The 288,358-nt window shown below is 40.3% G+C and overlaps 1 long non-coding RNA gene across 1 annotated transcript; it reads left to right on the top strand.

Annotated features, from left to right (window-relative positions):
- Positions 1-61,040: 61,040 nt before the first annotated feature.
- On the top strand, positions 61,041-266,923 carry LOC142078018 (uncharacterized). Its single transcript, XR_012672107.1, has 2 exons — positions 61,041-61,164; positions 266,660-266,923. It is a non-coding gene; the product is annotated as an uncharacterized LOC142078018 (long non-coding RNA).
- Positions 266,924-288,358: the final 21,435 nt, after the last annotated feature.

The raw sequence follows: 288,358 nt of genomic DNA, 5'->3' as shown, positions 1-288,358 counted from the left end.
TAAATCAGGCTATCTAGTAGGATCTTTTATGTATTATACATACAACATATTATACATCCTCTCTCTGGTGATCAGCGTTAGGACACGAGGAAATGGAATGAAGCTGCATCAGGAGAAGTTCAGATTGGACGTTAGGAAAAGGTTCTTCACTGAGAGGGTGGTCAGTCACTGGAACAGGGTCCCCAGGGAAGTGGTCATGGCAGCAAGCCTGCCAGAGTTCAAGGAGTGTCTGGACAACACTTTTAGTCATATGGTTTAGTTCTAGGTAGTCCTGCGAGAAGCAGGGAGTTGGACTTGATGATTCTTATGGGTCCCTTCCAACTTGAGATATTCTATGATACACTATGACTTGTAAAGACCCCAGCAACTTGTGTCTAAAGCACATCTTTCAGAAAGTTACCTAGCCTTATTCAAAGATAGTAAAAAATGAAGAATTCAGTACTTTCCCTTGTGGCTTGATGTCATCAAATTAAAATTAGTCATCTCTTTCAGTGCTCCCTCAGAAGCAGGAACAATGTTGTTGAGGGCTGCCTAAGGAACTGAACAAAGTAGAATAAAACAGTGAAAAATGGGTATGGCTCCTGTATTTCTGCACTTTTGACTTAGCCTTCCTAAAATCTACTGCTTAGTGTTAATAATAATGTTCTTTCTTCGGAGCTAAACCCGTTTTACTAAGAATATGAGCCCAGATAGTTTGGTGCAGACCTGTAGCTTCAGGGCTGGAGCAGATTTTACATGTAATAGGTATTACGATAAAAGCATGAAGAGCTAGTTGGGCTACACAGGTTGAGATCTACTGATCTTTCCCTCTCTATAAAATCACTGTGGCCTGGCATTGTGATTCAAGATTTCCAAAACTATGTATGCAACTGAGCTACTTTTTACATATCCTGTTCCAGCCAAGGGTCTCAAAGGAAGAATCACTCCTGAAATTACTACTGTAATCAATGCACATCGTGGTATTGTGTATATGTCTAATGCTTTCCCACCAATGTGGAATGCATTTAGAGTTACACACAGAGTTTTCATTCAGAATTAGTTTCCATCATAGGAATCAGCTAAAGTACAGTAGGAAATTTCCTTGTGTGAAATGACAAGTTGTACTTATTTTTTTGATGAATGTTAATTCCATTTCTAGATAAAACACACAACAGAGAACTAGTCTTACTACATTTTACCTGAATGGACAAATTATTTGATGAATTACAGCAAAATTTGTGGATTAGTTTTCTCTGGTATTCAACCAGCTCTTTCATGTGAGATCTGAATATAAATATAAGGACAGAGTGTGCAGCCCTTATTTGTACCATGTAGCCTGTGCAGAACTAGTATTGGCATTGTGTCTTTCTATGATGTCCCAATGGCCTTATCTGTACACTTATTCCAATATAATTTGGGCATCATTTCAATGAAATCAAGGGAAGGAACCTATTGTTGTTATAGTTCTCCACTTTAGTAAATAGAGAACATCATGAATAAAGGTTTGCAGATTCTAATACTTTTTATAGCTTTCAGAATTCCGACCAAAATTATGAATCAAACTGAGCCATCACATGAAATTAACCCTTCTCCAGGCCTTTTTGTCTCAGCAGGTTGGTTCTGAGCCTTTATTGTCTCCACACACTCTGCAGGTTACTTCACCTTGGGTCATTTTGTTTTGAAGGGCTCTAGTTACTGTATCACCATGGGTTTAGCTAAACACTATCTTTAGTCTTGTAGATCACTTACAGCAGCAGGAGCCCTCTATGCTCCCCAGCCTGGCTGAATACAATACTTATAACATTTTAGCAAGCACTTCAAGGAGATTTACAAAGGCAAACAAACTAGTGTGGGAGATGAGAGCACTAAATGTAAGTGTCTGTGGTAATAAACTATGCTTCCATGGGACTGATCCTGCCTGGCACTGAGCACCTGAGTATAAATTTTAGGGTGTTCAGGCAGGTCATACTGTGTCTCTGTACAGAAGCTAAGAAGCAAATTACTGATGCATGTGACTCCCATTATAATTATCCCTTAGTTAAGTATTGTCTAAGAAACTCGCCATGTCTGTCAGCTCCTGTGAACTTCACTAAACGAAGGACTGCAGAAGAAGGTTAGATTCAGGACCTCCATATGTAAATTTAGTGTTGGATAAATTATATGACCAAATGTTACTGGTCTTTATGTAACCATCAAGAAAAAATAACTTGTCTCTATAGCTGCAAGTGTGTAGATAGCAGAGCTGCATGTCTTGTTGACCTGACCTTGGCTGGCACAATGGCAGGCACTAAATTCCATGAAAGGGCTGTGAATGGAGGACTGAGGGAACAACCTCCATCCCACATGTCTGCATTGCACAGCACATTTGCCTGGGTTGCAGGGAGAAAAGGTCTGCATACCAGGGACTGCTCACAGACAGTACTTCCCGAAAACAGAATCAGTGGAGTCAAATCTCTGGAAGCACAATAATGTTGAAGAGAAGAGAAGAGAAGAGAAGAGAAGAGAAGAGAAGAGAAGAGAAGAGAAGAGAAGAGAAGAGAAGAGAAGAGAAGAGAAGAGAAGAGAAGAGAAGAGAAGAGAAGAGAAGAGAAGAGAAGAGAAGAGAAGAGAAGAGAAGAGAAGAGAAGAGAAGAGAAGAGAAGAGAAGAGAGAAGAGAAGAGAGAAGAGGAGAGAAGAGAAGAGGAGAGAAGAGAAGAGAAGAGAAGAGAAGAGAAGAGAAGAGAAGAGAAGAGAAGAGAAGAGAAGAGAAGAGAAGAGAAGAGAAGAGAAGAGAAGAGAGAAGAGAGAAGAGAAGAGGAGAGAAGAGAAGAGAAGAGAAGAGAAGAGAAGAGAAGAGAAGAGAAGAGGAGAGGAGAGGAGAGGAGAGGAGAGGAGAGGAGAGGAGAGGAGAGGAGAGGAGAGAAGAGAAGAGAAGAGAAGAGAAGAGAAGAGAAGAGAAGAGAAGAGAAGAGAAGAGAAGAGAAGAGAAGAGAAGAGAAGAGAAGAGAAGAGAAGAGAAGAGAGAAGAGAAGAGAGAAGAGAAGAGAAGAGAGAAGAGAAGAGGAGAGAAGAGAAGAGAAGAGAAGAGAAGAGAAGAGAAGAGAAGAGAAGAGAAGAGAAGAGAAGAGAAGAGAAAAGAGAAGAGAAGAGAAGAGAAGAGAAGAGAAGAGAAGAGAAGAGAAGAGAAGAGAAGAGAAGAGAAGAGAGAAGAGAAGAGGAGAGAAGAGAAGAGAAGAGAAGAGAAGAGAAGAGAAGAGAAGAGAAGAGAAGAGAAGAGAAGAGAAGAGAAGAGAAGAGAAGAGGAGAGGAGAGGAGAGGAGAGAAGAGAAGAGAAGAGAAGAGAAGAGAAGAGAAGAGAAGAGAAGAGAAGAGAAGAGAAGAGAATATATCTGACATATAGAATCATAGTTTGGGTTGGAAGGGACCTTTGAAGGTCACCTAGTCCAACTCCCCTGCAGTGGGCAGGGACACCTTCAACTAGATCAGGTTGCTCAGAGCCCCGTCCAACCTGACCTTGAATGTTCCCAGGGATGGAGCATCTACCACCTCTCTGGGCAACCTGTGCCAGTGTTTCACTACCCTCATCGTAAAAAAAAAATTCTTCCATATATCTAGTCTAAATCTACCCTCTTTTAAGGTAGATTCCCTCTTGTCCTGTTGCAACAGACCCTGCTAAAAGTCTGTCCCCATCTTTCTTGTAAGCCTTTAAGTACTGAAAGGCTGCAATAAGGTCTCCCTGAAGCCTTCTCTTCTCCAGGCTGAACAACCCGAACTCTCTCAGCCTTTCTTCATAGGAGAGGTGTTCCATTTCCCTAATCATTTTCGTGGCCCTCCTCTGGACCCGCTCCAACAGGTCTATGTCTTTCTTGTGCTGAGGACCCCAGAGTTGGACACAGTACTGCAGGTGGGGTCTCACCAGAACAGAGTAGAGGGGCAGAATCACCTCCCTCGACCTGCTGGCCACGCTTCTTGTGATGCAGCCCAGGATACAGTTGGCTACCTGGACTGCGAGCGCACATTGCTGGGTCATGTCCAGCTTTTCATCCTCCAGTACCCCCAAGTCCTTCTCGGCAGGGCTGCTCTCAATTCCTTCATCCCCCAGCCTGTATTGATACCAGGGGTTGCTCCTACCCGGGTGCAGGACCCTGCACTTGGCCTTGTTGAACCTCATGAGGTTCACACGGGCCCACTTCTCAAGCTTGTCCAAGACCCTCTGGATGGCATCTCATCCCTCAAGCGTGTCAAGGGTCCTATACTGGCTTATATATGTCTTCACTAAAAAAGCTGTCCCACAACTTTCTGGAATAATATATAATCTTCATAGTCTTTTCTTCTTCCTAGAGAAAACCACCAGAAAAACATCTTTCTTTTCAGATATAAAAATGAAACCTGTCAATCCGCTAAAACCTGCCTGCCCTACCACAGCTCTCGTCTTAAATGTTTACAGCTCTGATCACCTCCCTCTGAACAGCAGCCCTTCTGTGTGAAGCTCAGGATGCTTGGCTTGAGAAAGTGGGGTTATAAAAAAGAGGGCAGTGTTCTTTGTATTTGTTACTGTTGCCTTTTTTATTATTTTTTTTTTTTATTGTGCAGTGACAGGAATGACATCCGGCCGAATATCAAATGAAACATCCAGGTATACAAAAAGTTTGCAAGTGAAATATTTGGGGGAGGGAGAAAAAGGGGTCCACAGAGACTTGTTTGTTTATATAAGCAGTTACTCCTATAAGTCAGTGTCATCTCAGCTATGGAATTTAAAAGGGAAGTGTTGCTTCATGGTTATATATACAGCTCAAATGTCACCTTTTATTCATCATGCTTATTTTACATCTAAACTAGTACTAGGCCTTCTGCATAAAAAGAAAAAAAAAATTTAAAAAGGAAAGTTTGGGGCTACATGTTGACAGGTTTTATGGAGAATGAGTAAATATTCTTTACCAGAGTATGTGCTTGATCTTACTAGAATCTTATAGTAACAAAGCACTTTTATTCTGGGAACTCCTTAAATATCCTTTATCCAGAAATAAGGTTAAATTACAGTACATTGAAGCTGCATCTGAGAAGGTAAGATGAATGTACAGTTGCTTCAGGATTAATGCATCTTTTAAAACAATTTACAGTCCAAGAAACTATTAACACACACTAAAGATTCTATTAAAAACTAAACAAGACAGTAATATCATACAGAGTACAAAGGAAAACAAGACTTTTGGAGAGAAAAGCAGTTTTGGGGTTTTAATAAAAATTTCTTTGATATTTTGAAGCAGTGATTTCTAGATTGTTGAAATTTTGCAAGATCTTGATAGTCTATACAATCATGCTTAGGATCTTCTTGGTTTCCTGGGTCATCAGTATAGCAACAACGTTGTAATGCAGTGGCCTTCTTCACACCAGTGAGGATCTCTGGTGGACTATAGGAGACCTCAAAGAGTATATGTTGGTCCATGCTAAACTTAGGAATAGTGGTCTATTGGCCTCAAAATAAATGTCCTAGATGATGACATAAAATGAAGGTCTTCACTTAATAGGTATATTCTGTTCAGCATTTGAAGAAGAGAGAACTTGCAAGGGGGTCCATATCATCTAAATACGAGATTCGTACAGTGTAGACAACGAGTCGGTGTTACCTCCCTTTGCATTCAGGGAAAAGAAACATGCACAAATGTAATGGCCGACTTGGATGTCAATTTTAAAATGAGTGTGTTAGAAAAGTGTGTTAGAGATCCTCTGTGGACTTGGGAATCTAGACAACTAACTGAGTTGTACAGCTATGACTTCCAATCTAAGTTTATCTACAATGAATCTAAAGAAATTTTTCTAAGCCCTCTACTATAAATCTAGCCAACTAGCCTGCCATCCTGTTATTTATATCTGGCTATAAGACATAAAGATTTTTTCAGTACAGCAAGGAAGATAGCTCAGCCAGTATTCACCTCTATCCCCTGTGATATTAGAAATACCTCAAACACCTTATTCATAATATTTAAATTAGTAATTTCAGATAACAGTAAAGTACAGGGGGAAATTCCATGGAACTGGTGGAATTCTATTAAAAATATTGCATAATAGGAAATATTTTGTGTTCTCCTAGATAGAAATTTTATCTGTACTTACAAAAAAAAAAAGCTAATTCTTTAATATTTAATTAAATAAGTCACTGATCATTTTTCATATAAGCTGGAATTCACTGGTCATATTTCTCAATTATAAACTAATTTATACAAGTCAGTCTGCATTCAGAAGTCAAGAAAAGTAAAACCTATGGCTGAACAAACAGCCAAAATCTGTAATGATTCAAGGCCTAGGTCATTACTGCTGCTATAGCTTTAGGTCTTATTACACAGATGGTTAATTGGATAACTAGCAGGGAACAGAGTGGGAGTGAGCAAATGCTTTTCTACCTAGCTCACAATCCCATCTGAGCAAGGCTGTCTGATTGATCTAGGACATCTGGTCGCAAGCGTCCACACATCTGAAGGGCTCTTCTCCTTCTGCCCACAGATTTCATTTCCCCTTACATTAGGTTGGGTCAAGGCCAATACAACTAGGAAGTGTTCCACAGCTGGTATCTCTGCCTGGTACTGGTGACATGACAGTAGTACAGGGACAGATGGGTTACACCATCACTGCAGGGCTGGTCATGCCATGCCTGACCTGTCCTTATTGCTGGTAGGTGCATACTGCGATCCTCATTCAGAGGTTTATGGGTCCAGACTTTCTCTGCTGGTGTGCTACTCAGCTAATCTCAAGGTTGCACCTCAATATGACCTTGTGTTCATTGTTTGTACTCAGGAAAGGAGTACTTGGGATGCAGCAAAGGCCCAGGAAACCTCTTTAGAATGCACACATATCTATTGAAAATGTCAAAGAACTACAGTAACATTAACCAGGGGGAAAAATTAACATTAATAACCATCTCATGATTTTGGTGATGGTGAGTGAAAGGGATTTCATTTGTAGTACAGTAAATCCATTATGAAATAGCTTCCAATTTCCTCAAAACCATATGGTGTTGACCATTGCGTTAGAGAAGATGCTGGGGCAGATACTGTCTGATATGATACCTCCAACAGACTTGGTGTGTAGAACATGACTGTGTATTATTTCTCAAATGAAGACTGCACCAAATTTTTTGTACACTCTGATAAGGCTGTTTTTTGCATTGTTGATACTTTTTTACATGGCAGATCAGAATCCCTCAATCAAGATCTCATAACTGTACCTCATTTCACACAGTTAGATTAGACCATTTTCATATTGCTTCTGCTGTTATACGTACAAAACATCACGCACATTTTTCTCTTTAGTGTGTGTTTTTGTGAGATTCATTGTAACCATGGTCCAGTATATGAGAATTGGCTCAGACGTTTATTTGATAGTCTTTTCTCTCTGAGGTATTTAATCCAATAATTTCATTGGCACCTTCATGTTACACATTTATTAGGATTTTATTCCCCCCAAGCACACAGCCTCTTCTCTAAGCAGTAATTTGTTGCTGTAGTAGTTTATCAGAGAGATATGCCTAAAGATTTCTGTTAACAGTGCATATTTTGTATGGCAGTTCCATGCAGAGACTCACTAATGAGAATCGAGGAGAAAGCGAGGAGATTTTACTCAGCTATATATGAGCAAAATAAGTGGATTAATAGAAAAGAATTACAACTGCTAGATTTCAACCCACTGTTTGTAGCTTAATGGGAAGGTTTAATGAGGAACCAAAGAATGTGGGAAGTTGCACCCTATCTAATATTTCATTTGGGCTGATTCATGGTTCTAAGTGGAGGCTTGGAGTTAATGGTTAATAGTTAATGGTTATCAGAGGGTGCCAAACTTTAGCAGCTTATGTAGCCACATGACAAATATGGTGTTCTTCAAAACCAAAATTCCCCCAAGTCTGAGGATAATCACAGGATCTATCTGCTTCTTAGGGTCCTCACCACGGGTATTTTCTCTGTATGTGTCCCTCTCTTTGTCTATATCTCTGTGGATTTGTATTTCAAAATTTTATGCAATAGATTTTCAACCTTGCAAGCTTCACCAACATGCTGTTGCAAGGATTTCCACAGCTTGATTCCGAGCTATGCCAAAAGCTACCTGCTTTTATTAATTTTAAATTTGCCCCTTGCTACTTTATTTGATATCCCAAGTACTTATAGTGGAAGAGACAATGAGCAGTCATTTCCCTGTAACCTCTCCTTGATTTTGTAGACCTCTGTCATACTCCCTCTCAAAGATCTCTTTCCCAGGCTGAAGAACCCAAGTGTACTTGGCCATCCCTCATACAGAAGTTGTTTCACTCCTTTGGTAATCTGAGAAGGAAACCCTTTCTTAAAACCTTTTTCAGCTTTACCAAATCCTTGGCAAATAGTTTTTTGTTTATCCTTTTTGAAAATGAGGAGTGGGGGGGGAAAGGGGGAATAACTTTACATGGTGTTTTCATGCATAAATTCATCACGGATTTCCACATTTGTCTTGTTGCCTGTTCCTTTCCTAGGGTTCAATTTGACAGTTAACAGCTGATATTTGCATAGAAATACTTGTCTATTATACCTCCAAAATCTCACTCCTGAATGATAATCACCAGCTTGTAGCCCATTACCATGGGTATAAAGTTAGGATTGTTTTCCTTGGTTGATTTATCTACCTACGTTGAAATTTATCTACCACATCACTACTCTTGCAACACTTAACAATTGGCCCTGAACAATTTAGGATTGCCAGCAGCCTTTACCACCTCACTCTTCACCCTTTTCCAAATCACTCTCTAATTTGTTGAACAGCAGGGTCCCTGCATAGCTTCTTTTGGTCATGCAATCATCTGCTCCCATCTTCCTTGTCCTTTTAACCATTTCTTTACTCATGTAAGGGCCTTCTCTGTCTCCCTGGTTTCTGTGAACACCTCTGGCAAGGGACCTTGTTGACAAATTGTCTGGAAATCGATCTAAGCTGCAAACATCTATTACTGCATGTGAAGCCTATTAGTAGGATTTAATAGATGTGTAGGACTTCAAATGATTCCTATTCTAGTGGATGCTGAACTCACAGCTACTACACGTATAGTATAAACGTTCGTATCACACTTAATGTTCATTAGCGCCTTGTAATTTTATTTATGTTGAGGAAGACAAAAAACCTATTTCACTGAAATAATTCCTAATACAGGTGCTGATCCTGCACAGATACTGACAAGGAAGTCTTCATTTACTTTCTAGAGCATTCTTAAGCTGGAGTGTTCATAAAATACAGCAATTATAGTTATAAAAGCCCATATGCATAAGAGTTTGACTAAAGCTCACCTTATATGAAATCAAACCCTGCTCTGGGTATGCCCTGATAGGATATGCAGAGCAGTGGGCTTTCAAGGGCAAAATAGGAGGCTCCTGGCCCCAGGAATTGAAAGCAGAGATAAAAAGAGGAAAAATCGGGGTTTTCAACATACTGCTGAAGAGATCTTCATCTCTTCACGCTCCAGTAATGACTCATGCAGTAAAGGGCTAGCTCACATCTACCAGGATAGGTCCTCATCACGCCACTCTGGTTTGTGCATATGATCTTTGGGTCAACTGGCTACACACCACTGCCAGCTGGGAAGGAAGAACGCGCTGGCCTCATGATATCCACCAGGACATCCACCTGGCTGTCAAGTTCCTTCCCTTCATTACAAGGCTGAGATTACATTACAAGGACAAGATAAAACACAGTGTGTAGTTCTGAGCACCTACCCCGCTCCCTTGTAGACTGCTAAAAAATGAAATAGGTGTGTTTCCGTACTGTGTAAAAGCCAAGGTTCTGCAGTCTGTATTCCTCTGACAGCCTAGAATGAATGTTTTAATCAACAAATTTTATTTCAATTCCTGTTTCAATTCTCATACTTAAAAATTCCCTTGGTTTCACAAATGCAGAATGTACATGAGACAGCAATCAGTAAACTTAAATGCAATAAACATAAAATAAAAGACCTCACAGTACAAGCATCCCTGCAAGTGTTTTGACTTTACAATAACAGAAAAAAGGTGCAGCATTTGCTGGGTCTAGATTCAGAATACTGGAGCCAGACAACCCTCGTCTCCCTCCTTTCCCAATTTTATCCAGTTCTGTGCTGACCATTACTGTGAACTCTTCACTACGGTCACTCTATCTTTTTCAGATGATGGACAAGTATTGTGCTCTTTCACAGTACAAAGATCTTCATGAGAAAAGAGAACACTCAGTGTTATGTACAAAATAAGGGCAACTCTTCTCACCTCTTTCAACATCCTCTCACCATCAAAAGAAACAGTAAAGATAAATAACATAAATCTCTCTTTATTTTTCCTCTTTCTGTAATGCAAGAGTAAAATGTATTCTTTGGGTTTCTTTTTCTGTTTCATTGTAAAGAGAAATTGCCCATAGTTCAAAGGGTGCAGATAAGTTTGGTTAAGAATTCAAACCTCTGAGAAAGGAATTAGAAATTAAAATGAATTAGAGGTAAGCTAACATATGTTATTCTCCCAGTATGGTTTAAAATGGCAAAAAATTTTCTTGTGATCACTTTCGAGGTGTAACCTGTCATTCACGTCTGGTTTTGGCACCCTGTGACTGGATTATGAAATCACTCCTGGCTGATACAGATTTACAAAGGGTATATATTCCAGACTGGTGGGGCTTGATTGGCTTTTTGAAGGCTCATGAATATAGATTAGCCCTAAACCCTCTAGAATCTTTGGAGGTAGGTGGATTCTTTGTCCACCATATTAAGCAAAGAGTGATTAGTTCATACGAGAAGGTAGACAATAAACAGAGATATGATGGTAACCTCACAGGAAACGGACAGAATCTAAAGAGGAAGGAACAGAGCAGAAGAACATTTAGAGGGTAAATGTTAACTGGGAGGATTTTTAGTAGGAGAAGACAGTATGAGATGAACAGGTGGTCTACATTCCTCTTGGTGCATTTTACCAGAAAAACTTGGAGTTACGCCCAGGAATCCTGAATCTTACCCACTTTTTCATGAAAAAGGAAAAGAGATCCTGGAGCAGAAGACAATATGTGATCAGGAAATTAAAACTGTGTCAGAATATATATACATATAAATTTGCAATATATATTTATGGATTTTGTTTGTATTTCAGCTTTCTTGAGAGGAAATGAGGAAAGATAACAAAAACATAAGAAATAAATGATTTACAGAAGTTTCTGTTCTCTATGCTCAATACAAGAATAAAGGGATGTCTGATTATAATATTGTGAGAAAATATCTATTCACCATGGTCCTAGACTGCAGAAATTTTTTGTGCAGGACATTGTGGAGGCCATGGCTTTAGCACATCCCAAAGAAGGCTGTATTTTTCAATAGATTTTAGAAGAATACTCGAGCACTACAAGAATGCACAAGAAATAAATAAGTATTCCTCAAGTAATCCCTCCAGATCTTAGGTCCTGCTATATAATTAATGTCGTATTTACTTCCCGTGGAACTCCATCTTTCTTTCCTTCTTCCCCTTGATGCTGGCCACTACCAATGGGAAATAGTTTATTTTCTCATAAATAATTAGACAAATTAGTTTTCTATTTGGCCAGCTGGTACAACTAGAAAATTGTACCAAAATTAGTGCAATGAGTCAAAACTCAAAATTTCCCTTTCAGAGCAATTGCTCACCTTTCCTTTTTTGAATTAATATTTTGAGTTATAAGAATTAAAAAAAAAATTCTTATGGAAAAATATCAAGAAACAAAATAATTTGGTTTGATTCTTATTGCAAAATTTACTTTATTTTTTAATCTATGAAAGATATAAAAATGTTAATGTTTTTTCTATTATGTCACTGCATGGTTTGCATAATTGGATATGACATCATACCCACTGTGCTAATAATTGTTATTCTAAATGGTAATTAGTTTTGAAATTGGTATTCCAGTGGATAAATTGGTGTTCTAACTGGTCATTTGTCATTGCTTTTAATATCCAATGGTTCCTATCATGAGCAGTATAAAAAACATACCACAAGAAAATAATGCTTTTAAAACGAAAGAATGAAATCTTTTAACTTTTTTTGTCATAACTAATATGTTAAAATAAAATTCTAGCAAAATTAATCTGTCAGTGTTGATAAACCAACAATTTCTATTTAGAAAGTTGTTCCATTGTCTAGTTCAGCTGCAGTTGCCAAGTTACAAATACAATATATTGAAGCAATTTCTGCTGTTGCAAAAACAGTATTGAAGATAAGTTTTGATTGAAAGTTTTTAATTAATGATAGGAGTAATAAAAGTCCACATTCTCAGTAAAATTGTATAACGTAACCATGTAAGTCTAGGATAAATTTGCTGATTTTTTTTCCAAACCTTTTTCTTCTGTAGGCGAAGTTATTTTCTTTATGTGGACTGATAGCTACCAGAATACAAACCGTAGTATCACAGTTAACAAAACTAGTAGGACTAAACACAGGTATTAGTGAAGGCTTTATTGTAACTGCCACTGAAATCCTGAGCTTAGAACATTTTTTTCTGCAAATAAGCAACAGTTACCCGTTGTGTCAAAGGACAGATAACCAAATAACACTTTGTCATAAGTCTTCTAATTATAACTTTGAATAATGGGTATTCATAGAGAAGTTGGAGGAAAAAAAAATGGAACCTGAAAAACATTGGAGATACAGAGTTATCACAGCAAAAGGGATAACCACGGTAGCTACAGTGCTCATGAATTTGAATGGATGTTCTAATTTAGATGACAGAGCACATAAGATAGAGGTAGATATATGATGAAGTATAACAAAGGAAATGCTTCAGTATTGCTATGTACAGCGTGCCACAGACACATTTTATGAGAACAAATGTGATTGGTTAGCGATATGGGAATGTGGGAAAGGAAATCCCTGAAATTAACACCAATTCTTGCTGTCTCAACTACTCTCATCGTCCCAAAAGAGATCATGTAAATAGTTCAAGCTTTGTGTAGTTTCTCTGCCTTTTGTCAAATCAAGATTTTTATTGTTTTGCACGGCTTTGAAATTTAAAAAAAAAAAAAGTTAAACTATCAAGGTTTTTATTAATGTAATACTATCTGCTACAAACCATAATAAGAAAGCTGAACCTACTAGACCAGGGCTTATTAATTCTAGTATGCTGCGTGATTAATGCATGTCAGATTAGACTGCACAAAGAGATTTTTTTTTGTTTAAATGTTGTCATCATGGCTTATAAAAAATACATATTCTTCTTCCCAGTTTAGTAAAGTACAATCCACTTATAAAGATATTAAGAAGATATTTGATATGATATACTAACAATTAATTATCCCACTCTCCACCACCCAAAATAGATAGAACAGAAATTCTCTCACACCAGCATTCAACAATATGAATCCCCAGACGTGTATGTCATTCCATCAGAGATTGGTTCAGTTATTACCTGCCAAGAATACATTCATTCTGTATTATCTACCAGCATTAACATAAATAGAGTTCCTTCCAATGTATATGAAAGCCAGACTATCCACCTCTCCATTCCCTTCTTGCTCCGTTTCCAGTGATCTACTACATAACGCATCATGTTCTTCATCCATATTGCCAAGCTTAGCTTTTTTCCAAGGTCTTATTTTACAAGGCAGAAATTGCTCTCTACTCCACTTCATATATTTGTTTGAGAAATTTCATAATATTCATCTTTCCTACAATTGGGATAATATTCTACATCAATAGCTTGTATTAACATTTGGGAAGGAAATGGGGCTGATTTTGCATCTCCTGTGGAAATCATACAAACTTGAGGTAATTCTTACACCACTGCGTAGGTCCACTGACCTCAATGCAGATATATAAGATTTACATCATTGCCAAATCTCTGGGTCCCACAAAGAAGCAAGGCCAGGGGATTAATTATAGGGAAGAAGTAGACTGTTAATAAACATGGACTTAAGCAAGCTTATGTTGTTAAGACTCAGGTGAGTCAATCTCCTTGAGCAAAAAGGTTAAAAGGAATTAACACGATTCCTCTCCTTTCAAGTTAGAAACTCTATCTCTGAACAAGTGATAGCAAATAAGATGTTGCAACCTCATCATTTTTTTTTATTCACACATACTTGTTTCTCACATTCTCCATTTCATTTTCTTTAAAACACAACAAAGAAAAAGAAAAATAAAGTAGAAGCTCTCAGATTTCCTTTGTCACGTACACACAATTTTTACAGTAGTTGCCATTAGTAGCTATTGTTAGTGTTGAACCAGTACAAGGAAATAGCTTGTTTGTAATGTTTCTATTTTTAAACATTACAGGTATTGCAGATAGTCATTGACAAGAAGAACAGGAATTAAATTGTTGTGTTAATAGGCTTAAATAAAGCATGATGGGACAAAATGGGCACAGGGCTCTTCATAAAAAGACATTTTTTATTGTGCTTCAGTCTTTACCAAAAGCAGTTCTCACCAGAAAACAATGTCCATGCAAAGGTGAGGACAAGTAAAAGGAGATGTATTATAGAATTAAAAAATAGTGCAGCATAAGAGTTCTTAAGGTGACAGCTTACTTTGGTTGCTAAGTTTATGATATTATTTATTTATGTTATGTTATTTGTGATGTTAAAGAGAGATCCACACAGATCCTGTCACTGAGCTACGTATTAGCTCTTACATTTACAACTTCTGATGATACGGACTTTGGTTCACAACCCTAATTGGGATGCATAAAGATCTCAAATACATTGATTCCTGGAGCATGACGGTTAAAACCAACAGATGGAGTGAGAGTGAGTCAATGAACTTGTGAAGAAGTCATTGCATGGTGTCTCTTCTATCCTCAGTCCTTTAATCCTTATTAATTCAGCTGTTGTACCAAAATCTTACTGGTGTTTCAAGGTCCTGTCTCAATGTTGCCAATAATCTGCATTGAAGGGAGGACCGGTAAAAATACCCGAAAATGTCCCTAGCTTGCCCAGTAAATGCCACACTCCATTTCCCACTGTTGTACTTGAATGACCTTTCCTTTCCCTCACCATGGGACCAGAGACTTGGGTTACAACACTGTCCTGGCTCCTCCTTCCTGCTTTTCCTTATTCCAAGCAAATAAAATATTGCCATTCAATGTGTGCCATTACCCACTGCACCGTAACCCACAAGCACAATGGGGACAGAACAGGGTTCTGTTTAACAGGAACAACTGAGTTACAGGTGAGGTCCCAGGCATGTCTTATTTTTGCAACTGAATTCTGCATTTATAGTTTAGAATAAATATTTCCAGATTTATATCCAGTTTTCTTCCAGCTAATAAAAAATGTGGAGTCTGTTTTTGTGGCTGAGTAACACATAATCATCAGGGTTTTACACAGAGCAGCTGTGAGGTCTAATGCTGTGTAATACTTTGTGAAAACTTGGGAGAACACACAACCACACTTGCACAAAAAGTTAAATAGAGGACCAGGAGTGTTGTACCTGGTGTGTTTGACAGATACAACTAACATTGTCTCAGCATATTCTCAGACCCAAACGGTGAGAGCTTGCAACCCCAACCAGAACAGAATGGAACCTGGTAGTGCTGTTTATGTTCCACGTAACTCAGGGTAACTTTAAGCTTCATCACAAAGCACAATCTTGCTCTGTTCTTCTGCCCCCAGCTGCAGGTTGTGTGGGATTTAATAGCTGTTCAGCTGCAAGGTGAGTCAGTTGAGAGCTTGATGCTCAAACACAAAACCTGGTTTTGGTTGATTATTTTTTCATCGTATCAGTGAGTTGAAGTAACTTATTGCATGATTGTTAAATATAGCGCCAGAGAAGTGGCTAAAACACGCACATGGGGGAGAGGGATTGGAAGGGGGTTAGAAGAAGCCTGCCTCTGAAGTGCAGCAGATTTAGTATAACATGAACCTACCCGCTGAGTAGCATTCATCAGTTGCTAACCTGCGCAGTGCAGAGCCCAATCCCTGTAGCACTTTGTGTCTGCTTGTCCTCTTACACTTTCCTATATCGCCCATGATTTCTCTGGACAGCCATCTTTTCTTTCCATTTTACTTATTCCCAGTTTCTCGAGCAGAATTCAGCCACCAGCTCAGATCAGCCACTGGCATTCAAAATCTGCATTCATAGGCAGCTTATGGTATATCACGTTACGTTAGTCACCCAGAAACTCAATCATGAGTCACTGTTGTAGAGCCTGGCGTGTTAGCTGTTAAGCAATTTCCCTTTTGTGCTAGGAAAGAGACCCCAGTGATAAGAAGTAAAATTAATCCTTTGCATAATTCTGCCTGTCAATGACCTGAAAAAAAGTTTGTACTTTTTTTTTGCATTCTTTACATTTTCTTTCTCTTTGTAGCTGTTTTGCTGTCTTGTACAGTTTTTTTATTGACATTTAACTCCCAAGTGGGATGGATCTTAGTTCTATGCCAAAACTTTTTGGTCTTAAAGAAAAGGATGAAGCCTGAACAGTTAAGGCAGAAAGAGATTTCTTATGACAGGCTGTATAAACCACTTTCTGTTTTTTATTGTATGCCTTTGGTATTTAATTTTATCAACTAATTAACCTTAATGAAATGGTGATACTTTGCTAAAGATGCACATGTCTTACTATTGCAAATAATAAGAACAATTAGCTGCAGTGCTTTGATATCTATGAAATGTACTACACAAGCAGTAAGGTCCGCATTTTTAGAGGCATTTAGGCATCTAGACATGCAAAATTGTCACTCAGGAGGATAGCTTGTAAGTGCTGAGGCAGTTAACTTTCTTTGATTTAAGTGGCAGTTAAGCACTGGGCTGTCTGAATCCTTTATTTCCATTTAACAGTCAAATGAAAAATTTCATGAGAAACCAGGTTCAAATCAAACTGAATTTAAAAAAAAATATCCATTTCAATAAATATTTTTAAAACATCTTTTTATTTATGGCACTTGGAGGGAAGGGGGAGAAGAGGGACCGGGAAGCCTCTCTTTCTATGTAAAATCCCAATGGTCTGAGCATTATTCAGAGTGTGAAAAGCTTAACCGCAGTTGCCACATCTGGCTGAGGCGTTTGTGCACACACGTCCACAGCTGTCCAAATTCCTCATCACTCTAAACCTTTGAATAATCATTTTCCTTAATCCCTCCTTTTGGATCATTTACAGTTTACATGGAATATGTGAAATTACTAGAGCCAAAGATCAAGGTAATTCACCAGCTCAGAGATCAAGGCTCTCAGCTAGTGAGGGAAAGGCCTGGATCCCCTTTTTGATGATAATTTGTGCAAATAACTGCATCAACTAGAGGCTGAATTTTTTCACCCTCCTCTTTTTTCGATCACTAGCCTTCTCCAGACCCATCTCCTGGGATGGGTCCCCCCTTGTTCTCGCGGGGGACTTCAGCTTTCTGGATGTCTGCTGGAAATATCACACGGCAGAGAGGAAACAGTCGAGGAGGTTCCTGGAGTGTGTGGAGGATAACTTCCTGACGCAGCTGGTAAGCGAGCCCACCAGGGGAGGTGCCTCGCTTGATCTTCTGTTCACAAACAGAGAAGGGCTGGTGGGAGATGTGGTGGTCGGAGGCCGGCTTGGGCTTAGCGACCATGAAATGATAGAATTCTTGATACTTAGTGAAGTAGGGAGGGGGACCAGCAAAACCGCTACCATGGACTTCCGGAGGGCGGACTTTGGCCTGCTCAGGACACTGGTCGAGAGGGTCCCTTGGGAGACAGTCCTGAAGGGCAAAGGCATCCAGGAAGGCTGGACGTTCTTCAGGAAGGAAGTCTTAAAGGTGCAGGAGCGGGCTGTCCCCATGTGCCGTAAGAAGAACGGGCGGGGAAGGCGACCAGCCTGGCTGAACGGGGAGCTCTGGCTGGGACTCAGGAAAAAAAGGAGAGTTTATCACTTGTGGAAGAAGGGGCAGGCAACTCAAGAAGAGTACAGGGATCTCATTAGGTCGTGCAGAGAGGAAATTAGAACGGCAAAAGCCCAGCTAGAACTCAACCTGGCCACTGTCATGAGAGACAACAAAAAATGTTTGTACAAGTATATTAATGACAAAAGGAGAGCCAAGGAGAATCTCCATCCTTTATTGGATGCGGGAGGGGGAACGTTGCCACCAAGGACGAGGATAAGGCTGAGGTACTCAATGCCTTCTTTGCTTCAGTCTTTAATAGTCAGAGCAGTTATCCTCAGGGTACTCAGCCCCCTGAGCTGGAAGACAAGGACGGCAAGCAGGATAAACCCCCCATAATCCAAGAGGAAGAAGTTAACGACCTGCTATGCCACCTGGATGCTCACAAGTCTATGGGGCCGGATGGGATCCACCCGAGGGTACTGAGGGAGCTGGTGAAGGAGCTTGCCAAGCCACTCTCCATCATTTACCAGCAGTCCTGGTTAATGGGGGAGGTCCCGGACGACTGGAGGCTTGCCAATGTGACGCCCATCTACAAGAAGGGCCGGAAGGAGGATCCGGGGAACTCCAGGCTAGTCAGCCTGACCTCGGTGCCGGGGAAGATTATGGAGCGGTTCATTTTGAGGGCGCTCACAAGCCATGTGCGGGACAACCAGGGGATCAGGCCCAGCCAGCACGGGTTCATGGAAGGCAGGTCCTGCTTGACCAACCTGATCTCCTTCTATGACCAGGTGACCCGCCTAGTGGATGAGGGAAAGGCAGTGGATGTGGTCTACTTGGACTTCAGTAAGGCCTTTGACACTGTCTCCCACAGCATTCTCCTAGAGAAGCTGGCGGCTCACGGCCTAGACAGGTGCACTCTTCACTGGGTAAAAAACTGGCTGGACGGCCGAGCCCAGAGAGTTGTGGTGAACGGAGTTAAATCCAGTTGGCGGCCGGTCACGAGCGATGTTCCCCAGGGCTCAGTACTGGGGCCGGTCCTGTTCAATATCTTTATCAACGATCTGGATGAGGGGATCGAGTGCACCCTCAGTAAGTTTGCAGACGACACCAAGCTGGGCGGAAGTGTTGATCTGCTGGAGGGTAGGAAGGCTCTGCAGAGGGACCTGGACAGGCTGGATCAATGGGTCAAGGCCAGTTGTATGAGATTCAACAAGGCCAAGTGCCAGGTCCTGCGCTTGGGTCACAACAACCCCATGCAACACTACAAGCTTGGGGAAGAGTGGCTGGAAAACTGCCCAGAGGAAAAGGACCTGGGGGTGCTGGTTGACAGCCAGCTGAACATGAGCCGGCAGTGTGCCCAGGTGGCCAAGAAGGCCAACGGCATCCTGGCCTGTATCAGAAATAGTGTGGCCAGCAGGGGTAGGGAGGCGATCGTGCCCCTGTACTCGGCATTGGTGAGGCCACACCTCAAATACTGTGTTCAGTTTTGGGCCCCTCACTACAAGAAGGACATTGAGGTGCTGGAGTGTGTCCAGAGGAGGGCAACGAAGCTGGTGAAGGGTCTAGAGCACAAGTCTTATGAGGAGCGGCTGAGGGAACTGGGACTGTTTAGCCTGGAGAAGAGGAAGCTGAGGGGAGACCTCATCGCGCTCTACAACTACCTGAAAGGAGGTTGTAGTGAGGTGGGTGTTGGTCTCTTCTCCCAAGTAACAAGCGATAGGACGAGAGGAAATGGCCTCAAGTTGCACCAAGGGAGGTTTAGATTGGACGTTAGGAGAAATTTCTTTACTGAAAGAGTGGTCAGGCCTTGGAACAGGCTGCCCAGGGAAGTGGTTGAGTCACCATCCCTGGAAATGTTTAAAAGACGTGTAGATGAGGTGCTTAGGGACATGGTTTAGTGGGCATGGTGGTGTTAGGTTGACGGTTGGACTCGATGATCTTAGAGGTCTTTTCCAACCTTAATGATTCTATGATTCTATGATTCTATGCTGGGGATAGAGATTTCTCAGATCTCTACATACAGAGGTAGAAACAGATTTGAGGTTTTCCACAGCCCAGACCAGTCTTTTAATCATGAAATGTCAGTCAGAATGGACTGTTAGTACCTCGTCTACTGCATTTTGTAAATCTAGCCCTCTTTTTTAAAAAAAAAAAAAATTCAATCAAGCTAATTCTGTTTAATAAGAGTCCGAAAACAGCCTTAAATAGTGGGTTTGGCTGATAAAAACCCTTTCTCTCTGGAGGTAATGTGAAGGTCTTATTTCTCTGTCTCTAAACATAAAGGACCACAATGCTGGCACATCTGAAATGTCACTGCAAAGCAAAAATCAAGTCAGTACAAAATTTGAAAGCACTGCATTTCGTTTCAGCTACTTTGCCTGCAGATCATTTCATGTCTCCCACAGCGGGACTCAGGAGTAAAGTAAACCCAGAGGAGACCTGTCACCTTGCAAAATCTGTCCTTTGCCTCTTTGGCTTCAAGGTCTAGTTTTTGGTTTCAGTAATCGTTAGAAAAATTTACCTCTGATTCCCTGAACTAATTGCTAATAGATAACAGTTGATTTTTCCCCAAATCACATAAAGAACTAAGACAAGAGAAAGACTCAAATTTTCAGGGAACAGGAAAAAAAAAAAAACAGACAAGGCAGGACATGGCAAGGTGAGGCAGGGGAACTTTCCCTGATCCATTTGTATCAAATCCCCTAATTCGCTCATACCACCTGGAGCTTTCTTCTTGCAGCAATCCCTGCAAGAACTGGTGAGCCCCACTTCACTATTTTTTCTTATTGGTAAATTTTTACTGTCAGATTAGTTAGGTACTTAGTATTTCATATTTAAGTACTTTGGCAAGGCCTCCTAGGCTTTCACCTGCATCTTCAAGCACCCAATCACCTGTAATAATCAGACTCTTTGGAACTCAGGTGGCCAGTAAGTCACTTGAAACCCTGAGCAAAGCTTGGAAGATTATAGATGACATTCTTAATATTTCTGGTGTAGCAACATAAGAAGGAAATTGTTCTGACTTTTCATATATATCATAAGTAAGCAAAAGTAAAAGTATGGTATGTATAAATTGTACGCAGTGTGAAGTTGTTGCCAACAGCAGTGAGGGCAAATGACCTAGAAAGGTTAGACATATAACCAGAAAACCTCAAAATGAAATGTCATGGGGAAATGCAAGCTAATAAATGCAGAAGGGGAGAAAAATAATAACAGAACATACACTCAATAGAAAGAGAAAATCCAGAGTAGTAGTGTTAAAAGTGACTTATTGGAGACAGAAATTAACCAGTAAGACCTGAAATTGCAATGTGATATGACAGCAAAAAAACCAATATAATTTTGGCTGTCTGATGTACAACTACTCTTTAATGGGCACAGATGTGATAATCCAGCTCTGTACAATGCTGTAAAAACTGCATGGACAGCCTTTCCCTCAAAGAAATGGAAGGGAAAAGAAAGAGGTTTTTTTTTAAAAAAGAAGATTTTAAAGCAGGTTTGATATATGCTATAAGGACAGATATGCAGAATGACTAGGAACAATCCTGTCCTGTCCTGTCCCTGAAGAATGGCACAGAAAAATGAAAAAAAAATTTGGGGACAGCAAAAAGCAAGAGACTTTTCAGATAGCCACAAGAATTTTGTTTCAGTTCATATTGCCACTGGACCACGTACATTTAGAGTAACCTGGATGATGAACCTTAGCTTCAAGAAATTCTTTGGGGTTCCTAGTGCTCCAGAAAGCAGCATAAGTGATCATATGTTGCTCTGAAACAACATCTCAGAATCACTTTTAGGAATTCCCTTTCTTTAATTTTGTGAATTTTGCGAATAATCTGTATCCCACTGGTTTCATTTCATGGATCCCAGTTATTTCGTTGGAGGATAGAGCAAACAGATGATCCTTGTACATGATCTCCGTGCCATTCACGGCATTGCAGAGCTCAGTGGAGCTCCCTGAATTATGTCGTTTGATGATGAAGAGTGCCAGATCACTCAGGCATTCCTTGTATGACCATGAAACCTTTGATCGTCTTTGCTTCCCTTCTCTGAACCTTTTCCAGTTCTAATATATCATTTTGTGACATGAAGGAACCATAACAGCCACGCAGCGTTCAATGTGGGACAAACCACACTTTTATGTAACTAGCTTCTGCTTTGTTCTCTATTCCTTTCTCTGTGAGTCTTTTCTGTTTATTTTTACTGATGTTGAACAGATGTATTCAAGGAATTATTTTTGTCATCCCCAAGGTCTTATTCCCCAGTGGCTGGAGTGAGTTCAGAGTCTATAATTTTGTATGCGAAACTACAATTGTTTATTCACAACACACATACATTGTTTTACATTTATCTACATTTATTTTCATCTGCCATTTTCTTACTTAACCACTGAATCTTGTAAGGACCTTCTGCAATTTGTCACAGTGGACTTTATCCTTTTTACCTTGAAGAACTCTGTATCATTAGCAAACTTTGTCACAACGCATCCCCTTTTCCAGCTCATTTATGACTATGTTAAACAGCAGATCCAAGAACAGCACCCTGTGCGACTTCACTGCCAACCTTCCTCTGTGGAGAGGGCTGATCACCTACTTACCCTTGTTTAGTCTTTAAGAGTTTATGATCCTTTCTATTTTCCTCATCTGGATGCAACTTTCAGGTTTTTTGTTAATACCTGCTTAATTCTAAAAAGATCTCTTTTAACTTTGCTGCTTAGCCATTCTTACTTTTTCTCAAGTCCATTGTGATAGGTGGTGTGCATGGGCACCGCGCTTTCCATGCAGTGTCCCTCAAAAGTCTCTATGTCACCTGCTAAGTTTCAATTGTCTTACCTACCTTTTTTAGCCTTTTTTTAGCAAAATTCCTCATTTTTATAGATCATCTTTTTGAAGCTAAGAACAACTGCAGTGATTGTTTGTTTGTTTGTTTGTTGTGGCCTTTGTTGTTTATTTGGGGAGTCCTGACTGTCCCGAAATGCATTTTCAGTATTTTTTTTCCAGAAAATATTTTGATTGTTATGGAAAAAAAAAAGGGTTTCATGATCTGCCTACAAGAGCTCAGGGAGAGGTGACAATGACAGACCTCAGCAAGCTAACTAGGGAAGGGGAAGAATGAAAAAGGTTTAAAAAGTACACAAATGCACGCAGCAGGCAAAGGCGAGACCAGATGGATGGAGATACCTGCAACACCCTGTGGACCAGAGGATGAGTGAAACAGGAGTTCCTACCCTTCAAATGTCAGGCATGGAAACAAAATGATTATGTGAATACTGTGTATAAAAAAGAGAGAAAAGAGTCCTGTTGAGTCCCCAAGAGCAATGTTGCCCCACAGAAACCACCCCTTTTTTCATTCAATCCTATCTTTGCCACAGAGAAGCAACTTATTTTTCAGCATGCGAAGTCCACACCCTTTTGATGTTGATCAATATCCATCTGCTGTCTGTCTGATCCTTAGATTATCAAGTCTTTTAACAGGGATTGTTGCTTTTTAAATTTTTTTTTTAATTATTTGTAATTTTATGTTTCCACTGTAAGGAACCAGGTCATGACTGAGGTTAGCAGGCATTACTGTAATAATATAAATATTCCTAAAATTGGCCAGAGATGTGGGTCTCCTGAGGTGTGGCTCTCTGGAACGTTCTTTGGAATATTCATTTTTGCTTTTATCCTTTCTTCAAAGAAGAGGATCTATATATAATGTAAGTCAATTTTTCACTATAGGGAAAATCTTGACTCCATACCACCTGTATTTCCTTACAAAATCCTGAGTAATAGCTCGCACTTCAACTAAAGGGGAACAAATGTTATTAAAAGCTGTTTTACTATAATACACAATCATGGCACTAAGTATTATTCCTTCCACTTTTGGTAAGGCAAAATCATTTATGCTCCAGATGTGTTCCCTTTAAAAAAAATGTAACGGACTCCAATTCCATCTGTTCCTGCTATTGTGGATGTAAAACCCATTTTAGTGATGAAAACATAGCCCAGAATAAAAAGCAAAATACAGAGTACAAAAAAAAATTTGTTTGGCCTTAAAGGAACTGTCTCTTTTTTGAAAACCTCATACTGAGCAAACAAAAGAAAAAATATCTGTTGATGTAATATTTATCACTCAAATCAGTAATGTTGGAATGATCAAAGAAAATATATTTACCAGTAGGGTGCTGGGTATAAATATTGTTAGAGTTTGAATGCAGGAACAGTAAAATATTGAATCCTGAATACAATTTTAATACATTAAACTCTTTTGACAACAGCTCTGCCCTGTTATAATTCTAGCAGAAATGAAAATATTAACGTAAGGACCAAAAGAATAACTTCTGAAAGAATATTCTTTTCTAAAAAAGAGGAGATAAGGCTTTGCAATATTATGCTTTCATGAAAATTCAGCAATTCCTGTGCTATGACAAAACAACAAAGAAGAAAAATATTTTCTTTGAACTTTTGCTTTCATTTATGCAATCAAAATGTATCAACATTTAGTAAAGAACAAGGAACTCTTTCTGAAGGAGACATTCAGTTTCTGACTCGCCATGGTAGATAAGCCTCAACCAACCCTTGATTTAGTTTTTTCTCTGCTTCAAATGCCTTTTCCAGAGAGGGCAAGTGAACATCCATTTACAGCAGCATTTACATTGAGGCCTTGATGGTAAAGAAAACTTGAGGAGTCAAGGGGAAATAGCAGGTTTGTCTCTATTTATCTTGAAGTATTTATCCCAAAATTTTCTCCAAACCTACAGTTCTGCTTTTTTTTTCAGCTAAATTGTTTATAACCTTAAAGCTGGTATTCAGTGACACTAAGAGAGGCAGAAACTGTGGAGAATGTAAACTTGCTCTGAATAATATTTATTTTTCTTTTTTCCTACTAATAAATAGATTTTGTAGGGAATCCTACTATTTTGACTACCCTCACCTCTAGTTGAACCCAAATAATAAACTGAGAATGTCTCCTCTGAATCGTTATTTTCAAGCTGACACTGCCCATCTTTCCAACTTCATGTCATGCCGTCATTGTGCCCTTAGCTTTTCAGAGGTTTTAACTTAATAAATGTAGTGGGATTCTCTTGTTTCAGCCTTCAAGTTGACATTGTTCTGTTTCTCTGAGTTTAGTCATTGGTATTGCAATCATTTTATAGAGATCAATTCATTTTTTTTCACAGCACATTGATGTCCTAGAATCATAACCTTACAGAGCAAATCTGGGGGGAGATTTGATCCTCAAGGTCTAGGCCACAAATTGAAAATATTGAGGCAGCTGCAGTGGAAGTACCCGGAGGTCCTAACTGTGAACAGATTGTACTTTCTGCAGTTCCAGCAGGAATGACAGATGCTTACCAGTTGCAAGGCTGAGTGACCAAATATCTCCTCTTCACACTTCCATTTACACAGCTTGTAGTGAAGCTAGGCGCTAGTTCAGTGCTGCAAAGACCTCAACCTAGATCTCAGGATTTTTTGAATCAGAGAACAAACTATAATCATGACACATCTCGTGGTTTTTTCCTAGTTCTAGTAATTTATTGCTGAATTTCATTAGCAGCAAACTACAATCTAGTTTTATTATTACTGTCACTTATGCCACTGAGTCAAGACAACCGGAGCCAGGGATTTGGCCACACTTCGCTTCTTATTCTCATTTCAAGTAAGCGGTAAGGATACTGATACACTTGTCAAACAAGGACCTAAGATTCATGCAGGATTTTCACAAAGAGTTCTTGTTCCCTCTGGTTTCCTCGACAGAGTTTATTTCTCCAGCCACAAACAAGCCTGGAGTATCCAAGCTTCAGTGCAACTTTCCCATAGTCCACTGATTCCATCATTACTGAGAAAGTTATATGACTTCCATCCAACATGCTGTCACAATCCAGAGGATTTGAAATAATTTCATCTCCTAGAACAGAAATTCAATTAATTTATCCTGGGTTTACATGTTCAATATAACTTTCTCCCTTTACCCTGATAATTGTATCTAGATGGTGCCACCTCTCTTTGAATGAATCAGAGCCTTTTTTTTCAAGTTTTTGAAAGCATTACTGTGTCTTGTAATTGTTCGTAAGTCTTAATCCTTCTACTCTTTTCCTCTCTCTTCCAGATAACTCCAGCAATTAATGTTTGACCATGCATTGGTTGTACAAAGAAGATTCATTTCCTTACACAGTGAGAGTAAAACATTCTTATTCTGATTTCAGCTGATTTCACACCCATTGTTCTTTGAGCAGAAGATCTGTCATTGACTTCATCCACTGTAATTACATGAAAATAATAGCCATAGTACCATAGCCATGGTATATCTTTTTATTTTTCTTTACAATACCCTTGAGGAGCAGCATTGCCTTCAGTTTATGGAGACACCACTACTGAAAAGCTAAACGCTCTCCCAATGTTACACAGGAAGCTTGTGGTACAGCACGTACTTTATCCCTTAAATCCTAAGCCTGAATTAGAAACCTAACCATCCTTTCTATCATAGCATACACGGCATGGCTCAGGAAAATGATCTGTCATGAAATTTCCAAGCTTACAGCAAATAATGTTATTGTTAATGTGTGTGTGCGCGTGTGTATAGTTTCAATTTGTTCCTTAAGATCAAGACTGTGAGACTCTTAACCTTACTGTAATTAAAGAATGGATAACTAGATGAGCCACAAGATGTGAAAGAGGCAGAAAAGCACTATTGGGTTACTCCAGGAGCACAGTCTTACCCCTTTGTAGTGACAGAGAGATAGAGCCAAACTTATTTGTCCCTCTTTAGCATTTGATGACATCACATCCACTATGATTGCGTGGATGGCAGTTACTTGTAGCTGGCATCAAGTCCTCTACAGTTTGTTGCCTTCTTATGGGAAGGCTTCCTTTCATCCAAGCAAACAGAACCCTTGCACACAGTTTTAAGGGATCTTGGATGCCATTGTGTTTCTAGGAAAGGCACTTAAAACAAAGATACTTCTTTATCTGAATACTTCCTCATGTCCCAGCACTCACACTGGGGATATGATTACATGCCTTCTGTTCACCTCCCCAGGGATGGCAGGAAGGCTCACACTGTCCTCTCATCACAGCAATCATGGCATTTTTTTCCACAATGCACAGTAGAAGCTGCCTTCCCCAACACCTACATGGTGTGATTGCTGTTTAATACGGCAGCCTACTGTGGACCACTCCCACCGTTGCCTTGGCTAAAGTCTATGAAGGATGCATTTTGCCAAAGTTAAAGAAAGTGGTAATCTCGGTCTCACAGGTAGGCTCTGTTATCTCCAATCTCTATCACAGCAGTTAACCTAACTATCAGATTTCTTTTTTTTTCTCTTTAAGGAAAAAAAAAAAAAGAGTATCGTGCTGTTAGACTGAACACAAAACTTCAATGAAATGTTCAAAGACAGAGTACACAATTTGCTTTTCCAGCTCTTGCTGTTTTAAAAATAAAATGTGTTTTCAGGTATAACTTATGTTTAATGTTATGTTAAACCTAACACTACTTATAAGTGTTAGCTTGGCAAAAACATACAAACTTCTAAAATAAAATAAGAGTGGAACTGAGCAGGATCGTAATCAAAAAGCTTAACATATTTATTTGTAAATACATATTTTTGTATGATTTTCCATGGCTAGACAGTAGCCATTTCAATCATCAAGGTGGAACAGCACTTGTTATTCTGTTATGCTGTTAACTCGTTATTCTGTAATGTGGTTATCTCCTGTTATTCTGTAACTCTCCAGGTCTAATGAAGAGTCCTGAGCATCCTTGAGCAGTTTGGTTTCCATGTTTCCCCATTGTACTCACAGAAGGTCTTCAAAAGCCTATGGCCATCACTGGCTTGTCTACAGCTCCTGCTGTTGTTATCACTTACATAGCTAAACCCACAGTTTTTGGGAGAAGCTGCAGCAAAACAACCCAAATGTAGACTTTGCATGGAGATACCCTGGAGTGCAATGCCTGATGTGTTACTGGTTCACATTGTCTGCTGAGGCACCAGAGAAGAGCTATCTGCTTCTTGTCCAGGATGCAGAAACCCAGTGATGGGTAGGTATCATACTAAGTGCAGATACACTGTTAAGCGGCTGCCTTTTTAAAAAGCACAGCCATAGTCATGGGTTTTGCTTTTTAACTACTTGGTTTTTCTTTTTGTTTCTTCTTTATGTTACCATGAGTTTATTAAAAGTTGGTTACTCATCTGCAAAACTCATTTTTATTTATGATATGAATTTTCAGTGCTTTGAGATAACTACCACAAGAGCATCCAGGCAAGTTCTGAAGCAATGTTTACTTGCAGAGCTTCTTGCTTTTTCATGTGGTTATCGATTGTTTCATTTTATTTATTTCTTCTCTCATACCACGTTCAACAAGTAAAATCCCATTCTTAAAATGTTGTTAAATGAAAGAACTGGCAGTCTAAGGAGGCTGAGAATCTAAAAAATACAAGTACCATCAGTAAGATTTAGCGAATGTCTTCAAAAGAGAAGCTCAAGGCAATGAAGAAAGAATCTACTTACTGGACCATTCTTTGAAAGGGACGTCAGTATCCCCTTTCCCAGCCAGCAAGCTCTGCCAATGTATGGGAGAGCTTTAAGAATGTGTTATAATGCACATATACAAAGGGATAAGTACTCTTTTAATGACCTATGGTAGTGACAAATTACTTCATGCTCCTGCCTAAGCTCCGACTCAGGTTTAACAGTCACCACATTGGAGAATGTCATCAAAGCTTCAGGCATTTCATGATGTACACTTCACTGCTGAGGAAGCAGTGGCCTTTTCAAAACCATATTCCCCCTTGATCTCTGATATCCAAAAAGGGAATATTTTATAAATCCCTAAACAGGGATTAGAATAAGGCACGGAGTAAAAAAGAAAAAAAGTCTTCTATCTTTTTATCCTCCAAAAATGCAAATTAAGAATGAATAGAACTTGTCACGCATCACAGATTTTAATGATGTGATGTGAAATTTTAAAAATGACACACTTGAATTTCTTTTTTAAGAGAAAATTTTATTTGAAAACTGAATTAATTTACTGTAAATTATGCAAAGAGCATAAAAAAAAGAACAAGGGATTATTTGTGTTTTGATGAGTTAAACGGAAAAAAAAATCATTTGGGGTCAAATAGAAATAAATAAGAATATTTTGGTGTGTTTCCCATCTCTCTCGCTCACAAACACAAAAGACAAATTACCTCAGTAATTTTTGTCTTGTATAGGTTATACCTTCAGCTTCTTGTCTCTTCCTTTTTTTATTTCCTTCCATTTTCCAACAGTTCTTCCAGATTTGTCCCTTTTGCTGCTTTTTCTGCCTCCCCACACACACTCTTTCTGCTTTTTCTATGCGAATAGAAACTAAGCAAGTCTCAGTCCAACTTTTTGAACTCTCAGTTCAATCTAGGCTAGATATCAGGAAAAAGAAGCCCTCCACCCCATTCTTCTTCAAGCACTGCATTGCTGCTGCAGTACAATTACATTACGTAACTGAGGTTGGTAAAAAGCAGCTAACACTGGAAAAGAAGTTTCTGAATAATACTACAGACATAATAACATTGTGCTGACAGATCCTGATTGACAGAAAGAGACAGGTCTTCCCATTAAGAGAAAACATGAAAGCTAGTGAGGATGACAGTGGTAATAATACCGTAAAGCTCAACTTCTGGCCCTTTGCATTTTAAAGATGATAAAATTCTGTGACTTTTATATATATATATATATATTTCAGAGTTGAAACACTTAATCTAATTAACTGCTTACCCTTAAAGGAACTCACTTAGCATTTGTATTAAGGCTTTTTCATTCCGTTTTCACCTGCTTTTCTGGAGTATCAGAAGATTCTGGGAAGAGGTAAGGGACAAGAAAGCCAGTTAATCCCTTGATAGTCTTCCAGCATCAAAGCAGGACCTCCTATGTGGCCTGAAAAGAAACCTAACAGGACAAATATCAACAAGTCCAAACCTAGACTAGTGCAAAATGCTTAAGTAGACATATATATATGTATATACACACATAGATAAATGAACATCATGTCTCTGATCAGTTGTATGCTTACATTTGCATGTAAATTGTTGTCTTCGTGTACTCATATCTACTGATGAAAGGCGGAAATGGTTAGCTGCTGGAAAAATGCCATTTTTCCACTTCCTAAATGAAACATTTTGATTTTTTGTGTTGAAGCAACACTTCATTCCTAAACTGAGCTAATTTTAGACAATCAATTGACAAACTGGATGCCCTCTGCACTCTATTGACAAATTGCGTTCACACCTGCCCAACATTTTATGCACAGTATTATTTTTGTCAAGACATGGAAGCGTTGCATTATATGAAATGATGTCTTTAGGCTGGTTGTAGGTACACTGGGATTCACTCCTTGCTCTATCCACACCAGAACCAGCATGTTATTCCTTTCTGCCTCAGTTTCCCCTTTCCTTATTCAGAGTATGCTCCTGAGAGCACAGATTAACTCTCAATATGTATTTGAATAACACCTGTCACCAAAATGATTCACTTTCAGCTGACCCACATCTTCCTGATATCCTCAGAATATTCTGAATATCCTTGAATATTCTGAATCTCCAAAATACAGCTATTGACAACTGGGCTTCAAATACTTATTCCATAAATCAAAATCATAACATAAGCAAAACGCTTGCCATAAATATACTCATCTCTGCTTCCCTCCTTTCTCCACAAAAGATGAGGAGAGAAAAGATTGTCTTTGCAGTATACTCAGAGTGCCAATAAATCTGGGTTATGCAGTTCCAGCTGGGGTCTGAATTACAAACCTGAAAATGCCCCTCCAACAGCTGCATCTTGTTAGTACTGATGGAGCACCAACATTTCCTTGATCTCAGCTGGCCCCTCATGCAACTGCAGCTAAGTATCTCTCTTGCTCTGATGCTTTTAATTGCTCTTACAGAACTCACTTAAGCAAGGTACAGTCCTCCATTTTTCTGCAGAGGATCTAAAGAATTAGGAAGATTAGTTTGAAACCTGGTTTGCAGAGTAGGATCTGGTGCTCTGTGTTAGTGCTTGGTAATTCACACCATCCAAGTTTTGCCCTCAAATTGTTTCTGAGCACATTTTAAGCTTAGCCCTTCTCCTGGCAAATTTAATCATCCCTGAAGGTATCCAGGAAAGAGTCTAAAGGCCAAAATCAGGAGCTCCTCTCTCCAGTGACACCGTAGGTCACCTAAGTGCATCAACTAGACGTTTGTGTGGCAGTGCAGACACTCCATCCCTGATATAGGAGGTGCGCTCTGGGCCTGATCCATCCAACATCCCATGAAAGGGCCTAAGGAGGGAGTACACGGGGCAATACAGACTTTCAAAGCTCTTGGCACACTTTTCATTAGCAAATCTTTACACATTTTTATTATTCATAAGATTAAATCAGAAGAAAACAAAGCCAGGAGTAGAACAACAGTTTGGTTTCTGCATAAAGAAGTATCCAGACCACAAGATTAGAGTCTTCTATCTCCTGTACTTCTGCATCCCAGAGTCTCTCGTCGCTAGCTGCAATTCCTCAACATGAAAGATCATAAAGGGTGTCTCAGATAAAACCCCATGATTAGGAAACTCCCTTGGGATATGGAGCTCTAGATTCAAATCCCCCTCACTGTGAAGGGCGTACACCTTCTTCTTCACGGTAATACCCAGGGACATTGCCAAATATGAGGGGCAAATGGCCCAATAGGTATTTGCATAGTTCCAGTATGCCCTGACAAGAGATAATCAGAGATTGGGCACAGGACACTTTAAAGGCTTTTTCAATGTGTTAGATGAAGTTTAAGTGCACTTCAGGCCAGAGGATTTATGATACTTTGTTTAGGGCTGAGGAGACTGAACTCCAAGCAGAGAATATATTCATCATTAAAGAATAAATGATATTGGAAAAGTTTTCTAAGACATAAATACTTCACAGACTTTTCTCCTAAACCAAACAGGGCTCATGTTTGCTTTTAAAGTGTGGCTAGAGTCATCAGAGCTATAAGACCGTCATAGCTGGTACTGACCTGGAGATAAAAAAATGGCTCTTCAGACACCGAGAGAAGCTTCGACCTCTCATTGCATGACTGATGAAGACCTCCCAGGTAGGGAGACAAAGGGTAGAGACAAGGCGTGACCCTGCAAAGAGCAGAGATCTTGCAAAATACACGTGGCGCAGCCAATATGCATTTTTTTTCCCTAAATGTTATCAAAGCTTTTCTCTCAGATCACCACCTTGGAGTGGAAAGAAGTGCTTGCCACTCACAAGGGCCCTCCGAGCCTGATCTACTAGACAATTTTCCCTCTCTTTTTTAATTTGTCCAGTATCAACTTAAAGGAGGAAAAAAATCCCCAAACCTTTAATTAATCACTTCCTTCTTGTTGCAACAGGAGTCACCAAACCTAAAGAACACATTTTGGCTCCCTCCCTTGGCTCCCTCCTTTGTGGATATTTCAGGGCTGAATTGGCAGCAAATAATTGATAGCTACTAGGATGAGTAGAGCTACTGCTTCTAATCAGGAACTTGAAGTTCCTCCAGGAACTTGTGCTGGATTCCTGGCAATGAATTTGTTATTCAGTGACAAATTTGGGATAAAGGAGAAAAGAGCATACAAAATGTTTTTGGAATTTACCTCATTCTGCTCTCCATTGTCATCAAAATGTTACTTCATCTGTTCAGGTTCATAAACTTCTCACTTTGGGGAGTTGAAGGACTGTAGTGGTAGCTCCCAAATTCAAAGGATTAAATGTATCAGAATCTTTCAGGGAGGTTGAACATCTTGACTATGAAACATAGTTCAGTATGTTTCACAAGATTAATATGAATTTAATTGAACCAGCAGAAGATATGGCAGAAGAATAATGCACAGAATGGCACAGCTGGTAATTCTTACTCTTCTGTGCCTGATCCAATTCTCACTCAAAAGGAGTCTTTCCAATTAGTTTAACAGAAGATGGATTGGACCGACAGGGTTGATCCAAATTGCAATGAAGTGCCTAGGAAACCTTTGCTAATTTCTGTAAGCAGTAAATAAGCTCCTTATTTAGTATAAATAAAATTGATACTGAAATGGATTGAAGTGGTAGACAGGCTTTCTGTTGGTCTTTGGAGAAAAATGAATTTTATTCTAGATTTCTCTTTCCAGATTGATCAGAGTTACATGAAAACAAGCATCATTATTCAGGGGTCAATGCATTTTGTCGCAAAACCTAGCAAAGATTACATTTTTGTCAGAAAGAAAATCCATTTTCCAAGTTCAAAAGAGCAAAATGTTCCAATAATTACACAGATTGATGAAAAATTCTCAATGAAACTTCTCTTACTTACCCATCAGTCTAAAATTAATTAGAGAAACTATGTTTTGCCTCTCTACTTTTTACCTGGGATAACCTCAAATAACAATCCTTAACAGAAACATAAAAGAGGATGATGCCAGTTGGAAGGATCAGTGGAGGGACTCTGATCTCATCTGTGTCTTTGATTCATAAAGTCTTTAGCAAGAATCAGTTTGTAACAGACTTAAATGTCTACAGATGTCTATGTGTGTCTTCATGGGTCTATTTGCCTAGATTATTTTTATAGGCAGTGGGAAGACAGGGGAATTTGTGGAACATTGGTCAAATGACCTATTTTTTACATTTACCTTAGAAAGAGCTGAGTCATATCTCCAAAGTGCCTAATTCTCTCTGATGACTATAAAGACTTTCTAGACAAGCGGCTTAGATTTAGACACCCATATCTGCATGTGTAAACCCTACTCAGGGTAGACTTCTCCACCTTTTTTTTTGTTCAGCTGTTCAAGACAAGAATATACTTAGTTGAAGAGAAACTTTGTCTCGCTGACCATTACAAAGGCAATATTCATATACTCCATGCTTTGAAATGACTGCAGAGAGATTCAGTGGAAGCGTTATTTCTTTCTGCAAAGGACATTCCACAGTTGTTCCAGTTGTGTCAGTTGGATACAGCTATTGCTAGTTTTTAGGCTGTACTCTAACTTTACTATGCTCAGAGAATTATGCTGCTTTTCCTCAGGACTCAGTCATATTGGGGTTGTCCATTTTTGCTCTATTGCCCTCCTGGAATTGCACAGCTGAGCTCTGCCCCTAAATTATCTACAAGCTATTGAGAAGTAGGTAACCTCTCTTGGTCAGTGCATTTGCCCTTTTGCTCCCCTTTCCAGAGTGCTCACATCAGCTGAGCCCTTCTGCTGGTGGAAAGATACTGTGCCATTCAACTTCTCAGCTACCTCTACCTCCATCAGCCTATATTGCACTTGCTTTTGCTTTCCCAAGCCTTTATCAAAGGAGTTCCAGCAATCCCCCCAAAGCACAAGAGTGTTAATATATGTGAAGAATGCCTCATTAAAGATGAGCTGTGTATAGTATACAAAGCCACATATGGAAGCATGTACCTCCTGAAGCATTCCTATTTTTTAGCTCTGGATGGTTGCAGCATGCTAACTACCCTACACTATGTCATAAAAAGGTATAGAACACCCCTGCACCATTAAGGTTTGCTTGCTTCCTTCCAGCAAAAGCAGCTAAATCCCTGGTCCCTCTGGCTTTTTACCCATACTCATCTTTACCTTAAGTTTTACAGTAAAAGTCTTCTTCATTGATCATTAAGGCTGAATCAGTGATATTGCCTACAAGTTAGAGATGGCAACGATGTAGATTGTGCAAGAGTCCGCTTGTGTTGTATATTTGATTAACTGTTATGGTGAGGAAGGAGTTATTCTTATATCGCCTTCCCTATCAAACCATTTTATAGGAACAGAATCTATTTCTTCAGCCTCTTTCACACCACATCAACTTAAACCTTCCCTGACCACGTAATAGATCTTTTCCACCTCTAATTTCCAAGATTTATTTGCTGATGCCTATGGCAAAGGAGGAGCAAAGCAGTAAGAACAATATATGACTGTTAAATAGCTGGATTTCAATGCTAGTCATGTTTGAACATTTTATTGCTGGATAGTAATAACTTTTTTATGAACGTTTGGAGATGACATATGTCTCATCACCCTGCTCCTCACAGGGTGGAACTGTAAACAAAATATTTTATATGAGTACTTGCTATAAAATTTAAAATAAATCAAGTTCCTCTCTTACCCTGGTTAAACATACCCTTGCCACAGGTTGGTTTCAGTTCTCCAGGATGAAGATCCCAGATCAACTGCCAGCTGCATAGACTTCACACACAGTCTTAGCCCTTATATTGTAAAAAGTGTGAGACTTTAAAGCTGCTGAGGGTTGTGTGGGGAAGTGGGGTTTATTAATGCAGGCACAGAAATGTACTAACATATAGCTCTTGTGCTGTAGATGGCTTAGAGCATGGTCAAAGGAGCTTTTATCTGTTTGCACCCACCTGACTAGCCATCTGTTATCAGAATTCATTTTCTGGCCTGGCTGTCAGGTGGTGGAGCAAAGCAAATTCCATATCAAAGCAATTACAAGATGCCAGTGTAGCCAAATGATCCTGATCCAAAGCTCTTTGAAGTCCAAATTCAGCCTCCCTTGGCTTTGATGGCATCTTAATCAAAGCTCTGTTTCACTGCTTTTACTTATCCCGACTTCCCTTGGATCCTGAATTTAACTCTGTGAAAATGCAGATATAGACAAAAGCACGACTCATCTCTACTATTGCAAACTCTGTTTGGCTGCTACTTAGAAACACATCTAAATGATCTTGACTGATGTCTTTCAGCTGGAAAGGTAAGAGTTGACTTTGAGGGCTGCCACATTGGCCCCAAGTCCAAGAGGGACAGATGTATCTTGATTTAGTTTGTGCAAAGTCAGTACTTGAAAGTTCTTAAATTAAAGTTTTTGCTGGCTCAGATTCAACCTGAATCAACTTTAGGCATGTATCAACTGTATCAACTTTTCAACCTGAATCAACTTTAGGCATGTATCTGAGGAGCCTAATTGCTATAGGTTCCACACAAGCAATCGATAAATACAAGTCTCTCTAGAGGGCAATGAAGACCTGTTAAGATAATAATTGCCTATTGAAGGTTCCTATCTGCCGACATTAACTATGAAGTTAGTAGAGTGATGACACTTCTTAACGTAAGCACTTCAAGCTGATGCCCAAATTTTTGTGAGACAATCCTGGCTACAATTTTAGACTTGTCATCAGCAGACGTTAGTCAGGATCCAAGCTGCTTTTGTTCTGAGAGAGCATCAACGAGGGGCTGGATTGAAAAAAACTACAAAATCAAGTAACATTTGAGACATTCCTTCAGAACACTAGAAAATATTTTCTGGCTAAATATCTTCTATCCTAAAACAACATCCCAGGGAGCTCCACAACCAGGGACTCCCACACAGAATCCTGAACTGTCAATAGTGGACGAGAAGGTAGAGCGTCATAGCATACATATCGTCTGAGAATAAGGCCTGCAGAGAAGAGTAGGGCAAGACACCCTGGCTGCAACTCATAGGAAGGTCAATAGGACAATTTAACATTGATTTTTTTTTCAATTTTTATATCTTATATTTTGCTATTTCTCTCAAAAGTGAAATATTCTACCACTTTTTCATTTTATTTTCCTTCTTGCCGTGAGCTGTATGTCTATGCTGAGAGAATCCTTGCTGTCGATTTTGTCAAAAGGATTTCTGTAGCAAAAGAAACATTTCTGTTGTTCCTTACTCCCACTCAGAGCATTAATAAGAGCAGGATAATGGATTTCTATGTACGTGCAATGCCATTCTTCCAATAAAAATGCATATACAATACAGTGCTTCTAGCTTGCTAACAGCTACAAACCGTTTTTATATTGATATCCTAATATATCCTCAGCATTTTTCATCAATTCTCAACAACAAGCTGTGTCCTACACTGATGTTGTTATGTTTTAATCTCTACTGGGAGCAGAATAATGTGATGTGCAAAGAAGATGTAAGGCCTCTGCTATGTCCATTTTTACATTAAAATCCCATTTTAATGCTGTGAAAAATCTAAGAAAATTGTGGGAAACTATATATTGAAAGACTTTCGAGGACAAGGGAGGGGGAGGGAGAGAAACTGTGTTTCCTGAATTTCATTCTTAGCTCTTTTCTTTAATCATACTTAGAATTCTGGTATTTGTGATGTTTTGATGTTGCATGTAGGTTAATTATAGGAAATTCAAGACCAAACCTATCAGGGTAAGAACATGTGGATATGTTGTTTATTAAACTTCAGCTGTGCAATTTGGAATCAGTACCTATTAAAATACATATAAAAATTAATATCAGTAAGCATTCACTAATGTGAAGCAAAGATGGCAAAATCTGCATCTCGTTTTCTTTTTTTATTAGATACAGAATCATAAAACCAAGGAACTCAGAGTGAGGAAACACCAAATTGGTTTTCCTAGTTGTTTCCTATGGCATCACACACTCTTCATTATAGGTTTCTAAAGCCTCCATGTTCTATACATCTAAAAAAATAAACTTATAACCCCCTCAGATAGACTAATCTGCTAGAAAACAAAACCTCTCCCTGTGGCTGGTAACCTTGTTCTAGGTAACATCTGAGGTACTCTGAGGAGCTTTGCATTTTCCCAATTCTGGATTCTTCCATTTGCCCAAAACTTCCCTGTTTTTCCCCCCATCTAATTATTATAATGAGACTACTTGAAGTGGAAGGAAGAAACAACCCCCTAATGTGTTTGCTTAAGATGTTTGATCTATTTTTCCCCAAAGTTTTGAAAGTTTTTTTCATAGTGGACAAGATAGAAAGTCTTCATCATGCTGCTAAAAATATACATTAAAATACATTAAATACATGAAAATACAATAAAAAATACACATTTAGGAAACTTGAGTGATAATGTGGTGATAAAAAAAGATTTGCAAGGAAGGTAAGGCAGTTCACTGACATCAGTGCAACTGTACTGATTTATATCAGCTAAGGGACTGGACCAATATGTTAAGTCCAAACATGACACAGATTTAATACGTATGTGGTCAAAACATTACCCTGTACCACCACAGTGCTTGTACTCCACCGTATACATATGTAGTTCTTATTTGATTGCACAACAGTCATACCAACTCACAATATTTCAGCAGACACTACTATTTGATGCCTAGCATGAATTTGAAACTATATGCAGTATGTTTGAGTTACAAGCTGCTGATGATTCAGCTCAGGTTTTCTACTTCTATCGCCGTTGCAAGGGGAATGAGAGAAAAATCAACAGAGCTTATTTCAGAAAGAAAGAGAAATATCTTTACTGCTCACTAAACTGGCCTTATATGAATTGTCTGATATGGCTGTGAAGCTTATAACTGCTCATAATAAGGAACCTTTGTTGCTAGAATTCCACATCAAAGCCAAAGAATAGGATTCATGAAGCTAATAATTTTCAGATCACTCCATCCGCTCTTGGATGAATGGTATAAATGACCTTTCAGGGAGACTCCTGTGACTCCGTGACAATCACACCAGCCAGAGAACATGTCTCCTGTATTTGAGATGAGCAATATCAGGTTACCACCTAATCCTGACCTATCATTAATCACCACAGAGCCAGCCGCAGAAAAAAATATTAGCAATCGGATAGAAAAGTCTGGAAGGAAAGAGGCTCCATTGCCTGACAGAAGGAGAAGTAAGTGCTCTGGCAGGCTGTTCAGATTTGGAAAGCGTTCTTTGTCTAGCCATGCTCTCACAGCAAAGAGGATCAATAGAAAAAAATCAAATGCATTATCTTTGTTTACATCCTAGGCACAACAGTGTGAAAATCCTCACCAGGCTAAAGAGCCTGACGGCATGTGAAGGATGCCCTGTTTAAATGATGCCTTTGAAAGCTTTCACAATGCTCTGACAGAGGGCTCACTGGAGAATAAATGACTTTCCTTTAAATTACAAGAGCTTGGTTTGAGAAGACAGACAGTGTGAGTGTCTCACTATAAATTCAATATATTCCACTGCTTCTGGTGCTAAAGAGCAATTTTTAGTGGTGAAAACACGTCCAAGATTGTCTTTGACCCAAGGAAGTTTTGGTTATCAGTAATGAGAAAGCTAAGACATTTTATTTTGAATTATTTTTTCTGCTTACAGAATATGCTTGCAATAAACAACAGAAATGTGCTTCAGGCTTGAATTTGCTATGCTGGCAATCCATATAAAAATAATACATAAAAATCCAGAGGAAGCACTCAAGTGTGCATTGTGTATTATTCTTAAGTGCATACTGAGAGTATACCAATATAGCTATTTGGTATATTAAGTGTGTTATGAAGCTTTGGAATAATAGATGAAATATCTGGAGATGGCAATATTACATAAACGTAGCTTTTCCTTAGATAAAGTACCTATATTTCATGCAAAGTATGTGAGGTTATTGGTAAAGAAAAGTTTAATCTTTTTGTAAAATGTGCAAACGCATGCTCTTCCCCGTATATTAAGTTAAGAGTAAAGAAAACCTCTTTGGAATAAAGTAGATGGATTGGCAGAAACACTCACTCTTGTGAGTCTCCGGTGGATAAGTAAACCCATGCTAAGCAAGCAAAGCTCATTCACCTCTAGGCTGGACCTAGATACACCTGCATTCAGATTACCAGATACCACACCTGGAAAATGATTTTCAAGAGATTTCAGCCACCATGTACACGTCAAAATAAAAAGCCTATTTAGGAGCTGAACCCTAAACATAAAACTTTTGGCAACATATTTATGGTCCCTGCTGAGGTGGCTACATACTTCTCAAAGATATATTATACTGAACTATACTGAACAACCACAGTGGAAACAATGCCTCATACTATAGAGGTTTTCCAAAGACTAGACTCAGTAAAAGACCGTGAAGGACCTCATTATAGAGAAGACAGCAATTCAGATGGAAATTACTTACCTTCAGGAGCTCTCTAGGAGCTCTTAATTTTATTACCATTAAAACAATCCATATTTTCAAATTCCTACACCTTTTTGCTAAAGGTAGCTTGCTAGTAGCTTGCCTAACTGAAAAATTTAGAAGTTCTTCTAGAGCATCATAATCTGTGCAATAAATATCCACACGCCCTATCTACCATATCACTCTTCTTGCCATTTTGTAATAAGGGAAACTGAGAAAGAAAGGAATTGAAAACTTGCAGGCATTACATAAAATCAGATGTCGTGGTTTAACCCCAGCCGGCAGCTAAACCCCACCCAGCCGCTCGCTCACTCCCCCCCGGTGGGATGGGAGAGAGAATCAGAACAGTAAAAGTGAGAAAACTCGTGGGTTGAGATAAAGACAGTTTAACAGGTAAAGCAAAAGCCACACACACAAGTAAAACAAAATGAAGAATTCATTCACTCCTTCCCATCGGCAGGCAGGTGTTCAGCCATCTCCAGGAAAGCAGGGCTCCATCACGCAGAACCGTGACTTGGGAAGACAAACGCCATCACTCTGAACGTCCCCCCTTCCTTCTTCTTCCCCCAGCTTTATATGCTGAGCATGATGTCATATGGTATGGAATATCCCTTTGGTCAGTTGGGGTCAGCTGTCCTGGCTGTGTCCTCTCCCAACTTCTTGTGCACCCCCAGCCTCCTCACCTCCAGGTGGGGTGGGGTGAGGAGCAGAAAAGGCCTTGACTCTGTGTCAGCACTGCTCAGCAGTAACGAAAACATCCCTGTGTTATCAACACTGTTTCCAGCACACATCCAAAACACAGCCCCATACTAGCTACTGTGAAGAAAATTAACTCTACCCCAGCCAAAACCAGCACATCAGAAAATACAAGTTCAAAATGTGAAACAAAACTGGATTGCACCTGTAGGTAGGTCATTCAGCACTAAGGTGACCTTATGCCTTTGTAATCTGCTGGAAAAAGGAACAAACTACAATGACCTGAAGTTGCTTTAGTGCCAAATTACAATGTGCAAACCCAAGTTTCTCTGTTCACTTCTTGTTGGATTTCACTGATTGCCCAAGTGAGTTGCTCAGAGTCACCACAGGAAGATGTCATAATAGGAAACACAAAAAGGGTGGGAATTTCTTTTATTCTTTTTGTTGGTTCTTTTTTTTTTCCCATTCAGTGTCATGGAGTTTGATAAAAAAATACTTTGTTCAAAATTTGGCTAAAGAATGCCAAGGTGCTCTATGGAAAATGAATATTAGGTACCCAAGAAAGATGGAGATCCAGCCTTTCCCTTGACCTGTCCTTTACTTCCCTCCTCTTACTCGTTGGGAGACTTCCAGGTATCTGCTCTCTGTGCAATCTCCTCCTCTGCATGGAGAAGAAGTGCTCTGAGTAGACTCGGTGAGATTCAGAGAGCTCTTACTGCTGTACTATTTTTTGTAATCTGTAATTTTGAATAATGGCTGGTATAAACTAACTGAATTTAATTCAGTTTGCACATTCTTTGGCCACTAATCAATTTTGCCTTAAGAAAAAGACTTAGTAAATGAGACTTTCTTTTTCTAATCACTTTGTACCTTGCCTGAAACCACACAAGCAAAAATAAAAATGTTTACTGGATTTTGGAGTTACTATGAATATACCCAAAAATCTCTGACTCTTTTTGAAAATATCAGTCTAAGTGGGTAAAACTTCAGTTCACCATAAAGCTCACAAGCAATGGTCAGTCATTAACTTTGTATATGTTAATAATCTTATTTTTGTTCAGTTATGCATGTCAGGGTACACTTTGATTAAGTTCAGAAATTCACCTCAGCCAAACATGTGCCCTGAAGACCAGAAATGTTTTCCTGAACTTCGATTTTCACTTAGGGCACAGGATGGACCAGAACCCTGATCCTGAATTTTAAATTCTTTATTGGACCTCACAGCCCACTTTAGAGTTGACATCAGCATCCTCAGCCTACATAGGAGTAAGCCTAACTTCATGATGTGCTGACTCTGGCAACCCTTTATACCTTGCTATTCTGATAGAGTTATTGAAAATGGAATTGGGCTGTCTCCACTTTAATCAAAGGTGAAAGCAAGACAAGTTGGAAAGGAGTGGGAATGAGCTGTGCAATTTGTTGACTACTGCAAATCCTGCTCCATAATTATATTTCTTTCTACGGTAGTTATTTGAATTTACTTAGTAGTCAGAGCACATCGTTTTTTTAAGAAAAAAAAAAAGAAATTTACAATTGAAGGTAATGGGGTGTTAATAAAATATAAATCTGCTGGCTGTTAAGGCTCATGGATAGTAAAACAGAGAATTACTGCTCTGAATGTTTCACTGAAAAATAAAAGACTGTTGTCTTTGGAAGTATTTGCCTAAACCATATTATTTGGTTTGCTCAAAATTTGCAGAGCTGTGTTATTGTAAAAGGTTTTTTTGAAGCAGGGAATTGAAAAGGTTTGAGTCCTGAATTATGGGAGAGGAAAAAAAAGACCCCCATCAAGCAATGCAGTTTAATGATCTTAGATGATGGTCTGCCTAGATAGTATGTTTCATCTAGCTCTCTGTGATGTTGTGATCATAGTTGTGTTAGCCAGTAAGTGCCTTTGCAAACAGGCTTGTGAAAAATTAAGTGTGGGATTAATGAAAAAGTGAGGAAATTTAGGTTACTAATAAGGTGTTTGGTCTCAGTTTGTTTTTCTCATCAATTGACCAGAGTCAGCAAGCCATGTGGTACTTAGGGTCGAGAAACTGAGTGATGTTTGCCTCTGAGGATGCTGCCCATGATTTTCTCTCCTAACTACCAGGGAGCCCTTGTATGATCTTAAGTAATTCTTCAGTCCCTCACCCTATTAGTACCACTTTGGCAACTTGAATTTTCACTCAGATTTACTTCGAAGTGTGTCAAAGCCACCACAAACTGAAAGAGCAGATGTATTTTTTCATATGCAATTGGTAGCCCTAGTTTGCTTAAAATAATCTCTAAAAATAATCTTTTCAAACTCAGTATTTGAGCACGAGGAGCCATGCCAAGGGTATTTCCACCCTGAGAATTCTTGTAACTGCTGTTTCTGTCTGTATTAACAAGTATAACAGGAAGGATTTATCATAAGAGTGTGTAAAAGTGCGACACTGCCAAATGTTTTATGGAGTATGAAATTGTAAGTGTCAACACAATAATAGTAAGATGGGGATTGTAGTACAGTTAAGAGTGATCAAAATCAATCAATACACACAATTGTCTGGATGCATCATAAAAGCAGGGAGTTCATAATGGTTGCCTCTACACTCCAAAACGAAAACAAATCAGAGGACAGAAGATGAACAGCTATGATATTTTAGGGTCTAGCATCAACGTCCAAGCGATGTGCTTCAGTATTGGAGCGTTGCCTACAGCAAAGCCCAGACTGAAAGCTCTTTGAAGACAATGGAATTCATTCTTTTGGCCTACATGATTAAAAAAAGAAACAATATGTGAGACAGACTACACCAATTTCACTCTCAAGTCAGTCTTAAAACTCAATCTAATGATGCATTTACCAGCCTACAGAAACGGTGGAGCCAAAACAAGTCTTTGTTTCCTCCCTAATTAAATACTGGTTGTGTCTGTGGCACCGCAGTTCAGTGTCATGGCACAGAGCATTAACATTGCAAAGTGCAGCGGAACTATCCAAAACCTTTTTGTGACCAGCCTTTATTAGTTGCATGATGTGGGTCTTTAAGATAAGTAATTTAGAATCCCATAAAGCTGAATTTGCAAAATTTTGAGTCTAGATTTCTGCAATTGAGAAGTCACTGTTAAAAAGCCCCCACAAGCACATGACAGTGTATGAAATATTTTTGTAATATATGTAATTTTTACATATACAATATATGTTTTATATACATTTATAATATATGTAAAAATATTTTTGAAACAAAAAGTGACATCCCATGCTTCCATTTTCACATGCCCAGTTTCAGATGGCCAAAACACAGGTCTTCAAGTGTAATGACTTCTTGTGAAAATGCTGCTTGTTAAGACCCCTACCAGCAACATGTTTTAGCACAAAATTAATTCAAATGCAGGAGTAATGCCAGTATTTGCTAACTCAAAGTAGGATATACGCACAAATATTTTGCTAAATGTGTGCCACATTCTTCAGTTCTCCACCAGGGATCTAACACACATTCAAAGGACAGAATATCCTAAGGCGTGCAATGGTCCAAACTAACTTTCATTTTACCAGGGTATATTCCTGCACTTAACTTCAACTAAATCTCACCTCATGAATGAGGTCTTGTAGAAAAATTACTTCAAAGGGTTAAATTTGGAATAATATGAGCTAAAGATATCCTCAATGTGCAGGGGCCCATTTCTTAATGTGGGACGGTTATAATTAAACTTCCATAGGCAATTGTTTCATCCCATTTCCTCCATCTTACTACTGCCCTTAGATAAATTGAAGGTCTCTTTGCGTATGAGTTTAGAATTCAAACATGGTGTAAGCTGAGAAATCTTCTTTCCCCTCTGGTGCATAAAAATGGAGGAACAATATTCATCCATTGCCTTAACAGAATTAATTTTAGGATGAATTTAGAACACAGAAACTCAAATATACTTTTCCAAATATGCCACATTGTTAACTCTGGCTTCCTAAAATCTGTGCAGAAAAATTTTTCTTATGCAGAACTGCTGCGAAAATTCACATTCACATCTATTCCACTTATAGTGCCAAAATAAATAACAAATATTTTCCTCACCAAAGAATTCAACGCAGAATTGCAAATATCCTGTACAGAACTGCTCAGTTCAGAGTCTACCACTGGTGATTTCTGTCTTTGCATCTGGGCAGGAGCTGTTAAGGTTTGTTTAATTATTACTTACATTATAATATAGTCCACAGAGAAAAATTAATTGCAAAATGTATCCATCTTACAGGGAAAGTAATATCAGCTAGGATAAAAGCTGAAGCTTTTCCAATTAAAGCTGCTGTCAGTAAAGTGCAGAATGTGATTGCAAATGCAAAAAAGCAGTTTAACTTTAGCTCTCTTGCAAATACACCATGGATTGGGTATGTGAACACCATCTGTCCAAGTACTGGCCAAACTGATCTTTTTAATAATTATATAGATTCAAACACAGCCACCATGACATGCAGTGTAATCTTGCTTCAAGGTTCTTTGAAGACAAGCAAAATCTCTGTTTATCCATGGAAGACTAAGTCATGAGTCACTTTCTGAGTATTTGTTCAGCACACTTTCATTGCACTCGTTGGTTGCATGTCTGAATATGGACTCAATGGAGCTGAGGTCAGAAGAGGAGCAGAGTTATATCCGCAATCCTGTGAAATGGTAATCCCATTTTAGTCCCATGAAAAAACAGGCTCTGTGTTTAACTGGTATTAATTGCCCTAGTTACCATATTGCCATTTTGACATTATAAATATGGCATGATTAATTAGTTAGCAGATTTATTAGTTTTTAATCAATTGTCTCCTAAAGAAAGCAAGATACTGGACCAAATGGAAAGTTATTGGCTGTTTTAACCCAAAAATTATTCAGAAATAGTCATGAAAAATAGTGCCTGGCTTTTTTAGAAAAGTAACAAGCTGATTGCTTCTATTACTTTTAAAAATCTTCTGGTGTTGGTTAAGAAAAGAGTTTTAAAGCTATTCTGGAGAGAACATAGGCATGTGTTTAATTGCTTTTCTGAATACGGACTTCATTGGGGCTAAACAACCTGACTTTTGGTTGTGTAGGAGTCTGCTGTAATTAATGGATGCTACTAGTAGGTGAGCATTTCTAGATGGGAAATCTTGGTCCTGTGTAAGTTTTGCTGACCCAGTATTTCATCCAAGATTTTGAAATATGGAGCTAGGGATGAATCAGATAGCACATCCAACACAGTATTTTAAGTCATAGTCAGAAGTTTTATAGAAAAGATGTAGGATTTCCAGCTCGGATCCACTACTCCAAGCCTCATTCCTCTAGCAAGCAAAATACTGTCAAGCTCAGATCACGAAGAGCAGATATTCTTCATTCACAGTTACTGTGTCAATTCACCTATTAAGCAGAGTTCTACCTTTTACAAAAAATATGAGTTTGAGTTTAGTGTTATACACTTTGTGCTATTCCATTTCATTTCAAACCACAGCAGTATCTAAATAATCCAAAGTTATTTTGTACCAGCTGAGGATCTACACCGCCAGGTTTGTAAAAACTTTAGTTTTTGAAAAAAAAAAGCATAGTTTTATTGGCATTTTACCAAAGGAAACAGCAAAAGTTGGGACTCAAAAGATACATTACAACGCTATCAGGACTCATTTCTGTCTCATACTAGATTCACACACACTTCACTGGAGTCAAGTTCATGTAATCACAAAAAGGGTGAGAGTAATGCCAGAGATAATCCTGATACAAAACCCATATCAACTTCTCCCACAGAGGTATGGTGTCTAAGACTATAAAGCCTGCCATAACAGGTAGGAAACAAAGGCCCCTCTAGCCCAAAGTCATCCTTCCAACAATGGCCAAAACCAGCAACTATTGTTATGGAGAGGGTGTAATAAAAAAAGGCATAAGAAAACACTTCCCCAGAACACTCTTTCAACTCCAACAAACTGTGGCTCAGGGAAGTCCTGAGCCAGAGGTATTATCTTTCTACTCAATACCTTGTGATGGATTTTTCTTCCATGAGTTTTCCCAGTGACTTTTTGAACTTATATAAACTTAATAACTTCAGACATGAAATTCACAGCCTATCTACATGCTGTATAAATATGATTTTATGAACTTGCCAGGTTCAATTGATAACAAATGCTGGAAGCTCAATACTGTAGCTTCCCTGATCTATTAGGTTGCTTTGAGAAGTCAGTACTTAAGAGACGTGGAAGGAGCAGAGATCTCTTCCTGGAGCTCCTTTAGTATTTACCAACTGCACATAGGTTCCCCATTCCAATTAAAAGACACCTGCACAATACCTCAATCTTCTCTACAAACTCAAAAACAAATGAATTTTAATGAAAGAGAGACATTTCAGGCACACCTCTGATTTGCGTACAATTGTAATTAGGCAACTAGGAGAAAAATGATTGGTATCACTCTCTGAGATGGGAGCAGCAACTTTGGATTAAGATAGTCCTTATTCAAAGGATCATTTTTAAATAGAAAAATGGGGAAAAAGGAGAATGAAAACCTGAAGTTGTTACTAACCTGCCTGGTGTCTTCATATATCCTTTAATGAGAAAACTATAAAGCAGTTGCAGTAAGAAACTTTCTTTTGCGAATGCTGTAAATCCAGGAAATGTACCTGTTAAAAGAGTATTCTTTTGTATAAAATCAAGGAAATGTAAGTAATCTGACATCATCATTTGCCTGATGAGGCCATTATCCAGTTGCAAAAAGCAGCTGTGTTATCCCTTGATTATACTGTAGAATAAGGAAAGAAAAGTTTCCTGAAAGACTTCACATCGTTTACTACTTGCTGTTCATCTGTTATCTTGATTACATTATTAAAATGATCATGATGTAATGCTGAGATTACTTCTTGTTCACCAACAGTTTAAGGCTTATAGTGTGTACATTGCTCCTCTGTGTTATCATGGCATTTAAGTAGTATTGCACATCTTCCTTCCCAATACCACTATGCTATTTTGTGGAAATAAATTAACAAAAATGGCCTGGGCATAACCTCTGTTCTTATGCATAATTTATATGGCTCCATAATTAATAGCTGTGTCTGAGACACAAATTAGTCATTCTAAGTAATGAGATTTTTCTTAAGAAAAATGTGTTTCATCTCACACTAATGCATGGGTTATTTGGAGGTATTTATTCTTTTTAAATGACCAGTATGTAAAAATATTTCATAAGCACCATCATTTTTTTATCCTTTTAAGATTATTTTTATATACTCATTTTCATGTGTGATGGTTCCATTTTTCTTTTGTTGGTTATTCTCTCTTTTATTGCAAATAAAAATATGTTTGGATAAATTGCACATAAAGTTGTTTATTGCTGCTTAAATCTGCTGGAGGTTTAAAAAGAACATACCCTGCAGCAATTCTCATTCAAATTGGGTGAAGATCCCACCTCTTGTTAAATTCTGTGATTTATTTCTTTCACACCAGCATCCTGCAGCACAGACAATAAACAGAATGACCCTACAACTCAGGAGAGGTTTTGCTGTATTGTAGTTGGTGTTCATTGACATAGATCCAGCAAGCATGAAACTGTGTTTGTTTACAGGTCATGAAGGCTTAAGACACTGCTGAATTCTTTATTTTCAGCTCCTTTTTTCATTTACAATTCCTGATATGAAAATGCCCCCTGGAATTGTACATGCCTGAGGCATAGGGGCAATATATAGACTAGTAAATAAAGCAAGCTTCAGACAGTCCTTTGACCTGAGGCCACTTGGTGTGGTATAGTTTATAAAACAGGGAGGCCCCTTTCCTTGCTTATGGGAAAAGTTGTTGCCCCTGGACTATGATAGAAGTAGTGGTGAGAGACTATTAGCTATCATCATCAGCTAAAACCATGCCAGAGAGCACGATAATAATTAAACAGCATGGACAATTGCAGGCCAGTGTTCACACCCCACTCATGTTTTATTAATTAGTACAGAAGTTAGTCAAAGATTTTGAGTTAGGAACCTAACTGACATACTAGGGCAGCAACAACAGCGATTCCTGTCCCAAAGAGCATAAGACTGAATGTGAATGCAGTTGGCTTCCCAGTGCAGGAGCTGCAGATCCTTCTTGGCTTGCAGGAGTGAGAAAAGGCAGGAATGCATATGCTTTCTGCTGAGGAAGTTTAAACCCCATGTCTCCAGAGGGAGGTAATTACATATATTCTTGAACAGAACAATTTAGTTAGTGCAAATTTTGTTTTATGAGAAGTGTATTATACATGCGTTCTACATTTGGTCATCTCCAAAGACAAATCTGAGAAAACTTTTCTGCTTGGAAAGAAGCATAACTACGGTTATGTTGGATTAATCTCTGGTCTCTGTCACTGCTTACAAAATACTGTTTTAGCGCATATGAAATGGCAAAATTTTATGACTAGTGATTGGGGTTACTTTCTGGGTGCACACCACAAATACATTAACATATAAGCACTTTCTGAAAAGTAAATCGTGCCCATGAGAAGTGGCTGAGCTGGGTCACTGAAATCACCAATCACTTTGAAAAAAGTCAGACAATAAACAGAGCTAACTAACACTAAATATTTGTACATAACCATTTGGTGACCCACTACCTTCTAAATACCTTGTTCTGCAACTGCTGACTGGTAAAAAATCAGCAATGCCAAACAAACAAAATAACTTATTTCAAGAGGTTTTTCCATCGTGCCTGATTTTTTGCCCATTGAAGTCAACGGCAAAATTATCTTGGATTTAAAGGGCACATGATTAGGTCATTAGTGTCTCCTAATCCATTTGTCCTAAACCTCCTAGAGAGAGACAAGCTCTGTAACTGTAGAAGAGAGACATTTGTTTTAATTTTGCTTATTTGAGGTAACAAAATCTGGCACCAAATGCATTTGTGTGTCTGGGTGTAATTATTCTCCTTTCAAAGAACTGCTATTTCTCTCTCGCCTCAGGACGATTAAGGTGTTAAGTACAAAGACACCGCTTGATGGAAGTAGGCTCCAGACAGTCTGAGATGTGAAGAATCAGCGAGGTGAGAGTTACCACATCAGACTGTTGATTAAACAAAGGTAACTCAGTACCCTGTCACCAACAGGGAGTGCGAGGAGGGGTGGGAGCCAGAGGGGAAAAAAAAGTTGATAAGAGTGGAAAGAGACAGAAAATCCTACCCCTCCTAGTCTTCACAAAATTGTTTCCCATTCATTTTCTTCTCCCTTAACCTCTCTCAAGTCTGAAGTTTAATATTCCTATTGAATGTAATCACAGCTTTGTTGACGGCAACAATTTATAAGATAGAGATAGGCAAAGACAGAAGCTGGCGGTAAAGGTTTCCATATCAATAGCTGCTCTGTAAGTATGATCGTGGGTTTGCAGCACTGCCGCCCACTCCCTCCACCTACTCTTCCGTTAGTCGACAAGGACAATCAGTCATCTCATCACAGAAACAGACTCAAGAAAGATGCCTCTATCTTCACAATAAATTAACCTGGATATTAAAACGCAAATCCGTCATCATAAACCTCTGGAAATCCACTTGGATAATAACAACAAATGTGAAGCTAGCTTAAGGCTCTGAATAATGACTTTGAAAATATTTTTTAAAAAAAGGTGTTTCCCCCTTGTTTACCCGCTTTCCATTAATTTCATGAACCGAACTTTTTTTGTGTATTCTCCAACAACATCTGCAGACTAACCTGTGGCAAGTGGGAGGAAAGAATTGAAACAGTCAGATGTTCTGGGGCTGTAAATCAGCATATGACCAGATGGATGCAATTGGAGCAGTCTAACTTGACCTTGCCCACTCATACTCAACATTTGTACTGTCACCTCCAGTGGTATCTTACCTGGGGTATTTTTGTGGCTTGAACACTGCAGTGTGCACAGCTGGATATGTATGATGCCTGATGCAGGTCAGCTATCAGCTGTGGAAGGTCTCAGGCAGTCTGATCAGAAGGTCTAAAAGGAAGTGTTTAAGATATATTGAACTGAAAGGAAAATTTTAAATTTCGCCTTGGGCTTTTGCTTTAGAAAGAAAATTCCATGATTTAAAAAGACAGGCTCTTTACTTATATATAGCAGGGATACTGATTTTGAGACATTATGTTAAGACTAATAAAGCTTTGTCTCAGACCCACTCTGGGAGGGCATTCAGTCAGCTTTCATGCTAGAGCTTGTTTGCCGTTTTGTGTGTGTGGTTACAAAAAATGACTTTTGGCTTAAATATGTCTGTGATTGGGAAGGGTTGGTGGTAAGTGGCTGTGTCTCGTCTTTTACAGGGAACCGATAAAAGAGAAAGCACATATCAGCGGAGGTCACAAGGCTATTGCCAAGATCGTGTTAGATCTTCTGTTAAAAAGTTTATAACCCAGATAAAATTTAATTTTACCATGATAAAACCCAGCTAGACAGATCTCATACCTACAGCTCCTTTCTGATAACTGTCAAAAAAAGCTGTCCATCTGGAATAATTTTAGCAGCCATGGAATACTGCAAGAATCCATATCCATGGACTGGCTTTCAGGATCTGTCTCTAAATCAATCAAGTTCTCTTTCACTAGAAACTGTATTACAACCAACAATGCAGTAAGTTCTGAAGTTAAGAGATAAGTAACCCCTTTCTGGTTGTTTTTCACATCACTGTTGCAGGTCCACAATTTCTCATTAATCATGGTACGTAGAAGCCCCATCAGTAATGATACAAGATACCAGGCAAACAAAAACTCTGCATTCTAACAATATAAAAGAATGTATCATTTGTTGTAGCAACTCACACCTTTACTTTATCAGATTATAATTTTCAGATTATAATTTCTCTTAATTCTTAAAAGTAAGCAAATAAGAGAATGACCCAGGCATAAAAAAGAGTATGTGTGAAATATCCACTGTGAGAATGGTAGCAGGAAGCATCGTCCAAAGTCACCACCTTTCCAATTGACCCCACTGAGCCTCCAAAAATATCTAAGGTCTTCCTTGCAGTTATATAGTTTGCTTGCCAAAGGAAATGAAGTGGGGATTTATGGGAAAAATATGGACCTGAGGAAACATGAGATCAGGATGGGAGGCAGAGAGGAAGCGAAGGATAAGGCAGGGAGGGAGCTCTGGCATGTAAATGTTGTTTCAGAAATTTGGGCCTCGACTGTAATTAGCAGTAATGAATATTATCATTCTCAACCAGCAGCTCCCTGTCCTTTTTAACAGCAATAAAGATTTTACTTACGAAATCTTATTCTCCTTGATTCATCAGGAAAGCAACTCTACAGTTTTCATGGTTTCCCAGATGAAAATAGGTCTCTGTAGGTTTTTATGAAGTAAAAGTCATCTTTTCTCCTTAGCACCCCACATCATTAAATCATCAGCCCATCATAACAAGGACAATGCGAAGTGCTGAAATGATGGAATGCAGGCTGGGTTCCCACAAACAAGAAGTCTATTCTCAACGTGCTGTTCAGTGAGCCAGTGGAGCAAAGACTGGCAGCATACCTGTCCTGCTGAAAGCTGATTGATAACAGGGGTAGATTATTTATAGCACGCTTTATGACATGACTTTTTATAGAACTTAATGCAGGAGGGTACGAACTCAGCTCATTATTTTTTCTCATCCTGAACCAAGGCTCCACATCTAAAATCTATTATTAGTGCAGATAAAGACCCTATTCTGAAGAAGTAGCATCCTCTAGCTAACCTGTTTCTCCCTCTGCAGGTGAGATCTTATTTCATTTGCCTTGTGAAGAGTCATCAGTGCCCAATCTGATATTTTAAATTTGATAAGGACACACAGCTCTGTCAATCTCGCAAATGTATATAGCTTGACCCAATATAAATACAATAGCTGCATTCTTAGATGACATCCTGGAGACTTAAGGACTGGAGAAAAGGTGAATTTCTATAGCCTACGCTAAGCAAAAAAGATAACTAGGTAAAGTTTGACAGAGATCGGAAAGAGTAGTCAGAAGGCTATTTTATGATTCCCTGATTGCTAATAGTATCTCCTGAGTTGTGTGTGAAAATGTTTGAAGAGATTAAAACACTTGTTGCTGGACCAGGTTGTTAAGGACCTAAGAAAATTTTTTTCAGTAGCTTGGAAACTGGGCAGGAGTGAGTTGAAGAAGGCCTTAAGTACCAAGGACCTGGCCAAAGTTATCTGCCCAGTAGAGAGGAGTAGAAGTAATACCTTTTATGAGTAAATTTAGAATAATATCATAGAATCATAGAATAGTTTGGATTGGAAGGGACCTTTAAAGGTCATCTAGTCCAACCCCCCTGCCATGGGCAAGGACATCTTCAACTAGATCAGGTTGCTCAGAACCCCGTACAACCTGACCTTGAATGTTCCCAGGGATGGGGCATCTACCACCTCTCTGGGCAATCTGTTCCGGTGTTTCACCACCCTCATTGCAAAAAATTTTTTCCTTATATCTAGTCTAAATCTACCCTTTTTTAGTTTAAAACCATTCCCCCTTGTGCTGTCGCAACAGGCCCTGCTAAAAAGTCTGTCCCCATCTTTCTTGTAAGCCCCTTTAAGTACTGAAAGGCTGGATTAAGATTTCCCTGAAGGCTTCTCTTCTCCAGGCTGAACAAGCCCAACTCTCTCAGCCTTTCTTCATAGGAGAGGCTTTCCATCCCCCTGATCATTTTTGTGGCCCTCCTCTGGACCCGCTCCAACAGGTCCATGTCTTTCCTGTGCTGAGGGCTCAAGAGCTGGACGCAGTACTGCAGGTGGGGTCTCAGCAGAGCAGAGCAGAGGGGCAGAATCACCTCCCTCGACCTGCTGGCCACGCTTCTTTTGATGCAGCCCAGGATACGGTTGGCCTTCTGGGCTGCGAGCGCACATTGTCGGCTCATGTCCAGCTTTTCATCCTTCAGTACCCCCAAGTCCTTCTCGGCAGGGCTGCTCTCAATCCCTTCATCCCCCAGCCTGTATTGATACCGGGGGTTGCCCCGATCCAGGTGCAGGACCCTCATGAGGTTCACACGGGCCCACTTCTCAAGCTTGTCCAGGTCCCTCTGAATGGCATCCCATCCCTCAGGCATGTCAACTGCACCACTCAGCTTGGTGTCATCTGCAAACTTGCTGAGGGTGCACTCGATCCCACTGTCTATGTCCTTGATGAAGATATTAAACAGTACTGATCCCAGTACAGACCCCTGCGAGACACCACTCTCACCAACCTCCATCTGACATTGAGCCATTGACCACTACCCTCTGGATGCGACCATCCAATCAATTCCTCATCCACCAGACAGTCCACCCATCAAATTCATCCCTCTCCAGTTTAGGGAGAAGGATACTGTCAGGGACTGTGTCAAAGGCCTTACAGAAGCCCAGATAAACGACATCTGTAGCCCTTCCCATGTCCATTGATGTAGTCACTCCATCATAGAAAGCCACTTGTTTGGTCAGGCAAGAATAGAATAGAATAGAATAGAATAGAATAGAATAGAATAGAATAATTTCAGTCGAAAGGGACGCACAAGGATCATCTAGTCCAACTGCCTGACCACTTCAGGGCTGACCAAAAATTAAAGCATGTTATTAAGGGCATTGTCCAAATGCCTCTTAAACACTGACAGGCTGGGGCATCGACCACCTCTCTAGGAAGCCTGTTCCAGTGTTTGACCACCCTCTCAGAAAAGAAATGCTTCCTAACCCAGTCTGAACATCCCCTGGTGCAGCTTTGAACCATTCCCACGTATCCTGTCACTGGATCCCAGGGAGAAGAGATCAGCACCTCCCTCTCCACTTGCCCTCCTCAGGAAGCTGTAGAGAACAGGTTAGATAACTAGATAGGTAACTACCAGGTTAGATAACTAAATAAAGCCCCAAGCTTCTAAATGTAACTTGCTTAACTCATGCATTTGCTTTCAGTGCTTCCTACAGGTATAACCTGATGTGTATGGCTCACCTCCAGAGCAACGCAAAACCATGCTCATAAAGACAACTTTCTGAATAATTACAACAAGGAAAGCTACCGAATATCTTAATTCTTCTGGACATATACAACTAGGTTATCCTTTTATCTTGGTCCTTGTATAAGCACAGGAATACACACAGGTTTAAGAAATCTAGTCCTCTTTTCCTTTTTCTCTACTAGTCTGCCTGTCTCCAGGAAAAAAAAAAAAAAAATCATATTTCAGTGTAAAAAGTATGTGATTAATAAAAATGATGAGAAAAAGAAGGAAGAATTTGAAATCAAATCTTACGTTTTGCATTTCCTTTCAAGCAGCGTAAGCTTTATGAACTTTGCAGTACATGGAGATGGGGTCATTTGTAGCAAGCTGTTCTGCCATTCAGCCTCCCTGGGTGCATTGCCACAGAGAATTCCAAATAGTCTCACTCTCCGCATAAACAAAGCAGAGAAATCTTTCTACAGAGGAAGCTACACTTGCTTATATCTAAGCTGCCCTTTGTTGTTTCTGGTTTTCTTTTTCCTCCTAATACTTTATATTTAAGAGATACTTAAGCAATTCTATAGATCATGAAAAGAGTGAAATCTTGTTTATCCTTCTCTTCCCAAACTGTGCGTGTCTATGCATGTAGAATTTATACAGAATAAGTATTACCAGTATTCTTTATGTATGAAAGTGGGGTCATTCTGCTCCCAAAAAGTGATTGTTCCAGACAGTGTACAATGTCATGACGGATTCACCTGAAGATAGGTAGATAATAGAAAGCTTTGAAGAAAGAAAGATTTGTTGGCAGCATATTTAGGAGTCAGGGGCAAAGCCATGAGAAGGATAAGTGATTTGGCCAAGTTTACCCAGGGAATCCAGGGTAGAGCTGGGAGCTGAATCCCAGAGCTGAGACCTGTATCTAGATCCTGAGCTTGGGAAACGCTTTCATGCTAAAGTCCATCTCTATTTCTCTCATGCCTGGCTAAACTTCTGTACTACTGCTTAGTCTATGTGAAAATAGCGAATTAAGTTTTGAAAGGTGTCTTGGCCTACAGAGCTGGCACCACTCCGGTAATTAGGCTGATGCTAGAGGCCTGCAGTTTGACTTTCAGGATGTTGTTATGTTAGGGATGTAACTATTGTTAGATAAAGCACAATTAGACAGCCATTATTAACAAAATAAAACCAAAAAACCAAACCTAAGAAAAAACTTTACAAAAAAATTAAGAAAAAACAATTTTAAATGCCCAAACCAAAACTGGCAGAAATAGGAGAACTACAATGGTACAAGAATACTTGCCCAGCAACTCATTACACTAATCAATGAGAACACCTCAGGGCCATCCACCAATCAATAAAAACCAAATAATCTGGAAGATGCTCTCCAACTTATACACCATATCTGCCTTTGCCCAAGGCAAAGGTGGCATGACCTATATTTGGGGACACCTGACCATGGAGAGCATTCAGGGACTCCTGGGACCAAGCTTGCATAGTGTGGTGGTGCATTTCTCCCCCTCCCCTGGGCCACTCTACTGTCTCAGGAATTCCCATTAGGCCTTGGCCTTTGTGTAATGCATTGGGCGGTGAAGCGTCCCTTGCCTGTACCAGGCGCTCTTGCGTGGCTAAGGTGGGGAGTGGCACTGACTGTACCAGGAACTCCTGTTGCCTGGCCAAGGTGGGGAACGAGATCAGGGATAATTCATCATCCCTGACAGCCTTGGAACATTCCCTACCTGGATCGTAGCTCAAGTGGAACAATATCATTGTTAGTATCCGGATCGTTCCGGATTGTGGTCAGGATGGAAATTTACTGATGACTAAAGCCAATCATCTTGCGACCCTATAAACAGCGGTCCTAAGTGAGGCCTTCTGAGATCTCCTGGACTGCAGTGGGCTGTGCCCACTATCTCCCTCTGAGTGGGATGACTCTCAGAGCTTGCAAACTCTTGAATTTGCAATATTCGGAGGACTGTCGCCGAAAGCCAATGACCTGGGATGAAACACTCCTCAAGGCTCAACCCATCACCCATTGAGAAATGCTGAGACGTTTGACGTGAATATTTCACGAGACTCGAGGGTAATTTTTAACAGGTATACCTTTTGTACATTTTTATATATTTGTGTCTCTGTGTGTGTGTGCATTGATTTAGGTAACCAATAACAAGTACCACTGTTGTGATTATAGTGAACTCTATTAACTCACTTTATAAATCTTAAATTAATCAATGATTAAGTGCTGCTAAAATCTTGTGATCCCGCTTAAAACTATGAATGTATCTTAGACTGCTGATAGACACATCTAATCCCTTAGACATAAACTGTTGACCAAGTCCAGGACTAGGAGTGCATCCAGCCACACCTAAGCTCCATCAGGAGTCTAGAAAGCAAGGAGGTCTACTCTGAATCTTGTGACTCAACGGGAGGATCTTCTTACCCTTTCTATTAGACATAAACCAACATCGAAGTCTGAGACTAAGACGGGATCCAGCTGCATCTAAACTCCATCAGGAGTTTAGAAAGCAAAGGGGTCTTCTCTAAACCTCGTAACTCAACGGGAGGGTCTCCCTTACCCTTATTCATCCTTGGTCTCTGTATAAATCACTCCACCTCAATTCTAACTTGATTTTTCCTTTGTATGTTTCATCCAAGAGTGAACCTTGCCACCGAATTCTGTCAAGTTGCACTTTTATAAATTTCTATTAAAATCACTTTCTGCTAATACCTTTGATGGTGATTTTTTAAGCGGCCTCTAAACCACTCATTCACGACACATGGCCAGAGCTGACAAGCTCACCACCCTGCTCCTCCTGACCTCCAACAACCACCATTCCAGCAAACCATGAAAGGAGAATTAGAGGTAACCATGTTTCTGCAACTGCGCATTGTTCTACACATTAATAATCACTCTATCATGGCAATAAATACTCAAAAACTTCTTCACGTGGATCCCCTTATTGCATAGTAATTAATGCATGTGCTTAGTCTGTCCTGACCTAACCCATGACAAAAGGATGTGAGTGATCAAAATTTGAACTGGCTTACTCAGCATTTCTCGCCAAAGATATGCACAAATGTTTAATTAAATATTGAAATTAAATTAATGAATTAGAACATATCACCTGAGGAACACAACATCAGTCATAAATGGAGATTTCATTCTGAAACAACCGTAGGTCTGATTATTGAAAACCATAATAAAGGGAGGAAAAAATGACATTTTGGAAAACAAAACTATTGCCCCATAAAAACTGTGAGGCATTAATACAGTTTTTGGACAAACAAAATTAGCTGGTGTGCTTTGTCAGATGTTTTAGATTACATGTATTTTTCTTGAACTGATGTAATTAGACTTAGCCAGATATCCATGCATAGCAATTAAATCTATAATGGCTCTATGTTTTATAGAACCTCCTCTCTAACACTCACAAATCTAAAGTATTTTTACCAATATTTGGTCCAATATTGCTAAATATTTGCTAATATTTGCTAAATGTAACAGCATTTGGCAATCTAGAGAAAGCTTGGTGTTTTTTTATTAGTAGATCTAGCCTTACTGTCATGGATGAAACACTGCATAAGAAAGAACAGGAAGAGGCTCTCTCTGCAGTGAGGTCTCAATTTGAATAAACCTCGATAATGAATCAACTTCTTCCCTTCAGGAGATTCTTCTCTGCAAGCTGCCTGTCCAAAAACAGTACCTTCTGATTCATCAAGATGTTCTTTATGTTCACATGAAGGGCTCAGAGCATATAAATCATCCGAGACTGAAATTTCACCTAACTTTAAGTTACTTAAGAGTTCAACGTTAAGTCTATGTTGGAGAAAGTTAGCCAGACTAGGCCGCGGTGGGAAAATTCTGAGTCATGCTGACAAGGGAGAAAAGAAAGTTATGCTGACCTTGCTCTGTGCAGATAAGCAACTTTGAGAAAGTATAGTATAGGGAAAACAGGATGGAACCCGGACCACGTAGCAGTAACCGAAAGTAGGAGGAATATGATAATGTAATTTTTAGAGCTAAGCCAATGATTGTGAGACAAGTATGCATAAGGTAGAACTTAGTGTATAAATATGTGTAGGGTTTTACAATAAAGTTGAAGCTGGCCTTATCACTCACATTGAGTCGACTGCCTGCCTTCCCTCGCTCGTCGCAAGTGGCGCCCGAACAGGGACCCCCCATCCCTGTTTTCCACCGGACAGCGAGATCGGAGAAGCACTGGTAGCAGCGACCAGGGAGCAGAAGATCAGTAGACGCTGTCGCGGCGTGCCTGATCCGTGCTTGAACCCAGGATAATTAAGAAGGGGTTCGCCGTCCGATAGAAGGCTACCCGTGGGAAAAGGCTGCAAACGACCGGATAATTAAGAGGGTCAGGAGAAGCGCGCAATGGAAGTAGAGGTAGCCTTCGATATTTTAAAATGCTTTTTAGAAAAGCGGGGAGTAAGCCAATTAAAAGACCTGGCTGGTTTAATTGCGTTAGGGAAAGCGAAAGGGTTTTTTAAAGACCCTGAAAGTATGTTTGAAGTAGACGAGTGGCGTTCTTATGGAGATTGTTTGTGGGATCTAGTAATTGATGATGATAAATCAGCAAGAAAATTAATGAAATCTTGGAGAGATGTTATTAATTGTATAAAAAGATATAAAACTGAAAGGCGAATAGCTACAGCCGCCTCAGATCGGCTTGAGCAGTCTGATCCTGCCGCTGGACGTCTCACAGCAGGGGGTGACTACTTTTCACCTCCGCCTTCGGGAATTCCTGTTCCCGTTGTTCCCCGACCCTCTCGTCCCCCTCCTGATCCGCCGACAGAAAGGGCTTGTCCCTCCGCACCGCCGGGGGAAAGGGAGGGGGAGGGTCCAAGTGAAAATGAGAGGGTAGACGGTAGCGGACAGGAGACTGCTCAAGCTGAAAGTCTTCTAAAGGCCTCACCCCCCCCACCCCCCCACCCCTCACCTCCCCCACCCCCCCCCCACCCCCATCCCCCCCACCGCCCCCCCATCCCAAGCTCATCAACAGCCACGTTTAGTGCGGGTTAGTTGGGACAAAATAGCACGAGAAGCTGTTGAACAAAAAGATTTTGATTTATTAGATCAAATTAGCCCTCAAGCCTTCCCGGTAATCTACCAGGTAGATAACGCGGGGGCTATGACTGGGGTGCATCAGGCCCTAGATTGGAAAATATTAAATCAATTGCGAAACACAGTTAATGTGCAAGGCAAATGCTAAACTATATCTGGGGTAGCGGAATGCTATGTCCAGAAGATATTAAGAACATAATGAGGCTTATTTTGAAGCAATCACAACAATTACTTTGGCAAGCTCACTGGCAAAGACTTTGTGAAATATCTGCGCACTCGCCCCGAGCCCCAAATGATCGTTTAGCTGGAGTAACTGTAGAACAACTAATGGGTATAGGTCCTTTTGCCTCTGTAGAAATGCAGATGCAAACTGGCCCAGACGTGTTGTTAGAATCTATGAAATTAGCACGAGAAGCCTTGCAGAAAGTTAAAACTACACCAGCTCCTCCCTCATATATGTCAATTAAACAAGGAAGAGAGGAGCCTTTTGCATCTTTTGTAGATAGAGTCACAGACGCTATTGACCGCGCAGATATGGCAGATTTTATGAAAGGACCTTTGCTGAGACAGTGTGTATTAGAGAATTGTAATACTTATACGAAGGGCATCCTTGTCACCTTACCCTTAGACGCCACCATAGAAGTCATGTTAGAGCGAATGAGTAGAGTTCCTGTAGGAGCTCAAGCCATGTTAGTTGAAACAATCAGAGAACTAGGGGAAAAATTAGTCAAGGCGCAGGGACAGGCGTTTGCAGCTCTTGCCCCACTGAAGCCTCCGGATGCCCACCAAAGTAAGACGACTGGCCGACGAGAGTATAAGTGCTTCCGATGTGGCTACCCAGGACATCTGCGTCGACAATGTCGGGAGCTGCCAGAACTGTCAAATGAATAATCATAATACTACGGTCTGCCGGCATTTGGGAAACGGGAAACCGAGCGCCAAGAGCCGCAGCGCGCCGACACCAATCGCGGCTCCGGTCACCTTCAGGCCAACGGCAGCCCCCAACCAAACGACAGTGCAGAGATACCAGACGCCATTGCCCAGCTTCGACCAGCAACCCAACTTCGACCAGCAACCAGGGGGAGCCTCGGACTGGATCTGGCAACAGCAGTAGATGTCACGCTAATTGACAACCGGCCGCGAAAAATTGCTACAGGAATTAAAGGGCCCATAGTTATCAATGGACAATCTCATGGAGCGTTGTTGTTGGGGCGATCATCCAGTGGTCTCCAAGGACTTTTTATATTACCAGGACTTATCGATTGTGATTCAAAAACTCAGTACCCACATCGTTGACCGAGCAGTGGATCGTATTGACCCTGACTTACCTGTGGACTTAACCGTTTTGCACGGCCCCACACATTTTATTGGTGCACTCACGCAGTGCAAAAAGAAAAAGGGGGAGACTGTGAGAGTATTAGAATGGATATTTACCGGAATGCAACCAAAGACTACAATTCAAGATAACGACACGTTTGATTGGAATGTGCTAGATTGAATTTATAGCTGTTACTGCTGTTTAGCTATTAATTCGCAGGCTCTTGTGCTTGCCATGGGGCTTGCTTGCCTTAATGTGTATTAGAGTCTTGTGCTCATTAGTGGCTGCTTTTTTGCTCTCGCTGCTTGCTGTACTGCTGCACTGCTGATCGTCTTACTGTGCTGTGCCTGGGAACGTTCTGATAACAGCAATGGGGATGCGCCTGGGCCGGCAGATGGCCAGGGCATCGCTGCTGCTTCTGTGCTGCTGTGCTGGACAGGCTGGAACTGCAGCGTGAACTCGAATTGAAGGGACTGTGACCTGTGGCTGAGTCCATGCGGGACAGGACGCCCCGAGGCGTCTGTGACTGTGGATAAGCCCATGCCCAAGCAGCAGGAACCACCTGAACAAACTTTACAAGAAGCAGCGCAAGTGCAGCAGTGACCCGACCTGAGCCGGCTTTGGTGCCCAGTAACTCCACGCAACGCACCACCTCTGCTGACCTGAGTGACCACCATAACAGATGGAGCCCAAAGTCATGGACTAAATGAACGCAGTGGACATTTTGTGTACATTTATGGATATTTTATGGACATTTTACAGGGGATTGTGCGGGCCTGTCCTACGTGTAGCCACCATGGGCCTGGTCTCGGAATCGGCGTGAATCCCAGGGGACTCGAGGCCAGAGAATTGTGGCAAGTGGATGTGACTCACGTTGCTGACTTTGGCAGACTGAGATATATACATGTTACGATTGACACCTATAGCAAATTTATATGGGCCACGGCACAAACAGGAGAACGAGCACTCCACCTAATGCGACATTTGACTAGTTGTTTTGCAGTTATGGGAGTGCCACAAACGATAAAAACTGACAATGGCCCTGCATACATAAGCGCCAAAGTGAAACGTTTTTTCCAAACATGGGGAGTGCGACATACTGCTGGTATTCCGCACTCACCCACGGGACAAGCTATCATTGAAAGGGCGCATCAAACGCTGAAACAATATTTGCAAAAATTTAGGGAAATCTCAGATGTACAAGAAAGACTTGTTAAGACTCTTTTTGTGCTAAATCATTTATGTATTTTTGCAGATCAGAAAGAGCCACCAGCATGGGTGCATGGTTATCCTAAAGAAAATAAGGATGACAAGCCAGTTTTCGTTATGTATAGAGATCCAGCAACCGGACTGTGGAAAGGTCCAGCAGAAGTGAAGTATATGGGTAGAGGTTATATGTGTGTACTTACTCCCACAGGGCCGAAGTGGATTCCAAGCCGCTGGACCAAAGCTGCTGTTGCTGATGATGATCAATGCAGCTCTGTCTGTACTGATCCCAGCGATGCCGTTGCCCAGCCGTGCGAACTTATGGGTGGCGTGGGCAAATAAAACTGGGATGACAGATTTTTGCCTGAGTTCAGCTACGGCAACTGAGCCCTTTAAAACATGTCTGATAGGCTTTCCTGAAATTATTGCCAGAGATTTTGATAATTGGACGTCTGTAACAGTTAATTGTATAAATGTTACTGTAGCAAATTGCTCGGTACAACTAATAAGAGCCCTAAATCATACTCTCCCTTGGGACCCCCAAGAAATTGACCTTTTGGGGTCAGAAAAAATTGGAAATGCAACTGATAACGTTACTACTCAGACATGTTTTGTGTTTGGCAGCTTTAGCCGCTTTGCCGCACAGGCCCAGACCTTTCAGTCATTGATCGGCATAAGCAGCCGCACTGATGATAACAACCCTTTTGTTAATACCACCGGTTGGACTGTTGTTTCACCTTTTACGAAAGGATTCGAAATAGGCCAATATTGTGGGAATTATAACGCTTCCAAAACACTCAGTGCCTATGGACGGAGTATGAAGGGAACCAATAACTCTTTGTGGAACAATGATACGGCCAAAGCTCTTCCCCCCGGATATTTTTTGATCTGTGGGGATCAAGCATGGCCTGGCATTCCAAAGAACGCCTTTGGAGGGCCTTGTTATGTAGGTAAATTAACTCTGCTCACAGTTAGCCGACAAAGTTGGCTCAATATAACTACAGTAGCGACAAATCGACACAAAAGGTCTATACATCAATTGCAAGCAGATTGTAACGACAATATAGAATTATGGTCAACCACAGCCAATGTATTTGCTTCCCTAGTGCCTAACATAGGCACTGCGCACGCGCTGGCTTGGTATTTTATTAACAATTATAGTTATAGTAAAAATAGCATATCACCGTATTTTAAATAATGTTGTAAAAATGAACCACAATGTATTGGTGGTCCAAAAAGAAAAAGGGGGAAATGTTGGAGAAAGTTAGCCAGACTAGGCCGCGGTGGGAAAATTCTGAGTCATGCTGACAAGGGAGAAAAGAAAGTTATGCTGACCTTGCTCTGTGCAGATAAGCAACTTTGAGAAAGTATAGTATAGGGAAAACAGGATGGAACCCGGACCACGTAGCAGTAACCGAAAGTAGGAGGAATATGATAATGTAATTTTTAGAGCTAAGCCAATGATTGTGAGACAAGTATGCATAAGGTAGAACTTAGTGTATAAATATGTGTAGGGTTTTACAATAAAGTTGAAGCTGGCCTTATCACTCACATTGAGTCGACTGCCTGCCTTCCCTCGCTCGTCGCAAGTCTAAGACAATGAGCTAACCTCTTCCAAAAGTCAGTAGCAAGGCCAAGGCACTTCTGAAGGATGCTTCACCCCTTGCTAAAATAGGTATGAAGCTCTGGAAGTATTTTCATTGACCAAGGACCAGTCTATGGACCTATCTAGGTAATAAAACTATAGCTGAAGTCAAGTGTAACAATCCTACACTTAAAACGGTTTAAAAATCCTACCTGCAGACCTCTACTGCTGGGGATGATTAGTGGCATAAAAACATAATTCTCAGGATCTCTGGTGGTGTCTGCAGAGCTGCCATTTGGAAAACTAACAAGCATCTTTTACTTGAAAACTGAATGTGTTTGATATGTAAATTATTGGCAATGGACTTTCTCATTGCCATTTTTACAGAGTAACATTTTCAAAGCAGACCACACTTTAGCATTATTTTTTTTCAAGTAAATAGATTACAGGCTGAAATTAAAGATGTTGCAGATATATTTATACATGAAAAAGCCTGATAAGCCCAAAGATATAGGGTTTGGGGCCTGCAGGTATTTTGATAAGCATGTCTTTACCTTCACAAAATAGTATCAACTTGCTTTTCTAGTTAATTCCGTCAAATATTGCCTCTCTGTTTAGAAATAATATTATGTCAGTACTACGGTAGCCTTATTAAAAAGAGGTGCAAATAAAAGAATTCTTATTATGAGGAAATCAGCCCAAATGATGCTGACTTCTGAATCATCAGTCAACTGCTTCAGCAGTCTGCAAAAACTGAAGGCACTTCCTAGTGGTTAAATTCTTTTTACAAGCAAAAACTTCACCGCTGTCGTGAATACAACTGCTTCAATGTGAACATCTGCTACTTGCACAACTGTTTCTGAAGGCCACCATTAGCTTAAGGCTTCTTAGAAGGTTGGTAAAGGCACTTTTACTGCCCTAAGAATGAGGGGCTGAGGTAATGCTGCCTTTGTCAGCAGAAGTGGGTAAGAAAGGGCCAGGTTGGGCTAGAAAGTCAGGGGAAAAGCCAGTCCAGGAAAATCTTGTTTGGAGCACCTCTCCATTGCCAGGGTGATCAAGAAGGTAGTGAGGGACATAACAGCTGTGAGGAAATTGAGTCAGATTTCCTTGTTTATAGGGTTTGGACATGTTCTAACTAACCTCTAATACTGAATTTTCTCCAAAGTAGGAGAAAGTGGATATCTTCTGGAAGGTTTCTATCTGGGCATGGATAATGTGCTCTCAGACTCTCTGGAATCCTGTCTCTCCTGGAGACTCCACAACTTTTAACATTAAATTAGCATGGATTGAGACCACATTAAAAACTGTGTAGATAGCAAACAGAATACTGTCCAAAAGCTAATTCCATGAAAATACCTATATTTAAGTGGATCAGTAAATGTATCAGTCTGCTGGGCTTGTGTGTTAAGTAAATTAATATCCTTTTTAAATATATGGCCCTTTAAATACATAGCTATAAGAGATAGCTGATGTTCAGTAATATTTTTATTAAAATAATGTCTTGGGTTTTATAACAAAATTTAGCTCAGTTGTTGATATTTGTAGGCATGATTAAAAGTTTGAGATTACAAACATCTTTATAAATTTAATGGAGTTCACTCCCAGGCTTAACACAATTACAAGTCTTAACCCTAAAACACTTACTGAAATCCCTGCCATAAGTTAGTACAAAGTCAGTGTAACTAAAAGTAACTAAGTAGAATTTTAGCATAAAGTCTGCACAAGCACTAAAATTGATGCTAGAGCTTCAATATTAATTATGTTGGTAGAAATAAAAATCTCACAAGTGATGAAAATAACTGAAGGAGCTTATATCATTTTGCTGGCTGCATACATATTTTAGAAGTGCTCTGTATATAAAGCTGGATGATACATGGCACTAAATCTAACAGCAACATCTAATTTTTCATAACCAATTTGGAGTTAATGTGATAAGTAATATGTACATATGCAAATCAGAGCTCTTATAAATGAAAAAATATACAATAATCTTTACTTAAACAAGTTGGAAAAAACCCACCTCACGCTGTTTTCCTACACATAGCATTTTGCTGCAAGTAAAATTAGACAAATAATGTTTCCACTAGCATTGCATTTTACAGATAATTTATTTTCCAAGCGTTAGTGCCAAGCCCCAGCAAGATCTCTTATCTGATATGTGTTATCCATTGCCATTTCTATGCAGTTTTTTTTTCTCTCACTGCAAGTATCTTAATCATGAAAAATGCCCCTCCTCAAATTACCATCAAATTTGTATGTAAATGTTTCAAAGTATTTAGTCAACCACATATGAGCTGCCATTTTAATAGGTTTGCAACATTTACATGTCCTTATTGATCTCTCATAATACTAACAATGCATTTAAATCCTTTATTTTCCTCAGTATTCACAGTAGATACTTATTATCTAACATCATTCTGGAATATCAGAATCAAGACGCATGTCAAATGATGACAAAACATACCAAGAAATAAAAATATTAGAAAGTGTCAGTGAGATGAAAGGGTAAATCTTTCCAGTCATTTTTCAACAATCTAAAAAAAAAAAAAAAAAAAGTCCATTTGCTGAACCTGAAACATTACATTTCATTTGACATGTCTAAGTTTTGACAGACTTTCACTGAGTTCAAAACAGAGTGTGAAGGGAGTTCTCTTTCTGCCTTCCTGGTGTCTCTGTTCCAGCACTTGAAGACCTTGAAACTCTTTAACATAGATGTTCTTGTCAATTGCTCAAGCTGTGAAATTTGTGATGAAAAAATCAATTTTCCTGAAGAGATGCAGGATCCAGGAAGTTTCTAATTCACCAGAAATTTGAAAGATATTTCAATCCAGACTGAAACCGAACCAAACCCAAATATATATTTTTTTCTAAACTGGAAATCTAGATCCTCATCCCATTCTTATTGGAGAAGAAAAAGAATTGTACAACAGTGTTCAGCTGAAGAAACTTTGCAAATCTTACTGTAGCTTTTGGAACCGTAGCATTTGATAGAGGCTGCAGAGAAATAAATAGGAAGAAAGGATTAGATGAAAGGCAGGGAGATGGTTTAATTGATTTTTACTAAAAGATCTTCCCCATACTCCTTCAAACAGAAAGAAAAGCAAAGGTACTACCAGGACATGCAGTCTACTAGATTATATATAAGGAAAGGCTGTAGATACAAAATTTGGGTCCGATATAAAAAAGTAATAAGTGGGGCTGATGTAAATGATTAAAGTCTTTAAAGGCAAACACAAAAGACGTAGTAGAGTATGGTGGTGATGACAAGAACATACCCTGTATTGATGACTTGAGGGAGGAAATGTTGAAAGGGACAAATTGAGGGAGATGATCCATTCGTACAAAAGTAGATCATTCTGCAATAGCAGTCAGATAAGAAAGTTTTATATGAAAAAGGTGAAAAACAGACATAACGAAAGAAATTTTATTCCATTTTCAAAACCTGGTGACTCTATGAAGAATGCTAACACAAAGTTTCAGAAACATGCCTCTGAAATGTACTTCAAGGAGTGAAAGAACAGTCTCAAAACCAGAATACTTTTACGTATGATCAAAGTGAACCTTTGTGTGAGCTAATAACATCCTTGCAACTAAGAAATAGAGTAACAGAACGCAGCCAGTCAAAATCCTGGCCAAGATTATACGTTCACATAGACTGGTCTAGCCAAGGAGCATGTAATTGCTCACCCTCTCCAGGTCAGTTATCCATTCTGGTAAACTGTTATAGAAGTGAATATACATGAAATGCCTTAAAAGATTCAAGATACTTCTTCACATCTTTCATACATGTTCCAGTTACATTATCTGCTTTAAATATTAATATTGGCAGTGACTATGAGATATAAAATGCAGGAAAATTGTCTTAATTATAAGACTTCAGAAATATTTTATGAGATAGTCCCATGAACCAATGCTGTAACATTGGCTTCTCTGCATTTAATGAGGTTAGGTTATTTTTCTGGTGTGAGATAGGAAGTGTTGTCTAAGGAAAGAAGGAAAAATCTCTTGCATATTTTAAATTAAAGACATAAAGATATGGAGAAAATTATTCAGAAATGGTGGCTTATTAAGTTTACGCTTGACATCTGAGCTTCTGTTACTCACTGCATGTGCTCTTGTGGACTATACCACCGCTGAGGTAAAGGGGTTTAAGCTCATGTGTTTTACCTTGCAACTGAGTTTCATTAAGTATAAAGATAATTACAATGATTCATCCAATGGTGGATAATCCAGCACGTCACCATGTCTGTATCAGTTTAAACTTCTATATTATTTAATGAGCATTCCTGAAATAAAAGCAAAAATAAACAAGTAAAAGGTCTGTTACTTCCTTTGTCATAGATCCGTGTTGTCCTAGTTCTAGGGAAGGAATTACAGTTTGATATCTTGTGTAATAACCCCTAGCATCTCAGCTAATGAACCTCTGAAGTGGCAGAACCATTTACTTTAATGTGCAGTTGACCATTCTTGAACATTTGTTGGCTCCATACATAATTTGTGTTTCCCTTCTGCAAAGTTAGTTTCTCTAATTTTAAATTCTTCTAGTTAACTCCTCCTTCCCTCTTAATGCTTCCTTCGTATGTTAACATTAGTAAAGAAACGTGAGCATAAAACTGGGGTAGCAGAGTAGACAATTAAAACCCACTGAAGATCAACCGAAGACCAATTACACACGTTTTACTAGGCTGAAAATTGTGTGAGCCAAAAATGCAAAATCAGTCCATTTCCCTGGAAGACACTTTATTATACAGAGTAGATAAGCAGGTTCTGATTATTATGTTTGGATAGGATTTTCACATACACTTTCCATATATTGCTACTCAAAGCTTTATCTAACCGAGGCACATAATTGTATTCAATAGACATCTGGAAAATGCGTATAGGAGTTAAAGTTTGTCTAAGTGAAAAATTGATTACTCTTCCAGAAGAAGGTTTCACTTTTTTTTTCTCTGAGTCTTCATAGTAAAATCTCTCAGGACAGCTGATAAAAAGATCTTCGAGTGTCTAATCTATAGACTTATAAAGAACTGCAAATAACCTGCACAAGAAGTCATAACTCACAGAGGACAAAGAAAATGGTCTACATTTCAAGTAATGAATCAGGCTCTTCTCTTTTTTTATTTTAACTTTTATTTAAGTTTGGCATGTTTACAGAGTTTTGAAACATTGCACAATTTATTTCGTTTTTTTTTTTTTTAATATTTTTTAGAAATTGTGATTTAATCTAATATATTGTCATGATACCCAGCAGAATGATATATGTCTATTACTGCTTCTCCATAATGTTCAATAGTGGGGGGGTCATTTATTTTCAAAAGATGACAAGCCATGTTGCAGAAAGGAATAGTCTCTTCCATGCCGTGATTTTATTCAACATTTCTTTAGGTTTCTTCTCTTCTGTTCAAGGCATTGACTTCAAAAATGATTGTGCTTTCAGCCACCAGCAACATTTATTTTCATGAATCCGTAGGATTCATTTTCGTAGCTCACAGTGTCAGCTTAGGCCCAGATTTTCCAAGAGACTTGCTCATGTACCATGACACAGCATTGCCACACTAGATTTTAGACATTCAGCTCTGGAAATGGAATTCATAATCTCAAGTGGAGACCTCAGTTCCTTATATACAAGACTCAGGTAGAGTTCAGTGCTTAGCTTCACAACCTCCTATACACTGAACCAACTGACAACACCCAACAGTAAACACTGAAAAGAAAGCTTTGCTTGGCAGTCAACACTACTCCCTACTTGGTGGCTCAGGCAAGGACCATCATTCCATCACCCCATAGAAACACATGACATTTCTTTTTGCACAGATGACTGACTCATGTAATCATCATCACCTCGGTCCCCCTGAGTACTCACCCTGGAGCTGGCAACATAGATTCAGTTCCCCTTGCAACCTCAGGTGGTTTGAACCATACATCCACTCTTTCTACAAGTTTGGTTTTTTTTATCACACCCAGTTAAAGCATACTGGGATAGTGAAATTTCTATCCTTCTTGACATTCTAAAACCATAATAACCATCTGGAGCAAGAAAGAAATTTTACAAGATGGACTCATATTAGAAATAGGTAACAAAAAATTGACCATCTTAACTTCCAGTAAAACGTCAGATACTGAGATATAGCTCCACCATTCCTTGTTTTCATTTGACCTATGCTGCAAAAAGAAGCAGTGTAGCCTCATAAGAATCTTTATATTCATATATCTTGTATACATACATTTGGAGTTTGAACACATATATTCTGAATTTGATCCAATGCCTGTAAATGTGATTTTATACTGCCTGTATTTCAAGATTGCAACTATTAACTTTTATGACTTCCAGTGCTATAAAAAACATATTCAGAACAATTCTGGCATTTGTTGTTCCAACCCAAAGCATTCTCTTTTTATTGTACATTTTGGGGAGATTTGCTAGTTAGGATTTCTTTTTGCTTATGTTTGCAATATGAATTTGCCGGCATCCTGCAGGCTTATCTCAAATAGTTAACTCCTAGTCAACTAATATCCTGCTCTGAAAGCCTTTGATATGCTAATACAGCAATGTAAATTTCAGACTTGAATTCAGATTAATGTACAGTAATTACTCACAAACACGGTCGAGGCTCTTTCAGTTTTACTGCCCCTATTTACAGATCAAAGACACAGCTCAGCCCTGACATCAAAGATGTGATTTAACCTTTTGAATTTTATCACAAAGAACAAACCTGAGTTACAATTAAAATAATTTTTAATTGTCAATTAAGTAAAACCAAAAATGTCATGTTCAAGTAGTCAAAGGCAGCAGCTCTGCTGGTTAGAAGTAGCAACAAGAGTAAATCATGGCCTACAAGTAGCAAAAGACAAGCTAGATTCTTAGTAGGGCTGGCCATAAGCTCCGCTATGCGTGGTGGACTAAATTCTCAGACCTGTATCATAAAGAGTTCCCCAGTAAACAAATCCACCGATATAAAGAGTACGCACTTCAGAGGAAAGAACTTTCTACTGTAATGCTGGCAGAACCCCATCTAGAATTTATTATTTTAGGGTATGACCTTAAACAGTTTTATGGATACACATTATTATGCTAAAGAGCTTTTTCATAGGAATTAATGGAGTTGACTCTTATGAGTAATACTGTACAATGTGTAAATGCAAGATCAGAGACTTAGTTCCTATTTCAAGTTAATAAGAAATTCAAGAACAAGTCCTATGTTCTATATATATGTTAACTAGTCCTCAGTAATGGGTAAATAATTTCAAGAAATAATCCTCTTTGCTTCTCCATCAATCCTTTACTTAAAATGTTCAGCACTTATATTCATATTGCATATAGCCACACAGCAACACCATATTGTTTCTATTCTTCAGTCAGGTCTCAAAGGCTTTAAAGAAAAAAACAATTAATTGTCAGTAAAAATTATTAATTTGCAGCAGGCTTCAAATACATTTGAATAAGTATTGGAATAAATATTATTCGAGATAAAAACCTATTACCTCAATCATGAACAACAAATAATGCTACAGCAGACTTACTGCTCTCTTACAGGTCATTCTGGCTTACAAATGGGGCATTTTACTCTACTTTTTATGTCTTGTTCCTTATATCAACATAATATGTAAGTTTTGCAGATTCTTTCTGCATGGCATGGGGCCGGGCAGTGCAAAAGAGTCCGCAGAGCACCTTTTGTCTCCCACCCCATCAGCCAGCAATATCCAGTACAGCACATATACATCAAGCCACATGGCTGGGTTGCGGTCAGATGTCTACAAACCCTCTATCCAACTGCAATTGTGTCCTCCTGTAACATCTTTAGGCCTGACCTTTCCCATCCTAATCACACACAAAACATTCAGCAAGTTATCATCAGCTCACATTTTGATCATTGCAATCTCCTTTTCTCTTGCCCTTGAAGGCCCTCAGTCTTTAAGAAGGCTGAAAAAAAGATTCTTTTTCTTAGCTTGTTTCTTTGATGAAACAACCCCTTTACACAACTCTATCAATTTCAATTTTCTGTCATAGCAAACAGAAGTTACTTTCATCCTATTCAAAGGTTCTCATCTTTTAGCCCACTCACTCTTGCTTTCATTTCTCAGGTGGTATTGCAGGGTCCACTCCCATCACTGACTAGCCATGATGTCAGTCTCTGTCTTTTGCTTTCCATGTCTATGCTCCTTTCCCCTCTTAATGTTCATCCATATCTTTCCAACAACTTAACCCTGATGCCTTCAAACTCCTTCCAGATAATCATCTTTAATTCTGTGTGGTCGTCGTGGTTTAACCCTAGCCAGCAACTAAACACCACACAGCCGCTCACTCACTCCCCCCACCTCCGGTGGGATGGGGGAGAGAATCAGGAGAGTAAAAGTAAGGAAACTCATGGGTTGAAATAAGAACAGTTTAATAATTGAAATAAAGTATAATAATAATAATAATAATAATAATAATAGAACATACAAAGCAAGTGATGCATGATGCAATTGCTCACCATTCGCCGACCGATGCCCAGCCAGTCCCCGAGCAGTGATTGCAGTCCCCCAGCCAACTCCCCCAGTTTATACACTGAGCATTACATCATATGGTATGGAATACCCCGTTGGTCAGTTGGGTTAGCTGTCCTGGCTATGATCCCTCCCAGCTTTTTTTTTACCAGGCAAAGCATGGGAAGCTGAAAAGTCCTTGACTAGCGTAAGCACTACTTAGCCACAACTAAAACATCAGTGTGTTACCAACATTATTTTCATCCTAAATCCAAAACACAGCGCTATACCAGCTACTAGGAAGAAAATTAACTCTTTCCCAGCTGAAACCAGGACAATGGTATAATGAACAGTTGCACTGCTTTGCATAGGCAGCCCCTCTACACCCATGTGTTTTCTCCTGCCCTACACTGTGAGCCAGTTGTGATGAAGAGGAGTTGCTTTCTTTTAACTGAACCTAATGCAATGAGGTCCTGATCAATGACTAAGATCCTGGCACACTGGATTCTAGTCATAACATTCGGAGCTATTAGAGAGCTATGCTTTATTTTCAAAGCCAAATTCTGCTTCCACCACGGCTAGTAGCTTTGGGTATCATATGACAGAGCTGTTTGCTTTATCTGAGTCAGTTTCTTTTCCTGCTTTGGGAATATTTCATACATAATATGAGCATTTCTTCAGTCTCATTGCCTTGCAAAAGCTCTCATCTGTTGGCAAGGAAATAGTTTGGAAATCTTTCTTTTCCAGGACAAATGTTTTTTTATTTCGCCCTAGAAACATATAGTAAATAACATGCCCAAGTCATCTAGGCAAGGCATCATTTTTACCGTTGTCATTCATTGAGGAACTAGAAAGCCAGTACATATTTCCATTCAGCTTGTGTCAAAGATATTGCTACAGAAGATGCCAGCCACCATTTGTTGTTTTGGCATTCAGAGTAATAACATTGGTTGTGATGAACTCAGTTTGTATGGCCATATTATCCTCTGTATGCACTTTACTCAGAAGATTTGTACAGTAATATTATTTGTCATGTTCCCCATTTCTGGCTGCAGTTAATATCGATGAACGAGAACTGCAACTTAAACTCAGCAAGTCAGGAAAGACACCAAGATTAAAGTTTATATTTCCAAGTAAAAGAATACCTCCCACTACTGCAAAACCTGCTAGATCAAATTCCATCTTTATTCAAAAGAAATCTCTCGATCCTTCAATGGGATTCAATGGGATCTTTAGTTGTTGAGACACAGATTTTGTGTACAGGACCTCAGGCTTCAAAGTGTCACTCTCCTATCACCTATGGGAATCTTTGTGCATGGTCTTTGCATAAGGCAACTAGTAAGGTCTAGATTGAAATTTATATCTGCATTCTAGGGCAAGCTTTTAAATAACAACATGAACCCTCTTCTAACAGGAGGGTGTTGATCCTGTACTGCCAAAGTGTGTACCAAACCAGTGAAGACTGATGTAGAACTGAAAACAAAGAGTTAAGCTCAGATAACACAATGCAGAAAATCTCTATTAGGGCAAAAATCTTTACCAGGATATCAATGGGAATTCACCACTGCCAAAATTAGGAGTTGGATCAACTCTTTTTTATAAAGGCCAACTGAACTCCTGGTCACCCAAATCTGTACTGTAAGGAGCCCTCTGAAGCAGCTCTATATTGCTTAGTATGTTTTCCAGGAGAGGGGGATGATTAATACTGGTAATTCCAGTGTTCCCCTATGTCAGAATATGCTAGCATGACTTAAAAAGCATCAGTCCCTTATTTATTTTTGAATTCTTAGAGGCTGCAAGAATGTTTGGTGAAAGTATGGAGTCTGGTTAGCACTCTGCAGCAATCCATAGCAGAGCAACAATTTGATAAAGGTTGAGCTGAAACCCTGAGAGACATTCTCACTAGCTCTATGGGTTATTCAGCTCCCATGTGCAAACACTGGCAGGTGCCATTAAAAAAAAAAAAATATTAGTCAAAGTTGGATTTAATTCAGCTCTATTCTAATCCCCCTCCTTCCAAAGAGGGACGCAGTCACACAGGTTGGAAATAACTCTTCAGTTGTACTGGCTTTATAGGCAAGGAAAAAAATAATTACATGTCAATGGGCATAAAATAGAGGCGAAACCTTTTTCCATAAAGTTGAGAATTTCTGCAAAATAAATGCCAAATGCTCCTTGGGGAATGTTGTAGGATGATTTCTTACAGGAAGGGGATGAGAAACATGACACATGGATTAGTCTGAATAAGAAATTATCCACTGTGCTAAAGGAAACAATGAAAGTAAGTATGAGCATGACTGTTTTTGCCATACTCCTTTTGTGGTCCAGTTTTCTTTAATGTAATACATGTATGTTATTAATGCTTATTTTCTTGTCTAGTTGAACTAAAATGGTGACATTATCAGGAACATGCTAATAAAAATGTCTTCTGACTAGTGCACACTTATGAAAGGTAATCTAATTTGACAGATTTAACAATTTAGCAGAAGATCATAAAAAACAGATTTTCTTCATATGTTACTTAAGCACCGAGATTTCATACCTTAATAAGATTTCAGAAGAAGAAGAATATTTATGGCCATTTGAGAACAGCATTTATAATAAAGTTGAGGTCCAAAACTTTTACTATTTATTTATTTATTTATTTATTGACATCTTCTACAAGACAAGATAATAATATCCAGTCAAAAAAAAAAAAAAAAAAGAGAAAGAAAAAGTTACAGCCCCTAGTGGACTGGCAAGAAAAATCTCCTCAGAGATACAAGAATATGAGGATGTATCAAGTCTGGTTTCTAGTTTTAGGTTACAGTGCCTGTGGTTTGTATTTGTCACATGGAATTTGCATAAAATGTAAAACTCATCAATGTAAAGAACCATTCACAGTGGAAAAAATATTTTTTTTTCCAAATATCATGGAAATATGATCATCCCACCAAGTATGAAAACTGTCTCCATCATAACATGTGATAGCCCCAACAAGCCATCAAGGAGACTGCAATTTTATTCTACAGCACCAGTTGCTCACAAGTGAGTTTGATAGCATAAACCGGATCTTGAGAGTACATTATTTTTAGACCACGTGTCAAATCAACCAGCTCAGATACAGTGGAGACATAGGACTGGGAAGGATCCAAACCTAAATCAATTGCTCAGTGATTAATATCACTTAACCTATGTACCTCTTTTCTCCCAGCTGAATGTGAACCAGCTTACCTTCCTGTTTCTGTTTTTAGGCCAGCTCTACCCTGAGCTATAGTACATAGGGCAACAACAGCCCTGTTCACTCTAATCCGTCTCCATCAACTTTGCACAGGCTTGCAGCCCTGAGAAAATTAGCCCAACCTTTTCTGTGAGCCATGCTATGCCATATATGTCCTATATAAACATTTTGACCACAGCAAATGCAAGGTCATTTGACTTAACCCAGGAGACTTACTTAAACTAAATTAGTATGATACAAGATGCATAATGTTAATCAGACATCTATATCGCTGTCACATATGGACTTCTGTGAGATTTAGCACTTATTCCATGGAACGCAAAAGACTGGATTATGTCCAACATCTCTTGGTAGAGCAGTGAGAAGGGAGAAGATCATTCTGCTTCTTTCCACGTATGAGTTCAGGTACAATCTAGCACATTTTTAACAAAAATAAAAAAGAAATTCCAGTAATAGGAAGAACTAGGAAAAAAAGATTCTTCACTACATTTCTTAGTACGCTTCCAGTTTCTTGTGTGACCTTCAGCAATTTCAGCCTCCCTCAGTTTCCCCTCAATTTCACCTCAGTTTTCATCCATAAAAAATAGCATTAAATAATTTTCTTCAGAGGAGCATGGTAAGACTTCTAAAGCAGATAGAAAGCATTAGAGAAACAGTGGCAGAAACATGCAAATTACTGTTAGCAGACCTATTTTCATTTCTAGCTCCCTTCCCCTTCACTGCTTCTGCCATTGTTTTCTGTTTTCCTCATCAAATGAAACTACAGAGCACAGAAGAAATCTTCCCTCACCAGTTACATCTCATGACTTTGCAGTGTTTCACTGGTTTGTTTACTCACTTGTGCAGAGTCTTTCTGATAGAAATCAAGTCCAGGCTTTTCCTCCTAGGCAAGGTAGCTCTGCAGTGCATTTTTTAGTGTCTTTGTTATGCAAGAAATGTGGGCTTGAAAAGAGCTGTCATTGGGCTGATTGAATTGTCTGGGAGAGAGTTAAAATGTGCCCTGAGCTGATTAGGCCAGCCAGTGTCAATGACAGAGTAAGAGCAAAAGATTTAGCATCAGAAAAATTGCAAGGTTTATCTGGGAGGAGAAGTGGAGCGCTCAGCACTATTTGCTTTTAAGCAACAAATATTTTGCTCTAACACTGCTGAGCACATCATACATTTACGGTTGTACTATGCTGGGGCATGCACATGTATTTTTCATGCTGCACGCTCTGACTGACTTGCAACGTTTGTAATAACCTGAATCTTCTGGTTAGATTGAAACAAAGCTACAAGATTGAAAACTAGACAGCCCAGCAAAAGAATAACTCATGGAGCAGTCCTGGAATAGGTTCTGTCCACAGAGGTCACCAGTCTCAAAGGATACAAACTCAGATCATCCCTTGGGCAGGACATGCTAAGAAACCCTATGACAGTAAGGAAACCATATTTATGCCATAATCCAATAATAGCTCAGACAAATGCCCCTGAGTCTGCAGAGTTCACTCAAAACTTTAATGCTAAGCAGAAGCAGACACAACAGGAAGTATTCTCACTGTCTAACTTTAGGTTCCTCGAGTCATGGGGGAAGGTTACACTCCGTATCTACGTGCTCTGAATCATCTCTGGAGGACAGTACCATTGCCTCTAGAGGGATCATGGGGTATCTTCTTGGGCATTTTGCTAGGATGGCAATTTTTAATGGAATCAGTATCCACGAAATGGATGTCACCAACTTACCTCAGAAATGTTTGCTTTTTTGTCCATCCAGTAGTTAAGACAGCCACAGGCATTTCACCTCTGCACCATTGCAGAGGCACAGGAGCCGGCTGCCTTCAAGGACCCAGCACCCAGCAACAGTAACCAAGACGCCTGTGGGACAATACACTCGAACACATAACATTCAACAGTGGGACAATGACACAGTCACCCTTAGGGCTCCCGCGCTTCTGGTCTCTCTTCTCCCAGTCACTTCCTTTCCCAGAGCCAATTTGAGCCTTTTTACACATGGAGGCAAAAGCAAATTTCAGGTCCTCAAGAAGGTGACTGGACTTACCAGCCAAGGGGAAGACTGCTGAGAGTGTGGCAGCCCACTGCCACAATCTGATGCCAAATACCAGTAAACAACAGAGGGACAATTACTTACTTAGTCACTATGAGCATTCACTAGAAGTCTGACTGTGGTCAGTGACCAGAATGATACTGTGGGCAAGCATAAGGGCAGAAAGTCTTAAGGACAAGGTGATTATGACAGAGAAAGCACATTTCCAGATGCAGGAACGCTGTTAACTCAGATTTCTTCAGCCCATCTCCTCTTTTAGCTTTACTACTGCACATGTGGTGAAATTATTCTACTAGCATTGAAGTTGGAAGATGGTTTGGTCAATAGTCTTGTACTGCTTTTCATTATGTAGTGATCTCTGTGATGGATTGTAGTCTTTGTTGTTATTACAAAAATAATTTGAAAGATACCACACTTCTCTTCCTTTAATCATACACCATTTCTGGTTCCTTGTTTTTCTCAGGACTCAAATTTCATAACAGCAGAGGCAGAAAAGTGATATTTTCAGAGCAAAGTTCATAGAGACATGAGTCCCTTCTTAGCAACATCTGCTATTGCAGGGATTGAGAACAGGGGCATTGTTCTCAATCCCTGTTCTTATCTTGTGACACATTGTAGGTTGTGTTTTTTGGTGCTGTTTCATCAGCTTGAAGTTTGTCATAGGGTAATGAAAAATATTTTACATTCTCTGGTGCAGAACAGATATCCTGTGGCTTCACCTAGACTACTATTTACTACTTGTTTGCCTATGGTTTTGTGGATTGCTACGTCCTACTCCCATGAGGCAGTGTCTCCTACTTAGATGTGACATGGTGAGCTAGGCTTGAATATTATCAAAATCCACTTCACAAGTGTGCATAGATTTGACAGGTATTTAGAAAATAACATAGCTGTGTTCAAAAACATTTCCATGAAGATAACTTACCTTATCACAGCATTCCTGACTTTTAGTATAGACAGACCTTAGAATTTCTAATTACAACTTTCACAATTAGTGTTATGTGCACCTGTGATTGTTGGTTTTAATGTTATTGCATTAATACATGACAAGGGGACAGCATACTTCACTTCTGCAAGATTTAAATGAAAAGACTGCAGCTGAGAGTCATATGGAAGCCTGAATTTCATTAGTTATGGTATAAATTCATAATATCCTGGATAGTTAACAATCTAAATGGACAGGACAGACCAAGGATAGGAGAATAGCTATCACAGAGAGGTGAAATGTGTTGTTCAAAGTGATGCATAAGGTTAGTGCTTGAGCCAGAAATAGAACTCAGGTGCAGATCTACTTGGAGAAGGCCATGGGATGACAGAGCCTATAACCCCCTCTTCTCCCTGCTGCCTTTAGGACTGTTCAGCATAACATACCATAACAGTTTCCCAGCTTCCCCTCATCCCAAATTCAGCTTGAAACAAAGGTCTTAAACGCCCCAGTTTAGTATCCCATTATGCATTATCCCCAATGTCACAGCCCACATCAGTATCATCATGTGATAAAATTATGCAGAAAGGCAGTAAATCAGAGTTGCAAAAAATGTGAAACCAGCTAGATTTACAGACTAAATATTGATTATTCCATTTCCATAACACTCAGCCTGCATGGGAGCATCATGAATATATTAGGGATGATACTTTGGTCAGGACATTTGGACTGCTCCCTGGTACCTAAGATAGCTTGAGAAAACTGCACAGCACTGACACTGTGCTGCACGCATATCCTAAATAACAACACTGAGATGTACTTGAAATTAAGAGTGACAGAATAATTTAGTAGCAATGTGGGATGCAATTAACTGTAATGAGATGACACTGACCAAAATGAAATTCTGAATTGAATGATTTCCTAATAACAGCAAGGCTATTGGAATGCAGGACAAACCCTCCATATGAAATGTTTTACTTTCTGAGTCATCTCATTGCAATCACCTGCATGAAAGTTGGGGCAGGACCAGAGATTGCAAAAGGAGAATTTGCTGGTGTGCAGATGGCTGGTATGCACAGTGGAGAGACTGAAAGTCTTAAATAATAATTTTAATAAATAACCAGCATGTCTTTAAAAACATGATGCCTTCTTATTACCCAGCCATACAATTCATAAAATGCAGTGGCAGCAGCCAGTCTAGGGAGACTCACAGGAGGTGAGAACAAACAAAAGCAGGGGCAAACAGAAACTGCTCGCATAGACAGAACCCAAGAATTGCAACCGAGTTTTATTTTCAAAAATGGATCTTCGATAATAATGGACACAAGGCAAAGGGAGTCAATGGGGTGGTACTGCCTGCAAAAATGGCAAAATTCCTAGAACAGTGATGAGGGGTGTCCGATGGCTCTTATGGATGACAGTATGAAATTTCAAAGAGATATGCTGTGGGACCTTTTTATTCCAGAACAAAAAGCAAATGAAGGAAATCGAAACTCCAACATCTACATGTAAATTTGGAAATGTTAGAGATTCTCCATTAATTGACAGGATGGGCTGTGGGATGTCTGACCCTACATGACTGGAGAGACTGCTGAGAGAAAGATTTTACCATGGAGAAATGTGTCTTAGTAGTAAGGACAGTAAAACTGTCTGGGGAAAAGCTCCAAACAATGCCAATCATCGGTTCAGAACAAATACGGTCAAACAAAAGGTCGGAGAAAAAGTAATAAGCAGAAGCAGACTGACCAAGAGGATGGATGTCCAGTTCATGTATAATGGAAAGCAATACAAAGACAGAAAGAAAGTGTCCAGACAGAGGGCAGCCATGGGAGGGAATGGACCACGGCAGCCTGGACAAACAAAGAAGAATATGTTGCAGTTCAGAATGAAAAGCTTCCTGGGGAAGAGGAGGATGGTGTCAGTGCATCATGGAGTGCTTGCTACAGTGTGATGAGATGGATGGCGAGTTTGACTCACAGAAAATATTAGAAATGAAAGCAGCATCACAGATGCAGCAATACTTGTTAGGAGAAATCTGACCAGTTGTTAATGACCTAATGAAAAGCTTTCTGAGAAAAGAGGTAAATCAGAAAACAAAAAAGCTAGTAAAATTAACCTTTTTTTTCTTTTGCTTTTTCTTTTAAAGAGTAATGAAGTAATGAAAACAGATTCATAGTGTCTGCAGGGCAACAATTGAAATATGCCTACTCAGCTTCTTTTGACACAAAGCGGCTGATCTGGTCTACTTTGAAATCTTAATGGCCATTAAGGGTTGCTGAATTTGGACTAATAATGCTAGACCAAAAACTTTTTTTCTAGAAACCTAGGAAAGAAATGAAAGAATGAGTTTGAAAAGGTAGGAGAATCTAGGAGGAGGTACTTCTGTTTTAGCTCAGAAGATTGAAAAATTAATTAAAAGTAAATAAAATATCTGATCCCAGCATTTGATGTGCTATCCTTAGATAGAAAAATATTTAGGGGGGCATCTGAAGCATCACCTGCTATATTTTGTATTTGTTAAACTGAAAAAGCAAACCATTTCTACTGTCAAGCAAAAAGTGCAAAAAAGGAGAAAGAACAAAGAATGATGAAAGTATTTACTGATGAAACAGGTTCAGCTTAAACCTAAAAATGTCAGTACCCTGTTAATTAAATCCTTAAAAGTAATTTGTTTTTAAAGACAAGATTAATTAGAGAACCCTTGTGAGAGAAGACAGTCAGAGTTGTACCTCAAATGATAGAGGTTTTCGTTGTACAGCTGATTCTCAGATCTCACTGACACAATGAACCCAAGGCAAAACATTCTCAAAAACAGCTTTACTCCACAGTCCTTATTAAAAATTGGGACACAGTTTCTCAAATTACAGGTATAGGACTGGAGGAGTCGGAAGATGAGAAAGGTGGAGAAAGAAAGTACCACATAATTTCACTGTGGCCATCAACCTGGCTTTCCAGGACTCTACTATCACAGACATACATCCAGGATCATTCAGCTGCTGCAGGCAACCTGCTGCTGTAGACTCCTGTCTACGTGACCTGTATTTACAGCTCCTTGTCCCATTTTCCTTTTTCCCTTTTCCTGTTTTATCTAACTTTGTGTAAGCAGTTGTAACCTGTAGCTTTTTCAATCATTCCCGCTAAAGGACAATACTATCCGCTGCCTCATATTTTTTCCCACATAGGCATTTTTGGCTCCCAGTGGTGCTATCTTAGGCTTCTTGTATTACTAGACACAATGATGCAAGTGTGAGCTTTACGTATTTGCTTATACATGGCCTTTATATCTGACATCTCAAGCTGTGTAGGTGATGCAGGTGAGAGTTTGTGCTATGCCTGTCCTTCATGAGTAGTTTGCAAACCTCCTGGGTATTTTGGTTTGTCTAGTACTGAAAGGATACCTTTACTACAAAACATTTTTGAAATTGCTTTTGGATCAAGTAATCTTATTTGTCCAGAAAATTCCATGTAAACAAAACACAACAATTACAATTTACTTATACTGTTCTCTTCCGTAGCATTTCCTTTTTTTTATTAACTTTTTTTTTTTTTACTGCAGGGTTAAAACTGGTTTTGGAGAGGATATGGTATTCCTTCTCCTTTTTCTTTTAAATTGCCCAGGACATAGGAAACAGTGCCCTATAGTACTACTGAAGCTTACCATTAGCGGAGTCCTTCTTGTCACCGTCAAAATATTTCTTGTTCTTGTGGTGATACATTTATTTTCACCCTTGGTAACTCCTGTGCAACTGACATTTAGTCCATCACAGAAAGCACCATCCACCCTTAGCTCGGAGCCTCCAATGAAAATTAGTTAAAATTAGGTTACCCAGATTCAATTCAGACAAAGTCTTCTGGTGCTCAAACAAACTTCCTTTTATTTAGATTTGGAAGGTCATTTTTTTCATATCAATGATTCAACACATGTTAGCAGTTCAACATATCACTCTTGATCCTCCTTTACATCTCTGGAAAGGCATTCATTTAAATAATTTTTGAATTAGCAATGGAAGACGCCTTAATGTGAAGAAAATTGTACACTCATGCTCCTCCTGAAAACACATAGCTAGACCTTTAGATCTAGATCTTCGAAGATATTTAGAATCATAGAATCATAGAATCCTTTTGGTTGGAAAAGTCCTTCAAGATCATCGAGTTTAACTGTAAACCTAACACTGCCAAGTCCACCACTAAACCATTTGCTAATCAAGTGATGCCTGTTGTCTACCACCTCATTTGTACACAATGCTTGCACTTTTCCTTTATATGTACATCAAAAGGCCTTTGCTTGGAACACAAACCAAGTACTAGCAATTTCCAAAGGGCCTTTTTTTCCCTCTGAGATTTTTTGAGGTTTTTGGAGAATTTACCTTAACAGAAAGCCAGACAATGAAAACTCACTGGCGGGGGAAGAAAAAAAAAAAAAAACAAGACCTGAGCTGGAGGCGGATCAGACCTCAAATTTTATGTTTAAAAATTCTTTTTTTGCAAATCCCAGAAATTATGCAATGATTATTTCAATGTGAAATCAGTTTTAATCAAGACATTATAGAAACTTCAAAAATAAGGTCTATAATGATTTGACTGGCACACCTTTAACATGGCAAAGCAGATGGGTGTCACTGAAATACTTTTTCTCTTAGGTGGAAGGTAAACTGGTCACAATTGTTTTCCAACAGCCCCTTTAATTTAGATATTTGTTTACTGCATTTTAATTTTCCTGGTGTTTCATAGGTCTACTTTCACACTTGCCTTCATCAGCTTTGTGCTCTGCTTGTAATTTGAAAATCCAGTAATCTGTTTTTCTACTTCCTTCCTTGGGTACCAATAAAACCTCCATCTGTGTTAAAAAATTAATATTGATGTGCAGATTGAGTATAAAAATGTACCTAGACCAGCTTCAAACAAGTCCTGGTGATTTCATTAAATCTTTTTAATAGCCACTGTCAGTGGGAACTCTGTGTTCTCAGAGAAAATGACTTGCTGTATTTCTTCCAAATCATTATTTGATTTTTAAAGTAAAACAGCCCCGAGCTAAAATAATAGACAACTAGTTTGCCCACAGTCAAATTAAGATTTGTCAGCTAAGATCCTTTATGGGACATGCAGTAGATGTAACATGTTTTACTTTAAAACAAGAAATTCCACTTTGTAGGTTAGTTTTACTGATTGTCCTATTACAAGAGACTTGTATATTAACTGGTTCAGTTATTACTTTAACAGTTTTATCTCAGAGTGAGAAAAGGATTATACTGGTCCAAGGACTTTTATGGCTCCTTTTTTTAGATTATTAGGAATACTAGCTGAACTGTGATTACAGCAATCAAACATTACAAACATAGTAGCTAGGCCACCATAAAATGTAATCTGGAAAACTCTCATGATTTATTCAGGGTGCTTTCCACGATCTGTGCATTTGATCTGGAGAAAAATTCAGATTGCTTCCTCTCCATTTCAAATTGGGAAATATATATAATAGATTCCAGTAGAGAAACGAATAAGTAATATGTCAGACTGCAGGTCAGGTAGAAAATTCATAAAGTTTCCTCAGTTTTCAGGATAAAAACAAACACACAAATGGATTATTTTCCTTGCCACTAATGGGGAAGCGCTCTCTCAGCTAGGATTGTATACATAGGTTATGATGAGATGAAGTAAGGTGTGGATTTATCCATCAGCTGCTGATTTAACATCAGCTGCTCTGTGAGCAGCAGTTCCCTGAAAGCACACTTTTACCCTGCAATAAGCCCGCACGGCTTGCCCCTCAGAGAAAGTGAGAGGTTGCTCAGGGTCATTGTCATGGAGTAAATCCCCTGGCTTTCTTCAAGGCAGTTTGTTTGGGTTACTATATGCCAATTTACCAATTAGAAACAGTAAGCATAATTTTTTAAATTCTTTCTACTAATTTTATTTCAGGCAACTCCTTTCACTTCAATAAAGCCTCTTCGGTGAATATCTCTCTTTTTTTTAACTGACTCATCATAGGCTTAATGTCAAGCCTATGTTTAGGTCTTGTTAGGTCTTGTTAATTCTTGTGCTGAACAGGTTGCTAAAAGTAAGAATCATCTCACCTAATTTTGTTTACAAGTTAGGCATCCTGTTTAAACCAGTCACCAAGGATCCTTGCATCATCAGTAGACAAGTGACATTCCATAACAGGTCATAACAAACGTCCATATACCTTAGTATCTTAGCTTTATCAGTGCTTACAGCAGAGAACTATAAACAGAGGGAACTTGTAGCAACACTTCCCCAGAATATTCTCCCACTTTCCAACCCTTTGTGGCTCAGTGGCTGATGTCTTTGTATTTATATCCTGCATGGGGTTTTCTTCCAGGAATATGTCCAGTATGTCTTTGACCCCATGTCAACTTTTAGCATCCCAAATGTCACATGGGGAAGAGTTCCTATGTGTAAACACCTCTCGTGTGAAGAATCAAAATCTCCATGTCATAGAGGTCAAAGGCTCATTAAGGCATCTCTTTTCCTCTTAGCGTTTTAGCTCTTCCATCAGTGGAAGCCACTCCATACATCCATCCAACATCCACATTGTCCTTCTCTGAACTTTCCCCAGTTCTCTCACATCTGTTTTGAGACAGGAAACAAAACTATAAACAAGATAGAGGTGAACAGTCGATTCATACAGCGAATGACTGAACCATCTGTCTGTCAAGACATTACCTCAGTTATTGTGTTTCTAAAGCATATGATACAATCAGGCTCTGATCTACCTTCTGACAACACACGCTATTGTAATATAAGTAATAATAGAATACAACACAGTTCTGATGATACACACCTCAGAAAGGGTGCTCTGGTACTGAAATTAGATTTGTAAACATCTATGAAAATATTAGATAGATATATTGTGAAAGGCACATGCGTTTTAATTAACATATATTGCAAGCGGTTGGGCCATGTTTATGAACACTACTTTTATCAGTTTCAAAGGATTATTTTAAAGGGATTTCTGCTACTGAAAGGATTATTTTTGTTTTCTATTCCTAGGTATGCAAGCGGCAGATAAATCTGTCTCAGGACTGCAAAGGAGTTTTGCAGTCTCCTCTCCAGTACAGGCCCTGGTTATTCCTGGGGGTCCTCTATAGCAGTATAATACAAACCACAACTGTCAATACATCATTGATAATGCATAGAATCCAAGGATAAGCCTGAAGGTTTCGTAGCTTGAAGAGCACAATAAATTGGCACTGTGTATGTGCTTGAGTGCACCTGGCTTCTCTTAGACACGTCTCTGCAAGATTTGCTTGTGAATTGGGGTAATAATAGGAAGGATAGAGCTGACACACAAAACCCACCAGTTCATACATGAGTGTCCAACAGTGCTCTGAAGTTAAAGCAAAATGCTTAATCTGTTCAGAAATACTAGCATCATTGAGCTATGAAAATCTGAAGCATAAGTATACTGAGAAAAATGGCAGCTATAATAAAACTGTTAAGTGGAATATCAGAAAGGAGAAAGATGGAAGCATTCAAATCTTTATACGTTGCTGGCCAAGAACGCTTGCATCATTTTTGAGGGCTGGTCAAGAAGAAATGTATTTGCTGTATTTTAGCCAGGAAAAATATGTCACTTTTGAAACAGTGAAAAATACATCACTGAAACAGCAAAAATCTCATTTAGACATGATTTAAATGTATAGAAAATTTGAAAAGTGTCCCTCTTTTAGTTCTAACAAAAGTCACAACTACAGGTGTTCTCCAAGAATATATTACAGATGTATTTATACACATGTATCGCTCTCCATAGCAGACAGCCTGTTTTTTACTTAGGTTAGTTACTGAAGTAAATTACTAGGCACAGTTTGTATTTTGTGTGCTGTTCTTCAACAGTGACAGTGTTGTTGAAAAGCTGCAAGGGTTAATTCCAGTAGAACACATGCTTGGAGAGAATATTTATTGTGCACTTGCCAGTGTTTTATTGTCTAGTGATGTTGGAAAAAACTTATCACTTAGGCAGCCAAGGGAGCTCCTTCATTGCCTCGGAAAAAAAAAAAAGACTCATATTTTATAACAAATATCATAATGAGTGTTCCATATTTTATCACTGCATTATACACCAGGGAGCATTCTGCTCCAAGCTATCACATCTGTCTCCCACGCTGGCTGTCCTTACCCAGCAGGCTGAATTCATCTGCAAGAGCTTTTTCTTTCCACACTGAGCTTTTCAAGTCTTTCTTCAGGAACTTGATGCAACCCATCGTGATATTTTCCTACGTGATAATGTGAGATGGTTAAGAAAGGAGGGAGAACTAAAATGTTCCTCTGGATGGGAGTACACATTGAAGGGCTCCTGTCCAAATAACAACATCCATTCACAATAAAATCTCTTCATGGATTTCAAAGAACTAATGTGAAACACCAATTTTTAGAGATGTTTTTAGTCAACTGAATTATGCTAATTCTATAGTCACAGAAGAACATGCCCAATTTTTATGAAGTTCATGAGTTCTTGTGAAGTTAAGCATTTCTTAGTAAGCAGAAGAGAATGACATTTTTTTCTCCCAATGTGGCTCCTCTCTCTTTCCAAGACAATAATTTGAAATCTTCTAAGATTCTTCTAAGAATCTGAATTCAAATGTGCAGACTTATTTTATCTGTATAATAGATTTAAGTTAGTTTCAGAAGTTGGTAATAATTATTTTCCAACTAAAGTGCGAAGCGAGTGTTGATACTTAAGTATTAATAATGGATGACTGAAAAAAGCATCTAAAAACATTAGGAATAACCGATTTATAAGAAAGTGTGGAACAACTGGCTAGAGTTGTCTTTTTTAAGAGTGAGCCAAATAAAGGGGAACTGGACAAAGACTCCTTTCCCAATATACATAAACTGGGAAATGCAGTGTGTGTTTCATTCTTTGTATTTATTTCAGAATTGCCTAATAACTTCAAGAACTCATTAAGCAACTTGCTTTCCCTAGCTTCCTGCTAATCCAAAGTATCATTTTTCATATGAAATTTCTAAATTTGGGAAAAAAACCCACTATAAACACTCAAAGCTATGCTTAAAATACCAGAAACTATTGAAATAAAATATGGGGCCAGATGGGATCCACCCGAGGGTACTGAGGGAGCTGACGGAGGAGCTTGCCAAGCCACTCTCCATCATTTACCAGCAGTCCTGGTTAAAGGGGAGGTCCCAGATGACTGGCGGCAGGCCAAAGTGATGCCCATCTACAAGAAGGGCCGGAAGGAGGATCCAGGGAACTACAGGCCGGTCAGCCTGACCTCGGTGCCGGGGAAGATTATGGAGCAGTTCATCTTGAGGGCATTCACAAGCCATGTGCGGGACAACCAGGGGATCAGGCCCAGCCAGCATGGGTTCATGGAAGGCAGGTCCTGCTTGACCAACCTGATCTCCTTCTATGACCAGGTGACCCGCATAGTGGATGAGGGAAAGGCTGGGAGTGTGATCTACCTGGACTTCAGTAAAGCCTTTGACACTGTCTCCCACAGCATTCTCCTAGAGAAGCTGGCGGCTCATGGCTTAGACAGGTGCACTCTTCGCTGGGTAAAAAACTGGCTGGATGGCCGAGCCCAGAGAGTTGTGGTCAACGGAGTTAAATCCAGTTGGCGGCCGGTCACGAGCGGTGTTCCCCAGTTCTCAGGACTGGGGCCGGTCCTGTTCAATATCTTTATCAACGATCTGGATGAGGGGATCGAGTGCTCCCTCAGTAAGTCTGCAGATGACACCAAGCTGGGCAGGAATGTTGATCTGCTGGAGGGTAGGAAGGCTCTGCAGAGGGACCTGGACAGGCTGGATCGATGGGCTGAGGCCAATTGTATGAGATTCAACAAGGCCAAGTGCCAGGTCCTGCACTTTGGCCACAACAACCCCAGGCAATGCTACAGGCTTGGGGAAGAGTGGCTGGAAAGCTGCCCAGGGGAAAAGGACCTGGGGGTGCTGGTTGACAGCCGGCTGAACATGAGCCGGCAGTGTGCCCAGGTGGCCAAGAAGGCCAATGGCATCCTGGCCTGTATCAGAAATAGTGTGGCCAGCAGGAGCAGGGAGGTGATCGTGCCCTGTACTTGGCCCTGGTGAGGCCACACCTCGAATACTGTGTTCAGTTTTGGGCCCCTCACTACAAGAAGGACATGGAGGTGCTGGAGCGTGTCCAGAGGAGGGCAACGAAGCTGGTGAAGGGTCTGGAGCACAAGTCTTATGATAAGTGGCTGAGGGAACTGGGGTTGTTTAGTCTGGAGAAGAGGAGGCTGAGGGGAGACCTCATCGCGCTCTACAACTACCTGAAGGGAGGTTGTAGTGAGGTGAGTGTTGGTCTCTTCTCCCAAGTAACAAGCGACAGGACAAGAGGAAATGGCCTCAAGTTGTGCCAGGGGAGGTTTAGATTGGACATCAGGAAAAATTTCTTCACTGAAAGAGTGGTCAGGCCTTGGAACAGGCTGCCCAGGGAAGTGGTTGAGTCACCATCCCTGGAGGTATTTAAAAGAGGTGTAGATGAGGTGCTTAGGGACATGGTGTAGTGGGCATGGTGGTGTTGAGTTGATGGTTGGACTCGATGATCTTAGAGGTCTTTTCCAACCTTAATGATTCTATGATTCTATGATTCTATGATTCTATGAAAATTCTAAGCTGCAGAAAAAAATCTATCTAGGAGTGTAAAATAACTAAACTTAATGAAAACCAAGATACAAACTTGTACTCTTTCAGTCACTACTCATGTATCTTCAACCCACCAGAAAAATAGTTTACAGTCCTTGTAGAGTCACTGAAGCCTCCTTCCCAGACAGGTACTATAGTAGACACCTAATTTAGTGTACAATGAATCTCAGCAACTCACAGAGTTCAGGTGGGGCCTGAATATTGCTGAACTGGAATCTGGGACAATTCACAGCAATAATGAATGTAATATTAAAGGAAATATGTCCATGCATTCATGAATTGACATTTCATACTTTTGATTAATTTATTGCATTATAACCTCATTCCTTTATTAGCACCAGGAAAGTAAGAAATTCAAAATTTATTGAAAGGCGCTCTATTCTGACTGCTCCATAGAGATTGGCCGTTGTTAGATGTCTTATATGTTTCTACCAAAAGCAAATTGAAATTAAGAGCAAATTTTATTCCTTTATTAGAAGCAATTATCTTCTCATAATAACCACATCAACCACAAATTCAGTGCTGCACCCTCTTTCAGGTATGTGACTTAGTATGATTTAGTGAACTCAGTCAATCAGGAAATAAACATTGTTTCACATAGAAGAAGTGAAAATTTATTACAGCTTTTTAGTTCAGCCACACAGATTGTTAAATCTACTTGTCACAGCCAGAATGCAAATCACATGCTGCAAGTCACCAAGATTAGTCCAAGTAGACATCTGGTAGATAGTTTCTTCTTAGTATATAGACATTTTCTTATTTATCTATTAAACTCTCTGCACCACCCCACCACCACCCCAATCTTCTTTAAACACCTTTGAGGAAAAAGTATTGTGACATTTTCTGTCATTTTTTCCCAAGCATATTGGACATCCATTTTTGTTCACAACCAGTTCTGGGGGACATTTGTAGATGCTCTTATGAAGTGAGCTATAAAGTCAAGGACATAACTTCCATACTTAGGCTTCCAGCATGGCATACCAGGAGGAAAGCAATCAACAAGAGGCTTTAAGTTTTATGCGTGTGATTGGGAAGAAATCCATAAAAGTTGATGGAGATTACTCACCTGCCCTAATCCTAAGGAAGAGATGAACAGGAAGGCTGCCCAGTCAAGGTAAAATTGTAATTTTAAGAAGCCATATTAAACAGCAAAAATGTAACTATAACTGGCAGCCTTTGTACTTTACCAGGTCTAATAAAATGCATTTACCAGCTCCATCCATATATATATAATGTACGAATTATATACATATTAAAATATTTTATTTTAGGATATGTATCTGTAAGTAAATATAAAGGTTCAAATTCACAGATAACTTTCTCAGAGGAGTCCCATTCTGCAGGACATTGTACAAACTTCTAACAAGAGATTGACCATGCCACAGGGAGCTTAGATATCAAAAGAACAAGGTAGTTTGTGTTAGGGTAAACAGTGACAGAGTTTAAAGTTTAAAAGTTTTAAGACACAGCGATTTCCCTCTTATCTTTCAGTATAGCAGTGGGTCTAAGAATAACACCCAGGACATCTGAAAGGCCATATTTCAACAGTTGCTATTCAATAGCTTTAAATACATCTAGCCCAGTACTCAAGATCTTCCTTCCCCGTTTTGCTTCTGCTATGGTATTCATTGTTTAATACAGAGGAGAAGATTAAGAGCTTTCCTAGTGTTACCAGGGTGGCTTTTTGTCTGGATTGGTTTAGTTTATTTAAATGATGCTTACAGTACAAGAAAAAAACCATTTAGCCTGAAAACAAGAATCTTAGATAATATTTGTACAAGAGATTTAAGCTGACAGACTGAAACAACAAGCTTTGCTATCTAATATCCTTCTATTTATCTAGTCTTTAATAGAACATACAAAGGCATTATTGCAACCCAAATGAAAAACTCGTGGAGTCACCATGAGTCCTCAGTAATGGGTAGAGTATTATTGCTTTGTTGAAACTCCGAGACAGGGTCAAAATTCAATATGAAAACTAAAGTGAAAATCTGTCTTTTTTTCTCTCTCTAAGCAACAGAGTAGAGGAAAACCATGCTAACTAGAAATCTCAGCACTTTTTGCTCTCCTTTCAGCTAAGTCTTCAGTCACCTTAGGACCTATGACCAAACTTGAAATCCAAAGCAGCAATTAAAGCAAGAATTTTCCATATTTAAAGAAGGCAATAGATAACTTTGTCAGCAGGCAGTAGTAAAGTACATTTAGAAGCTGTTCCATAAATACAAAATTATCTAACTGGCATAACGGCCTCATTTATGTATTTGCTTAAAACTTCTTCCTTAGACCTTTGCTTTTACTAGAAAGCACAAAAGATATTACAGGCAATCTTCAACTGAGCATCAAGATCTCTTCAATTTCTTATTTTCATATTTATCTTTCATGGAATTTAGTCTGAAATTATAATTTTTTTCTTGTTTTTAATTTGAAAAAGCAAGTAATTCTGCCTGCTTTTCATAATTGGATTATTTTAGCTATGCCATCTGAGAGATTTTATTTTCCAGAGAGTAAGTGTTTAATTTACCCGTAGCATAATTTAATTTCTTATAAATCCTTGAGGATCTACTGCTTTTATGAATCGTATCTAAAGAAGATACATCAATCAGTATGGCATCACCAACTAGACTATGATATTTTCAAAAGATTATTAGCGGTCAGGGAAATCAAATGCTCTCTAACTATCTTTCTGAGGGCACCCCATCTTCTATTAAGAGTATCATTAGGTTTATTAAATGGCTTCTCCAAACTTTTGACGTGAAGAATGTCCTTCATTAAAAAAAGGTTAGAGTGTCCTTTATCAGAGGAAGCACAGTCTTGCAGATTATATGATAAAAATTGCATGTGATTTGACCATGTTGAATGATCAAAATTTTCCTTGGTTTAAAGATGTGTCTTTTTTTATAACTAAGAAATATTCTGTTCATAGGTAAACATTAGGGGTTTGATTCAGTGGTGTTGCAATGGAGTTACATTAGCATAAAACCAACATACAGAAATGGTGTCTCTACTCCCAGGAAGTATAGCATATGGTAAACAAAATGTTCCTTTAACGAAATATGCATGAAATTTCAGTAAAGCTGAGATTTGACCAGCAATGTTTCATATTGAAGAGACAACTACAACTTCTAAGAAGGTTTATACCTTTATACCTTCTTTTTATATTTTTCAAACTCTGGAAGAAAATCTGTTTCTGAATTATTACCTAGTAAATTCCATGTTTGTCCAATGTTTTCTTAACATAAAATGTATAATCATTTTGGAGAGTTCCTGGTCAGCACGTCAAAATACTTTATAGTTTCTCACTCAAAATTATTTGCTCTGCGTCATACAGAAAGGTCCCACTCAGGCAGCAGGGATTAAACTGTTTCCAAACTCAAGACAAGCACTTGTGTTATCAAACTAGGACCCTGACCCTCAAAATCAGGTTTCTCCAGGGACATTTATCTCAGTAACTTTAGCAACTGGAAATGCAGATATCTACATTTGAGCTAGTCACTCTGGGTTCCTCCAGGAGAGGAGGAGAATCAAAATGCTTTAAAAACATGATTCATTTGAACCATTTTACACATTTCTGTTTGGGTAAGTGAAAACACATTCTGCAAGTGCTCATTTTTTCTCCATTGACTGTAAAGTAGTTCTACCAATTTCAGTTCTTGCAAGCTGAATAAACATCTAACAACAGATGCCTACATTTTCCCATAGGATTTACAGAGAGCATTAACCTTTTTTCATTCTCATACGGTGTTTGTTTGGTAGTCGGGCAGGTTTTGAAATACCATTTGCATAAATTCATATCTCACATTCTCACTTGCAGACTTGTAATTTACAGAAATGTGTTAGGAAATTCTCAACAGACAAATCCAGGCAAAGACTTGATGGACATCCCTGTTCAAATTCAAAAACCAGTATTGCTACATCAGACACAGTTTTTACATTTCCAATAATGTCACAGGAAGGAGGAAAGGAACAGCAAGAAGCCAAATCCAAATTCCTTGCATATCTTAATGTAGTTAACTAATTAACCTGGATATTTAAGTCATTTTCCATGTAAATATGGATATTAATTAAGTAGGTAGAACAGAAGTAATGCAGGAAGCAGGGGTAGATCTAAGTCTTAATTGTTTGGCCCTGTCAAAAATACAGAATCTTTTTCAAGATGGCATAAAATCAGGAGGTCAGTGTTAGATGGGCCCTGGGTTTTCTCACAGGGACCAGGTAGTCATAAAGATAGATGCTTTTTCCCTGAATTAAGCATTCTTTTCATTTCACCCAGAATATCCCCCATCTTTTAAATGAATTAATTGTCACTAACTTCGATTTCTGCATGCTGAAGTTTTTGTTTTAATTTTGCTTCTCTCTGGAACACAAAATTTCCTATTCTTCCACCAGTTAACAAGAATAGCCTTTGAAACAATTGCTCAAAGAAGCCAGGCTATTGAAAAGAAGCATCTTAAATGCGGAAGTTCTGCAAAGAAGGATCTCTGATAATGGAAACAAGCACTGCAAGCAGCGATTAAAAGCTGAAAGCATCTGGGAAAAAACAAATTAACTGAGCTTCTGGAGTGAACAGACGTGATCTTTAGAGTTTAGAAATATGATTTCCCCCTTCTCATTCCCTAATGAAACACAGAAGCAGGACACTATAGCCTACTTTATTTTTCACATCTTTTGTTCTGAGGTACAGTTGCTTATTTCTGGGGTTTATATTGAAGATATCCAGGGCCTTATCCAGAAAAAAATAGACTGTTCTGAATACCCTTGACATGGTAAGGATTAAAACCCAAGAGAAAATAATTCATTTTGTTCAATCATTATGATTGATTAAAAATAAAATTTAACGATTAGAGAGAGAATGTACAAAAGTGGAGAATTACATTAGCTCAATGGAAATATTTTCACTGGCTGCTCAGCTATAATATAGTCTTCAAACAATTTCATCAACAGAAGGGCTTTAGCCTGCTCATCTTCTGTGAGCCTTATAGCAAACTCTGATCTGAAACCAAGGAGAAAAATGGATGGAACTTCTTAGCCTGGAGGTAGAGATTGTTTATATTATTGCCTTCATTATTGCCTTCAGTTAAGCTTGAGCAATTCACTATGTAGTACAAGCTCAGACCAAAAGGTCATGTTAACCCCCAGATCTTACTAGCCTATATTTGCAAAGAGAGAAAAGTGAACATTCAGGAAGTTAAAAGTTCTAAAAACTAAGCTAGGTCAAGGTTATATGTCCAATAAAGTATACTTTAAAATAAATTTATATTTTATTATTCTCAGCCTACTAATATATATTATAGCAGCTGTGCTGAAAAGGACCTGGAAGTCCTGGAGCACAGAAGGTTAATCATGAACCACCCCTGAGCCCTGGCAGTGATGATGGCCAACAGTATCCTGTGCTGTAGGAGCAGGAACAGAGCCAGGAGATTGAGTAAAGTCACCATCCCCCTTTACTCAGCACTTGTTAGACCACAACGAGATATTGCATCCAGCTTTGGGACTGCAGTACAAAAAGGATGGTGATAAAAAACAAGACGACTGTGGGGGACTGGAGCACTTGCAACTGTGAGGAGAAGGACATGGGCTCATCGAGCTGGGAGGCACCTAATGGCAGCCCCCCAATACCTATGGGTAGGTTATCAACGAAACAGGTCCAGAATCTTCACCATGGTGTATAGTGGGAGGATAGGAGACAATGTGCATAATTTGAAACAATGAATGTTCAGGCTGCACGGAAGGACAATTTTTCACTCTGAGAACAGCCAGGTATCAGAACAGGTTGCCCAGAGAAGTTGTGTGATCATTGGAGATTTTCAAGACCAAACTGCATAAACCCCTGAGCTACCTGGTCTGATCTTACCTCTGACCCTGCTTGGAAAAAGAGATTGGACTACAGACCTCCTGAGCCCCCTTCCCATATGAGTTTTTCTGTGATCCTATGACCCTAGAAGAAAAAGCAAGATTTGGGATTAAGTTCTGAATGTGAGGTTTAAGCAAAGATAATTTCTCCCTCAATTTGTTCTTTATTATGTTTTTGGAAATAGGTATTTTACATTCACTCTGAGTACAACATTGCATCAAAGAAATGCTTTTGTGACATTCACTCCTTAGCAGAAACAGCCTTCAAGATGTTGAAGTGTAGTTAGTCATCAATAGCAAGAATAAGAATGAAAATATTTAAATATTTAGTTCTAGAATAATCTTTATACCTGGGATCATCTTTATACTAGTGCCGTAGCACTTGCTTGTAAACATGGTAATTTGTGACCTGTGATTTTCTCTGTGAACTGTCCTAACCACAATACATAATGTTTGTCTTCTAGGGTAGGATCAGCTTACCAAATGTAAATGTCTACCAGTGAGATAATCATCCCGGGCTGCTTGCTCATTGAAGAGAAAGTGGCACCTCTAGCTTTACATTCCATGTCTGAAATAAATCAACACTTTCACACTCTACAACTGCTAATTATTTTTTCTATTTGACTATAAAGGGAATTTCTCTGAACTTAGGTGACATAAGTCGTCTTTGTGGTCCCCTCTCCAGTTGCTGGCACTTAGATGTCCATCTACACATGTGCACTACCTAGGTAATCCCTTACCCAGAAGAAGCGTTAGAAATGGATTTTAATGAGAAGACAGGACAGACTATACTCACAGGCACAAGGCATGGCCAAATGCACACACCGACCACTCCTGTTTAAGCGCAACCCTCCCCTTTTATTCCCTTACCTGTTTTCCCACGCTTGTTCCTCCCCCAACCACCTTGATCCTTCCCTTTTTCCACCTTTGCTTCATTCCCCAAACATCTCATAGTAAGTGTGTAATCCTGAAATGCTTGTCCCAGCACCACACAGTGTCTCCATCCCCATAAGCAGTGACTCCCCAAGCTGTAAGGTGCTCTCCCATTGACCTACAGTGCTGGGTGTCACCCCTGGCCCATGGGGCTGAAGCTCCTCTGGGACAGTCCGGGGAGGGGATGTGTATCTGAAGGGGTAATTGGGACTCCCCCACCTGCCCTTATGCCTCTGTGCTCCTTCATGTGTGTGGAGATGGGCCTTTTATCTTGTAACCTAACAATACATATTTGCAAGGGTGAGAGCTACAAGTGCACAGTTTATCATCCAAATTTTGCAGGATTTTCCAAAACATCACTAAAATCTAAGGGCTGAATCCCAAGATAATACAAATCAGAGCAGCTCTCATCTGGCCTTTAATGATTTCAGTGTATCATCACTTTAAGTGTACCTTTTCTTCAGCTTCACCACACTATGAAACTTTCATTTTATATTCCATTTTTCAGGCATTAGACATGGCTACATGGCAATATTGTCAATATATATAAAACTATATGAAAGTTATTTCTTTTCAACTCACTTGTTAAAAACTTTCTGGAATACTGCATGGCAGAACAGTTACATGAATATCAAGTTAGATACGTTATGTTGGCATGTGGCATCCATAAAATCTTCACAAGTTTTTAAGTATTTTTTCCCAATATTTCACAATAAAGAATACTCTTTTGTTTCAGATTCCCATAAGGTCATGATAAACAAAAAGAGAAAAAGACATGCTCTTTATGAAAAGACAATAAAATGTCTCTGGGAGGCTTTAAACTTTACTATTTTTTGGCAGTTTTTCTTTTCTTTTCTTTTTTTTCCTTCCATTTACAGCCATTTAATACATCATTTCTGAAGATGATATTTCTTTTTTCCCCACCAAACAAAATCAGAAAACTCCAAGCACCTAGATCATAAATTTATTTTTCTCTTCATCTTGAACTCCACTTGAAACTTTCTTGTCTGACAGTTGCGTCTCCCTCATTACCAACGATTTTGTGGTATTGCTTTACAGCTGACTTTGTTCTGACACGTAAGATCAGAAAAGCCTGAGCCTAAATGCCTAAGTCATAAATTTTAACTGTCCTTCAGTTTAAATGCTTCCTGAAGACTGTTCTCCATTCGGTGATTTGTAGATGCCGTTTTTTTTTCCCCACTGTTATTACATTGCCCTCTAGAAATGCTGACAAAGAATGGCTGCATGAGTTCACCCTGTGTCAGCCTTTCACACTCTTCCAAGTTGAAATGTTTCTATTGTCATTACCAAGAAAGATTCAACATATGTAGATGCATATTCTACGCACTATTATGCTTCCAGCAGCCAAATCACTTCTTTTGTCATGCTGTCAGCTTTCTCAAGGCCACTAGGAAGCGCCAGTCTTTACATGTAAGACCCACTTCACTGTGTGTGACATAGAGGTTGTAGGAAATGCAGTTACTGGGGTGTCGGTAGGCAGCTGTTGACCTCTAGACACTGCACGGAGCAGGGAGAAGGGATCCCCAAACCCTGGAGTGTTCATGGTTTCTGAGGATCTATTGGTCATATTTTATAAAATACGGGTATTGACGAGTGTGCGGTGTAAATTCCCCATTTTTTCAGTTGGTAAGATGCTTTCATGCTACACGTGAGGCATGACTGCAAAAAAACACCCCAATGAAACAGGCTTTCAAAGTTTCTGATCACATCAATGACATCTTCTTCTCAGATTTGTCTAGGATCATGCTCTAAAACACATGCTAAGCTATGTATCGAGAGGAAGAAGAGAGGCAAAAAAGACAGTCTGAGCCTCTCCTTCTGCCCAAACCAAGCAAACTGTATGAACAGGGCGTGGGGCTACCATGGTGAACCTATGCAGAAGATGGATCTAGGGCAAAAGGCAGCTGCTTCTGACTGAGTAGACTCACGGCAGGAACCTACTGTGCTATGGATCAATGCTTACCATCGTTATCCTTCTGGGAGGAAATCGGGGTTAGTCCAGGGTTAGACCTCTGTGGAGCTTCCTTAACTCACTGACATATGTCACCTCTGGTGGGAAGTGCAGTCTACAGCATTCTTGATTCTGCTGTGGGATTAACAGGACAATAATAACTTAAATACAGGAGAAAATAAATGCAACAATCACAGATTACTCTTTAAGGTGGTAAGGTGGGAACAGGAGGAGACAGGAATGATGGGGGTTATGGGGATATTTGAGAGAGGGGTCTTTAGACAATGAAAATGTTCATGAAAAAAATTAGGAGCAAGAATAGTAAAGATCAACAGTATGGACAGCAAGGATTAAGCGACATGTGAGAGACTCAGAGATGGGGTGCAAGGAGATCAACAGGAGTCCTTAACTTGGTAAAAAAATTAATAGAAAGGGGAGACAAGGAGGGGCAAGTAAAGAGAAATGATGACTGAAGCCATAGCTCAGGTATAGTAACACTTATCCGCCTTTGTGAACTATGTTTGGCAGACTAGGGAAATGGAGGCTATGGAATGCAGAAACGGTCTCCCAGCTGACGAGTAGGAGTAGTGTTAATATGAGTATTATAACTATTTGTGATGTGGTAACAGGCAGGAGCACCACTGAGAAACAGTGACTATCTGATGCTATGAGTAATGCAGATAAAGTAACAAAACAGTCACTACTGCCATAGATAGCTCCTGGCTGGCCCAGATACAGTAGGCATCAAGATAACATAACAAATAAAACATAACAAATAAAAACAATAAAACTAGGAAAATTGAACAGGAAAGCAGCAGTCACAGCTACTCACGGCTCCAGTGACTCAGAAGCAAATTCTGCTCACTCTAGAAAACTTTCACAAGGAGGTGTATAAATGGACATTGTGTTTCCTTATCCTTATTACTTCGCAAAGAGTATCATCCTGCTGGGCTAGGTCCCCATCTCCCACTCTTCTCAGACCTACAGACCATCTGCAAATTAATGGCAACGTTTCTGTTTAACCTATTAATAATTTCTTACCCATAACCAAAAAGAGCAAGAACTTTTGACAACTCTGTAACAACCCACCTGACTTCCCAAGCAGGTTCTGCCCTGGCATGGATTGCGTTACCCGTTCAAGTTCTCATGGTGTTACAAGCTACATGAAATCAATTTCCTGCAACAGGAAATATGCAAAAAAAGGTGTTACTTATACTCCTGCAGGAATAAAAATGAATGATATACTAGGCATTTTCAGCCCTATACAAAAACTTCTGGGTTTGCATATATCCGAAGTTGAAAAATATTTATTTGCATAAGCCCAGTTCATGTAGAAATAGTTTAAAATATTGATGAGTTTTATAGCATTCTACTTTTAATTTAAGAAAAAGGCTCCCCCGCCCCCATTGTAATAATTGATATCATAGAGGAAAAACATTATCCCCTTTAGACACCACAAAGTCCCTCTACTCACCTACGTGTTATTAGCCATTAAAAGTAATAAACCAAAATCAGAGCAGTACTTTACAAGAGGGAGATACTGCTTCCGTTGTCACCTAATGTACCATTTAAACCAACTAATTCTTACCACTGCTTATCATATTGCCTCTGAACAAACGATCCCCGTGCCTGAATTTATAACAGGCACATTAGCCTTAGACCTCATCTTACCTCAGAGAACCTTCTTAATTTCCTCTAAAAAGCATAGAAACCTTTCAAGGACACTTGGGCTTATAATGTCACTTTCCATTGTAAAGTTAACTGCATGAAAACTGTTTTCACTAGGGAGAATTAGATGCCTTTTTGACTTTTTGCAATTATTTGGTATCATGCAAAGCTCATGGAGATCAATGGCTTTTCTTTAGAAAAGCGCATTAAGGCAGATTTTCAGCTGAATCTGAAACAACTAATTGCCTGGTTTACATATTCAGAAACACAAGTCTTCAGTTTTCTGAGACCTGAAGCAATGCTTTCAGGTGAGCTTCTTTGGTATCATGCAGTGTCCTCTCCTTATACAAAACTTACACAGGTCTAATTTCCTTATTGTCAATTAAAGCAATCTGGTAGGTTTTCAGGATATGTTGTTATAGAAATAGACATCCCAGTTAGGGATGAAGCCGTGTGACAGAAACGATCCTGTGATGAATCAAAAGGTATATATTTCATGTGGATTAATGTGACATACTGGCAAAGTGACAGATTAGGATCTTGGATGCAGAAGGTTAACTTTTCCTGGTGAAAAGTTACATAAGAAAAGCTGGTGTAAGACAAGATGTGGGTAGTTCTTTGAAAGAAGGGGTTGGATATAAGTAGGTTTGAACTAAAAAAAAATGAAAATATGAGCTTTCATCCATCCCATAATATTTGGATCTGAGATTAGGTGCCTAAGTTAATATCATGCATGTCCCAAGCTCCTTCTAGAGACAAGAGGAAGAGACAGGCACCTCCAAGACTGACTCAATCCACTGCTCTTCGCAGCTCTGGATAAGTGAGGTCTCGGGTCTCAGCTAGGATTACAGGAACAATGTTTTTGCTTTTGGAGAATTTTCCTGTGCTGTTGCTGAAAGAAGACAAAAACCAGATGTTGACAAAGGATCACATTCCCTGAGCTAAGCAGAGAACATGCAGTGCACTCCTGGCAGCTTGGATTATTACTCCAGAAATCTGACATTTCACCCTATCTGATCTCTCTTTTAAATAGATGTCTAAGAGCAGAAAATCCTCTTGTTTCCCTATTCCTATATCACCTTCTCCTGACTGAGGTGTCTCAATTAAATGTCTAGTACAGTAAGTGTTATCAAAGAGGCAGAAAGCATGAGGTGTGTTCTTAGTACAAACCTAACTTTGTTTCCAAAGGCAGAAATTCAGTGCTATCAAAACACCATTGTGTTTAGGTTTTCAAATACAGTGGTACTTAATACTCGCCTTTGTGAAGTTGTATCTACATAATATAGGGTTTCCTAATTGCCTCCCTAACTCAAGAGTAGGTGCAAGGAGGGTATAACCTGAGGCACTTTGTCAAAACCACAGGGGCCAAACAGAGCATCACAGTAAAATGTAGGCAGTGGTATTTGTTCCTATACATACACTTCCACTAATTTAACCTCAGTTGTAGGGTATATTGACACTTTTCAAAAATTCAGCTAACTAGGACTTGCCCTACATTCCAGTGTGTGCTTTGGAAATATACACTGAAATATGAAGTTGCCATCCTCCATACAAAAGAAATAATAATCTGATTCATCCAGTGAAACACTTCCTTATTTAGAAGAAAGCTCTAAGGCCAAGTACTGATGTCTTTCATCAAAGCAAATTCCCATGGAAGTCAAGGGAAATTCTGCCAGATGAAGGACTAAATAAAAAACTTAGGTTCCGACCCCTACTGCGCATAACTTGTGATTTATGCACTGTTTTTACCAAACGTTGCACTTCATGGATTCTTTGATTCAATGCTGCATACCATCTTATTCCAGTTATTTTAAGAAGTGATCTGTGTAATGTTAGCATGATGAACCTAAATTGCAAAAAACACTGGCTGTCTGCCAAGAATTTGAAGAGGGAGACACTCATTTTCAGAAGTGCTTGACAGCAACTAGATTTTTTTTAAGTATCCCTGAAGGGCCATGTGTGCCTTGGCTTAAAGACTGGGAAAGAGTGAAGTGAGGCTAAAAGGCAAAAGGTTCACGCTCATCAGAATATGCTTTACATGAGAAAAATGTCCAAAGGTCTCAAGGTGACTTAGGACATGTCTGAGAATTGTCTCCTTACGTCTTAGACATCTGCTGTTTTAATCGGATCTCTGGGCTTCTCAGAAGGGTTCAGTTCAGCAGAAATAAAATGAATCTACAAAGAAATATATCCAGTTACTTGAAAGGAATTTTTAACTAGTCCTCAGTTTCCATCAGCCCACATTTAGAAAGTCACCAAAAGTCACATCTTGTGTGTTTTCGTTTTTGTATGATACACCTCAGCCTGGTTGGCAGGGGCCTGAGTATCCAGAGGTCTCCTTGGAAATCCTATGCCTCACTGGGGAGCAGGGTATCTCACTGTTTTTCATTTCATCACTTTGGAAGAATTTTTCTTGCTAGGAACATTATTCTGTATCTTCCTACTTCTAAATATCTTGTTCTTTCCTCTGAAGGATCTAGTACTGCATGTAGTATTGGCTAGTTTGGAGAAAGGTTGCTAAAGTTGGCCAGATCCAGTCCATTAGTTTCTGTGATCCTACCAAAGAAATGAGGATATATTTGAAAATCTGGCACCTGGGTTCATCTCATTTCAGACTGTGTAATTTTTAGCTGAAGATGAATATTACAAGAGCACTTCTCTCACTAGTGGTCATCAAGGAGATTTCAGACTGTGACATGCAACTTCACTTTTTTGTTGGTTTATTGTTTGGGGTTTTTTTTAAAAAGTTAACATTTAGGAAAATTTGGCATTCATAGGGTCTGATTATTACAAAAAAAGTGAAAAACCCAAAATGTTGTATTAGGACCTCAAGTTCCTCTTTTGAATATTTAAGAAGGCTGAAAAAAGTGCTCTTTTGAAAATCTTGTGATGTACTCTCTGTATAAAAAAAAAAATTATATAATATATGCAAGCGTATATTTCCTTTGATTCTTTTTAAACCTAAAAAGGGAACATCTTATATAACATATATATCTGCAGAAGTAGATTATCCTCATTTTTTGTTCTCATAGGCTCTTTGGAGGAGAACTCCCTTTCCATCATAATTAACTACTCAGAAGTGGAACACTAGATGATTAAAAATATTACTTTCTATTTTATAAAATTATTCTACCCAGACGCTAAACAGAATACAATCTGTATACACAGATTTTTCTGCAGATCATGTTTAGCTATGTATGTATAAATTCCATGTGATTGATCTAGCCAGGAAGAACATTCTTATCAGAGGTATGCGGTAAAGGACAATCTCAGACTTAAATATGTGTCAAGCCTGAATCTTCTTATTCATTTTCTAAATTGGCCTGCTATTCTATAGGTTAGAATATTTTAAAATTTAAATCTCCTCACTACCTCCTCTAGATTATTAAAAGTTGATGCCAATCTAGACAGTGTACTTTCTTAATAAAAATTCAAGTGCATGCAGCAATAGCTTGTCTTCCTTTTTAAAATAGGACAAAAACAGTTGATGTAAACTACATAAACTATTTAATTCTTCAAAATTAGACTTTCTTGTAAGGATTCCTAGACAGCTAATGACACTGATCTTTAGTCTTATTTTGATAAAGGAAATCTCTTGCCTCATAGCAAATTAAATAACTTAGGTTTTTTTATTATTTTCTGCTGCATTATTAATGGTTTGTACTGAGTTAGCACTTAGAAGATTCAGTCAGAGACTTAGACTTGTTTTGCTAGATATGTTACAAAAAAGAGAATGAAACATAGCTTCTATCCGCAACAGCTTGTGGTACAAGAACAAGCATTGTTCTCATATGTTTTCATGTTCTTACTGTTCCATGTGCAATTTATTTCTCATGTAAGTGGGTATTTTTGTTCATCAATTTATTGAAGGAAAATTGATTACTAATTGGAAAAACTGGGAAAACAAAAATATTGAATTTGTTTCAGTTAGAGTAATTTTAGACAGACATAGATTTCACATTTTGCTTAACTCCAAATACAGATAAAATATTATGTTACCAAAAATAATGAACATGTAACTGTTGTGGTTTAACCCCAGCTGGCAGCTCAGCACCATACAGCCGTTCCCTTACTCCCCCCTCAGTGGGATGCGGGAGAGAATCGGAAAAAAAAAAAGGTAAAACTCAGGGATTGAGATAAAGACAATTTAATAGGACAGAAAAGAAAGGGAAAATAATAATAATGGTAAAAGGATATACAAAAGAAGTGACGCACAACGCAATTGCTCACCACCTGCTGACCAATACTCAGCCAGTTCCTGAACAGCGGACCCCCAGCTAGATTTTCCCCTAGTTTATATACTGAGCATGACGTCATATGGTATGGAATATCCCTTTGGTCGGTCGGGGTCAGCTGTCCTGGCTGTGTCCCCTCCCAGCTTCTTGTGCACCCCCAGCCTCCTCGCTGGTGGGGTGGGGTGCGGAGCAGAAAAGGCCTTGACTCTGTGTAAGCACTGCTCAGCAGTAACGAAAACATCCCGGTGTTACCAACGCTATACTCATCCTAAATCCAAATTACAGCACTATACCAACTACTAGAAAGAAAATTAACTCTATCCCAGATGAAACCAGGACAGTAACAAACAACATATTATTAATATTTACTGATTTTGAAGGCTAAAATCAACTCCATCTTATTAAAAAATGTTGATATTTATTTAGGTAATATTTTGATAGCATTTTTATTTCTTTTAAAATACCATAAAATTTCAAAAACTAAAAGATTTTGTAAAACAAAAAACCCACATATAACATTCTTTCTAGAACATTATAATAAGATTTTTGTCACCAATAACGTGAAAAGGTATGAACCAGTTCTAACAAACAGGCAAGATTATTATGTGTTAAAATAATGAATTGGAAGAGACAGTGACCTGAAATATAAGACAGCCAACAGGATCTGGATTCACATCTGGCTCTTTTATTTAACTGGACAACCTTGAGTAAGACAGTTCTCCCACCTTTCTCCACCTGCAAAGAAGGGATAGTGACGCTGACCTTCATTTTAAAGCCTTTCAATTTACAGACAAAACATGCTGTAAAAAGTCTAAAGTTTGGGGATGTCCCTTTTCGGGTCAAATTCCAACAACAATGGAAACACAGGACCTCCCTGAGGTCATTAATGTTAATTTGTAGAGCTATTTGTAGAATATGTATGAGAGATATCAGAATCTGCCCCATACGAAGCAGTAAATTACATATAAACATAATACCGCTTTCCTACAATTGGTGTAAATGTTATTTTAACAGCAATAGATACAATGCTCCTTTAGAGTTTTGAAAAAGAGTCCATTGAAAATTCTTCTCCATTTACCACTGAGAGTTTTATCCAGTCTTATCTGTTACATCTTCATGAGAAGATTTAAATAAAATGGCTGACTAGAGTAACGAATTTCTCTGAATACATTGACATTTCATAAATGTGACCTATGCTAAAATCAAGACAGTAGCTGGAGAACTGAGATGACATTAGAAATTATAGTCTTTGTTCTATAAACGCAGAGACAGAAAACATGTTAAAAAACTGCTTTTAACTAGCACCAGTTAAATATCAACTTTTTTAAAGCTTGCTGACATTAAACAAAAAATTATGTTTGGTCATCTTCTAGGGCAAATGAAAAATAAAATCATTTACCACTGTGATCCAGTAAGGGAGATGAAGTGTAGGGAAAACCTACCAGATCTGCAGGAGGTCTTTGAACAAGCAATTATAAAAAATGCAGTAAACTCCCAGTAGTTCTGGAAGGAGAACACATATTTAAAGCAGCAGATGAGTAACCAGCTACACTTCTCTTGGAAAACCATTCCAATGTCTTTTAAAACCATGGCCAACAAACAAGAAAACAGAAGGATGATACTGAGCAAACCCTAGGAGCTTAATTAATGTAAGTCATGAAGAATGGGAAAAAACTGCTCTTTTCAGAAAAAAACTGTGCCAGGTTTTGAGAGTGGACGATTTGAGAGTCTGAGATGTTAATACTACTATTACAAGCAGCTAATCAGTTACTGCCATCTACAGAGCTAATCTCACAGATCCACATTGCTGAGGAATTTTAATGTATATAGTGTCACAGCGGTATTCTGCAGGTCAAATCTTGTTCCCTCTAATACCAGAGGGAATCTTACCACCGACTTTAACAAATGCAGGAACATTCTGCCAAATTTATGACCCATGAGTTTGGCCCTTCACAGGAGAGTTAACCTGCCATATTGTTATTATTCCTGTGCAGAGATCATGGAAGAAAGCTAAAAAGTACTTTTCACATTTGTATAAATATTTGTTTTAATTTGATAAAGGACTAGCTGAAGTTGAAAGAACTTTTTTTCCCCCACAGTTTTTTCAGTCTTAATTTTCTTATTTAAATAGAAAATACTCTAGGAATCATACTTGCAAATAACGTCTTCCAAAAATATCCACACATCAACAGTGAAGTCTGCTTGAATTTTCAGAGAGCCTGAAACAACAGCTCTGTTGATTAGGTGTTAGTGTCAGTAGTAGCGGCAATAACATCAACATCATTGTTACAGCTCATTACAGCATGCAAGAAAGGACTAAGAAGATTTAAACTGGCATTTTTAGTATTTTAGGCAAAATTGTTTGGGGAGGGGAAACAAAGAATATCTTTCTCACAGATGGTGTAGAAATGAAATTGGGTAATAACACCCCTGAAGACTGAAGGATTGAAGACAGAGAGATGGCATCATCATTTTCATTTTCCTCAAAGAAGAATATTCAAATTTTTGTTAAAGGGATTCTAATCAGTATTAAACGTTTACAATATATTTCCCCAGATGCTTATAGTATATTGAAATACATGGCACAGAAATATAACCATGTTTGGAGAGGAGCTGTCTGGGTACAGCTACACCCTACAATGGAATTTTCTTCTGGGAAGTGGACGTGAAGAATTTCTTTTCGGCCAACTATGACCTCTGACTATGGCATGGTTGGGAAATGTGCCATATAACTTCCAAAGCAGATATTTGATTAGGACACTAGATCTGATGTTGCTGGAAAGTACTTTTTTGTTTTAAGTTGCAGAGCAAAGCACTCTTGTATTGTTCCCTCTAGCCAAGAAAAGGCACTTCAGCACAAAACAAAGGCAGAAGCAGTTGCCAGTTCAATCAGGGGGTACTGAGCTTCACAGTGGCACCTGAAAACACAGCAAAGCCACACACCCCACTGAACTGAGCTGTAGATAAGGCAGGGAGATGAAGGGCTGCGGTCCCCTAAACATCCAGTTGTAAATCTGTTTGCACAACCAAATCCAACAATAATAGCATTACTTCCCCAAAGTGAGCAGTTATTTGCACACTAAGGAAAAACAGCATGAAAGATATGTATACCAGCACCATCTAGTGATGTCTGCCAAATCATTGGTTCCTTAATATTCAGGACCCAGAAGAAAGCTCCCTAGCTGTATGCAGACCTGCACCAGCATGCCCATGAACACCACTGTATGATCTTTAAGAAGTCTTTGAATTTTGTGTCATAATGTCATTTTTATACACTACAGGATTGTATGTTTTCAGTGAAGATCTTTCATCAAAATACAGGCAACTATGTCTGAACTTACTGAAACATATGTGATTGACGAGAGTACAGCGTGATGTGGTGTAGCATTGTACTATCTCAATAATTTAAAAGTGTTGGCTGTATATCTCAGAGGATTTTGCGTGGACGCTAGTTGTTGAAACATTTATTCATGAGTTATTAATTAGTAAAAGCCTGATGATAACATTGAAAGATATTTCAGTTTTATGAAGACCTTGAGCATTCACACTGATCAATAATGAAATTTTGGACTTTTATTTTGATTCACCTGAATTTTCTGTTACAAAAGCAGCTGTGTTATTATCTGGAGCAACCTTCATTTATTTTTATCCAACAGTGACACTACAGGAAAAGAATATCCAGGCCTCATTTGCTGGGGACAGAAATATATGAAGTATTTAAAAGCATTGCCTCATAATACACAAAGACACTGTATTCCACATTTCAGAAGGCTCAACAGGCATGATGCCAACAGAAGAGGTAACATATGTAGATCAGAGCTGATACACCAAAGCAAACATTGCAAGCAAAATTCTTCTGAGGACTTAGGAATGCCAACCTGCTAGAGACAAACATTCAAAGATAAGAAGTTTTCTTCAGGTGTGAAAGTGTGTTGCAAGTGGAAGAACACTGCCATAGCAGATGAAAAACAAAGCATTTCATAATAGCAAGATGAAGAAGCAGCTAGCCCAAACACAAGACTTAACAAGACGACAGCAGCACAGAAGAGAAAATAATAATTTTTCAACCAACATGGTGCCAAATCCTAATTTACTTTAGGCTGCATTCATTGCAAGAGTAAAGAGATCAAACAGCTGTTGGTTGACTTGGAACAAGCATAAAGCAAGCTCACACACAACCAGAGGGTAGGTCACGCTAGTGGGCAGATGACCACAACTTCTCTTATTACATGGCTACAGAAAGAGGATGCAGAGACTGAAGTAATTCCCTTCTTTTTGGGAAAAGAATTACTTGTAGCTCTAATATATTAAACTACACTCTTCGTATTCATTGAGGATTCCTGATTTCGCTGAAGATCCTTCTATCCTCCAATGTGCTCCTTGAATGGGAATTTTGGCTTTGATTTTCTGTTATTTTTGAACACGGGTATGTACAAGGATGTGATCTATTTTTGCAGATGATTACAGCTGCTGCTACACATACATTAAAACTAACATTTTTCAACTTTAGTCCTTAAAATTCTCACAACTGAGTCATAGCCAAGCTCATAATATCCACTGAAATCATGAAGAGAAGGAAGGCTTTGTAATGTATTGTCCTTGGCAATCCATCTTCTTTTTGTGTCCACATCTCCACTGTCTCAGACTGCCTAGAATTCCTGTGATATATGAATGCTTTACTGAACTCCACCAGCTGGTTGTTTGGTGTATTGATTAGGTCCCTATCATGTAAGATCTCAGCAGTCTCAGTCTTACATCACAAGTACCTTTCCAAATGCTGCAAGATATCCAGCACAGGATTTATACTGAAGAAAAAACTGACAGTAACAGCAGCTACCTCTTCCTGTACAGAAATATCTATTAATCATTTCTTCTTTTTCTCTCATGCACAGAGTTCTACTTAATAAAGTTCAATTTCGCTTCAGTTGCATAAGTCATGGGTACTGATACCACAGGTATAGATACATCAAATAAAGTATGTAGCATACATGGAATGTCAAGTTTGAGTTATTGTTATTTATTGCTCCAAGGGTACCTAAAAAGTAAGATGAGAGTAGTGACCCCAGACAGCAGTATGCTGGTTGGTTCTTTTCTTAAAGATGAATATGAGGAGGTAAAATAACTGAAGGAGCCATAACTATTAGGATATTTTTGCACATTCCAGTCTGAAACCACCATTACAGCCTCAGTAACTCAGTAACTCTGCTACCCACTGGCATTCTCTTTGCTAAAGGTGATTTACCATCACAGCTTTTTCTTTGCAGTGTATTGGTCTAGAGCAATCCACACGGTCAGTTAAGGAGATAAAAATCTGTGTTTGCCACCTAAGTATTCAAACCACAATTTAAATGCCAAAGTTATCCTGCTGAGCTCTGTAGCTCCCTGTACAATCAACGGTGAGAGACAAGTTCCTCTGGAAGATGATGCAGAGATTTAAATTAACTAGCTATGATATGAACCTAAATGTAGCTGGAGAAGATGAATGTCTGTCTGTATTAAACAGCTGCTACTGGAAAATACTGAACCCATCTGAAGGGTAAGTCTTACACTCTAAATGGCTATAAGGCAAAAACTTGAGACCAGTCTCTGTAGGATAAGGGCAGTGCTATAGAAAGTTGAAGGTTTCACCTTTTCTTTACATGTACGTTCATATAAATTGTTATGTTCCCATGGCTCCCTCACCTGACCTGCGGAATCAGGAAGAACAAGGCTGTATCCCACTGCCCACCCATCCAGGTTTGTGTCTGCCGTGGAGCACAGCTCTGTTCTTCCAACGAAGTGAGCAGGAAAGGGAGGCAAATATTGGGGTTACCCTAACTTTTTCTCTTTTACGCAATGAGCATTATTATTACTGTTGTTGTTGTCGTCGTTGTTGTTATTCAGATGGGAAGAAGTGAATTACACCTTTGCACCTGTGTCAACTTCTCCCCAGATACCTGCATAACTTGGGAGGCAGAAGGTTTTGTAAGTAAGAAGTATCACTACACGCCTCATATTATTTGTTATGCCTCTAGCCATATTTGCAGACACGATTATGGGCTCGGTGGACATGTGGTCTGATCCTGCAGATCTGTTCTCATTATCACACAATCCCTAGCCTTTCTCTCTGAGTCTTTTGCCATTTTGTCCCGCATGAGGGAGAAGAGGATCACCAAAGAATGGCACTTCTACCTATATACCCATGTACAGGTTTTTTCAACAGCCAAGGGGAGAGGAGAGGAGAGACTTTGGGATTTTTAACTTTTTTTCCCATTCTTTCTGTGAAAGTAACTTGAAACCAGATGGGACCATAAAGATAAAAGAAGTTCCATTAAGTACCAGCAGAAATGCTATTAGTATGTTAATGGACAGATGTTTTCTTAAAGAAGAGATAAAAGATATAAAAGGTGTCAAGAGAATAAATAGATCTTTTTTTTCAATGTTAGAATCCAACACAGAAATGACCAATAGGATAAAGCAATTCAGCAAAGGAAGAAGTTTATAAGTCATTTTAGAAGTCTTGGCAGCATTGACTTGGGGATTTTAAAAAGTTGTTATTAAAACTTTCTTTAATAGCCCTATATATACTGGTGTCCCTGAGTGAAGAAGAGATGTTAGCTAGATAATGGCTTTTCACAATATAACTACATTCCAAAATTACACCCAGTAAAGCAGTTTCCAAAAAAATAAAGTGCCACAATACTTCATGTATGTTCAATCAGCAGAAAACAAATCTGGTCTCTAATATCTTAAACCAGCTACTTAAGTTATGAATAACAGCCAAATAGGCCTTTTTAAAAAAGAAGTTCCTGAAGCCACATATGCTTTTATTTATTTTAATCTAGATATATGTCAGAAAACCATTATCACATCCACATCTCAAGTCCTGAAATACTACTTGATCTTTTTGTTTGTTTGTTTTTAATTAAATCTATTCAGGTCTGAACTTGAGAAAAGAAAAGTCTTATTACCACACAAAGGAGCCTCCCATCTATGAGGTGATAACTGTACCAAGATGAAAACACTCAGAGGATTTATAGGTTATAAGCGATAGCATTATTACACTGTATGAAAAACAAAAGTGGTTTTTTTGTCCTTGACAAAGCAAGAAACACCTTGTAACCCAGTGTGTTGTGCCATGTAGCTGCCTGGCTTTGATTCTGACTCTGCAGATGCAGAATGCACAAGTTTGATTTATTCGGGGAAATAGCTCTGCTGATACTACCCATAGGAGGAAAGGGACCCACATGCTATGTCGTTTGCAAAATCATAGCAAGTAAGTAGTGATACTCCGTTGACATGTACCCAAATCCTGTAAGTAGCTCAGTAAATGTAAAAACTGCACAGGAATTTATGGTTGTGCATTTTATAAACTGATGGACATGGTTTTCAAGGCAAGGCAGTACATTGGGCTGGCCCCTGGACAGTCGTAGAGATGTATTACAATTTCGTTTGAAAAGCACATTGCATATCTTACGTGCTGATTTTCAAGCATTGTCTTTACAACACCTGTAAACCATTAACAATGAAATAAATTTCAATTTTTCAACACAACATGTATATTCACATTGCTTCATGGAATATAACTCCTGGGGATATTTTATTTGAATGTGCTCAAAAATATAAGACTGGAGCTCAGCACATTTCATTAGATAAGCTTTGGATACAACCAACATTGCCAAAACCACTTTATCAATGGACTAAACTTGCCTTATTTAAGGAAACTTCTTTGACTGCAGTCTGCAACTGCCAGTGGAAACAAGAGGAAAATTCAGGGAAAAAAAATCTTCTGAAAACTGTGGAAAGTTCTGGTTTCTGTTGAATTCTGTTGAATTTGCCACCTGTGCTTATGATCCTGCCTTAATCCATGAGTCTCAGGCAGTTACTTTGTGCCACTCACTGTAAACATGATGGGCAGTATTACAGGAGAAATACTCTCCTGGTACAGAGCTCTAATGGAGTCCAGACTTGATCTTTCTACCAGCCTCATCATAAGAGAAAAGAAGGGTCAAGTGAGGGACACTGTGGAAGGAAACAAAAAAGGTATATGGAGACTTTTTAAGCTACATTTCAACCGTTGTTAGAATTGTGGCACTGATACCAGAGCTAAAATATTATTGCTATTTGAAATTCTACTAGCTAGTGTAAGAAAAAATCTATATTCCCATCATAGCAGCTTTGGCTGTCTGCTATGCAAAAAAAAAAACAAAAAACAAAACACTAAACAAAAAACTGCCTCTCTGATTTGATGGAGAACCATTGCCAGTGGAATTAGAGCATTTCTTTAATAAAGGAGAACTTTGTCTAGTCCACTTCTTATACTAGTTCCCATGAGGGTGGTATATGAACACAAAAGGGACCAGCAAAAAGAAAGTTGGAAGAAACTGGTGTTCCTCTTTGGAATAGATGATGAAACAGCTGCTAAAGTGAATGAAAAAGGAGAGAAGAACAACACAGTGAGGTGAAATAGCTCAGCTTGAAAAAAAAGAACAAAAACAGTGGCATAACATCAGTTTCTCTTTAGGTACTGACACTATTCACAGGCAGAAATCAAGGGAAGGTAGGGCTTCCACGCAGAGATAAAAGGAGATGCTGATGCCAGGGGGTGATCAATAAAAGGATACCCTTACCAATCCTGAGAAAAAAGGAACTGACCTGGTACACATCAACATGTACCAATGAATACCAGTTCACTGCAAAAGAGCTACTAACAGGAATATGACTGAAAGATGCCTGTTATCTCTGTGACACTACTTAAAGATACCTAATACCACTTCTCAAGTGAGTTCGGTATGAGGAAGAAAATTCTGAAAGCTGAAATTTCAACCCTGATGTCAACAGTACAGGGAGTTACGTCTGATTTATCACTGGTGAATGTTGTGAGCATAATACCAAATGGGACATAATTAAGACAGGGGTTTCATCTAATAGTATATGTTGTCTCATTCATCAGGCAGCTGGGAGACACATCAGCCCTCCTCTGTTCTAGGAGCACAGGCAGTGCAATCAAAAGTCTGTAAAAATATGTCCTTTGAGAACGCAGTGGAAGAATTTGAGTTATTTAACTCAGAGAAGACTGTGGAGCACCCAATTCAGACGTCTTCAAATACATAAAGGGCTTCCTCAGATTGTTCTGTATGCCTAGGACAGATGGACAAGGAATGATGGTAATGTGTTTCAATTAGAAACTTAGACCAGAATAATAGCAAAAAATAATTGAAACAACAGAATAGTTAGGAGGATTGTGCAATCTTCCACATAGGAGGTTTTCAAAGACAGGTATGCAACTGAATGTCCCTAAACAGGTATGGCGGTTCTGACGAGCTATACTTTGTTTAACAAAGTTATGCTTTGTTAAAGCCTTAATTTTTCTCATTGCTTATCAGAATGCAGCCAAATTTCAAAACAAGAAAAACTTCTGTGAAATGGAACTAGCTTTCTTTTATAAGATATTCTTTCTGTTTTATCCTTAGGTACTCTTTCCAAAAAGATATATATATTATTATTATGCTCTACAATCCAGCATTCATTGTTAGCATCCTGAAAAAACATCTTTTTGCTTTATTCCAAAAGGAATTTATTCCAAAGGAATCTGGATCAAAATATACCAGGTACTGTACAAACACAAAAAGATTAAGCACAGTTCTTTCTTAAAGAACCTGTGAGAGTCAGTCTGCAAAACCTAGATGCTGGATTCTCACAGCCGGCTTGAGTTAACAGTATTATCAAGATTATGGGTTTGTGGGCAGACAGGATAGTGGTGGTATCAACAGATCGCTAATATCCACAGCTCAAAATAATCTATCTTCTAATAAAAGGTTAGTAACTATTTATAATGCACAGTTAGCAAGTCTGCTTGCAATAGTTATCAATAATTTATGAATCTTTTGTAATTCTCATATAAAGGAAATCTTAAATAGAAAGTTACCTGTTTCTATGTTAAAGACCACCAAGAGGCCCTGAACTGAAATCGGTTTCTCTGTGTGTTGTTAAACAAGCACATGAGGACAGCTTCTGTATCAGAAGTTTGCCACATACTTACTAAAAACCACGTATTTTTTTTTATCTCTGTTTCCTAGATAGAGAACTGAGGTGCAGAGAGATGCAGATTGCCTCTTCCGTGTACCTGTTTGGATATTCCAGTGCCTAAAAACTAGACCTTGCTGAGTTAACCATCAGGTCTTCCCAAAGAGCCATTTAAATCTCCTGGACATTTGTCAGGAGCAAGCCTTTCTTAAAGAGGAAGGAGGAATGGGTTTGATTTCTATTCTTCTTATCAGGCAACATACCCAATCTCAATTAAACGCAAAGTGCACAGATAAATCAGTGTAGAGCAAAATCCAGGATTTCCCTCATTTTCTATTCCACCTTGTTGGATGTTTGGATTATGACCTTTGCATTCCTTACTCAACAGCCTCCCAGCTTCCACTGAAAGCATCAAGACCTCCCTTTCACCTTGCTCTTCCATCGCAGCTGCCAGTCTAGTAACCAGGGCATTGCCCTGAAGAAATGCGGCTTTAATCCCACTCTGTTTCATGAGGCACCTGAGCCCTTCCTTGTCTCTTGCTTCTTTGACAGGAACTGCAACCCACAGCTACCAGCAGTAATGATCTGGGCAGCAGACTACCAGATTTACTAACAAACGGCTGCTGAACTCAGAACAGGGGGAACTTGCTGCTTCTGGACCCGACCATATTGACAGGTCCACTCTAACAAGAAGATATTATGCAAATCAGGGTCGCTGGTAACACCACTTTCCCTCACTGTGCATTTTTGAATGAAAATGACTGACTGGTGTGCTTTGTGTTGAACTTAATGCTTCTCCAGTGGATTAGACATGGTCTGAGCATACACTTGATGAATCGGGACTCTTTGGGGACCTTCTCTGTCTGACACATGACAAAATTTGGCATTTGTGGTGCTGGCACTAGAACACCTCTGAGCATGCCTGGATTCCTACCCCTAGGCACTGAATTACCACCAAATGACATGGTCCTGTGTGGAACCATTGCTTGGTGTTAGGTGCTAGTCCTGTTACACTGAATTGGAGGTGTTCTTTCGGTATTCTTCTCAAGTGTTCTTTTTCCTTTTCTAATATAGCAGCCAAAAATACATTTAAATTAGATGAAATCCAGGCAGTTTTAATGACAGATGCAATGGTCAGACCATATCTCTACATCCACAGCTTTGAGCCTTAACTGTGAAGCCATTCTTCAGTGTACTTTGATGCACTATCCCATCATATTACCTCACCGATAAAATGTCACACACTACCAAATGGATAAAAGGCAATGGGAACATCTGAAAGCATTCATGTATGGCTTAACTTTTGATAAACCAAATCAGTCATTAGGTTCATTCTGGTTCTGCATAATCTACCTGTTATTTTCTAATAAAACTGTTTTGTAAGTTCAATACCATAAAGATTATAATTTATATTCAGGAGAAAGTGATATGTATATATAGTGAAAAAAGTGAGGAAAATCTTCTGTTTGGAATAGATGAGAAGTAGATAAGTAGATAAACTTTAAATTGTCTGAGCTTCAACTGAGAAGACTGTGTTTACCTTTGTTTACCTTCAGTTATATCTCTAGGGCAGAACTGCAGCTATTATAAATTAGCTCAGCCAATCTGAAATCAGTGAAGCTAGGCAGATTTATTCTAGGTGAGGTTTCTATCTTTTATATCCTTCATTCCAAGCACTAACTCCACAGGATTGTGTAGAAGTCCCATATGCTACTGACAGTTAATTTGTCTTGGTATTTTGGAGCAAAAGGGTAGAGGTAGACAAAAGTAACCTTTAGATCACTGAATGCAATGTTGTATTTACTCTCTTCTTCCCTGCTCCTAAATTTTAGAAAAAATTTTCATTTGCCAGACTGACCAACACAAGCTTCTTCAAATGGCCATATCTAAAAAACAGAAAAGAAAAAATTCAGAGGTTTGTGAACAATAGTTAGGGGACAGTTGGTGCTGGACCACCCACTGAAATATATGCAAATGCCTTTGCATTAGGTAAATGTTCTGTTTCATTCCAAATGAAATATGGAGAGGTATTTTAGGTGGTTTCATTGTGATTTAGATAACTGAAATTCAATATGTAATTTGAAATTCAAAATAAATATATTTCTTACAATGTTCATATGAAATGGTACATCCTTTCTATTTAAAAAATGGTTTTCAGGTGGAGCTTACAGCTGCTCTTGAAAGCTTTTGGCAAATAAAATATTTTATAAAAAGAAAAGATCAGTTAGCTCTCAATCTGAGATATAATTTTATAAGAAGAATATTATTTGATGACTTATTGTTTATTCCTCAAAAACTGCCCTGAGAATCATGAGATGATAGTAGTGAGAGGCGCAGAGTGCAGAGAGTGTTAAAATAGAGCCATACTTTACTCATACTCACATTTTACTAATGTCCTGGTCTCTGAATCATTAGGTAAAGCAAACAACATTCAGTTTTCCAAATGTGTTTCCTTGTCTTTTACTCCAAATTCCTCAAAATAAATCATTCCATTATGGGTCAAATGGTGAATTAGTTTAAATCAGTTGTACATAAAACCTAACTTGCGTTCTACACGTTTTGTATGACCAGGATATGGTGAAGCTAGTTAAGCCCTATTTCAGAGTAAGAACAAAATAAACACACTTCTCTTCTTCCTTGACACATATCAGAAAGGCTCATGTCAGAAAGGCCAATGTAATTTTTTATACAGTGAGCTGCTATTTGTTCTTCAGCAATTTTCCTATTGCTCAGATGTTTCATAATGTACTTGGAATACCTGCAATTTATGAGGTATTCATGATGCTCTTTTTCCTCCCTTTTGCCTATTTGCAAGGCAGTGAACAGTATATTAGCTATGTTTTTGAGCCCTCAGCATAATCTCAGGCTTTTGGAATATATTTGATTACTCTTTTAGAGATTAGTGTGTTTAGATGCTCAAACCTATTATTTCATTTGAAACATAACTGTCAAAACGTTATTGCTTTTTTTATTTTGGTTTGTTGTTGTGTTCTTTAAGTGTAGAACTGAGAAGTTTTAGATCAGTCTTTGAAAGTAAAATCATAGAGATGAATTTTTTCAAAGTATGAGTAATAACTCACTTTAACCAAGACTTTATTTTTTCAAGCTCCAGACATACTGGATCCTCCATCATACTGAACCTAAAACAATATTGAGTTTACTGTTAAAGGTAGGCCAAAACTTGAATAGAATGATGCTTATGTTGAAGCTGTGGGATGACACCTTTTCCTCTGCATTGCACAAGAGGTCAGACTTATTTTATGCTATCAAAATCTTTGGAACTGTGTAAACTTTGTGTCACTCTGCTTCAACATTCATCCATTGGGGAGTCTTGGTGGTCATGCTGCTCATCACAGAAAAAGTACTTGCAGCTTTTACTGCAACAGAAGGCACTGACAGCAACAAAATGCAAGGAAAGTGTAAATGTGCAGTGTCATTTCTGTGTTCAGTAGCCGCAAAAGGAGGAGGTATGACACTTTTTCCTAATACACTGTGGATGGTGAAATTGAAAATTTATTAGCTCTTTTAAAAAAAAAACCAAATAGGTAAATGTCATAAAATTTGGTTTTGTTTAAAAAAAATCCCACTGATATATTGGAGCTATTGCATCAAATATGATTTATGTACGTACATGACTCAGTTGAAAACATTCATATTTCAGTACTAAAGATAACAAGTATGGACATCACAATCAATGGTCCAGTTTACCAAGAAGTACAGGGTAATCTGTCTGCAAGAAGAATTTTAAAAACATGGCAATACTGAACAGAAAGCAGTGGGATATCACAAAGAGCCTGGACTAGGCAAGAGTCTGACAATCAGTGGGGATCAGGACATCCTTTCTCCTAGAGACCTTCCAATCTATTAAAAATAGACCCAGGAAAACAGAGCACATTAAGAGATCCTTGCAAATTTATATTTGTTTTATATCACAGCTTAGCTGCTCATAGCATCAGGGAACTAATTCCCCACACAGAAGTTGTTTTCATGTTAATTTATAAGTTTCTCCCTTCATTAAAGTTCCAGTTTGACAGGACATTTCAACATCCCTGTATTGAAACCACTTAAGGTTCTGCTTAATCTTAAGCGTATGCCTAAGTCACGTTAAAAGCTAGGAAGATTTAGATGTGAGCATAACTCATTGTTACACTGATACAGACTTAATGGACCACAGGACTTATCTGAAGTGGATTAAGTCGATAGAAAGACCTCTGTTGATTGAAATGGTTTGTAGGTCAGGGTCTAGACACATCATGATTTTTCTTCCCTCACTTTTTATAGACACTGCCAGTACTTCTTAATTTTGCCAAATGTGTTTTACGTGCTTCCTCGTTGAATGGGTATTTTAATTCAGAATAATTAACCAGGTGCTCTTTTTGCCAGGAAAGTACCACAAGTCTCCAAGTACTGCAACACAGGACTGAAAATGTTAAATTCTTGTCAAAAAAATTGAAATATATTAGCAGTTTGCACTGAAGTTCCTTTCTAACAGTCTCAAGAAATTATTGCTTCAGGTACTGACTGAAGTGTTGTCAACCTGAATATTTTGTTCCATCTCTCTATTTAAACCAATCGACTAACATTATTAAAGAGGTATAAAAGTACTTAATATTATAAGATTGGTACTTACCGGACACTTACCTATATACTTACCTACGTACTAACATATGATGTGTCTTTGTGGTAAAAGGTGTTTTTATAAAGGCTGCAAACATTAAAAAGTAGCTTATATTTTAATAATAAATTAAAATGCAAGACAAACTTCTATTTACTGATTAAATTGTATTTTCATTTAGTAATATTTTACCTCCAATTCCATATGAAAAATTGAATCCAACAGTAATTCCACAGAAAAAGGAAAGGTCTGAACAAAAAGCCTTAAAATTGCTGGACAATTTTCCCTACTGAATGGGTTTTGGGTGAAGTTCTCAGTGCAACTGAATGTGCAATTGAATTCTGCACTGCAGAGGAAAGATTTGCATCCACAGACAGATTGAAAAAGAGTGTTTTGGCATGAGTTTCTAATTAGTTCTCCTTGGGCCAAATTTGTTCTCACTTGCACTGGTCATCAATTTTGTTATTCTCAATTTATACTGAGGAAAGTGAAAGAGGAAATCTGTTCTCCTAATTCTGTCCTCATTTTCATACTTTATTGACAAATAACCTGCAACAATCTAGATGTTATTGAGCTTCCCCTGCCTGTGATTTCATGAGTTTTATTAGTAGCATTTTTTTAAGGAGTAGATTTGATTTCTTTCAGCATAAGCCTACCACTCTCAAATTCTAAGAGGGAAGGAAATCCACACTGAGGCACTCGTTAGTTGGTCCTCTACGATGCTGAGTTCCCACGGCGATTTGAGAACATATTTTCATTTTAGCCTTGCAGCTCTTCATCTCCTTGGGATTCAGAAAATATAGCAGGCTTCCACTAGACCTCTGCAACATTGAAACTTGCAGTGTGATTTAAGAACAGTTTTCATTTTAGGCCTGCAGACTTAAGACTCCCAGGAATTGGAAAATATGGCAGGCTTAGCTGTATGGCTGCAGCTCCAATTCCCAGGGTTATTTCTGGTTGGTTGGTTGGTTTGTTGTTTGTTTGTTTGTTTTAGAGAAGCTTTTCATTTCTATTCCTTTTGCAGTTAAGATTTCCAAAAAAATTAAACACACAAACCTCCAGTAAATGCTTGCATACTTGTAATTCCCCCGGCGATGGAATCAGAGCTTTCCTTCTAATTCTGGGGTCTAGAGAATTGCAGGGCATCAGAACAGAGAAGAAAGTACATTATTTTTCCAAAAATGCATTTAAGTAGATTGTGACACCCGCAGGCAAACGAAGGAAAGCCGAGAAAATGTCACAAGTGACAAACTGTCACAAAGTGGCTGCAGGTGGAAAGGAAAATGGAAGTCCAAGTTAAACAGTTGGAAGAGTTAAAGAATCAGAAGAGATAAGGGTAGTGGTTCTTAGGATTTTATACAGTTAGGATCTGATGTGATCTTACTCAGTAGAGTGAACAGCATTATACTTCTGATGGCAGGGAACAAAATATTTGGAGCTTGAGTTCAGTTCAAGTATGGTTGGGCCTATCTACAAATAACACACAGAATGCCCAGACTGGAAAGGAAAATGTCCTTTCAGCCTTCTCCTCTCTGGACTAAATGAATCTAACTCCCTTAGCCTCCCCTCACATGCCATGTGCTCTTGTCCCCTAACCATCTTTGTTGACACTCCTCTGGATTCCCTCCAGCATGTCAGTGTCCCTCTCGTACTGCTGAGTCCAAAACCAGGCATAATGTTCCCCATGTGTTCGTACAAGGGCCAAATAGAGGAAATAATAATTTCCCTCAACCTGCTGGCTATGATGCTACTAATGCAGCCTGGTATGTGGTTAGCCCTCATTGCCGCAGAGGCACACTGCTGACTCATGTTCAACTTGTTCAGCATGAGGACCTTCAGGTCATTTTTCGCAAAGCTGTTTTCTAGCCAGCCAGCCCCCAGACTGTGCTTTTGCAAAGGTTTATTCTGCATCAGATGTGGAACTTGGTTTTTTTTTGGCCAAAATTCATGCAGTTTGTGGCAACCCATTTCTCCAGCATGTTGAGATCCCTCTAAAAAACAGCCCTGCCCTCCAGCAAATGGATCATTTCCCCCCAGTTTGAATTTGTCTTTGGTTCACTCATCTCTTATAGGAAGAAACATCAAAGCAGTACTGACCTCAGGGAAATGTCACTCATAACTGGCCAGCAGTGGGATTTCAAACCACTGACCACTACTCTTTGAGCCTGGCAGTCCAGTCGTTTTACTACACACTTTGTAGTCAACACATCTAGTATATTGACTAGATTTGACCATCTGACTACAAATAGATATGGAAAATCAGGTTGAAAACCTTGCTAAAATCAAGGTAAATGACATCCACTGGTCTCTCATTACCCGCACAGTCAGTTGTCTCATTGTAGAAGGCACAGCTTGCCTTTGGTCAGTCCACGCTCACTGCTGTTCAGTCACTTTACCGTTCTTCACACGCTTGGATGCAGCTTTCACGAGTATTTGCTCCACAACCTTGCCAGGGACTAAAGTGAAACTTATAGTTTCCCAGTTCCTCCTTTCAGTCCTTTTTGACAAATGGCATTATATTTGCCTGTTTCCAGCTGTCACAAATCCTGACTGTTTTGACCGTTCAAAGATGATAGAGAGTGACCTTGCAATGACATTGGACAGCTCCTTCAACACTCTTGGATGCACCTCATCTGGTCCAATTATCTGGTTAATTTGAAGTCCTGAACTGAGATGCAGAGACTAATATTAGATTGACATTTTCCTCAGTAGACCCACATTTATAAATTTACCATATGGCCTCAGTCTTTACCACATTGCTCTTCCTAAGCCGTGTCTATTCCATCCTGTTAAAAAGTTTCAGTTCCTGTTCTTCTAGCTGTTTACATTTCTTCAAAACTGCCATTACCTGACATCTTGTGCAGAGGTAGGATTAATTTCCAGGCTTCAGAAATGTGCAACTCATCTGAAAATTTGAGTGGAAAATTCTGTGTTCCCTATTCAGCATCAAAGGGAAGCTGCACACTTGCAAATAAGATAAAGCACAGCTAAACCTCTTTCTCCTCCCCAGTCATATGGCCATGTCCTTTCTTGTCCTCTGAGGCCCACGAACATCATCTCATCTGTAGTCCACTAAGCCATTAAACTCCACAATTAGAGGGGCTATGATTCTTTCCTTCCTTTCATTTTTTCAAACTATTAATGCCACACCACAAGTACACTTGCATTAGAGCTAAGTTTATTCACTGAACTGAAAAATCAATGTGTTCACATCTAATTGACAAGCTTAATTTGAGCAATTGCATACATCTAGTAAGACCACTTTTCAAACGGTGCTTTCCACACCTGAAACTCAGATTACTCCTGGAAGAAATCAGTATCGTTATCTTTAGCTCTCAGATAGCTAACATGAGCCACAGATGCTTACTGAAGTATACCAGCAGGCCAGAAGCAGAGCAAGGATGGTAGCACAGCTTGACTAAATACTCAACCCAATGCTGTTCCCCTAGGCTGCCTTAAAGCAACCCTCCTTAAAAGCGCGCCAAGGCACATCAAAAATTTTAGCTTTGAATTTTCAACCTGGACACCATGAAACACATGGACTTCTGTCCATCTATATCAATTGCCAAAACTGCCATTTGAAAGTTATTTTAGGCAGACAAACTCTCTTCCTGCTGTTTCTGAAGCATCTAGATTATAACTGGGCATTATACAATAATTATACATTATACAATAATAGATGTGATAGAAATAATACATCAACTTCCTTGATAGGATTTCTTCCATTACTAGCGCCAACCAGAATCAGAAAGAAATAAACCTGGAACAAAACATTAACCAATAAATATGTGTTGTTATTTTAACTACATTAACAAAAAAATCTGAATGACTGAAGGAAGGTTTCCTTTTCTGCCAGTATAGGGAACACGCAAAACAAATAAACTTTAATTTACACTACATTGCACACTAGACTGCAGATAAATGTTCTGTGATTTCCACTGAGCTTACTCTGCACTCGACTGTCAGCGATGGAGGTGGGTAACCAACACACCAAGAAAACTCCATGACTAAATATGAGCAGCAGCTCCATAAAATCCACCTTTCCTGTGATCAGCTGATCACATACCAGCAGCTGTGAACGACAGGTGATCAATACAAAAATTATACAGAACATTGTCTACAATTAATTTTAGGACCAGATTAGAACAATAGAGAGGTCAGAGGTAAGCCAATGAAACATTACTAAGACCTGCTTGAGGCAACACTCTACATGGAAGAGCTTGAGACCACGCAATGTGGCAGCTGTTGTGTGCTGTTGGCAAAGCCCAGGAGCAAAAATCGCCTATTGGAAAAAGTAGAAAAAGAAGTAAAATGCACTGAAAACGGAAGTTTTATGTTACATTATTAGTAGTATTACAGCAAAATCCATAATTATAAAACTTCAAGAGTAAAAGATAAAATTCCTCCCATGCTGTCTTCTCATGAGCTTGCATGACAATATAAATTGTCATTTTGCATCTTTCGTTTTATGGCTCAGCTACGTCCTGTGGTACAAACCTGCTCAAGACCACTGATTCTTTTTGTACATCTTAGACATGTATCATACCTTTTCTTATCTGAAACATTTCTAAGAAAAATAATTCAAAGATTTTCAAACTAAATAGGATGGAAAGGATAAGTAAAAAAAAATTTCATACTTATGTACAAAAACTCAGGACCTTTCTCAGTGCAACCAGATCTGTTCAAACTTACTTACTACAAAATATAACACTCCTGCAGATATGGAGAACTTTATGAGAGAGGGGATTTTTTTCCCTTTTTTCCATTTTATTTAGTGGCTCATAAGCAGGAATTGGATATCTATGAAAACATACTCTACAAATTAGAGATGTTAAAGGCCACTTACTGTCTGGACAGCCCATCTCTTTATTTAAATATTCATTCCCACTCCTTGTACAATCACAGAGCACGTGAATTACTTTTGGAAGAGTTTATTATAGAATCATAGAATCGTTTAGGTTGGAAAAGACTTTTAAGATCAACAAGTCCAACCGTTAACCTAGCGCTGCCAAGTCCACCACTAAACCATGTCCCTAAGCGCCTCATCTACACGTCTTTTAAATACTTCCAGGGATGGGGACTCAACCACTTCCCTGGGCAGCCTGATCCAAGGCCTGACCACTCTTTCAGGAAAGAAATTTTTCCTAATGTCCAATCTAAACCTCCCTTGGTGCAACTTGAGGCCATTTCCTCTCATCCTATCACTAGTTACTTGGGAGAAGGGACCAACACCCACCTCACTACAACTTCTTTTTAGGTAGTTGTAGAGCGCGATGAGGTCTCCCCTCAGCCTCCTCTTCTCCAGACTAAACAACCCCAGTTCCCTCAGCTGCTCCTCATAAGACTTGTTCTCCAGACCCTTCACCAGCTTCGTTGCCCTTCTCTGGACACGCTCCAGCACCTCAATGTCCTTCATTATAGCTGGCAATTACAGCACCAACGCTAAAAACTCAGCAGACTCATAGAAGGTAATGTCCTCTCAGTCCAAACCATGTTTTCTCCAGGTCAACACAGGAACGCAGCTACAGTCCTGCTATTTGCCTTTTAACTGTGAATGACTTCAGTCTCCAATGCAGAGATGTCAGCCCTGCACCTTCCCTCATCCCTGCCTTCATTTAGTGGTGTTTAAAAAGTGTATGCTTGAAAAGCAAAGTTGAGCTATCTAAGTGCAAAGGAAAGCCCCTTAATTAGCACTCAAATCAAAAGAAGGGGGGGAAAATGAAGCCTTCCTGGACTCCTGTGCCCTTCAGGACTGCCTCCCAAGGGGCTCTGTCAACCAGTCTCCTAAAAAGACCAAAGTCTGCCCTCCGGAAGTCCAAGGTGGCAGTTCTGCTGAACCCCCTCCTTACTTCTCCAAGAATCGAAAACTCTATCATTTCGTGACCGCTATGCCCAAGACAGCCTCCAACCATCACATCACCCACAGGTCCTTCTCTGTTCACAAACAACAGGTCCAGCTGGGCACTTTTCCTAGTTGGCTCACTCACCAGCGGTGTCAGGAAGTTATCCTCCACACACTCCAGGAACCTCCTGGACTGTTTCCTCTCTGCTGTATTGTATTTCCAGCAGACATCTGGTAAGTTGAAGTCCCCCACGAGAACAAGGACTAGCAATTCTCCCAACTACTTATAGAATATTTCATCTACCTTTTCATCCTGGTTAGGTGGTCTACAACAGATTCCCACCATGATATCTGACTTGTTAGCCTTTCTCCTGATTCTTACCCATAAAAACTCAATGCTATCATCACCATCTAGACAATTAAAACACACCCTAACATACAGAGCTATCCCACTGCCTCTCCTTCCTTGCCTATCCCTTCTGAAGAGTTTATAGCCATCCACTGCAGCACTCCAGTTGTGTGAGTCATCCCACCAAGTTTCTGTAATGGCAACTATATCATAGTTTTCCTGCTGCACAATGGCTTCCAGCTTCTCCTGTTTGTTGCCCATGCTGCGTGCATTGGTGTAGGTGCACTTCAGTTTTGGGGGGGGGGGGAGAAACCCCAATTCCTTCATGACCATTCTCAGGTGCTTCTATGGTTTCTAACACATCTATAACCCTTGTGTCTCTGCTGCCGCATCAATCTCCACCCCCTACCTCCACTGAGACAGCAGACTGAAGGACCTCGCTAACACACCGTTCCTCAAACATTGGTGTGCTGCCCCCAGGCTTATCTCTAGTGAGCCTGGTTTTATGCCTTTCCCCCTTCAAATCTATTGTGGAAGGTAATGAGACTATAACTCCGCAAGCTCTTTGCTAGGATTCGTGGACAAAAAGGACTCAACTGTCACTCAGACTGTGCCACAGAAAAAGGCCAAACCTTTGTCTTTTGGATTACATATCTGATTATGCCATAGCTATTTATGAGCCAGATCCTAATGGTTATAAATTTGCAAAGTTTATTTAAATTTTTAATGAGAAATCTTAATGAGAAATCATGTCTCATTTTTACTTAATTTATATGCAACTTACAAATTCTTTCTTCCCACTGAATACCATTAATACTTCTTTCAAATAAAAATGCCCTTGACTGGACCATTAGATTTTTACTTTTACTAGGTTAAAATTGGTGTATTCCCTAAGCCAAAATCATCATTTACAAAGAAACGGAAACAGCCCACTTTTCATCCTTCTAACTTCTATTATATTTCTAAGAGTTTTATTTGCTCCGTTGAAGGTGCAGCTGATTCAGGAAGAGAGATGGTTTTGTTGGTGTTCAGAGATTAGAGCCCTCTGTTTGGATGTGTCAGGCTTTTCTTTCAGGGCACTTGGGCTCTGTAACCATTTATTGGAGATCTTGTACACAATGAAGGCATAATTTTTAACAGAAAGAAAAACACAGAAAGGAGATAAGTTTATTATCAAATTAGGTAATAGAACACAGATATATACTGTAGCAAAATGGTGCTGCAAGGACACATAACATAACTTCTGGGCTGGAAAATCATCTCATCTGTTTCTTGCCAAATTAATGTTTAGTTCTATTGTCAAGATTTATATAAGCATTAAAGGTTCAGTAGCTATACAACCTTTCTCTATTCATTTCTGCAGTTGATATCTCAGGATCCTTAGTGGTTGTGTTCCAGTGATGGCAGTCCAGACAAAGAGAACAGTCTCAGAACAGTCCTGTAGTCTTTCAGTTCAGGCTATTTCTAGTTGGGGTGATTTTTTCACACTTCACAGAAATATCCCAGAAGTCATCAGCCCTCGGGGACCCAATTCATTTAAGAAACTGAGTAAGGTTTCAATCTAAGGTGCTGTCACACACATGAAGGATCTTCTTAATTTCACCTTCAAAAACACTTCAGCTCAAGTTCAAGCTGGGTCAGAGGGGAGGAAAGAATCTTATTTTTTTGTTCTGACCTCATTTGCCCTCCCTGTTTCTGGTCTGACAATACAACCAAGCTTCCAGCAAGGTCTCTGTTCCATTTCACTGGAGAAATCAAGGATTGAAAACAAAGACCAGACTAAATTCTTACCTTTGGTCATCCCTTCCAGACCTGTGCTGTGACACAATGACTAGAAAGATGAAGAACTTCTACTGCCTTTGTTTGCATCTCTCTAAGGATAAAGAAATAATCCTGTTTGCCTGTAATAGAGCACCAAATTAACTTCAGAGTAGTGTAAAACAAACTTTTGGATGCCACCTTTCTAACAACACTTCTATTCTCACAATCTATGCACATACAGTATTCTGAAAATAAAATATTTGATACTGAAGTACAACATAAATATATAACACAGAACAGATAGGGCATGATCTGATATGAGGGGGTTAATCAGCTACGTATCTTTCATGGAACATAGCATAACAGTCAGTGATAAAAGTGAGTTGGGAAGAAAGGAAGGAAAGAATCTTCCAGCTTCAGTAATCTTCAAACAAAGGAAAAAACACCTATGAATCTTTCAAATCTGTAAAAAAGTGATCTACTATTCTAGTCATCAATCAGATAGAACATTATCACTGGAACTTATCTCCAACTTTTTTTCCTCTACACATTTAACATTATGTCTTCATAACCTAGTAAGTCAGTAGATTCTAAATCCATTAAATTGAGTTACTTAAAACTAAATAAAATAAATCTGAGCTTATTTGACAGGCTTTATCAGCACTGCAAGTGACATTCACATAGCTGTTCAGGTCCTGTGTTCAGCCACACTATAGCATGATCCCATATAAGCACTTTTTCATTTTTAAAAGGAGATATGAAATATTTGAGTCAATATACTTTAAAAATGCCCACAGGTATCCAGTAAACACATTGACAAGACAAAGCCTGATGCTTTACATCCTTACAGTCTCAGCAATTCATGATACAGTTAGCTCACTTGGAGGAAAAAAGAAGTAGAAGGCATCACTTGACTGCAGACGATTTAGTGGCTATGGCAATGCATGCAAATGGAAATAGCAATATCTGAGTGGTCAGTGGATAGACCTTCCTGTGTACTGGCCACCAGTGACACACAGATGTACAAGGAGAAATAAACTGTTCATGAAAGGATGGCAGAGCTTACCTGATCCTTTTTCTGCATCCCTTCCACACTGCAAGACTGCTTAGGATGTAGTGTAAGGTGCAGCTTGGAACTACACACACGAATCGTGAAGAGCTGCAAGAGAGCAGCAACTGCCAGGTGCTGTACAGTCTCAGATTCAGATATGTGAGTAATTCCCAGCAAAAGCCTCTAGAAATATTTTGAATATTAACCTTAAATGAAAAATCCCTTAAAATTGATCAAAAATCAGAGGGGATGCAATCAGCAGAGAATGAGCGTTTCAGGAAGGCTTACGATTGTAGAGGAAGGTGACCTTCTTCTCAGATGCATATTTCTGCAGAGTGAGGCATGCCTGCAACTCATGACTACTTCTTTATGCTTTTAATCCCCTGTTTTCATCTTCCTTACAGATTTCATGTGTAGCCATAACACAAAAATTTATTCTTAATGCTCAACCACATGCCCAGGAACACTTCAGCTACTCTGTAATTGTCACAGTCACATATCCAGCTAACACAAAAAATGTGTTTGACAAACACTGCTTTGACCCCTTTCTGCTAATTAGGCCCTACTGGATTTCCAGCTGGATTCCCCAGCTGGTAAGAATTGAGGAAGCCAACAGAAAGAAAGGGGAAAAAAAAGCTAAAAAAGCAAACTTGGTAATAAATGTCAAAATCATCATTAGTTACATTTTTCTCATATTAACATAGAATAACAGTGAAAAGATCTTATATTTTAATTTCTACCCAAATACAATGAAGATGTAATAACACATATTAAATGGAAGCTCATTCTTTGCTGTTACAGCAACTTTTGTGTAAACCTGATAAAGGGATTGAAGAAGCAACAGTAATCGTGGTACACTTGGAAGTTGCTGTGGTGTTTATTTCTTTCTTGATGAACGGCTGCTGTAGCACTTTGCACCATTAAAATTGTTTAGTTAGTTTCTTAAATGCTAAAAGCAATTTCTGCAGGGAATTAATTGCCTCTCTAAAAGCTTTAATGATTTTTTTCTTATTTTCCATTTCAGAAATACTTTCACCAGCTATAGATTGAAAACCAATTCTTATAGTGTCAAAATTATGCATTGACAATGACAGGTCACTAAAATTCTGCTTATCCAGCAGGATGAATTTCATTAGAATAGTTCAAATTCCTGTTAAAGGCATGTCTCTCTCTGCAGGCAGGAGAGTAATCAAGGCAGGAATGGGGGGAGAAATCCAACCCTGCCATCTGGTTGAAGAAATTTACCTTTCTGAAGAGAAAGGATAGGATGATCAGTACAGCTTTTGCTATAAGATGAACCCACGAACAATTTATTAGCTGTATGCTCTATGTTGAAGGATATCTCAAAATCTCTGCCAGGATATATCCTTAGACTAAAAATGCTAGGGTGTGCTTTTCTGGATCAAATGGAATCACAGCTTTGACCAGCTTTATTTTAGCAGAAACTTCTGTCTCGTGCTTGAAAGAGTGTAATGACAAACACTCCTTCCGTTTTGCACAGTTCTTGGCAAGTTCACAGCAGTCCTCATGGTCTTTTTTTTAATTATCTGAGCTGCAGCTAATGTTTCCTTAGGAATCAAGCTGGAAGAAACATCTGACAAAATGACAAAACCACAGATAAACCAAACCAAAGTTAATAGTTGGTTCCATAGTTATTTGTATTACAGTTGTGTAGGACTTCAGAACTAACATTAGGTATTATGATCCTCATGTGAAGGGTGTTGTTCAAATATATTTCCTGTTCATGAATGCTTTAGAAATACATACTAAAAAAACCAAGATGGATGCAGACAGGAGGACATGTCAGAAGAAAAACCTCAGTTGCTGGTACAGTAGGTAGTGTCCTCCAAGTGTCACTGGTACGACTACAAAGAAGTCAATGATTTTGTAGATATATTATCAAAGACATTCCTTCACAGAAGCTTCAACATAAGCAAATACTTAGCTTTGCAATGCCACCTCCTCCAAGCATGAGAGAAACCATAAACACCTTTTTTGGAAGAGATAATAAACTAAAGGTGAGAAATAGCATTATGAATAAAAAAGAGACATCAATTCAAACTTAATCAGCAAATCAGATCAACAGGAATAAGTATTGCCTAGGAAGAGATTTGTGCAAGGACAGATCTGCAGCACAGTATTAGAATAAAGACGATAGTTTAAAGCACTCAAGCTTTTTGTAATAAAAGCTATAGGGTGTTGGTTTGTGGCACAAAAAATATTGTCTGTTAAAAAACTAAAACAGGGTAGGTTCCAAAGGTATACTTGCAGCATTAGGGGGGAAGAATTAAATTCTAGGGGCAAATTCCTCTAAATTTAACCTAGTGGAACACTTCTGGTTTTACATTATAATTTTTCCTACAATTTTCATATATTATTTTGCAATTGGCTGCTTACTGTTAAATATATTTTCACAATTTCAACATACTTACTACTCTAACTAAATAAACAAATCCCTTTGAAGAAAGGAAGAACTTCTATTCATCAATACAGTCAGATTGGACAGAGAGAGACATGAAGAGCAAAGTTCAACTTACTTTTAAGAGATCCAAACATAGCTGCCGGGATGTTTAAGACACCCCTAAATTCCCACTAACATCAACAGACATCTCAATACAGTCTTGGAATCTAGAACAGCTAACAGGGACAGGACTCATTTTCTTATCTGTAGGCACCTTAGATAATCTAGATCACCTTAGTCAGCCTAGATACCTTAGAGTGTCTAAGATGCTTCAACAGGCTGGCAAACACGGCATAGGACTTCTGGGATACCCATATTCTTTCTGATGCAGCAGCTGCATACCAAATAAGAAGTCCTAGAGTACCTATAATGTAACTAGACATCTATGTTTAGGCAATGAATCTTACTCTAGGTTTCCTCTTCGGGAGCTGGATTGCTCTTAACGTTCTGCTGACTGTATCAACAGGTAGGAGTCTGATTGCTGAGCTGAATGTCACATCTGAGGTGTTTGCTTGAGTGAAACCAGAAGCACTCAAAGTCAAACAGCAGGCTGATGGTAGTGACCCTACTGAAAAAAAACCTCCCTTGATTTTCTTCTGTTTTTTCTTTCCACCTTCAGCTGGACAAGGGTGACCATTTAACAAATTCAAATTCCCACTGTTAAAAGCAAAGCTATAGAATCAGTTCAGGAGAATTATTTCGCACAATTACATGCTGTGCAGCCATTTGTGAAAGTGTGAAGTCAGCTTAAAACAGAGAAATTGATATGTCACCGTCTATTGATAGTGGTCCTAATAGAAGGCAAAGGACAAAAATCAGATTTATATAAATGCTATTGTTATCCTCCCAGCTAAAAAGTGAAACTGGCACAGCTCTATTTTTTATACTGGGCAAAATTCTTGCATCTCATATGCTATAGATAGAAGTCCAGTTCAGGAATGACAAAAATAAGATGACAACTTCAGAAAGAATATCTCTGGATTATTCAGTTCATGCAATATTATAAATTGGCAGAGCAATACATAAAACTGATACTTTCTTGCTGTCTTAGTGAATCAAAGCAATTAGATTCCAGATTACCCTTTTTTTTAATTTCTTCAGTGATGAAATTATTTACTTATGCATCCCAATTGACTTGCAGTTTGTCTCTCCGGGATCCTTTGACCTCTTTTTTCACCTTGAAGACTAAATTACTTCGTAAGTAGTCCAGTGAAACAAAGAGGAATATATGGCAAAGTTAATGGTATACACATCATAACTTTGTCTATAATAAACGTGTACGGTATTCTGCAATTTCTTTTAGCAATCAGCACCCTGAAAACATTATTCTCCAGAAGGGTGAAACTCACCCCAGTGTGAAACAGCAGAACAAGGTCTGAAAGTCGCTTAAGTTCTTATTTCATGACACTCACTTTCTCTGTTAGTCTTACATACCAAGCAAATATTCTCTTTTAGACAAAGGATAAGAAAGGCATGAACAACAGCTACTAAAATTTCAGCACATTTGTCTGTAAATTCAATGTAAATCTGCCTTGAGGAAAATGGGTTATCTAGTTCTCCTCCACACAAGCCCATGGCAAGAAAAACTGTAATGTTATTCTTAGCAGATGTTTGCCTAAATCATTCTTTAAATTATGCAGATTTTGCTACTTCTATTGACATTCCTTAGTTAAGACTACCAGAAATGCTTTCCTAATGCCCAATCTAAATCTCTCTTGCTGAGTGTTAAGCCTATTTTTGTCTTAGATGATAGAATAGGGAATACAGTTAGTAAACATGAAAATGTCAATACAAAGCTTGAAGGAACTGTAAATGTTTTGGAACTTGGAGAACAATTTACTAATTTCTACTTTGCAGCTTATCTGAAAATGGTTTTCTTGTCTGCCTGCAGTCTCTCTTTTCCTAAACTACATTCCACGTCTTTCCGTATTTCCTCATTTTTCAAGATGTCTGATCATGTTCTGTACTCTTGCTAGTTAGCACACATCTTTTTTGAGATTAGAGTGCCTCAAGCTCAAGGGCTTAGTTATACCAAGTAGAGCAGAACGATTAATCTGTGTGTCTATTGCAAGATGCACTCTTACTTAATACAATGCATGTTGTTAACACTTTTTTCAAATTGAGATACACTGTATCTCAATTCTCTAAAGCTGCTGTTTAACCAGCTGTCCTTTTCTTTATTCTGTTCCAGTAAAAATTTCTGCCTAAAAATTTTCAATTCTTCTTGAATTATAAATTTAATAACTGTATTATCTTTTCTTTTATTCAAGTCAGTAACAAAATTGTTGAAAAATACTGAGGAGAAAAAAATCCCTCAGAAACTACATAAAGTTCTATCCCAGTAAGTATTTCTAACCACTTTTACCTGTTCACCTTAGTAGTTAAATCCATGCCATGTTGCTCTATCTTGCTGCTCAGAATAGTTTAGATTACTTCTATGTATATGTCTTGATTTGCCATTGCTACTTAATCTGAGACAGTCATTATCTGCTAGCTGTCCATCAGCAGCTGGCCTATAGAATGGCAAAATCCTTCCATAAAGTCCAAAAAATAATTATTGTGTGTGCAGGCAATAAATATTCCTAACAGCTATTACATTTCTTTGGATTCAGATCAAGAAATAAAAGATAAAGTCAGTTTTAAATATTTTTAACTACTTTAATTAACACTTCCCCTTCCCACAAATCTGATATAGACATACTGATCATAAACTGCAATGTATATATGCAGAGGTAATACAACTCATCATCAACTAAAAGTGCGATTTATATAAGTTTTGCACAACTGCTACTGAGTAGGTAGTATTAATTTTTTCAGGAACATTTCAAATGTCCTTTTAAAAGCCAATCAAAGATCCTCTTAATATGTCCATTTAATTAGAAGTTGAAAAATTTGATTCTTATACTGTTGTCAGGAGCATATTGCATGCAGGGATTGAAATACATTTGATTGGCTCCTCAATGTGTAGCTTCACTTCAAGCAACAATTCCAGAGCACAGATAATTGGTGCCCTGCAGCTTTCCCCACTGAAAATCAATTGAATTTCCATTATATTTCAATTGTCTTGCAGTGGGAAACCTACAGGGTTTCGTTGGCTGGTGGTTTTTTAATATTACCTTCTGCACTAGAGAATAAAGTTTTTAATGCTTTTCCCTAGGTAATCTACTAGCAACACAAGAAAATAATCAATTCAAACAATCTGCTCTCCATGAAACTCCCTTCCCGAAAGGGCAAGTAATCTTCTCCTGCATTGTACTGATTTTCTCATACTTCCAAGCCTTGCTTCAGTCACCATGGTCTGCAGCTATTTTTGCAATGTGTTCTTCACCTGGTACTTCATCTGGAAATGTTTTTTTGTATGATTATTCCCAGCAGCAAGCACCATACCCAGTAGTAACACGTGTGTAGAGTAATGTAGTACTTCAAGTGTGTACATCTCAAACGGCAAAGAAAAAATATTTATTTTGGTGTTCCTTTGTTTACAATCCTGTAAATAACAGAACTATCTTTCCAGTTACTCCTTTGTTCAGCCAGATCACGTGTCCATATAAAGCTGAACGCAGGACAGACTGAAGCAAGGTGAGGTAAAGGCTTGTATCACCACTTGGTATTTTCTTTCTCTATTTATAGAAACTGCTTTCACCTTATTAGACTGCACAAGACACATCTGTGTTGACTCCTTACTGTTCTTTGACCCAAATGGCCAGTCCTGAAGAAAGTTCTTATAGTTATAAGGAGAACGTTGGAGGAATGTAGCTCCGTGTTTTCAAACACAGATTTACCAAGCAGAAATACACATCCATGGCCTTCCTTATTTTAGTGACAGCCTTTGGAAACAGAGCACAGTGATATTTAACTGTCTGGTCAGAACAAACACAGGTGGCATTTGGGAAATAAAGGGGGAAAGGAAAAACTAGTGCTTTATTAGATCAGATCAATTGAAAGGCATTTTCTTCGAATGAAGGACTGTTTTATTAACAGCAGTCTCCCATGCCTTATTCTGATATTGTTACATGACTTTAGAAAAATCAGGGGAAAGGAAATCATTATTTTAAGCCTTAATCAGGTACCAGAATAGAAGATTTCTGGACAGAGAAAAAATGGCGAATAATCGTGAAAAGAAAGTTCAAAAAATGTCATTCTGAAACTTTACCTTTTATTTTGTATTTGGTGTTTACTTATACTACACAGAGTTGATCCATATGTTCCTTCAACTTATAATAAAAACTTCCTCTCTTTAACTTTTTTTTTTAAAAAATCATTTTTTAAACTTTTTCCTTGACCAAATTTACCATCTGAAATGCCACTGAATTTTGATATTCTAGAAGAATATCAGGATTTACATTATTCCAGATCTATAAAGAATTTTAAACAACACAAAGTTCAAAGTTCTTCTCAACACCACTATGAAATGCTGCTCAAAAGCACTTATGCACCAACAGCCATCAAACAAATGTCTACCAACACTTTCCAATATAAAGAGACATCATCTGTGACTCTAAAAACTTCACTTAACATTTTCAAGTTACAAGTTGTATTCTAAATGCATTCTCCCCATGAAATGTTGAAGAGTTAGATCAAACGTTTACTTCCACAAACTTCAAATATGTGCCAAATTCCAAATTTAATTCGCAAAGTATAACCAATGACATACTAATGGATGTTACATTAATATAGCTATAGAAACAACATTACATTAATTAGAACTTTGTAAATGCTGTAATTAAGATATTCAGTGACAGCTGCCTTTCCTGTCCCTTAGCTTCACCAAGAAATCTCACAGCACTACTTATTTTGGAATCATCAGCTGCGCAGATGCAGGAGGAGCCGTCTGTTGGCATTTTTTAAATGTTAACTGACAGAGGTTCCAAACAATTGCTCCTAATAATTTTTTAAAAAATCCAAAATAGCATTAATTATTTTTAAAAAATCTGTATCTGACTTTGGCAGAATTTACGACATTAGCACTTAAAAATGCATGCATGTTTGGCTTCAAACCTGACTGATGTACTCTACCAACATAGGATCAGAATAATACCATTGCCTTACATGCACAGATAAAGCACTTTAATGTGGTAACTTTATCCTTGGTCATATTTGTAAAGCTTTATCATAGAACCATAGAATCATTTAGGTTGGAAAAGACCTTTAAGATCATCAAGCCCAACCATTAGCCTAACACTGCCAAGTCCACCACTAAACCATGTCCCTACGCACCACATCTACACGTCTTTTAAATACCTCCAGGGATGGTGACTCAACCACTTCCCTGGGCAGCCTGTCCCAATGCTTGACAACCCTTTCGGGGAAGACATTTTTCCTAATGTCCAATCTAAACCTTTCCTAGCACAACTTGAGGCCCTTTCCTCTTGTCCTATCACTTGCTACCCAAAAGAGATCATCTACCAAAGGTCTACAAAGTCACGCTGTGGATAGTTGTTCTGCATTATCAAATCAAGGTTTATTTTTCCTCACCTTTGGGACTTCCATGGGCTTAACACAGATCATTTTGATACCAGTCTACATGATACTTCTTTCTTTTCTGTAACCTTAATATGTTCTTAACTAGGCTATCCTTCACATATAGGAAATGCAGAAAGATACCAGCACTCTTGTATGTTAACATTTTTGCTTTCATATTCTAATTTCTTGCTTATCTCAATGGACTTTGGATCTTGCTTGTCAGCACAGCCCACCTACCCACCCCCCCCCAAATCTAGCATTCCTACTCTGTTCATTTAATCCCACCATACGAAGGCATTTCCTTGTGAATAACATTTCTCCCTCTTTGATGTTTACACCCTCCAAAAAATCTGTTGCTGTTATAAGACCTGAAGGAATAATGAATTCAGTGCATTACACATTTTTTCCCTGTGTCAGCAAGCAGATGGCAAAATTCTCAAACTCATTCATCATTTGAAATTATATTGGAAGAGCCTTCAGTTTTGCTGTGTGGGAGCTACATGAATGACAGACATTCTGTATATCCACATTATCATCTAAGTTAACTCCATGGTTAACTCCTGTGTCCCAGTTCTCCAGTTATTGACACTATCAAAACATTCATTTTCTCTTGAAATCTTTGGTAAGAGTAAACTAGCTCTCCCCTAAGAAAAAACTTTGCTGTAACTCTGGGATAGTTTATTTCAAGGACAATTTGCAACAGTCAATATGGATAAGATAGCATCAGGTCTGATTTCCTACACCCTACATAGTTCTCCACCACTACAAAAATAAGATTTGACTGCAAACTCCTTTAAATGCCTTGAAGTCCCATTCCAGACATATATACTCATATAATCAGTACTATGTGAGAAAAACAATGTTCTGGTGGACTGCAGCTCAGCTGTCAGATCGTTTCAGACACTGCAATGAAAACAAAAATGCCAAAAATAGTATTTATACTCTAGGGCCACAGGGAGCTCAAAAAGAAATCTAAGAAGGTTCAAGGTTGTGTTGTATAAAGCATACATGGCTGCACTACTGCTAAGTTTACAGAGCTTTGAGCAGAGAGGATTCAATCCCTCTGCATCGCTTCGCCTCGAGTGAAGGCATTTAATATTGTAGATGTAGCCAGTAAGCCTCAAACACAAGAATCTTTTCCCTCATCCAAGGAAATGTTCTGTTTAATTTGACAGTGTAGCTCCTCAGGTGGAACAAGAGCAACTTCCCCACCCTTCCACTGACAGAAAGTGGTTGGGGCAGGACCGGGAGCACACATAGAGGTGTATGTGATGTTTTGGACTTTCATTCTTCCAGAAACAGAAGTAGAGCAAGCCTGTACTTTCTAAGGTGACTTCTGAGTCAGTAACACTGGTTAAGATTGTGCCCAAAGATGCAATGGAGTCTTTAAAGAGCTTCATTAATAAAATATCAATAAAGCATAAATAAATCACTATGTCAAATAATCTTGTTGAAATGGAACAGCTACTTTGCATGTCTAAGCATATCACAAATTGCTTGTAAATCTGATGCTATGGTTTTTATAGCAACCTCTGATTTTTAGCAGCCTGGGGCACTCTAAGCAGAGATTTTTTTTTTCAGAGGTTAATGAGTAGAATGAGAAAGACTGATAATCTCAGAGCCTAAATTTTCAGTGCTGACTTCTGTAGTAGAATCTAAGCCCAGGAATTGTGGGGTAGAGGGATTCCCTCATAAGCATGGGGAGATTTGTTCATCATAGAACAGGACATGCACGCGCCAGTCTTAGACGAAGGAAAGAACGAAGCTTTTGTTATAAAAAAATGTACCTCAAATCCAAAACCAGTCTGGGAAATACATTATCTTGAACTAACCATCCTGAATTCCTTCCCAAAACACAGTAACTAAGTTCTTTTCCTTGGGTAAGCAGAGAGAGTTCACTCATTTATTTTAAACTGCCCTTCATGCTCTATTTCATTATTTAGAACAAGCCCTTATGAAGTGCAAAACCCAAACTTAATTCTTTTCTTTCACTGAGGAGTTTGAACCTGCTTCTCAAGAAGTTAACTGCCTAGTTCTATACCATGTAGGAGGTCAACATTTCATCAATATTCCCTTAGCCAGTGACTTTTTAGCCTAAAGTATAGAAACTTTAGTTAAAAAAAAGAACTAGATCGAAGTACAAATGCTAATCTAATTATAGGGTTAGAGAGTTATGTTCATTCTCTTAGGCTTAGTGAATCCTATAAACCTTGGAGACTGATACTGCTTCTCTCATGCATGTATCCATACTCCCTCTTCACTGATGAACTTAACTGTACTTTGCAAGTTGGGTAATATGGGTTCACAATTGAAACTGGGCTGCTGAGGCAAGTATCCCTACGCTAATGTGTTAAAAATGTAGGAGTATATATAAAAATGTTGGAGTAGCTATAGTGCCTGTTGTGGGGGTCTGAGTAGCCACAGTGCCTGTCACAGGGGTTGGAGTAGCTACAGCGGTTGTCGTGGGGGTTGAAGTAGCCGCAGTGCCTGTCGTGGGGGTTTGAGTAGCCACTGTGTCCGTTACCAGGGTTGATCTCTGGGCAGTATTCCTAAAGAGTTGTTTAACCCTAAACAAGACCTGAACCGCATTCAGGAGACATAGCAATATGAACACGCTTGTTTGAACATCCCAAGGATATTCAAAATTCTCAGGGAATATTGTGGACGTCTTCATTAAGAGGATAGAAGAAAAAGGAGTTTCTGAAGATATGGAAGGGAAGATGAACAAGTGGGAGAAAGTGTCCCATCCTGTCTCCCCCCTAAATTCATTCTCCGAGGAGAAAAAAGTGTAATTACTAATAGTTTCTAAGAGGTGGTTCCCGAGGTACAGAGATGACGGCAGTGCTGAGTACAGATACCAGATTAGACTTACGACCAATGATGTTATCACATCATAAAACAGCAGCAAAACGATAACCTTGGTCCAGTTCTGAATAAAGATAAACAGCACAACAAGGAACATATACTGCAAGCAAGGTATTACATAACCCAACCGCCCCACAACTTTGAGAGCGAATAAATCAACATTGTGACCAATCAATATAATGAATGCTTATAACCAGTTTTGCCTTAACATGCTTTGGTCAGATCTATTGTTATCTCAACCATTCATGCCCGATGTTGGGCACCAAAAAGGACTGTCATGGTTTAACCTGGCAGGCAGCCAAATACCACACAGCCGCTCACTCACTCCCCCCAACCCTGGTGGGACGGGGAGAGAATTGGAAGGGTAAGAGTGAGAAAAACTTGTGGATTGAGATAAAGACAGTTTAATAGAACAGAAAAGGGAAAATAATAATAATAATAATAATAACAACAACAACAATAATAATAATAATAATAATAATAATAATATACAAAATGAGTGATGCACAATGCAATTGCTCACCACCCGCACCAACCAATAACCAAGTAGCGATCGCACCTACCATTCATATACTGAGCATGACATCACATAGTATGGAATACCCCGTTGGCCAGCTAGGCCAACTATCCTGGCTATGCTCCCTCCCAACCTCTGCATTTAGTAGAGCATGAAAGTTGTCCTTGACAGGGTACTTAGCAACAACTGAAAACATCAATGTGTTATCAACATTCTTCTCACAGTAAATCCAAAACACAGCACTAGGAAGAAATTTAACTCTATCCCAGCCGAAACCAGAACAGCATACTATGGGGTTTTGGGGGTTTGAGGTTTTTATTGTTGTTTTGGTTTGGTTTGTTTTTTTATCTCAAGCTAAATAAGGAGGAATGACTTTTCTGTAAAGCTTGACAGGACTTAGACATAAAAGAAATATGGTTGCGCAGACTTTCAGCTCTGGGCAACTTCAGGTCATGGTGAAACAGAACTCTGAGTTTCCAAGAAACTTGCTGAAAACGTTAATGTCCATAGGCACCTATAGTGAGATTAATCTAACTTCTACACCTGAGTTGGCTCTACATGATTAAGAGTAATTTTTAATTACAGCTATCAGAGCTTGTGATTAAGGGTGAATACAGGAACTATAAGACTCCAGTCCTGCTCATAAGCAAATTGATTGGATTCTTCTATCATCTTCCTGATGGTTAATGATCCATTAACCTGGAACGTATCGATAGCACTGTGCTTGAACTACATAGCAATGCAAAAATATTTTAATTACTTCAGTGACTTCTTTCAAAGTTAGAGATTTCAAAAGTCTTTAAAAAATCCTAGGAAGAAATCCTGTAACCTATGGTATGTACTTTTTATTAGCAGAGTTACAAATACTCACAAACAAAGAGGCTTCATCAAATTACATACCTTTGGATGAAAACTACTAAATCAATAAACCACTATGTTAAAAAATAGAAAATTCTTCAGTAAAATTTATGTCAAAGAGTCAGCATTGTTTCCATCAAAACAAGCAATCAAATGAACATAACAAACACACCACAATCTTTATGAGCTTCCATTTACAACTGATTTATTCATGTTTAAAAATGGAGTTTTGTAATGTAACTTCACTATGCTCTGAAAGTCATTGGTAAATCAACAATTCACATTCCATTTACAAAACTTTTCCCATAAGTTTTAAAATACTTTTTAAACTTTCATTTTTGAAACTTTCTGCCCTTTTAGATTCTAAGTATCAGAAAAAGAAAATCAATGTCATTAAGAAAAACTGGTTTTTGCTGGTCAATAATATAAAAAGGAGAGAGGACTATAGTTTAAAGGGAAAATTCAGCACCCAATCAATTAAGGACTTCAGGAAAGTCTCGGCATAAGTGTGAACTCATTAATATTTCCACTAGCACAATCAGATCATTAGAAGATGTCCACTTGTTTGAGTATTTTGCTGCAGTGGTCTGGGACTTAAGTTTGAAAACCTTTGTAAACAGTAGAAAAATGTAGAAAATATCTTTCTGCTGAGAAGGTCTTGCCTATGTGAGTAAGGAATACTTGTATGAGGAGGTTTTTCAGGATTTATGTTTTCACACATATTAATGACACTTTCAGAGGACTAAAAATCCCCACTCTGCTTCATAGCAGAAACTGATTATATGGGAACTAAACCTGAAGATAATTTTCTCTTCTAATTCTCGTCTTCTTTCTTCCTCAGAGGAAACTTGAGGACACTAGAACTGATGAAAGAGATTAAACGGGTTTAGTCTGACTTTGCAGAGCAACTGTTAGGGATTCCAGATTTTACTGTTGGTATTAAACATATTCCAATGAAACAAGAAGGTGACAGAACCCTGTCCTTGATGGATTAATGACTAATTTCAGAATAATTATCCTTCCAATTCACAAGGCTGAAGGAAAAATCAGCTTTTAATCAAATAAGGAGAACTTGGTTAGTTATTTGACAGTGTTCTCTGTTGGTTTAGGCTAGACTGCACCACAAAGAATCTGTAATAATATAAAATTGCAAAGTAAAACATACCCAAGATCAACATAATCCAGAATTCTGGTTTTGACTGTAGTCAGAAGCAGATGTTAAGAAGGTGCAAGAAATTAAAAACAGATCAATGAGAAAAAAATGCAGCCTTTGCACTCAGCTGCATCCTGGTTTCCAGCAAATAACACTGGTCCTGCAGCACAACATATTGCATTCTTTGTGATTCCTTCTGGCATTAATTATAATATGACCAAACACAGTTTGATAAACATAGGCATATCACCCCTTTTGTGAATCTTGCTAAATTCTTAATTCAATGAAAAAACAACAGGTTGTAACATTTCCACAAAACCATTTAAAATAGAGAACTGTTTGGCCCAGGAAAACTGCACTTAATCTCTCATTCCCCAGCTCGGTGATACTTGCAAGTAAATAAGCAGTGGAAGGGAGACATCGAGACATTCCTACCCATTCTCTAGCACATACATCCCCAGGAGAAGAGCTAAGAGAACATAACATGTATAACTATTCTGCTCCAAAACATGCACCAAAGAAATATGAAGCACAACATCCTGCATCCCACTTACACTGTAAAGTATGACATTATAAAATCTTCAGGAAAATATATGTTTAGCAATATACAGTGCCTGGCGAAACAATGGTGGAATACTAGAAGCAAGTGGATGATACTATAGTATGAATATGAACTATAAAGTAGATGTAACCAGCTTTGATATTCAAGAATATATAATACCTTGTTAAATAAGCTATTGCAGTCAGGGTGGCAGAAAGATCACTTTGATCAAGTCAAAGATTAGAAGGAAAAAAAAACAAAAAATAATTGAAATATCAACTACTCTTATGAAAAAAAAAAATCTGAAAAACAGCAAACAAATGTTATTCCAGGAATATAGAGGTTTCATTTCAATGGGTTTTACTTTATTGTTTCAGCATTTAATATAACTTACAAGAAGCTTTGGTACTGCCTCCCCTTTAGGTAGTGCATGAGTCAAAAAAATCATAGAATGCTGGAATCATGGAATGGTTTGGGGGTTGGGAGGGACCTTTAAAGATCATCTAGTCCAACCTCCCTCCCATGGGCAGGGACATCTTTCACTAGATCAGGTTGCTCAAAGCCCCATCCAACCTGACATGGAACAATTCCTGTGATGGGGTATCCACAACTTCTCTGGGTAATCTGTTTCACTGTCTCACGACCCTCATTGCAAAAAATTGCTTCTTAATGTCCAATCTAAACCTACCCTCTTTCAGTTTAAAAATGTTACCCCTTGTCCTGTCATTACATGCCCTGGTAAAAAGTTTCTCTCCGTCTTTCTTATAAGCCCCCTTTATATATTGAAAGGTCACAATAAGATCTCCCTGGAGCCTTCTCTTCTCCAGGCTGAACAACCCCAACGCTCTCAGCCTTTCTTCATAGGAGAGGCGTTCCATCCCTCTGATCATTTTTGTGGCGCTTCTCTGGACCCGCTCCAACAGGTCCATGTCTTTCTTGTGCTGAGGGCTCCAGAGCTGGACACAGTACTGCAGGTGGGGTCTCAGCAGAGCAGAGCAGAGGGGCAGAATCACCTCCCTCAACCTGCTGGCCACGCTTCTTTTGATGCAGCCCGGGATACGGTTGGCTTTCTGGGCTGCAAGAGCACATTGCCAGCTCACGTTGAATTTTTCATCCACCAGTATCCCCAAGTCCTTCTCGGCAGGGCTGCTCTCAATCCCTTCATCGCCCACGCCTGTATTGATATTGGGGATTTAGTTAGTTCATGCATGTTGGTAAGCAATAAGTCTAGTAATGCTTCTCCTTTAGTCAGGCTGTCTATCATCTGGATTAAAAAATTACCCTTGATGCACTCCAAGGGTCTCCCGGACATCTTGCAGCTTGCTGTGCTGCTTTTCCAGCTGATGTCAGGGGGATTTATGTCCCCCAGCAGGATCAGAGCCTGCAAGCATGATGCTTCCTATAGTTGAAGTAAGAATGCTTCATCAACAGGCTCACCTTGATCAGGTGGCCGGTAGTAAACACCAACCACGAGGTTTCCTTTGCTGGCTTGGCACCTACTTTTTACCCATAACTCCTCATGTGTTCATCACTGTTTTTCAAAGACAGATCTGTGCAATCAATTCATTTTTTTTACATAGACGGCAACCCGCCCCCCCTCCTCCCCGCCTTTCTCGCTTGTCCCTTCTGAACAGTTTATAGCCATCAATTGCTGCACTCCAGTCATGTGATTCATCCCATCACATTTCAGTGATAGCAATTGGATCATAGATTTCTAGCTGCACAGTGGCTTCCAACTCCTCCTGTTTGTTCCCCATGCTGTGTGCATTGGTATAGAGGCACTTCAGCTGGGCAATCGACCGTGTCACCTTTTTAGAGGAACACACCCTAATTCCTTTGAGGCATTTCACAGGTATTTCCCTGGTGGTTCCTATTACATCAACAGCCTCTGGCTCTTCTCTGTTGTTCAAAACTCCATCCCCTTCCCCTGCTAAATCTAGTTTAAAGCTCTCCTTATAAGTCTGGCCAGCTTGTTGGCAAAGACCCTCTTGCCCCAGTTCATCAGGTGAATCCCATCAGCTCCCAACAGACCCGGCTTCTCAAAGGTAGATCCATAATCATAGAAGACAAAACCTTAAGTATGACACCAGCTAGGCAGCCAGGCATTCACCTATTCAATTCAACTCCTCCTTCCTGAACCCCTACCTCTGACTGGGAGGACAGAGAAGAACCACCTGTGCTCCAGATCCTTTTAACATCACTCTGAGGGACATATAGTCTCTTTTGATGGTTCCAAGTTGCCTCATGGCATTATCATTAGACCCTATATGGAATAGCAAGAGCAGATGATAATCTGTAGGGTTCACCAGGCTTGGCAGCCTCTTGGTGACCTTGTGAATGTAAGCTCCTAGTAGGCAGCAAACTTCTCTAGAGAAATTGGATGGCAAATGGGTGTTTCGTTACCTCTCAGTAAGGAATCTCCAATCTCCAAGACTTTATGTCTTTTTCTGGTGTCACTGGTTTTAATGCGGGTGGGTGGTTGGATCAATTTTGTGTGGTCAACTTCTCCTCGGTCTTGTCTGTTACTCATGTGCTCTTCATTCTTTACCCCCAGAGCATTGTATCTGTTACATAGGGGCACTTGACAGGAAGGTTCTTCTTTCTGCCCCAAGCAGAGACAAGGGCCCAGTCTCCTTCATCTCGTGAGTTACTTGTGTCAGTCAGCTCAAGGTTGAATTCAAACTTACTTAATTCTTTAGATGTTCTTTAGTAATATTTCATCAGATTTTTTTGAAATTAATGCTCTGAGAAAATGTTATCTTTTGTTGCATCAGCCCTTACAATGGAAAACTCTTGCACTAGAAAATTTCATCAGCTCTACTCAATCAAGTTTAAATAATTGATATAGAAATTTTCGTACAGCTATGTTAGATTGAATTAGACCCTTACTTGCTACACATTTTTTATATTTTTGTTGTGGTTTTTTTTTTTAACTCTTTAACCATAACTGAGGATATTTATAAGGAAAATCAGCAGGCTTATTTTAAACTGTTTGATACATTCACTGGTTTTGAATTCGTTGACTTCCTCACTATATTTCCATGCTTCTGAAATTCAGTTCTAAACCAAAATCACTAAGGAAAAAATAGTGTACTTTTTAATAATTTCCTAAATTTCCTTAAGGAAAACCTTATATGCTTCTGAAAGTGTTTGGGTCAAAGACTTTGGGGAGATTTCACCTGAATTTGTCACAGGGTAAAGAAAATCAAACTGCTTGAGTTTTCCACAGTAAATGAAACATTCATCTGAATACTCAAAATGGCAGCTAATGTTACAATTAACATTCCATTTAATGGAATGGTTAACAAAATCCAAAGGACTTGAGGTTCAAAGTCATCAACCCTTGCTCCACGCAACTCTAAATTATATGAATACGCAAATTGCACTGTAAACTAAATGCTTCTTTTATAATTCAGGAAATGAATAGTATATAGAAAGCCATGTAACATGCAGGATGCACTAGAGGAAGAGAAGGAGGCATACTTGCTTGTTCTTAATTTAAGGTAGCACTGCCTTGGCTCTAAGTTCCTACTAACTTTTGGAAGAAGCAGAAAAACTACATACAGCTACTTTTGCTTCCCCATTTGACTGATACCAAGCTTAGCTAATGCCCAAAAGAGAAAGTGTTTGTCCACTGAATTGGGTCAACAACCCAATGCAGGAGAGAGCAGAACTTCATCCGTCATCTTGCTGAAGGGTTCAGTGAGCTCATTGCTCACCTTCAGACACTAGCGCCTAGGAACGTTTAAATCTCTTGATCTTCATTTCTTTAGAGCTCAATTACCATCCCTAAAGATGTGTTAAGTCTGATCTTAAATATACATTGGAATAAATGCATAATGATCGTGAGGTCTTCGGACACTATGTTAATGAGATCCATAAAAATATGAAGTCTACGGAAGTGCCTCTTTGCTATTTTCTTTCCTTACATTCTCCAGAACTTCATTAATAAATATTAATTCTATTTTAATACTTAAACACGTTCCACCATGTATTCCTTATACTTTCTACCTTGGCACCTAAGCTTCCTTTCAGAAATTATAATGAATTTCTAAAGACTTCCTCAGCACATCATCTCAGACCAAGCAAACTATCATTATTTCCCATTTTACTGGTTCTTCCTCTGTTTTAGTAATATCCACAATCCAGAGTACAGGTAATTGATAGGTGGTTCATACAATTAGAGCTGTGCAGTTTGCTGAATGGTGTCTTATAACCGTTATATAACTGAACAGGAAAAAGCAGCAAAACAGAAAAATCTTTTTTAATGCATTCACAATAAAATACGCAACACATTCCTTAGAGTTTATAAACAGTAACAATTTCTAGAACTGTTCTGCCACTAAGCAGCTCTTAGGACCTTCCACTCTGCAGAATGACCTGAAAAACTATTTATTTTCTTATCAATTAGTTAGTTTCTAACAATTTTAAAAATTAATTGCCTCTATTTCTTAGACATCATTAAAAATGCAAGGCCCTGTTTCCAGCTTGATCTGAGGCTGTACATAAAAAACTTTTCAAACTATGTGGCTAGGACATACTTTATTTGTGTCCATATCATTACAAAGATTTGTAACGAATGTTTATTTCTTCAAATTAAGTAATTATGATAGCCCAGCTGTTCAAGAATTTAGCCAAGAGTTTAATGGACTGTTAATTTTACAACATTTTCTTCTGAATATAAGCTATGAAAAACCATACTGTAATTGCCATTTGTTACTGAACATTTCCGAATCTTTTTACTCATTATAATTCCTACTAACACAGCAAGGCTAGTATAAATCCAAAGAAGAGAGTTAAACATTATATGTATTAGAAATATTATATATATAGATATATATAATCATACATTTATATTTCACAGACTATTATATAGTCTACTTTGTGAACTGTGGAAGACTCTTGCATCATTTCCAGCCACCAGCTGGAAGTGGGCAACTCCCTGCACATCTCCAGCTACATCTATGTAGATAAATAACACAGGAACAACTTGGGTTGCATCCATGTAGTTAAATGTTTTAACTTTTCAATTTCAAGCACCAGAACAGGATGCTTTGGAGACTGTCTTCTGGTTTCTGAACCTGTCTCAATCACTGTGTCAGACAGAGATATTTTGGTCCAGATTATGCTAAACTGTGTGTTTACTGTTAAAAAGTAACAGTAATTGTGCTTAAATTAATTTGACCCAGATTAGTTTATTAACGTAGACACACCGGAAGAATATTTTTAATGTCCTTATAGTCATGCAGTGAAATTGAAAAATTCAGGAAGCTGAAAAATAGTTGAGGTTATGAATCAGATCTCATAACTAAGTCAAAATCAATCCACAAACAAATACACTTCATCTCTGAATCGTTTTAACTCCAGTTGGTTGGCTTAGAAAGTGCACAGAAGCTTAATTCTAGAGGAGAGAGAACTAGCCAGGAAAAATATCTATTGTGCAGCACGGGTAATGCTACCTGAAGTGCGGGTAGCAAAGGACAGATGCTTTCTTCCATAACTCACTGACAAATACTTCACAGAGCCACTTGTCTTACTCAATTACTGAAGGACTGCAAGCCAGGAGTTTTAATGTAACATTTAAAGAAGTGAAAACTCACTGGGCTTGAGGAAGATATATCCAAAGATCTTGGTAGTGCACAAAAGAAGGTGAAAAGCCTGGCATCAGATCCAAGACCAGGAGGCACGGTCATAGGAAATATGACCAGAAATTTCTGAATTAATACAAAGTGCAAGAAGCAGAATGGCACAGAATTTCAGACAATTAGCAGCAATTAACAGACAATTCATCTGAACACAGAGGAAACCATTCCCCTGCTGACAGCTGATCACTGCATATAAGTTTTGAAGCTCTCAGGAACCAGCAGTGAATATCAGCAAAATGGTGCTGATCAGGTAGGTTCTGCAAAAAATTCATTTCAGGGAGTGGACCACAAACAGATCAACATGCTTTGCAAAAGATTGTTGTCTCCCCCACACCTGGTTATCTGTATTATCTGGTATCCAGCAGAGCAGCTGAACAAAATCTATTTAGGTGAACAGATGATAAGATTTGTTAACATAGCTTTTATTGGATTTACTAAACTACCTAAACATACTAATAGAATTAGGTATTTCAACAAAATATGCTGATGCAAAAATATCTCTAATTATAAATGTCTGCTTTTAAATTCCCAGATAAAATAAAAACATAGCAGTGTTTGGAAGACGAGGATTGAGATTTTCCTTCTTGTGGTAAAAATGTCAGAACAGTCGGACTTTTCACAAAAAAATCCCAGTGCCATGATCAGTGGTACCTTGATGAAGTTACAGAACCAGACGAACATCCCATACTACATGTGATACAGAGAAATATGTATGATACTACATATGATACAGACACATAGGAACATCATTTGTGTCATCTAGAGATTTCTTCTGTTCTATGGGGAGGAATGCATTATAAGCATATACAGTTAAATAATGCTCTGTCTTAAGAGTGGCTTAGAGTTTGACATAGTCACTCCAGTCTGGTTGGCTTGTCCTATTACATGGTTCACCTTTGCTGCAAATGATCTGAAGGAAACCAATACAAGCAGGAAGCACAACACTGAGCTGAGCTAGGACAAATCATTCTCGAAACGTTTCAAGTGCAGCTGAAAGCAGAGGTTATTGGATATCTCATGTGAAAACAGTTCACAGGAGATTTCCAAATGAAAGCAGTCTGGCTGCACTTCTAAAGAATCTCCAGGACTGAGGATACTTTTTGTTTTATTGCTGCTTACACAAAATGTCATGTAAAGGAGGCCCAATCAGAGAAATCAATGGTGATAAAAAAATATAGAAGTGAATAAGAGCTTGAAAGAAATACATATAACCCTAGAGCAGAGCTGGGTGCATCCACGGAATTCTGTGACTAACTGAGCCTGTTCAAAGACAACATTATACATATCTGTTTGCCTAGATACATCAGTGATAAATGCTTGAATAACCACAGAAAAACAGAGGCTGGGATTCTAGCTCATTTGCAGTCTAGAAGCAAAGCAGCCTGGCCTGTTGCAATGGCGCATGTCAGAGAATTAAAAAATAGCAATTTCTTACCTTGCAGAAGGGCTGGGAGAAAAAATCAGGAAGCATCTGGACCAAAAACATAAAATCACCTGAAGTTTGTGACTGTCCTCAGGATTGGTAGCAAAGTACTAAGATTTAGATTCCAGGGCAGATATATCGTGAGGGAAGGTAATTAATGGTCTGTAACACCTCTGCCGTTATATATTCACATGTAGTATAGTGCGTAACTTCTAGCAGGACACTCACTATGCAACTTTCTTGCCCTCATTACAGAGGCATCCTTCCCATGAGGGAAGGTGAATGAATGGTGGAATGACATCCATTCTTAGGTGTGACACTGAGAACTGTAATTAGTTCCTTTTCCAAGACACCAACAGGGTATAAGGAACCAGTGATTTCTTTAGGCCTGATGGATAGATAGCCAGATAGAACCGTTTTCTGTATATAGATATCATTTTGTTTATCAGTGTTATGGGCAAAACAGTCTCAACTCAGGGAGCTTTCACTTAATTGAATTATTTTTAGTAAAAATATCTGATTTTAGGTATTGAGAAAAAGAAAACATAAGTAATTAAACAAATACTTAAATAAACACGTTTTTTCCTCCTTCTCCAAGCTTAAATTAAGCCAAACGTTTATCCTCCCTCTTCGAAGCCTCAGCTTCCCTCATTTTTGCTGTGGGTTACACTCAGCCCATCCCAACCCCTTTGGTGAGGCAATAATCAGTGCAGGAGAATGGGGTCTTATGTGTAATGGTTTCCTTCTGCAGATCCCTGGCTTTCCTCCACTTCTTGTGTCTTCATGGTTTCTCTCTGCCACTTCTACTTCTCAGTGTCCCTGCCCCAGCGTGGGTCACCCACAGCTGCAGTCCCTCGGGGATGTGCCTGCCCCAGGGTGGGTTGCCCACAGCCACAGTGCCTCAGGTGTGTCCCAGCATGGCTCTCCCACGGCTGCAGTCCCATGGGATATCCTTGCCCCAGTGTGGGGCCACTCTCAGCCACAGTCCCCTCAGAGGCGTGAAGCCCCAACTTCACAGATGGTCTCCTGCCTGCCCTCGGCAGCATCCTCCATCCTCCTCTGACTGTCACCAGCCGCTCCTGCCTGCATCAGGGAGCTGCAGACCTCTCTGACTGGCCGACATTTTGTCTCCCCATGGGCTGGAGTCTGTTTTGACCAGCACCAGGCATGGATTCTTCTATGACAAGAGCATTTAAACATAGTCAGTTGGAAGTTAATGATACTGTAATCTGCAACCTAAGCCCTGCTCCCTACACCCACCCCCCCACACAAAAAACAAAAGTGAGGCTGAGTACAAACAGGGTGGGAACTGAAGACTGAAGAACAACCTTGCAAGTTAAAGGAAATCTTTTGTCTCCCAACTAACATATGGGCCAGCAAGACCATAAAAAAGAAGCTAGTCACCTCATACATAACATACAGTGTCCGGTTACTCTGTTGTTTCATATAATCTGACAAGAAATCGACATATCCTGCATGACATGCCTACTCAAAAGGAACAACAGAAGGTCACCGTCCTTCCCTAGCGATAGGATGAGAGGAAATGGCCTCAAGTTGTGCCAAGGGAGGTTTAGACTGGACATTAGGAGAAATTTCTTTACTGAAAGAGTGGTCAGGCCTTGGAACAGGCTGCCCAGGGAAGTGGTTGAGTCCTCATCCCTGGAAGTATTTAAAAGACGTGTAGATGAGGCGTTTAGGGACATGGTGTAGTGGGCATGGTGGTGTTGGGTTGATGGTTGGACTCGATGATCTTAGAGGTCTTTTCCAACCTTAATGATTCTATGATTCTATGAATATGACTTTATGAAACTTAAAGACCTCGATCGTGGTTCAGAAACATTATATACTCTGAGATGCTTTATTATTTGTATTCATGCACAGCAGTGCTATCACGATACATTGGGCCACTCAGTTGTCATTTGGGTACTCTGATGCTAGTGCAATTTATTTGGCCTGATTTATTTTCACTCCGTTTTTATTCATGCTGTACAACTGCACTGACTTCAAAGGCAACGTTGTTGACTCACATGGAAAGAGAGGTGATGCATGCCTATGGGCTCCTGCACCAGCAGATTTGCAGAAATAGAACAGTAGACAGAAAGCTTCACTAGCAAAACTCATAGGAAGCATCACGTAAGAGTGTTTGATCTGTACCATGTGGTCCCACCTATAAATCCAGAGCAGACTGGGGTTGGAAATAGGTAAGAAGCAGCAGTGATTTGACACAGTTAACTTCAGCTAACTGGAGGCTGGCTGAGCAGAAAGTGTGCCACTGAGCATTGAGTCAATCATCCATAGGCTTTGAAATATGGTGAAATTTCAAACTACAATCATAGTCTAAAAATTCTTTAAAGAGGAGGTGGATTCTTAGCATTCTCAAGTTCTTCTGGGAATTGGACTGAGTCAATAAGATGCATTTATGATTCAGGTACCTTGAGCACTAGTCATATTTGCTCCTGCTTTACCAATTTTTGCTCAATTTTTAATAACTCATTGGACTTTGATCAATTTCAAGGTGATTTCCCTTGAATAATCTGGAGACTTTGCCACCAGCTTTCTGGATGACATTATACTCAGCCTCAGAAAAATAATTTCTTAGTCAGCGTGTGAAATGCTAAGTATCTGTCGAATATTCAGCACCTTGTACATTCAGAATGATTTGTGTCAGCCCAAACTATTGTCCCAGAGAGAGAGCTATTAGAAAAGGTCATGCTGCAGTTGCGATGATCCAGGTAAGGAATGTGACTTTGCTAACTCCTGGCGCTTCTGAGCTACTTTCACCTGTAGTGACACTGAGTACCAGTCACAAAGGAAGAATCTGCAGGTTAACTTAGTGCAATACTACAAGACATCAAATATCACATTTCAACTGGCACCCTGAAGTGGGCAGTTTGAACTAAGTAGTGGATGACATCCAGGAGCAGATATGACCAGGGAAGGCCAGAGAAGTATTTTTTCAGATCCTTATTCCTCCTCCTGCTGGAGAAGACCTTATAAAGTGTTAAAAGTAACTTCAAGCATAGTCATAAGAGGTGCTTGCACACAGAGGTGAATCCCTTGCAAAAGTCAATGTTGGAAGAAATAATAGGAACCCACAGCAGTGAGTGAATCCAGTCTTTTGAATTGCTTACAAGCAAAGTCTGTCAGAGAAGCCTAGTAGTATGGTTATGTCAGCAGTAAGGTAGGTAATCTTTTTGTGTGTGCGAGTCCAGTGAAAGCCCCTCATGGTCCCAACCCCATGTCAGGACTAGATCTAAGCATAAGCTGCCTCCTCCCTCTTAGACAGTCCTGCTCAGAAAGCAAGCCAGGAATGCCAGTCAGAAGGGGATTGTGGCACATGTCAGCCAGGTCTCAGACCCAGTTGTCAGAAGATCAGGACTTGTAGGTGTTCTCCATCATGTACTTTTACCTCAGTCAGGATGTGTCCCCTCCCTCAAACCACAGACACTGTATTTTTATTGACCCAGTAGTATAGGTGACTGTCAGGACCAGGTAGCATGTGAACGAAGGACAGATCAACAGTGAACTCGTATTCCTTTTTTTTTGCTGTTAACATAGGTATTAAATAAGTAGCAAGAAAGAACTGACATGAACATCACACTCAGTTCAAGCAAGGAGTTGTTCACACTTTAGCAGGTTGGACTGACCTGTCTTCAAACTGTTGATGTAGTTCTGTGGAAGAAAATGGAAGAAAACTTGGATAGATGCTGAAAGCGTTATGCCACAGAAAAAAAAAAAAAAGTAGTATGCAGTATAATATCTATTTGAAACAGTTTGACCAATAATTCTACTGAATCACTTTTAAAAGCTTAAATATGAACTCCTTTGCAACATGCAATGAATAGAGTATAGGGGAACACAACTGCTAGAGTTAGCTTTCTTCAGGATTAGTTACCCGGAGCAAAATATTTAATACCCATGTTCACCACTTAATCTATCCAAGGGGCTACTGAATGGACGTGTCAAAGAACAAAGAGCAAATAAATGCTCTGTCATTAAAAACAGTCATAAGTGGACAAAAGTGTAAATGGGCAAAACTCAATAAATATACTGACACTGTTTTTTCTAAAACACCTTCTACTCCACCAGTGCCATTATAAAGGCACTTCTGTTCTCCACATATGTACAGTGGTAGATCCACAAATGATGTTTAAAGATAGCTAGTTGGAGTCTTCATACACTCCATAAGTCCATTTTATACATTTGAATTTTAAAAGATGAACTGTATTTTCTACACTTCTAGTGCAAAAACATTCTTTTTTAAAGTTTATTTTAACTCTACCTAAAAACGATAACAAAGAGAGAAAAGCAATTCTAGGAATGACAGTAAGATCATATACAAAGTGAAAAACAGGTTAATGGCCACAAACAATTTGTCTGTAGATAACGTAACTAGGAACAGAGCAGAAACACAAAAGAGACAGAAACTTGTAACACCAAATGGAATCTTTTGAGGGTTGATATAAATAGGTGACTGCCACAGGACCGCCACCAAAAGTCACAATCCTTGAATTTTGATTTTCTGATTGTTCTTAGAGGATAAATATAAGTTTTTCAGTTTTACAGTCTTCTGCACAGCCTGAGTCCATTCAGGACTAGAAATGGATTTAATGTTATATCCACCTTCTTCCCTCAACACCAACACAACCAGAATAATGTAGAAAGCTTTCCATGTTTTTCAGATGACAGAGATACGACTGACTAAGAACCAATTCTTTTTTGGGTGCTTATCCAACACACACCCCGCATCCACGGCTACATTCTCATCAATCTTTCTCTAGTGGATACACCAAACTTTCTAGCTATGCACTGTTCATGTCTACTTTGACTTACTAGGAGCTGTGTTTACTACATGAACTAAGGAGATCTGATGCATTTCCTTGAGCTTAAAAGCTCAGTGCTCTAGTATTTCAAAATGGAATGCCTTAATGAATTGTGCCTACTTTTGTCTCAAGTATATGCATTATGCATCAAACATATAGATGTGTTAAATTAATGCGCTACCATGATTTCCAACATCTGCTTTGTCCATTAATTAGGTTTGCTGACAAATTAAATACCTTGGTTAAGAAACATGGTACAAAGTCCTTTTTAAAATAAGTCTTGCTTTTCAATTGGTGATACATCGCTTTATTGACTAAAATGTGTTACATTCCAAAGCCTAAATGTTTTCTGCAGGACACAAAGCTCTGGCAAACGGAAAAAGCAAATTAATTCCATGTTCTGATTTTTTCTCACATGTAGTGGCTCATTTGCTTTTCAGAATCTCCTTCTTATTAAATATTTTGCTTTCCTTTCCCCCCAATTAACCCCAGAAAAGTGAAATTAAGTTCAGTGAACTAATGTATTGAACCTCACACAATTCCATATAATTTTTAAGGTTTCCCTTTTGAGAGTATCAGTTTTTGTTCTTTATATATAGATAGATATCACTATCCTCAGTGGTACAATAACTTCATAGCTTCACTTTCTGACCGTAATAAGAAATTGAAAGATCCAGGAAAGACTTTGGTTGCTTAGCGTGGAACATAAGCATCTGAATTCAGAATAAGGTCAAAATTCTAAGGCTGCAAATCCCTTCTGAAACACTGTGTAAGTGTAGATGGATCCAAACTCAGTGGGAACCTCTTTGTTTGTCTTCACATTTCTCTAAGTATTTAAAATTTTATTTACACACATACTCAGAAGCCTTTCAGACTTGCTCATGTTGGCTGCACCACTTGTCTCTTAATACCTAAACTAAGGATTAGAAACCAAAAATTATTGTACTTAAACTTCTTGAAAAGATCCATCTAAAAGATATCATCTATGAATCACATACTGCTAGGAACAGGCTCTTTATAAAATCCAGCAGTAGGTCTGCTTTCTTTTAAATAACTAATAATGTGGCATGCTATCTTTCTCATTAAATAACATTTTATTTTTGCAAGCAGCTATGGAGGAAGTAAAAAATATGGGTTTAAATTTATATGCTCTATTTATAGGAATACTTTACAAACATTTCTATAGATGGAATAGGGAAAGACAGTTGTCCTATTCTTAGTTGTGTTTATGTATTTTGTACTAAGCATGAATGCCTTAAAGATCCTTAGGAGATAAGAACCCAACACAACCATTCCAAAGCAAGCACCTTACTTGCACAGCTAATGAATCAGACTTCTAATGAAGAAACCTTTTTGGATGGTGTTCCTTCCTTACATCCTTAGCTGCTAGTATCTGCCTTCTGTTTAACAATGTAATGGCCCCTTTTCTTAATTTTATCACAATCTCCTGTATAAGCCTAAAAAATTTACCTTCTCATTTAGAAGAACAAACTTCAAATGTTACCTGTTTCAGTACAAACTCATAATGTAAGTGGCATAATTTTTGTTTATTTAAAAATAAAGAGGTGGTTCAGTTGGGAGGCTGTGTATTTATGGGAGAAAACCACCATATACCATAGGTTACTTAAAGTACCTTAGAAAGTCTTAACAAGGACAAATAGCTCAAAAACGAAACTAGTTAAATGCAAAGATGTGTGTTTTATTTCTGATTTAACAGTAAGAGTAACCAGTCATTAGAATAAACTGCCAGGGGCTATGGTGTCATCTCCATCACCCCATGTTTTTAGATCAAGACTATGGATGGTTGTATAAACTTAATCAGATAAAAATTTTTGGTCTCCACAGAGGATTAAACAAAATTGAATGCTACAACTGGAGTTATAGAAGAAGGCAGACCAGGTCTCTGTTTCTGTCCTCACAGTCCCCAGAACTGTACATACAGTGTTGACCTGTGCTGACACTGAATGGAAGATTTGCTGTGAATTTTAATGTCAATATAGTTGAATTCAATGTTTTAAGTTGAGTTAGAATGAGTAACAGTCCTCAACCAAATTCATGTTTTAATTTCATTAAAGCTTCAAATAAATTATACAGCTCTACCTGCATGAAGTTTAGTTTCCTTATGCTTCAGACATGTCCTAAATATTTTTTAAAAATAATTTTAAAATTAAAAAAAAAATTTTTCTAAAACTCATAAATTACTAATACGTACAGTATCTTCTCTTGGGTTTACACTGTTGATAAAGATAATAAAAATCTGGGGGGATTTTAAACCAAAACTCCATTTTACACTTATCAAAGTGTGGGTAAGGTCTCTACAATAGTGACTCTGATAAATTTTTCCATAGAAATTGAAAATGTCTTGTGCTGGTTTTGGCTGTAATAGAGTTAATTTTGTTCGCAGTAGCTAGTACGGGGCTAAGTTTTGGATTTGTGCTGAAAACAGTGCAGATAATATAGAGATGTTTTCATTATGGCTGAGAAGTTCTTACACTAAATCAAGGCCTTTTCAGCTTCTCATGCTCTACCAACAGAAAACGCTGGAGATACACAAGAAGCTGTGAGGGGGCACAGCCAACACAGCTGACACAAACTGGCCAATGGCATATTCCATGCCATATGATGTCATGATCAGTATACTCACTAAGGGAAAGCTGGCTGGGGGGGCTGCTGCTTGGGGACTGGTTGGGCATCGGTCGGTTGGTGGTGAGCAATTGTTTTTCACTCACATCACTTGCCTTTCTTGGATTTTATTTCTCTCTCTTTTTGTTATCTTCCTTTTCATTACATCATCATCATCATCATCATCATCATCATCATCATCATCGTCATCATCATCATCATCATCATATTATTATTATTATTATAATATTTTATTTCAATTATTAAACTGTCTTTATCTCAACCCACAAGCTTTCTCACTTCTAATCTTCCGATTCCCTCCTCCATCCCACCAGGGGAGTAACCGAGCGGCTGTGTGGTGTTTAGCTGCCTGATGTCTCAAGGAGAAGAAACAGAGAATCAGAATAGCATAATGCCAATGTTCTGAGAACTGAGCTGTTTAAATATTTTTTCGTAAAGACAGGATTGAATCTGAGTTTCTTGAATCCTGAGTAAGAACCCCGATCCGTTCTTATCATGCAAAATGCTTAACTAATTTTTTGAGAGTTATGATCCTAGAAACAGGCCTAACAATTACACATAAAAATACTTAGTGACCTCTTTACTCTAGTTTTAACCTGCCTGAAATGATAGTTTTGATAAATGCACTACCTAGTTATTCAAAAATCAGTCACTTAAGTTATTGTGCTCACCATAATAATATCTAAGTAATTAATTCTAAAATAGAATATTACTGGAATCCATAATACATTGTGATATTATAATGTAAAAGTAGTAGGCAATAAATAAAATACTTAAATGGATATATTAATTTTTAGAATCAAAAGAATAACCATCTCTGAAATTTTATTTATGTTATAAACGCAAGCTACATTTTATTAGTAATAAATATTCATAGTCTAGGCTTATCTATGGGACAATAAAATGATGCAGGGAAACTATCTTTCTGAAAGTTACTATGGGTAATAAATATAATTTCTCAGAGAAAAGTTGAGTATAGCTAGCTAAGAGGAAAGATAATACTGCTGAAGGAACTTTTAGAGAAAAGCGAGACTGAAAGAATAGGTGATTTTTCAATTAAACCAGAGGATCAGAATCCCAAGTGGAGCGGCTATTGCTAATTGGAAAGACTCTGGAAAAGAGAGGATGGAAAGTTTTGTAGCCTAGAAGTCATGATCCATAGTGAAAGATAAAAGAAGTTCTTTCCACAAGAAGTGTGAGAGATGGCCCATTTAAAGTCTGTATCTGTCATGCAGGAAAGTTCTCTCTGATTGCAAATAGCTCTTTAATCTGGAAGATGAAAAGGTCCAAATGAACCCAGAGGCTGAAAGGCAGGAAAACTCGGACTACAAAGAAGATGCAGTTTTTAAACAATCAGTACAATTAACTATTAAAAAAACCCTTGTCGTGAGCTGTAAAGGATTCTACATAATTTGAAAGCTTTTGAAAAATAGGTTATACCTCAAAAGTTTCATGCAAGAATTGTATGAGATTCTTCCTTTTGTTTCTAAAGGCTACAGAAATGAATCCACCTTAATTCTTTTTCACTTTTATTTTTCAGTAATACAAAATTTTCCTATAAAAATCCTCTTTTTTAAAAGATCTACCTGATCAGTTTAATCTTTTAGGAATGCCCTTTAAATCTTCATTATTCCATCCATTTACAAATATAAAATGAAAATATTTTTGAAGATCATACAAAGAGATTTAAGATCCTTTAGACAAAAAGGCTTTGTATTAATACAAATTTAAAATGTTAACTGTGATGGTGAAAGGTGAATGGAAAAACTTGTATGTCAGTCAGGACCACTCTTACATTCAAAATTATGTTTAGATGCTAAAATGAGTGTTAAGACCTCATTGGTTTTTTACAAATATCCAGACCTTTGTGGCACAGCTGAAACACAAAAGATCTAATTTGGAATGGTTTTGGAAAGTCATCACCCCAAAATGTGGTCTATGGATGTGGGTCTTTGGAAAACTGACCCAAAAGGTCAGCAGGGGAAAACAGAAATCCAATTTTAATTACACTTTCTGCTCCAGTCCCTGGGAAGCTGGAGTACTTGGTGGACAGTGAAGTCTCAAAAGATATATGCCTTTAAAAAGAATAAATATATTTTCTTCTTTGTGTCTCACTTGCAAAACAGGTATGCCCATACTTATCTACAGAAAGGCATTCACTTGTGGCTTTGAAATATTTAAGAATCTTCAGAATATTCTATACATGGATGAATGAGTTAATTCCCTTTTAAAATTACCACTTCAGAGACAATATCTCATTACAAAAAAAAAAAAACCACAAGATCGTAATGTCTTTAAGGGATATTTCTTAATCTTGCCCTGATCTTGCAAAATCAGCCATACATAAAAGTGAACAGGCACACATATAATACCACCAATTAATAGAGAACATCTTTTCCAAAAGGGGAGCGTTACCAGCTCATAATTTTTATGCTAATACGCTAATACAGATTTTATTTGAATTGTTCTAAGCACGTATTACAATGTCTAAATTGCAGGCCAGAATGTACTTTGATCTGGTATTTCTTTGAACGGTAGTGACTGTAATAAGCAATAATCTTTAATATGTTACTCATGCTGAGTACAATTTGATAACATCCTTAAACTGTACAAGGCTATACGTTGGTGGTGTTTGCCATTACAGAACTGCACCAAACTTCATTTTAAATAGCATAGAACAGAGAATTTGTCACAATGTAAAACTGCAGGCACCAATAGAATCATAGAATCATAGAATCATTAAGGTTGGAAAAGACCTCTAAGATCATTGAGTCCAATCATCAACTCAACACCACCATGCCCACTAAACCATGTCCCTAAGCACCTCATCTACACGTCTTTTAAATACTTCCAGGGATGGGGACTCAACCACTTCTCTGGGCAGCCTCTTCCAAGGCCTGACCACTCTTTCAGTAAAGAAATTTCTCCTAATGTCCAGTCTAAACCTCCCTTGGCGCAACTGGAGGCTATTTCCTCTCGTCCTGTCGCTGGTTACTTGGGAGAAGAGACCAACACCTACCTCGCTACAACCTCCTTTCAGGTAGTTGTAGAGCGCGATGAGGTCTCCCCTCAGCCTCCTCTTCTCCAAGCTAAACAGTCCCAGTTCCCTCAGCTGCTCCTCATAACACTTGTGCTCCAGGCCCTTCACCAGCTTCGTTGCCCTTCTCTGAACACGCTCCAGCACCTCCATGTCCTTCTTGTAGTGAGGGGCCCAAAACTGAACACAGTATTCGAGATGCGGCCTCACCAGTGCCGAGTACAGGGGCACGATCACCTCCCTACTCCTGCTGGCCACACTATTTCTGATACAGGCCAGGATGCCGTTGGCCTTCTTGGCCACCTGGGCACACTGCTGGCTCATGTTCAGCCGGCTGTCAACCAGCACCCCTAGGTCCTTTTCCTCTGGGCAGCTTTCCAGCCACTCTTCCCCAAGCCTGTAGTGTTGCCTGGGGTTGTTGTGGCCGAAGTGCAGGACCCGGCACTTGGCCTTGTTGAATCTCATACAATTGGCCTCGGCCCATTGATCCAGCCTGTGGTGGTTTTTTTTTAAAGGACTGCATTTGCTAGGGAGATTGCTTTGTTGGTAACAATAGAGAATCAGAACTTGAGTTCAATAATTTAAATTAAAGGAACATTTAATTTAAACTTTTATTAGTTCACTGATCTTTAAAATAAATTCTCCTCTGTGAGCAGAGAAGAACCTGGGAAAGTGCAGAAGAGAACTTGAAAAAACTTAGGAGGTCGCTGTACACATGCAAGGTTTACTGCACCAGACTATTTTTTAATGTCTTCAGTAATACACTGGCTCAGATGAGAACAGTTCTCATAGACATCAGTGAGCAGCTTTACCTTGACTTTGTTGAGATCTAGACAAGGTTCCCAGGTCAATATCCATCAAAGAGCTATAGGCATTAAGGTGCTCAGTACTGCAATGCCTGAGATGTTAGGAACTCAGGTCTGGCAGTAAAAAGGTGAGGTTGAGGGCTATGTTTAATGTACCTTGTTAGGCTCCCTGTCACCTTTTGCAAGAACCAGTGTTCAGATGGTTGGAGGGGAACCTTAGACCTACCAAGAATGAAAGCCAAAAGGAAGGACTTCACTGTCAGGAACATGGACTTAAGGACTTGAAAGCTGCTGTTAAATAACCCTGTGAAACTGGAACATGGAGCCTGCAGCCATATCTTGTCTTGGGATCTCTTTTTACTGATGTTGTCCTTTCTTTCATCCTGAAGGACTGCCGAGCATAGGGGGCCACTGGTGGAGAGAAGCTCCTACTCAGAAAAAGTATCCATTTAGAAACTTTTCTTGATGTGACTGCATTTAATTTCTTTTATCAATAAACATGCCCCCACATCTTTCAATCTCGTCATCTTAGTAGCAGTCAGTTCCAAACAGAATACCCTAATGTACACAAAAATATGCTGCATTACGCTAAGTCATGACATGAGTCAGTAGGTACTAGTATGCTAATATAATATCACCATTGATTTTCTAAGCTATTCCAGTGCAATACATTTAGTACACACACATTGTGTATTGTCAATATATGTCAAATCAGCAACATTGCACCAATTTGATCAAGAAAAATGAACAAAATTATTAAATGAATAGAATAAGCAATAGCAATATGCTTAGGCTTTTTAGAACTCAATTAAATGATTTCACAGCATCTTTCTATGGCCATACCACAGATTTCAGTCACCTACTTCTTAATAGCTTTTCTCTTCTTCCAAGAATTGATTAGCTTATACATGCACTCACATATCACTGCGGTTATAAGACAAAGAACATCCACATTCTGCAATTAGTTTGTTCAGCAAAATTGCCTTGAACTTAAAACCATTGGCAGAGACTTTTAGTGGTAATCACCTAGGATTTCCCTGAAATATTCTCCCTTACTACTATGGTGGGCTGACCTTGGCTGCCTGCCCACTGCCCACCAAGCTGCTCTATCACTCCCCTTCCTCAAAAGGACAGGGGGAGAAAATATGACAAAAAGCTTGTGGGTTGAGATAAGGACAGGGAGACCACTTATGAGTTACCATCATAGGCAAAACAGGGAAATTAATTTAATTTATTGCCAATTAATAAGAGAGAAGGGTAATGAGAAATAAGAACAAATATAAAAACACCTTCACCCCAGTCCTCCCTCCTTCCCAGATTCAACTTCACTCTCAACTTCTTTACCCCTTCCCCCCAAGTGGTGCATGGGGATGGGGAATGGGAGTTGTGGTCAGTTCATAACACTTCATCCCTGCCCCTTCTTTCTTCTCAAGCTCTTCCCCTGGTCCAGCATGGGGCCTTCTCACAGGATACAGTCCTTCACAAACTTCTCCAACATGGATCCTTCCTAGAGGCCACAGTTCTTCATGAACTGCTCCAGCACGGGTCCTTTCCATGGAATGCAGTTCTTCAGGAAAGGATTGCTCCAGTGGGTCTCCCATGGGACACAATTCCTTCCAGGAGCCTCCTCCAGGGCAGGCTGTCCACGGACTGTAGCGTCTTTCAGGACACATCCACCTGCTCTAGCATGGAGTCATCCATGGGCTGCAGTATGGATGTCTGCTCCATGGCATGGTCTTCTCCACAGGCTGCAGGGGAATCTCTGCTCCGGCACCTGGAGCACCTCCTCCCCCTCCTTCTTTACTGATCTTGGTATCTGCAGAGTTGCTTCTCTCACGTATTCTCACTCCTCCCTCTCAGCTGCTGTTGAGCAGTGTTTTTTATCCTTTCTTAAATATGTTATCACAGAGGTGCTACCACCGTGGCTGATTGATTGTCTCAGCCTTGGCCAGCTGCAGGTTTGTCTTGGAGCCGGCTGGAGCAGGCACCGTCCGACATGGGAGCAGCTTCTGGTGTCTTCTCTCAGAAGCCACTCCTACAACTGCCCCTGCTACCAAAACCTTGCCACATAAACCCAATACAACTACTTGTGGAAGCTAACACCCTAAAGCCTGTCTAACACACTCAGAGGACTGATTTCAACACAAAACTACATACATCAACATACAAGTGATTCCACCCACTCAGATAAAACAACTTAGTGTTTGAAGTCCTCAGCCTGGAGTAAAAAATCTTTGGTTCCATGTTCTTCTCAATCTGAAGAGACCCAGACATAACCTGTTCTCTCACCCCTTACAACTTAATGGTACTGTAAAGCTCATCATCAAGGTGTTGCCTGAGCAGAGCAGTGTCCATGTCTGCTATTGAAATGTAACTCCAAGAAACAAACACTACAAGAATTGTGGGCAGAAGAAAGAGCCTGAAGTGTACACGGGAACATAAGAACTGTTATATTGAATCAAACCAAAGGACAAGCTCGCCCCATGGCCCATGGTACACACTTAGAGAAAGAATATTAGAAATCAATCATGTACAAGGTGATTCTAGATGCTGTCTTCCTGCTTACTCATCACCAGCACTGTCTGCTACCCCTTGTCCAAGACTTTGCCTAGTTTTGAAGATGTTCAGAACTTCTTCAGATGATCGGTTGCACAATTCAGTTATTTTTCAGCTCTGTGAAAAATAGATTAAAAAAAACCAACACAAAAAACCTGCTTCCTGATATTTTAGTTGCATGTCTTCTAGTATTGTGTACTATGAAACGTACCTCCTCTACATTATTCTTAATTTAATAAATCTCAAGACTGAAGATTTCTAGTTTACTTTTCTTTTCCAACAGAAACTGTTGCTTACCTCACATTATGTATTTTCTTCTTGACTACGCTTTTATTTCGTCTACTTTGTCATTTTGGAGATAGGACAACAAAAACAAGACACGGTGTTAATGACAGAGTCAATGTCAGAGTCAGTGCATTTATTTACCTCTTATCACTATAACACAACTCAAATAAAAAAAAATATCAGTAATATTAACTCAGAGCTAATTGTTACATAGGTAGACTTACGCTTAATTTTCCCATGTACACTGAGATAGTTCGCAGAACAGAGGAAGGATCCTATGGTTTGATTCCTGCTTCTAAGATTATCTTTTTGCCCAGTGACTGTTTAGTATAAAACACATTAAAATAAGAATGCAGAGAGCTGCCTTTCATCTAAAGAAGGGAGGTTTCAAGATACATCTTCTTTTAAACTGCTAAGCTTGGGTGTCTGAACAATATGTTGGCTAATGTGAATACCTCCTTGAAGCAATTGATCCTCTCCACACACTGTGTATACAAGTCAGGCATCTCAGGAGACACAATTCCAATTTTTTTGAGCTAAGGATAATAGGAATTATCACATCTACATCTAACTGTGTTTTTCCCCCAAAGTCACACGAGAAGTAGCAGAACAACAACTCAAATGCAGAATATCTGGGAGAACTAAACATGAGATTATACGGGAACGTATAAAAAGCAGTGCAAAATGCACCTCCAGTCAGGTAGCACAAAATTGAACTGCCTGGCACTTTTGGCCATTTGCTGATTTAGCGATTTATGAAGTTAAACCCTATAGTAGAATTCATTAATTTCTATAATGTAAATTATTTCCTTAGAAGTGTATTTCCCATAAGTGAGATGGTTTTGCTGTGGCCATGAATAAATCAACAATGAAATAATCTTTATAGGCAGTGCTAAAAAAAAAACTGACTCAGGGGGAAAATCTGAACGTAAATAACAGAAAAGTTTACAGAAAAAAAACCCACACAAACTCATTAAAAATACATTTATATTATGGAAAAAAAGGACTACGTGGAAAAGCAATCTGCCTAAGCCTAGCATTGCAGATCTGACATTCATTGTATTGATCAAAACCCTGTTTTGTCAGGGAAATGTTTGATAATATTATTTTGACATAAATTCAGCAACCAACAGGACACAGAGAAATCTTTAAGGTCTAACATGCAGTTTTGAGGCTTTAATCAAGAAAAGAATGATGACCAACGTTTTTTTGAGTGAGTAATGATTTGAGCTATATTATTCCCTGTGTGCTTATCTAGAGACTCCTTGAAGGGAACCACTAGAAGAAAAGACACAGTCAGCATTTTCTGAAAACTCTCTTTTCAGGGTGTTACAAAAGTGACACTGCAAATCAAGACACCTCAGCTCACTTTTCAAAATCTGTCTGTGTATTCTGTATTTATACAGTTACCTTTATGTACATTTGTATACAAGAAGGCAAATAGATTGTGTTGCTGTTTCTTTGCTTTAAATGAGATTTCAAGGACATGAGCATGTTTCTGTGAAAAGAAAAAAAAAACCAAACACCAAATAAAAAGCAGACAAAAAGCTTTTTTCTTCATCAGAGGTACTCAGCTATGCAATTCCTGTTAGTTACATGCCAAGAAGCTCTGAATCTCTGACAGTTCTCAAGAATGCAGAACTGCTTCTTCAGGCTCCTGTGGTCACTCCACACATGCTGCAGTTCAAATATTTTAGGTATCATATTTGTGCTCAGGGAAGCTGTTTGGACAAAGAGCAGTAGATCTGATGTGCTGTTTGCCTTAGACAGCACTTCATTATTTGCAGCGCTGTCTTCCACAAATCGGTCTTATTTCTTCTTTCAGTCAAAAAGGCAATAACTACCATTTTGGAGCGGACTTCACTTCATGGTGACAGTCAGCACCTTCCTTCATCAACTAGATTCATACTATATATATTTTTGTTTATGTGTACCCAGACTTAAGTTTTTTCAGGGTAAGTAATGTATTCTTACAGTATCTACAATGGTGGAACCTTAGTATCTGATCCTATGACTCTTACGTACACCTGTAGAAATAAAATATAAATAAATATAAAGGTATCTGGGGAAGGACTGACAGTACTCTGTTATTAAGATAGCCCAGCACTTCTTTTTATAAGAACCTGGTTTTAATAGGTTATAGCAACGTTACATTTTAAGCATTTGTGTTTAACCCCAGCCAGCAATTAAACACCACAGAGCTGCTCACTCACTCCCCCCCTTCTGGTGGGACGGGAGAGAGAATCGGGAGAGTAATAGTGAGAAAACTTGTGGGTTGAGATAAAGACAGTTTAATAATTGAAATAAAATAAAGTAAAATAGTAATAATAGTAATAATAGTAGTAGTAGTAGTAATAATAATAATAATAATAATAATAATAATAATAATAATAATAATAATAATAATAGAACATACAAAACAAGTGATGCATGATGCAATTGCTCACCACCTGCTGACCGATGCCCAGCCAGTCCCCGAGCAGCAATCCCTGCCCTCCAGCCAATTCCCCCTGGTTTATATATTGAGCATGACATCATATGGTATGGAATATCCCTTTGGCCAGTTTGGGTCAGTTGTGCTGGCTATGCTCCCTCCCAGCTTCTTGTGCACCTGGCAGAGCATGGGAAGCTGAAAAGTCCTTGACTATGTAAATACTACTTAACAACAACTAAAACATTGGTGTGTTATCAACATTCTTCTCATACTAAGTCCGAAACACAGCACTATACCAGCTACTAGGAAGAAAATTAACTCTATCCCAGCCGAAACCAGGACAGTTTGGCAAAGTCAAATTTGTTGGATTTATTTTGCCTTGCTTTGTTCTGCATGCAGGGGTATTTCATGGAAGTTTTTTTTTTTTCCTTGTGTTGAAGAAGCCAGAATGGTTGAGAAAATGTTTCAGAGAAAAATACTACTGGCAAATACTGCTTTGTCCACTCTAACACGCCTTTAGAGACATTTCCTCCAAAACATCCTTTCACAGTTTCATCCTTTGAAAAAGGAACTTGAAATTTGCCAGGGGTCATTTGATACCAAGAATGTGCCATTTTCTGGCCTCAGAAAAATACAGCCACATCAGAATCTTTTGAGACTTGCTCAAGCATCTGACACTACCTACCAATGACTGAACTATATGTCGCTGTATCCTGTGTCCCCACAGTATTGCTAAACTTAGAAACACTTCCCTTATAATGGCTTCCCATTAGTCCTCTTCCTTGCCATTGAACAGTCTAGCAACATGATGCTCTCTCAATGAACTGCAATACTTTAAGTGAGCATTGTCGATTCCTGCACGCTGAATAAGGGAGAAATCTTTAGGAGAAAAATATCATTGTTGTACAAGTACGAATAGAGAAAAGAAGGCAGAATTAATTGGCCAGGCAACTTTATTCCTGGAATCTCCTAACTTCTGAGAGCTTGATTTGTCAATCTGTACTATTTTTGCAGACTTTGTGTGCAACCTATTTTATATATGTCTGATTCTGATGCAATATTACTTCAAGCTACAAACTAAAGTGAGGTGGAGGTCAATCAAAAGCTTATATTTCATCTGAATTAAACCACACTGTTTTCCAATAATGGAGGCTGAATACAAGATGTGATTATGTTTTCACATCATGTATATGTGTACTGAGCATATTTGTCTTTGTAACACCTAAAGCAAAATAATATGAGTTGAGAAAGATTTTTACATTACATGTGGCTGTGAAAAAGTTCAGTTTATTTATGTTTGGTGTTAATTATGAAATGGTACATAGTCACATTACCTTTAATTAACAGTATTCCCGCAGTCATCAAGCTTTTCAGTCATTACTTCATTTTCACAGTAAAAATGCCTGTTAAATGTGGTTTCTGATAGGCATGCATAAAGAAACTATAAAGCGTGTGGGAGACAAATCAATGAAATAAATATTTACAGAGGATTAAGGTCTGTAAATTATGTATCTTCCAAAGAACATAACTTTCCTGTCAAACATCTTATTGATCTTCTTAGGCTCTTTAACTCTTCTTCCTCTCTGCTGAATATATTCTAATGAGAAATAGAATATTGCTAAGTTTCAGAGATAACTGAAACTCCCCACATTACAACCTTCATTGGTTCTGTGTGGATATCAGGGAGAACTTGGAAGCATGCAAAAAAGGTAGAACTGACAATATATCTTCTACTATTCTGAATACTTCAAGAGTAGCCAGTCTTACTGATCCTCCAATCCAAGAACCAAACTCATTGTATAATACATAATACACATACTGCACGGCTTTGGAGAGGTGAGAAAGAAAGTTCTGGGCAACATTTACAAATACAAAAACCTTCCCAAGGGTCTCACCATTACATTGCAAAATAAGTTTCAAATGGGTATGCTTCTGGGGTACAGAGAGCTCTGATAATGTCAACTTTCCTTATTGGTCCACTAATAAGAATATAATATAAGAACAGCTTCAATGGGTCATGTCCTCAAATAGCAGATACTTAGGGAAGAATAAGAATAGAGTGAGTGTATATTGTACTTCTTAAAATTCTCCCCACCTCCTTAGGAACTCTTCAACCAAATTTCATTTCCACATATTTAGTAACTCTCAAAGGATTTCTCCTTCATGAACTCATGCAGTTTTTCCCTAGAACCAACTTACGTTTTTAGCACTCGCAATATCTCTGGCAAGCAGTCAGGAAGGACTCTGGAAAAGAGAGTATGGAAAGTTTTGTGGCTGTCGTGGTTTAATCTGGCAGGCAGCCAAATACCACGCAGCTGCTCGCTCACTCCCCCCACCCCCTCGGTTGGACAGGGAGAGAATTGGAAGGGTAGGAGTGAGAAAAACTTGTGGGTTGAGATAAAGACAGTTTAATAGAACAGAAGAGGGAAAATAATAATAATAATAATAGAATATACAAAATGAGTGATGCACAATGCAATTGCTCACCACCTGCGCTGACCGATAACCAAGTAGCGATCGCTACTTCCTGGATCGCGCCTACCGTTCATATACTGAGCATGATGTCACATGGTATGGAATACCCCATTAGCCAGCTGGGCTGGCTGTCCTGATTGTGTTCCCTCCCATCTTGTGCACCTAGCTCAGTCAGTAGGCACGGGAGCTGTCCTTGGACTAGGAGGGCACTTAGCAACAACTGAAAACATCAGTGTGTTATCAACATTCTCCTCATACTAAATCCAAAACACAGCACTAGGAAGAAATTTAACCCTATCCCAGCCGAAACCAGGACAGTGGCCTAGAAGTCATGATCCGTAGTGAAAGATAAAAGCTCTTGTACTGCCTGTACAAAGAACCACCTCCTTCTGTTTGTATTGAACTTGGTTCATTAAGTTCATTGAGCTGTCCCTTTTGTTAAAAGAGAGAATGAACAATCAATCCATAGCTATACTATTTTTGTTGGTTTTTTTGTTATTCATGATTCTGTAGCTCTCTACCACACCCTCCCCTTCACTTATTTCTGTTCCCAGCTGAGTCCCGGATAATTTAATTGTTCTTTGTTCATAGGTCATCCTATATCTCTCAGCATCCTTACTCAAAACCTTATACACTCTTCTATATCCAGATAGGTCCCACAGTTCTGCAGCTGGCAATATAATGCAACTTGTCATGGGAAATGCATTTGAGCAGCTGATAACCCAGGCATACGTCAAGAGCCACATCCTGGTAACGCTTCCAATATTCTCTCTTTAGCTGTGAATGTAGAAATGCTGTTAAAATCATTCAATTTTAGTATACCCCCAGTATCAGAAGCTCCTCTTAGCAATAAATCAACCCTCAATGTATCCTAACATTGGATAAAGCAATCCCAGAAAAATACTGTGACAAACTTTGGAGATAGGATTTTGTCTCCTCATTACCATCTCCTTCCCCTTTGGAGTCTCATTACTAGCCTACAGGTTTGCTTCCTGAATTTCATGGTAGCCTGAAAAACATTTGGAAAAGTCAACTAAAACACTTGGATTAAAACCTCGGACTGCATAGATCTGGAAGTTGGGTTTGCTCATTTTCAATTACTATGAAATTTCCTTGTCTCTAGTGACAAGTAGGATACGTCTGGGTAAATTCACGCTCTCTAAGTGAGAAGTCTTGGCTCTCTACAGTCAATGGACACAGCTGCATCTTTCCAAAGGGAGAGTCACAACATCTAGTTCAGGCAACGATTATAGCCTACAAGGTCTGCACAATGCAGTTTTGCAAGGTGCCAAAATCCATGCATGGGCACTTTGTGCTGCCATTCATGTCTTGCTTTATGCCAGTGAGATCCCAGAAGTGAATCAACAAATCCCTGTGATCAGTGGTGTCTAAACATATTTCTGATACTCACTTTAAGTTCCTCTTGCTTAGCTTGTGTTCTGAGCTGTCAGGAAGCCAGACAGCCACACCAGCACAGTGCTAAGCCTGAGCTAAAAGCCCTATTTAGTATTGCTATCATATTTACTACAGTTTTGTAGCTTCCACTTCAGAGGAGCTTTGTATCCAGCTTGTTTGGTGTGAGCCAGAGTAAAGTCACATCTGCTTGCCAAAGTCAACATCAGCCATCCCTAAAGTTGTTGCTCAATCTAATAATATCAACAGGAGACTCACCTCAGACCAATTCACCAGCAGCTAATCTATATATTTATAGAAATGCTGAGTGCTGATTTATATTCTTTGTATCCCAAAGAAAGGAAAAAGTGGATAACAAGCTGTAGCATTTTGTGCAAAATCATATCTGGAGATTTACATCTTATTCTGTGACTGAAACTAGAATTGGCACTCTTCTTGTCCCCAGCCACTCTGCAGTGTTCCTGTTCTCTATCAGTGAAGGTTGGTATGAGCTACTCTTTATGTCTCCTCTTAGAAGGAGCAGATCTAACTTCATTGGTCATGTAAAGATCCATGGGAACCACAGGAAAGGTAGAAATCAGTTCTTCAAATTCAGATGTATCTGTGAAGCCTTGTAGGGAGGTGAACTGGGCAATAGCATGTTTCCTTCCCATCACTGCCCCATAGCACATAAACTGCTTCTGGTCACATTAATTAGACAATTCCAGTGCCCTAAGACTCTTTAGCACACCTTCAACCATTGAGACCACACATGTTCAGGACCTCCAAAAAATGTCACTTCTCTATCTGTAGTAGGGCATTGACATTTATGTTTCCATTTCTGAGAAAATCTGGGTCTAGTCAATGTGTTTTTCTCCAGCTCTGGAGCCATAAAAAAATCCTTTTGCTCTAACTGTAATAAACTGCAGAATATGGGAGAGGAGAAAGTCCTCTCCTTTGTGAGATCAGCCTCTCTCCATGACAAGGTTATAGATACCCCTTACTTAATGAATCTGCATAGGCCCACTTTTCCCTTTGGCAATATACGATTCAGAAGGTCATACTCCTGGACAGAACTTAAATGGAGCTGTGAACACATACTGAAGAAAGAATATAATCCTCTTTCCACTTAGGCTCACAGCAAAAATGTGGTCCCTTTCAGGGCTCAGCAGCTAATTAATAGCAGAATATGTTTAAATAGAGTAAATTGTTGTACATGTTTTGGAATTCAATGAAACCTAATAAGCAAAATCCGGCTCTTTTATGTAAACTAATCACTTATGGTTAAGCTGTCTTTGTAACATCTTCACTGTGTTATTCCACAGACAATAAATTGCTCCTTTCAGTGTAGGCAGTATTTCTCATCTTTCACGCACCGTAAATCATATTTTGTTCTCAATCTGCCAGTTTTATTTTAAACAATTGTACTGAAGTGTGCACCACAATTCATATGCCATATATTACCTGCTATCAACAGCTGCTTTAACCACCACGATTCCTACTTTCCAGTTTCGGTTTCATATTTATGTATCTTGTCAACTGGGAAAACAAATACCTTGAAATCACTTACACACCAGGAGCAGAAGAATATTACATTGGATAAAGCTGTCAGTAGCACCCTGGGATTTTCGACGTGACTTTTATTGACCAACCCCAGCACAGTTGTTAAAGATTTTGATAACTAATAATAGATCATATTTCTGGAGCCTAAGGAAATGTCTTTACACATTATTACACGGTGTTTACTTTGAAATACTGCAATTGCTGCTAAGAACAGCCTGTTAGATACCGAATTGTATTTATTGGTTTATGATGGAATGTTCTTGTTTCTTATTCGCATTTCCCAGTTGACTACAATTCTGTATAGTTTGATATCCATGATGCAAAGAGGCAGTACTTTAGTGGTTAATGCCTTAGGGAGCTTTCACTTATTGCTGTGTGTGTTGTACATGCGCTATCACGCATAAGCAAGATCATGAGGCAGATAGATAAATAGATAGTTTTATTATCATTAAATCAGTTTTGGGAAAAAATGGTCATTTATACAGGGCACAATTTATCCTATGGTCCAAAAATTAGGCATCTAATTTGTTTATTTAAATCTCCTGTTGTCGCTGGATAGATATAACCACCTCAAGAAGGCAGTTCAAGGAATTACAGAATTGGTTTCTTTAAATGGAATTTACTGTATCTCAATTTGTTCCAATTGCCTCTTGTCCTTCCACTGGATACTGCTGAGAGAAGGCTCCATCTTCTTTACTCTCTACTATCTGGTATTTATACACATTGATAAGATCCTCCCTGAGCCTTCTTTTCTCCAGGTTGAACAGTCCCAGCTCTCTCAGCTTCTTGTACGAAAAACACTCCAATCCCTTAATTGTCTTCATGGTCCTTAGCTGGACTCATCCAGTCTCTCTTGCATTGGCATGCCCCAAAAAGGACACAGCACCCCAGGGCTGAGTATAGTGGAAGGATCACACCTCTCCACCTGCTAAGAACACTCTTCCCAACACAGGCCAGGAGGCTCTTGGCTTTCTTTGCTGCAAATGCACGTTGCTGTCTCATGGTAAGCTTGGTGTCCACCGGGACCTCAAGGCCCTTCTCTGCAAAGCTGCTTTCCAGTTGGTCAGTGCCCAGCCTGTCCTGGTGCATGGGGTTGATTCTCCCCAGGAGCAGATCTTGGCATTTCCCTTTGCTGAACACCATAAGGTTCCTGTCAGACCATTTCTCCAGCCTGTTGAGGTCCTTCTGAATGGCAGCACAATCATCTGGTCTATCAACCACTCCTCCCAGTTTCATATCATATGCAAACTTTCTAGGGTGCACTCCATCCTACCATCCAGGTCATTAAAGAACATGCTAAACAGTATTGATTCCAGTGTCAACTCCTGGGGTACGCCACTAGCGACTGACCTCCAGCCAAGCTTTGTGCCACTGTTCACAACCCTTTAGGCCTGGCAGTTCAGCCAGCTTTTGAGCCACCTCAGAGTCCATTTCTCTAGTCCATATTTCCTTAGCTTGGAGATGAGGATGTTGTGGGATACAGGGTGGAAAACTTTGCTATAGTCAAGATAAACATCCACTGCTCTCCCCTCATCCACTGAGCTAGTCATCTCATCATAGAAGGCATTCAGCTTGATCAAGGATTTCCCCTTCATAAATTCATGCTGACTACGCCCAACCACCTTCCTGTCCTTAATATATTTGGAAATAGTTTCTAGTTCATCCTTCTCATACTTTCATGATGCACATTTTTTATATGGCTCCTCTCCACAGAAATGCACCTGTGGCAGAATCAGTGGCTGATTGATAAAAACTGCTCTAGATAACACAGGAAGATCCAGGTTTTGTACAGTTTTTCATCATAACATACTTTGATTTGGTTTTGGGGTTTTTGGGAGGTTGGGGGTTGAACAATCATCTGAAAAGGAAAAAAAAGCAACAGATCTAGTCAGATTACAAGTCAGTAGCCAATTGGCACCTTGTCTTCTACCTTGTCTATCTTTTGCTATACTGGATACTTGCTTTCTGCTTTTCACAGTTCTGTCATCTAGTAGAATAAGAGTTGAAACTATGAAGTTTAGTGACAAACAGTTCTGTGAGGACCTAAATGTAAAATTTTTATCTTGTCAGCCCACAGAGAAGTTATTTGAATAACATCTGGCCATTCATTTTCTACCAATTACTGTTTGATGGAAATCAGAACCTCAAACAGGTAGATGCCATGAAAATATGATTGTGATTTCATTTTGGCATAAATGAACCCCCCATAAATTCTTCACACTTAGTTCTTAAAGAACATGACTCCTTGACATAAAAAGGTAACTTGCATCTAACTGAGGATAAATTTTGTGATCCCACACTTCCACTGAAGTTCAGAGTGTTCTGTAACTCACTACTTCTGGTACTTTTACTTTTAAGTATCATCTTATAACTGGTTTAGTAATTAATAGATCTCTTAAAGGTCTGCTAGATGGGTATATTTAATGATCTGACAGGTCTTTAACATCTCTGTTTGAACAGAGATGAAAAATTGGTCTAAACATCTGTAGATTAGAGGCACCTGAGATTTTACTGTTTTAGTTGAAGTGTTGCCACTTTGAAGTTTGCATTTTTCTTCCTTTGACTATAAATCAAACACTGATTTATTGTTTACAATTTTACTATTAAAACTTCATATTTTCAGTCATGAAAATGATGAGTGATAAAACACTGAAACGATTCTTCTGAAAGAACATATTTATTAAAAATGTAACCTGCAACATCACTAATGGAATTCCCTGTCCTTGCAAATCCTTCTAGAAATATTAGACAGTTTAAGTCCAACAGCAACCAAATTTCTGTCTGATGGAGTATGAATAGTCAATGATTTTTTCTTTCATTTGTGTAAAAAGAAACCTAATCTCTATTAAAGCATTCAAAGTGATGATGAATAGACAGCTTCCTGTGATTACATCTTTCCATAATTATTTACTTTTATTGATATATTATATTTTATTTCCAGTGTGAATGTTTGTAGCTCTAGTTTCCAGTCATTGCAATTGAGGGACTGCTCAAGTCACCTCTAAAATCTCATAAATAGCAATAGAATCATAAAATATCCTGAGTTGGAAGGGATCCAAGAGCATCATCGAGTCTAAGTCCCAACTCTACACAGAGCAACCTAAAAGTTGAACCATATATCTAAGAGCATTATCCAAACATTTCTTGAACACTGACCGGCTTGGGGCCATGACCACTTCCCTGGGAAGCTTGTTCTAGTACTTGACCACTCTCTCAGTGAAGAACTTTTTCCTAGTATCCAATCTGAATGCCCCCTGATGCAGCTTCATACCATTTCCACGTGTCCTATAACTGGTTATCGGAGAGAGAAGATTAGCACCTCCAACTCTGCTTCCCCTCATGAGGAAGTTGTAGACAGCAATGAGGTCACACTTCGGTCTTCTCTCCTCTAAGCTGAACAAACCTAGTATCCTCAGCCACCCCTCATAAGTCATGCCTTCTAGTCCTTTCACCATCTTTTTTGCCCTCCTTTGGACACATTCTAATATTTTTATATCCTTTTTATATTGTGGAGCCCAAAACTGCACACAGTGCAGTGAGGCCACACCAATGCTGAGTATAGTGGGACAATCACTTCTTTCGACCAGCTATATGTGCTTAATGCACCCCAGGGTACAGTTGGCCCTTTTGGCTGCCAGGGCACATTGTTGACTCATATTGAGCTTGCCATCAACCAAAATCTCCAGATCCCTTTCTGCAGGGTTGCATTCCAGCCTTTTGTCCCCAATCTGTACATATATCCAGGATAATCTGGCATTTATTCTTATCAAATTTTATATGGTTGGTGATTGCCCAGCACCCTAATCTATCAAAATCTCTGTAAGGCCTCTCTACCCTTGAGAGAATCAACAGCTCCTCCTAATTTAGTATAGTCTGCAACTTACTTAGTGTGCACTCAAATCCTATGTTCCAGGTCATTGACAAAAACATTGAAGAGAACGGTCCCTAAAATTGAGTCCTGGGGAATACCACTAGTGATTGGCTGCCAGTCTGATGTTACCCCATTGACTACAATTCTTTGAGCCCAATCCTTCTGCCAATCGTTTACCCATCATATTGTGTACATGTCTAGCCTCATACTGAACATTTTGTCCAGAAGGGTACTGTGAAAGACAGTATCAAAAGCTTTGCTAAAATCCAAAAAACCCACATCCACTTCCTTGCCTTAGTCCATGAGATGGGTAACCTTGTCATAAAAGGATATTAAGTTAGTAAGTCATGACTTTCCCTTCATGAACCCATGTTGGCTTTGACCAATGACTGCATTTTCTTTCAAGTTTTTTTCAATAACTCCCAGATTAATCTTCTCCATAATTTTACCAGGCACCGCAATAATGATGAGCTACTTAGCCCTTGTAGGGTGCATTGTACAAATTTAAATTGTCTTTGTTCTCCACTCTTGAGCTCGATTTTCTCTGATATTCTTGTAAAAGGTTGTGAACAAAGTTGGATATCCAGTATTAGTCTCATACATGCTTGTGTTTGCTTTATGTAGCAAGGTTTTGGTAGTGGGGAAGGCTGCAGGGATGGCCTCTATGAGAAGAGACCAGGAACTGCCCCCATGTCAGACAGAACCTGTTCTAGCTGGCTCCAAAATGGACCTGCTGCTGGCCAAAGCTGAACCCATCAGCCAAGCTGGTGGCTCCTCTGCTATAACATATTGAAGAAAGGGTAAAAAATGCTGTGTTTGGGAGAGACATGGAATGAAAAAAACCATGAGAGAAAACAGCCCTTCAGACATCAAGGTCAGTGAAGGAGGAGGGAGAGGAGGTGCTCTAGGTGCCAGAGAAGAGATTCCCCTGCAGCCCATGGAGAAGACCATGGGAAGCAGGTTGTTCCCCTGCAGCCCATGGAGGACCCAATGCCAGAGCAGGTGGATATACCCTGAAGGAAGGTGCAGTCTGTGAAGAGCCCACGCTGGAGCAGGCTTCTAGAATGAACAGTGGCCCATGGAGAGGAACCTACACAGGAGCAGGTTTTCTGGCAGGAACTGACCTTGTGGGGCATCCACACTGGAGCAGTCTGTTCCTGAAGAAATATGTCTCATGGGAAGGACCCATGCTGGAGGAGTTCATGAAGATCTTCAGCCAGTGGGAAGGACCCACGTTGGAGAAGTTCGTGAAGGACTGTTTCCTGTGGGAGGGAACCCACGCTGGAGCAGAACAACAGTGTGAGGAGGAAGGAATGGCAGAGATGAAGTATCATGAAATGACCACAATTCCCATTCTGCATCCTCCCTGTGCCACTTGAGGGGGAGGAATTAGAAGGGTCACGAATGAAGGAGTGAAGTTGAACCTGGGAAGAAAGGATTGGGGGAAGATGTTCTTAGTTTGTCTTTTTTTCTCACCATCCTACTCTATTTTTAACTGGCAATACATTAAATTAATCTTCCCCAAGTCAAATCAGTTTTGCCCATGACAGTAATTGCTGAGCAATCTCCCTGTCCTTATCCCAACCCATGAGCTTTTCCATCTTATATTATCCCCCTATCATGTTGAGGAGAGTGGATTGGTGGGCACCTGGCAGTCAGCCAAGGTTAAGCCACCACCATGTCCCATATAAAAGTAATATTAACAGTCTATTACATGATGCTCCTGGTTTTACAACAGGAATTCACTTTCTTTCTGCTAGTCTTAAATCCCTGCTTTTCAGGGTATCAGTTCCTGTAAAATAAAGAAGTGCTTGCAACTGAAAGATTTACCTCCCTGAAGCGGTGGGGAAGACTGGAACCAATCTTGTCATATTTTTTTACATACTCTGTATAAAAGTAGATGTTTAAGGGAGAAAGTTTAAGGGAGAGCCAGAGATTCTGTAGTGCAGGAGCCAGATGTTAGTCAGAAAGTTACTTCAGAGGACACTGATTTTAGCTGATTGTTGGAGAGATCAAGTAAATGGAATTTCCTGTGTTTCCATTTGTACTTACTGCCTCTTTCATTCTACTGACTACCAGTGAGAAGAGCTTGGGTCCATCTTCATTACTTTCTCTCGTCAGGGATTTATATACACTGATAAGATCTCCCCTGAGCCCTTTCCACGCTAAATAATCCCAGCTCACTCAGCCTCCTTTTGTATGGCACTTGACCCTAATGATGTCAAGTAACCAGATGACAGAGCTTCTGGCTCTGTGCTGGACCAGGCACAAGCCTATGTGCAGTCATGTCTCTGGTCCAACCTGTTCCTCTCAAGAGCAGCAGTGGCAGCTCTGGAGTCAGTGCTGAGTATATGAAGAGCTATTTGACTGTCTGCAGAAGTGGTTTTCTAGCTCCGTGAAAGAAATCTGATCATTTTGGAAATGGTTTATATGTTCAATAGTAACATAATGCTATTTATCATGGTGGGTTAACCCTGGTTGGCAAGAAGGTTGACCCCACCCAGACACTTGTTCACTCTGCGGTTCATTTTGAGGGCGCTCACAAGCCATGTGCGGGACAACCAGGAGATAAGGCCCAGCCAGCACGGGTTCATGGAAGGCAGGTCCTGCTTGACCAACCTGATCTCCTTCTATGACCAGGTGACCCGCCTAGTGGATGAGGGAAAGGCTGTGGATGTGGTCTACCTGGACTTCAGTAAAGCCTTTGACACTGTCTCCCACAGCATTCTCCTAGAGAAGCTGGCGGCTCACGGCCTAGACAGGTGCACTCTTCGCTGGGTAAAAAACTGGCTGGGCGGCCGAGCCCAGAGAGTTGTGGTCAACGGAGTTAAATCCAGTTGGCGGCCGGTCACGAGCGGTGTTCCCCAGGGCTCAGTGCTGGGGCCGGTCCTGTTCAATATCTTTATCAACGATCTGGACAAGGGGATCGAGTGCTCCCTCAGTAAGTTTGCAGATGACACCAAGTTGGGCGGGAGTGTTGATCTGCTGGAGGGTAGGAAGAATCTGCAGAGGGACCTGGACAGGCTGGATCGATGGGCTGAGGCCAATTGTATGAGATTCAACAAGGCCAAGTGCCGGGTCCTGCACTTCGGCCACAACAACCCCAGGCAACGCTACAGGCTTGGGGAAGAGTGGCTGGAAAGCTGCCCAGAGGAAAAGGACCTGGGGGTGCTGGTTGACAGCCAGCTGAACATGAGTCGGCAGTGTGCCCAGGTGGCCAAGAAGGCCAACGGCATCCTGGCCTGTATCAGAAATAGTGTGGCCAGCAGGAGTAAGGAGGTGATCGTGCCCCTGTACTCGGCACTGGTGAGGCCGCACCTTGAATCCTGTGTTCAGTTTTGGGCCCCTCAGTACAAGAAGGACATGGAGGTGCTGGAGCGTGTTCAGAGAAGGGCAACGAAGCTGGTGAAGGGCCTGGAGCACAAGCCTTATGAGGAGCAGCTGAGGGAACTGGGACTGTTTAACCTGGAGAAGAGGAGGCTGAGGGGAGACCTCATCGCGCTCTACAACTACCTGAAAGGAGGTTGTAGTGAGGTGGGTGTTGGTCTCTTCTGCCAAGTAACAAGCGACAGGACGAGAGGAAATGGCCTCAAGTTGCGCCAAGGGAGGTTTAGATTGGGCATTAGGAGAAATTTCTTTCCTGAAAGAGTGGTCAGGCCTTGGAAGAGGCTGCCCAGGGAAGTGGTTGAGTCCCCATCCCTGGAAGTATTTAAAAGACGTGTAGATGAGGCGCTTAGAGACATGGTTTAGTGGACATGGTGGTGTTGGGTTGACGGTTGGACTCGATGATCTTATAGGTATTTTCCAACCTTAATGATTCTATGATTCTATGATTCTAAGATAAAGACAGTTTAATAAGCAAAGAGGAAGAAGAAAGAAAGAAAAAACAAAGCAAGTGATACAAAGGCAATTGCTCACCATCTCCCACAAGTAAACCAATGCCCAGACAGTCTCCATGCAATGACTACAGACTCAAACACCACCACGCTCATACTCTGTTTTTATTGCTGAGTATGACATTATATGGCACAGAATATCTCTTTGATAAGTTTGGATCAACTACACTGGTTATGTCCTCTCCCAACTTCTTGAATACTCCCAATCCTCTCACTGGGGGAGCAGAGGGAGAAATAGAGAAGGCCTTGACACTATGCAATAGCTAAAATCCAATACAGGGAGCCTCTGAACTTTGAACACAAGGCTCAAGAGCCCACACCTAGGTGTTAAAGAAATGCTAATGTCTTTGGGAACTCACTTGGAGACCCTTTACCCAGGGTGCTGAATTTGCATAAATAAATCCTCAATGCTTTCTGAAAGAGAGTTCCCTTGAAGGTGTCTCAAATCTTATGTCAGAATCTCTCTATCCTTCCAAATATCTTCAAATCTCATTCTCATTTCATCCTCTAGATTCTTAGCTATGCTGACAGACTCAGGAAAGCCTTCAAACCCCTTTATATCAAAATAAAATAATTAAATTTATTGTTAATTCAATTCTTCCTTAGCACAGAACCATCAGAGGCTAATATCCCACATACATTTTACTGCCTCATGCTGCCATTCTGCACAAGATAAATTTCACCCATCAATGCAATTTTATCAATGACTCCTACTCTTAATAATCACATCAGGACTTTACAGAATTAAACATATGAGCCAAAAAATAAGAGCATGAATGCCAGCTTGCCTGCAATACTGAGCATGATACAACCTTGTGCTGTCTTCATGGACGACTCAAAGGATCTTGATCATTAAAAGGCAATAATGGAAGGGTCCCCCAAAGAGCGTATTTTGATACTTAAAGTACTATAAAACTCCTGAAAGATGATTAAGTTCAGCTAAGAGGGCCATATTCCAGGAATTCTCTTGCTAAGGTCAAAGACCTTAGAAAGCTATATCCCTCCCTGGAGATATCTCTAATACTACAAACATGGGCATTATGAAAAGAAAAATGAAAAACAGAGTCCAGCATAAGTAACCTTCTGTGGAGCCTCTCCAGTAGATCTCGCGGTGGTGCATGCTTATTTTGTCTTCTTAGGAAACTGTTTCACAGCTTATTATTCCTCATGTATGTCCCTATCACACATGTCCCTTCCCCACTCACATGTTCAGCCAGTGAGCTTCATTCTCTAGTTTTCCTTTTACAGCCCTGCTCCCATTCACAAAGGAGTTGTTTGCATAATCTTCCTGGAATTTGCTACTACCTAGTAAGTAGCACTTACTACTCAGTAAGATCAGCTACACGAAACCTTACTTCTTACCAGTTTCTAATACTGAGGGAAAAAACACCCTGCAGACTACCCAAATACAGTATTAGTTATTTTTAAAATTTTTCTTTTTTTGTTAAAATCTAAAATCTGTACAGAAGTTACACTAATGTGGGGTTTGACGTACTCTGAGAAGCCCTGTCAACTTGGGGGATATTTTATTAATCACCTTTTTCAACTGCGATAACAACAAATAAGATGAGCCACTCCAGCAAAAAGGGGATAACTTTCCCCCTTTTTCCATTATTTTTTGGGGGAGCCCTCTTCTCTGAAATCCAAGTTTTATTTTAGTCAGGGTAAATCCTCAGATACCATTACAAAAATAGACTGTGAAGATAATGATAGCAATTATTCCTTTTCATCAAAAAATGACATATAGAGATGTTCTCCCTGCTAAAGCATTTAGGGAAGACTAACAACAAATCAGCAGGTCATGTAGTATCTAGATGTTCTTTCTAGACAGAAGACTTTTTTAGATCTCCTCCCAAAGTTTTGTTCCAGATAGAGCATGACTAACATTCAAGATGAGCTAAGATTTTGTCACGGTGTTATCCAGACAAGACTCACAGTTCCTCTACTGGGAAGCATTTTCATAGCTTACAGATAAATAACATTTGAAAAATTATTGACAGGTTCAGTGTTTTTTGAATTTTTTTTTCATTCCATTGTTTTAAAAAATGCTCATATGGGAGTAGGAATTTTGCTTGTATCTTTTCTAATCAAATAATATGCACACTTCCTGACCTCTTCAGGTCACAGTTAATTTATTATCACAATGAATGCAGACAGCATTGCCTTCTTTCTACACACTCCTGAGATTTACCACATGAGGTATTTTTAAGTATAAATCCCTTAACATCTGCCTTAATTTAGTAGATAAGATCATTAACAGCCATTATATCTAATCAACATCTAATCCTTGTAGAAGGGATTCATTAGCAGGATGAAATGGGAGCAGAAGCCCACTAATGATAAATGTTTATTTTCTATGAATAAATTTCCGCTAGGGAAGAACTGGCAACACTTTAAAAAACTCTTCCAGAACAATGTTGGACTGCATATTGAAGGATCACCCTCAAGCAGTAGGTCATTAAGAATGTGATGCTTACTTTTATATCTATAAACACAAAACAGATTCTTCACAAAATGGAGAAAAGGAAGGAAAAATTAAGAATGGTTACGACAACATTTTGCTTGCAGTGTCATCTGGAGTACAGTAGTCTTCCCTGAATGAAGATGATATTACTGCACTTCCAAAAGCTTTTCATTGTATGTGGAGATATAGGACCACATACCATAGCAACAACAGGTCTGTATGGGAGGAAGAGGAGAATGTGACTGTACAGTTATGAGATTTCTGTGTCCTTTAAAGTTACCAGGTGCACTTTCTGAAGTGCCTGGCCTTGAGCATCTACCTTTTCAAGTTAAATTACACAGGCCTCTGGCTGTTATAGTAGAATATGAATCACAGTAACTGTATATGTCAGGATGAAGTGATTTGGGGTCACTTGATGGCTGAGGAGGAACACAATAAGGCAAACTTTTGCCTGCCAAGCCCTCAAATCTTTTTTTTTATTATTATTTTAGATTAGGAGGCAAAGCTTAAAACTAGTAGTCCGAATAAAGTCTCTAAATAATTAAATGCTTGCTGGTTTATTTCAAGCTGTTCTCCTTCTCACCATTTTTTTTCCGGACAAATTGTTACAACAATCATAAATTGAAAAGTAGTTCAAAATTATTTAAAAGGCTTTCACTGTAGCATAAGAATTTGCCTACTGTTCTGATTCTAATGTAAGGATGTTCAAGCATTAATTTCTCATATATTGCACTTTTGTTTGCTTATACAAGTATGGAAATGTCTCCTGCACTTTACCCACTTGTATAAGCAACTTTCTGCCAAACCTCCATCCATCCTTTGGCTGAACAGAGAGAACCTGAACGTTAAGCACATCTTGATACTCAGAGAATCTATGTATTCATTGCTTTTGCATGTTTAACTTCAGAGATGCACTTAGAAACTACTACTTTTTTATTTCTGGGCTTTGGTTAATTTTTGCATTCAAGTTACATTGAATAAAATCCTACACATCACTGAAGATAGAATCTGGAATCCAGACCTATCTCGGACCATTTCTCCAAAAGTATCTGTGTCTCTGGGATATATAGCAAAGCTCTGACTCCCTCTTTCCAACTCCGTCAATGCATGATTTCTGTGCTGTTGCAACAACCTCAAAAGAAAGTATGTCAAATTGACCCATCCTGGCCTAACTACAAGTCAGCGGTCTCTGGGGGTAAGTTGTGAACATCAACCATTTCAGTCTGGAAAGGACACACAGAATCCATGATTACCATTTCATAGCAGGAGTATCATTACCATTAAGCTACTGTACAAAAGCCAGGCTCCGATTAGAAATCAGTGTAGCTGTGACTGTTGTGTATTGGTCTGAATTTAGAACTTAGTATTTTGATGTGCTCAAAGCAGGCTTACCAGAACAGGACTTTCAGACAACTTCTGTGCAGGTACAACTAGTGAGAAAACTAAATGGTCCAGGATAGTAAAGAAATGCTTCATCTTACAGGTCAGCAGCAAGAGATGTCTCTGAACATGTGCGGGACTGGAGAATGGAACCTGGAGTACTGGCTAGCAACAGGTTCCTCTAATGAATAAATCCTGATCTTATGTGGCAGTTGATGACTGAACATGCCCAAACGGAGTTCATCAAAGTGATTTAACCTTGAGAAATAATAGCATTATAGTACTTCTAGAAAAATTTTTAATTGACACTTAACCCACAAAACTTCTACGCTTCAGATCAACATGACGTCCAGACTGTGGCACTGGTGTACTGCACCTACACTATACCAGGTAGGATAGTTGGTTATGTTTTGAATTCAAGGGCAGTCCTACCATCTGGGATCTATATTTTCTTATGAAAGCAGCCTGCTCTAGCTTAAAAGTTCAGGCTACCTACAAATTCCATCTGTCTTCATTGTAGGTTATGTCAAAACAAGATTTCTGATCACCTTCCTGCCTGGGCTTGTCAATGTAAGGCCTTATGGGGTTGCTGGATGCTTACAGCAAATTGAGGCACTCTGTATTGAGCACAATCAACTGGTCTTCCTAGGAAGAAGAGCAAAAAAGGCTCTTTTATGAACAAAGAAGATAAGTGTTTATGTTGGCCTAAATATGACACTGGACAGCACTGTAGACACTACCCTTGGCTCATCTGGTCAGATTTATTCACTTACACAGAAGTGGTCTTCTGAATTTTGACCTATTTCTTTTCACTTCAGGGATATTCAGAGTTCATCAAAAGTAAATTAAACTGAATCTTTTGAAAACACTTCATAATTTTGTCATTAAATCTAAAATGGAGGCCTATTTAATGTTTACCCTTTATATTTGTCCTTTCACACCATGTTAATCTTCCCATACCTCTCATTTTGCATACTTATCTCTGTCTTTTTGTTTTGTTTTGTTGTTGAAATCTAAAATCCATACAAAACTTTCACTAATGTGGGGTTTGACGTACTCTGAGAAGCCCTGTCAATTTGGGGGATATTTTATTAATCTCTTTTTTCAGCTGTGATAACACTCAACAAACAAGATGAGCAGCCCCAGAGATAATTTTTACAGTGATATATGCAGCTACGGGTAGGACTTAACACCAAGGTCAGGAAAATTCACACAATCTGTTTGAGAACATAATGTTGCAAAACTGAACTCATAAATAGACTTTGAGAAAAAAAAAAAAAGGTGAACAGAGATGAATAGTGAGAAGTGCATGCTCATTTGGCACTAAACACCTATTCAACATTGACCCCTATGCAGGAAAACCCTTCTCAAGACATGAGATGAGTCTCCATCAAATTGTTCCATTTGGGATTTAGTGTCTGTCTTTTCCCCAAGCTAGCAGTATTTCTCTATCCACATGGATCCCCGAAAGTTGCCTTTCAAGCTGGTCAGTAAAGGGCTATCTAGACGTTTGCCACTCTTCAAAGGCAAAATCTAAATGTTGATGCACTAGGAAGCCCCTGCTCGGCTCAAGGAAGGGGGAAAAGGGAAGCACAGGAGGGGCCATGGGCAGAGAGCCAGCAAGGATCACTACCTCCACCCCAGGGTGAAGGACCGTGAAGCACAGGGTTTGTATAGACAGTAACCAATGTTTCCTTGAACATTATACCAGTGACTGTATAAGTGAGCATCAGATCATCAAAACACCTACTCTCGCTCATATTTAGTTTGTTAGTGGGTCAATAATGTAATTAATTACATGCTACTTTTCCCAGCAAAAAGTCTTACCTAGGGAGAATGGATGAGTAGGCTGCTCAGGGAAGTGGTTGAGTCCCCATCCCTGGAAGTATTTAAAAGACGTGTAGATGAGGCGCTTAGGGACGTGGTTTAGTGGGCATGGTGGTGTTGGGCTGATGGTTGGACTCAATGATCTTAGAGGTCTTTTCCAACCTTAATGATTCTATGATTCTAGGGGAGTCCTTCACCACAAGCATTACCCAGTATTTTAAAAAATATTAGATTAACTCCAACACAGTCATATTTCTGGGATAAGAAAGGCCAGATTTTCAAGAAAGATAAGATTTAAATACACATGTTGAAATTCCTGCTGGGTTAGAGCATGCAGGTTGCCACACATCACAAAGGAGGCAGCTCCTACTGCCTCCTACTTGAGGTGGCTAACTACTATTGCACCACCTGACAAATGGTGCCTAACTCACTCAGGCAGAATGATTAACATAACCTAGACCAGGATTCATTAAAGAGTTATTTTGATATCTAAGTGCATTTCTATTCATTGAACCTAATCCCTCTACTCCCATACCTGCCACCAGAATTTATTAAAGAACTGTGTGCCTCTCAAGAAAGTACCTAAGCTAGATGCTCACCTTCCACAGTCCACAGACTGCACAGGGATCAACGTACACATATGCATGTTGATAGTTCCGCATAAAAAATGGGTAGGAGCCCGAAGCCAGCAAGGGGAAGCAATGAGCTCTTGGGTGATTCTGAATAAGTCCCTGTCTGTTGTAACTCAGTACGTCAAGTCTTCATTGCAAGACACAAAATAAGCGGAGAGCACAAGGATGTTTCAAGCTGTTGTAATGATTTAATTCAACACATCGAGATTTCATAACATAAGCATGTGAGAAGAGACAGAGACATATCCAACATATATTGAAACTGGCGTATGAAATCCAGAGTGTACCAGAGTCAAGAGCAAAAACCTTTAGCTTCATCAGAGCAGGATTTCACTTTGGATGGAATGCATTCCTTGACTTGACTAGACAATGGATAGCACACTCGCAACTGGTCATCAGCTTCATTTCTCCTGTGCACTGCATCCTAGGATAGCTGGATGCTGGTACACATACTGTTCAGAGTATGAAATACAGCAGAGACATCTATACCAACAACACGGTACAGCCACACTAGAGCAAAGCCAGCGGGGAAACCACGTACTGTGATTTCTACAAACAGATATGGGAAACGGTACATTTCAAGGAAGTGTTAAAAACAGGCTGTGAAGCAGCAAGTCATCATCATTTTGAGTATATTGAGAGCCGCAGTCCTCACTTTCAAGGAGCTTCCTACCATTCACCTGTTTTATTTCATTCGTGTTACATGGACAACAGGTTAATCCTCCGTACTGCTTTTCCACCTACTTTGCTGTTACTGCCAAATCAATTTGTGTCAGTAAGGTTTGTTTCACTCGCAGGCCTCCAGGTGCTGACTTATGCTTGGGACTTGTGCTTTTTGTTGTTATTGTTGGTTTTGCCCTGAGCAAGGTATTTTGGTTGCTGAAGCAATGCACTGCTGTACAGAGAGTGCTAAAACCCAGAATGTAGATAAAAGAACAGGTACACTGCATACTGCAATTCAAGCTTTAACACAAGTTTTACTGTTCATGCCTCTTTTTTTCAGTAGGGGAGGATGGAGGAAGGAGGTTAAATTCAAGCAAAAGCACTATTTTCTGCATACAACCCCCAAAGGACCAAATTCTACCACCTTTATTCTTCTGGAGCAAGTCGAATCAAGTACACAGGGTTCACCAAAGGAGAATTAGGTCATGCCTTTAGGCACAGCCCTGAGGAAAGAGTGCAAACAAGGGATTCAAAGGCTAAGAACTGCTCTGAGAAGGTTAATTATTTCTTTCACTTCATCACTTATTTCCTTCATTATTTTTACTTTGGAATTACAGGGGATAGAATACAACAGAATACAACATCCACTGCAGAAAGTGGATGAGCTGGAGTTGGAGGAAATCAAGTGTTGATTTTTAATTCTGGTGTAGTGGGTTGACCTTTGTTGGCTGCCAGACCCCCAGCCAGCCACTCTCTCACTCCCATCCTCCACAGGACAGCAGGAGAAAATAAGATGGAAAAGTTCATGGGTCAAGATAAAGACAGGGAGATTACTTACCAGTTACTGTCACAGGCAAAACAGGGTCAAATTGGGGAAGATTAAATTAATTTATTGCCATTTAAAAATAGAGTATGATGGTGACAAAAAAAGACAAAACTAAAAACACCTTCTTGCCATCCCCACTTCTTCCCAGGCTCAACTTCATCCATGCATCTTCTACCTCTCCCTCCCCAGGTGGCACAGGGTGCATGGGCAATGGGGATTGCGGTCATTTTATGGTGTTTCACCTCTGCTGCTCCTTCCTCCTCACGTTGTTCTCTTGCTTCAGCACGGGGTCCCTCCCATGGGATACAGTCCTTCTCGAATTTCTCCAACATGGGTCCTTCCCACCGACTGCAGTTTGTGATGAACTGCTCCAGCATGAGTCCTTTCCACAGGGTGCAATCTCCTTCAGGAATGGACTGCTCCAGCACGGGTCCCCTATTGGTCGCAGTTCCTGTTAGAAAACCTGCTCCTGTGTGGGCTCCTCTCCATGGGCTGCAGCTTCCTTCAGGCACATCCACCTGCTGCAGCGTGGAATTCTCCACAGGCTGCAGTGTAGGTATCTGCTTCACGATGGTCCTCCATGAGGTGCAGGGGAAAAACCTGCTATCCCATGATCTTCTCCACAGGCTGAAGGGGAATCTCTGCATGGAACATCTCCTCCTCTTCCTCTTCACTGACCTTGGTTTCTGCAGGGCTGTTTCTCTCACATTTTTTGTCACTACTTTCTCTCGTAGCTGCTGCACAGCATTTTCTACCCTTTCTTCAATATGTTATCACCAACATGCCACCAGCTTGGCTGATGGGTTCAGCTTTGGGCAGTGGTGGATCCATCTTGGAGCTGGCTAAAACTAGCTGTGTCTGGACATGGGGGCAGTCCCTGGTGTCTTCTCATAGAGGCCACTTCTGCAGTCCGCCCCACTACCAAATCCTTGCCATGTAAACCTAGTACATCTGGTTAAACTAACTGACTTGGATATGCGAAGTATATTGAAAAAAAAAAGAAGTCTCTCTGCTCCTAAACAAGAGAGGAGAGTGACAGCAGGAACAGACACATAGTGACCTGTGAAGGGTCCATTCTGGCTTGCAAATGTAGTTTAGTACTCTGAGTCAGATCTGTGACCGCACATTTTAAACAGTACATGGAGTAAGCTGAGTCTAACTTGCTCTTGCCTTGCACTCATGAAAGCAGCTGTACCAAGAGGGTGAATGGCCACAGCGTGCATTTGGCCTGGCCAGCTAGCCAATGCAATTGTCTGGTCTGCCAAGCAATTCCTGCCCACAGCTGGGGAGTTAGCCTGGGCCAAGACCCATTCCCAACAGACAGTTTAATTGGAAAGAGTTTTGGAGGGAAAGAATGTTTAATAGTATAAATAAACCATGCCATGCCGGTTGGGCTCAGTTCCAGAGACAAGTCCTGGGCAAATATAATTTATTCATATAAAACATAGCTAGTAAGAATGCGTGAAAGAGGATAATGAATGAGCACTTCTCTTGGCTGGTGGGTCATTCGCACGCATTTTGTTGACTAAGATTATCATACTTCATCCACCACTTTTTTCTCCTTCTACGAGGAACAAGTGCTTCCTACATTCAATTTACTCACAAAGATTGCTTGAGGAATCAAGGCTTTGCCTTTGTTGTGTATCCCTGGCTGCTCTCAAATGTGCTGGAAAGCCAGAGCTGAGACTGGATACCTGTGTCATATGTCATCACACCTAACACTACTGGCATTGGTGTAACTAGAAGACTCAGCTGAGACCATTGTACAACTCAAGGTTTGGGAGCCGTCTTCCCCACACATAGCTTGCAGAGAAATGACACCCTTGGGACTGTCGAGAAGCAGCAACACTTGCTAAGAAATGTCTCTGAGGTTGAACAGCTGCAAGTAGGCCACCTGGGGCTAGAAAAATCAGCATTTTTTTCTACAGGGGCTGGTGGGCTTAGCATACCTGAAATGTGCACACCACCTCAATCCAAGAAAGATTCATTTGCAGCCTTGACGTTACAGTATTTAACACTTTTTGGACAGGATTAAATTCATTCTGCAGTAGAGCTTGCTCTCACCAGGATTTATGGGAAGCCATGCTTAATTACTGCAGTACTGGCAGTCCTCCAGCTCACATCCCACAGTCCTGCTTCCTACCTGAACAGATCCACGTTGCTATTAATGGCTAGGTATGCACAAATATACAAAAAGGACCAGGTACCATGCTCTGATGCATAGGCCAACTGTTTCAGCTCATCTTGCACCAAAACAAATAAATCTGCTTACATTCCCAGCACAGAAACCCAAAATTCAAACCGACTGTTGCAGTGGACCGCAGCTCATGCTAACCCCTGAACTGTGCCTGAGCGCTGCTTGAGAGAGCTGACCCTCACCAAAGCATTGCCAGGCCAACAGGCCATATGGATGTCATGCAAACCTCGTGCCCTACAAGGTCTATTAATATAGATGTAACCTTTTAATGCTTCATTGCTCTGTAGACATTTGGCGACACATTAACTCTTATTCACGTACTGGCTATCCATTCTTTCAGATGAAAATATACATACTTCAATGTGTATGGTTTAACCTCCCTCCCTCCCTCAGGTTATTGAATTCCTAAAAAGAGTCAGAACATGTTTCCCTTGTTACAAGGCACATGTAAGTGATAACTATACCTGTCAGAAGGGTGCACTGAGAAGTGCCACCACTTTCTTCATGCCAGTGGCCGATTCCCATTGTACTTACACTGCTGTGCTGGTTTTGGCTGGGGTAGAGCTGACGGTCAATGCCATTTTCAAGTTCCATGAATAATCAAGAAGGAATTCTCAGAAATTATATATTTCATCCTATATTACCTCTAGATTTTGGAAATATCCCAAATATACTGCTTAGTGGAGAATGGTGAATCCATGGTTTAAACAACTGCAATCAAAAAAACATAACTATGAAGATAATGACAATGGTGTAGTTGAGAGTAAATCAGTACACCCATTTATAATTTGGGCAATATGGAGTTTATTCAAACATAACTTACACCAGACCAGCCATTAACCATACCCCAAAATGCTTATCCACTTTTTCTTAAAATTACTGTACAGCAATTAACAAAGAAAATGCCAAGTTTTGTAATAAAGCAGGTGGGCATATTTCAGTTTACTGCAATAACATCAAGGACAAAATTATGTAGAGGACTTGCATCACGTCCCTCTAGGAGCATGACACAGCATGTGCCAGGCAACCCCTTTCCTGAAGGGCTGCATTGGCACTCCTCTACATGCATGGCCCTGCTAAGTACCAGACCTTAGCTGCAGCATTGCTGAGTAGTTTCTCTCCTATTTCAAGACCTTACACATCAGAAGTAAACGGGCAGTAGACTGCAGCTCTGTATAACTCATGAGCCACTGAGAAACGCCATGGCCTGTACATCAAAGTTGTGGAGAAAGAATGCAGTAAGTATTAGCAGTACAAAAAGCTGATGAGCCTGAAGTGGAGTGATCTGGTAAAGAATGCAGGAAGGTTGGAAAATCTGCATACGTACCCCAAAACTCCACTGATACAGGCAGCATTTACAGTGTAGACAGGACCATCATCCATTACCCATAAGCAAAAAACCCGAGTATCATGCTGGAACGAAACTACCTACTGAAAACCATGATTTCTAAGGAAGCCTTTCTGAATTACAGCCCTTATGTGATTTATATAGACCTAAGATGTTCCCTTCTGATCAGAAAAATATGCTTGGTTTTGAAATGACTTTTTAGCTTGCATTCTTTTTAATCAGAGAGACCTAGGCCCCTTAGATTGCACATTTTTCAATACATCCTAGGACCTTCTAAAAAAAACGTTTTCTCAGTATACTTAAATATGCTAAACATTAATCAGATCCTCAATCTCAAGAAATGTACTTGACTATTTTAATCCTGGAAGAATCTCTTAATTATTATTGAGACAGAAGATTTTACTTCCAAGTAGATTTAGGTAACACATTGCTGTCCTGTGTTCTGCTCTTCTGCCTTTGATTTAAACCTTCAATGGAAAGCAAATAAAAGATACAGAACCCTAATTAAAGAAATTTGTCTCCTAATACGGTCGTTTGCTGTTCTAATTAAAAAAATAAGGTTTCATTAAGGAAGGGCAAATGATTTAAGGCAGCAGCCCCTTTTTATCACAGTACAAATCTGCAGTTGCTTAGATAACTCTTGACTGCTCTACAAAATTGTACTTCTGGTAAAGATGCAAGAATTGAAGACTGACATTTTTAAACGCAAATCATTAGATGCTTTCTTTGCTAGCATTTTACTTGACTGCTTTTAATTCCGCAAAGTTGATATATGATAGTGAAGTCTAGCACACAATAAATTTCACCCTGAGTGGACAGAGGTGCTGTCAAGTCTTATCATCTTTAGAATGAAGGCAGGAGGCCCTGGCACAATTCACTTCTAATTAAATTTTACTCTCCATTGAACACTCTGAAGTTCACAGCTGCTGGCAGCAAAGGAGAGCCTAAGGCTGTGGTGCTATGCCTGATACATCTAGTGGTCCTTCCACATTTCTGTAAACATGCTTGTATCTTATCACCTCATCAAAGCTCCAAGCTTCATTCTTAACACCCTAAGGATAAAACAGACATGTTGTATGTTGCTTCTGGATCTAACTAAACGGTGAGTGCAGTGAACCTTTCTAAATCCAAGACTTATTTGTTTTAAATTATTGATGATGAGAGAAACTTTGAGAACAAGTATATAATATTAAAGATTTACACAGCTCCCCCAGCTGCTATAAATAGATGTTTAAAAACTGTATTTTGTTCTACTTTTGTAAATTAAGAAAATATATATGCTGTTGAAAGAGGGCAATAAAACAATAAACATACAGCTTTTTAAAAATAATAGTTATAAAAAAAATAGTTATTTATGCAGATTATGACAGCATCACTTCTTCATATGTGGAACAAAGCCTCCTCAATCAACTGCTTCCTTAACCCTCTCTTCTGCTCTGATGCCTGTGGTAACTAAATAGGAAGGTGGTTGTAACATTCGAAGCCACCGAGGCGAAGGGCTCCGGAGCGGAGGATCGCGCCGGGGGACCCTTCCTGAAGCGGCGAAACCGCGGCGAAAACCGCGAAGGCAACAGCGCAGGGGAGCGAGAGGGTGCCCCAGCCCCCCTCCCCCGAGCCGGCGGAGCGAGCTCCTGACGAGCGGCAGCTCTGACTCAGCGTGGGCGGGGCCAGGAGGGACGGCGGCAGTTTAAAACCCAGGGCACCCGCCATTTCGTTTCATTCGAAGCCACCGAGGCGAAGGGCTCCGGAGCGGAGGATCGCGCCGGGGGACCCTTCCTGAAGCGGCGAAACCGCGGCGAAAACCGCGAAGGCAACAGCGCAGGGGAGCGAGAGGGTGCCCCAGCCCCCCTCCCCCGAGCCGGCGGAGCGAGCTCCTGACGAGCGGCAGCTCTGACTCAGCGTGGGCGGGGCCAGGAGGGACGGCGGCAGTTTAAAACCCAGGGCACCCGCCATTTCGTTTCATTCGAAGCCACCGAGGCGAAGGGCTCCGGAGCGGAGGATCGCGCCGGGGGACCCTTCCTGAAGCGGCGAAACCGCGGCGAAAACCGCGAAGGCAACAGCGCAGGGGAGCGAGAGGGTGCCCCAGCCCCCCTCCCCCGAGCCGGCGGAGCGAGCTCCTGACGAGCGGCAGCTCTGACTCAGCGTGGGCGGGGCCAGGAGGGACGGCGGCAGTTTAAAACCCAGGGCACCCGCCATTTCGTTTCATTCGAAGCCACCGAGGCGAAGGGCTCCGGAGCGGAGGATCGCGCCGGGGGACCCTTCCTGAAGCGGCGAAACCGCGGCGAAAACCGCGAAGGCAACAGCGCAGGGGAGCGAGAGGGTGCCCCAGCCCCCCTCCCCCGAGCCGGCGGAGCGAGCTCCTGACGAGCGGCAGCTCTGACTCAGCGTGGGCGGGGCCAGGAGGGACGGCGGCAGTTTAAAACCCAGGGCACCCGCCATTTCGTTTCATTCGAAGCCACCGAGGCGAAGGGCTCCGGAGCGGAGGATCGCGCCGGGGGACCCTTCCTGAAGCGGCGAAACCGCGGCGAAAACCGCGAAGGCAACAGCGCAGGGGAGCGAGAGGGTGCCCCAGCCCCCCTCCCCCGAGCCGGCGGAGCGAGCTCCTGACGAGCGGCAGCTCTGACTCAGCGTGGGCGGGGCCAGGAGGGACGGCAGCCGAACCCCCTCAGGTACAAGAGCAGCCCCCAGGGAGCGCGAGCGACCCGGAGCGCGGCGAACAGGGCGGGCAAACAGGGCGTGGCGCGTCAGAAGGGCGTGGCGCGGCAGTTTGCGCGGCAGTTCGCGCCGGCAGGGCGTGCGAGCAGGGCGCAGCCCCCCTCCAGGCTCCAGAGGCCAGCTCAGCTCGTGGTCGTCGCCCTCCCAGAAGAGGACCTGGCCATGGTCTCCACTCGGCCGAAAGCCATCGCCAGGAGAAACGTGGCGACCCAGATGGAGCCCCTACGCAAACACACATCTGTCCAGGCCTCCGGCTGCAGGGAGTGCCTGAGGCTGTCCCTGGTACAGGAGGGCAGCAGAGACGACGCCTGCGTGCGTTGCGACCAGGTGGATGATCTGCTCAGCCTGGTGGCAGAGCTGAAGGAGGAAGTGGAGAGGCTAAGGAGCATCAGGGAGTGCGAGAGAGAGATAGATTGGTGGAGCCGCACCCTGCCATCCCTGAGGCGAGGGCAGCACACGGAGGCTCCGCAAGAAGCGGAGGAACCCCTGCCCTCTTGCCACCAGGCAGAAGGAGGAGACCCAGGCGACGGAGGGGAATGGACACAGGTCCCTGCTCGGGGCGCCAGGCGAACCCCCGGCCGGCCTTCCTCGCCTCAACCTTCCCAGCTGCCCCTACACAACAGATACGGGGCTCTGGAACTTGAGGGCCAGACGAACGAGGACGAAGATGAAGGCCCATCCAGGGGGTTGCCCGAGGAGAGGCAGCCAGCCCCACAAATTACGACTGCCTCCGCTAAGAAAAAAAGGAGGGTAATTGTCATTGGTGATTCCCTTCTGAGGGGGACCGAGGGCCCAATTTGTCGGCCGGACCCATCCCACAGGGAAGTCTGCTGCCTCCCTGGGGCCCGGGTGAAGGACATTACTAGGAAACTCCCTAGTCTCGTGCAGGCCTCCGATTACTACCCGCTACTGGTTATACAGGCTGGCAGTGAGGAGGTTGCAGGGAGAAGTCCCGAAGGGATCAAAAGGGACTTCAGGGCACTGGGGCGACTGGTGGGAGGATCGGGAGCACAGGTAGTTTTTTCCTCGATCCCTTTAGTGGCGGGGCGGAACACCGAAAGGAACAGGAAAACTCATCGGATCAACACGTGGCTCAGGGGCTGGTGCCATCGACAGAATTTTGGCTTCTTTGACCACGGGGAGGTTTACATGGCACCGGGCCTGCTGGCGACGGACGGAGTTCAGCTGTCTCGCAGGGGGAAAAGGATTCTCGCGTGTGAGTTGGCCGGGCTCATCGAGAGGGCTTTAAACTAGATTTGAAGGGGGACGGGGATAAAACCAGGCTCTCTAGAGAAGAGCCTAGGGTCCGCACGCCATTGTCGGGGGAGAAATCGGCAGCCCAGCTCAAGTGCATCTATACCAATGCACGCAGCATGGGCGGCAAACAGGAGGAGCTGGAAGCCATTGTGCAGCGGGGTAGCTATGACCTAGTCGCCATCACGGAAACGTGGTGGGATGAGTCGCACGATTGGAGTGCTGCAATGGACGGCTATAAGCTTTTCAGAAGGAACAGGCGAGGAAGGAGAGGCGGTGGAGTAGCCCTGTATGTTAGGGAATGCTTCGACTGTCTAGAGCTCAATGATAGTGATGACGAGGTCGAGTGCTTGTGGGTAAGGATGAGGGGGAAGGCCAACAAGGCAGATATCCTGCTGGGGGTCTGTTATAGACCACCTGGCCAGGACGAAGAGGCAGACGAAATATTCTACCAGAGGCTGGCAGAAGTCTCCCAGTCGCTAGCCCTTGTTCTTGTGGGGGACTTCAACTTTCCGGATGTCTGCTGGAAATACCACACGGCAGAGAGGAAACAGTCGAGGAGGTTCCTGGAGTGTGTGGAGGATAACTTCCTGACGCAGCTGGTAAGCGAGCCCACCAGGGGAGATGCCTCGCTTGACCTGCTGTTCACGAACAGAGAAGGGCTGGTGGGAGATGTGGTGGTCGGAGGTCGGCTTGGGCTTAGCGACCATGAAATGGTAGAATTCTTGATACTTGGTGAAGTAAAGAGGGGGGCCAGCAAAACCGCTACCATGGACTTCCGGCGGGCGGACTTTGGCCTGCTCAGGACACTGGTCGAGAGGATCCCTTGGGAGACGGTCCTGAAGGGCAAAGGGGTCCAGGAAGGCTGGACGTTCTTCAAGAAGGAAGTCTTAAAGGCGCAGGAGCGGGCTGTCCCCATGTGCCGCAAGAAGTACGGGCGGGGAAGGCGACCGGCCTGGCTGAACGGGGAGCTCTGGCTGGGACTCAGGGAAAAAAGGAGAGTTTATCACTTGTGGAGGAAGGGTCAGGCAACTCAGGAAGAGTACAGGGATCGCGTTAGGTCGTGCAGAGAGGAAATTAGAAAGGCAAAAGCCCAGCTAGAACTCCACCTGGCCACTGTCGTGAGAGACAACAAAAAATGCTTTTATAAGTATGTTAATGACAAAAGGAGAGCCAAGGAGAATCTCCATCCTCTATTGGATGCGGGGGGGAACGTTGCCACCAAGGATGAGGATAAGGCTGAGGTACTCAACGCCTTCTTTGCCTCAGTCTTTAGTAGTCAGAATGGTTATCCTCAGGGTACTCAGCCCCCTGAGCTGGAAGACAGGGACGACAAGCAGGATAAACCCCCCATAATTCAAGAGGATGAAGTTCATGACCTGCTATGCCACCTGGATGTTCACAAGTCTATGGGGCCGGATGGGATCCACCCGAGGGTTCTGAGGGAGCTGGCGGAGGAGCTTGCCGAGCCGCTCTCCATCATTTACCAGCAGTCCTGGTTAACTGGGGAAGTCCCGGACGACTGGAGGCTCGCCAATGTGACTCCCATCTACAAGAAGGGCCGGAAGGAGGATCCGGGGAACTACAGGCCGGTCAGCCTGACCTCGGTGCCGGGGAAGATCATGGAGCGGTTGGTTTTGAGGGTGCTCACGAGCCATGTCCGGGACAACCAGGGGATCAGGCCCAGCCAGCACGGGTTCATGGAAGGCAGGTCCTGCTTGACCAACCTGATCTCCTTCTATGACCAGGTGACCCGCCTAGTGGATGAGGGAAAGGCAGTGGATGTGGTCTACTTGGACTTCAGTAAGGCCTTTGACACTGTCTCCCACAGCATTCTCCTAGAGAAGCTGGCGGCTCACGGCCTAGACAGGTACACTCTTCGCTGGGTAAAAAACTGGCTGGACGGCCGAGCCCAGAGAGTTGTGGTGAACGGAGTTAAATCCAGTTGGCGGCCGGTCACGAGCGGTGTTCCCCAGGGCTCAGTTTTGGGGCCGGTCCTGTTCAATATCTTCATCAATGATCTGGACGAGGGGATCGAGTGCTCCCTCAGTAAGTTTGCAGACGACACCAAGTTGGGTGGGAGTGTTGATCTGCTGGAGGGTAGGAAGGCTCTGCAGAGGGACCTGGACAGGCTGGATCGATGGGCCGAGGCCAACTGTATGAGATTCAACAAGGCCAAGTGCCGGGTCCTGCACTTCGGCCACAACAACCCCAGGCAACGCTACAGGCTTGGGGAAGAGTGGCTGGAAAGCTGCCCAGAGGAAAAGGACCTGGGGGTACTGGTTGACAGCCGGCTGAACATGAGCCGGCAGTGTGCTCAGGTGGCCAAGAAGGCCAACGGCATCCTGGCCTGTATCAGAAATAGTGTGGCCAGCAGGAATAGGGAGGTGATCGTGCCCCTGTACTCGGCACTGGTGAGGCCGCACCTCGAATACTGTGTCCAGTTTTGGGCCCCTCACTACAAGAAGGACATGGAGGTGCTGGAGCGCGTCCAGAGGAGGGCAACGAAGCTGGTGAAGGGCCTGGAGCACAAGTCTTATGAGGAGCGGCTGAGGGAACTGGGGTTGTTTAGCCTGGAGAAGAGGAGGCTGAGGGGAGACCTCATCGCACTCTACAACTACCTGAAAGGAGGGTGTAGCGAGGTGGGTGTTGGTCTCTTCTCCCAAGTAACTAGCGATAGGACAAGAGGAAATGGCCTCAAGTTGTGCCAAGGGAGGTTTAGATTGAACATTAGGAAAAATTTCTTTACTGAAAGAGTGGTCAGGCCTTGGAACAGGCTGCCCAGGGAAGTGGTGGAGTCACCATCCCTGGAGGTATTTAAAAGACGTGTAGATGAGGCCCTTAGGGACATGGTGTAGTGGGCATGGTGTGTTGGGTTGACGGTTGGACACGATGATCTTAGAGGTCTTTTCCAACCTGTATGATTCTATGATTCTATGATTCTATGATTCTATTAGAGTGTTCTTAATATTCTCAGCATTACACTGTGTTGCCACTGTCTTGTGTGTACCTGTTTTAACTTCGTATTTAGGCTGTACTTTCTTCATGGCAGGAAAAGTTGAAGTTACAAATTTTGTGCAGAACCTTGCACAAAGTGACACCGAATTCTCAGGGTTATTACAGGTAACGAGTCACCACACAGAACTGTTACCCATGAGAAGGAAGTTGATGTGACCCTTATCCATGAACATGGAGGAGCATATGTAACAGAAAGTCACAGCTTATAAATGAGTCCCAATGAGGTTGAAAGGACCTCTGGAGACCATCAGGGTCAGCTACAGCAGGTGGCTGAGGGCTATGTCCAGTCAGGTTGTGAATATCTCCACTGATGGAGACTCCACAACTTCCCTGGGCAGCCTGTTCCAGTGACTGACCACTCCCACTGTAAAAACATTTTTTATCTACGCTTAAATGGTATTTCCTGTATTTCAGTTTGTGTCCATTGTCTCTTGTCCTGTCATTGGTCAGACTTCTGACTAGTCTGTTCTTGCTCCAGACTTTTCCATGAATCTCAGAGACGGGATTCCTGAAGGCAAATCATACTACTAAAGAGCAAGGAAAAGAAGGTATTGAGTACCCTTTGCATGTCCTTTGTCACAAGGTCCTCTGCCCCATTCAGCAGCTGGCTCACATTTTCCCTAGTCTTCCTTTTGCTGTTACTAAGTAGTAGTCCTCCTTTTTGCCCTTTACATCCCTTGCCAGATTCAAGTCCAAGTTGGCTTTCCTAACCCCATCCCTGCACACTTTGAAAAAGTCTCTATATTTGTCCTCAGTCACTTGTCCCTATTTCTACCTCTTGTACGCTTCCTTTTTATATTCCAGTTTTGTCAGGAGCACCTTGTTCATCACAGGAGCTCCTGCCACCTTTGCATGACCTCCTCCTGCTCAAAGGGATCGGACAGTCTTGAACTTGGAGGAGGTGATCCTTGAAAATCAAGTGACTCTTCTGATCTTCCTCTTCTCTCCAGGACAGTACCCCAAGCAGTTCTCTGAACAGTCCAAAGTCTGTTCTTCTGAAGTCCAGGGTTGTGATCCTGCTATTTGCCTGGTTCTCTCCTCTCAGGATCCCAAACTCCACTGTTCCATGGTCACAGCAGCCAAGCCTTCACAACCCAACCAGTTCTTCCTTGTCTGTAAATCCAGAAATCTTTTGAGATAAGAACATAACAAACAAACAAATCCAGTCTATTACAGATGGAGACAACAGCTCCAAGCTGAGTCTGAAGAAATTTATATTCTGTGTGAATCTGATACAGAGAATCTACAATGCAATGACCTCTGCAATACACATGGACCTGGCTTGGATTCTGGTATAAGGATAAGTTGCCATTTCCAACAGAAAAGATATTATGGAGTAGTAGTTACTGAAATATGAACCATAGTGCTTTTAGCATGCCTTATGGGCTTAATCACTGAATTAGCCCTCAAGACAACCCTGTAACATTGATAAGTAACTCATCTGAAATTATCTGGGAGAAAAGTATTCTTCCAATCTTTTTTTTACTTATTTCAATTTGAGTAATATGTCCAAGGTTTTATGCAAGGAGATAGAGAAAAACTCAAAATCTAACTGCAGGTTCTATTTCCATGTCCAGTCGATCGAATAATCAATAATGCAGAAGCAGATTTTAGACCAACATTAAGTTTAGTGTTTTAAGAAACATTTTCTGCAATCTGAACTTGAAATATCATTTTTGATCATGGAAAGCTGTTTTGCTATAACATCACTTTCAAATAACTGGAATAAATTTTCCTTCTTTCTTTGCAGAGATTCTTAAATGTTTAGTCTTGGGAGAAAGCCTAGATAGTTCTGACCTTGCAAAAAATTATTCATTGTAAGTAAAGGAAAATGCTTCCCACAGATAAAACTAAAAATGCCTTTAAGAGAGAGATTTTATCAGTTGATGTTGAAAACATTATCATTTTGGCCTAAGGGTTGTCGCGAATCCTGATTTAGGATTCTGCCGACTATGCCAATTTGTCGCGAATGGGTGATTTAGATCGTTTAAAGAAAGGTATTAGCAAAAGTGGTTTTAATATGATGTTGTGAAAGTGCAACTTAACAAAGTTCAATGGCTAGGTTCACTCTACTAACGGCACAATCATTTGAACAATGATTCAAAACTAGCAAGACACAAATCAAAGTTACCAAGTCAAAAATCAAAGTTACCAAGGCACAAATCAAAGTTACCATACCACAAAGTTATGTGCGATATTGGTCGCTTACCAAAGATCTGCCGTTGGGAAAAGGTCTCTCTGCCTTGAGGAGCAACCCTGAGAGGTGTCCCAGCTCAAGGGGAGATCACCGCCATGTAGCCACGCTGCCTAGCAGGGAGAGCTCAAAGAAAGCTCACTTAGGCTGCCATATGAATAAAGTGGTTGGCTCATAGTCAAATTACATGCAATGGGAAAGGTATGCATGAGGCTCCTTGTACCCACAACTTTCTTTGCTCCTTGATAAATGAGTCTTGGAAAAGCCACCTGCTATTCATGTGTTAATCGAATGAGCAGTGTTCGAAGCTCATATGCATCGATGCTCACTGTGTCACTCTGCTCCTTTGTGGGTTTTCAGAGAACAGATTGCAACTAGAGGAGTTCTTGGCCCGGCTACGGCTCAGGCCTTTGCCTCTTTTGGAGCCTGTACCAAACTACTGGTAATTTAGTTAAGGGGTTGAGTGCATCCGTCACAAGGGTAAAGAAACACATATAGATGAGTTATATTTTCCAAGATCACTATGATCAGCTTGTTCAACAAAAGTAAACATTGGTCTTACTTTCTCAACAACTTCTCCCTTGTTGATGATGGTTATATATTGTTACAAATGAAAATTCCCACCAGAATGGCACACAAGGTAACAGGCCTGCATTTTTTGTAAGAGAAAAGCAAAAGCGCAAACTGGCAAAGTGTTAGCAAAGACGGCTTATGCCTGTCTGGACCTTTAATCCATCAAAATATAAAGAGTAAATTGGTAAAAGCAAACACTGGAAAGGTTGCAAGGCTCTAAATGTTACCTACTACTTTGTTCATACTGTTCTCATGCCTACTTCATGGGCTTTATAACAAGAACAAGTAAAGTAGACACAGACCTTTTCTTAAGACTCTGCACAAGTTGATTGGGATCTTGAATCTAGGGGTATCAGAGAAAGTAATGTAGCTTTTCACCATTATTAGTAACAAGATGGGAAAGGATAGAACCCTGGCTCAGCCATCACTGTTCTTTGGTATTGCAGATCCAGTGGGGAACGCTGTCACAACTTGTTCTGTTTGAGGCCACCAAGAAGTTACCATCAGCAGTGGAAGAAGGGAAGACTGAAGAGACTTGTTAGGACTTGGAAATCTCCATGATGTTCTCTCTCAAAGAAATTTGTGGGAAGGAGAAGCTTATGCAAGAAAACCTTACGTGAAAAATGCCTTAAGTGACTACAAAACCCTAGACAATCTTCATGTTTGATACGTAAAAGCTGACATAAAATTCTCTTTTCAGTTTCTACAGTTGCCTCAACAAAATCTTTGACTATCTACATCCCCTTCATAGGGGTGTAGATCAGTAATGGGCATAATAATATTTAACACACTTATAACGCTTGGGAAGCTCATATTTTAAAGCAGTTCCAGGTGCTTGGATAAGAGAAACTGTCTAGAAAGACCTTTTTTATTATTATTTTGATAATTATCCGAATCACATGAGTTTGTACAACAAAGATGTACACCTTGCCTTTTTAGATCATAAGAGATGGATAAAAAGGCCAAGAGATGGCCAGATGACCAGAATGTTGGTGCATTCACCTTCCTTAAGCAGCTAAGAGCACTGATCACAACTGTCTACCTGTTTTCCCTTTACTTGATGTTTCTATTAAATGTGAGAAGAGGTGAGTACCGAGGAGTAATCTTCTGGATAAAATGGCTGCCCTAGACAAGCTTAATTCTAAGAATACTTTAAACTGTTTATCATTGTCTTTCCTCCTCACCTCTTGTACAGCCACATTTTTCTGTGACTGTCTTCTGATTTTTACCATCAAAGCACACCATTAATCTCCATTACAAGTCTGCAACTTGCCTAACTCAGTAGAGCTGAGGTCTTGGGGCATGACATAAATATCAAACAAGAAGTTCTTACATCATGAGATTGACATTGTCCAGGGTTCAAGTCTTATGAAGAAGCCACTGGGTTTGGAATTAGAAAGCTTTGTCTATCTCATTGAATGCACAAGACCGAGGGAATACAGTTTTCTGTTTGCAAACGGGCATCTGCAGCATAAAACATGTAGTATTGGTCACAGGGAAATGTGAACTGACACACAACAGATAAAGAGCTTTTTTGGGGGAAAATAATTTCTGATTTTTTTTTCACACTGGTGATACAAATATATCACCATAGGCCCACATAAATATAGGGCTTTGCCCCATAGCTTCTTAATTCCTTGCTCCCAATGTTTGAAATGAAAGCACTGTGCCCTCCATGGGTATGTAACTAATTTAAATTCATGGAAGAAATACTCCACAACCACCTTTATTCTGAGTTAAATCCTGCCAGATGTTGAGGATTCTTAATTTCCATGGATGTCAACAGGACTCAAGGACAACTCAACGTTTGGCACCAAGCACTCCATGCCAAACAGTCAACGGTGCCTCTGGCACTACATATTTAAATGCACTGTCTCCAAAGATATCATTAATGCTGATACACAGAGCCAACAATTGGCCCGTGCACCTCCAAAGCTTCATTTTGGCTGTATCAATCACCATCCTGCCAGGCGCTGAAGTCCTCTTGCAGGAAATGGTTCTGGAAATCAGCATACCCAACTAGTCATCCAAAGGGCATCAGACACTGGCTGGGTATGTTCAGAATTAAACCACAGAGCTGATGATCTTTTCTTAAAGTGCTCGGTAATGTACATTCATCACACACCATCTGCTGTTCAAAATTTGGGTCGTAGGTTAGGTCCTTCCCGAGAAAATGCCATTAGTCCAAAAATGTCTTACTGAGTAGATACCAAGGGAGGATGCATGAACAAAAATTATGTGGTAAGAGTTTAAGATCAATAATGGAGGAGATTTTCTCCCATCTGAAGAATATTTGTAGGATTAGGAGAATCCCCCTTCATTCTCTAAACACAGACCTTTTAAAATGTCATTAAAAAGCTGAGACGGTTTCTTCAACCCCAAAATAACTTAGCAATTTAACACATCAGTTTCCACAATCTAGGAGAAGATATGAGCTACAGAGTTATAGAGTTGGTTTCTCTTTAGCCCAACGACTATGTGATTTGCACAAAGTGAAATAACCCCTGTAGGCAAGCCTGGAAGGGGAGACTGGCTGACATGCAGGGTTTGTGTCTCTTACTTGCCTGGTAGGAGACCTAACTTCAGATATAGGCAATGCAGCACTTTATGATGAAAATCCATTTCATGGAAGTACTGCTTTAATCATCAAGGTCTTCTGACTGTACAAGAAGAAAAATGATGTTTCTAACAGAGGCTAGACAAAACACACCAACTCACACAGCTAAATCTGCTGTAGAGAAAGCAGGCTTTAATTTTAACATGAACTAGCTAGTTAGGGTGATGACTTTGCAGAGGTCTGCAATTTACCTTTACTTGTTAACTTATTAAACTGTAAAAATTTCCATTAGATCTGGGAGAACAGAGGCAGTAACATATTTTTTTCCCTATTAAAGATGAAATCTTTTGAAGGGAAGACCTTTTAAAAACTTAGGGCAAATGTGGGTGTTATCAACTGCCTAAGCTTCTTGTACATTAAACTGTCTTGCTAAATGCAGTATTTTTTCTAAATATTCTTAGTCGATCGTTTAAATCAAATTTACTTTCTTCACTTTTGTTTGTAGTATTCAGACTATGTACTGAACAATAATATTTTTGGAACATTTTATTATTGCAGATAGTTGATTTCATAAAGAATTTGTCACATCTCAGACCTTAAACCAGTGTACAGTTTTGCTTGTCACTGTTGCTAAATTTAACTTAGCTCTCCAGAGATTAAATACAGATTCATTAAGCTACTGCATGCCTTTATCCATTCTCATGTTCCTGAAAGATTTCTCATTTATTACAAAGAAAACATGGCTAATTGTTAATTAGAAAGTGCATACGAATGTGATAAGATTTAATTAACTCAAACAAATACAACTCAAACCTTTAATAAAAAGAGTTAGTTGCTCCTTTTTTTTTTTCCCCCCTGGGAAAAAAGTTGTAGTCTAGATTTGCAAAAGTCCTATTTAATGTCCCTGTTACCCTGCAGGGTTTGACCTTCAAATATATTCCTTCAAAACAGACCAAAAAAAAAGTAAAAAGAATCTCACAATACAGCTGAAAATCTGTGAAGTCTGTACTTCAAACTTGGCTGGAAAACCTTAATTAAAAGTGTTTTCCATCAGAAAATGCTCTTTCAACAAGTATGCTGGCTTTGGCTGGGGTAGGGTTAATTTTCTTCACAGTAGCTAGTACGGGGCTATGGTGTGGGTTTGTGCTGGAAACAGTGTTGATAACACCGGGATGTTTTCATTACTGCTGAGCAGTGCTTACACAGAGTCAAGGCCTTTTCCGCTCCTCACCCCACCCCACCAGCGAGGAGGCTGGGGGGGCACAAGGAGTTGGGAGGGGACACAGCCGGGACACCTGACCCCAATTGACCAAAGGGATGTTCCATACCATATGACATCATGCTCAGCATATAAAGCTAGGGGAAGAAGAAGGAAGGAGGGGACATTTGGAGTGATGGTGTTTGTCTTCCCAAGTCACTGTTATGTGTGATGGAGCCCTGCTTTCCTGGAGATGGCTGAACACCTGCCTCTTGATGGGAAGGAGTGAATGAATTCCTGATTTTGCTTTGCTTGCATGCGCGGCTTTTACTTTATCTGCTAAACTCTCTTTATCTCAACCCACAGGTTTTCTCACTTCTACCTTTCTGATTCTCCCTCATCTCACCGGTGGGGAGTGAGTGAGCGGCTGGGTGGGGCTTAGTTGCTGGCTGGGGTTAAACCACAACAAACAAGAGAAGTATTTAATGAGAAAAGCAAGTCAATAGTTATGAAATTCCCTACAGAAAAAAAAATAATCCTTTGTATCCTGGAAAAGCTGGAAATTTACTTTTCATATAAAATGTTTATTTTCAAATTGATTTTTCTTTAGACTAGTTTTGTTATGTAGGTTATATTCTGACTCAGCAGCAGTCACATTGCACTGAATCTCTGCCAAGTCAAGTTAATATCAAATTATGCTCTCTGCTCCCATTGACCTCTGTATATTCGGGAATATGAAGGATCAGGATGTAAGATAAAGCAGAGTAGGTAGTAAGATCCTAACATTTGGGACCCAAAGCTTACGTTTCTGGTAAATTCAGCTTGTAATGTGCAGTTACAACCTAATTAATAGAATAAAAAGGTAACATTAAAGATAAATTACCTTTTAAGTTAAGGGCTTAAAATAATTCAGTGTATAATTTAGGCTTAAATAAACTTCTGTGAAATCTGAGAAACAGCAAAAAAAGATATGAATTGCCCATAAAAGTGGAACAGTTTGAAAGATTTCAGATTGATGGATGCAGTGAAATGAAAACTTCCTTTATCCCACACTTTTTATATAAAAATTACCGATTCTTCTTGGCGAGCTTCAGATGATATTCTAGGAGGAGGCATATATTTTCTCTGCAGCAGGGCTCCTGAAAAATAATGACATATGAACGATTTACTGTAAAGTCTCTCAGGCTCTTTCACGTGTTTCTCTCTCTCATGGAAAGCTCTGTGGGTGAAACTTACGTTGTACTAGGTTTGCCTGTACCTACCACTTAATAATTACAAGGTGTATCCAAGTGCTCAGTTTTCAGCTATAAATTGGAAATAAATATTCTACTCACTTAAAATGTATTTTGAAAGGTGCTATAAACCGAACATAACAAGTGACACTGTATGCCATCATCTATATATATATTTTTTAATAAATGTATTGTAACAACTATAGAAATAAACACAAAATTAAGAATCTGAAAAGGTCTCAAGAGTCAGTATATGTCAAGCAGTCCTACAAGAATGTAGGACCTGTGCTGTTTTATAGTACATGCTGGGGAAGAAAAGCAACAAGGAAGAGTTTAATTTGAAATAGTAGAGATTGGGTTCTCAAAAAAATGGATGAACATCTCTGCGTTTTGCGGAGTGGCATTTATTCCTTGGAGAAAAGCACCAATCCTAGAAACAGTTCTGAAATCTGTAGGATATGCCTATAATGCACCAAGAAGAGCAATATTTTGCTGGTCAGTTCCAGAGACAGAAAAAAAGTCATTTGTGTACCGATAACAGTACATATCAGGCAGAAAAGGAAGAACAGCACAAGCTAAAATTTGGGTTGGATCTCCCAGCATTTTCTATAAAGGGGAGGAGGCATAACAATTCAATATTATGCCTTGCAAACTCTGCTACATGTCCATATTCAAACAGTTTTCTTGAAAAAGAAATTAGATGTTATGTGCAGGCTTGATGATAGAACCCACCTCTTGCAACCAACACAGGCAGCAAAAGAAAACTCAGTTGCTCTTGGGTATACACCATCCTAGGGTACAAGAGCCTCACCATCCTGCAGGTAGAGAAAATAAGACAGGAGGATCAGGCTTACGCAGAGCTGGTCACCCCCTTTGAGACCCTCGTCAATGCCTTAGGAGTGAGAGACTGTCCTTTCCATTTAGCTGAAATATCCTGCATATTGCAATTGCAACCCTACTGTGGTTAATATTGTGTTTGTGCCTAGGATGTTGTGTTTGTGTTAGGATATCAGCTGCAAAATTAGAAGGGATGGTAAAGCATCCAGTGAAACTGTCTGTCCTTCTCATACTCTCTTACAAAGTTATCTTGCAAATCTTTATAAATTACAATAAAAAAACAGAATCCAACTGCATGAAGAAGCACATTCCCCATTTACCATTTCTCACATGTCTAGAAAAGCCATGCCGCATTACTACCCTAATAACTAGTGTGACTTTGAACACCATAATACAAAACATCTGTGTCCACTCCCACAGTGACCAATGAGAGCTAATTTTCTACAGCCAGGACAAATTATCATCTTTAAGGATGACAGCGTGTGTCTCTGTGATGTATAAACATGTCTTCCCCTTTGGCCTAAGAGAAGATTCATCTAAGCAAGGGAGCAGAAATAGGGGCATTACAGCAAGAATATCCCTTGTGGGAAACCAGCTGTTAGCTATTTGTCTTTGTATGGCCGAGGAGCCTTTATCCAAGATACAGCTGTTCCTTCCTTTCCTCTTTATTAGCTACACCTGCCTTAAGCAGATGGGTGTGATTGTTAAATGCTTTTCTCAGTATTTAAAGTTTTATACCTATTCTTAGTATTCCCTTGTTCTCACAGGTAGTAGTTTAAAGACACTGTCAATTTATCTTCATGGTAAAAAAGTCAGGCTTGTTTTTATTTTCATAGAGATGAATGAATAAAATATTCCTTGTTTATTAACGTTTTACAAATCCAGGGAAGACAGCTATTTTACTCCATCTGACTATGAATTCTTAATACAGCTGTAACATTATGTGACCTCAAAATTTTTACTAGGACTGAAATTTCCCAAAGGAAACATGCTCCTAAGCATATCTTACACAATTCTTCATTTTTACATAAGACTCAGCTAAACATTTAGTGACCAATTATGCCAATTACAGTGCCATTTTTCCCTTCAGATGACAGCATTGGTTTTTGGAAGCACAAAGGCAGACAGGGTGTATTTTCTACCCACCCCTATGTAGTCGTATACTGGATGTGTAACACTAGCTTCCCGTCCTACCCTTCCTCATAAGTGTTCTTAAGTCCGTGCTCCTCTGCACTGAATACTCACATCATTTAGCAAGATTTCTTACAGCAGCACTTAAAGGCCCCTCTCAAAACTTGAACTGCCTTTTCTGGGTGTTGTATAAATATGCAGCAAGAGATTGCAAGCTATACAGATAAAAGTTTGAAGCTGAGAACAGGCAGATCTGAGAACAGACCACAGGTGTCCCAAATTCTCACTCAGTGCCCTTTTTTGCTGTTCTGTCTCATAAATGATTGATTCACAGTTGTTGTAACATTTATATCTGAAGCCACCAAAGCATGTTTGGGAAAACTGCCTGACATATTCAGCCTCCTAATGGCAGAAAACACACAGTGGCAGATCCATTTTGCTCAAGTTTCAACTTTGCCTCCTCACTCGATCAGCAGCCACACAGTGTCTGAAATTCATACATAATGGTTGACGAGTACATTGACAGTAAGCACCAAGATAGTCAAAATTCACGCAACGTGAAAGCTTCTTTCAGCTTAACAAGCAGATGAGCAAAAGCAGCCCCTGAGGATGGCTGAGGTTGCCATTGACTGTATACCAGACACGTACATATCTAACATGCTCACCAGCGGGGCTGCCTGTAGCCATGGGCAGCCCAGGGCAACTTGAGACTTCATGAGCTTGGCCTTGCAACGGTGTCCTTGCATGTTTTGGTGAGAGCACAGAACACAGTCTGTCCTCTTTCATTTCCCTTCTCAAAGCAGCAGCAGTGCCCATCAAGGGCAGCTTCCCTCCTGACACCATTTCTTGCTGGCTGGGACTCCATCCTTGTCCGAGATCCAAAAGCTGCAAGCTGCCCGGGTCTCTCACTAACTTCATTCATCAACAGTTGGTTTCTGTTGTGCTCAGGAAAAGCATGGGATGATAATTGCGAATCATTCCAACAGATAAGCAGGCCAAATAAAGTTGTGTCTGGTAATTCATCTAACCTACTTCTTGGAATTAAAAGGGCTTTCTTGTAGATTGAGAATAAATTAATCATGAATCTATAAACCAGAGAACACTGGTAAACTCAAAGAGAATAATGAGTACATGACAGGAAGCAGGGCATATCATATGCAAGGATGTATTTGCTCATTAAGCACTACACATAAATATGCAACCTTATTTTCTGAAGGACATGAAGGATAGGCTGTAGGTGGAAAACACTAAAGAGTAACAAACAAACATTTGCTCTTATTCAACGACCCACGTTCTTTCCTGTAAAAATAGATGCATGCAGACAGACAAAGAAACAAGCCCAAAATGGGTGCAGAGGCATATACATAATATATTCACAAAGATTTAAATAAGGGATGTTTGGCCATTTGGGAGATGAAGGTTGTCTGAACTTCTTCATCTAATTGGGAAAGGATTTCAGCAGCAATTCAATTATTTAATACAATTTACATTCATTTTTCTCCAAGAATGGAAGGGGGAAGGAAGATAAATTACTGTTTTTCTTCCCTCCACTGCTTGTCCTCCCCACAGTCATCTGGATGCAGTGCAACAAGACTCCCAAGGCTGCCTGTGCTCTTTGGCCACACACTAATACTGCTTTTATATGCTTTATTATAAACCCTGTTGGTTCTTTCTGGTCATCTCCTGTATATTGATTCTTAGTACTGGGGCTGCTGCAGCATGCTTTTACTTACAAACTTCTAAATGACATCATCTGGGGAGACTCTGGTTTCTATACTGAATTCCTCCTTATTCGCAAGAAAAACTGCTCTGCCTCTTTATACATCAACTGTGGAGGGCTGTGTGCTTGGCTGCTTGTAATCTGAAGCTGGTATCATTTCAGAATCTGATGTAGAATTGAGTGACAATCGGTTAATGAGATTACTGTCTCGAGGGTCTTGCTCATCTCTCCAGAGCCACAGCAGTGTAATAGGTTGCAGAAGGTGGTTATGAAATCATCTGCTGTTCTGCCTTCCTCTTATTTGTACAAATGAAAATTTCTCTGTGTTGTAGCATAAAATACTTACCAAAATACAACCCCTTTTTGAAGAGCCGTGCAGCTTCTGGAAAATAAAATGGCCCTGTTATATACCTCATTGTATAGGTTAAGGCATGATTTCCTTCTTGTTACTAATGTAAATTAAAAACCTTATAGAGTGTCTGGAATCAGTTTTCCTAGAGTGGCCATCTCTCGGAGTCCTAGAGACCAAAATGTGATGGCAGGGTTATTACGAAAGGCTGTATAAGATGTAGCTATTTCTTATTGTTTCAATATACCTCTCCATCTCCATTTTCTCAGTCTAGGTTGCTTTAGCATAAAATGTAGCTTTCTGAGACGGAAAATTGTTATTGCCATGGTGCTCTTAAAACCAGCTTCAGATTCTTCAGTCTTTTCTTCAAGCTTTGAGGAGTAGTGAATTCATCTCGGCATGTTTCCTCAAGTCCCCTCTATTTTTTAGACTTCTTCCTGATATGATCACCTGTAGCCTCAAGAAAATTTACCTCGTTTGGATGTTTAGTTTTTTAGGGTTTTTAGTTTTTTAGTTGGCTTTTTTTTTTTAGTTTTTGAGTTTGATGGTTTTTTAAAAACATTACATGAAGATTATAGAGGACCAACATCACAGTGAGCATAAAACTGCCTTTATTTCTTGCTTACATATTCCTTCCTCTTTGCTATGTGTCCACCACCGCCCATGCACAGTTAGCATCCTTATGCTCTGCTCATGTTCTTGCATTTAAAGCCCTACTTTGATGGCTATTGCATAAGTTATTTTAGTCATCTCTCTGCTTTTTCTTTCTCAAATTCTTGATCCTTGGTATGCCAGATCACATCTTAATCCTCTTCTAGGACTTAAGCCAACTCTCTGTTAACCTTCTGGAAGCTGGACTAGTTCCATAATGACCAAGTAAGAACCAGAAACATTATTCTATGTTAGCCAAATGCCCATTTCCATTCAGTACTATTTAAAAAAGAAAAGGAAAAAAAAAAAACAAACCCGTTGGCAGAGTATTTCCCCGGTCTCTGAGCTCTTTTAACTGAATACATGGTGACTGCACTCACTGGACCAACAAGACTGTACTAAAAGCCATAGAATTGTTATGAAGAGGTTGAAAAATAATTCTAGAAGTATCTTTTTAAGTGGCGTGATTAAGAGTTTTCTTTCAATCTCTGAGAACCAGGCATGGTCTGAAAATCAATAGGGATTGCTTCCAACACATGGATGTTAGTCTTTTGTGTTTAATTATGATCAAATTGACATTTTATCATTTTAAGTGTACATTTGATATTTCCTATCCTTAATGTGTTAGGTACATTGCACCACAGAGAAACTGAACGTTTGCGAGAACAATCAGGCAGTCTTTATCTAAAATTTTTCTTTCATTGTTTCAAGCCAGTAAAAACAACAATTTAACTCATTTCAGTAGAGAAATAGCTTTCCAGTGATCATCGATAAGGCAGCACTCAGACCATTTGCTCTTAAAATGTTTTTTCACAGCCACCAGGAAAAAAGAGCAGTCATTAAAACCACCAGTGTCACTCAGGTTCAACCCCACTTGTTACAGAGCAGAAACATTTTTAAAAGGTAAAGCAGAAGTATCCTGAGTGAAATCCACCTTGATATGTTGTAAGGAAACCTACTGTCATCTGCAGTGGATAGCTCAGCTTGGTTACCTGGAGCTGCGAAGGTCAAATAAAATCAGGGACATGGGGAAGGAAACCCTCATTTATCGATTCTGTGGGGTTTTCTTTCCTCTCTTTGCATAGATGAAGATGTTACAAGCGTATAGCTAGGTCTCTAATAACCACATCTACTAAGAATAAACAAATATGAAAGGGCAAATTCTACACATTCAAGTTGCTTCTACTGTTCTGGGTTTCTTTGCTTTAGAAAATACCAGAGAGAGTCATAGAACACCTCAAAATCATGGAAAGAAACCCAAGCATTATTTTAACATCCACCAGTCACCCCTAAGCTCAGTGGACACGGTTCACTCACCATCTCCTTTAGAAACAAGTCATGATGTGAAAGTCCAGAGAAGCAAACTCATGCACAAAGGATGCTACAAGTGCATCAACAGCGGTGATGGCTGGAACAAAAAAGGTGGTGGATGGAGCACGTGGAACTGACGTAAGGACATGGAACTAAGATAACTTGGAAGGTCCTTTAACATCCTTCACAGAAAGGATGGCTATCCCACAAAATGCTGCTATGAGGCTTCTGGTACCAAAGGAGCTGCACAACAGTACAGCCATCTTGTTCATCTTCCACTTTGCTATATTAATGGACCCGGGTGGCCAGATTTTCTTCCCAGTGCTTGGGAAATTTTGTTCTGAGCATAGTTTAAAAACCCTTCCAATGGCTACTATGCCTAACTATGTATTTTATTTTTGCATTTCTCTTTATTATACACACCAGAAGTTTTAGAAGATCATGTTGCTCGTGGTTGATTTAATTAGTATTTAGGGAATTGGGTCTGGCAGGTTACATGGCTGCTTGCAGGGTGGAAATTCTCAATTAGCAGTATGCTAATGAATGCACAGAAGCCATGTTTTCTCATTTTCACCTTTTACCCTTTGCCCAATTTCAGGGGATAAAACAGGCCAGTTATAATTTTTGTCAGGACAGGATTAATAGCTTGAGTTCACACATCCAACATAGGATTGCTTTTGTCATCTCACAGAACAGCAGTAAGCACAAACCACTTACATGCTCTCATTTCTAGCAGTTCATATATTTTAAGTACTTGAAATGTTAGGGGTTTTTTAATGGATCATTGCATTTCCACATTTTAGTATATTCATTTTTGCTGTTTCACTTTAGAAGAGTCATTATTCATTACCAAACCAATGTGTTCTCTTTGCAATCAAAATTTGTCTTCCAACTCTGCAAAACCAGCAGGGACTTCTGTGCTAGTCATCTTGCAAGTCATGTTAGGAAATCTTTTTTTTTAGTCCTCTTCTATTTGTATTTCCTTCCTCTATAATATTTTTATAGCACTGATATAATGTTGATAGGAAACCCAAAGCAAGTCACATGGCTGGCTTCAATGCTACCATTGATAAAACTCTGTTGAATTTAATGGTGGCTGCACTGGGCATCAGGAAGTGGTGTGTGTATCCTGTGTAAAATAATATATTCGGCAATAAATAGTTAGAAAACTGAGTAGTGGGCAGATTCTCAAGGTTTCTCTGTAAAACAAAAATTCTGTAGGGGAAGCCAGACTGCTGTTTTGCCTTTTCTAAATCTGGCATCTATTATTACACAGTCTTTTTCTATGATCTTGTTGCTAGGGTCATTCACAGTACAAACATTATTTCCACTTAAATGACACAAAGCTTATGAATATATTGGAAGGGGAGAGGGAAGATTCTTTTCCTTTCTCTATAGATCTGGAAACTCCCTCAGTGATGAGATTGCAACTGATTCATTTCTCTATTATGGAGACACTAACCCTTTTTAAAAAAAACATAAAATTGGATTGTGGTCAAATATTATTTTTATGTAGGTGGTATTTCAAGAAATCCCATTTCTGCCCATCTCAGTAGGTAATTGTTATCCAAGACTATTACTATGAAATTAATTGGAAAAAGAAAAAAAAAAAAAAAGATTAGAAAAAAGATCATCCTTGCCTGAGTGACTAGAAAGTGATGACTTCCTTTTTTGAACACAAAATTTTTTTTTCTTTGATGAGCAATGAGAAAAGAAGCTGATGAACAATGTTTCTCTTCTCTGATTCATTCTCCAAATAAGTTTCTCAAAGAAGCTTCCTGCTGATTTAAAATAATGCAGAACATCTTACTAAATAATTACTAATAAAAAGGTATTATCTGTTTCTGCAACTACAGTATAAACTAGTTGTTTGACTGTAAAGAAATACTGTGATGAAACCTCGATAAAAAATATGGAACACTTGGATTACTGAAAAGGTTCAAAACAAACCAAACTTTTTGTAGTTACCTTCTGCGCATTCTTCTTATATGTCCATTAAAAGAGAGATATCTAAAAGTTAGGAACAATCAGGTGAAGATGAAAATGGAAAACTATACTGATAGCTTTCTGCATATAATAATAATTGCAAATTTTGATTCTTTTAGAATTTGGCATGAGTTTTTGATTCACCTTCAGACTTATCTAAGCATTCTCACCTTTTCATTTAAAAGGCATACATTATGCACGTTTCAATTAAATTATATTTTTTCAGAGGAGGAAAATAAAATAGCTGCTATTCACACCTGCGATTACACGCCACAGTCAGGATTCACCCGAGAGTCATAGCCAAAGAAGAAATTTTGAAGTCAGAGATTTGTCTGCAGCTGTCCATACACTAAATACCTCCTCAGAATGAAATAAATACTGTCAGATAGTATAACCAAAATAGCGAATGGAGAAGCCTGCAGGAAAAAAAGATCAGACTCAAGTGTTTTCAAAATTGGATGTTTGAGGTTAAATGCTGAAGATCCCCATTTAGGCTATGGGAAATGAGTACTTCAGATAACAGAGGACTGAGTGCTCAGGGACCAGTGGCACAGCTATCAAGTAAGCCAGCTTTACAGATGCAGCATGACCTGAGGCCAGAACACTCAAAAGCCCTGAGCCCTGAAGCCGGGCAAGATTTCAAGGTTGCCACTGAATTACGGGCATGGTTTCATTCTTTGTATCACATTCCTGGCCTGTGACCCTGGGCCTGGCTAAAGACAGTAACTTCTACATATTCTTTACACTTCTGAAATTTTACTGGAATATCTCTGCTGGAGTCCCTGCTTTGTTTGTCCCAAACTCCAGTCATGAGTCAGCAGCTTTCTTGGAGTTTCGCTTTTCTTCTGCAAGGTAAAATGCAGCTGAATTGGGAGGTACCTGCTTTACCCTTCTCAAAAGAAATACTATTTCAGTCTCAGTAGTTAACAAGTACTTTATATTTTGTTAGTATTATCTAATCAGTATTGTGCTCATATTATCTGCAGCTGCTAGCCTCATTTCATCCTTGCAACATATCAGCAACTCAGGAAGGGTGCAGGGCTTAGGAATCAGAAGCACAGGTATAACTGGGATTCAGCAGTTTTGGCTGAGAGCCTTCTTCAATCCACTAGAACATGCTGCCCTCATCACTAGAAATGGGGAGGTTTTGAGCCAGGGGTGCATGTCTGCTAATGACCTTTGCTCTGCGCTGAGCCACTTGCCACGGGTTTGAACTCACATCCTCTGAAGCCAGTGGCAAATTTCTCCTGGTTGCAGCAGGATCCGTATGAAGAAATAATGCAAGAGCAAGGATAGCATGGCCCTATCTGCACATGCTCATCCTCCCAGCACGGTACTACACCCCCGCTCAGCCTTTCAAACTACACTGCCTACAGCTTGCATGCTGAATGCAGAAGGAAGAGAAAACAGGGCTGTATTCAGTGAAGACATTTTAACTGAACAGATCTTTTAAAGCTTTACAGAACAGGGGTATTTTTATAACCGCCATATTTGGTGGCATTTGATTTTAATTTACAGGTGGATGGACTTTTGTCAAGTTATCTGAAGTCATATTTGGGTTTCATTTTCTGCCACTTCCTTTTAATGATCTTGGAAGCTCATAAAATTTTACAGGAGTTACCATTCTCCTGACATAGCATAAAAATCTCGGCAAGACATAGCAAGGAGACATCTTTGCATTTAGACTAAAATAAGTATGCAGAATCAGTATTTGTCTTCCTTGCTGCTGTCTAATTACTGTGATTAGGTCTTGTGTGGTTTCGCTGTTCATTATAAATTTGGTTCTGTTTTTATAACAGAGATGTCTTCCTGATACTTTTCTTTCGAAACTAAATTCTGAACATTTAGCACCCAACTGACAACCCCTTGCTGTTTTCAGCGAGTAATTTTTCATCAATAATCTCATTGATCTGTGTGAATACTTGCTCACCAGAGGGAGTAAGAGTACTCTTACATACTAATGATTTTTCAAAGTGATTCATTGCTTAAGCAGCAGGGGACACACTCATATATCCTGACACTAGTGGTACTGTCCTCGGTACCTCCACTGAGACTTAGCTCTGTCATGACAGAATATTTAACCCAAGTATTGGTGTCAGAACATGGCCCTCGGCATGTTAAAGGACTCCAAAATACAGCCATCCCTGTATTAATGTAAAAGGGATGCATGAATGGACAAAGCACTCCAGCATAGAGAGGGAACCCTTTCCCACCAGTTGCTTACAGGACAGATTGCCCTAAGGACGAGAAGAAGCAAAGATATTTTGAGCTATCGACAGCCTTCAGAGTTTCTACAGGTCCAGAAGGAAAAATTGCAAATGAAAGAGCAGACCTCCAGGTCCCATGGAGTAGAAAGTCTGAGTGGACTCCCAGCACATGTGATGTATCATCAGGTTGTTCTGACAGGTCTGACTGTCTTCTACTGAACCTACTATCTTTTCATGCAGAGCAACTGCTTTTCCAGACACCTGGAATACCTTCCAGAAAAGCAGCTGGTTGCTCTGAGAAAAGCTGTGCCCTGTATGCTCTTCAAAACAGACTGAGAATTTGATAGCAGCTAGAGAAAAGCCCATACAGAGACTTTCTGAAATCTCTGTTCTTCACTGGTGGGTCAAAGTCTTATCAGCTGGCACCCAGGGCTCAGGACCTGTGGGGTCATGCCTTGAAAGAGAACAGCTCACAGAAATGTGCGCCTCCATGTATAAATAGCTGGTAAATCACATCCCTGGTGCATAGTCCAGATGTTTTTGGGGGAGGAGACTTGCAAGTATACTTGGAGTTTATGCTGGAGCTGACATGTTACAACTGTCTGCAGCAAAAAGCAACAGCTACGTTTCCACTTTCATCCATTTCAGTGACCAGCTCATAACTGGACAGCCTGTTGCGAAATACTGATTTAGGATCCTGCCGACTACACCAATTTGTCGCGAATGAGTGGTTTTGAGGCCTCTTAAAGAATCACTGGCAAAGGTATCAGCAAAAGGTGATTTTAATAGAAATTTGTAAAAGTGCGACTTAACAGAATTTGATGGCAAGGTTCACTCATTACATGGATTAAGTATACACAGGGAAAATCATGTTAGAATTATGTTGGAATGATTTATAGAAAGACCAAGAACAAAAAGGGTAATGAAGACCCTCCCGTTGAGTCACGAGGTTCAGAGTAACCCCCTTGTTTTCTAAACTCCTTCTCAGAGAGGAGTCTAGATGAGGCTGGATCTACCCCTAGACTCAGACCTGGTCAACAGTTTATGCCGAAGGGGTTATATATGTTCAGCAGCGACCTAAAGTTCATTCACAGTTTTAAGGTAGATCACAAGATTTTAACAGCATTTAATCATTGACTAATTTAACAGTCACAAAGCGAGTTAATCAAGTTTACTACAATTGTTAAATTGCAGATTATGCTTATTGTTAGTTATCTAAATCAATACACACAGACACACACTATAGATCTATCCACACACAAGGGCCCATAGCTAGATAAATTCATGAAAGACAAAGGCCTGTAGCCAGATAAAGATACCAGTTAAAAATTCCCCTCGAGTTTGCGAAATACTCGCGTTAAATGTCTTGGCATTTCTCAACAGGCGAAGGGTTGAGCCCTGAGGAGTGTCTCGGCTGAGGAGTGTTTCAGCCCACATCCCAATGGTCCTCCAAATATCACAAACTTGAGAGTTTGTGAACTCTGAGAGGCGTCCCACTCAGAGGGACACTCTAGGCGCAGCCCACTGCAGTCCAGGACGACTCAAAGGGTCTCGCTTGGGACCGCTGTTTATAGGTTTGCAAGGTGATTGGCTTTAGTCATCAGTAAATTTCCATCCTGGCCACTATCCAGGGTGATCTGGGATAGTTATTACGTATTGTTCCACGGTTACAATGGCATCATACCACTTGAGCTATGACCCAAGTGGGGAATGCTTCAGGGCTGTCAGAGATGACAAATTATCCCCTGCCATTGTTCCCTACCTTGATCAGGTAGCCGGTGTTCCTGGTACGACCAGTGTTGCTCCCCACCTTAGCCATGCAAGACTGCCTGATACGGGCAAGAGACGCTCAACATCCCAACTCGTTACACAATGGCTAAGGCTTAACAGGAGTTCCTGAGATCGTAGAGTGGCCCAGGGGAAGCAGGGAAATGCACCACCACACAGCCCAACCCATAATTTCACAATATCTATCTGCTGATTTAATCTTCCTGCAACTTGATCTTCCCAGTGCTTGCTCTCTGTACTGAGGCTTTGGCTCAGCACTGCAACATAACATTTTCCTTAGTCTGTTTAATGAGGTACAATATATCCATCCTCTTCTGACTCCTGTGAGGATGAACGAAGGGAAATTCGTTTATCATCCCAGAGAGGTACCAGGCACAAGTAGGAGCAGGCACAGGAAGTTGGTCTCAAAGCTTCCACAGATATGGAGAAAGATTAACAACATCAGGCAGGGTAATGTATTTCAAGCACCACTTAGTAGCAACCCATAACCATTACTGAACATACTGAAGGAGATTTTTACAGGAAGAGATTCACCCGTTTCCTAGTTTTTGGTCTTTCTGAAGAGCAGAAAAGGGGTTATGAATGTCGCTATGTAGGAGTGGGCAGCTTCAGAGTAAAATACCCACAAAACCTCCCTCCTCCTTCCATCAAATGACTCATATCAATGTAGTTGCATTTTGCAAAAGTACGTTGTAAGTGAGATGGGCCTTTCAGACAGAACATTTTAGACTGATAAAAAAGTATAAAGCAAAAATGTCCTGATGGAATGACGTGTTTGTCCATTTTAAATTGGCCTCTCAGGAGACATACTAGATTGTGGAAAGCACACCTGAAACTACAGCCAATGCACAAGGGCTAGACTGAAATGACACCAAAGAGGCCCATGTATCTAAGAGGGATTAAATACTATTGAGGGACAATCTGACTACACAGAGGCAGATTAGGAGTACCCCACAATAATGAAATAAAACTGGTTTAAGAAAGAGATAATCAACCCTAGAATTTTAAAGGAAATTTCCCAGAAGTTCTTTCCTTTTCTGCAAAAGAAAAGATGAATCTGAACAGAGTAATTAATTTAAATGTTTTGGCATAACAAGGTACTTATACATCATATTTGCAGAGTAGAACAAAAGAAATACCAGTGGACTTGGAGACTTCTTCTTCTTCAAAAAAAACCAAAAACCTACAGGTCTGTTTAAACATATTTTAACTACTCAAACATTTAAGTTTTTTAAAAATGAAGATAACAGAACTAAGCTGCATAGCTGGGATGTGCACATCTCGACAGAGTTTGTCTGGGGGAGCCACTTTCAAAAGGTAACATACAGTTTACGGAAGACAAGAGCTAGCACAAATAGAAAAGGCTAGGCATGCTTTATGTTGGATAGATGTGGATTTTTACTTGCAGTATATTGTATCTCCGTACTATTTCTTTGCTGGATCTGGAATCTTTTCTGTTTAATTTTCTGGAGCTCTGGAGCAGGTCCAGAGTTCCAAATATTTTTCAAAAAGCAAAAGTTTCTGTTACTCAAATGAATTTATTACCCAACAAACACAACACTCAAGCTTTGCTGCAAATTTCGTCCATGTTACAGGCAGCAATGAAGCAGAGAAAATAATCACATATATCAAATTCTTGGTTGCATAATGTAAGCTATGTCTCTATGGTATAGTATAAACTGCAAAGCAGATCCCCCTGTGTTTAACATCCTCATAGTGCAGAGCCGTTACATCTCCTTGATTTAAAATTAAATGTAAATTGAAGCAAGCACTTAATTGTTCCAAAGAAAATAGTGAAATCAGCAGAACTTGAAATAGAAATGTTAGAATAGTTATTTCATCTGACTTGATACTTCTGTTTTCCTCAGATTGCAAAATCCTCCATGAATGGTATGCATTTTTCTACTGCTAATAAAACAAACAAACAAACAAATAAATAAATAATCATCCTGTCTGTCTTAGGTAACCATATGCAGATGATCAGGACCTAGCCACCCACAGCCACAGTAGGGTCTTCCAATTGGCCAAGCCCGTTGCAAGTTTAGGAAACACAGACTAATATCATTGCTGACTTCACACCAGTGTCTGGGAAAGGAAGGTGCCGTTGATCGTGAGCCAACAGGAATTCCCACACTTGAGATCGCAAGCCAATGGAAATTCCCACACTTGAACTGAATGTCCCAAAATAGTACCGTGCCTCTCATCTGCCTTACTTTATTCGGTGCTCTTAAAGCCATGCAAGATGCAAACATAATGAGTTGCAGCGTCTTTTAAAATAATAAAAAAAAATGGTTGTGCCCAACCGGTGTGAAACCTTTCTAGGGAAGCAGTTGTCACAGCAGATGGTGTCCTTTTCATAATCCAGGTTGCAGAAATGGCAGTGAAGCAGTATGAATATTGTGTAAAGGTTGTAAATGTCACAGCCTGTTACTGCCTGGGCACCTGTACAGAGCAGGTGTCAGTGCTAGAAAAAATGTCCATCCTGCGAGGTTACTCTCCTGAAGTGGGAGGTATGCACTGGAACTGACTGCTGCTTCTTTTGGTTACCTGCCTTGAGCTCGCATTGCGCAACAGAGCAGTCAGGAAGGGTTAAACCATTCATCAAATCCAATTGAATGACAAATAAGTTTCTCTTTAGCAAGAGACAGGAAAGAAAATAACAAAGTGTGCTCCAGGTGAGTACAAACAATGCCTCCAGCTCAGCCAACTCTAGCGCTGACCACCCTACTCTCTGATGCAGAATTGAGCCAAGGGTATTTGGCAAAGGACTTTCTTAACTATGGACAGAATAAGATGAGGTATTCTATTATTCTTTATTTCTTCAAGACATATTCAAACCCTGCAGTGATGAAGGCGCTGATATACCATACTATAAAACTCAAGGTGCTGAGCATTTGTAATTCTAAAGAACGCAAACTGCTTGTAACTCAAACTTGGGCAACTAATCCCCTGCATGAGGAGAAATATATTTCTAAGCCTCAGATTAATTTAATGTGAATTGCACTCCCAAATGATAGCTTATGTGCTTTTCCCAAATGTTTGTGTGTTTGTATTATGGTATCAGATATATCAGTGAAGATAGTTGAATAATGTATGGAAGAGACAAGAGGGCTAAATGCAGGGCTGATTTAAAATGGCACACGTCCCTCAAAAATAAAACCACAAAGATACACGTGAAGGGAAAGCCATTGCCTGAGTTTTCTTCAGTGTTGCTTTTGGGTTGTTTTCAGTAACAACAATGATGTTTACTAGTGTTATTGCTATTCTGATTTTTGTAGTTAGTCTTTGTAGGTTTTTCAGATATCCATATTGGGGAGAAAATATGTAGTTTCTTTTCAGGACATGGTGCATTTTTAGGAAGCTTGAAGGAAAATAATTAGTGAATGAGCCCTGGCTGCAAATCAGCCAGCGTGCTGTTGACAAGGTAAAGGGCAGTTTTCTCCTCTGCATTTTGGGTGCTGTGTAGCATAGGGATCAAAAGTTGATTAATTAAGGACTGCACAGGACTGTGGTCATGCATTTAAAGAAAATTCATGGCTCAGAGGATATGAACTGTACTAAAACATTCATTTTTGCCGTATTTGCAACCACTAGGTGCCACTCTGTGCTGTGGGAAGATCCCAGCAGCATCCCTGGTAAACAAAAGAGACAATGTCTGGTTTCAAGCTATGTGGAAGTCTGTTCTGTTTTCCTATAGATACAGATCTTCTGTATGCTCTCTGTCTTACTTTGCTATATCATGATGTGTTCAGACAAGCAGAATTAACTCTCTAAAGTTAAATTTGACTGGGTGGTTCTTGATTTTTGAACAGTTAGTTCTGCAGTCTTCAAGCCCTATTACTGTGGAGGAATAAAGTGGGGAGAAGCATAAAATATATAAATGTAGCTTGCTGCTAAGCATAGCATTGCTAAGTCAATACAATTATTTTTCAGCTAAGCAGCTGAAAGGGATATGTAGGAACACTAAAAGTTAAATCAACATCGTATTGATATATAAAAGTGCTGATGGTGCAAGGGGAATACAAACCAATCAACAGACTAATTGTTATCAAGAAAAATACTAATAGCTTCTCATTATCACAACTACAATGTATCTATTAGAGAGGACTGTATCTCTGTCTTCACCTGCTCATGAGAATGGTTCATCTCTTATTAATACTCAATTAGAAGAAACCCTATTCTGAGTTTACTTTTGTGTATAGTCTCCTGACAGCTGATTGCTGTTTCCAAACACAGAACTCACTTTATAATAACAACCTGTTCTTCCACCCCCAAAAAAGCAGAAGTAAAAAAAAAAAAAACCCAAAATGAGGCCCCAAAACCCTGTTCATGATCCCTCCTTTACTTTGCATTCAGCTCAACTGCTCCTGAGTTCATTCACTGCTACAAGACAATCACCCTTACCTCTGGTTCAAGAATACCAACAAAACAAAGCACACTCAGTTTATTCTTACAGCCCCACTGAGTCTTTGTTTTCGAAGGTGGGTTGACAAGGTGTCCTGGTTTCGGCTGGGATAGAGTTAATTTTCTTCCTAGTAGCTGGTATAGTGCTGTGTTTCGGATTTAGTATGAGAATAATGTTGATAACGCCCTGGTGTTTTAGTTGTTGCTAAGTAGTGCTTACACTAAATCAAGGACTTTACAGCTTCTCATGCTCTACCAACTGAGAAGGCTGGAGATGCACAAGAAGCTGGGAGGGGGCACAGCCAGCACAGCTGACCCAAACTGGCCAAAGGGGTATTCCATACCATATGATGTCATACTCAGTATATAAACTAGAAGAAAGCTGGCTGGGGGGGCTGCTGCTCGGGGACTGGCTGGGCATCGGTCAGCAGGTGATGAGCAATTGCATTGTGCATCACTTGCTTTGTTTATTATTATTATTATTATTATTATTATTATTATTATTATTATTATTATATTTTATTCCAATTATTAAACTGTTCTTATCTCAACCCAGGAGTTTTCTCACTTTTACCCTTTCTCTCCCTCATCCCAGCAGGGGGTAGTGAGCAAGCAGATGTGTTGTGCTCAGTCACCGGCTGGGCGTAAAACACCACACAAGGTATTTCCATTCCCCTTCCTTCACAATTTGTGCCAGGTAGAATTAGATTATGGGCATATCTACACAAACAGGGGCAGATAGGCCTTGACTCTTCTCCTCGTGGTCCTCGTTGTCTGGATGTAAAGGAGTTCTAAAGTACATTAGAACAAATAGCACCATATTCCTCAGAGTTTATTTCTAGTGTGAAAAATTGCTCTCTAACTGACTATACAGTGTTTTGCAGCTGGCCAGGATGATCCTTCTGCAGCTGCCCAGACTCCAGACTCTTTCTGAAAAAAACACAGACTCCAAGGTTAAGAGAGGACGCACTGATTTCTGACTGCCACCCAACTCATACATGTGTCTTGAGCTGAATGACCACCTAATGTGACTTAGCCTATTGTGAAAAGTGGATAGACTTGCTGTCAACAGAGCCCCTACGTGATATTTTAGGCTGTCTTCTAGCAAACTTTTAACTAGGTTACTCACCAATATTAGCTCTGGACACTGCTGCGGTCTTATCTGAACAGCGTGATTTTTTCTGATTATTCCTTGTATTTCAGGTCTTCATAGTCCAACTCTATATCAACAAGTGGCTGCTTGGAGACCTTACTTTGGTAAGGTGAACAATCCCATTGACTCTTTTATAACCATATTGCTCCCTTCCAGTGTCTAGCTGCAAGTGTTAATGAGGATGCAAGTCTGATAAACATTCTTACAAAACTTTGGCAGATATCAGACTCAGGTACTTCTCACTCCACTATGCTTGACTTCACTGGTGTTTGTGGGCATTTTTTGACATATTAGAAGCCCTGGCAATCACCTTATAGAGGCAGAGTATCAAATATAAATCTCAGTCTATCAGGAATTAAAATGTGGTTCATCCCTGGAAGGAAACATGCATTAAGTTTACAAGTACCCAAAGGTAATTTTCCCAGTCTCCTCTTTTTTATCTAGTAGCCTTCCCTAGAAAGTAATGTAGCCTTTAAGTACTGCCCTGATTCCTTTTCTCTTTACCTCACATTCAACAATAAAAGCTCTGCAAGCTAAATGACATCCTTCTTGCCGCCTTCATTGTCACTGGGAAAAGGGTTTGCATGGCTATAGCTGAATGGAAGTGAGTAACAACTGTGAATCACCTTCATGTTGGAATCGCTACCAGGAACAAGACAGAAAAATTACTTAGCTGTTTTCAGGGAAAAGAGACCTAAATTCTAGCCATGGTCTTCCAACTTTCATATCAGCTACTGGCTAAAAAGACCTTTTGAGATCACAGAGAGGGCTAAATATGTTGTCTTTTCTCTCCACTACCCTTGCAAAACAAGAGGATGCCATGACAACCAAGAGAGCATATTTCAGAGACACTAGTGTCTGTACTGACTGATACTCATTGCAGGGCTTACCTGTTGTAACCAGTATAATTGATTTAATTACTTTCATACCATTATGACTGTAGTACACTCACTGGTAGTCCAGAAACCCATTATTCTAGCTCTGCCTGCTCCTCAGATTCAGTAAATGTACAAAACCAGCCACAACTGGCTCTCTCATGACATCTGGGTTGGACATTAGGTCCTCTAGTCAAAAACCTTCAGCTGCCCTATTCATTCCTCACCTAACACAGTTTAGTTTGAAGTAAATGGATATAAGAAACTAGATTACAGGCATCTAACATCTGTCCACTGCACAAGACCACAGCTTGCATCTAAACTAGATGCATGCAAAGTAAAGCTATAGGTCATAGATGTAAGAAAAGCTGCTATAAAATTTAGGACCTCAGCAGCGATGAAGCAGTGAGTATAGTCTTCACCACTAACCTCACCAGAAGAAGTGAGTTCTGAATTTTTTTCTTCCATCCACCTGCAGCACAGTAGGCTGTGACACAGTAAGAAAACTCCTCAGACATACGGTGGAAAAGTGTCCCAGGTAAGAACATTTTGTTCAATTTCAGATAGTCCAAATATTAAAACTAGCACTGATACTTTCCCTATTTACAGATTGCTTATGATTAATGACACATAAAAGAGCCCACTGTTGTCTTTTTTATCATGATGATGACATACTCCTGTCTAGTTAGCCTGAGAGGTTTCAATGTACAGTTCAGTAAGGCTACAGACATTCAAATTACCTAAACAATTTGCTTGCATAGAATTGTCATATATTGATTGTGGCCCAGCCTTCACAGCTGGCCAGCCTCATCTTCACTTCAGATGCCACACACAAGGACATCATAAAATACTCACTGTCTTGAACACCAGCAAGAGACCTTCCAGTTTCTGGGAGACAAATTATTCCGATTCAGTGGAAATGGATTCCAACAATGTATGAAAAGCTAAGACTGTTCTCACTACAGGGAAATAAATCATTTTCTTTGCATAACGCTGATTCTCAAACAAGCCCCTTCTTCTCATCAAATATTTTTCTGAAGTCCTTTGCTTAAGCAACAGCAGCGTTAGCCACAGTACATGAAATGGGATGAAATGTAATACATTCTTTAAAGCTGCAATGGTAAGGCTCTGTTACTGGCCTACAACCTTCCTGCCAGCCTCTGCTGAAGCTGCCAAATGAGTCTCCAAGGAGCTATCTAGGATGTTAAACTGCTTCATCAATCCTGAGTGCCTACAACCCTCTGCAGAACACAGTAGAGCTCCTGCAGTGAATTATGATCCTTCACTCAAAAGAGCGTGAACATTTGGAAAGCCTTTCCACACAGCATGACTTTGCTTATGGACGTTGCTTATGTCCATTAGCCCACAACACATCTCTGTTCCCAGGCTTTGCTACAGCCAGGAATCTTGAACACCCAGAAGGACTGGTAAAATAAACTCTACCCCAGTATTTCACACTTAACAAAAGAGCTATGAACAATTAATGCCACCCTCAACAAACAGTTAAAGCAACATTTGAAGACAAAAACACCTTAAAACATAATAGAATCCAGGAAACTCAGGACATCCAACCTTGATATATTTATTCATAGCCATAGCCAATTTACATTCAGTTCCAAGCTTGATATAATTTGGATGCAGACTAGGACCAGCAACTGAAACCACAGATGGAAGATTTTATAATTTCTATACATAAATGCATTTCCCTTTGCACCTCTGGAACCTTCGATACTTCAGACTTGCCTGAAAAAGGTGATAGGCAGAAATCTGCTAAAATTCCTAAAAATATTCATAATCTTCCTGTCACTTCTGATCAGGTCTTTTCCTGAAAGAACTGAGTTCTCCATCAGTGAAGTTACAAAAAGTCCAGTTTTCTCTTTTATACTTTTTAACATGCACATGGAAGCGCCAGACTAATCACTGAGGAAATTTGAGGTCAAGTCACAATCATATATAGATGAAGCTGTGAAGTACAGGAGCTATGTATATGAACATGTTTATATGTATAGAAACATAGCTCCCGTACTTCACAGCTGCAGGCTGTATGACCATTCCTGAAAAAGGCCACCAGTTAGATGAGCTCAGCTAATGGGAATGCACATTTGGCTGAAGCCAAATCCCAGCAAGAGGTTTGATTACAGGTGAGCATCTATGGCCATAACACAGCCTGTGATACTGAAAATACATGCCTGAAAATCATCAGATTTGTTGATAGGCTCGTAGCACTCCCAGATTCCTGACATGTTATTGGTGCTATAAGGCTGCATGTATATATTTTTATTAGATTTGTTTACCTACGAGATTCTGGCTGATCCTGCAGTATAATGAGACAATTATTACCAATGCCCTAATTTTTTCTTGGTGGTACCACATTGATGTGATATAACTGAAACTTTCAGCATTTCTAGAACTCCAGTTAGCACTTCAATATCTCATTAGTAAAAGTCTGGTGAAAGCAGTTAAAGCATCATTTAGGTTAGAAACCTTCCTTTCCTTTCTTCCATAATAATCTTATCTGCATCATGGATATAGTCATTATAACTAGTCAATTCCATATCAGACCCAGTGTAATCGGGATTCATATTGAGAAAATGATCAGATAGATGATCACCACCTCTATCAATAGATCAAACCTATCTTTGTTTTTCCATAGAATTTAGATCAAATCTAAGGTGTCAAATTTTATTTTTTAAATACCCTCCAGGATAGAGACCATAGAGACCCAGAGGAGCTAAGAGCTTTAGAGTGACCACCAAGTCCACAACAGTACTTTGCTGGCACAGCTGAGTTCTCCAAAGAGGAAGAAGATACTTTCTGAGGCCTGTATTGAAGCATCCAGGACTAAGACCATCACAGACATTGCAACAATCTGCTCCAGGAACAAGAAACACATCTTCAATCTTATCTATATTTCATACAGAAAAGTACACAAATTTTCAAAAAGAAAAGTATCACACCATTTCTCATACTTCTGCCAGTGGAGAAGGACTGACAGACAAACACTGTGACAGAAGGCATAATCACATTTTTGATGGACATTGATTGGAAGACCCTGCAAAATTGCAAAAGTAGGATGACTATATAAGATGCTATCTTATAAGTGACCATCTGTCTGAGCCTGCAGAGCTCAGAGGTACAGATAAGAAGGAAAAATTTAAAGTAGCCATTTTATTAACAGATGCAACTCTGCAAACATAATGAATAAACTTACTGAGACGATGACACTGTCACACAGCAGTCCTCAGAATAAATGTCATGTGTAAAGTCACTGTAGTGGCATCACTTTTGGCAGCAAGGGTAGCAATATCCAACTTTGGTATTCAAGTAAGTACATCTATTAATGAAGTACATATGTTAACTGTTGTTTGTGTGTCCATTTTAGAAAGTTTTATTATTTATCATATTAAATTCAGTTAAGCATGTTTAAGAAGTACGAACTAACTACCAACCATCAAGCTAAACAGGGAAGGAAAAAATAAGATACTAGTGTCAGTAAGCTTTGTAAACTCCAGTGTTAGGGTATAATTGAACTTTAATCTTTATTCCCTGTTTTAATTTCTGTAGTTCTTGCATTAACCCAGTACTCTGGATCCTCATATAAGATCTGCCAGGTCATCAATACACGAGTAGACACATTTCTAATTACTTTACTTTATTGGTTTAAAGTTTACCAAAAAAGTACATTCCTTGGAACCTAGATGATATATGCATGTTTTATTACTATTTCAATTTTCTTCTATTCCAGGCAAATTTTACCATAAACAAAAGCTCATAAGCCTTGATTCAAAAGGTATAACCACCACATAATATTGTAAAAGCAGCAAAATATGAGGCTGTGCAGCAGCCCTTGCTTTAGTTAAAGGTATTTTTAATGACTTCATCCTTCATGGTTGCCCAAAGCACCCTGTGAAATAAACCTTTAACTCTTACATCGTTTCTGTCTTAAGGGTAATGAGCCATATGCGAAGACATCTGCAATGCCTGAAAAGAATGATCATTAATTAGAGAGAAGACAGGACACTTTCTGATTGCTGATATGGAAAAAAAAAAAAAAAAGCCTTTCAAAAAGTCACTGGAATTAAAAAAGAAAATTTGTCCTTTAGTTTGCAAAATGTGAATACTGTAGGTATGATTTTTATTTCTTGCATGTGCTAGGGAGTAAAATTACTACACTGTGAGAGTGAGACACCAGAGAGGAGACAGAAAGCCAAGAGAAGGGAATTCTGTGAAAAAGGCTAAGACAACAGCATATGTTGTTTGTATAGAAACCTCTTTCTGACTTATCTGGAAAGTCTGAAGGAAGACCCAAAAGCAGGGCACAGATTGTAGGCTTAACCTCTTCTTTTCCCTGCTCTAATTGCCCTTAGTTTACAAATTACAAGGTCAGACACTCTAATCTTGCAGTTTTCTCTGGAACTAGGTGAGGCCTTGGCATCTCCTCCTGACGGAACATCCATTTTGAGTCACCTTCATTTACACCTTTATGTGGCACCATCTGGTGTCAGGCACACCATCCTGCAGGGACAGCCCTACCTGCCTTCGCAACGAAGCATGTGAAACCCTACCTGCAGCAGAGTGGGGGTTTTGTATAAATTTGTGATTTCTTCATTGGTAGCAATCCCTGGCTTTTTCCTGGCTTGGAGAAAAACAGCTGGAAATGTTTTGCAATTGAAAGAACAGAATACACTCGTAAGATAGAGAAAATAATTTACACGGAGAAGTGGAAAGAATGATTCATGCCAGACCGAGATAAGAGGAATGAATCATCACCTTGCTGATCTCTCCCCATTGATCATAAAGGGAAATGAGACAGCTAGTTCAGAACAGATGTCTGACTTTTAGACTCCTGAAGTCAGACGACCGTAATCCCTGTCAAGCTTGAGAGATGAGTGGTTTAGGGCTCCAAGTTCTACGTGTTCTCGGAGGTAGCTCCAGGCCAGAAGTCTGTCTTATGTCCAGGTTTAGTACTGGTTGGCCTCCGTCTCTTGGTTTTTATCGAAAAGACCTACTTGGCTGTTATATTCTCTGAGGAGGGGTATATTTGCCAGGAAACTTGCACTTTTTATGGACTTGCAAGTACAGTCTTCCATCCTTTATAACAGCTGGATACATAAATACCACAGACTTTTACAGGATTTCTGCTCCACTGCTCTGTCGGTATAGATCCATCGTTTATATTTCCTAAGTGACATGAAAACAAACAAATTAAGGTTATGCATATAGCATTTACATATTTGGTATGCTAATTGATCAGTAAATACCATACTCCCTCCTAATGTGAGAAATCTCAGTATACAAGGTACGGACTATCTAATGCATGCACAACAGACTTGATACCCAGGTACAGGAGTAAAAAGGCACAAATTGAACATAAATCATCTTGGATTAGCATGGCTCTGAGTCTGAATTACTAAACTCTGTTGTTATGTCACGTCCAAACTTTGTTCGGAGAGATACTTGATGTCACATCACTTTGTAACATGGAGCACAAGTGGGTTCATTCACTTCCAGCTAGACCGACAACTGAAGCATATCTTTTCTCAGCTGAAACAAACCCTCAAGACTGTCATTTCTTCCTATTTTGTTGCCGTTATACTGTTATTATGTACAGTTTCTTATGGTTTCCTTTCAGTGACCCAACAAATTATAATTCAGTGATTTCCATGTGCTATTGAAGACTTCACAGGGAAGGAATGGATAGAAATTTAAGAAAAATTCCATTGTGTTTTGTATAAGAGAAGCATTTGTTGATAGGCAGTTTCAGTGCATCAGTGCTCTAGATTTTCAGGAAATACAACTTGTCCTTAATTCCCAATTTTTAGATACCTATTTAAATGGAAGCTGTGGGCTTCATGAACAAGTACTCTCTGATTTTTCTCAGAGTCTGCTCAGCTGAGGAACTTAGCTCAACCGTGCACTTAGCCTGTTCCCCAGGTAAGCCTACCCCTGAAAGCATGACAATCACTAAATGAGGATTTAGATGCATTTTGGGAGTTTCTGGAGTGTAAGCCCTTGGCAGATGGAGACAGCATCTGAACAATTCTGCCAGACTCGAGCCAGCATTATGATTAATGTGTATACATGACCTGTGGAAGTTAGAAAGAATATCTGAAACAAAAAGAAATAAGAAGTGCCAACAGAAACCTCCAAGAGGATCAGCCTTCTCCTGATGCTGCTGTTAACTCCAATTAACTAGATGGTTTCTACAAGATTCTTCAGAAACAGAGTGGTCTGCTGAATAATCACTACATTTTTTCCAACAGAGGAGAATAATGGCAACTCAAGAGATTATCAGGTACAATATGTTCACTGTTTAGGACATTGGATCTCCTGACTGCTTCTTTCTTGAAAGTAACAGACACCGTAGCACCATGCATAACGTAGCAGCTACTCAAAGGAGTTCCTCATCGAGTAAGGGGGGTGCAAGTCTGTACTGCTATTTCTTAAGTCATCAGTCATTCAAAGGAGTAAATAAACTCTTTGTAGCATATTAAAAAATGCTTAGGCAATGTTAACAGTTATACTCTAGGAAAGAAAATTAATATGATCATACTACTAGTATTGACAACCTAGTGACTAACATGGAGGAAATCACAGCCATCAGACAAAGAGATAGACCTCGGGTGACACTTGGAATTAAGAAAAACACAGAAAATAAATGCCTCTCTTGAACCGTTAGAAGAAGATTGCTTTAAATGTCGGATTTTGCTCCAAACAACAGCTTGGTGTTTTCTGATTTTTAGAAGGAAAATCTGTTTCCTTTTACTTGAAACACTTATGGATCATAGCCCAGCCCTCAGTGACAGATGTTAATAACACAAAAATTACAGCTGACAGAAATTCTTATCATTTAAAAAAATATTATGACTAAGATATCCATCCTGCCAACACTTATTTGTAGCCTTAACTTGTAACAGACAAACATTTCGATGTTTGTAGCATCAGGGCCCAAGTTTAACTGGATTTTTTTTTCTTTTTTTTTTCTTTTTCTTTCAATAGCACAGCCTGTTTGGCATTTCCCTGTATGTGTTACTAGGGACAGCAGAAGCTGAGTTATTAGTTGCAGGGACAAAAGATAAGCAGTCAGTGATTTTCAGGCTTGAGGTTGTGAGCCTGGAAACATCAATAGAAGCGGGACTGTAATCCTGACAACAATCAAAAGCAGAAAAAAAATGGGAGGTTACTAAAATAAGCCTTGAATTCTGCTTCAAAAGGGATGTGATAAAACTCCATAGGTATTTATACCTTCCAAACACCTTTGTAAAGGAAGTTAACATATTTATCATTGCACATCTGGGGAAACAGGCTCCTGAAGGAAAACAGCCCTGCCTGATGCTATTCAGAATTGCACCCTTCGATTTCGAATAGGACTATTCCCGATATACCCCACTGGGATACCAGGGCTGATCTCAACGGGGAGATTCACCTCACCTATCCAAGCAAGGAGACATGTCCTTTTTAGTTCGTTTTCAGCTCAGTGAAGGGAAACAGGGACTCATAAGGCACAATACATCTGACCTCTTTTAGGTGGTGCTTCAGACCCTGGAGAGTTGGAGGGTGTCCTTCTCTCAGGCCTGTAAGGGGAACTGAGTATCACCATGGCAGGCTGAACACAACGATCTAAAGTAAAGTGAGATGCATCCCACCCCAAATCACTGTGTTGAGGAAACATGCATAATTTGGTGTCCTGAAAGGATTTGGAAGTCAGGACTTCTCTGACACAATCTTGCCTAGCCACTGAGACAAGGTGATCCAGTTTTGGCACCTGTTACCACTAGATTTGGACCTTGGGACTCCTGCTGCTGGAGGTCACACACACAGACAGCTATACATACATGTTTAGTACCTTCCAGCTAAGCAACAACACTTTACCTTCATGCAAGCATCTGCTTTTCTTGCCCTCCACCTCTTCCACAGAAGTATCCATCCTCCTCCTCCTCTTCATCTTCCTCACACATGAGCTATCACTTCCCCACCTGTGTCTCACAGCCACTCTTCCTTCTCCCTTAACATGATCCACCATACTCAGCCTTTTCTGTACAGCTAAGAGAGCAGTTCTTGATGGAAATTTTAAGAAGTCCATTCTAATAGACTTTGTTTATTTAAAAAATGTTGGAAAAGTACATCTCTATAATTTTAAATGGATACCTGCCCTCCTGACACTGGGGTGTCAAAGACAGACAAACATGACAGGCTAACAGCACCCTACCATCTCTGTGCGCTGTTGGTGTGTCTTCACAATTCTTGCCCTGTAGATGCCCTAGGGTTTTCACAGATCCTTGATAGAAATATTTTAAAAGACCTCTGGGAATATGGGGGGGAAAGCTCCAGTTCTCTTTTCCTAAAATATTGGGAATTTCTTATTCATCCCTTGTTGCCCTAAGGATGATAAAATTGCCTAAATGTATGTGCTTCACATGATATTTTTCTTCTCAGAGTCTCATCAGCAGGACCAATGTGGTCCAATTTCCTCCCCATCCCCAGCAATTGAACCATAAATTGGCAAGCTCACCAAATGAGGGAACATAAGTGTAATTGCACTTAATTGACAGGGCATCACACACAGCAAACTACAAGTTCAAGGGCGGAAACATTAATGACAGCAGCGTGTGTATATAGCAACAGTCATTTTTGATCAGGGATAGGATGTGGAGATGTTTTAATTGCCATACTTAATGTTATACACGCCGTGCTACATTTAACCTATTTGAAATCTGGTGTGCAGGTTGCACAGCGTTAGAACATTAATAAATTGCTGCTGCATGTGATTCCAATTGAAGGGAGAATATGATTCTCAGCTCAGGCTGCACTTTACAAATACTTATCATTTATTTACCCAAGGAAACAATGCTTCCCTTATTAACTTTTCTTATGCTCCAGCAAAGGTTATACAATTATTTTTTTCAAGGTAAGTCACCTCAAACCCCAGTAATGTTTTCATGTTTTCTGTTAACTGCAGAGAAACCAGAGCAGGCAACAGTTTGCATAACCTTCAGGACACAGTAATGTCTATCTTGACCATGTCTTCCTCGCATCTTAGAGATCACCCGTTCTGTTGGTTCATCTCTAATGGGCAGCTGTCACTGACTGTACCTTTAATGTTCTTATCCTAATGGAAAGCAATGAAGGGCAATATTTTTTAAGAGCACCAGAAAAAGGGCTGGATTGTAACTTAAAAGAGGACTGATTTTCAGACAGTGCTTGCAAAGTGCTTAAAATTGGCAGGGAAAAAAGATTATAAAACCCAGAAGTGATGAACATGCTTTCAGAAATCCTGCCCACAAAAAATAACTGCAGAATTTGATGGGCTTTAATATAACAAAGAAAGATCTGTATAACTGCTGTTCAGTATAGGCACATTTCAAACACATAGCTAAGCTTTTTTTCATGTTCTCATCCTAAATCCCTTATTGCTGTGAGACAAAATGCACAATCTGTGCTTATAAGGGGGTTCTGCCCATCAGAAGATCACAATATTGTTAATATTCAGGGCAGAAGAGTGTCCAGAGTTATGTGTTTATTCACTATGCCATATTCTGAAGGGATAAAATCTTTGGTCCCTCTCCTTATAGAGCTTGTTCCACTTGCATGCACATACCACCTAATCTGAGCAGTCATTTCGTACAGGAATGTTCGAGTCACAGCTTCAAATTTTACTCTCTTGTCTTTATGCTAGCTGTTATCAAATGTGCCTTTATACAAATTAACAGGGGCCAATTAGCAGGAGCTTCTGATAAGCCTTTATGGGTTTGATTGTATAGCAAAGTAATTAAATGACTGATGTTTTTATCTTAAAGTTACAAAACCAAAATAGCTAACTGGTATAATACAAGCACAGACCTATCCTCACAGGACTGACACATTCAGAATATCATCGTAATTAATGTTTAAAAGGATGGAAGTTAAGGTAAAGAATTTACATAGCAGTGGGCTTGTTCTGCAGGAGTCTGATAGATACATTATGAATACAAAACAATAAATGTACATAAATGAAGAAATAATATTATAGAAACTGTTACAAGATTTTCCCTTGTTTCCTTGATTTTCCACACATTAGCTTGCAAATGGTATATTATTTAAGATCTACATTTTTTTAACTCTTTCAAAAGTGGTAAAGACATGACACTCACAGAAGCAGAATAAAATCAGAAGACTTGTGCACAAACACCTTCACCATGTATAAATTCACTGTTAAATTTATACTTGCAGTTTGTTTTCATCTGTAGTGGGTTGTGCTGATTTGTCTTATCACTTTCTGTTCATGATTCAAAGACCCATACATGCAATGGAATATTCATTATTTTGGCAATGGCAACACTTGTAGCTGCCTTTCAGGACCGGTGCAAGAGGACAATTCAAATCACTTTATTTTTCCACCCACTGTTGTGCATCTCAGAGTTTACAGAGGAGATCCTTGGCATCTTGAAAACCACAGTAGTTTTGCCATTGATTTCCTGATCTCAATTCAGTTATACAGTAAGGGAAGAAGACATGGTGTTATAGAAACATCCATCTCCATAATTCATGTTATGAAGAGCTATGTCACATTTTATCTTTGTGGACAGTTTCATGAAGGTGGATGACAAAGGTTCGACACATTTTTAAGCAGACATGACTGACACTACAGTGGGCAACATAAAACAACAACAAAAGTCAATCAATCAAAAGAAACAAACACATATCAAATGGAGAAAGATCAAGAAGAGCAATGGGAAGGACCAGAGGTCTGGAATAGCCTATGAGGAAAGACAGTAAGTATTAGGGCTGTAATGAGAAGACCAAAAGCAACAGCTTCAAACTACCAGAGAGATCCAGGCCTGACCTGCAAAAAGCTTTGTAAAGGTGAGGTTCATGGAGCCCAGGAAAGACTTGTCTGGGGAGGCTGTGAAACCCCCATCATTGAAGGTCTCAAAAACACAGTAGACAAACATCTGTCAGGAGGAACAGATGTATTGCTGACATTGCCTTCAAGGTCTTATGGGCTTTTTCCAGGCTGTTTTATAAGATTTTTATACAGTACTTCATTTCTTAATGCAAGCACACATATACTCATCTAAACAGCACAGAAAATAATAATAGCAAGTTAGATCTGCAAGAAGAACAAACATGGCTTAAGAATAGATAAAAAATAATTTCATAGTAATTACTAGGTAGGTGGAGGTACTAAAAATGGAAGCATGAATCTTAACAAATTAAATTATCTTTAGGAACAAATAAATCTACCAAGAAATTAACTGTTCTGATGAAAACACCTTTTTTTAAAAAAAAAAAACAAAATACAGATAATTAAAAATAATAACTTGGAGAACACTGAGTTGGAAAAAAAAAAATATGAATGGAAAGAACACTGAGTTGGAAAAAAAAAATGAATGGAAAGAGCTATATCTATACTGATAAGTCAAATGTGCCTGGTGCTGAAATCCACTGGCACAGAATGGCCCATGCCCATCTTCTTACCCTACAAAACTGGACATCTGTGTGCAGACTCCCTCTTAGAAATGGTCTTTGGCAAACAGTTTTTTTCCAAACAATGCCCCTAACCGATTCTCAGAGAAGTAAGAAGGGGGGTCAGCAGAACTGCCACATTAGACTTCCGGAGGGCAGACTTTGGCCTGTTTAGGAGACTGGTTGACAGAGTCCCTTGAGAGGAAGCCCTGAAGGGCAAAGGAGTCCAGGAAGGCTGGACATTCTTCAAGAAGGAAATATTAAAGGTGCAGGAGCAGGCTGTCCCCAGTGTGCTGGCAGAGAAGACGACCGGCCTGGCTGAACAGAGAGCTTTGCCTGGAACACAGGAAAAAAAGGAGAGTTTATGACCTTTGGAAGAAGGGGCAGGCAAGTCAGGAGGACTACAAGGATGTCATGAGGTTATGTAGGGAGAAAAATAGAAGAGCCAAAGCCTAACCAGAACTTAATCTGGCTGCTGCTGTAAAAGATGATAAACGTTTCTATAGATACATTAGCAACAAAAGGAGGGCTAAGGAGAATCTCCATCCTTTATTGGATGCGGGGTGACAAAGGATGAGGAAAAGGCTGAGGTACTTAATGCTTTCTTTGCCTCAGTCTTTAATAGTAAGACCTGACGTGGTTTAACCCTGGCCAGCAACCAAGCCCCATCCAGCCGTTTGCTCACTCTCCCCGGTGGAAGGGGGGAGAGAATAGGAAAGGTAAAAGTGAGAAAACTCGTGGGTTGAGATAAAGGCAGTTTAACAGGTAAAGCAAAAGCCACGCACACAAGCAAAGCAAAACAAGGAAATCATTCACTCCTTCCCATCGGCAGGCAGGTGTTCAGCCATCTCCAGGAAAGCAGGGCTCCATCACGTGTAACGGTTACTTGGGAAGACAAACGCCATCCCTCCCAACATCCCCCCCTTCCTTCTTCATTTCCCAGATTTATATATTGATCATGATGTCATATGGTATGAAATACTCCATTGGCTGGTTGGGTTAGGTGTCCTGGCTATGCTCCCTCCCAGCTTCTAGTGCACCTGGCAGAGCATGGGAAGCTGAAAAGTCCTTGACTACTAAACACTACTAAGAAACAACTAAAACATCAGTGTGTATCAATGTTATTCTCATACTAAATCTAAAACACAGCGCTATACCAAATACTAGGAAGAAAATTAACTCTATCCCAGCTGAAACGAGGACAGACTAGTTGTCCTCTGGGTACCCAACCCCCTGAGCTGGAAGACAGGGATGGGGAGCAGAATGAAACCCCCATAATCCAAGGGGAAATGGTTAGCAACCTGCTACACCACTTAGACACACACAAGTCTATGTGGTCGTGTGGCATCCACCCAAGGGTACTGAGGGAGCTGGTGGAAGCGCTCACCAAGTCACTTTCCATCATTTATCAGCAGTTCTGGCTAATCGGGGAGGTCCCAGTTGACTGGAAGTTAGCAAACGTGACGCCCCATCTGTAAGAAGGGCCAGAAGGAGGATCTGGGGAACTACAGGCCTGTTGGTCTGACCTTGGTGCCGGCGAAGGTTATGGAGCAGATCATCCTGAGTGCCATCACATGGCACATACAGGACAACCAGGTGATCAGGCCCATCAGCATGGGTTTATGAAAGGCAGGTCCTGCTTGAGTAACCTGATCTCCTACTAGGACAAAGTGACCCGCTTAGTGGATGAGGGAAAGGCTGTGGATGTTGTCTGCCTAGACTTCAGGAAAGCCTTTGACACCATTTTCCACAGAGAGAAGCTGGCTGCTCATGGCTTGGATGGGCGTACTCTTTGCTGGGTAAAAAACTGGCTGAATGTCTGGGCCCAAAGAGTTGTGGTGAATGGAGTTAAATTCAGTTGGTGGCCGGTCACAAGTGGTGTTCCCCAGGGCTCAGTATTGGGGCCAGTTCTATTTAATATCTTTATTGATGATCTAGACGAGGAGATCGAGTGCTCCCTCAGTAAGTTTGCAGACGACACCAAGTTGGGTGGGATCTGCTGGAGGGTAGGAAGGCTCTGCAGAGGGACCTGGACAGGCTGGATAGATGGGCTGAGGCCAACTGTACGAGGTTCAACAAGGCCAAGTGCCGGGTCCTGCACTTGGGTCACAACAACCCCATGCAACGCTACAGGCTTGGGGAAGAGTGGCTGGAAAGCTGCCCAGAGGAAAAGGACCTGGGGGTGCTGATTGACAGCCGGCTGAACATGAGCTGGCCATGTGCCCAGGTGGCCAAGAAGGCCAATGGCATCCTGGCCTGTATCAGAAATAATGTGGCCAGCAGGAGCAGGGAGGTGATCATGCCCCTGTACTCGGCACTGGTGAGGCCGCACCTTGAATCCTGTGTTCAGTTTTGGGCCCCTCACTACAAGAAGGACATGGAGGTGCTGGAAGTGTCCAGAGAAGGGCAACGAAGCTGGTGAAGGGCCTGGAGCACAAGCCTTATGAGGAGCGGCTGAGGGAACTGGGGTTGTTTAGCCTGGAGAAAAGGAGGCTGAGGGCAGACTTTATCACCCTTTATCACCCTACCTAAAAAGAGGTTGTAGCAAGGTGGGTGTTGGTCTCTTCTCCCAAGTAACCGGTGATAGGACAAGAGGAAATGACCTCAAGTTGCACCAGGGGAGGTTTAGATTGGATATTAGGAAAAATTTCTTCACTGAAAGGGTTGTGAAGCGTTGGAACAGGCTGCCAGGAAAGTGGTTGAGTCCCCATCCCTGGACGTATTTAGAAGACGTGTAGATATGGCACTTAGGGATATGGTTTAGTGGTGGACTTGGCACTGCCAGGTTAACGGTTGAACTTGATGATCTTAAAGGTCTTTTCCAACCTAAATGATTCTATGATTCTATGATTCTAACCACTAGTAAGTGCAGGCCAAAAATGTGCTGAGGACTATCCTAGTGTTTTAACAGTGGGAACACTCAAGTTCCAGTGCCCATGAATGTTTTCTGTTAAAGTTTATTTTGCTGATATAAATATAAAAAAAGATAGCTGTGCCATAGCAGAATAATTCCTGAGCTGCTCTGGACTTACAGTACTGCGCAAGAATAAATACTTGGTGCCAGGGCCCTGAAGGCACTACCATGGTGGCTGTTTGGGCTCACAGTGGCAAGGTTACAGTCCCTGAAGAGCATGCAGCACAATGGGAGATGCAGTTTGGATCTTGACTTTGCAACCTAGGGTGAAAGAAAATTACGTGAATTGTGTCTCCTAAACTACACAAGGGAGGAATGGGGTTATATGCAGTTTCTGAATGAATCCAAGACTTCAAGTCTTAAGGATAAAAAAATAGGACAACAAAAATAGCATGCAGGCTCGTGTCATTGGTGTTAATAGGCTTTTCCTGCTGTGTTCTGTTGTCTAACTCCAGCCTGTCTAAGAAAATAAAGACTATGGAAAGTAATTAATATATGAACATGACTGAACTGTTTGTATGAATTCGGGTTAGTATGTTTTCAGTCTTGACTACTACATTATGGCCAATATTACCAAGTACCAGCCATCTGTCTAGAAACCAGAAGCACCGTTTCATGTTTAATTCCGCATCCCAGGGATTGTCCTTAACAATGATAGTCTTTAATTTTACTGATAGGTGAGTGAATTGGATTGAAAGCTGAGGTTTTGGTCTCCTCTCCTGATTGACAGGCCTCTTCAGCACATAGCATCCATAATAAGAGTTTCCTTTGTTCAAAATCACGGTAGAGAAGCCAACAGACATAAAGGCAAAGGAACAAGCCCTCTTAGCTTCCAGCTCTGCGGTCCTGCCTTTCAGGATTGAAGCTCTTGGGCTTCCCTCTTCAGCAGCATTAGTCTCACTGTCTTTCTGAAGCAGTGGAAAGTATCCTGCTTTACATTCGAGCAGTCAGAAGTTCAAATCCTGGTAAAACTGTTATGCAGTTCATGTATATTTTACTCCTATACCTTGCAGGAGCCCTGAACTCAGAAAGAAAATTACAAGGGAAAAATTTCATAGTAAGTGAAGCCATGCTGCAATATCTAATGAGAACACAGCCTTTATTCTGGCAAAAGTTCTTTGTGTTACTCTTTTGTTAAGAGGGACCATGCCAATTCTCTGTATACATGGCAGATCAGAAGGGGCTTTTATAATGCAAAGCCTTAGACTATCTTCTGAACGTACCTGGCATTGCTCTGAATTTGCACTACCTACTGTTCTTCTTCATCTCAATCAAAGAGAATAGCTCTGAACAAAGATTAATGAAAATCATTATTAAGGTGATTATTCGCAGAGATTATTTTTGCTGTTAGTGTCTGAGGAATTTATAATGCTGTGTTTACGGGTGAGAGCCATTTTCATTAAAGCTCACACACACACTCTCTTTTTCTGTTTTTAAGATTAGGAACCAGCCTTAAATTAAAGGGACAAATGCTGGCATCCTGGGTACAACTGTTGTTCCATTCCCTCTGCTCAAAGGAAAAAGATAAAATCAACTAAAATTATTTCCTAATTCCAGGCAGAAATAAGTCACAGACCATTACAGATCTCTCTGCAGTGTTTATTTAATAATATTTATTGAAATCAAAAGTATTCACATCCCACTTTATAGTGAAGGGCCTGGGAGGTCCTTAAACCAAACTTTCCTTCAATCTCAAATTTGAGAGGGTTACACACCAGAGATGATATAATTTACACCCAGAGAAAGCTTTGCCATTTATGGCCCATTTAATGGCACACTTGCCAGTCATCTGATGCAAAAAAGATTTGAAAGACCTTTCTTTTTGCTGTGATCAGCAATTTTTATTCCCAAATAATACAACAAGCACATAACCACCACTCACCTCTAGTTTAATGTCCACAAACATCGCTGACGTAATTATGAATTAGACACATCTTGCCTGATTTTAAGTATTATCCTCTACATCTGCACTAGTCACCCTACTCTCCATTTACAAAGACCGAGAGACTGTGAATCATCTAATATACTTCAGATACCTATTTTAGGATGAGTCATGCCCAGAAGTTCCTCTTTAAGTCCTCTGAGCCACTGCAGACATCTAAAATTTAGAAAGATGAATTGTGCCCTGTGTCTGTTAGTCTTACCTGTGAGACACATAGGCCAGAGCCTTTCTGGCTTTCTGGATGACCACCGCACAAGGGGTTAAAGGCTAGAAGACCTTGGCGCAGAAGATGCATCACAAAACCTCCTAAGACATAACATGCACCATTTCCAATAAGAATACTTATGTGAGCTAATTTAAGTGTCCTTGCTGCCTTCTTTCAAGACCTCATTCCTCTTCCTATTGGAATTTGGATGACTAACTCTTCTAAATTGTCCAAATATTTCTAACAAAAACATGACCTGTAGCAAAAAACACTCCAATTAGTGGAAAGCAGGTGCTATCTCCTAATGGATATATTATTAATCTTTCATAAAATCTGACTAGCCTCATATGAATGGAACCAGAAAATAAAGATCAGGATTATGACGGCCTGCAGGCTATCGTCATAATAAAATGTGGCTAAAACAGAAATGAAATCCTAATCCCGTTCCAGTAGAAAGCAGGTGTGTAGTGCAAGAAAATACTATAGACGCAATGTCACATCTTTAGATGCTACTGTTACTGGTCTTCTGAGTGTACATTGACTTAGAGCCATTGCAAGGCATCTTAGCAGCTTAATTTATTTCTTCCTCAAGAATTAGGGGCTAGACAGGGCAAAAGCTCTTGACAAGAATCAGGTTTGCTATTGCTGCTGCTGACGGTGTGCTTTTCAGGACAGCTATTGCTGCTGTAGGGGGTGACCATGCACCCATACGTCCTGTAGGCACCCAACACACCCTGACCTCTCTCTCAGCCGCTGTCACTAGCCTTTGACACAACACAAACCAGGCAGCAGACAATTTGGCTGCCTTCAGCAGTTTGTTGCCCAAGGGAAGTGCTTTCTCTAGTGTAGAGGTAGTCCTGCACTGTCTGCCGACGGAAGGTTTGTACAAAGGATTACACCAATGGTAACGGAAAATCCTATGACGGACGTAAAGAGTGAAATACCAAGTACTTCAGTTTGATGCTGTTAAGCAACAGAGGCTGGAAGGCAACTGATTTTTGCAACCAAAATATACTTTGAAGTTAATGATTAAGAAATTGAAACAATGGTCTTTCACATAGCTTGAGAGTAAGGTTTCCATTGATTGTAATGTGCTGCTGGTGTCTGCTAATAAAGCTAATCTAGATCCTTCAAGCCCCTGTGCTGTGCCTGGGGATGGACTCCAGAATATGGGTCCACTTTCTGCTTATTTCTTGTCCATCATATAGCAATGGATCCATCGTAATAACTAATGGGAACATTTTGGAAATCATGAGCATTCAGTGGAATTCATTGCAAATTAAATGTGTCATTGGATATATGTAGGACACTTTAAGAGCTAACAAAATCTCTCCAGTTCTGATCTCTGAAGTGTTAGTCTTATATAATTTTACAATGTTACTGTAAATTTCTTAAAGACAGCCAGATATACTGTAAATTGCAATACCTATAAAAGATGGGGCAACTGAACAAGATTTGGGTTTATCTTTCCAGTGAAGCCATGAATTACCTGAGGAATATGACAAGCAATTCATCAAAATATAAACCACACAGTCAAGCAAGAGTGTATATTCTTTTAAAGCTGAAGCCAAAGCCCATCGGAATTCAACAGCAGGCTTTCTATTGACTTCAGGAGGCTCTCGATGCAGACCTAAAGGAAAATTCATGGCTAAACTGGAAGGCTGGGTATAAAGTAGTATAAAGTCGTAAGTTGGAATAACACATATGTTCATCCCTCATGAATAAAATACTTTCCTGTATGCAACTTATAGGTGTTATTATGTTATGTTTCAGCTCAGCGCCTTAATCTTTTCCAGCCTGAACAGGAAAAGAAAGATTTTTCTTTTAAAATAGTGAAATATTTGCCACAGTAAATACTGCCTACATAAATTTTGGAGTAGGAGATCCCTATTGCTCCTTGCAGCACATTTGCCTCATCATCCATGGATTTCTTTTTTGTATTACTGTGCCATTCTCATGTGTAAAAATATAATACTTTCCCCAAAGTGAGCATTGTCCTGGTTTCGGCTGGGATAGGGTTAAATTTCTTCCTAGTGCTGTGTTTTGGATTTAGTATGAGGAGAATGTTGATAACACACTGATGTTTTCAGTTGTTGCTAAGTGCCCTCCTAGTCCAAGGACAGTCCCGCGCCTACTGACTGAGCTAGGTACACGAGATGGGAGGGAACATAATCAGGACAGCCAGCCCAGCTGGCCAATGGGGTATTCCATACCATGTGACGTCATGCTCAGTATATGAAGGGTAGGCGTGATCCAGGAAGTATCGATCGCTACTTGGTTATCGGTCAGCGCGGGTGGTGAGCAATTGCATTGTGTATCACTCATTTTGTATATTTTATCATTATCATTATTATTTTCCCTTTTTTTCTTCCCTGTTCTATTAAACTGTCTTTATCTCAACCCACGAGTTTTTTCTCACTCTTACCCTTCCGATTCTCTCCCCGTCCCGCTGGGGGTGGGGGGAGTGAGTGAGCGGCTGCGTGGTATTTGGCTGCCTGCCAGGTTAAACCACGACAGTCCTTTTTGGCGCCCAACGTGGGGCACGAAGGGTTGAGATAACGACACATCTGACCTGAACGGGTTAAAACAAATTTGTTATAAGCATTCATTATATCAGTTTAGTACTCGATGTTCACAATGTTGATTTATTTGCTCTCAGAGTTTTTGGATCTGTTCTTGCAGTTGTGGTATGTAGCACCTTACTGGCTGTCTATACTGCTGATTATCAGTTTGTATGTGGGGTTGGTCATCTCTGGGAAATGGATTAAGGTCATTGCTCTGCTATACTGTGTGACCTGGCTTTATGTTATGATAAAATTATTGGTCACGAGCCTGTACTCAGCACTGCCATCATTCCTGTTCTTCGGGAGCTATCTTTTGGAAACTATTAATAATTACACTTCTTACGTCTTCACCTCAGAGGATGAATTTAGGGGGGAGACAGGATGGGACACTTTCTCCCACTTGTTCACCTTCCCCTCCATATCTTCAGAAACTCCTTTTTCTTCTATCCTCTTCATGAAGACGTCCACAATATTCCCTGAGAATTTTGAATATCCTTGGGATGTTCAAACAAGCACGATCATATTGCTATGTCTCCTGAATGTGGTTCAGGCCTTGTTTAGAGTTAAACAACTATTCAGGAATACTGTCCAGAGATCAACCCCAGCAACAGACACGGTGACTACTCAAACCCCCACGACAGGCACTGTAGCTACTTCAACCCGCACGACAACCACCGTGGCTACTTCAACCCCCACAACAAACACTATGGCTACTCAGACCCCAGCAACAGTCACTACAGTTACTCCAACCCCCGCAACAGGCACTGCAGCTACTCAAACTCCGCCAACAGTCACTGCAGTTACTCCAACCAGTGCGACAAGCACTGCAGCCACTCAAACCCCGGCAACAGCCACTACAAGTACTCCAACCCCCGCGACAGGCACTGCAGCTACCCAAACCCTCGCGACGGGTACTACAGCTGAACCAGAAGACCAACCGTCGCTGGTATCCGTCGCCCCTGTACAGAAGAAGAAATCTTTGAAGCGGAAGTCAGGTCGTGTAGAAAAGGATGATGGAAAAGCAGGGCCATCACGAGGAGGGGAGGAGGAAGAGGAAGAACTCATAAATGAGACGGAAACCACCCGATCCTTATCCCTGAATGAGTTGCAAGGAAAAACAATCACACAAGGGGGTTCTCCCAGGAAAAATGCTGCTCCAGTTGTCAGGAAAACCCTGTCTCACGACGGTCCAGTTTCCAGTGAACAGTTCCCCAGACAGAGTAGAAGGGCTGATCTTACTTTGGATTGTAATTGCAATGAAGAAATTCTTGACTCACGTTTGCAAGAAGTGAGAGATGGATACTATGACCAGAACTAGAGGGGCCCTGCCTCCAGCCAGGTGGAGGAAAGGGACAACCGGGTTTACTGGACTGTGTGGATTCGATGGCCTGGCACATCAGACCCACAGGAGTATAAGGCTCTCGTAGACACCGGTGCACAGTGTACCCTGATGCCATCAAACTATAAAGGGGCAGAACCCATTTGTATTTCTGGAGTGACAGGGGGATCCCAAGAGTTAACTGTATTGGAGGCCGAAGTGAGCCTGACCGGGAATGAGTGGCAGAAGCACCCCATTGTGACTGGCCCAGAGGCTCCGTGCATCCTTGGCATAGACTACCTCAGGAGAGGGTATTTCAAGGACCCAAAAGGGTACCGGTGGGCTTTTGGTATAGCTGCCCTGGAGACGGAGGAAATTAAACAGCTGTCCACCTTGCCTGGTCTCTCGGAGGACCCTTCTGTTGTGGGGTTGCTGAGGGTTGAAGAACAACAGGTACCAATCGCTACCACAACAGTGCATCGGCGACAATACCGCACCAACCGAGACTCTCTGATCCCCATCCATGAGCTGATTCGTCGACTGGAGAGCCAAGGAGTGATCAGCAAGACTCACTCACCCTTTAACAGTCCCATATGGCCAGTGCGAAAGTCAAATGGAGAGTGGAGACTAACAGTAGACTACCGTGGCCTGAACGAAGTGACGCCACCACTGAGTGCTGCCGTGCCGGACATGCTAGAACTTCAATACGAACTGGAGTCGAAGGCAGCCAAGTGGTACGCCACAATTGACATTGCTAATGCCTTCTTCTCCATCCCTTTGGCGGCAGAGTGCAGGCCACAGTTTGCTTTCACTTGGAGGGGTGTCCAGTACACCTGGAACCGACTGCCCCAGGGGTGGAAACACAGCCCTACCATTTGCCATGGACTGATCCACACCGCACTGGAACAGGGGGAGGCTCCAGAACACCTGCAGTACATTGATGACATCATCGTGTGGGGCAGCACAGCAGAAGAAGTTTTTGAGAAAGGGAAGAAAATAATTCAAATCCTTCTGAAATCTGGTTTTGCCATAAAACGAAGTAAGGTCAAGGGACCTGCACAGGAGATCCAGTTTTTAGGAATAAAATGGCAAGATGGACGTCGTCAGATCCCAACAGACGTGATCAACAAAATAACAGCCATGTCCCCACCAACTAGCAAAAAGGAAACACAAGCTTTCTTAGGCGTTGTGGGTTTTTGGAGAATGCATATTCCGAATTACAGTCAAATTGTAAGCCCTCTCTATCACGTGACCAGGAAGAAGAACGACTTCAAATGGGGCCCTGAGCAACGACAAGCCTTTGAACAAATTAAACAGGAGATAGTTCAGGCAGTAGCCCTTGGGCCAGTCCGGGCAGGACCAGATGTGAAGAATGTGCTCTACACCGCAGCCGGGGAGAATGGCCCTACCTGGAGCCTCTGGCAGAAAGCACCAGGGGAGACTCGAGGTCGACCCTTAGGGTTCTGGAGTCGGGGATACAGAGGATCCGAGGCCCGCTACACTCCAACTGAGAAGGAGATATTGGCAGCCTATGAAGGGATCCGAGCTGCTTTGGAAGTGGTTGGTACTGAAGCACAGCTCCTCCTGGCACCCCGACTGCCGGTGCTGGGCTGGATGTTCAAAGGGAGCGTCCCCTCTACACATCATGCAACTGATGCTACGTGGAGTAAGTGGGTCGCGCTGATCACACAACGGGCCCGAATAGGAAACCCCAGTCGCCCAGGAATCTTGGAGGTGATCACGAACTGGCCAGAAGGCAAAGATTTTGACATATCCACAGAGGAGGAGGTGACACGTGCTGAAGAGGCCCCACTGTATAATAAACTACCAGAAAACGAGAAGCAATATGCCCTGTTCACTGATGGGTCCTGTCGCCTTGTGGGAAAACATCGGAGATGGAAAGCTGCTGTATGGAGTCCTATACGCCAAGTTGCAGAAACTGCTGAAGGAGAAGGTGAATCGAGCCAGTTTGCAGAGGTGAAAGCCATCCAGCTGGCCTTGGACATTGCTGAACGAGAAAAATGGCCAGTACTTTATCTCTATACTGACTCATGGATGGTGGCAAATGCCCTGTGGGGGTGGCTGCAGCAGTGGAAGCAGAACAACTGGCAGCGCAGAGGTAAACCCATCTGGGCTGCCGCATTGTGGCAAGATATTGCTGCCCGGGTAGAGAACCTGACTGTAAAAGTACGTCACGTAGATGCTCACGTGCCCAAGAGTCGGGCCACTGAGGAACATCAAAATAACCAGCAGGTGGACCAGGCTGCTAAGATTGAAGTGGCTCAGGTGGATTTGGACTGGCAACATAAAGGTGAATTATTTATAGCTCGGTGGGCCCATGATGCCTCAGGCCATCAAGGAAGAGATGCAACATATAGATGGGCTCGTGATCGAGGGGTGGACTTAACCATGGACACTATTGCACAGGTTATCCACGAATGTGAAACGTGCACTGCAATCAAACAAGCCAAGCGAGTAAAGCCCCTTTGGTATGGAGGACGATGGTTGAAGTATAAATATGGGGAGGCCTGGCAGATTGATTATATCACGCTCCCACAAACCCGCCACGGCAAGTGCTATGTGCTCACCATGGTGGAAGCAACCACCGGATGGCTGGAAACATACCCTGTGCCTCATGCCACTGCCCGGAACACCATCCTGGGCCTAGAAAAGCAAGTCCTATGGCGACATGGCACCCCAGAAAGAATTGAGTCAGACAACGGGACTCACTTCCGAAACACTCTCATAGACACCTGGGCCAAAGAGCACGGCATTGAGTGGGTCTATCACATCCCCTACCATGCACCAGCCTCCGGGAAAATCGAACGATACAATGGACTGCTAAAGACTACGCTGAGAGCAATGGGTGGTGGGACATTCAAACATTGGGACACACATTTAGCAAAGGCCACCTGGTTAGTCAATACCAGGGGGTCTGTTAATCGAGCTGGCCCTGCTCAATCAAGACTCTTACGTACTGTAGATGGAGATAAAGTCCCTGTCGTGCATATGAGAAATATGCTGGGGAAGACAGTCTGGGTTACTCCTGCCTCTGGCAAGGGAAAACCCATCCGTGGGATTGCTTTTGCTCAAGGACCTGGGTACACTTGGTGGGTGATGCGAAAGGATGGGGAGGTCCGGTGTGTACCTCAAGGTGATTTGATTTTGGGTGAAAATAGCCAATGAACTGAATTTTGATGTCAACTATTACATGATATTGTATATCATTATTTCTATGATATAGCAGTGGTATAGCAGTGAAAATCACCCAAATTAGTGAAGAATGAACTAACTCCGATGAAACCGAGCGAAGTGCAACGATGACAGAATTGGACGAGCGCAGCAGTACTGAAATGAGAACTGGCTTCAGGATGCAATGGTCCAACACCGCGCACCATCTCTTCGGCCCTGAAAGACTGTTATAACAGATGGAGCCCAAGGTCATGGACTAAATGAACTCAGTGGACATTTTAGAGGGATAGTCCATAGACCGAGGGAATGATATCTGTGCGTGCATATATATATGTGTGTGTATATATAAAGAAAGATAGTGGTGGTTAATTGAAATGTATTAAAAAAAAAAAAAAAAAAGATGTGAGACCTAAGCACGACGTAAATGGTATGGAATAAGGGGTGGATACTGTCCTGATTTCGGCTGGGATAGGGTTAAATTTCTTCCTAGTGCTGTGTTTTGGATTTAGTATGAGGAGAATGTTGATAACACACTGATGTTTTCAGTTGTTGCTAAGTGCCCTCCTAGTCCAAGGACAGTCCCGCGCCTACTGACTGAGCTAGGTACACGAGATGGGAGGGAACATAATCAGGACAGCCAGCCCAGCTGGCCAATGGGGTATTCCATACCATGTGACGTCATGCTCAGTATATGAAGGGTAGGCGTGATCCAGGAAGTATCGATCGCTACTTGGTTATCGGTCAGCGCGGGTGGTGAGCAATTGCATTGTGTATCACTCATTTTGTATATTTTATCATTATCATTATTATTTTCCCTTTTTTTCTTCCCTGTTCTATTAAACTGTCTTTATCTCAACCCACGAGTTTTTTCTCACTCTTACCCTTCCGATTCTCTCCCCGTCCCGCTGGGGGTGGGGGGAGTGAGTGAGCGGCTGCGTGGTATTTGGCTGCCTGCCAGGTTAAACCACGACAGCATACATGGCTTTATTGTGGAAAAAGGACCTAAACAATCAAGAATTGTGGCATTTTCCATCAGAGGGGGAAAAAAATCCAGTTATGTTTCTACACCAGCCCTATCATCTGCAACATTCTTTGCATGTTCTTGTACGTCAGTCTAACATGCCTCCGTACACATTTGCGAAAACGATGACCCTCCCTACTTCCTCAGCAAGAAGCAATCATCTGGAGATGCAGATGTGGCCAAGAACTTTTTCCTACATCGGTAGCCGAGGTGGAGAAAAAAATCTCCAGCCTGTCCCAGAGAAGAAAAATCAGAAGTGCCATCTGGTTGTCAGCCATGTAAGTCTTTCAAGAAAAGGAGTACTGCATTTTTTATTAGCAAAACCAGACTCCTGCACTCTGGAGCTTAGACATAACTTGACTTTAAATCTTGACCGTTGCATCATATTCTGCACTGCCTATTTATTTGGAACTTGCACAGTTTCAGACCACATCTGCTGGTAAAACAAAAGATATTCTCACTGCGGTATGAAGTGCAGAGATTTGTGAAGTGCTTTTTACCGAAAGCCTGGAGAACTGAAATCCTTCTGTCATGCACAGAACAAACACAGCAGAGACAGCTGTAGCATCAACTCGCCTGCCCTGCCTTAGCCCAAGAGGTCCCAGCGCTGTTTGCTTGGTCAGTCTTCCCTCCCTCTGCTGATTCCACCTCCTGCATTAACAGTTGTCAGTAACAGCGTGCTCTGAGATGGGGCTGCTTGTCCGGCACAGAGGATATTACTTGAATCATTTCATATCCCTACTAAAAATGACCCAAGAGAGCAGAGAACAAAACTAATGATGATTTCAAATTAACACCCTGTGTGAGAGAGCACAGCCTTTCCCCACGTTCCAGAGCCACCCAGCCTTCAAAGCTTTTCAGAAAAAGCCCTTTTATCTAAGTTTTGCCAGACCGCATAAACAAAGAAGATCTCAGACAAACAATAGCAAACATCACAAGAGAATTGTTCTGAGATATGCCAGAAAACCAACTGAAAGCATTGTGAATGTGTCTGCACACGTATAAAGAAACTGTCTGAGTACTTGAAGGAAGAGGTTGCTGTACAAACATTTCTCTTGTTATTCAGTCTGAAGAAACTTGACAAAACGCCTTCAGAAAGGGGCTTTGTCTAGTAAGAATCACGAAGAGGGTGGTGTAGTGGAAACTAGCAGTCAGTCACCGAGGGGAGCTTCTCCAAGCCGGCCCGATCTGCATAGAACCCCCCTCAGGGGATTTTCCTGAGTTTTCCTCTCCAGGGGAGCGGAGAGACCCACCAGGAGCCAGCAGCTCTCACGGGAGACAAGGCTTGGGTATGGCCAGAGCAACCGCGGCCACCCCAACACCTACAAAAAGGAGCCTGGGGAGCGTTGCCAACAGAGCGTGGGGCGGCAGCCAGGGCGTGGCGCGGCAGTTGGCATGGGAGGGCGCCACCCTGATGGGATGTTGCCACCCTACCAGCTCAAGAGGTGAGTTCAATTGGTGGTCATCACCCTCTCAGAAGGAGCTTAGCTATGGTATCCACCCAGGAGAAAGCCATGTCCTCTGCACTCTCCAAAATGGATGTGGCAATCCAGACAGAGCTCCCATGAAAACACGCAGCCATCCAGGTCTCAGGTTGCAGGGAGTGCCAGAGCCTTTCACTGGTAATGGGTGGCAGTAGTGGGAACAGCTGTGTGAGGTGTGACCAGGTGGATGATCTGCTCAGCCTGGTGGCAGAGCTACGAGAGGAAGTAGAAACATTGAGGAGCATCAAGGAGTCTGAGAAAGAGATACACTGGTGGAACCATGCTCTGCCCTCCCTGAGACAGAAGCAGGAACAGGCACCAGAAAACAAACAAGATCAAGGACACCCTTTATTCTCCCCCCACCAGGCTGAAGGCAGTAGCTTAAAGGAAAGGAGTGAATGGAGGCAAGTCCACGCCCAGGGCAGCAGGTGAACCCCCTTCTTGCCCACCTCGTTTCCCAGGTGCCTCTGTACAACAGGTATGAGGCTCTGGATGTGGAAGTCCAGGCAATGGATGATGTGGATGATGGTCCATCTACACCAGAGGTGTCGCCTAGTCAGAAAGGCCTACCTCCCATATCATGACCACCTCCACAAAGAAGAAAAGATGGGTTATAGTTGTAGGCGACTCCCTTCTGAGGGGAACAGAGGGTCCAATATGCCAGACAGACCCTCCTCTTAGGGAAGTCTGCTGTCTCCTTGGGGCCCGGGTTAAGGACATCACTAGGAAACTTCCTAGCCTGGTATGGCCTCAGACTATTACCCATTACTGCTCTTCTATGTAGGTGGCAATAAAGCCACAATGCATAGTCCAAGGGCAATCAAAAAAGACTTCAGAGCCTTGGGACAGTTGGTAAGGGAATCTGGAGCACAGGTTATTTTTTCCTTTCTTCTTCCAGTTGCATGCAGTGACATTGGAAGAAACAGATGCACCCAGTCTGTTAATACATGGCTCCGTGGCTGGTGTCACCACCACAATTTTGGGTTTTTCAATAACAGGATGGCCTACACAGCACCAGCCTTGCTGGCGTCAGATGGGATTCACCTTTCTCAAAGGGGGAAGAGGGTCTTTGCTCATGAGCTAGCGGGGCTCATTGACAGAGGTTTAAACTAGACTTGAAGGGTGAGGGGAATAATATCAGGCTTGCCTGTGACAAGCTGTGGGATGACACGCCAAGGTTAGAGGGTGTCGTGGTTTAACCTGGCAGCAGCCAAATACCACGCAGCCGCTCACTCACTCCCCCCACCCCCAGCAGGACGGGGAGAGAATCGGAACGGTAAGAGTGAGAAAAACTCGTGGGTTGAGATAAAGACAGTTTAATAGAACAGAAAAAGGGAAAATAATAATGATAATGATAAAATATACAAAATGAGTGACGCACAATGCAATTGCTCACCACCCACGCTGACCGATAACCAAGTAGCGATCGATATTTCCTGGATCACGCCTACCATTCATATACTGAGCATGACGTCACATGGTATGGAATACCCCATTGGCCAGCTGGGCTGGCTGTCCTGATTATGTTCCCTCCCATCTTGTGTACCTAGCTCAGTCAGTAGGCACGGGAGCTGTCCTTGGACTAGGAGGGCACTTAGCAACAACTGAAAACACCAGTGTGTTATCAACATTCTTCTCATACTAAATCCAAAACACAGCACTAGGAAGAAATTTAACCCTATCCCAGCCGAAACCAGGACAGAGGGATGGGGTGCTGGTGAGGGCCCTCAGCCTGTTGCTCTGAGACGTGCTGGCTACACTGCAGCACACTTGAAGTCTTATGGAGATGAGCCAGGGGCTCCTGAGGTAATAGGAGACAAGAGGAAAACACCAGTGAAATACCTCAAAGGAATTAAAGGGTGTTCCTCTAAGAAGGTGACACAGCCGACAGCCCAGCTGAAGTGCCTCTACACCAATGCATGCAGCATGAGCAACAAACAGGAGGAGTTGGAAGCCACCATGCTACTAGAAAGCTACGACCTAGTTGCCATTACTGAAACTTGGTGGGACGAATCCCATGACTGGAGTGCAGCTATCAATGGCTACAGACTGTTCAGAAGGGACAGGTGAGGAAGGAGGAGTGGAGGGTTGCCCTCTACATCAAAAAATGGATAGAGTGTGAAGAGTTGTCTTTGAAGAATAGCCACGAGCGGGTTGAAAGCTTATGGGTAAGAATTAGAGACCGAAGCAATAAAGGGAACCTTGTTGTTGGTGTCTACTACAGGCCTATTGAAGAAGTCTTCTTACTCCAGCTACAAGAGTCATCGTGCTCTCAGGCTCTTGTCCTGCTGGGGGACTTCAACCACCCCGACATCTGCTGGAAAAGTAACACATTGAACTGTAGGCAATCCGGGAGACTCCTGAATGCACTGAGGATAACTTAAGCCAGGTAATAGACAGCCCTACCAGAGAGGATGCGATACTGGACCTGATGATCACAAACACGAGTGAGCTAATCAGTGATGTCAAGATTGGAGGCAGCCTGGGCTGCAGTGATCACGCTCTGGTGGAATTCGCAGCCCTGAGGGATATGGGTCAGGCAAAGAGTAAAGTCAGGACCCTGAATTTTAGGAAAGCAAAATTCCAGCTGTTCAAGAATTTAGTCAATAGGACCCCCTGGAAAACTGCCCTCAGGAACAAGGGAGCAGAACAGAGCTGGCAGATCTTTAAGGATGCTTTCCATAGAGCGCAAGAGCTCTTGATGCCCAGGTGTAAGAAATCAAGTAAGGAAGGCATGGGTGAGTCAAGACCTGCTGGTCAAACTAAAGGGCAAGAAGCAAATGCACAGGCAGTGGAAGCAGGGACAGGTATCCTGGGAGAGTATAGGGACGCTGCCCGGTTGTGTAGGGGTGGGGTCAGGAAGGCCAAGGCGTGGATGGAGCTGAACTTGCCAAGGGATACAAAGAATAATAAGAAGGGCTTCTATAGGTATGTCGGCCAGAAAAGGAAGGTCAAAGAAAGTGTATCCCCTCTGATGAGCAAGACTGGCAAACTGGTAACAACGGACCAGGAGAAGGCTGAGGCACTCAACAAATTTTTGCCTCAGTCTTCACTAGCAACTTCTCTTCCCACACCTCTCGAGTGGATGGACCACAAGGCAGGGACTGGGGGAGCAGAGTTCCTCCCTCTGTAAGAGAAGATCAGGTTCGAGACCACCTGAGGAACCTGAATATACGTAAATCTGTGGGACCTGACGAGATGCATCCCAGAGTCCTGAGGGAATTGGCTGATGTAGTTGCCAAGCCACTCTCCATGATATTTGAAAAGTCACGGCAGTCAGGTGAAGTCCCTAGTGACTGGAAAAAGGGAAACATTGCACTCATTTTTAAAAACAGTAGAAAGGAAGACCCTGGGAACTACCAACCTGTCAGCCTCCCCTCTGTGCCTGGGAAGATCATGGAACAGATCCTTCTGGAAGCTATGCTAAGGCACGTGGAGGACAGGGAGGTGATTTGAGACAGCCAGCATGGTTTCACCAAGGACAAGTCCTGCCTGACCAACCTAGTGGCCTTCTATGATGGAGTGACTGCATCAGTGGACATGGGAAGGGCTACAGATATCATCTATCTGGACTTCTGTAAGGTCTTTGACACGGTCCCCCACAATATCCTTATCTCTAAACTGGAGAGGTAAGAATTTGATGGGTGGACTGTCTGGTGGTGAGGAATTGGTTGGATGGTCACATCCAGAGAGTAGTTGTCAATGACTCAATGTCCAGATGGAGATCGGTGACAAGTGGTGTCCCGCAGGAGGCCGTACTGGGACCAGAACTGTTTAATATCTTCATCAATGACATAGGCAGTGGGATCAAGTGGACCCTCAGCAAGTTTGCAGATGACAGCAAGCTGAGTGGTACGGTTGACACGCCTGAGGGACAGGATGCCATCCAGAGGGGCCTGGACAAGCTCGAGAAGTGGGCCCGTGTGAACCTCATGAGGTTCAACAAGGCCAAGTGCAGGGTCCTCTACCTGGATCAGGGCAACCCCCAGTATCAATACAGGCTGAGGGATGAAAGGATTGAGAGCAGCCCTGCCGAGAAGGACTTGGGGGTACTGGTGGATGAAAAGCTGGACATGAGCTGGCCATGTGCGCTCGCAGCCCAGAAAGCCAACTGTATCCTGGGCTGCGTCAAAAGAAGCGTGGCCAGCAGGTCGAGGGGGGTGATTCTGCCCCTCTGCTCTGCTCTGCTGAGACCCTCCTGCAGTACTGCGTCCAGCTCTGGAGCCCTCAGCACAGGACAGACATGGACCTGTTGGAGCAGTTCCAGAGGAGGCCCACAAAAATGATCAGGGGGATAGAACGCCTCTCCTATGAAGAAAGGCTGAGAGAGTTGGGGTTGTTCAGCCTGGAGAAGGGAAGGCTTCAGGAAGACCTTATTGCAGCCTTTGAATACTTGAAGGGGACTTACAAGAAAGATGGGGACAGACTTTTCAGCAGGGCCTGTTGTGACAGGACAAGAGGGAATGGTTTTAAACTAAAAGAGGGGAGATTTAGACTAGATTTAAGGAAGAAATTTTTTTTTACAATGAGGGTGGTGAAACACTGGCACAGGTTGCCCAGAGAGGTGGGAGATGCCCCATCCCTGGGAACATTCAAGGTCAGGTTGGACGGGGCTCTGAGCAACCTGATCGAGTTGAAGATGTCCCTGTTCATTGCAGGGGGTTTGGATTAGATGACCTTTAAAAGTCCCTTCAAACCTAAACCGTTCTATGATTCTATGATTCTATGATTCTATGATTCTATGATATAATAAGATAACTTAAATTTATCCATCAAGCTGAGAGTACCAAAGCCCAGAGCCTTGCAGAGGCAGCAGCATGGAAACCAAGGCACTATATACAGTACATCAACATGTTACTGTGGCCAAGCTTAGCTGACCAGAGAAGCTAAACCAGCTACTTACCTAATCTGAGGCAAATTCATTCAGCAAGAGGAGAACAACCTACATTTCACTGTGCTCCTAAATCCTTAGGCCCTAAGTCCTACTTTTTAAGTGATTTGAATTTAAGTGATTTAAATTCACAGGAACTATTTAAACTTCACTACTAGAGATTTTCTTCACAGGGACAAATGTTTTTTTATACACTCAGTATTTATAGAAATTATTTCTAAGCTCTTTATATTTAAATAAATGCCATAGATGGTGGGAGAGATACAAACTCTCTTGCAGGGATATGCAGAACTTTCTTCATAGGCTGCTTCTTGCACCCACAGGGACAGAAGTCTCATCTTCTGAATGCTGCTGAGATGTTAGCCTGGAAGGCCTGATGAGGGGTCTTTTCATCTGGTTCAAGGGGGCAAAAGGGTGCTTCTTACCTTGTCTCCCTGAAACCAACTCCTTGGTATTATATTTCCTTGACCCCTCAGCAGAATCCAGATTTGACATTGAAAATAGCAGAGGCAGGACTTTCCAGGCCAGGAAGCCAACGCATTACATCTAAGCCAGACCAATGATACACTGGCTCTTCCACCCTCACCTCCCGCTAAGGCAGAGTTGGCAGTCCGGGGCTCCCTGGCCACAGCAAGATGGTGGAGCAGCAGATGTTCAGTGGCTTGTGTCACTGGGGTTGCCCAGAACATAGCTCCTCATTGGATTTGCACAGTGGTTTAAATTTGGTATTACACTTCTGTCACATATAACAGTCTCTGTGGTTGTCAGTAATGCAGGTTTATCCATTTCTTTCAGTGGACTGTTTGTAACTTGGTGGACATCTTCAATGACATTTTCAGTATTGTGCCTTGGTATGACATACCTTACCAGGCCTCCTTCCCTCTGCTGGGATCAGTTCCTCACTCAGTCCATGAAGATCCCCAGTAAACAAGAGGAGTTATGGCCAGAACTGGAAGAAGCAGATGCCTAAGATGAGCTGTCTTAATGCTTTTTTATCTTTGTTAAAATGCTTGAGAAGGCAGTTGGCGTCACTGAGGGTTGTCAGAAACTTGGCATTCTTGTCTAGCAGATCATTTAGTTGTATGCCTAAATAGATACCTTTGAATGTCTTAAATTATTTATTTTTTGTTCGTGCATGGTTATTTTGAATATGCAGGTGGATATATATGTGTGATTTAAGTTTATTCTCAATTCGCAATTTGAATACAAATTTGGAGAATAAAAAGAGAGAGCAAAGGAAATGTGAAGAAATTGATGATCATCATTAGAAGCATATGGAAAAACTCTTGTATTTTGGGGGAGGGTTGAGTGAATGTTTTTCTTTCTTATGATAATATTTTAGAAAACTGTAAGGAGTATTTGAGTGAGCTTTGAAGGCTTTGACAATTTTTGCAAATTAAAGTAACTGAGGAAAATATTTCATATAAACAGAGCATATCTTCACTGCTTTTGTTCTTTGCTAGCACTGATGGACATGTTAAATGATCATACAGAAACAGGTTCATAATATCAGAAATCAAATCAACAATCTTGTAATTAAAGGCCAAGAAATGGATGTCCATATGTGTGGTTTTAGATTTGTAATACAATCTACATTCTGCACAGAATAAATATAAAATTTAGCTTAGACATAAAGGTTTGCCATCGTGCTCATAGAAAGATACCATCCTTTGGTTTTGTTGCATGCTAATGTATTTCCATGTATCAACAGGTTACTATTGAATTATAGCATTCCTTCTTGTTATTATCAAGCTGTTGCCTGATCAGTCAAGATCAGGATCTAACCATGTCAGATACCGGGCAAAGACAAGACAGTGCACAGTCACCATCCTAAATGATCTCAACAGTCAGATGATGAATAGAGAATAAGATATCTAATCAGAGAGAGTAACGTGAAGCCCAGTAAATAACATGCCAGTTGCAGGAAGGGTTGTTTTTTTTTTTTTCAGATAAGTACAAGAGTCACTGTATATAAGGGATAGACTAAATGGAAGGACTTGGAGTGCAGTGGATAAAATGGTTGAGAATAAACCATTGAAGAGGCATGGTAGTAGAAACCTGGAGCATACAAAACTGGAAAGAGAATGGACAGCCGAAATTAAAGGAAACTGATGATGTTGGCCTCTGCTTTTACAACTGCCCTTGCTAGGTGCAGGTAGTAATAACAGCAATAATAATGATAAAATTCTGATGGCATAAGAATTTTTATCTAGCTTTACCAGCTTCCTTTGCAAAGACTAAGTAGGTATAATAGGTTGGATTTCCTCTAGATGTAGTACTTTGTTATAGAAGGCTTGTATTCAAGATGCTAAACAAAGCCCTCATCTCAATACTGGGGAGCAGTGCATAGTGAGACATTCCAGGAAAGGCAGTGCTACTCTTTTCAGTCCTGCCAGTGGTCCCATCAAGCTCTGTATGGGAGACTGTTGCAGCTCACATCAAAGCATAATTTATTTACCTATGACCCAGACAGGCAAGGTGAAAACTCAGCCCATTTCTCATGCTGTCCCTTCCAAGATCCTTAAATGTTAGAAAGACCATGTTTGCAATGCTGACTTGTCTCAGAGGTTTAAGAAATTATCCCTCTTGTTCTGCTGAATGTCAACAATAATCTGGTTAAGACTTGCCACCGGAAGACACTTTTTCTAAATAGACAGCTACAACATCAATCTTCAGACAAGCTTTTCCAACTTACTGGAGGAACATGCACAAATTTGACATGAAGCCACTGGTGCTGTGTCAGGACTCTAGGCACCGTGAGGATGGACCAGTCTGTTCCCTTTGATGTGTCTACTGTCAGAAGAATCAGACACCTTCAATTTCTTCCATCTATCAAAATTACTCTGAAAACTAGACCACACATTAAAAGGAAAACAAAATTTATTTTATTAAAGTGAAAATCTTAAGAAATTAATTAACTGTATTTGAAAACAGATACATAGATATGAATGAAATCATGATGGGCAGCTTGCTACTCTTGGTTACACTCCACAGGGTTTTCATGCAGCTAGAAAACTCTTTAAATATTTCACAGTTCTGCAAGATGAGTTGTTATCTCTACTCAAGATGCTGACAGCTGCTTCCTCCAAATGTATTCATCTGGACACTAGATTACTGGAGATTCATTTGGAACGTATGTCTCAGCATCTCCTGCAACATGTAGATGTGGTACTTGAGATGCACAACTTCTACAAGCTCGAGAAGTGGGCCCATGTGAACCTCATGAGGTTTAACAAGGCCAAGTGCAGGGTCCTGCACCCAGGTAGGGGCAACCCCCAGTATCAATACAGGCTGGGAGATGAAGGGATTGAGAGCAGCCCTGCCGAGAAGGACTTGGGGGTACTGGTGGATGAAAAGCTGAGCTGCCAATATGCGCTTGCAGCCCAGAAGGCCAACCGTATCCTGGGCTGCATCAAAAGAAGCGTGGCCAGCAGGTCGAGGGGGGTGATTCTGCCCCTCTGCTCTGCTCTGCTCTGGTGAGACCCCACCTGCAGTGCTGCGTCCAGCTCTGGAGCCCTCAGCACAAGAAAGACATGGACCTGTTGGAGTGGGTCCAGAGGAGGACCACGAAAATTATCAAAGGGATGGAACGCCTCTCCTATGAAGAAAGGCTGAGAGAGTTGGGGTTGTTCAGCCTGGAGAAGGGAAGGTCCTGGGGAGACCTTATTGCAGCCTTTCAATACTTAAAGGGGGCTTATAAGAAAGATGGGGACAGACTTTTCAGCAGGGCCTGTTGTGACAGGACAAGGGGGAATGGTTTTAAACTAAAAGAGGGGAGATTTAGACTAGATTTAAGGAAGAAATTTTTTTTTACAATGAGGGTGGTGAAACACTGGCACAGGTTGCCCAGAGAGGTGGGAGATGCCCCATCCCTGGGAACATTCAAGGTCAGGTTGGACGGGGCTCTGAGCAACCTGATCGAGTTGAAGATGTCTCTGCTCATTGTAGGGGGTTTGGATTAGATGACCTTTAAAGGTCCCCTCCAACCCAAACCATTTTATGATTATACGACTCTATTCTAACTTTAAGACTTCACCCAGAAACCTGTTGACTATTTTTTTCTTAGTATGTGAAGATGTTGAAGGAATGCTGATGTCCCTTAGGAATCCTTCTGTACTTGAACCACAGGACATTCACTGAAACTGGTAGGAGGTGATTTTAAAACAAATAAAAGAATGTTCTTTGCATACTTCTGGAATGTGCTGTTGCAGGAGGTAGAGGAGGTAGGTAGTATCAGCAGATTCAAAAAAAGTTTAGGCAAATTCATGGCCAGCAGGTTCATAAACAGAAGTAGGAAATTGAAAGGGATTTACTAAGAACCCTATCCAATGATTACAGTTGTTGCAGGGACAATGAGGGAAAAGGACTGCAGAGGGTGGCCAGGCTCACACGCTATCCCTCAACTGCATCTCATATTGCCACTGCTGGTGACACAGTACCAGGCTGGACAGACTCATTGACTGGGTATTTCCCCTGTCATTACAAGTAGCTGGACATATTCTAATGATGAAAGCAAGTCCTACGAATACACTTGATGTTTAACTTGACTGTAAAGAGTTTATTTACTCATTGAAGATGAAGTCATCCCTGAAACCAGAAATTCTGGCTTTAAACTTTAGTATATAACTCTTTGCAGCATGCATATTGAAGACTATATTTTATACAAACATAGCAAGAGCAACAACAAAAGCATCTCCTTACTCTTCTTACTCTTGAAAGAGACTGCCCCAAGTTCCAGTGAGCCTACCAAGTAAGTGGGAAGACATCTCATTACTTCTTACTGCAGTGCTAGACTGAATAAAACAACTCACAATTTAGCCTTCAGTCATCTTTAAAGTGGCAAGTGTGAATTCAAATAAATTCTGGAGGAAGAGAAGAACTTTAGCTGATAAACAGAGAGAAACTTTTGGACAGTACGCTTCAGGAGAAACACAAATTTAAACTCAATGCAAAACTCTGCCGCTGGGAGTTTCATTTTAATCAGTCATTTTCTTCTTGTTGTTTTTATTTGCACAGCAGTTCTGAACAAATTGAAAAGTGTTTTTTTCTCCCTTGGTGCAGGCTGGGTTCCTACCACTTCCGTTGTAAAGAAGAATTCAATTTTGCAGTGATAAGTTCAAGAATACACAGATAAGGCACTTGTAGGAAGTGGGAGCGGGAGCAGAAAGACTACCAGGCATGAATGGAAAGTACTGAGAAAATACAGAAAAAGGAGTAATTGTCAGCTGCATTTTACATACCAGACATTTTCCTCCAATCTACAATCTTCAGCCAGAGAGAAAATACTGAGCTTTGCTGATGTTAATATCATCTCTTCATTGTTTTGGAAAGATGCATTTACATTTTCTGTGTGGATAAGCAGGACGGCTTATGGAGAGAGATAACACAAGCACTGAGCTCTGTTGAATCTTGGCGTCTTTCTGGTTTTAATCTCAATTTATTGTCCAAACTCTATCTCTCTAATGGCCAGAGTAAATCCAGATTTAGATAAAAAAAATATATGGGCTCAATTCTAACTCCATTTGAGGCTGGATGCTGTGTTCTGAGATGGAAACAGCACCAGCCTTAGCAGGGAGATGGGAAAGTTTTAAGCTCTGCAGCCATCACTGCCATGAGTGTGCATCAGGAGATAGCGGTGACTGAGTATGGGCGGCTTGTGACACAGAATAAGCATAGACAAAAGGACAGCCATGCTGGGCCAACTAGCTCAGTGCCCTCTCATCAGAGGTGATGCCTGGGGAGGATCATACAGACACAGAGACTGTACAGCAATACAATGCCAGAATAGTCCTCTGCTTCTCAAAAATTTGCAGCCTAGGGACACTCTAAGCCAGACCCATTGTCTGAGTTCATTAGCCCTCGATGTATCGTTATTCCAGGAATTCATCCAGTCATCTTCTCTATGCACAGTTTCAACACCCGCAGCCTCTTGTGGCAGGGAATTTCAGAGGTTAATTCTCTGTTGTGTAATGAAATATTTTCTTGTTTTGTTTGCTGTCAACCGGCTACCAGCTACCTTGAGTTGAAGACCCTAGTTTCTGTATGGGTAGAGAGAGTGGAAAATTATTTCCTACAAGGCCTTTGTGCATCCCACAGAACTTTATACACCCTTGTTATAACCCTCTCACAGTTGCCACTATTTTTCGCTGAAAAGCTGCACCCTATTTAGATTGTCCTCATGTCAAATCTGCATCCCATCATTGATTACCTTTGCTGCTGTTCACTTGGTCTTTTCTAGTAGCATTATGCCCTTGAAACAGGGACCAGAACTGCACACAGAATTTAAGATGCAGCCACACCAGCACTTTACATAGTGATATAATGACATTTTCTATTTTATTCTCTTCCCTAACAAGTCTTAATATTCAGTTTGCATTTTTTTACTACAGCTGGGCACTGAGTTCAATAAAACTATATATTATAACCCCAAGACCTCATTTCTGAGTAATAGCAGTTAGCTCAGAGCCCATCATTTTATATGTGAAGTTTGGATTGTTTTTCTCCATGTATGTCATTTTACATTTATCTGTCCTGAATTTCATCTGCCACTTAATCACCAAATCTTTTAGCCTTTTATAATCCTTCTGCAATTCTCCACAGTTGTTTCTCACTTTTTACTCAGCAACTTAACTTAGACTTCCCATTCCCATGGCACACCCATGTTCTTACATCCTTAGGATAAAACACCCACAAACTGTGATCAAGTTGAGATTAATAATGGACATTTGTGTTACAGGTTTACCTCTAGATTTTGCCCAAACCTGCAAACCACTGGAAAGTTACACAAGCAGTGTTGCTCACAGGGAAAGGAAGAAAGAGAGAAAGACAGAGTAAGTGAGACAGAGCAAATTCGATTATCAGGAACATAAACATTATTCTGTATAGAGCTGTAGAAGATAACCTAGACAGTGGATTTCACGATAGCCTCCCAAATTAGCTATATTCATGCCATGAAACTTGATGTCATTGTATAGGCTTTCAATATTAATGCCTTAAATTAATTATTACCGTTTCTGTTCTGGCAGAGCTACGGACTTGCTAAGATGCAAGCTCCAGTCCAGAGGGGTTACAGCCCAATGCACTCATTTAAGAAAGCAGTTAAGGAAACGTGTAGTTCTAGTCACCTGATTAAGTTCTTTCTTAAATATGTCTGTTTTCCAGAGTCATGGCTGAGGCTGGAGGGTTTGGACTTGGAACTAAATCACAGCCCCCAGTTAGTGTTCCCCAGCTATGTTCTTCTTGCTCTTAAAATTCTGCCTAGAAGAAAAAAAACTGTTGTAGAGTGGGATCTTGAATCCATAAATTGCATGTAAACAGATGGGAACAAGAAAATGTTTTAATAGCCTCTTGCTGTCACAGTCTCCAGGTCTACCACACTTGCTGAGTGCTTAGTGACATCAGAGTAACTCCAAACTGTACCTTGAGATGCTGCTTAATTAGGCCACAAGAAAGCAAACAAACAAGTAAACAAAAAGAGGCTTCACAACACGTCATTCATGGTTTGAGAAATGCAGTCAAATTGTATGGAATGCTTTACTGCTTTGAATGCAAACATTTGGCTTCAAAAGTTGGAAATGTGTTATTCTGTAAATGTTCTTATTAATTATATTTCATTTTGAATTCAAAGCCAGGCCAGCATCAATTTATTTCACTCAACTCTATCAGCTCTGTAATGTTATTCTTCAGTTTTACTTTCAATCTGGCTCTGACTGATAACATTTTCTGATCGATGAAAAGGCAGAGATTGTTACCAAAAGTAATGGTATGTTATAAAGCTGCTCTAGTCCAACAATTAAGGGCATTTTATAATGTAATAAAGCCAGTGCTATTTTTTTCACTGCAGCCGCACAACATTAATTCAGACACTAATTTGCACGTGATATATTATTGATGGGGCAAAAATGCATTTGTTTCTATCAACCTCAAAAATCATATATCTTTTAATATATTAATAACCAGAGTCCTCAGGAGGTTGTAATGTGATCTTTCTTAATTGAGACAAAATGTATGCATAGCTATTGATTAGACTCAACTATCAGAGTGGTCCTTCCTGAGCTGGGTGGTATGGAAAAACATTAGCATGAACAGAAGGTAGAAACAACCTTCTGCTCTATACAGTATTAGAATGGCTGAGTACTTACCAGCACTGCATTAAACAGCATGACTAAGAAGAGTTTATTCTCCCTGCTACTATCTAGTCTGAGAAATGTATGCAGGGGAAAGGTTATTGCTGCCAGGGGTTTGTTACCATTTTCAGGTGGACATTTCTCTTGCTTCACATTAAAGACTGACAAGTGAACAAATGCACCTGGCATCGGGAGCAGAAAAAAATCTTTGTGTCCTATAAGAGCTCCCTGCACAGTTTTAGCCTTGCCCTAAGAAAAATGCTTCTTGCACAGAGGAACTTTATCTGGAAGTTATAAAGTTGCGCTGTGTCTGAGATTGGAGATTTTCTGGAGCCTCCAGTGACATTTTAGTTAAACTGTAGACAGACCATAGCTGTGCAGATTTCCTTTGAATTTGATTCAGCTTCCAGTGGGAAGCCTGGAAGAGTACAGAGGATTTGAGATAGTAGCGCGCCCTTACTGGAGTCTTCTGGGTGGTGAAAGCTATGAATAAGTGCATACATCAAGGACTCATTGTAAAATTCAGGAATGCAAAGTTATAATTAGGTCTTCAAAGCATCTAAGTATCTGTCCATAGTTGCCACTAATGATAGTTACTGAGCTGCTTTGATTGGATATGAGCTGGTAGCATGAAAATCCAGCTTTGTAATAGTAAGTGTTAAAAGCCAACAAGAATTCTGGAAAGTAATATTCATGCTTCAGATCTTTATTCATCACAAAACTTTGGAGAGTTAAGTAGATTTTTTTTTCTAGTGAGGGGATAAGTAAAAGTCCTATGCAGAGTGTCTGCTTCTAAATTAGATCCTCAAAGGTAATTTTTAGAGACAAGCTGCTGAACGAGATGGAGGATTAGCCTGATTCACTGGGACACTTTCTCTGTTTCAAAAGCTAGAATGACCCTCAGCTCATTAGGGAGTTATTTGCATCTGTCAAAGATCCATCCTGTGGTAAAGACAAAGAACTTATAGCCTGGGAGACTTTTTTTCCATTCTAAATTATTCTATAAACCTCCACCGTGATCTTTGTCAGGTCACAAATTAGACCTCATTTCCTCATCCCTTATCCTTTCCAAATGGTGATAATAATACTTACCTCACAGGACTGCAGTAGGTCTTCATAATCCAGAATCTGCAAAGCACCAATAGCCCATAAGTGAAAATCCCTAGAGAAATACAGGCTGTCATTGAGCACCTTTGAAATTAAAACAGGTGGGACAAAAGAAAAGATTAATGACCAAAACAACACTGTCCTGGCTCATAATGGTATGGCCAAAGTGATCAATAAGGAATGTCTTTTCCATTTCCAGTACAGTGGCCAGGGTATGAGTGTATAAGAGAAACCAAGACACAGATTTATGAAGTCCCCAAAGGGTATGAGTCCTATCTAAATCTGAGATTCAGAAGGAAAGAAAATCTACGCTGTCTACTCTGGCAACAAATCATTCTGATTTCTCTTTAAACTGTTGTTAAAAATCAGAAGTAAAAAATAAAAATAAAAAATATTGCTTTTATCTTTGAAAACAATTAGATCATGGTGGTATGCAGTGATAATGTTGCTGAGTTTTGCATCATTTATACCACCGAATGGCAAGCTATTTGTTAATAACTGCCTGCTGTTGTAGAATCCCCTGACAGAGGGCCATATGTGCCGCAAAATCTCGGGCGCTAGAGTGAATGATTGGAGATGTGCAGTTCAAAATTCCCTTATCAGTCATGCATTTGTTTGTGGGGTTGTTTTTTTTCTCTTTTCCTCATTCCCCCATTTCACCTAAGTCTGCTTCCAAACCAGTTAAGTTCTGAAAATGTCCTCAGGTAAAAAGAGAGAGAGACTGTCTGTGCCATCATGGACAGGGTACCAACCTTCTCCATTAAATGGAAAAAGCTGAAAAAACAATAATCAAGTTTTATAAAGCAAGCGTCCAAGGTATCGGAGGGACAGGAGTAAAATCAGGTTGTTTGGAATTGGAAGTTAATCCAAGAATAGCTGAGAAGAGACTTCTCCAAGGAGGGTTTGACCTTGCAGCTCTTACTCCCGTGCAGAGCATGCATATAGCAAAAAGAAACAAAGTTGAAGAACTGCTTCGAAGAAGCCATTCACACAGAAAGAGAGAGCTGGGAGGCATTAAATGAAGTTGCTTCCACAGTCCATGTTTGAAAAGGAGACCCACAGCCCCAGCAGGAATGTGAAGTCTGTGGCCAGCACCATTTAGGGCTGCAGTGCACAGGGCAGAGACTTGTGTTGAAGGGACCTTGCTCAGCCACTGTCCCTGAAGGTGGTTCTGTAAATGTACAGTGAATGTGACACTTCACACAAGTGTTCAGATGTGGATTGACAGTACAGTGATTCTCCTAGGCCTGTGCAGTGAGACCAAGCTCTACGCCATGAGCCCAGTGAGATCATCTTCTGCTTTTAATGTGGAATGAGAGAGGGTTCTCCTCAGAGTGAGAAAGCTGTCACTCCTCAGTACATGCAGACTTGCATACTGAGGTCACATAGGCCAGCTATCACAGAGATTGTCTCACCTTGAAGCATCACATACTGAAAAAAGACTTCCACCTTGTATCTTAGAAGCACTGACCTTTCAAAGAGTCTCAACTATCTGCAGTTAAAAAGATGAATTGAGAGAGAAGCTGGTCCCTGTGCAACTATGATAATCTTGACACATTATGGAGAAGATGATTGTGTTTCAGTATCCGTTGGCAAGACTGGTTGCCGTCACTGCCTGTTCGGTCCTCCTTCTTCCAGAAGTCATAAGTCCAGGTTTGGGCATCCCAAAGTTTCACTACTCAATGCAATGAGACATCTGCCTTGCAGAGTGGGAATAGCAGAGGACACTAATCAGGGAGGAAGAGCACAGAAGAGGAAGGATCCAGAGCTGCACATGAATAATGTGATGAAGGCACAAGCAGCAGTGAGGCCTACAGAAGACAATACATCATGTTGGTGTTTTTGAATCTTTCCCATGTTTAACTGTCGCTAGAGGGCTCCAGCGTATGGCGGTGCAGGCCACCCTCTCAGCACTGTGGCATAACATATCCTGTGGCAAGTCTGATGACTTCTGACTATTAGATGTGAAATTGTCATTGAGAGGGTCTGACTACTGCTGTGGACTGAATTTGTTGGTTCTTGTCTGTGCAGTCCATGATCCCCAACATTATTTTTTTGTCTTATCCTTACCCCTGCTTTCACCTTAACCATACCATTTTTCCTAAAAATGGCTTATTCTTTCTAAATCTCATTTAGGCCATGATTTATTTTCTTTCTTAGAGTCATAGATAACGGGGAATATTAATTTATCCATCTGAACATTAGATTGCTCTAGTCTACACTGAGACTCAGTTTGACTGAACTGCCAACAAACTAAAGGCTGTGACCTTCATCTGCCTCAGGCATAACCCAAGAATGATTGATTTTACAGTGGGCCCCTTGCGAATGTGAAATTAAACAGCACGACCTCTTTTGAGGTAAGCTTGCTCTTTGAAGGATGATCATGTCTTCCTTTGATCATCTCTTTAATCCTTGCCTGAAATTTTTCATGAGGATTGTATCACACCATAAGAAACACGGTGGGCTCAGCAATGAAAACGGTACCCACACATTCAAAACGGGGCATGAGAAAGAAAGTATACCTGCCTATTTCATCTGCCACAATTGGCAACAGGTAGAGAGTTAGTTCTGAAAATAATTATTACTTCCTTCATGCAGGGCTTTGAAGACAACATGTGGAATTCAATTCTGTGGCTAATAAGGAGCCACAGGGGATCTATAGCACTCTGATGCCTTCTTTGAGGAGATGTGAAAAGGATTTTAGATAATAAATCCATCTGAGAGTTCACAATCATTTGGAGACATTTTATAAATAGCAAAATATGATAAATTATTCCATTACCTGCTTAACTAGCACTTTGGTGAAAATAAAGTTTGGCATGGTGTCTTTTTTGGCTACAATGTGAGAATAGAACCTGACAAAATAGCAGAAGAAAATTTTTAAAATACATGTCTTGTGGAAACAGATAAGAAGTTTTTCTGATGATAAGGCCTTAACCTCTCAATTTCTCACTGACTCTTTGTCAATAACTCTACTTTTCAAAATGCCAGTATTCAGCTTTTGCTTGATGCCAACAACCTAATAGGTCACATCAATACGAATTATATTACACAAAATATAGCAAAGAACAGCAATTTCAAATGGAGATATAATGTTTTCTTGCCCTTCTCACACATTTTCGTATTATACCAGCATACAATACAGGGCAAGTTTGGTTTTAGTAGCAAACTTTTACAGCTAGATGCTCATTTGGGGTAAATTTGAGTAGCATTCATGGGAGTATACAAATGGGATAAAATTCTGCAGATCACAGTGAAGCTGTCATATTTATGCTTTATACATAGATATGGAAAATTATTGTTTGAAGATTAACTCATGATGCAAACAGATCATGCTGGGTTGTTTAATGGTTGGGAGATCAACAGAACTCATGTGGCAAGCACAATGTAATTGAGATAATCTTAAACTTGGATGAAGATTATTTTGCCCAGCTATTTATACAGTTTCACTTAGGACTTCTAAGTATTTAAGGTGCAACAAGAACTCATGCTAAAGATTTAACATAGTTGTAATAAAGATTACTCAGCATAATTGTGAATCCTGGTGATTCATAAATTTGAAAAGAAAATGTTATGATATGAAATAGAAAATATTATATTCCTTCTCCAAACATTTTGAATTCTGGAAGGAACTGTGTTTTCCTCCCTCTTTATCAGTTGGGATACGTTTATGAACACAATTTCTTTATTTCTTGTTTTTTACTTGTTGCTTGTTTGAAACCAGGATGATCCATGGTAAATACTTTTTGACAAAACCCATTAAGTTATTCACTGATTAAGTGCCCAGTAGCATGGTAAAGACAAAAGTTAAAACCCATGCTGAATAAGAGTATTTAAAGCTGTGTTCCACATAGTTCATCTTGAAAATTCACTGCTGAGGAATCCCAGAGTGCTAGTATCCAATCTATATTGCAGAGTTAGTCAGCAAATCAGAGGAATTCATTTTGCAGTTGATTCAATCAGAAATGTTACCAGGGAGTAAGAAAGCTGAAGGAAATTGCATCTACCTTCACTAAGTAATTGACTGAACAACAAACATTTCAGCATAATCCACTTAAATCATAATTAAACTTCCCAGACACCAGCCCTTCTATTCTCAATGCTGGTTTTATGGGCAACAAAATGATTCACTCTTCTTTAACAAACTACCTACTTGAAAATACGTTTGTTTGTAACATACTTAGCAGCAGCATCAACTTATTACATGCATCATCTTGAACTCGGGGGTATCCTTGAACTCCTTTATCTTCTTGTCCTGGTTTTGGCTGGGATGGAGTTGATTTTCTTCCTATTAACTGGTATAGTGCTGTGTTTTGGATGTAGTGTGAGAATAATGTTGATGACACACTGATGTTTTGGTTGTTGCTAGGTATTGTTTACGCTAGTCAAGGACTTTTCATCTTCCCATGCCCTGCCAGATGTGCAGGGGGCTGGGAGGGAGCGTGGCCAGGACGGCTGGCCCAGCTGGCCAATGGGCTATTCCATACCATATGACGTCATGCTCAGCATATAAGGCTGGGTGAAGAAGAAGGAGGGGGGGCGTTCGGAGTGATGGCGTGTGTCTTCCCAAGTAACCGTTACGCGTGATGGAGCCCTGCTTCCCTGGAGATGGCTGAACACCTGCCTGCCGATGGGAAGTGGTGAATGAATTCCTTGTTTTGCTTTGCTTGCGTGCGCAGCTTTTGCTTTCCCTATTAAACTGTCTTTATCTCAACCCACGAGTTTTTCTCACTCTTACCCTTCTGATTCTCTCCCCGTCCCGCTGGGGGTGGGGGGAATGAGTGAGCGGCTGCGTGGTATTTGGCTGCTGCCAGGTTAAACCACAACACTTCTTTATTTTGATCTGTTAATGTGCATAAAAATCTTGCTTTCATTGGTATATTAGCTCGTTTTAGCTGAGGGTTTCCAAATACTAGGAAATTCAGTTGTAGATTAAGAGACTGAATCATCTATGTGTAGGTATCCTCCAGTGAGCTGGGTTTCTGAACTCTCCTTACACTCTACCTATCCTCTAATGTAATGAAGAGTCTTGGGAGAAATTTAGCCCACTCTACAGTATATGTGTATTGGCTGGCCAGGTGAATTACTTTCCAGGGTTCACTGACAGCAATGACAGGTTTGTCACCTAAACACATGGAGATACCTACAGGTAGATGTAAATGTAGGTGCTTTTATCTAGAGTTGAATCTTTCCTTGCAATTTAACATGATTTCAAGTAGACTGTGAATTAAAAATAGAAGAGTGTTTCCTGATTAACTTCTTGTGCCAATGCTTTCATTTTGTAACCAGGGCTTTAGTTTAAAATTAGTTTGATTCCTGTCCAAAGGGAAAAACTCTTCAAAAGGTTCATCATCACTTCTCTTGAGCTGTCTAGCCAGCAGAAACATTCATGAACATTTATCCTAGCTCTTTTGTCTGGAAGCTGGAGACAAAGAGTAAGTAGGACAGGAACTAAGTGCTACAAAGAGAACAGAGAGTGTACATAGTTTCAAACCATCTTTAGAGTAGAATTTCGCCAATGAGGACTCCATAATAGGTTGGCACGTAGCCTGGATTTAATTTCACCTAATTTCAGACATTAAAAATATCCACACTTGTGGTACTCATGCCAGGTTCCCTGCATTACAACTGGAGAGACACAGTCATTTTTGGGGTGCAATTCATCTGAACTATATTATGCATCTGTATTAGGGGGAAAAGAATTGTTGCTTAAAAGTGTTTCTCTTCATTCTTCTCCACTGAATATGGTAGAGATTTGATCCAGGTGACCAGTTCGTATGTAGATAACTGCATCTGGTCAGAGGTCTCCCTGACCCAGTACCAAAGGCCGAGGAAACATGGAGAGTCTGTGCTAAAGCAAGGAAAAGAACTGCAAGACTGTCTGACTGATTCAGTCACTTTCAGTTGAGTTAATAAGAAGGTACACACATTCCAGCTTTAAAAAGAACCCCCCCTCCAAATAAAAAAAAAAACAACAGCCTCCCTCCCCCCAAAGAAACCCCAAACACCAAAAAAACCCAAAACACACACAAAAAAACCACCAGAAAACTCTTACAGGACAAGGTTTTCCATTTAAGCACAGCCTCAACCAGATTTTATCCTATGAAAGACAAGGCACTAAAATCCTGCACTATCATAGTGCAAAGGTGTTCCTCACAGATTTTCAAAGGCAGAGAGGCTTCACACTGATCCTATTGCAGGACAGATTCTAGTACTGCTACTTCCAGTATTTTTCTTCCAATTCTTCTGAGCCTTCTGTCTAGCCTAGTACATCTGTATAACAGGTTCCCTACAGCCATATCAGAGAGTGACAACAAAGTAAAGAGATCACGAAAAGGCTAGCAGTTACCTCCTTCACATAAAATGTCTGTATATTTAGAAAAAAAATGCCTGAGAAAAGGAAATGGCAGATTTTTTTTTCTTTTTTGGCTTGTAGCCCACGTTGCAAAGAAATTGCTTTATTTTGTTCCCTTTTTAAATAATAAGTTATCTCATGAGCTCCATTCTCTCAGCCACATTGATTGTGGTACTCTTTCTTCACACCCCACAGAGATTACTCTGCATTAGGAGACAGTGGACAAGATACCGTATAATACAGTGGACCTACAGTATGTTTGCCACCAGAGTAAGTATACTTCTTTCAAATGAAAAGCTGGTTTCATGCACTACATCCAATCATTTTTAACAAATAACATGCTTTTCCACGGTCAATATTATTCACACATAGCACTATCACAGAACGACTATCACGGGAGTCACTAAGCTGAACTATGAAGGCTGCTGGTATCCCAAAGGCTGCTAACAACCGGGATATTCAAAGGTTGTAGTTCACAGCTCTCTTAAGACTCAAAGCACATGTTCTGTGTGATGCCATCAGATAGAAATACTCACACATGAACCACAGAGTAAGAGATACTTCCAGACATGTACCAGGAAGGTTCTGTGAGACACTCAGGCAGGAGGGTAAAGCGGTGGATGCTAGACCAATTCCTATGTCTCATGGCCAGGACAGAAGGTTGTAGGTAACAAGTTAAAGTTTGCAGGTCAGATAGATTGATCAACTGGGTGCCGAGGTTTAGCCCCAGCTCCAGAAGCTTCATGATTTCACAGAGCATGTTCATATCTCTCTGTCAAGCAAAGCAGAGTGATTTATATCAGCAAGCTTTAATCATGTTAACACGTTAACACACTACGCTCTGCAAGTGTTAATCTCTCCTCCTTCTCCTACCAGGGCAGTCACAGAGAGATGCATGTTGCCTACATACTCTCAATCTTTGGGTCACAAAGTCTGAGACTGTATACAACACGTGGCTGATCCTTTAGACAGTTTTTCAACCAGCTAAAAGCAAGGGAGTCCAATACACTCAATAAATCCTCTCAAACCACTTTGAAAATCCCAAGGATAAAAATACCTTCAGCTTTGTTTTGCTCGTTCTGTGTTTTCAACTTTTAGATTCCTTTGGGCTTTCCACTTCTTTCTCTCCCTTGTGCCTTCTTCGCCATAACCAAGTACTGTACTCAAATGTTAGAAGCTAGAAGAGGCCTATTGAGAATGAAATGAATAATTTAGGATTTACAATAGCTTTAAATTGGTTTTGCTTGTTGTAGGGTGTACACTACATTACAGAGAGGGGATTTGTTTTCCTTCTGTTTGTTTGCAATGAAATGATACAAAATCCTGTCTCATATTTTCTTTGTGTTAATTGGGGATTTAACTGTTGCTTCCTTTGCTTACAGTGATGTACATCAAAGCCCTTAAAATCCATTTTAATTGTGCTGAGTGGATTTGGTCAATTACACTAGTACTCTTTGTATTAATAAGCATGTGAAAGGAAGACTATTCTGTATGTAAATTAATAGAGCTAATCAGTTGTCCTCCCATTGAAATACACGTGAGAGAATTTGGTGGTACTTCAATAGCAAGTAAAAGTTTCATGGCTTCAGGATCACAGTTTTGCAGACTATACGCAGAGAGGAAATTGAGGTTACCTCCACATCCTGTTAAAATGTCCAGAATTTATCTGGTCACCACCTAAATATCAGCTCATTAGGGCTTTTGTTTGGAAGAAATCTTGAAGTGGGAATTGTAATCACTGTACAGTTCTGAAGTTGATCAAGTGAGAGAATTATTTTTTGTAATATAACACATACAAGTCCTATTCATGATGAGACCCTATAGCTTGCTACCAACAGACACAGAGGAAGACAATCTCTGCCCATCTCTAAGAAAAGAGGAAAAAAAAAATAGATCCAAACAAGGCAACATAAGAAAACAGAGATTATATTGCTCAATGTAACTGGGTCTCATCATATCAGTCTACTACTACTACTAGTCAATGAGGTATTTTGCTTATACCACAACAACGGGTAGTTTTGGAAGACATATGATGTAGTTTATTAAATGACAAGGAAGTAGTTTGTCACAAAGAAGTAGTTTGTTAAATGTTTCTGAGATGCCCTTTCCATAAGTTTGAAAATCACCATGGGACAAAATATATTGCTGTTTGTTCATAAAGTGAGCAGGTCAGTAGTGGAAGTAAGGAAGACAGGCAGACCAAGGACTGATGTCACTATTCATATACTGAATGAAATACGATAGGTAACAAGGGAAAAACTTTCAACATTTTAAGACATTCGCTGTTTAATTCAATGAGAACATAATCAAGCCAACATGGAGTGCTTTCAGAAATCCTTCTTTTAAGCACAGCAAGCTCACTACCCTGGACTTGATGACACCAAACTGAGTGGTGCAGTCGACATGCCTGAGGGACAGGATGCCATCCAGAGGGACCTGGACAAGCTCGAGAAGTGGGCCCGTGTGAACCTCATGAGGTTCAACAAGGCCAAGTGCAGAGTCCTGCACCCGGGTAGGGGCAACCCCTCGTATCAATACAGGCTGGGGGATGAAGGGATTGAGAGCAGCCCTGCCGAGAAGGACTTGGGGGTACTCGTGGATGAAAAGCCGGACATGAACCAGCAATGTGCACTCGCAGCCCAGAAGGCCAACCGTATCCTGGGTTGCATCCAAAACAGCGTGGCCAGCAAGTCAAGGGAGGTGATTCTACCCCTCTGCTCTGCTCTGGTGAGACCCCACCTGCAGTACTATGTCCAATTATGGGGCCCTCAGCACAAGAAAGACATGGACCTGTTGGAGCGCGTCCAGAGGAGGCCCACAAAAATGATCAGGGGGATGGAACACCTCTCCTATGAAGAAAAGTTCAGAGAGTTGGGGTTATTCAGCCTGGAGAAGAGAAGGCTTTGGGGAAATCTTATTGCAGCCTTTCAGTACTTAAAGGGGGCTTATAAGAAAGATGGGGACAGACTTTTCAGCAGGGCCTGTTGTGACAGGACAAGGGGGAATGGTTTTAAACTAAAAGAGGGGAGATTTAGACCAGATTTAAGGAAGAAATTTTCTACAATGAGGGTGGTGAGACATTGGCACAGGTTGCCCAGAGAGGTGGTAGATGCCCCATCCCTGGAAACATTCAAGGTCAGGTTGGACAGGGCTCTGAGCAACCTGATCTAGTTGAAGATGTCCGTGTTCATTGCAGGGAGTTTGGAATAGATGACCTTTGAAGGTCCCTTCCAACCCAAACTATTCTATGATTTTATGATTCTATGATGTCTTTCTTAATTATAAGGAGAATGATGGTTTTCCAGAGTCTGGAGGTGTAACAGGAGTGTCACTGGCTTTGGGCCCTCCTTTCTTTACATAACTTAAGCTCCTTGCCTATATCTTCCCAGGAAAGGCCTATAAGTATTTGTAGGCCAATTGTGGTGTCCTGAGGTTTTCAAGACACCAACATGACAATGAATGAAAGACTTATAAGGGACTTGCACTGCTCTGGAGAGGTAGTTGGAGGGTGGGCAGGACACCTCAGGGCACCTAGTACAGCATTAACCACCTACATTTACACAATGGAATCCCCCCCTTCTTTACAGTCATACAAACTGAGTGCCAGTAAAGTCCACTTTTCTCCATTGACTGCAGAGGGAAGCATGGGGTTGAGTTCAGACGGAGACAACAACTTTGTAGATTCTAGACCAAGTTTAATGAATTTCACCTACAGTGGCTGCATGCACAGACATGTGCATTCAAGATACATTTGACACAATGTATACTGAATGTGTTGCTGATCTGTCCAGGCTTTCTATGTGTCTCACAGATCAGATTAGAGCTACTAAATGGTAACTCTATCAGAGCAGCTGCACTTAAAAAAAATCCAAGCCATACGTGAAAAAATTCTTCAGATTCTGGTCAGGTCAATTCTATGGACAGAAAAGTAGGACATAGCTGTGAAAACTTGGTTGTGTGACAGCTTAGGGCGTGATATTTGTGGCTGCAGTACTATGACCTTAACAGGAATTTAAGTCTAAATTTCTGAAACAGAGGAAGATCAGGACTCACATAACTGAGTGTCCTGGTTCTGGCTGGGACAGACTTAACTTTCTTCCCAGTAGCTTGAGGGGTGTGCTGTGTTTTGGGTTTGGTATGAGCGTTGTTGGTGATGGCCCACTGATGCTTTGATTCTTGCTGGGTAGTGCTTGCACGGGGGACTTTTTTTCTGGCCTCCCATGCCCTGCCATGTACAGGGGAAGCTTGCAGGGGTGAAGCATAGCCAGGGCGGTTGACCTAGCTGGCCAATGGGGTATTCTATATCATGTGACGTCATGCTCAGTATAAAAATGGGGGGGGGGGGCTCGACCCCCATTCGTGACACGCAGTCAGTGGGTCAGTGAGCAGTTGCATTGTGCATTGCCTGCTTTGTATATTCTGCTATTGTGTTGTTATCATTGTTATTATTACTGTTCTACTTCATTTTATTTCAATTATTAAACTGTTTTTATCTCAACCGGTGAGTTTTCCTACTTGTGCCCTCCCGATTCTCTCCCCCATCCTACCAGAGACGGGGAGTGAGTGAGCGGCTGTGTAGGGTTTAGTTGCTGGCTGGGGTTAAACCACGACACTGAGAACTAAAATGAGGGAGATGCACAGGAGCAAAGTTATAATTTAATTTATGAGTTAAATGCCACGTTGGATTTTCGATCACCCTCCAGTACTGACCCTGCTTCCTGCTACAGTTAATCATTTCTGTAAGAAAGAAAAGGAGTAGATTGTAAAGGCTATGTCTCTGGCAGTTTCAGGGTAACTCAAAGCATTAGCATACTGTTGAGAATCTACCTTTTATTTTCTATTGACATGCAACTAATGTGAAAGAATGTCATTTGCATTCAACAAGCAAACATTAAGCAAACAGTGAATTGGGGACGACAGGTTCTGCTCTCTTTATAAGCTCGTAGAGTGCCTTCTCCTATACAAATAGACACAGAAGATCTTCAGTGACTCATAATTCCTTCATTTCGATTCTGAGCAGACCTGATTTCTAGTCAGATTTGCTGAGGTGCTGAGTATGCACAACTTACGTTAAAGTCCACTGAGACACATGCGCTCCACCAATCTACCTCAGCTGTGGGCTTTGTTGGCTTGCTGAAATATCTTGTTATTCTATAACTGTAATTTCAGAGGCAGCTAAACTTCATCAGATTTAATCAAATCAGCAATTTGCACAAGTATATGCAAAACCTATCAGGTAAGGCTAATTGTTTTCTTAGTCAATAAAAGTTGCTGCCCATACCATTCTTTATTTTCGTTAGCTTCAAAATAGCTTTATTAAAAGATTTGATGCTCATGACCAGTTCTTGACAGATAGCTCTCTTCTTTCATGTCGCCTTAAAAAGTATAACTTTAAATAAACCAGAGGTGTATAACAATGTTATGGATAAATTTATGCTATGAAACAGAGAGAAACTCCTATGTACAGTTGAAGATACTGGAGTAGGTTTTCTGTAGGACACGTAGTTCTAATTAGAATTTTGTCATAAGATAAAAGTTTAAAAACCCAACAAACTAAAACTTGAAAAAGTAGCAGATTCCTGAATCAGAGAAACAAAATAAAAATAAAATGTTTGCAGAGCACAGCTTCCCAGGACCTTCATTTATTTGATGATATCCAGGAGGAGCAACAGCCCCCTGGAAAAAAGCAGTCAGTAACAGCAACATATACAGGGATTCTGATCACTGACAACAGCAATTGAGTTAACACGTAATTATAAAGATAATATTATTGAACCCAGTCAAGCCTGATAAGCAGTTGGGATTCTGTTCAGGTCATCAAGATGGATTTTAGGATCCTCTTCACTCAATTTCCCTTTCCTGTTACTGTGGTTGATTTTATTGAAGTTAAACTATTGTAAAACTAGGCTCATGTAGAGCAACTGAGGCCTCAGTATCCTTGTTCCTCCCTGTGATAATTGTTTCCATAATTGTTCTTGTCATTGTAGTAGATGATCTGCAAAGAAGAAGAAGGAAAAAAAAAAGGCTGTGTCCTTTCCTGTTACTTTATAAGGCATGATGATAGCTTCATAAAATTTTATTGTATTACTATACCAAGATCATAATACCATTCCCATACTTTATTACCACGCCAAGAGCTGGACGTTGAACTGAGACAAATTCAACATTGAAATAAGATGTAATTTGCTACCACTGAAAGCAGGAAAACATAGGAATGATTTGTTGGGAGGACTAAAGACATGGAAGGGAAATGACCCGGCTCCTGCGTTCTTCAGAATCTCTTGGCTCCAGTCCCCTCAGATCTCAGAGACAAAATTATAAAACTTTCTGAAAGATAACGCTTGAGCCATAATCTGGGAGGCATTCTTTGGTCTATGCCTGTCATGGAGGTCTGCATGTCTACAGTGATGGATCTGGCCTGGTATCTACAGCTCACAGCCCACAAGTTTGTTGCCTGTACTGCCCTTGCTGTCTTAATGCTTGTGAGACCATAATAAGACTGGAGTTACAATATGACCTCAGGGGTAAGTATTTCCTACAGATGTAAGAATAAATGTACATAATTTCATTCTTAGAGGAGGAAGGGGGTAGGTGTATGTGCCTTGTTATCATAGGCACATAAAAAACAACCATACCATGTCAGTGGAGAGGTTCATGTAGCCCAAAGTTGTTGTCAACCCTTGCCAAAATTAATTATGTAGGGAAGAATGCAAAAACAAGGCAAAGAAATAGTGGTGCTTCAGTCTTATGCTCCCTTGCAGTCAGCAATTCCTCACTCTGGGACTTCTGAAGCACCAGTTTCACCATAGCTCTATGCAAAATAATCCCTCAAGTAGGAGCTAACTCAGCTATCTGGGTGATGTTACTTGTTCATCTCTTCAAACTGCTCACCTGATAGTCAGCAACAATTCTCCATTGTCTCAATATAGTGCAGAACTTGGTAGACATTTTTGCTTTCATCTGCTTCATGAGATATGTTTTGTCTACTGAAATGGGACATTTTTAACCTAATTGATTTTGTGTCTTTAAGGTCTTTTGGCATTACCATCAGCTGGTGTCTCCTGTTCTGTACATGTGATTTATATTTGATGAAACTAAAATGTTTGGTTTAACTGTAGCGTTGAACTAGGGAAGCTGGATGAAAATAATGGCTTGTGACAAATGGCGGTACAAATCGTCCCTTCAAGACAAATTTTGTGATAATGGGTTAATATTGTTCTACTTGTGTATTGGGTTTATGTGGCAAGGTTTTGGTAGTCGGGGGGCTGCAGGGGTGGCCTCTGTCAGAAGAGATTTGGTGCTGCCCCCATGTCGGACAGAGACAGTTCCAGCCAGCTCCAAAACAGACCCACTGCTGGCCAAAGCTGAGCCCATCAACAACAGCACCAGCAACACTGGTGCTTCCTCCGTGATAACATTTTGAAGAAAGGGTAAAAAATTATGCACAGCAGCTGTGAAAGAGAGGAACAAGGAAAAAATGTGAGAGAAACCACCCTGCAGACACCAACGTCAGTGAAGAAGGAGGGGGAGGAGGTGCTCCACGCGCTGGAGCAGAGAGTCCCCTGCAGCCTGTGGTGAAGATCATGGTGAAGACCATGGTGAAGCACGTTGTCTCCCTGCAGCCAATGGAGTACCATGTTGGAGCAGATATCCACACTGCAGCCCATGGAGTTGGATGTGCCATGAAAGAAGCTGCAGCCTTTGGAGAGCCCACACAGGAGCAGGCGCTTGGCAGAAACTGCGGCCCCATGGAAATGAGCCCATGCTGGAGCGGTCCATTCCTGAAGGACTGTACCCTGTGGAAAGGACCCATGCTGGAGCAGTTCATGAAGAACTCTATCCTGTGAGAAGGACCCTACGTTGGAGCAGAGAAGCAGCGTGAGGAGGAAGGAGCGGCTGAGATGAAGTGTTATGAACTGACCACAACCCTCATTCCCTTTCCCCCTGCACCTCTCAGGGAATAGAAGTAGAAAGTAGAAGTGTCAGGAACAAAGGAGTGAAGTTGAGACTGGGAAGAAGGGGAGGAGGTGGGGAAGTTGTTATTTGTTTTGTCTCTGTTTTCACCATCCTACTCTATTTTTAATTGACAATATATTAAATTAATCTTCCCAAGTTTAGTCTGTTTTGCCCATGATGGTGACTGGTAAGTGATCTCCCTGTCTTGACCCATGAGCTTTTCCATCTTATTTTCTTCCCGCTGTCATCTTGAGGAGAGGGAGTGAGAGAGCAGCTAGATGGGGGTCTGGCTACCAGCCAAGGTCAACCCACCATATCTCATTCAGTAGTTTATCTTAGGAGCTTTAGGTTCTGGGATTTGCCTCTTTTTTCTGTAAGGTGTAGAGCTTTCACAGTTGAGTAGAATAAATGGTTTTATCTTTTTGCAAACACATTATATCTTGCTCATGGTAAATTCACCATGATTTACAAAATGTCCTTCATGCAAATGGATTGAAAAGTTATACAGCTGAACTGATGTAAGGAAGTTCTCTACTTTTGATTCTCAAAAGTGTCCTCACTAGGGAAAAACATTGAAAAACTATCAAAGAATGGTAAAACCTGGACTGCTATGCTTCCATTCTACAACAGCTGATGGAAAGATACTACCCTGTTTCCACATGCTACAGTGCCTCTAATCTCAACCCACTGCTTCAGCTTTTCCAGATGTAGCTCATGTTCCAGCTTCCTCTTCAGACTGTTTTTCTCCCAAGAACTCCATGCAGTTAGGATCATATAATCATAGAATCATAGAATCATTAAGGTTGGAAAAGACCTCTAAGATCATCAAGTCCAACCATCAACCCAACACGACCATACCCACTACACCATGTCCCTAAGCGCCTCATCTACACGTCTTTTAAATACTTCCAGGGATGGGGACTCAACCATTTCCCTGGGCAGCCTGATCCAAGGCCTGACCACTCTTTCAGGAAAGAAATTTCTCCTAATGTCCAATCTAAACCTCCCCTGGTGCAACTTGAGGCCATTTCCTCTCGTCCTATCGCTTGTTACTTGGCAGAAGAGACCAACACCCACCTCGCTACAGCCTCCTTTCAGGTAGTTGTAGAGTATGATGAGGTCTCCCCTCCGCCTCCTCTTCTCCAGGCTAAACAACCCCAGTTCCCTCAGCTGCTCCTCATAAGGCTTGTGCTCCAGGCCCTTCACCAGCTTCGTTGCCCTTCTCTGGACAGGCTCCAGCACTTCAATGTCCTTCTTGTAGTGGATTATTAAAACTAGATTATTTGGAAAAAGAAAAAAACTATCATTGGAAAATGAAACCCCTAAATAAACAGTTACAGAGTCACCTTTATATATCTAAAGGAAGCTGCAGGGGGCACAACAAAAGCGCGGTAGGTTCTTGTTTTGCAGTTCCCAAATAGAGTCAGTTGCAAAAGAAGAAAACAAGTCTGAAAGCTTATGAGTGATGTAACCTTGTGCAAAATATTCTGCCCTGTGTGGGAGTCACATTCCCGCTTCACCTCTCAGAAGGATACAGGTCCGTGATGTTCTCTGCTTGTCCCTGTTCCACCTGTCAATATTATTCTGAAAGCTGAGCAAATGCAAAAGCAATCAGTTCTTAAAGTCTGTATCATACCTTCTTTTGCACAATAAAGAGCATTTTTGATGTAGGCAAAAAGAGAGAGAACAAAACAAACCTTTCATCTTCTTCCATAAAAGCCACATTATAACTTCCTTTTCATGTCCTTTTTCTTTTTTACCCTCTGCAGTCCCTGGAGAATCAGCACAGTGTTTTCTTCATAAACAGATCTCAACACGGACTCGAAAATGTCACCGTTAACAATGAATTATCCCAGATGTACAGAGAGCACTGTGGTCATCAATAGTTCTTTCTGAAAGCCCTCAAGGCTCTGAACCACCAATAAAAAGGAAAGCAAGGGGAGAAAAGGATTATACAGTAAATAAATTTGACTAGTATTAAGAATTTAACATGCTGGCTGGCACAACCAACTGACTAAAGCAATGCATCAGACATGGAATGGTCTGCCGTACAGTTCACTCACACTCTACTGTATTCCTCTGTCAGTAGCTAACATTTGCAAAAAAAACCCCTAAATTATAGGTGACAGTATCTAATAGATTTGTCAGCCTGAACAGTTTTGCTTTCAAGCTAAAGGTAGAAAATTCAGTTCATTTTAGAATGACAAACACCTCACAGTTTTGAAGTTTCTAGCATTTCCAGTTAATTATTAACAAGCATTTTTACCAGCTTAAGAAACTGGATAATTGAGAAAATATTAATATAAATGTGTGTGTTTGAGATATATTATTGCAAACTTCAGCTGACACTGCTAGAGTCAAACAGCATTTTTAAATTTAAAGGCTATACTTCACAACTCTCTTTTCCCCTAAACCATTTACTTGCTTAAACAGACCATCAAAACAGTTAAAATAGTCAAAATGGCAGCTTTGAACTACTACAAAACAATCAACACTTTGCTTGTTATAGCATTTTGTTCCAGAAGACATTAGGTAATTTCAATAATTCTGTTCATTATTAATGCCCCACAATGTCTCACCGGTGAGTGTGAAAGGGCTCTGTAAAGGAATAAATATCAGAATTCCCTTTTTACAGATGGGGAAACTGAGGCAAAGTGACTTGCCAGGGAGATTGTTCTGGTCAATAAGCAGATCCAGGAAAAGAAAGCAAAACCCTGAATTGCAGTCCAGGAAATGACCATAAATATCACAAAGATGACAGGCTGAAGCTTTGTAATATCAGCAGTTCTTTTAAAAGAAAACATTAAATTCAGACGTGAAAATGATTGCATCACAGAGGAATAAGAACTTGAAGGGCAGTATGAGGACCATTTAGCTCCATCAGGGACTCTTTCCCCACAACAAATATGAAGTGAAAACAAAGTTGGACTTAGTGGGTAAATAGAAATAGAATGGCTGCAGAATTTTAGGAATAAAGTCAGAAAGAAAAAATACAGAAAAATATACAAAATAAACAAGTAACTGTCAGTACATTTTCAGTAAGAGAATAAACCAAGAAACAGTTGATTCAATGCCTACTGTACAATGAATCTATCACTACAAGGGAGAAATATCTGATGCCTTTCTTGCATCAGTCTTCTGTTAAAAAGTTAAACATGGTCAGGTATTTAACACAAGCAGGAAGGAAGAATAAATATAATATTTCTTAGAAACACAGGTACTGTCAAATGTGCTGGACCCAATGATCTCCACTCTTCAGTATTCAGAGAACCACTCTGAGATCTCATAGAAAATGAGCAAAATTCTGGTGAACTGAAAAAAGAAAAATGAAGTGACCATCTCTAAAGTGGGAGGAAAGGAGGACTGGGGGAACTTTAAGTCCCAGGAAAGTACCATCATAAATAAACTATTTGTAAATACTTAAACGTGAACAGGGAGACAAATTACAGCCAACATGACTTTCTCAAGAATTAATCATGTCAAATAAATTGAATTTCCTTCCCTGGCAGGGTAACAGGCTTTACAGACTTGGAAAAAGCAACAGATAACCTATATCTTGATTCTAGCCTGGCTTTCATGCTGTTTGATATACTGTTCTCAGAAGGAAGCTTAGGAAAGACCTGTAGCTTGGGTATAAAGATGGCTGGAAAATCATATTCAAAGAGTAGTTACCAAAGGTTTGCCTTTGAAGTGGAATGACACATAAGTTGGAGTTCCCAAGGAGTTTGTCTTTAGCTTGATACTCTTACATGTTTGCTTGAAGGAATGCAGACTGTGTTTATTAAATACACAAATGATACTAAGCTGCAAACACATTGGAAGGCAGGATTAAAATTTCAAGGGAAGAAATTGTTTGGAGAAGCAAAAAAAAAAAAAAGCCCTGATTCAATTTAATAAAAATTATCAGAGGGCACAATTATAATCAACCAAATAAAAACAGATTGGGGAAAAGATGGCTAGGGTAACAAGTAACCTAGGAAAAGATTTGGGGTTCTGGTGGGTCACTACGAGCTGTATACATGTGAATGGTGTAGTGAAATATCTACTCTCTCATGTGTGGTATATAACATACATGAGTTAACCCATTTGTGGGATTGCTTTTGCTCAAGGACCAGGGGTGGAGATTGTAATGGAAATACCTTTAAATTGTTGTAACCCATGATCTGAGTTGCATGTTATAGGAACTACCATAGCAGGAACCACCTGAACCAATGGAGGACAAGCCTTACAAGAAGCAGCGCAAGTGCAGCAGTGACCCGACTTGAGCTGGTTTTGGTGCCCAGTAACTCCACACAACACACCACCTCTCCTGTCCTGAGTGACCACCGTAACAGATGGAGCCCAAAGTCATGGATTAAATGAACTCAATGGACATTTTGTGGACATTTCTGAACATTTTACAGACATTTCATAGGGGTGGTCCATAGACTAAAGGAATGATATCTATATATTATAGCAAAGGATGGGAAGCGGGGGAATGGTTAATGAGAATGTGTTGGATAGTGTGGGACCTGACCATGACGTAAATGGTATGGGATAAGGGGTGAAGAATGTACTGATTTTGGCTGGGATAGAGTTAATTTTCTTCCTATTAACTGATATAGTGCTGTGTTTTGGATTTAGTGTGAGAAGAATGTTGATAACACACTGATGTTTTAGTTGTTGCTGAGTAATGTTTACACTAGCCAAGGACTTTTCAGCTTCCCATACTCTGCCAGGTGCACAAGAAGCTGGGAGGGAGCATGGCCAGGACAGCTGACCCAACTGACCAACGGGGTATTCCGTACCATATGACGTCATGCTCAGCATATAAAGCTGGGGGAAGAAGAAGGAAGGGGGGAACGTTCGGAGTGATGGCGTTTGTCTTCCCAAGTAACCGTTACGCGTGATGGAGCCCTGCTTCCCTGGAGATGGCTGAACACCTGCCTGCCGATGGGAAGGAGTGAATGAATTCCTTGGTTTGCTTTGCTTGCGTGTGCGGCTTTTGCTTTACCTGTTAAACTGTCTTTATCTCAACCCACGAGTTTTCTCACTTTTATCCTTCTGATTCTCTCCCCCATCCCACCGGGGGGGAGTGAGCGAGCAGCTGTGTGGGGGTTAGTTGCAGGCTGGGGTTAAATCACGACACCCTTCCACTGCACTCACTGCTGATCATTTCACTCTAATGAAACATTGTGTTCAGTTCTGAATATTGATCATCAGGTGAAGTATGGGTGAATTAGAGACTGCTGAGAGGAAAGCACAGAGTTATTAGTGGTCTGGAAGTCATGATCCATAAGGAAATATTGAAGGAATAGTGATTTTTAGTCTAAAATAGAGAAGACTGACAAATAACATAATAGCTGTCCTCAAAGCCTCAAAGTCCTGCTTAGGGACAGGGAGTATGATAGATAGGACAGAAATTAAGGGCTTAAACTGCAACCAGGAAAAAATAAGGGTGGACACTACAATAGGTCAGTGAGGATAGTGGAGCACTGGAGCAGATTTCCTGGCAGCTTTTGGAACCCCAACCATCAGCCCATTTTAAGAATAAATTACACAAACAGCCCTCAGAATGACATAGGAATAGCTGATCACACCTTGGGGCAGAGGAATGGACTGGTGATTTCCTGTGATTCCTTTAAAGGGCAATTTTTCTGTGACTCTGACAAGGGGAAAGATTGATGAGGAAGAAGCTTCCAAAGGCACCTAACTTTAACAGGAATTTTTGAGAATCCAGTTCAAGACATAAAAAGTCTGATTCTGAATTTCTCTTCTTCATCTTGTAAGGCAAAGATTTTGCTACAGGCATCACCACCACTAACTACAAAGGAAAAGCTTTGGAGAATGCTTTTCAAATATTCAGAAGATGAGAGTAATTGTTTCCAGCATAGTTCTGCATCTACTGGGATGGATACCGAATATCCGACTGTTCACTTTTCTTCCCAAAGAGTGCTGGTGTACCGTTGAAAGTGCATCCTTGTTGAGCCTAGAAATGTTGCACTTGTATTTGCAGCATTGCAAGCTCCCTTAGAATTACGCTGCTGCATTTCACTATGATAATCCTGCTTGTGATGACAAAAGATATTTTGGCTCCTGGGGCAAGATCTCCACGTGAAGTCTCCCCCAGATATTAACCCTCAAGATTTTTGCTGTGACAAGAGGTTAATGGCTCCTGAGACCTGTGGAATTCAAATCCATTGGAAAATATAAAGTCTGGAAGTCCAGGGCTGATGTTGCTCACATATTTCTCCCCTTCTTTGCTCCTACTTGAGACTTTACATCTCAAATAAGGATCTTGCTGTTCTGCTGTCATTGTGCCTTGATTTAGTTAATCACAATAATATCCTTTCTTTCCATGCCTATCTATTTTCAGCTCCCTACATAATTTCTGAGCTTATTTGCAATAGGAGAAGACTGTAAATTTAAAAGCTCTCCATTCCTGGGGTGTCTTGGACTGCTCTGACTACACAAAGAGGCTGAGTGCCCTCAGTTCCCAGGGAGAGCCAACAGCAATCAGCCACATGGAGATATTTTTATTATCATTCTCTTCAAATATCTGTGTATGAGTATCATACAGCACAGATGTAGGTCTAAAAATAAATATTCCTGGCTGAAAACCTCTCCCATTGATAACCGTGTATGGTTTGTGTTTGAGGATTTTTTCCCCCTTCTTTTTCCTTTAAAGTAGAACTGAAGAGTGAGATTCAGTGCCAGGAATGGAGATTGTGCCAAATTATTTCCCATGCTAGAGCATATGCTTAAACTGAGAAGAAATACTACAGAATGCTGCACCTTCGTTAACACTTTCAGCCTGACTTGACAATATTCTCTTGCCGTACACATAAGGACTATACAACCAAGAAGGCTGGATAAAGGTCTGATTAATTTAGGATGGCTGGTGTTTTAAGCAACCTTGGAGGTTAACTTCTTGCACACTTTGAACCAGCATCCTACGTATCGAAGCTTGAGTGATATGTTTACCTAGGTAACCCTGCAGGCAAGAGGAAGAAATGCAGCAATAGAAAGCATAAGATAGATGAAAACATAATATTAGTAACTGTTGTGACAGAGGTGTCTGCTGTAGGAATGCTACACATGAATGAATGAATGAATGAATGAATGAATGAATGAACAGGCGATACAGTGAAAAACGTCCATGTTTTGTCTTCTCCTGTTGCCTCTTTGTGCTGTCTCTCTGAGACCGGAGCCTTTTTTTGTTGTATTTGATGATGTAATTTCTTCAAAAAACATCAAATGGAGTTGCACTTAAGTGTCCAGCCATTCCTGAAAGACTAGCTGTGGGAAGCTGGAGACAATGGCCAACCAGACAGGAGACAGAAAGCCTTCAGATGTCTGTGAAGGTGAGTTCAGTGAAAGGCTTGTGTGGGATTCATTCTATCATTGTAGATAGATAAAATTGATCAGATTTGGACTCAGAAAATGCCTATTTCTCTTTGTTGACTGTAAGGCAGACACAGGACATGAGGTCCATAGCTCAGGTGGAAGTACTTTACAGACCCCTTCCTTTGAGTACCAACTGGAGGGCATAGAAATGCTTGTGTAGCTGGGTTTGTTGTAGGGTGGGGGTGGAGGATTATAAACTGCTTTAAGTTATGCAGGAAAAAAAGAGAGTATGATTTGGTGGTGAGTTCAAAATTTTATTACGGGAAAGAAGAAACACAATCTATATGTAAAGCCAAGAACTTATTGTTGCTATAATTGAAATCTTAACAGGCTACTCAAAGAGTTATTATTAGTCTATATCGAAGTATTTAAAAAAAAAAAAAAAAGAAACTGAAGAATACCATCATACGGAAAAGGTCTCAATAGTAGTAAAACACTTAAGATTGTTATACACCTAGTCCCTATCTTCTACCCTTTTTCCCAGTATTATATTCACCTTTCCACTGCCATCCAGGCCCTGGAGTTCATGGCTTCCATCTGGTCGGGGGAGGAGGAAAGGGTGTACCACAAGTTGACAGCATCCCAAGTCCTTCATTGGGAAGAGTGTGATGCTAATGTGATGCCTTCTTCTTCCTGCTTGGGATCTGCTTGGGGTGGTTTTATGTTGGTTAACTCACACCTTGCTTTTTCTTCATTGGTTTGCACATTCATGTTACATGCAAATTTAATACATAAATGCTGACGGATCTTGCAAACTTATTCTTTGTTATCCTAAATCCAGTTTTGTCCAGCTGCTGATCTGAATTTCTGTAACTGATCATGGCTGAGCTGTTTACAGACTTGGGGCTTCCACTGCCTACCTGTACCCCATGTAGCTAAACCAAGTTAAAACAAAGCTACCGTCAGGTCAGGACAAGCTCAGACAGACCAAGCCTGACAAGCTTCAGTCCTGCAAACTCAGTGGAAAGCCTGTGATCTATTACTAGCAAGGGCAAAACCATGTTATTTGGCTGCAGGGCTACATTCTCTAAATGTGTTTTGGGATTTTTTTTTTTTCCAAAAAGTCCTACATACTGTTTAAGCCAACTTGATGACAAGCTATATGATCTCTATTAACTATGCTCATATTAAAAGGGTCCCTCTTTTCATATTGTACATGTTCTAAATATATCATCTGCTCTCACATTTAAGCAGTTCGTGTTCCTTCCAAATGAACTATAGCATGAATTACCCATTATTGAGAATATACAGCTAGAGATCCAGTTTTATAGTCATCCATTCTACGTAGGAGCTGGTAGTAACAACCTTGGAATTCTCTGCACAACCTGAAGAATCAGTCTTAGCATGCAAATCAATACTGTAAATTAACAAGGTCAACTTCTACTTTTGTGGCAAGGCAAAGGAAGGGAGGGAGGGATCTTAGGAAATGAGTGGCAGCATGAACACTCTGGCACACAAACCAGTGAGCGGCGAACTGTCTGTGTGATAGTTGTTGGTGGATAGTTTCCCTCATTGCAATAATAGACATGTTTAAAAGCATAGACATGTATTCAAGGAAGACTGAGTTCCTAATCTTGAGACTTTCTCCTTAATCTGATACTATTTCTGGTATCAGATCCCTAGAGAAAATAAAACCACCACCAAACCAAGATCAGTTTTTGTCAATTGGTTATCTACTGGCTTAACTTACACTAAAGGATTCCTCCATTCCGCATGCCACTCAGTGCTCCAGTGTCTACTGACAAGTTGACCAATAAGATGGACTGTGAAGACCCCAGCATCCAGCCCCAGCAAACTTTTGCACTTCTTGTTATGTTGAGGTTACAGGGTTTGTTTTAAAATGTATGTACGTAAAAAAATTGTTACCAACTCTTCCTTGATTATTTACATCAATATGATCACTACAAATTTAAGTTTGCAGCATCTGTTTTGGACTAGGCACTGCCAGATAACAAACAGCGTACTGGTGAGTCTAATAGTCTGCATACTTGTCAGAAGATGTTATGTCTTCCTCATAGCTTCCTTCATAATTGCAGAACCACAGGCTTCTAAAAGCTATATGAGAAGGACAATTAGATTATCTAAAGTCTTCCTACTACTCTTGGGATTGTTCCCTGCATATGATTTCTTTTCCTTTTTTTGGTCCCATTTGTAATGAGTTGAAACATTCTTTTTGTCTGTTCCTTGTCTTGAGGGATGTCTAGTCCAACAGATAAATAACCTTTCAGGTTAACTCTTCTGCTACCTGTCGCCTACATACTTTCTCTTATTTTTTTCAGGCTCCTTGTTATATACCTCAGTCTCCCATGCCACGATATTAAACTGCTAAATGGTAAATTATTATTCATGCAAATATTCATAAATGTGATGCCCATCTTTTATTCATTGCTCACAGCAGAATGACTTTTTTGGTTGCTATTGTAATCTGCACGAGTTCACCGCTCGCTTAATTAACTTGCTTAAAAACTACTCATGTTTTGGTAATGTTAACTTTTTTGCTCCCAGTAACAGTGAGGGGTTTAATAACAAGTTTTAATCTCTTTAGGGACATGGTGTAGTGGGCATGGTGGTGTTGGGTTGACGGTTGGACTCGATGATCTTAGAGGTCTTTTCCAACCTTAATGATTCTATGTTTCTATGATTCTTTGAAGTCATACCTTCCAGAGTCTTTGTCATTGCTACTGTTCTTTGGGTACCCCCTACTTTATCTGTATCTTTTTTATAATGAGATGCTCAGAAATGACTAGCATTTCAGCTGTAAGCTAAAGAAGACCAATCTAATAGAAAGAATCTCCCCAAATTCTGGAGATACTGAGTTAGCTCATCCACCTGAATGAATTACATTCCCCCATTCCATGAAAACTTATGAAAGCCATATTGGTACTGTTCACTCCAGCTGCCTAACTTAGGTGTTGTGCCCTGTATGATGTCTGTTGCCAAGGCAGCAGACTCCTTACAGTCCAGTGCCACCAGATTCTGGGTCCCCACACAAAAAGTAGAGAGAAATTTTCATGAAAACTGACCAAAGTGCTAGTAGTGGGTGCTATTAATATAGAAGCTCATAATATTAGCTTATAGAAGATACCTCTGGAGATCGTCTAGTTCAACCCCCTTGCTCAAGCAAGGTCAGCTAAAGCAGGTTGCTCATTGTCATGTCCAATCAGGTTTTATATATCTCCAAGGATGGACACTCTACAACCTCTCTGGGCAGCCTGTCCCAGTATTCAAACACCCTCACAATAGATTTTTCTTTTTCTTATGTTTAAATATGTCTGTCTGAGCTTTTCCAAATCTATTTCAAATAGCAAATGTATAATGTGCTGCACTATATCACCATTTCAGCATTTAGCATTGCTCCTTCTGATATTCATTCTATCCTGAAAAAACAACTGCCTTCACTCATGCAACAGAATGTCTTCTTAGAAATTTGTGTTCTCATTTCAAACCCTGCCTAATGTGTCTTCTGATTAAACTGTCAACTAGTTGGAATTTGCTTCTTGGTTTGGTATACAAACTTTAGAGAAATATGATCATTGCTGTTCAGTGAGACATATTGGTATGAACTTTTGAACATCACTTGGAACGAAAAAAAAAAAAGAGATACTGAGTCAAAGTCTCAAAGGAAAAACAAATTCTATCTAGGATATCACACCAGGACTGCCATAATGCAGGGGATTTATCAAACTTGTGTCCAACTGCTGGATTTTGGATATTTTGTAAGAGGAACCACAGCTGTTGCTAGGTTTTTCAGGATCCATCTTGTGAGAAGAGTTGTTACAGCAGTATTTTGGAATCGGATGAAGAATGCCTTAATTTATTCTTTTTTTTTCAGGGAACAGAGAATTATAGGTTCCTATGCCTGAGATCAAGAACTGGGGTCAGGCTATGTATGGAGAAAACGTTCAAATTCAAGAGCACAGAAGAAGAAATGTAGCAAAATAAAAATTTCGAGCTGAAACGCATGAGAAGAAGTGTCTCCTTAACTGAAAAATAAGATGAGTCAAATCCATGAGGCAGTTGAACTACTGGATAGCAAAAGAAAAAAAAAAAAGAAGTTTGATAGATTTTAAGGGCTTGGAGGTTTGTACAACTTCTTGTCATTGGCAGTCTCCTGCCATCAGTACAAATGCACTTGGTCTTATTTCTTTAAGTCAACAAAGTACCAGGACTCACAAAGGTTAATGCAATTTCTATTCCTGAGCAAAATTTAAAACGCAGTATTGTGGAGGTAGACTGACAAAGTGAAGAAGTGATTGTGATTTTGCAGTGACTGACAAGCTGGAGAATTAAATAATTTGACAATTTTATGTATTATAGAAATATATAGAAAAGCATTTATGCTAGCTTTAGGCTATAATTGGCATATCTAAATGAGCATCTCCTTTGTATCATTTTAAACCTGTAAACTCAAAACCTGACTATTCTGATTAGGAACTATTTTACCTGTACTTT

The sequence above is a fragment of the Calonectris borealis genome, chromosome 1 (assembly GCF_964195595.1).
Source record: "Calonectris borealis chromosome 1, bCalBor7.hap1.2, whole genome shotgun sequence".
NCBI classification, from domain to species: Eukaryota; Metazoa; Chordata; class Aves; order Procellariiformes; family Procellariidae; genus Calonectris; species Calonectris borealis.
The sequence above is the reverse complement of the archived record's forward strand: the minus strand, read 5'-3'. Positions and strand labels throughout refer to the sequence as shown.